The 214,387-nt window shown below is 48.5% G+C and overlaps 6 protein-coding genes across 14 annotated transcripts; 1 reads left to right on the top strand and 5 right to left on the bottom strand.

The window, feature by feature from the left end:
* Positions 1–555: 555 nt before the first annotated feature.
* MOB2 (MOB kinase activator 2) lies at positions 556–112,558 on the bottom strand. 8 transcript variants are annotated; one of them, XM_035539097.1, is made up of 6 exons: positions 69,045–69,084; positions 16,134–16,269; positions 11,157–11,317; positions 9,851–9,944; positions 3,538–3,662; positions 556–1,876 (listed from the first exon to the last, which is right to left on the bottom strand). In XM_035539097.1, the coding sequence occupies exons 1-6, from the start codon at positions 69,067–69,069 to the stop codon at positions 1,566–1,568; spliced, it is 852 nt and encodes a 283-aa protein (XP_035394990.1). In that variant the 5' UTR covers positions 69,070–69,084; the 3' UTR covers positions 556–1,565. The 8 variants fall into 8 exon arrangements, with proteins under 8 accessions (XP_035394990.1, XP_035394989.1, XP_035394991.1 ...); XM_035539096.1 differs by lacking the exon at positions 69,045–69,084 and adding an exon at positions 41,821–41,905; XM_035539098.1 differs by lacking the exon at positions 69,045–69,084 and adding an exon at positions 17,284–17,308.
* Positions 112,559–131,022: 18,464 nt separating this feature from the next.
* On the bottom strand, positions 131,023–166,530 carry DUSP8 (dual specificity phosphatase 8). The gene is made up of 7 exons (XM_035539919.1): positions 166,385–166,530; positions 154,357–154,760; positions 148,574–148,712; positions 134,953–135,119; positions 132,973–133,132; positions 132,650–132,773; positions 131,023–132,244 (listed from the first exon to the last, which is right to left on the bottom strand). The coding sequence occupies exons 2-7, from the start codon at positions 154,585–154,587 to the stop codon at positions 131,149–131,151; spliced, it is 1,917 nt and encodes a 638-aa protein (XP_035395812.1). The 5' UTR covers positions 154,588–154,760; positions 166,385–166,530; the 3' UTR covers positions 131,023–131,148.
* A 6,048-nt stretch (positions 166,531–172,578) lies between these two features.
* On the bottom strand, positions 172,579–178,673 carry IFITM10 (interferon induced transmembrane protein 10). The gene is made up of 3 exons (XM_035539791.2): positions 178,648–178,673; positions 177,366–177,783; positions 172,579–172,751 (listed from the first exon to the last, which is right to left on the bottom strand). The coding sequence occupies exons 1-3, from the start codon at positions 178,671–178,673 to the stop codon at positions 172,602–172,604; spliced, it is 594 nt and encodes a 197-aa protein (XP_035395684.1). The 3' UTR covers positions 172,579–172,601.
* A 3,445-nt stretch (positions 178,674–182,118) lies between these two features.
* On the bottom strand, positions 182,119–196,684 carry CTSD (cathepsin D). Its single transcript, XM_035540156.1, has 9 exons — positions 196,394–196,684; positions 195,729–195,885; positions 193,665–193,788; positions 192,119–192,237; positions 188,166–188,365; positions 187,172–187,294; positions 186,116–186,260; positions 185,292–185,390; positions 182,119–184,745 (listed from the first exon to the last, which is right to left on the bottom strand). Exons 1-9 carry the CDS (start codon positions 196,456–196,458, stop codon positions 184,584–184,586), a joined length of 1,194 nt encoding a protein of 397 aa, XP_035396049.1. The 5' UTR covers positions 196,459–196,684; the 3' UTR covers positions 182,119–184,583.
* A 4,732-nt stretch (positions 196,685–201,416) lies between these two features.
* Positions 201,417–208,422, bottom strand: LOC118244778 (cytosolic 5'-nucleotidase 1A-like). 2 transcript variants are annotated; one of them, XM_035539966.2, is made up of 7 exons: positions 208,259–208,422; positions 206,471–206,515; positions 205,727–205,894; positions 205,242–205,371; positions 204,929–205,051; positions 203,659–203,837; positions 201,417–203,126 (listed from the first exon to the last, which is right to left on the bottom strand). In XM_035539966.2, exons 2-7 carry the CDS (start codon positions 206,513–206,515, stop codon positions 202,824–202,826), a joined length of 948 nt encoding a protein of 315 aa, XP_035395859.1. In that variant the 5' UTR covers positions 208,259–208,422; the 3' UTR covers positions 201,417–202,823. The 2 variants fall into 2 exon arrangements, with proteins under 2 accessions (XP_035395859.1, XP_050566813.1); XM_050710856.1 differs by having other exon boundaries at positions 201,463–203,126; positions 206,471–206,581; positions 208,259–208,390.
* A 2,689-nt stretch (positions 208,423–211,111) lies between these two features.
* Positions 211,112–213,652, top strand: SYT8 (synaptotagmin 8). Its single transcript, XM_035539649.1, has 8 exons — positions 211,112–211,223; positions 211,587–211,744; positions 212,062–212,157; positions 212,363–212,530; positions 212,663–212,830; positions 212,970–213,087; positions 213,200–213,333; positions 213,419–213,652. Exons 1-8 carry the CDS (start codon positions 211,112–211,114, stop codon positions 213,650–213,652), a joined length of 1,188 nt encoding a protein of 395 aa, XP_035395542.1.
* Positions 213,653–214,387: the final 735 nt, after the last annotated feature.

Below are 214,387 nucleotides of genomic sequence, written 5' to 3'. Positions count from 1 at the left end.
GAGCTCATTCACGAAACCTTTCTAGGATTCATGCCATGTCAGTTATTAATAATGTATATACCTCAGGCTAATGATTTAAAAGCGGTAACAAACAATTCCCAAAGAGTGTTTGCTGCAGGTTGGGTAGAAGCACAATTGCAAGCAAAATTTGGCATTTTCCCAACTGGAAATCTGGAGTGCCAGAATTCAGTGGACATAGTAAGAAAAAGAGTAATATTGCTGTCCAGACACAATATTGATCCAGATACTGTGATACACTATTTGCTGCAAAGTATCCAGGAGCCCGCTAGATTTACAGTATTTAAGTATGCAAAGACAGGAAACTTGCTCTTTTCCATGTGTCCCTTTCCTTGGGTCTGCAGGTTTACCTGGGGAGGAGGTTCTTAGCAATACCAGAAAGGGCAAGAAATTGATTATAAATGCTAGATTACAGGGTGGAAGACTCAGAACTGTTCATAAAGCTGGCTGACAGCAAGGTTAACTGCATCAGTGGTGAAAGGGAAGCCTTGGGGTGAATTCCAGTGACTTTTGACGCTACAAACACAAAACCAAAACTTATGACTGATAGATTTGTTTTTATTATTATAGAACAGATGAACTAAAATAAGCCAACAATATAATTTTATGCCAACAGCCATCTTTCTAGCACAGGCGGTGACGGACTCAATATACCCTTCTCCTCCCTCCCCGGGCCTCCATTCAACAGGAAGCAAATGGTGGTGGCTCTTCACATGGTAAGTTTTAGACTCCAGTGATCTCACGCTTTTTATTGATAGAGATGTGCCTGGGAAAAGAGGAGGTGGGGGGGAGCAGAGAAGAGAGCATATATTTTGTAGGAGCGATAAGCAGAAAGGCTTGTGGATCCCTTGCATGTTCACACGTTGTGACCAGGTAGATGGGACAACTGGAGAATCATGCCCACTCTCAGCACGTAGCAAGCCCCTAGTTGCTACTCTAGTCAAGCCAGGAGTTGCTTCCCATTCCAAGCTAGCAAAGGGCAAGATGCACTCAATGGGGGAGTTTTTGGCAGGGGGTAAGGGGCAGTCTATGGAAAACCAAACAAAAAACCACCCCACCCCACCCCCCTCCCAAAAAAAACCAAACAAACAAATCTGCATTTTAAGCCACTTCAAAGTAAAAGTCACTTCTTATAATATAATAGATAATTTTAAAATGGCAGGACCACCATCCTAGAAAGACAAAGGGCTTGCACTCAAGACCAAAGAAAGAAAAACCAAAACAACCAAAACAAAACAAAAAAAGCCAAGAGTGGCCCCACTCTCAAGCTTGGCTCTTCTCTAAAAACAGCACTCATCATCCATCTGAATAGGTAAAAGGAGGAGTGGACAGAAAATAAAATAAAATTGGTGCAACTTCTCGCCAGGTGGCGCATTAAACCAAAGCTCCATACAGTCCCATATGACTACACGTCCTGTGGTGGCAGCATAATTTCTTTCAGCTTTCACTGCTGTATATGTCTGTATGTATATCTGAACATATACATACACATACACACATAATATATAATATTGTTTTTAATGTTAGTTTAGATCCTGTAGGAGGGCTCATCTCTCTTTCACGTGGTTCTGTGCTCCTGCGCTGTTGCTGCTCCCGTTGCCGCTCCCGTTACTGCTGCTCCCACTGCTGCTGCAGAGGACCTCTGTGAGGTCGTCCATGATGGTGGTCTCTTTAGGGTCCACCAGGTTGAACTCCCTGATGAATAGGATAAAGTGTGTGTAGAGCGTGTTTAAATGTCCGTGCAGCTCCAGTGCCAAAGTCTCCTTAAAGTGTGAGGAGTAAATATGGGCCAGCACATGGAACAGGTACTTGCAGATCTTCTTCACTAAGGACTCAAACGAGTTTGGGAATTCCTTGCCTGAAAGGAAGACAGAGAAACACCGTGACAGTTCCAGCTGGTCACCTTGAGCTCCACATCAGCATTTTGTCCTGGCCAGGCTGTGGGTAAGTGCAACCAGCCCACCTTAAAGGCAACTCATGGGCAATAAAGGCAGTAACTTCACAGGCAACTCACGGGCCCTGTATCATCTTCCCAACATGTTCTTTTTACAAGATGTAAGGGGAAGAGTCTAAGGTTTTAAGTGTTTTCATTTAAAGTTAAGCTTTTAAACCCCAAGGTTCAAAAATCAGGAAGAAAATGTAATCATTCTTTAAACCACGATTTTTTTGATACTGGCTGTAAAAATAATGAGAGGTTCTTCTGGGTTCTTATCTAGTTTGTCCAGGAGGAACAGATTTTCTGCTGAAAGTGCATAATAGTTATGAGACCATTTAACAGATCACGAAATGGAAACTAAAGTACTTGGCAGACTTCCCTCATTTCATTATTGAAATTCTATCAAATGGGCGAAGAAATGGAAGGAAATACTAGCTGCCTTCTCTCAGGTGCGATCCAAATGATTGCCTACCTGTGCAACTTGCTCTAGGGAACCTGCTTTGGCAGGGGGGTTGGACCCAATGATCTCTCAAGGTCCCTTCCAACCCCTACAATTCTGTGATTCTTGCTGGAGCATTACTCTGCCCTCATTGTAAAAGACAACTGTTGGACAACCACTGCTGGTGATGCTGAAAGTGAACTGAGGCAAGCAAAAAAGAAAAACCTGCCATCCTATGCGTGATGCACAACAGGAAGTATGTTACTGGTCTACAGTACACCCTGGACACAGTGACTTACATGAAAGGCCTTGTTGCCTTTTGAATTAGCATATTTAAAACAATAATAACAAAAATAACAACAAAAACTCAAACTACACCTGGCTTACTGGGCACTGCCTCCTTCCAGATGCTTATAGGTAAATGCTGTTGGCTGAACATGCATGATACTGTAACATCCTAGTTCCCCAGCTATCTGGTGAAGGGACTCAAGAAGCCAGCTGCTTTTAGTCCAGATTAAGCCCATCTACAATAACTTCTGCTCAACAAGTCTCTGTTTTTTTTCCCCTTAATCAAAGGCATTGCAAGTAGCTATCTTGTTAAGTTATAAATTGAGTTAAAATTACTTTTGTTTCTTTTCAGTCCTTAAAAATCATGTTCTTATTTAATTTCTGGAGGGGATAGGAGATTCTAAACAATCTGTTAGGCAAGGAAGACTAGCCACATTCCTGACAATGCAATTTATTTCCCCCTTAATACATCAGGGCTCTAAAGGATATAATAAAAAACCAAAAAGGCTAAATTTTACTAGCAATGCACCGTGTTAAATACCCACATACTGACAGTTTTTCTCCTCTCTGAATACAGGCTTTTTCCTAGACGATCTTGAAGCACTTCAAGAAAAAGATGTCCTGATGAAATGTAAGCCAAGGGGACAGGATGGGGAGTCTTTCACCCCAGTTCCTATGCCAACAGCACAGGTCTTTGTTACTGTACAAATGAACCAAAATTAAAATCTCCCTTCGAAAAAGAAGTGTGAAGTTATCTGGTATTAATATGTATGCTGAATGCATATATGCCAACTTCCACCTTACTTATGGCATCTGCAAAAAGCCCCAGGAAGCACCTGCCCAAAGGTAAGCCTACCGTATTTTGTTGGAAAGACGTCCTCGTCTGTCACTAGTTTCTGCACAGAACTCATGACGAAGTCAACATACTGAGGAGCAGTGCACTTGATCTTCTTTCCCCGCTCATCATACCAGTAGTACTGTCTGTGGAGAGAATCGACAGCGTCACCATGTTGTACCTCGGATCCTCAGCTCAACTCCTAAGAGGTTAGTGTCTAAATAATATAAAACAACAACTGCAACATTACTGAAGTAGATCATCACTTGCCGCTGCCAAGTAATACCAAGCACAGAAAGGCTGCTGAAGTCTCCCAGGAGGGGCAGTGATAGCTACCTATCCATGACAAACTGAGGGTTTACAGTCCATAAAACTGTACAGGAAGGCATTATATGACTATTGTAACGCTGCTGCCTTTTAAAAAGTGATAAAACTTCTAATGTTTAACATCATACATCATCAAACAAAAATTAGTCTTGTAGTGTAGTATTATTAAATAGACAGAAGGTGGCTCCAAAACACCAGCTTTTTCAAAGCTGGTGCTCTGAGGTACTTGCAGTGTTTTTGAACAGTACAAAGCCTGTTCCAAAATTCTATCTGGGGAATGTTTTCACGGTCCTTTTGGACATCCCTACCTATATGTGCCTCAAAAGCCTGCTCCTTTGTTTCCAAACACCCTAAACCAGTGGAATTTACATTTTACACTGCCACCAGGGAATAATCCTGTTGGATTTTAAAGGAACAGGAAAAGTTAGCATATTGTGAGGCTTTTCAAAAGCAACTATAATTATCATCTTGATCAGCTGCAGCCACTGAAATAAAACAGAAACATTCTCTAATAACTATTGCAGTCACCTGAGAGAGGAATCTGAAGGCTGTAAAAGAACTCAAACTTTTGTTCCTTCTTTTTTTGTTTCTTTAAATCATGGTTAATTAAAGGGTGCTTAATTTGAGGGTGGTGAGGCACTGCAACAGGCTGCCCAGAGAAGCTGTGGATGTCCTAAGCCATTCCGTGATTCTCTGAAAGCACGCTGCCTGTTACCAAGAGCAGCTATCCACTGTAAGAAATGGTTTTGCTGATTTCCTTATCTGAAAAACTTTTTTTTTGTCTATTTCACGTTAGAGTTATCTGAGTTCCAATTCCTGAACTCTTCCTTCAAACAGTGTAAGCTCCAGGTGCTGGCCATTATGAGACTGATAAGAAATCCATTGTATTAGACTTCTCAGTTGCTTGATAACATTTTTCTTTCTTCAGTGGGAAGTTTGTCCACTTTTGGACACTTATTTTTTTGGCAAGGAGATAAAGATTCAATGTTGTTTTTTTCTGTACCTAACAGGACTAGACTGTGTTAAACTAGAAGGACCTATAGGTGCCACTTGGGAAGTGGAGTTTTACATATACTGACCAGCAGAATAGTCCTGAAGCAACTGAAGAAAAATGGTATGTAGCAACTGAAAAGTTCTAATTGACAGCTTGTTTTCATTGCCTGGAAACATTCTTCAGGGACCTGAGGCAGGTGACGTGAAGACAGTAAGGAACAGTTCATGCCCCAAGCCATATGAAGACAAGAGGAAACAGTACAGAAGTCAGCTCAGACTTTAACGAGAGGAAAGACAATTGAAAAGTAGTTCTGCAGACACCTAAGGTTTAGAATTGGTCTTTCAGTGCATTTTCAGCATGTGGTGCTTGGTCACTCCATTGTTTACTGGAGATAGCAGGATGGCCTGCAAAAGGGCACAAAAAGATAAGTGAATGGAAACAGGAGGAGTTAAAAGGTCTTTGCAGAGCTATGCCAGGCATCAACATTAGTATTTAGGGCCTTAGGGGTGGGCTCTGCTCATTGCTGCTCACTTCCTTCATACAATCCACATGTAGGGAATTGCACAATGTAGTGTGCAAACCCAAGCCATGTTCCCTCCTTTGTCTAGCCCTGTGTTAAGCTGGAGGAAGGCAGTTCTAGGCAACTCTTGACTTATTTTGGGTCTTAAGACCAGAGCAGCAGCAGACTGGACTGTCTGCTCCTCAGCAGTTCCTACATGCTGCAGAAATCCTCACAGTTTGGAGTTGCCCTTAGGCACAAACCCAAATCTGGATAATTGGATTTTAGTTAAAAGAAACAGTTTGGCAACTGTGCAAGTTCACTTACACAAAAACGTAAGTGAATAAATCTGCTACAACATCCCACTGTACATCCCTTTTGCCTTTCCTTAACAGTTAAGCTGATTATGCAAAATGGGAATTCAGAAAAATCATTAAGAGTAAGGGGATAACTACAGGGATTGTCCTGTTTGATAAGAATCATTTGTCTTCCCTGTGTTTCAAGCTCTGTGAACAAAGTCTTCACGTGTCTTGAAGAAAGAAAGGAAGGAGCCCCTGGCGTGCCACAAACATCTCAGGCAGGGAGCAGCTCCCACCACGCTGGAGTTATCTCCAGGTTGGGGCCATCGAGGGGCTCAGCTGGGCACAGAAGTCTGAGTGCATTCCACCACTGGCTCTGTGACAGCACAGCCCCATATTAGGCAAGGGATGGGGAGCAAAAAGGACATGAAGACAGACACTTAAAGGCACTTTTCAAAAAGTGCTTACATGATACAGATTTTGATTCCATTCCATATGTAAAATTTTGGCAACTTAAACTTTCCCAGTATGGAGAGCACAAGGAGTTTGCAGCTCCATTCTAAGTCCCAGGGAACAATTACTAATGGGTTTAACATAGAAAAGCCTGTTATACAAATAAAGTAAAACAAATACGGAGTCAGTCACAGTGCCATGTCTTAATATGTGTACATATTTTATCCCTTTCCCTACAAAACATTCTGGTTTTGTGCTGGCGAGTTTAAGGAGGACCATACAGCTGTGATTGCACACAGAGAAGCCATGGCAGACCAGAGGCTACTTTAGTATATAGGAAAAGCTTCTGTAAGGAGGGAGAGGCAAATGCGCTAGAGGTACGATGTCTGGAAAGGAAGGTGAGACAGTCCTGCTATAAATACCAGAAGACAGGTTATGAAGAAGGAAGGATAGCAAATGGTATAAAGTGCAAGGGCTGTAATACAGTGCTTGGCAGCAACTTGGAATAGCTTTGATGGTTTGATGGGGCAAAACAACATTTAGATGGAATAAAAAAAGGAAAAAAGAGCCACTGTTTAGAAGCTCAGGGAACTGAAGAAAAAGACACTACAGAACATGCAAGTTTGAGTTGCAAAGAACTTCTGTAGTCAGGGTCACTAAGGATAACACAGACAGGAAATGGATTGCAAGATTAGGGAAAAAAATGAGTAATAAGGAATTTATTCCTTATTCCTTAAGGGGTTTTAATGGACCAAAATGAGACTTTTCACTCTTATCTGTAGGCTGCTTAGAAATTTGTATCATTTCTTAATTTCTGCCTGGAGAGTTTTGTAATCTCAACCCAGTGAACAGCACTCACACAGGCTCTTAGTTATCCACTCACTTCAGCACTTTTTAGAAATTTTGCCCCAATGTCAGCTATAGAGAACCAGTTTACAGGCCATGGTGGGGAACCTTAGCTTGCCTAATAATAATAATAATCTATAATGTATATAGTACCTGCTTTACAGCAAGCGATAAACATATTAATGAGCAAAATAAAGTGACTTCCCAAGTTACATTTGGGTGACCCTCACTAAATTTCAAAGATAACTGGCCATTCCCGTATTTTTCTTGCCATTATCCCACCTTGCCAGCAAATGCTTCCATCTGTCCTACAAGGAGACTAAGCTTTGGTCAGATGTCTCTTTATGACCCTAGGCAGAAATTCTCTTTCTCACTGTGTGCAGATGGCTGTGTTATCTCATATATCTGACAGAGAGCTGAAAGCTGCATCTGTCTGCAGTTTGTCACTTGGCTGGAACTTCTGAGATGTTAAAACCTTACCTCGAATGTTAAATTGCAACTTGTGTTTATTTTGCCAGTAAGTCCTCTAAACTTAGGATTGAGTATTTGCAGTGAGTTTGAATGCAAAGAAACTAGACAAGCAACCTGTTCTGCATTGTTAATTCAACATCCCAGCCATAAATACAAAAAGCCTTCCTTAGGTATGACCAGAAGGGTGTAATCCAAAACACGCCTCGGGGAACTGGGCAAGGAAAGCATATAGGAGGAACAAATGCAGAACTTCACACTGAGCTAAAGAAATCAACACTGCAAAAACCAGCAAACATCACCCTTATTCCAAAATACTGGCATGATGTGGCAACCTAACACAGGTAGCTGCTGCTGCTGAACGCGTACACACCACAGTCACAAAAGGTCAGACCAGGGCTGTCTTGTCAGGCTAATCAGCAACTGACTCTAATGCTTAGGTGATGTTCTTCATGTACTACAGACAGGTCAGAGGCAGGACAAATCATATCAACTGGTGTTTCTCCTACACAACAAGCACCCGTTTAACCTTACTTCATTAGGGCAAGATTTTAAAATTAAAAAGTCAGGGGGAACGTATAGCTTTGTAATAGTCACAGCTGGACATAAACAAGCATGCATCTTTGAGGCAGTTCTCCGTGTTTAGGCATCTCTCTTCCAAAAAAGAAGAATGAGGAAAGGCAGAACATAAAGATAAGGAATATCCAGAATTGTCATTGGAGATATTTGGAGAACACAATTATGAACAGGGTCTTCTAAACTGAACTGCACCGAGGCATAGAGCTAGATTAACCTGCACACTTCACAGCAGAATGAAATATGCAACATGAATCAGTCATCAGCCCCCCAAGTACAGGAAGATAACTGAAGTTGTTCTGATTTAGTTAAACACAAACCATTTCAAGCGTTTCACACAAGTGTAGCCATGTTTCCTGTTATTCCCAAGTAGTGCAATTTTCAGTTTTCCAAACAAAGGATAGGAACATTCAGCTATTGGTCCTCACCACTAAAAATACAGACTGCAGCTGGAGCCACCTACAGACACTTCCTTTCTTTATTCTGCAGAGAATTTATTCTTACAGAGAACTCTTGTTTGAGAGTCAATACAGCAGAATGGAGCAATGCTGACTAGCCTCTCACCACCATCTCCTTTTAGTCAACATTTCCCATCAGACAAGCCGATCAACAGTTAAGCTCAGTCCTTTGGACAGCCAGTGCTACATCAGGAATTAAAACATGAGAAAGCTTGGGAGCAAGAATCAACAAAACACTCATTTTACTGATCACCATTTCTCATTTAGAGACATACTGTCTACTTTTGATAAAATCTGAGTCCAGCAGAGATTTATTACTTTCTGTTCCAGCCTGCTTTCAAAGCCCCTAGCACAGCCTTTAATTCTCTACTGACAGTTATCTTTCCAACTTTTACATGCAAAAATATCCTCTGTACACTTTGCATTCTTCAGAGCATTCTCAAAGAAGGCCCCTGATATTAACTTCAAGTGTACAAGATAGCCTAGTACATTACGCAAGGATTCCTTTTAAGCACTAAGTAATTATCATTAGAGATACGATACAGAGCTCTGGTTCTGTTCCATACATTTCCTAGGATGCCTGTTTGATGTACTATAACATTAACAGCTCAGTCTTCTGCTTTAAAATCCATCTTAACTAAATTAATCCCAGGAAATGCAAGAGGAGGGAAGAATGGGACTATCAACACATGTGCTGGAGAAAAAAACACAACAGACTTATTCATACTCAAGTGGATCTCATTTTCCATCATGTTGGACTGTGCTAATCAAGAGCAGGAGTTTATGGTAACTTTTTCTTATATTCACCATGTACAGCAAAACTACAAAGCCTTCTTTCATAAGTGACAGTTAGTCAATGTTTAAAAAGCCCACTAAGCCCTACACAGGGAGAGCGCCAAACCAAAACGTTTTCTGTGCTCTTTGCAAAGCTGCCACTTGTGCCCTCTGTGCCCAGGGGCTCAGGCAGAAAGCCAGCGGCTCACGTCAGGCTCGAGGTTATCCATCAGCAGCTTGGTGCTCTGTCAGTACTCTGGATATCAAAAGCACCCGCTGAGGTTTTCACAATTCATTTATCCTTCCCTGCCTCCTCTGGAATCCCAGCAGTGGTACCAGTAAGGACAGTTTTGCCTTTTTTCTGCTTCTCCTCCCTCCAAGCTAAACACATGGCAATTTGCCTCTCTGATCTGACCTTATAAAACCAGCTCAGAACAGTCAAAGATCTGGTCCTCCTAGTCTTTCACAAAAACACATTGCCACCACACTTCACTACTGAGGGGAGGGAAAAGGATACACAGCTTCCACATCCTGATTGAATGAAGAGATGTGCTTGCCCAGTGCCAACTAACACCAATATTCTCCCCCAGGCCACACTCAAGACTTCACAGAAAGCCCGTAATAGTAAATACTGACTTACGTATTGCACACTGCCATGGTCTGACACGACTCTCCTGTACAGAATTCTGAGATTGTACTATATTGTAAGTTGATGTGATGAAAGAAAGTTGTTGCTGAAAAATAAACACAAAGGAAAAGAAATTCAGAAGTACTTTCAAACACTGCTTGTCCTCCAGACAATTATTTAAATAGATCAAGTGAAGTGACCTCAGTGTCTTGGAGCTTGCGTATATATTTAAACATGATTTAGTTAAACGAGTCTAATGATGAACTGCAAAACAAAGAGGTACAGAGAATGAAAGCTCTTGTTTTGATTTAAGATGAAAGCGCCATGATGCATCAGCTGTTATTACTCACTAAGCAGCAAGACTGGAAAGTGTCTCTGTGATCATCAGCCTTACCTTTACAGCAGAATACTCTACTCCAAGCTGAAGGCAAACGATTTGCTACATTATTTTGAAGTCAGACTTAAAATGCACAGTGGCTACAAAACAACATTAACAATCCTAATGACATATCTTAAAAAAAAAGCATGAAAACTAGTACAACTCTACTTTTTAAAAATCTCCTAAGATATTTAACATCTTGCTACTCCTCTGGGGCACCTCAGTTTTCTTAACGAGCCTCTGTAAACCTTCCTGGTGCAGTTTAAAGAACTTTCTTGCTACTACCACATACTGTTGAAAATACAAACAAGACTGGGTCGAGGCTGCAGGTTAGAACTGGCAGATGAAGCAGCAGCACATAAAAGTATCGTACATCAGAACTGAGATGCACAGATACAGCATTCAGTCACAGTACTCAGTCACTTCTTTGAGTTCCGGCCTGACTATGGTTTAAATTCACAGTAATTCCTCCAAAGCTTGGAAGGAACGGAGAACAGAAATCTAACCAAAAGACATCAAAACGTCTGGTTTTAAGCATAACTGCCTTGCATATAAGTCTTACTAAACAAGCATTTTTACAGTGTTTTTGGAAAGCCAATAGCTTGAGTCAGAAACCTGCTGAACCAGCAGGTTTAGCAGAGCAGTCGAAGGTGAAGCGATGGTCCTCAAAAGAGCATCAGAAGCCCTAATGCCCTCAGTGCCACTGTGGGTGAGTTGGAAGGAAGAAACGCATCAAGCCTCCCCTGCTGCTGAGCACAGCTGGTTTGTATGTTAAGACAGCTTAATTACTATGCAAGGTATAATGACATGCATTATGCAGTACGCATAAATAGTCATTGCGTGTTTTTCTAAGCACTGAAATCAGTAAAAAGAAACAGTGAATGAGTGCCTTCTTGGGTGTGGACAGCAACCTCAGAGCTATACAATCGCAATACTCACTGTTGCTGGCTAGCCACTCGTTGAGGTCTATTTCTCGTGGTAACATCACTAGCTCCTTAAATTCGAAGTCAGTAATTCTGGATTTTGTGTATTCTGGCTCTAAGTAAAGCTTCTTCTCTTCCGGTGCTGGCTTTTTACCGTTTGGCTTTCCCTTGGACTTCCTGCAAGAGATTAAAAAGAAAAGAAGGGTTACTTCTACTGCTGATGAACAGCTATAGAAACCTGAAAGAAGTTGGTTTATACAAACTCCTGTATTTATATTTTAAAAAATTATAATACATTTGTATTTATATTATATTTATTCCTGTTTATAGTGCTCCTCCTGACTTCCTTCCGATCAACTTAACCTTTTTTGTTGTTGTTTATTAAAGCAAAAGATTGTTTTTTAGAAAGTGCATTTGATTCAATCACTGTTTTCACGTTACTAGGAAAGTTTTGAATGGTTAAGAAACTTGAGACTGAGCCATTCCGTCTCCATTGTCCTTTTGTCAGTTTAGATTGCAAATCATTTGGGAGAGTGACAGTCTCTCTGTACACCTGCGAACAGTCGTGACAGCAGCATGGCACTGTGCCCAAAGGAGCTGCTCTGATGTGAGTATACCAACAACCTGCTGCATCACAGGTAGCTGTCACCTGCAGAACGGGAGCTTGAGGGACAGTAAAAGCAGACTGCTGCAAGAAGATAGCTCTAATTTGGAAAAATGCTCTTTCCACACGATGTGCTGGCACTGCTTATTCAGAGCCACAGCATTTCTCGGTGCTATGGCACTACATTCTCTGGTATTCCACACATCTTCTGGAAGCGTGCATTTATGACTTCAGCTAGAAGCACTGACAACTACAAAAACACCTCCTTTCTCAACTCCCATTATATCTGATCCTAGTTCAGTTTTTTTTTTTCCCTGAAAATCCTGCAAAATCCAATGCAAAAAGCTACTGGCAGAACTGCATCATGAAATAACCCTCTGCTTGTATTTATAAAAGCAGACAAAGGGCATTCCAGAATCCCATAAAGTGCATTTACCTCCACAGCATATTGTGACATTTCTTCTCCATTTTCTAAAGCGTTTGTTGTACCCAACCAATATTCCTGGGGTGGGGGCTCAGTACGGACATTTGAGGAAGGACAGTGGGTCAGCACTTTGGCTTTTTTAGGCTGTGTGGTCAAACAGCTGCAAATCCATGCATTTCTAGGTATAAATTCCAGCTAACCAGAAACAGAAGATGTATTTCATGGTGAGGGACACGTGCAGTAAGCAATACTCACTGTGCATTACCACATACACATAAGGAGATGTTGGTTTTTTTTAATGCCAGATTTTCTTGGTTAAAGAGCAGGTTTTTAAGCGTCTGTGAAATCAAGACAAGCCCAACTTTGCAGATGAGTGTGTTAAGTTTGCTGCTGAAACTCATCTGGATCCCATCCAAAGGAAACTGACCTCACATTATGGCTCTTAGCACACTTGAAAAAATCTTCCACCTGCGCCCCTAAGATAAGTGCTTGATTTTTGCTATGAGGTTGGGATGCACATTTTTCCTGGAATGGTGTTTTACGCATCAGTGCTTTCCCCAAAGAAGGTATAATTCTTTGTATTTCTCTCTTTATGGGCTCTTTACTGATATGTACATTAAACCTATCTTCAGAATGACTCATGGTCCACATCTTCAACACTGCAGTAGTAGGGAGAGACCTTGATTTGCCTTCTACAAGAGAGGAATGCCTGCCATAGCTTACTACAGCTCAGTTACCGGGACTGCCACTGGTTACTGCCTAGAACTTGGGTTGAGCCTTGTCATACTTCCCTCTAAGCAGTAACCTAAGACTGGAGGGACTTTATGACCAGGAAGGAAGGCCATCTGCGAGGAGAAATCAAAGAAAGCTTCATGATGGCAGCATGATACACACTTACACCCTCACAATGTATTCACAAGCCACAGATGCACAGGAACCATCGCAAAGAGTTCTCCAGCAGGGAAAAGACGGTCCTGCTGCATTTCCACACATGTAATGTCACCATTAGAGAGAGGGTGCCTGTGACATGAATATCCTTTTAAAGACTACATATACAGTAGGAGAATAAACTAAAACCAGTATTTACAAAGACCAGTTAGTTTACTGTGTAGCTGCTTCTCTTGCACATTTCCCTGCCACCTCCTTTTTCCACTGCAATGCCCTTCAATTCAAAGGAAGCCGGCAAGGTATGTCCCTTGGGTTGATTTAATGAAACAACCTGGACTAATTCTTACAGCTGGTGCCCAAAGGGATGTCTTAGATCCTGGTTCTTAGCTAAGTATTCTTGTCTTCAAACCCTTACGTTTGCAAGATTGCTTTTGAACCTCAGCATGTAAAAATGACCTGTAGATAAGAAAGAAACGACCATGAAAGAATTGCAGGAAGGCACTGAAGGTATTTAAAGGTATGATTCTGTGTCCTTCATTTATGCTTGGGCGTGAGGCTGCAGGTTTTCACAGAACTTGATAATACCCAAGGAAAACATAATGGCATGAAGGAACAGTCTCGCTGGATAGCCTGTAACCTGACTTTATAATAGATGAAGCAACATGTTTGTCCTCTTCCTTCTGCAGGAATACCATGCTAAGACTTGAAACCACCCTACCCTGACAGCAAACACCATAAATCCAGTTGATACTATGCACTTGGCCCTGAGCTAGTCAAAAATACTTGAGGCCACTAATTTGCTTAATTCCAAGCACAGGCTGCCTTACTCCTAGGCTGCTAAAGCCAGGCCTGGCACGTTCCCTGCCGTATCTTCGTTGGGCCTTTGACAGACAATACTAAGGTCAACCCAGAAGATACTCTTAGGCTGTTTTGTTTTTTTTTTTCAGCTGGGTGGTTTGCCATTTTGTTCGTTTATCTAGGGGGGAGGAACAGGATTCTGACACTGAAGGATAAGTTCATTTTTTAAGAAGCTAAAGAGAGTTATAGTTCAGTAACACTGAGGTGGAAAATACCTTCAACATAAGAGACTGGTTTGACAAACCGCGTTAACCACCCGGGGAGGAAAGCTATCGGTGCGAAGCAGTGCGGACAGAACAGAGTTTGTATCTTTGCTTTACTCCAGGATAAACCAAGGTCCCCAGGTCAGGGCTGCACCACATCAGCTTAGAGCAGCTTCTGAGAGGAGGGGTTAGGGGACGGGGGTCAAAGACGGAGGGATGGGGAGGTGACGGAGCCAGGCCTTGGAGGGAAAGCACGCAGGGCAGGCACGGGAGGCCGAGGCAGGCCTTCCAGCAAGAGCACGTGCATCGCCTTTACCTTGTCCTTCCCTTCAGCATCTTCTCTCCAAGAAACCCAACAAACATTCAACGCTAGATAGAGTTCACAAATGTGCTGATTATACGTGGTCCTTTTACAAAACCAACTCATTCCCACACATTAGTACATGCAGGCACTTCTCAACAGGCTGCAAGGCTTTCCACAACTGCCTCAGTCTGGAACTGGATCGCCTCAAACAATATCTTCCCAAGGCTCTGCCTGGGTTTAAGAAAGAGCCGGACTCGTGAATACCATCACTGAGCCTGCAATGAGGCCCCTAATCACAAGTGTCACCGATACCCAGGGGGTTTTACTCACACCACTGAAACCTGAATGTCCGAGTATCATCTGCAGCACAAACTTCTTTTTAACCTTTTGCAGCTGCTGAGGACTAACACAAGACCCCAGAAAATTGTTTCTACCAGCAGATCTTCATGACCTGCTTGGGATATTACATGGCTCAAATGTTTTAAGTACAAACAAAATAAATTCCAGTCTTAACATCGCCAGGTTTTAAATTGGACCACACATCTTCCCTCAGGCACGACTCAGGTTGTAAAATCAGACTTTGTAGTATTAATTTAATCATGCTCAGCCTGGGTTGCAAAACCGTAGGTTTAGGTTAGAAACTGTCAATAGTGGTCGATACTAAAGCATTTTCTTTATAGACTTACAAAGCTGGAGCATACAGCAGTACAGAGAAAACAGGTCAAGAAACACGATTCTGTATGATGAAGAGTCAACAAGTAACAGCTCTGTGTTCCAGATAAACCAAGGCTCAGACGTTCACAATTAACAGAAGTACCAGAAAGCATAAAGCTCAGAAGTCTGCTTCCTTGCTTCTGCTCTCCCCTCCCTCCAAACTCCTGTTGTTTCAAAGGCCTGTAAGAAAACACCACCTACGTGGAGCCAACTCCAAGTGTGCAAAGAGAACCATCCGTTATTCCCTTCGTGCTGCCGTGTTTACATGCAAGAGGCCTTCCTCAGTTTTTCATTTTGAAGCACACAAATATGAAAAATTGTGTTGCCGTTTCTGAGGTGTCCCAGAACTCCCTTGAAAGCGAAGACTACAGCAGCGAGCATAAAGCAGCATGTTCGAAAACAGCTCGTTCAGCCTGCTTTCAGGGAAAGGAAAAGCGTCAAGAGCTGTGGAGACCTACTGTTCTGTCCAGGAAACACCACAATCCATCACCTACAGATTATTTACTGGAAAACGTAACTAAATGTCATGCAAGACCACTAAAAGGGCAGTATCTTTCAAAACATTACTGAAGCCAACAGAAGTCCTGATTCCTGTTTATCTGTGTTTTTCTTAAAAAGAGAGAGAGATAATTCTGTTCAATGTATCTTAGCACTTATTTGTCAGATCAATGCAACTCCAAAGCAGCTGGAGGAAGAACTGCTATGCAGCACCATGGTGGAGGTCTGCCAAGGTTAGCCCAAAGCCTGCCTATCAGTGCTTGGCTACTAATTAAGGAAAGAGACATCTTTAGGGAAACTATGGAGACAGCACTGAGCAGCTTTCATTGACAGGTAAACCAGAGTACAAACTAATCCTTCAGATAAGTCCCAGGAGATAGGTTTGTGTGTGGTTGGTGTTAGGCACTCGGTTGAGTATGATGCCACAGGCCAAGTCACACCCAGGAAGAAGTTTCAGAGAGGGAGAAGGGATGGGAGATGGCACAAGAGAGGTTGCTCACGTGAAGCGTCTTAACAGCAGGTTACACGAACTGGCTCCAGCCAGAGAGAACGTTCCTTGCTGCTCCTGCTGCGTCCTGTACTCAGCCTCGTGTTCACCTGAGAAAACACAGCAGCTGGAAGCTTGCCTGGATCTCACTGGAGAAAGAGACGTGTAAGACAACACCACCGAGTAACAGGCCCGCTGGGCCACAACGATCTTTTTCCTGGACTAACTGCCTCGTTAAGATCAAGCACAAACGCCAATTTCCCAGGTTGCTCTGTTAGCCTGTCTCAGTTAATCAAGATTCTCCTCTAATCTCTCTCTCTCATTTCCTTCTTGATCAGATGCCCAGTAGTTTCTTGGTCTAAAAACCTTCTCTGGAGCATCTTCAAAGCACCATCCAGGTATTTAGTTTTAAAACCATAGGAGGAAAGTATTATTCCCCTTTCATACCAGAAACTGGCTGTAAGGTTCAAAGTTTATTCATTGTACAAACACTAAGGACGTGCTTCCATTTCAACTGATACTGTTTGTTTCAAAAGAAGCACACGGGAAGCTATCTGATTTAGCTGAAGATGTGTCAGGGACACAGCGTCCACAGCACGGACATGCTCCTTAACCTGATTTGGTTCACATCGCTTTGGAATTGTACCAGGCGTCCATGGTTTTGGTATGTGAGACGCATTTATTACAAGTTTGATCACAGATGGGACGCCCGTGGTTTATGAAATGCCAAACTTCACTAAACTGATCATGCATTTTAAGATCTTTACCAATTCAGGACTCCTTTTTCCCAGAGGGAACCAGCTGCCCAGCACTGCTCTAACCCTATCTTGCTGTGTCCAGCAAGCTGGGCAGTTTCTGACACCAGTTCGAAAACTGCAGCCTTCTCAGGGTCAAACCATGAGGATTCAGTCACCATCTCCTACACCTTTCACACCCAACTCTCTATACCCTGGGGTGAACGGCCATTTAGTTTTTCTTTTTAAAATACAAGTCACCAGTGTCTTTCTTCTTTTTAATGTGGCAAATCCAAGGTTATTTTGTTTGTTTGTTTCCAGAAACAAACACCATATGGGAGAGTGACTTTAAAAAGACTTTAAAGTCACTTTGAAGTGACTTTAAAAAAGTAATATATATATATATATATATATATATATATATCCTACCAAAAAACATAATGGCAAGGAACCAGAGCTGTAGGCAAAACTTTGTGCCCTGTGGATCCTGCACCAGTTTCAGGTCCCAGCCAGGTCCCAACGATGCTGGTTTCTCTTTGAAAATCAACAGAGCAAGACCAGCAGGCCTTAAGTGGTGAATTTCTCCCTGCTTGCAAACTTCAAAACTCACAAGGCACCTCAAGTCTGCGGGGATGAAAATTACCACAGATTATGAACCTTGCAACACAAAGATGCTTACTTTGTGGTTAATATTTTTTAATAACTGCTATTATTTATTACCCAAGGTTAACTGGTATAATTCCAGGAATCACCAGAAAATTTAGAAAAGAACATTTCTCAGGTGTGACGATCTAGCTGATGTATTCAGTGCTGGTGAGAGGAGGGTGAGAGCCTGAAGTTCATAGCAATGCCTACAGAAGCAGCACAAAAGGAAAAGTCTGTTTTAAGGAAGATCAAAAACAAGATGCCCACAGAATGTTACAAAATATAAAGAAAATATACCTAAGGCTTTAGTGGGCTATTTTCAAGTATCTAGCTTATGCTTTACAATTTATATGGCTCACAAGCAGGGAAATTTTAGGGTTGAATTGTTGCATTCCTGACCAAAACATTGTCATGGGAAACAGCCTTCTGAGAATGACAGTCTCCAACAGTGACACCGTATCACACCTCGCTCAGGTGTTCCTCCAGACTACCACATTACTGCATGTATCAAACTATCTCTGCCTTTGATTTTCATCCTGTAATTTTTTCCTTTCTTTCTGAAATACCATGTTTTAAAATATCCTCCACAGATGAAGTATTACAAAGTACTCTTGGCAAAACCTACTTTCTTGGTAATCTGAGGATGGGGGTTAGCTTCTTAAAACACAAGCCAACGCAGAATTAGTGAGGCAGCGAGCCAACATTTTAACGGTGTCTCTTAGGCCAATCCTTATGACCACTTTCACGTTTTTACATCTTGCAGTGAATAGGGGGTTGTAATTCAAAATTAAAAGCATGCTGGAGGTTTTCACTGCAGTTTCTCTCCCCTTCCCTTCTCGGGGTAAGGAATCACAGGCAGTGCGTGGAACAGGAGAGCAAACAAAATATCTGAAAGTAAAAACTCCGAATCCTCATGCTCTTTCCCTCTAACGCACTCCCCCTTTGCAGAAAGGAAAGAAACAAAGCTCTCAGCCATCCTGAAGGCTGCAGCTTTGCAAGGAAAAGCAGGCTAACTGCTCCCAGCTTTGCTTATCTTCTATTTTTTCCATAGCACTTTACCGGAAAGAAGTTATCAGTTAAATTCTGGTCAGAAACGCTCCGCGCAAGTATGGGACGCCAGAACCTATTCATGGCAGGAAGGAAACAGTTTTATGAGCTAAAATGTCATTCCCAGCAACAACCTCCCAGCACGAGCAGCGAAGCAGCAGGTCACACCAGCCACAAACTCTCAAATACTGTTTTCCTACCCCAGCCACCCCACCTCCCACAGCAGTCCGCAGTCTTTTGCCCTCTGAGAGGCGCAAGGACTGGTGGCTTAAAGGCCGCAGTCACCTTAAAGTCACCTTCTGGGAACTCAGTGCCTTTGTTTGTCTGTACAGCAGGCACGAAAGGCGGAATTAAAAGCCTTGTTTGAACTTCACTGAAGTTGAAAGTGAGGGACTTCCTTTAAAACCATACAGATTTAGTATCCCTGTGGAGAGTTTTCTGCAGTCACAGGTCCTGTTTTAACCAAGACCAGCGCTAAGCCTTCAGCTGAAAATGCCACGTGACAGCACACCCAGACCACGAATCCTGGACGTCCATGCACGCATTCAGGGCTGGGAAAGAAAAGACCGTTAGCAGGGGAAGGGAGACTGCAAGGTATTAGGACGCAAGCCCAAACCCACTGCATCCTGCAAGACAATTGCTCACGGATTGCTGTGGTCAGACTGTTTCTCCAGGGCCTGGGGATCGGAAGGAGACTGTGCACTTCCAGACCATCTCCGCTCTCGTTTCCTCTCGCTCCAGGTCTCCGACAGACCCCGGGACCCCAGCTCCGTTCCTCCCAGCTCCTGCCCTGGGTCAGTTCCAGGGCCAGGTTACGGCGCAGCTCTAAGGGGGCCGCGCCGAATAAAATGTCTTGAGCAGCATTCCTGGCCCTGCTCCTTCATTTTTGTTCTGTTTTTCAAAGTTACTAATAGTTTACTTAAGGGGAGGAGGAAAGAAGAATGTACCCTCCATGCCAGGGAAACTTCTTCTCCTGGATTCTCAGAGTGGCTCTTTGCCTTAAAAGGGAATCTTTGCTCGGCCTCCGGATGCTGCGCTGCGCAGCCGGTGCCAAGGCATGGCAGGCATGTTAAGGACGACAAGTGCCATAACCTTATTTCATAATGCTGCTTCTCAGCACAAAGCCCAAAACACTTCTGCGGGGCCAAACCGAGCTCCAGCTGGTGCTGCTGGCAAAGCGAGGGGAACACGGGGCACCTGCCCACGCTGTGCCTCCGGCTTCCCTTCCCTTTCCCGGGTCTCCCACCACCCAACACCTCTCTCTCCTCTGCCTGTCCAGCCCCTGTGAGCTTCGTGCCTGCCCCCCCCTGCGGTGGCAGCTACGTGTCATTTGCCTTCTGAAAGCCACCAACTCCCTGGGAGGTGCTGGTGGCCACAGGACCCCCCCTTTTCTTCAGAGCACAGCTCTGGGAAGAACGGCTATGGAGGCAAGGCCGGGCTTGCGAAGGGCTCAGCTAATGCTGCAAAAATGCGCAGCATGCATTCTTGTGGTAATGCACACTGCACTAGGGCTTCCTTTCTTCTCCCTGTGTACCTGCCAGAACTCCTCCCCGACCAGGAGAGGGTGCCTCTGACCTCCCCACTGTCTCCACCGGGGCCTTGGGGTGGGCACTGCTTGTGTTGGTCCTGGCACCCCCAGGCAGCAAGGGAGAGGGCAGAGCCCCAGCGAGACGTGGCAGAAGAGCAGAGTATTTACTCGTGACGTGAGTTAGAAGGAACCACTCACCAGCAGGAACGCAGAAAATTATCCTACCCAAGCAACCACCCTGTTCTTCCTCTTGAACTGTTGTTCTACCTCCGTGCCAAAAAGCCCCCACGTAGCCAAACCAGGAGGTTGCCAACGGGAAAACTCAGCAAGGTCCTTTTCCCAAGAGACTTAGCACGGGCCGGGTTCTTGGTAATCTGAGGATTAGGAAAGTAAAAGGACACATCTTTCCTAATGTTTATTCTCAAGAGCTCTACGTGGAGCGAGATCAGGGCTGTGGTAAGAGATGCAGTAGGTCACAGAGTCAGAGTGTTGCAACAATTAATTTACCCAGCGCTCAGAACAAGCTACAGAGCACAACACTGCGTCAGAGGTGCCAGAGGCCCGAGCGTATGACAGGCTCGGGGTGGTGTTTCTTCTCGTTGTGGTGGTGTTTTTAGCTCTCCAGCTGCGGGCGAGCTCTGAAGGCAAAGCAAAACCTGAGCGGGAGGGAGCAAAGGGCTGCTGGAGAAGGTGGCGCTCGGGGTGCTCTGCCCCATGCGATGCCTCCTGCCCTGAGCAGAGCCCAGCACGGGGCATGAAGGGACAAGAGAGGCTCTGCTGCCGTGACTCTCTCCAGCAGCATCTCCACCTGGCCCTTTCACAAGCTTTCCAGCTGAGAACAGGGGCCGGAGTGCTGGGCTCTGGGGTTTGTCTCGTTAACATGCAGCTCATTTTAGTTCCCAGGCGCACGCTCCAAAGCTGTCAGCCCCAAGATAAGGATGCTCCCGTATCCTCGCCTCCCTTAGAGGAAAACACCATTTGTGTTATAGCAACACAAACACTTCCTTGCCCTGCTCCGAGGGGCGTGCTAAATATACCCTGTACTGCAGCTGGACAGCAGGAACAGGACTCATCTCACCAAACAGATAGCTCCGTATGTAAATGTTTACATGTGAATTGGTTCTCTCAAACCCTTTTAAAGTCAGCGGAGATTAATAGCTTTTTCTGTATACTGGAAAACATCTCAGTCCAAGGCAGAGATCCATAGCATGGCTTGAAGTTCTTCAATTAAAACACACGGGGGAAGGAGGAGCGCCAAGCTCAGAGCAGAGAAGAGCTGAGATCCAGAGCCTACTGCTGTTCAGAGGCTGTATGCTGCAGAGGGGAAAGCTCTCACAGCAGGAGCTGTGAGAAGGAACCACAAGAACAAGTGATGTGCACCAAGATTTGAACACAAGCAAGTTTTAGGGTGGCTTTTACCCTTTTACACTATGGAGAAGGCAAATATAGGTCTACCAGCTTTGTTGTTGTGTTTTATTCAACATGATTTGGAATTCTGTAGGCTAGCACAACTGTTTGCGAGAACAAGGAAAAGTAAAACCAACCCAATTATCAACAACAACGAAAAAATCCGTACCTCTCAAGGTTTTACATTTTCTTTCAACTTGCAGGATGTAAGACGTACTGAAGTAAAACCGTGGAAACTTAATTAACATATCTATTACCTGTGTGCTTTCAGACATGTCTATTAACTTAGGCAGGTTTTTTTTGTTGTTACTTTCTCTCCTGCAATCTTCCACTGGAATACACTTAAATAAGAGCTATTTTGACTTCTGCATTATGGTTAAATTCAAGTTCTGGCAGCAGCCACTCCTCCCAGCCATTCCGAGGCAGCCCTGCTATCTTTCCAGGAGAGCACATGCAGTATACTTGGGTACACCTTTGCAGGGAGGGAGTTCACCACCAGCGCACAGGAGCCACTGAAGACGCTGCTTGTTATCTTCCAAGCCAAAGGCAGTTTGTAGAGCTGGCAGATTGCAAAGCTATCTTTTTATTTCCAAACTGAGCAAATTTGATTTGGAAACCTCACAGCCTCGTAAACGTGGGATTTCACAATGAAGCTTGCACAGAGTTGCTTTTCAGGGTAAAACCGTGCTTTAATAGCTAGGAATTATTTCACCATGGCAACCTGGCTTTAGCACGCAGACTTCTTGCTATACAGCCCAAGACACACAACTGCAGACAGCCTACTCTGCTCAGAGCACCAGGGTGCAGACAGGTTTGTCTTTGTATGGTTTTACTTTCCTCTCTGCCCTTTTCCCACAAAAATACTCACCTACCAGTACTAACTAGCTTTAGGTACCACCACAGTCTAAATAAAACCTACAAAGGAAGTATGTTAGAGGTGCGAGCCTAGCTCACCACCTACCCTGTCCTGCAAAGCACAGTAATGTCTAATGTACTTGTAATCTGAAATAATTCTGAACTCTTACAAGTACAAAAGTGTTTTACGATATGTTTTGTAACTACAGTGTGCAGTACAAAGGGCAGCAATACAGGCTGCGTGATGCAGTCCCCAAACAGTTAATGGGAATACTCGCCCCCAGTCAGTGCTCTCCACAGATAAATCCATTTCAACGTGGTGCAACATGTCAGCTGGCAGCTGAGCACAGTCCCAGAGGCGAGGAACACTGAAGGGCTGTCTTTTTACTTCCGGCAGGACAGGGCAAGTTGTGATTATTGAGGCATAAAACGTGACTTGCATTGGAAGGCTATGTTGACTACTTTGGTTGGGAAGAGTGAAAAACAAGTTCTTCCCTCTGTTTTGCTACTTCCTTACATATAGAGTTCCACCTTTGAAAACATCATCTCTATGTAATCACGCAGTAGGCAGGATTTCAGCAGCTGAATCCTTCAGATAAACAGCGTTTCACATCTAAAAAACTGTAAAAGGATTTACTAGGCCAGAAGAGCACTAGTGCACCACAGGTGAGAGCATACATAAAAACACAGCTGGCAACCTAACTATTATTTCAAATATCTTAGTCTTTGTGTAGGATCTTAGGTAAACAATACAAAGTCTATTGATATAGAGCAGGGAAAAAATTATAGGTTGTCTTCAGGATTCACAAGCAATTTTGCATGCCTGCACCCATGAACTTATTTGCAAAGCATTTGTACTGGCACACAGCTGAGAGTTCATTTACCTACAGAGTCATTAGTTATTGAACAGGTTTGGCACAGAAATACCAATGTGAAGAAGCCCCATGTGAAATTCAGATCCACTGTTTGTCAAGCTTGACAAACTCATCTCTTACGTTTGAAGTGAACTACAGCATTTTTATTAGAAAGAACATTTAATTGCTAGAAGTTACCACAGTCATGGTCACTCAATGGTAGCTTTGCAAAAAAAAAAAAAAAAAAACTATTATTGATTTTTTTCTTACTATTTTTGCTTTAGATGTAAATTAAAGTTAGTTCAGGGAAATCCCACCTCTCCTCGCATACCTCTGATGAGATTTTGCAATAAAAACAGTATCTTTCAGTCTTAATATGAATTGTCTTATTAAAAAAAAATAATCACAGAAGATACAAACTGTCTCCTCTCACAAGGTAGGGAGAGAGTTGAAGGTAAAAGGAATTAAAGCATTATCATAATTGGATAGCTTTCATTAACAAATAATATGTACAAAGCATTCACTAATCTAACCATTAGTTAATTTTTAAACTGCTTTGCAAAAAAAATGATGCAATGCTGTCTGTTCAGTTTTGTCATCAATACTATAGTCCTTTCAATAGTTCCTAGAAGATCAAAATTTTGCTTTATGTACAGCAGAGGAAGACTAATCTATTTAAAATATAAACTCTACAGAATTATGGGTCAAAGAAAATTATATTTGAATGAATGATTGAAAAAATAGTAGGGTGGATAATAGTTTAATTACTGGTACAGTTAGATCAACCACTGTTAATTAGCTTATGAGACAGTAGTGATTCCTGACTCTAATTTATTACTTTTCAGGATACTCCAAGGGAGACTGAAAAGCTTCAGAAGAAGCAGTTTTGTGTAGACACATACTGATCCATTAGCAACCAGAAAAAAAACACAAGAATATAGATGCATTCAAACTTGTAGCATTACCTTCACAAGCTTGCTTGCTTATTCTTTTAATTAAACACTGAAAGCACAGGCAAGGAATTGGTTAAGGAAGACTAGTAATTTTCCAAACCAAATATTAGAATTAGATGAACGGTTGTGTGCTGAATTAGTTTCGTTCCCTTGGCTGCACGTGCAAATGGCAAGCAATACCTTTAGCTGCTCACAGGGACTTACAATTAATCACTTCACACAAGCAGAGACTAGTATTTAAGCTTCTTGCTCAAACACAATGTGAAGTAATGCTTTACAGCAGCTTTTCTAACCCAGCATCACACCTCAAAACAAGGGGTGGTCATGACTAATCCTTTTCAAACAAGGCTGTGTGCTTGCCTGAGAAGCCCCGTTTCAGTTCCTGGCAGCAAGGGGCAGATCACAGTGGTTTCACAGGGATGTAGCCATGCCTACTGGTGCACAGCCATCTCACTGCGAAGAAATGAAAGATGATCTCCTACAAAGGAGGAAGTCTCTCTCAAGAGAGCAGCTAAATATCATTGCTGGATGATCCAGTCTCGACACTTAAATCCCTACTTCAAAAATCAATATGAATCCCTTTCAGAAAGCTTGTAACTCAAGTCAGTTAACAGATACAGTTAGCTCACCTGCTAAATAAGATGTGGAAAAAAACATTCATTTTGATGCATTTGAATGACGTAACAAGACAGGTTTTGCATGTTGAAAAACAACAGAAAAATAAGTATTTCAATTGAGACAATGCAATTTCCCCTCTGTCCCATAAAGATGGTCAAGACCCTATCTTTTCCCTAAGCAGGTCAGTTCTGAAGAAAATAAAAAAAGGCAAAGGCAGTCATGTTGTAACCGAGGACTTTGTATAATGAGGAGTCAGGAAGACCTAGTTCAGCACAAATTTCCTTTCTCCTGTCTTGCCAAATGCATCCTGCTGATTGTCAGCATATGTCCCTGTAAGCCTCTGCTGTTCTGAATCTGGGATACATGGCCACATTGGCCTGAACAGCAAATTTGGGTAAGTGGCTAATGTGAGAGGAGCAACGAAGGACACGTAACATCTTTTCTGGCATTGAGGTTACCATGAAGAAGCCCAAGGTACCTTTCTTCATTAATTCTATCAGCTTTGTATGGCATGATGGGATATTTTTTTTTTTCGGGTATTAAGCTGTTTTAAGAGCTATGTTCTGTCACTACCTGTCTTTCTGAGCACAGCCAGCTGCACTCACTGACAATTCTTTTTTTTTTTTTTTTTTTTTAAATTAAAAGGAATTAGAGACATCTACAATGTTCCTTTCACCCGGGGAGCATCTGCTATAACCAATCCCCGTCGTCTCCTACACTTTTGTTATTGAAACAAGTATAGAAGCACTAAACAGAAATGAACTTGGAAAATAAACATTTTCAGACAAGTTCAAACAGCCTAGCTTCAGTGTCAATAGGCTCCACTAACTTAAACTAGCTCTGGAGACACCTTAGAGGGTTATTTCAACACACAGAGGAATTTCAGCAGCCATCTCCCTCTGGCTATCTGTTCACCGGATGTAGAACACACAACCAAAATACAGCTCGATGTTGTAAAATACCTCTGAATGAACAAAGACTGGCTTCTTCATTAAGCTAGTACACTGTACATGGCTTACCAAGCTTCATAAACACACCGGGATTGTGACACTCCTGCAGTAAGCACCAGTGACAATGATTCCAAAGAAATGGAGGAGTGCCTGGCTCACAGGTCTAATGAGACACAGCCTCCTCCCAGGACACAGCTTCAAGTCCCAAACTCCAGAAGGAGATGAGGCTGTTACATGCCTTCTATAGAGGTACCTACGGCTTGTAGCGGGGCAGATTTTCAAGCACAACATCACGAATTTCACAGCAACTTTGCTACCTGTGCATGGCGCTGAGGGACAGGCCCTCTGAAGGGCCTGGTGAGGCCGCAGGGCCTACCTTCGTCAGGACCTGCTCTGTCACCATGACAGGACACTTGGGTCAAAGAACCATCTCCAAAAGCCCGTCTGTGCTTTCCTGTACACAGCAGAGCTGCCACAAGGCCCCTAGTGCCTAGCCACACTTTGCCAGAGCACGAGATGCTCTTTTGCCCTTTCTGAGCCGCTCAGCGCGAGCCCAGTGGCTGCCGCTGACAGGAAGCCATCTCCTGCTACAGAAATATTCGGTGAGGCACAGCAAGTCAGTTTCTGATGTCAGTTGCCCTGAACCATAAACATTTTGAACTATTTTGGTACAATGGAAAGTTGTGGGAGGGAGAAAGGACAAGAACAGGATAAAAATAGCTGATGTGGTTCTGAATAGTTTTGCCTGTGAGCCCCTTCCCTGCACGCTGCCTTCCCCTCCCTCTCTACTCCCTACCCTGCTCAGATTTGTGCATTAATCAGATTAGTAACACTAAACATGGCCCTCACTAATTACTTGTTAATAGTGTAGGCCAGACTAAACTGTTGGAAGACATTTCAACCTAAAAAGGATAAAACAGGATTTATTTTTTAAATATTTGCCTCAGCCCTGCTGATACACCTAAGTGTCACTGACAACCAGCCGCAGCTGTCCTGGGCCATGCAAGCCAATGGAAAAGAGGCAGCCACAGCAAACCCACTCTGTTTCTGTCCACATGTGTCCTGTTTCGTGAACATGCTTAACACTTAGTTTTTTTGTTTGTTTGTTTAATTTCAAAGTGCTGGATGTAACAACAGACAGCACCATCCAGGATACCAACACAACATGTCCACTTATCTGTGATAGAAGCAATCTTACCACACTACCACTGAAGACAAATTCTTGAAAAGTGACTGTAAAAATTCCACTTAATTAGTGCTGCCCACAATAGGCACATCTACACAGGAAGGGTGCCTTGATTCTGGTTTGGTTTCCCAATCAATCCCTGCACATTGCTCTAAGAAGGGAAGCTCTCTCGTGAGAAGGAGTTTAAGTTACCTATTCCCACACTCGTCCTGGACTATGTATACATGTAAAATACACTGTACTTCATCAGAAGTCACTAGACCATGACATCACAACTCTGCAGCCCTCATCATTGCTCTTCCATGACACCATATCACCGACTGTTAGTCAGCTATCCCACAGGGACTAGGTTCCACTGGAAGCTTAAAGGGATGAGCACTGACAATGAAGCTGCACGGTGAGTATTTTCTGAAAATCATTCGTGCAGGACCTGCAGTGCCACAGCACAAACGCTGAAGTTCTGAGCTGCACTTGAGCATCTGAACCAGGACTCAAGCTCAGACATGGGCAGTGAAAACCATGTCCACATGTCACAAGCACACAGGTCTGAGGAGTTGAGTGCACACAGCCAGGGACGAAAAAGGGAAGATTTCCCACATAGCTGAATTTTGAGTTTTCCTTCCACTTCTGCTGTTCGAAGCCAGTAAAAGCACACCACTGCAAGGAAGCTAACAATAATCAGCCACTTCACAAAAAGCTGGAACAATTAGTTTTTTAAAATAGAATAATATTCTTTTTTTTTTTCATTGTTCTTTTTCACTTTACCCCTTCCGCCTCTCTAGAACCACCAACTTGCAGAAAACAAAAACCAGAACAATTGCATCCATTTTGTCATGTTTTTTCTTCCTCCCCAACCATAGGGTGAATAATTACATATAATTCATTACAGGAGAGGGAAAAAATGAGATCAACATATTTCAAAAACATCTGAAGTGAAACGAAAGCCCTAATTAAGCACTGGGCTGAGGAACACACACAACTTCATCTCAGCTATGCTATTAATTTAAAAGGGGAGATGACACTTTTTCTAATGGTATTTTAATTTCTTTAAATCATTAGAAGCGTGTAGTCTCGGTCCCATCCCTTAAAAGTTAAATACAGTTTGCTAGCCCATGTGATGAAAGATACTAACATCTCCAGAGTTCTTCATAGTTGAATCACTAATAATTTAGAAGAGTATTAAACCTAACAGTAGCTTTCATAAAAAATTAATTAGAAAGGCTGAGAGCACATCTGTTGCTTTTGTTACATTTTTTGCCCTTTCTGGTTCAGTCGTCTTTCCCCACACTCTATTCAACACTTCCCAGGTGCTCAAGTCTGCTGCTGCTTCTCGTGAATCCCTTTGTTTCCCTCCTCGCTTCCTCCCAGTGCCAATTTCTCCTTTGGCAACTGTTACTCCCCGTGTGCGACACATGCATGATTTGGCGATCAGCAGCTAGGAGGGCCTGGACCTACACCACCAGCTAGTGAAAGCAACAGGGATGTCAAAAATTCAGAGAACTTACTTACAGGGACACACAACTCAATTACTGTGCAATGGGTTTGCCATGGAGGAAAGTCATCCTGGCTAAGCATCTCACTGGAACAAGTGAGCTTTATAAGTCACAACCATTAAACCCCTAAAGAGACAGAAATATAGGACAAGTTAGGGAAAAAGACAGGCACTCTATCCCTTGTCCACTGTGAAGTTCTAGAAGTGCTTGGTGGCCTGTGGAGGAGGGGCAAGGAGTGGTGAAGGTTCACGGTTTCACCCATGAAACAAGACTAAAATGCAGGCTATGCACAAGCAAGATGCCCTTTAATGTCATCCCCAAGCCACCCGAAGCCCTGATCAACAGAAGAAAAATCGCTTCATCCAAAGTTTAGCATTCATTCACTGTCTGCATAGACTACAAGAGACTCAGTGCTCCAAGAGGGCAGGCTTAGAAGCAGTACTTGATACACGTTATCCTTCACTTACTCTGGAGTAGACGGTCAGCCACTACATTAAGTGCAAGATTCATCTGACTTCACGGCTACAACATCCACACCAACAAGTGCACACTAGTCACACTCTACCAGGCTGGCAATGCAGCTCTGCATTCAGCCACGTCTTCAAGCTCCCTGCTTTTCTCTACCAGAAACAAAGTGCACAAAGCTCAGCTGTGGATGTCTGCCTTCAGAGAAATCCCTCCACAGCTTTCCTGAGCCAGGTCCCACTTGTTTTCTTTTACCATCTCTAGGCTCCCCCTTTCTTAAGCACCTGACTTCTGCAATAAGGAAGCTTTGATTAGACTCAGTATTTACCTGGGCTCCTAGCCAGTACCTGCACTCTTATGCTGTCTGAGCTCTTTGCAAAATATGATGAGTTTTTATTTTACAGAACAAAAACTAAAGAAAAGCAAAATTAAGCAATACACACGAGGTCAGATGAGGCAGCTGAAGTATATTCTAGAAGAGAAATAAGAGAACCAGTCTGGCATCTAAAGTAAGTTTTTGTGAGTTCACATTTCTAACTCTAGAGAACTCCCTAAATGGAGATAATCCAGAATGAAAAGACATGAAAGTAAACAAAACTCCAAAATACTAATCACTACCATCTAGTAACAGCTTCAGCAAAACAAAGGTTTGCTATTAATTCCCAAGGCCAAAATATGTCACGTACAACAGCAACTTTTTCCTGCTTTCACAAGTTTTATAGCATACGTAGAAAAGAAACCTTGGGGGAAAAAAGCAAATAAATTCTGCACAATTTCTGCATGTACTCCAGTTGGAGGAGACAGGAAGAGCTTTTGTTATACATTTGAAAAAATGCACACTGAACAAATCAAAGCGATGTTTCCCTGCTAAGCCGCAGGAAGTTACCTATACTTACAGATAGACGGCCATGGATGCTGAACAAAAGGTTTGGCACCACTTCCCTGCAGAGGCACCCATCTATTTACATCTGGGAGCGATGCCAGCAGAGCAGCTACCAAAACTTCAAAAGGTTCACGGCATGAATAGCAAGCTGCTGGCCAGGGGTTTTATGATATGGCCAGCTGCGTAACACTGTATTGAATGGTGCCACCCCCCCCAAAAAAAAATACAGAAAGGAGGGATGTTTAAACTCGTTAAAAAGCTGATAAAGAAACCTGAATTCCTTAAAGTGATGTTTTCTACAGGGAAAGAAGCGCGAGTTACGTCAGGAGCAGCTCCGAGCGGCTCTCGCCCAGCCGCCTTGAGATGAGGATGGTGCCCTCCTCCTCTCGGCCTCAATAACCGGCTCCCCTACTCTTTTGGGGCAAGGAGAGCTGCGAGCCCCAGGGAAGGGCTAGTGCTCCTGCTGACAAACATTTAGCAGCAGGGAACGGGGACGACCAAAATCAAGCCGGGGCAGGGACGAGGCTCCCTGGGGTCGCGGCGCTGCATTCCCCGGCCAGCCCTGAGCCACGGGGAAGCAGCAGGACGGGCTTCCGGCCCCCCGGGCCCCCAGCCCCGGCTCTCCCCAGCCCTCTCCTTACCGCAGCACCTTGCCCACCGCCTGCAGGACCATCTTGCAGCTCAGCCCGGCCTTAGGGCTCGGGGCTCGGACGGGCCGTTCGCCGGGGAGGCTACAGTGATCCCCGACCATGGTCCGGCGGCGGGGCACGGCACGGCACGGCACGGCTCGGCTCGGCTCGGCCTCTCCGCCGCTCTCCGCCCCGGGCCCGGCCCGGCCCGGCCCCCGCCCAGGAGCCGCCAATGGGCGGCCGGGGGCGGGCGGCACCGCGGCTCCTCCGCCCGGCCCGGCCCGGCCCAGCCCGGGGCTGAGGGGGCGGCGGTGGGGCGGAAGGGTCCGGCCGCCCGCCTGGCTCGGCTCCGCGCCGGCCGAAGGGGCTCGAGGGTGGGCGGGGAGCCCCGCTGTGGGGGGGATCAGCTGCGGATGGGGTCTAAGTGCAGCCAGCACGAGGCACCTGGCTGTGAAGGTCGGGGTGAGGGGCAGGTGCTTGGTGCCAGCCCGTGAGGAAGCGGGGTCCCCGAACTCGAGGTCTGTCACCACACAAACATTGCCTTCGCACCAGGAAGCTGCCTCACCTGCAGGCACAAAGACTCGAAGGGTGCCACGCGGCCAGCTCCTCGGCCATGCCACCCAGCACAGACTTTTCTAGAAGGCAGCTGTGCCCACTGCTGGCCAACGCGGCATTTAGAGCCAAATTGTGACAAAAACACAACCAGACGTGGGCGTGATGCCGCCTAGAACAAGAAGCCCTGAGGGTGCCACTCATTCTGACATGCCCAAGACCAACCTGGGATGTCTTGGCGAACACGCCATGGCTTTGCCACTCTGTGTACACCCACAACACCAGCTGCACGGGACAGCACTGTTCCCCAAGGGAACACGGCCAAGCTCTCCTGTCCGTGTGCTAAACTGGCACCTCCGTAAACAGAAGGCTGAGAGTCCTCTCTGTTAAACCCAGCACAAACACCACCACTACCACTGCCAGCACCTCCCTCACTCGCTGAGTGCAGACAGGAGCGTGGCTGCTCTGCACAAACCCAATAAACTACAGCCACATGATGCAACTTGGAGAAATATGTGCTACTCTGTCCCAAAGCACCCACGCAGGCAGCAGTATTTCTCATTGACGTGCTGCTGTCTGCAAGTCACATGGCCAGGCCTCCACACCTCCCTGTGAAGCAGGAGGTATTTTTATTCCCACCCTCCAAGTAACCCATTTAAGACGGGGTCCTAATGACTTCACTGATAGCACACAGGAAGCCCGCAGCTGAACGGAGAACAGAGCTCAGCTTTCCAACTCTGCAGTCCTGTGCCTTGTACAGAAGATTACCCAATCTCCAAAAAATCCAGTGCCCACTCAGGCTTCTCCCCCAGTAACACCGACTTGTCACGGCCCCACTGTTGGGCAGCAGTCCTGGCAAACCCAGGAAGGACACCTGCCAAGAGGGAAGTTGCCCTCTTTCTGTTTGTTCACCAGTGAGATCTGCACAGAGAGAATTTTGTTTGTTAAAAAACCACCCTAAAAACAACAAGCCTGGGACATAAAGCAGCTTAAGTTCTAATGAAATTCTGTCTATCCAAAGTAAATTCACGAAAAATCCAGGGGTCAAACCAAAATAAACACAGCTCTGCGGTGTACGGTTGTTAGGAAAGCTGGCCTCCCTGTGACTCTGAGGGCTGCACATCTCACCAAAAACGGAGCTTCAATGACCTCGCATGGGGGCCCAAGTTTAGGGACTGATGCTTTGCCATCGGGACCAATAGATTGGCTGAAAGTAAGTTTTTAAAGCTGTTAATCTTGTCACTTTGACCTAGATAAGTGACCCACTTCTCTGCTCTGTTAGCTCCTGCATCAAGCCAACACTTACTTTGCTCTGCTCACCAGTACAGCCCCGCTGCACCCATTCTATAGTCCTTCCTCCACCCCTCAGGATCCCTCCTTTCAAGCAGCAGCCCCTTTTGGGATCAACTGCATGCTGCTTCACCTGCATCACTAGATTTTATGCAAGTTGTGGGACAATTCAGTATCTCAAAGTCAACTTTAAGTGCTCCAAAACAATAAAACTGAAACAAGTTTATTATAGGAAGCACAACTTAAGCACGTATGCTTTATTTATAGGGCATCAACACACAGTAATTTAAAACACGTGCAGTGTGGATTCTCACATTTTAAAAGGATTTAGAGCATATGTGCAGACACAGACGGGTTTACTTGAAAGCTGCTGCAGCCAGAAAGAGGAGTACTCTATCTAAAAGCAATGCATTTATTTGAACACAACCACTGCTATAATCTCCATGCATGCATATTCTGAAGGGAGCATATCTGCATTTCCTCAAGGGTGTGTCTTAGAGCTACCCGATAGTCAGGCTATTTACAGCTATCACTAGCTTCTTTCTCACTTGCTTCCTCAACACCCCTGCACATAGCGACTGCTGGGTCCAACCTTAGAAACAAGTGGGTTTCAACAGCAGCAAAGTGCTTCTTACACATCCTTGCTGGGCTTGAAAGATCATGGGGCCACGTACTGAAGTCATCAAGGAAACCCTACTGCAAGTACCTGTGAGTGGACCTGCAGCTGCTTTAGCTACAGCAGAATAGCACCATCACCACCCACCCTGGGGAATCAATGGCACAACGCAATTTGGTAGGAAAAGCAGACCCCATTCCCCACCATTTACACAATACATACGCTTATTGCACACGCCTGGAAAGTATTCTACACCAATCCTAACACTATAAGGACAGGATAGAGAGAAAAAGCTTTGTGGTCAATGCCACTCAAACTTCTTGTTAAAGCTTAAACCAAGTCAAGGAATGGTATTTAGAAATTTTATGAATAATGCTTTGTATATATAACGATTTTATAAGCAGCTGTTGCACAATTATATATTTATTTGCCTCTTTTAGGCTTCCATAAAAATTAAGTGTAAAGCAGCCACCGCAGGGCCGCGTGCTAGCATCCAGAGATTTGGCAAAGAAAGCAAGTTGTATCAACCCAGACAAGCAAACAATGTCAGGGGCAAAAAAAATCGCAGCCATTATTTTGATTAAAGTACTCAGCATCTACATGTAAGAAACGAGGCCTTGTAACATCAGACTGTAAAGTTCTGTTTTAAATTAAACCGCAATTTATTGTGTATCCCTGCCTGACATACAACATTTCAGTTTTGCTAGCTAATTAGCCTTCTGTTCAACTTCAGTGCCCCTGCCACTACCTGGCCAAGCACCCTTTCCACTTACCTCACAGTGCATCCCCAGTCCTCTGGAACCACTCAATATTAGCCATGAAAACACGTTATCCTCTAGCTAAGCAATATTTAAACCACGATCACATCTGCTCTCCATTCTGCAATCCTCCCACAGCAGCAAAGATGGCACAAGCAGCTCTGCTCTGTATAGGCGGCAAAGTAACGGATTTTTGGACAGAAGACAGACTGAAATCAGTCCACTCAGTTTCAAAAAGTGGTTTGGAGGTGGTCATAGCAGAGGGGAAAATAAAAAGATTTCAAGGGTATGCCTTCAGCTCCACTCTTGAGATGATAGCCTGAGAAATTGCTCTTCCGGACCACACAGAGTGCTGTGATAAAAGCCTTATCAGCAATGACCACACAGGTGTCAGAAAGTTCGTGCATAAAAGAGTGAGCTTAAGAGAAGCACATTTATAAGCAACAAGATGCCTACATCTGGTGCTTTATTGAAAGTTCTGGTAACATGACAGGTCAGTGACCATCATCCTGCAAAAAAACACCTTCGGCCTCATCAGTGCTGTAGGTTTTTTCCAGCAACAGGTGGAGAAGAAAAATGGTACACGATATTCTCACCTTATCGATAACCTAAGAAACAAGCAGTCAGTCACAGCAAGAACACCAAATACCTCGAAGTATCAGTAAAGCTTCACCAGGAACTCCTACAAGTTTATACAATGGCATTTTGGAAAGGATGCACAAAATGAGAAGAATGGAGGGTTCGGATCAACAGAAGTATGACTCTATTAAAAAGAGAGAGAAGAAAAAGGAAAGTAAATACTGCTGTATGCACCAAATAGAGAAATCGTGATCTCAAAGGTATTGTATTTCTGGCATGTGTAGGCACATCTATTGTTCTGAAATCCCCTCAAATGTCAAGTTAACCCAGGTTCATCAAGAAGTGTGCAAAGATGAGATGTGAAGAACATGAAAGTGTTGAAGGAAGCAGCATTAATAGCAGCTCAGCAGGAGATATTAAACTCTGCCTGCACTGAACAAGTACCCAAGAGCTATGAAGCGAGGATGCTTGCACTCAGACTCCCCACTGAAGTGATGTGAAATAGAGGGCAGAGCGGATTTTTATCACCTGCAGTCCAGTCAGCCCTCCTGAGTTAGCCTGCCCCAAGTGACAGAGGCCACTCTGCAAAACCTGCAGTCAGGACACTAGTTTCCTGAGCAGCTCTTCCAGGCACGTCTGTAGCAAGGGGACTCCGAGTCAGTGAATTGTCATGGAGCTGGGGACACGCAGCAAGTTCAGGCCTTAGCATGGAGCATCGCTGAACACTTAGCACTGCTATAACAATAATTTGTTTTAAAAAGTGAATAACCCAAACCCTGGGCAAGTCCCAAGATTACTGCATTCTGCTTAAAGTTTCCCTGCTTTCAACAGAAAGTGTTCTTTGCTTTCTGTGCTGAGCTGAGGTACCCCACTGCACAGCACCCCATTTCAGGGACAGATGAGGCAGCCCCTACACCTTTGTTAAGCAGTTCATTCCAAAACAGCAAACACCGCAATGACAGGGCCTCACGAGGCAGAGCTTTCCTCTTACTAGTTTGCAAAGCAGTATGCTTGGCATGACTCAATAGAGGAACAATAAGCTGGAAAATACTTGCAAATTGGCAGCTCAAACCTTGCAAAGCTGTCTTCCAAAGAGATGAAATTTGCTAGGCAAAAGCCTAGCGATAGCTCCAGGTGACACTGAGGCTCAAGGAACAGGGCAAAGTCTGTATCTGAGGATGAAAACCTTTTCTTTCAGAGGGGGAGAAGGAGAGAAGAAAACACAAAAAAGTGGAGATATGCCACTGGAGCTGGGAAGCTAATGCATTTATCATTACGAGTGCCCAAAAAGATGCTTTTTGACACGCACAACTCACAGAGTCAGAGGCAAAAATCGTGTCAAACAGAGTACCTGCAGGTAGGCTTCATGGGGGGCTCACAGCACACTGTAAAGCGTGAGATGCTCAAGTTATGCCACAGTAGCCACTGTTGCTTCCTTATAATAGATAAGAAGTGAGAATTTCATCCTGGATTTTACTCTTCCTTCTATTTTCTTTCCCTGATTTTGAAGTTTGAATAGGCTGTACTCCAGGGAAGCATTAGCGCAATATGCATTTGATACAGCAAAGCTAAAATGAAAGACTCCTGTTCTTCTCCTTCCCTCCCCCAGATATGCTGGACCTCCAGCTTCATATAAAGAGGCAAAACTTCTAAAACTTGGCTAACAAATTCTCCCTGGGGATTGTTTAACATATTCAGACCTACTTGCTACACATACACAGAAGTCTCCCTGTAAGTGTTACAACACAACTACTGTTTTCACGGACTTACGTAAATATGGCATGGAAAACAAAACCCTAATTGCAAATTGGCACGAAACTCTAGACGAAGGAGTAAAAGTTGCAATCAGCACAGGAAAGGAGGCTATCTGCGTGAGCATGGTTATTGGTCAGGACTATCTGTGCTTGGGTGGGAAAGGCATAGAAGGAAAAAGGGGAGATGCTGGGAGTGAACTTGCAGAGTTTTCCCAGACAGACGGAGAGCCGCAAAGGAAATACAAGTTTCTCTCCATCTTGGTGCTAAGAATGGCCTCTTTTCAGCACAGCAAATGATTTTATCTGGTAATGTCACATTTAGATGACAGCATAGGGGGAAAAACAATTCAGGAAATAAGCGTGAAATTTATTCTAGGAGGTTTTTCTCCAGGCATGCATTATAAAATATGAAGCACACAGCCTACATTATGTAAGATTAAACACGGGAAACTATTCATTGTAATTCCTGGCACTTACAAAATAATCCCTTAGCTACTACTTCTAAAGAGCAGGGCCACAAAATCCAGAAGTCACCAAACTGACTTGGTTCACACCCACACCAGTGCACGTTTGCATTCCACATACGATTCAAGACACACAAACACTGCAATTGGATTTCCTAACACCCAGCACAGACCAGAGCCACGGGAGGCCGGCAACAGCTTCTGGCACACAAACCACACCATGAACCGCCCGACTTAAAACCTGAAATAGTTCAGATTTAGAAAACAAATGAAAGCTTTCCAGCAGCAGCCCAGCTGTGCAAGTGCTGCTGGCGTTGCTCAGCCCCGAGGAGAGGCTGCTTCCCAGCTTCGAAGCCAGACCTGTTGGGTTGGTGTGTGTGCACCCACGTGCCTCCTGGATGGACACAGGGCTGCCGTAATGAGTAGCTCAGCACAGACTCACCTCTGCTGAAGTGACAAGGCTGCATTTCAAACAATCTGGAGAGCAGAGGCAGGGACATTCTTCCCTTTGAGGATTCAAACCGAACGGATTGCTGATTAAGCTTTTTCAGACACCCAGAAAAGTTATCAGCTCTTTCTTGGCATGCAAAAAGAGAGATTTGTAAGTTCTCTGGAAAAAAAAAATGAAGCTTTACAGGGCAACTCTTGATGCTTCATTACAGTCAAGGTGCTGCACACAAGATGTGCTCACACAGTGCTCTGGGATCTTGGCTGTGCCCGCCAGGTCTGCCTGCCCGAGAGCTCCCCTGTACCTGCAAAGTCCACCTACAGAGGCGTGGCCACACCATGCTGCCTAGCCGAGATAACCTGCCCGTAATTTTTGTAAAGCTTGTTACAAAAATAGAGTCAGTTTTCATGCTTTTACTTTCTGATCAATTGGCTTAAGTGCATTCACTTACCCATTTGATCTGAACCTCACACGCGGCAGGTATAAAACCTCAAGCACTTTACGAAACCCCATGTGATCTGATGACCTTGCGATCAAGCCCCTCATAGAAATTCAGGACAGGTCTGGACAAGAAGCAGTGGGATAGCACACTAAGATTAGCTTTTTTTTTTTTTTTTCCCCCACCCAATGTTGAAGCACAGCACTACCACATGCTGGAAGCTCACTGGTTCAATGCAGAACTGGTGGATTAAAAATGGTACACATAGGATTGTCGCTTTTGTATCACATTTGTTGGTTTTGAACAACATTTCTCCAAAATCAAGTCAAGCTAGCCACTGAGCAAAATCATGCTGGTAGTAAAAGAAAGAACGTCCAAAAAAATAAAATATAAGGAAAGTAATCATTTCTCCACCCAAAAATAATAAAGCACTCAATTACTTGAATTACTGCAAACTATCAGAAGTATCCTTTTCTGGATCAGAATATTTGAAAGTAATCTAAAAAGAAAAAAAATCCTCCTGGAAACTTACAGAGGTCACAAAAAGGTCTACTTATGACAGATTGCCTTCTGAATTATGGCTGAATTATCACAGAGGACACATTATTAGGACACATTTTATTATGGTGGCATGTGCTTGCACTGCTGTAAACCTTGGTTAAGAGGTAAGCATGGATTATATCGAGAAAGAAACACCATAAAATAAAGGAAGCTCCTATGAACCCAAATTTCATCTGATCAAGGAAAAAGAAGAGAAATGATAGAACACGCATCAGATGACCCCCGAATTTCAAAATTATATTAAGCCAAGCATGGAGAGGAAAAAAAAAGTGGGCTTAAAAATAACACCATTAAGCACAGATGAATTCTTTAACAGCTGTGCTGTATATAAAGCTGTGCAGTCTTGCCCAAAAATCTTCAATTTGCCTACAATTTGTTCTATAGCTAGATTTACACCTTTTTCCCCTCACAATCCCTTACAGCTCTTGAATTGATGTTTATTTACTAGGAAGCAAAGGAAAGCAATGACTGACAGAAGAGCTTGGCTGTTCTGGTTAGACAAGATTGTCATTTGTCATGTTTTAGTAATGCAATAAGAAAATGAGCCGTGCCTGCTCTCAGGAGCAGAAGGTACATTTAAGGAGCAAGAAGGTACAAGAAGGAGCATTTAAGGTACAGGACCAAAGTTAAGGACAGTAAACTACTGCGTCTCCCAAGACTATTCTGTATGAACTTCACTAAATCTGTCTCCACCCCAGTTCCGCTGCCCCACCCCACAAAAAAAGAAATTACTATAAACTACTTGTTGGATGCCTCATTTTACATACGTTATCTAAACACTTGCTTTCAGGACTTTGTTCCTAAGTACAGAGACTAGGATAAATGAGTGATAATGTCAAATACAATGATTCCTACTTCACTACAGAGAAATACCATTACCACAAACGTGGCAAAGCCACTTTTTTTAAAATGTTCGATGAAAAATGCTTTATGACTAGGAAAAGGCCCTCAAATAGAAGCATTACTCTTACGATACACGGGCAGGCAAGCGACCAGAGAGAGAGAAACACTTTGCAGTAACAGAAGAGGGGAAGGAGAACTCCAGAGGAATTAGTGGATATTTGAGAAGCCCAAGGTGGGAGTGAAAGCATGAGTCTCTCTCTAAAGCACAGATAAATGAACACAGATAAAGTTTGACATGCAAGTGATACACATTACCTGAAGTATTTCAGTACTTTTGTAGGTCTCTTATTAGGGAGGTGAAAGCAAATAAATATATTCATCCTGCACCTTGAGCTACTTCTGCATTTTGAAGGTGCGTTATACGCACCTGACAAACGCTCCAGTACAGTATGTGAACCTTTCTCTTTTGACATTCTGTTCTAGAAAATATTGGAAACTAAGGAAAATACATTGTGTTCCACTATGCAAATAGCAACTTCCCTGTGTAATTATAGTACATCTTGCTGAGAATTGCATCATGACTAGGATGCAACTAAGAGGACAAACATTTAACCACTATTCTTAGTTTGGTACAAAATTTTTCCCACGTTACATAAACACGTACACACCCGCATATGGGCAGCACCATCAGTCTCCTCATTGTTTTTACTTTAGAAAAGGAACAGTTATCTTTCATTTCAATAGCTTTATTTTTGCTAGTGCTTTAAAACAGGTAGTAACTTTTCTGATTAGCTTCTTGCACGATTATTCTTCCCTTGTCTTTACCATCGTTGCCTTAACTTTCCAGAAGGTGAGACTATAAAACAGGAATAAAAAACAGGCATCAATTCCAAAATATCCTTAAAACTTCAGGAAAATAATTCACTTCTAAATGTGTATTCATAAGAGGGGACTGTCCAGGAATTTATCCTGTTTTCATAAAATGGATAGCTGCACACCTGACAAAGGAAGAAACAGGATGTATTTCCAGTTTACACAAGTTCCCCAGAAGCACCGGGAACAAAACGTAGCAGATTTTTGAAGATACCATCTAAACTTTGCAAGCTTTTCCAGACTTCAGCCAGAAGTATGAAACACGCAAAGTTCTTCTGAACACATGCAGCCCTCTATCATTTTCCTTGCACACACCTCTATCAAAGAGTCAGCCAGCTCAGGGTAACCACACCTGAGCAGCAGCACATTAAAAGACGACACAGAACAGCTACGAAGAAATTATGCCCTCATAAGCTAACCTTGGTATATGGATTTGCACTCCACATTCAAGCTTTTGGTAATACTTCAAAATCCAGTTTCTCATTTATTTGGCTGGAAAATGGTAGAATATAGATTCTGCTCACTATTGCTCTCCTACACATTCAGCGTTAGATCTAAAAAAGCATATGAATGCTGCTAAGGATCCAGTTCCAGTCTTCTCCATCCATCCAGGCTGTTAGATATGCATATAAAACTATCAGCTTCAAAAGAACTTACCTTTGTGTTCCAGTGGTATGTTAAACTGGAAATTAAAAATGGGGATCCTAACCTAATTGAAAAATCACAGTCAACACAGTGCAGCTTCTTCAAAGGGCCAGGGAGGAGTGAGGAGAAAGACAAGGCATTTTAACTCTGCGGGGTGGAACAAAACCTTCATTTGCTTCCCAATTCATGTTCTACGTTTATACAAAGAACACACGGACAACTAAATTCAAGTTTTGAAAAGAAGCCTCCTTTTACCATAAAAAAGTACAGTTGTGGCTTTTAATGAGAAAACATTCAGAACATGTTGTTGCTGCTCCTTTTGAAAGCAATAAAGTTACTTTACTCCACAAATTAAGCTTTGTTTTTTTTGCACATGTGAACGGTCATGTATGTTTGGGGCCTGACTGCGGCTACACTGCTACACTACCTGCACACCTCTGACCAGCAGTTCTTGCACAAAGTATCTTCCTGCTTGCCTTTCCCAGTGATCAAGTTTATAAAGAGCCTAATAAAAGGCCACCTAACTGAAGCAGTATCTGCATCCATCACAACTTGGGTGCATGGCAAAATATAGTGCAGAACCTGAAATACCACCACTGGGCAGTGAAGCTCTGCCATTTATCTGCTGAACTGTGATGGATGCCCATTGCCCCCTACTCCCAGACCTTCCAAACATGCTCAGTACTGCAGACCATGAAATCCTTCTGCTCTGCCCAACACAGGAGGGAAGGTATAGGGGAGGGAGACCCCTAAACAAAGATGGTTAACTTCCTACACTGAAAGAAAAGCGACAAGGAATGGTACTTTGCCGTTTGAGGATTCAGTAAGTTCTTCTGGAGCCAAACCTCCTCAGATAAAATTTTAACCTTTTAAAGAGACAGCTGAAGAAGGAATAAATTGGCATGGATGCAACACACAGACAATGCATAGCTCCTTTCATCTTTTGCTTCATCTTCTCTGATAATGGCTTGTAAAGTGGCTTTAAAAGAGAAGTTGAAATACACAATACTTATCACAACTTAAAATTTAATAGTGACCAGATCTGTGAGGTAGGTACAATCAGCACTGCACATCCATTCCTGGGGTTGACTTCAACTGTTGTAATCTTGTAGACAAACTAAGTAGTTATGTCCCCACTATGGTTTTTGTAGCTTATATATTCTAATTGTTTCACACTGAAAACGTGCTTTTTTGATCTGAGAAGATATTCTGCCTATACAAATAGAAATACGCTAGCAAAGAGCGGCTGCTACTGTAGACAGCACTTCCCATGAAATCTGTGCTTTGCACAAGGATTTTGAAAGTCACCCTTCACCCATGCCTCTGAGCTGTCCAAGTAAAACAAGCTATACTGGTTAAAAAATATATTTTGCCTGTAACTACGCTTGACTTTCTTCCAGTGCAGGTGTACGCTCAAAAGTCTTCTTCACAGCCCAGCCAACAGCCGCCAGCAGACATTTGGAGCACAGACAAGATGCAGGCAGGTAACGCCCAGCTTTTCCCCGGATGACTCACGCATTTCCTCCAGCAGCACACCAGGCACCTGACGGGCGCTTCCCCGAAAAGCCTGATTTACTGGGGTTGCGCAAGTCACACACGCTGCACGTGCAGGGAACAATGCAGCCACCTACCTCCTGTTTGGGAGCCCACAGAAGATAGCAGCCAAGACAGGGCGGCTGCCCCAGACAGGACATCTTCCATCCATAAGTCGTTTCCAGGGGCCCTCGGGGAAGCGGGGACGATTCAGAGTGGGCCATTGAATGAGCTCCCAGACACTCGGGTGCACCAAAGTCACCAGATCAGTACGCTTCAGGGCCAGGACAAGCCTCCAGTTCTTCTCTGCCTTCCATCTCCTTACCTCTGTAATGAACCTAAGGCTTCGTTAGCTGAAGCGCACCTTCCAGAAAGGCATCTGGGCTCAACTTCTACTCTGACAAGAAGGAAAAATCAGTTCTGTTTCATGATTTGTTTGAATAGCTGATCACATCCATTGTTAAAACACACACCCTTTGAATATTTGAAGCATCCTATCTTTAGCATCCTTTTGTTACCAATTACAAATAGATTATAGCTTTTTTTTTTTAACTTTATTAGCTAGATATCACATTCACCTCTTAACCTTCTTTTTTTTAAAAAAAAAATCTCCTTATGCCTCATTATTAGAGATCTTTTTTTCCAATCTTTAAATACTGCAGCTCCTTTCCGCCTTTCTAACTTAGAAGGGATCCAAGTGCCTACTCAAGGCAACGTAAGCATGACTGATCAAAAGATTTGGAGCTATTCTTTGAATCTTAATAGGGATGAACAAGCACACAGAACTTTATCTGGATCTTCATTCCCCAACAGATTAAAAGAACATTAGTCCATTTAATAATGCCGCAAGGTTAAAACGTTTAAGTTCCTAACGTTTACAAATTCAGAAAATACCTACATCCTAAGGCACCAGGAAAAATGCTAGTACTCATTATTTGAGCAAGGAAAGAAAAATCTATGAAGTCAATTTACTTTCATTCTCTAGACAAAAGAGCTATAAATGTAAGATAGTCCTTGTTTTATAAATATTTAATCAGCTTAGTAACAATTAAGACCATCTCACCCCACACGGGTTGTGCTACCTTTGATTAAAAAACTCAAGAAGAAAAAAAAATGTTTTTTCTTATAAATCCATTTTCTTCACTCTCTCATTCAGAGTCATGGAAGGGGAAAAAGCTGCAGCATGATCATTGGAAATCAGGTTGCAAGAAACAAAGGGAGAGCACATTGCAAAAATGTTCTGCCCTCTTCCAGGTAGAAATAGCTCTTTATCACTGCTTGGTTCCGCTGCAGTCCTTGAATACCCTCGAGCAAAGAGCAGTACTGATTCAAGGCAACCTATCTGACCCGAGGGACTCTGTAGAAGGGAGAGGGAAAGATGATCCAGCCAGAAACTTGAATGAGTGCATCTTATCTGCTAATACGGCCATTAGCGTGGAAAGCTGCTCAGTTCCACTTTCCTGCCTGCTGTCCCAACGCCTTCCTCATCCTCCCCTCGGGCTCAAAGAGGAGATGGGTTCTGCCACCCTTTACAAGGAACACACTTGAGCAGCAGCAAGAGAACCTCCAAAACAAGTTGTGCCCCCCGTTCCCTCGATACCATCCTTGTCACACTTGACCAAGGCTACTCTGAACCTGCAGAACTTGGGAGAAAAACGTATCCATCCCTGAGCTTGCTGAAAAGCATTACCCACACCACACTCCGCACACTTCAAGGCTTGCTGGGCTGCCTGGTGGGTGAGAAACAAAGGGCACAGCAGACTGCCATCGTGCGAGTCAGGACGTGCACAGGTTTCCAGCTTCCACACCTTGAGCCTCTACCTCGAGCAAAAGCTGCAGTTTCCCCCCCTTCGTTTATTGCTCATTTCCACTCCAGACAATCAACTGCCAACAGAACTTGAAAGCCCACGCTGTCTCACCATGCAACAAAGGAAACCAGACCATCCTCCCGTACAGCACACATCTGCTTTTGTACCACAACTCCTATTAGCAGACTGTTGATTAAGAAAAACATATTGGCAATGAGAAACAGATCAGCAGCTTGGCATTTGTTCTACTTGTGCAACCTTTCAGAAACAGCCCTGCATTGCAATGAAAGCAACAAACATCTGCTATGTGCAAATATAAATATTAGAGAATCCAAAAGATGCAATGTTGTTCAAAAATTGGCTGAATGGATACAGAGAAACCTTACCAGACCATAATTCAGACACCTAAATGGAACTTTTTAATTCCTAAAACCACAGTAACAGTGAACTAATATTTCAATAGGGCTTATGTAGTCAATCAAAGTATCACTGATCCCTCTCTTAAGAGTGTTCTTCAGTAGTCTACCAACACAAAATGCTCGTTGGGATCTCTGAAACCCAGCGAGGCATCTTTTGGTGCTAGAGCCAAACCGCTTCCCATTCCTTCCTTCCTGCTCAACCCAACTGGAAACTGCATTTTCACAGCGATGGCTTCCTGCTAGCCCAGGAACCAGCTCACCGTGCGGGTGACTGCAGTTGCTTGGTCTGTAGACAAACAGCAGAAACACACCTAGGGATAGGAAGTCAAGTCAGGGGAGGTTTGCCGCTGTGCTGTCAAACTGCATGCCTGTGCTAATAGCTCCACACACGTGCTTGCGAACAAAACAAAGAACAATTCCCAATGTGTACAACTACATCAGTTCCTACAAACGAGAGTGATAAGACTGTAAACAGAGAAAAATTACACGCAGCTCCTTGATCCATTGTTCCATGCTACAAGGATGTTGTGTTAAATATCACTGTAGGAGGAAGTCAAAGCTGCTCCGGAACACAGGAAAATACTTGCAGAAACAGGAGACTTGGACTTGAGAGGGGCAATCCAGTGGAGCTGCTCAGCACACTGTGTCAGAACAGCTGGAGAAGCACAGCAGATTCCCAGAAGACACTCATCTCCTCCCAGTCTTGCAGTTTTCTGACAAAAAGTGTCACCACCCTTGGAACAAGCCAGAAACTAAAGGATCGCTCCAAGTGGTCCAAGTGGTAACAATAAGAGAAAAAGAGTCAAGCACAAGCATTATGTCTGAACCTAATTCTGAACAGAGCATTACTCTCCTAAGGACAAGACGAAACATGCTTAAAGAAACAAATAGTTTATAAACGTTTTAAAAGCCTCCCTCAGATACAGATGGATCTATGTTGAAATTACACCGCTGTATTCCAATGTGCTTACTGGAAAACAGAAACTGCAATTATTTTTCAAGACGATGACAATATTTTACCTGCATTGTAATATAGCTTGAATCCATTTATGTTAGAGACATTACCATACTATAGAGCAGACTTATGATAAACTATGCGATGCACACAGGAGACACTTTTTACCTCCTATCAAGAAAGTCACGGTAACGAGGCTGGAAACTTATTAACCTATCTAGACTTTCAATGCATGTAAAATATCAAAAGTTCAAATTATTTATCCAGTCTGCTAATTCCTCTGCAACAGTAAGAAACTCTCCCTCAATCCTACTCCCTACAGAACCGCTACAGTCGGGCTGCAAGCTGATGGACAGAGCAGAAGCAGCAAATATGCACACAGATCCTTGTAGGAGCACCACAGTGGAAAGGGAACTGCGAAGTCCACAACTGCCCTCTAAAAAAGCCCCAAACCTCGCTTTTAGTCCTCGAGCAATATTTAGGGGAGCTGTTACTAATTCATAGACCTTTCTAATACCCAGTGACGTGCTACGCTATAAATTAATGTCTGAGCACCGCAATGCCTCTGTTACTCATGTTTGCTCAGTATCGACTACAGAATTCTCCCAAAGAGAGCAAATGTTAAGTATGATTTTTTCCTTACATGGAGAACATAAAGATGAGACGTGGCCAGTACTCTAAGTCAGAAGAAAACTCATTCTGTTCTTATCCTGTCCATTTTATTGCTGTTGATTAGCGCTGCACTTGGAAAGGGCCATGACTATTTTGTGAGTGGCTTAAGCATGCACTCCTCCCCGCCGCTATCTTCTCTGGGCCTTCCAAAAGTCAAACCTTCAAAGTTCAACAATCTGTGACAAAACCCAGCCTGTAAAACTGCAAAGAGCAGGGTTAAGATGACATCCCACAAAAAAAAAGAGGGAAGATTAAGAATGTCTTTTATGCTTTGGAGATTAGGTCGAAGTGCCATAATAAAAAGATGCTTCCAGCTCTTTATCACCTTTCGTACAGTCTCTATCCCACAAAACTCTCAGGGTGAGCCCCCACGAGCCAGACTGCCTGCCACCTTGCCAAGGGTTGAGCCGAGGACCTGGCCACAGTCTTCCGCTGTTTGCACGCTCGCTTTCAGGCTGCCACAGCAGCAGCCGATGAGGGCGTGGAGTCACTGCCTGTCTTTTGTTTTTCAGAACAAGGAGAAAACACATTTTTTCCCCTCCCTCGTCTGGGAAACAGGAAATAGATTCTTATAAAGGTTCTCCCACATACAGACAGGGCAGGAAAAAGGTGGAGTTTGGCAACATTGAGATTTGTTCTTCAAATGCAAACCAGTAATTATTCTAAGGTAAGTGACAGGATGGCTGGGCTTACCGGTGTTTACCCACTCCGGTGCTGCTGTTTTCAAATTTATTTATATTTCAAGCAGGCTTGCTTATAAATGTACAAAATCATTTATTTTTACCCAAGTTTTCAGGTGGTTAGACTCTTGCAGAGACTTTATGTACCTATACATACAGGCAACAAAGCAAAGAAATATGCCTGCCTAAATAACTGTACAAGTTAATTAGTTCACAAGCTCCTTATAAAGTGGCTAGACATTTTATCCCCATTTTATAAATGAGGCTGTACTGTTTCAAGTGCAGAATATCGCTCCCCAGAGCATGCAGAAAGTTCCACACCTCCACTTCAGCAGCCATAAATGAGCAGCAATATTGTCTTTAGCTCAAGGGGGAAAAGAAAAACGTTAGGACAGAAAAGTATGCGGATTTTCTAGGAATGTCAGTTACTTGATAGCTGTTAACTTCTGGTGGCTGGAAGGTCTGAGAGAGATCTTCCCACTGGTCAGATGTATTCCAGGGTCTTACATTAAAAACCAATAACAAGAGGGGAGTTGGCAGGATCAGACAGAAGACTCTCCGCTGAAAGACCCTGAGATGCTGGGTTGCCACTGTGTTTGCATGAGCTACCCAAAAAATTCCTGCAAGTACCAAGAACACAGCTCAGTTTGCCTTTGCTTCTACATGGGATGTCCTACCCCTACTTTTAAACACAGAAGTTTGTATGAGATCACTTTTCATAATATACTCTGAATTAGTTCTAGGTTTAGAACTTTTTAAAAGCTTTTAATCATGGGGGGAAGGCACAATCTGGATAAAAAAAAAGTTTTATATAATTACTATCTCAAACCAGATATCTTGCCAAATGAAGAAAAAAAATTTAAGTGTGCTCAGTATCCAGCTCTTTCAGTTTACCCTGCCTATATTGAGAACAGCTCCAATGTGCACAGGCTGCAATTAATCAGCAGTTCTCAAAGTGGTTTAAATCACGTTTTTCTTCCCTAGCATATGTCTCCAACATGAATTTACCTATGTCCAAATCACATATTCCTCCATCACAGCATACCTACCACAAGCTCCAGCTTACACCAGTGTGGTTCACGCATCCATCCCCTCCATCAGTTTGTCCCCCTTCCCTCACGCCCAAATCCCCAGCTCCCCACCTGTTCCAGGTAGCTCTAAACACAGAAAGACGACCCAACTCTCTCTCCAGCTTCTAGTCTCCGGCCAACAAGCTCTTCTGCCTTGCCCTTTGCCGTCGCTGCCTACCTTTTTTTCTCTATCTCCTGGTCTCTGCAGAGACAGCAGGAAGGAGCACGCCATGCGGTCGGTTCACCCAAGAAAGGGGACCGTCAGGAGCTCGGGGCAGACAGGCTCTGCCAGAAACAAACTACTCCCAGCACAGGCAGCCTCCTCTGGCATCATGGCACAGGGTCCTGCGTGGAACGGCTCTGCCTGCACCGCTCTTGGCTCCCAGCTCACCTCCAAAAGGCATCGGCATTGGTTTCAGAGTTCAAGGCATTCCCCAGAAGGCATTTCATACCCGAAGCTACTAAAAGATAGTTTTCAGATCATGAAGACTTCTCTAAAACAACAGCCAGCCGATACGTAAATCTGTCCAGTCCTTGCCATGACGGATGACAGGAGGGAAACAAACGAAGCTCTTCTGTTAAAGAGGTGCTACAGACCCAGAAAAATCACATTTTTTAAACAGCGCTTTTTAAAACCATACACTGCAACGCAAAGAGACAGGTCCCTTATGAAATGAGGGGTCAGTACAACCAGCACCAACAAAGGGCAACGCTCCTCTGGCAGCACAGTTAATGTAAAAGTGCAGTATGTGCTCAGGTACCTCCGGAGACCTCAGTAATTTTGGAGCCATGCGAGCTGAGGTATGGCTCACGTCTCCATCTGGCCTCCTCTGAAGCCATGGCTCCCCACTCCATCGCACCACGCACCGGGATGGCTGTTATCTACCTGCACACAAGGCTTCCTGTGTTCAAACTGCTTACAGCGCTAACCCAGAGGGGAGTTGATCTCAGAAAGCCATATTCCAACCACTGAGAAATCAATTTGCATTTGACAAAGATGGAATGAACCTGTAAAAAACACCTAACTTGTTCCAGCTGCTGAATAGCTACCTCATTTTTTGTTTGCTGAGGTCGAAATAGCCTTTAGAACCAAAAGAAGACTTTTTCATAAACTTAAGTACAGTAAGAATACTGAGCATACTACAGAGCACATCATTTAACCCCTATAAAAACATTTAAATGTGATCAATGTAGTTCCTCTTCAAAGCATTCTCTGAGCATCAACCACTACAAAAATCCCTCAAAACAGGCTCTACGAAATCAAATTGTAACAAAAAAATGTTTAGATTCCCCTCAGAAAACTACAGTACTACTGTGCCAAGAATATACTCGTAACTAGAACAGAGTAGGAAAGCGAAGACTTGTCTGCAAAAAGAACAGGTTTAGCTCTTTGGAGTACTGCAGTAGCTTTATGATGGCCATGAAACAAAGCTGCAAGCCAATAAACCTGACACACAGAAAGCCAGTGTGGAGCTGTCAGCCACCTAACATTCGGCATTAGTATCCCTCCTGCCAATGCAGATGCTTCATTATCTTTAGCATCCTTCAGCATCACTGCTCTTCTCTCCCACACATCGTAAAGAAGCCACATTTTCTTTTAGCAGAGTTAGCAGCAAAATGAAATGAGTGATGTTTCGTCTTACATACTTGGCAGGACGGAGCTTTATTAATGACTTTTATCTTCCATTCGCAAGTTCTGCTTTATTTTTCTTTTTTGACTTTAGAGTAGACCATACTCAAGAATCCCCTTCATACAGCTATGAGGGAAGAAACCTCAACTTACATCACCATTACTGTAGGTACAGGGTGACAGCTGGTAAAGGAAGAAAACAAGTTCCCATTGTATTGTAATGGAAAGCTTGAATTCACTGAAAAAGCAATTAAAATGGCTCTATTTAATACATTTGTCCATTACGATCTCACGTAACTATATTCCAGTTAAAAGCTCTAGTTCTCAGCATCTCGGAGGGAAGAAGCAGAAACAAACTGCCTGCTGCACTCAAGCTGCAGAACCTGCGATTCACAGCAACTGGTGTAAAAGTTTAGAGTTAATTTACAGCCTCTAATTATTATTAAGCGGCTATAAATGGGGACCTTAATAGTTCTGGTGTAGAAGAGATCAATTACATGGCTACTTTTAGTAGGCACTTCTTGCCCTGCGTGTATACTGCCTTCATTATAAGCCCTGACCACACTACACGCTCCATGAGGCTGTTTAGAGTAAGGGAGGGCAGAAAAACACAGAAGGTGCCAAAAACCAAAACAAACACAGAAGTCAAGTGTCAATTGCGTGTTTTGTTGTTTCTCGTCCTGGCCCAAGGTTGTAACAAGCCCTTTGTAGCACTCAGATCCTAATATGAGCATTTATCACCGTGTGAGATTCTGTGTAAGAGATGACAGCTTCGCTGAATTTGTGCCACAGCATTGTTTTATATCAAAAGGCGAGACGTTTCCAGTTAGTAAGCGCACACACCATAGGGGAAAAAAAAATCAGGAATACACACACGCCACAACACATCCTGGAGATGTTTCTGGTTCTTCAGAGGTGCTGCTGTTAGCTGCACAGAGATAACCTATGGCAATGAATATATACTCCTAAAGGCTGTTTGATTTAACTGCTTCGAACTGCAGGAAACTAACTGAAGAGGCCAGAGTTAAGGGTAAGCATTAAAATGAGCATCTTCGTATGTTATAGCCTGAGATTTTTTATTTCTTAATCACTTTTCCACATAAAAGCAACAAAGATTTTTCCAGCTATAATATCATCTGGCAAGTGTTTCAGCTTCGGAATTACATTACACTATCAGTCTACGCTGTATGCTCCACTGATCCGAGTAACTGGTTGATTGAGAGGCTACCTAAAAACTATTTTATAGTTAAATGTATGTTTTCCCCAGTCATCTGCAGCATTCGCCATGAAGAAGGCTCAGTTCCAAACCCATATTTGGGAATAGCTCTATTAATATAACAACAATGACTCACAGTGCAACTTCTAATGAAATCTCCTATTTAGAAGCATTGAGTTTATAATACTTTCCCCATATAAGGCCTAAAGTCGAAATCTTTACACATACGTCGTTAATGAAAATAAAAGTGCTTAAACTACTTTCGCCTGCTCAAACATGCAAGAAAAAAAATCCCAAAAGAAAACACATGTGAGATCATAAATCTTGCGCTGTAGGACAAACGCTACCGGAGCAGCCAGAGGACAGCTGCCACAAAACCAGTGCCCGCAGTCCTTACAAAAGCTCTCCCGTCGCTGAAGGTGGGGAATACTCCGTCATCTCAGTGTTACGGTTCGAGAAGAACCACTGCCAGCTTCAGAAAATGGAAGAGCAAACCTGGAGCTCCTCGACAAGGGAGCATGAAGAGCTGTGGCTGACCAAGAGAGCATGAGGTCCCCTCAAGTCACCGGTGCTGGCGTGACATCTCGGCTTACGCTTGTTTGACACCAGAAAGCATTTTAAAGAAGACTCTCCAAAAACGGATTGCCAACGCAACAAAAACCAAAGTGGATAATCCACATTTTTCGGCCTTAGGCTGACAAACATTTACTATGCTTTCCAAGGATAACAGCCTGCATTACTACCCTTACATTTTCCCTTTTTCAAGGGTAGGAACTGCGGTAATTTGGGAGGATTGTAAAACAGTTCAAACAGCTGCTTCTCCTCAGATAAGATATTTGGGTGTTCGTATTACTTCTGTCTGCCAGATGAACTATTTTAACAGGCTTTCACGAGCTGCTTGTCACATCCTTTAATACCGTTTTTCCTGCAGTTGCAATGACCCTTAAAAAAAAGCTCTCTGAAATAGACTGACTTCGCTCTTTCTTGTTTCTACATTTCTGGGCAAAAGAAATGCAAGACACTACTTTTTCTCCCTGGCTTGTTTTGCGTCAGTACAAGAGGGAAGCATACAAGAAAAATAAATTCCTTTTCAATTTCAGTGCTTGGCTCAAAATCAAGAGTCATTAGTTTAAATCAGTGGCTCGGAGCAGAGGAAACAGATCTTGAGGCCAACAATATTTTATCAGAGTTGGTTGAACATCCATTAATCTTTAAGAAATTCCTAAATATTTCTTCCCTGTCCAACCAGGATTTGTTTCAAGACATCGCTTACTTCTGCCTTTGATTATATAAAATCACCTTCAAGTACACACAGTCCTGAGATGAAGGTGTCAAAAAGCATCTCCACTGTTCTGTTCCAGTTCTGCTTTTTTTGGAGACCAGGACTGAGCGAGCATTTTCAGAAGGACCCAGGGCAGCACAGGGCAGGGAGATGTCAAGCTATTTGACTTCTCAGTTAGACCCTGGTATGACAAGCTGAACACAAACTTTCCAAAAGCTGAGCAAGTGCTCCTCAGCAGCGACAGCACTGAAGCTAGCTGCAAACACGTCATTTTCAAGTCTTCCTCCCTGCAGATTTCTGAACACGCAATCTAGCTATGTTCCCTTTGCACCGAAAGCATCCCAGGTAAACATGCCACACAGACAATATTCAGCAGCACAGAATCTGGTAATGGAAAGGAGGGAAGGTCAAATAATTTGATTAACATTTAAACATTTCACTTTTTGCTACACGTTTGTTTCAGTGAATAACCTCTTTTACATGGTGTTTGGTTTCCATTACCATCCGTTTGGGATGGCTGCTATGCATGAGTTGCAGAGATAATTGCTCACAGTCTTAACAGTCATCTTCAGGCTGTTTTCAAGTCTCTAAACCTTCAGTGATTTAGAAAATATTGCAGACCAAGTGCTCCTTGCCAAAATAACTGGGCCAATCAGCAGAGTGATGAGGCATCGCAGAGCAGTGCCCCCAGAAATCCCAATTCGGGTGCGATTGTACTTAGCAGACTGTTTCTCAGGGTATCCTGGGATATTTAAAGCAAGGTCAGCAAGTTGCCAGCTGCCCAAGGGAGCTCTCCACTTCTGTAATTGCAGAAAACTGCGAGCAGAGTGAAAGTACATTGGCATGGACACAGCTCTGTCCCCACCTGTGAAGGAAGGCACGGGCCCATACATAATGCTTTTGAAAGGCACACTAAACTTAGGTCACCCCACCAATGTTCAAGCTGCATACTTGCTTCGGGTGGGTTGAGGTCTTATCTTGTAAGATGCATGCTTGGATTTACACCCTTCCTTAAGTCACTAGGAGAGAAGATAGCGGAAGTAGATGGACAATAACCAGCACTTGCTATCTGACACCTTACCAGTGTGCAAAGACTTTGACTGCCACCAATTCCAAATGCTAAAGGAACAGAAGTTTAAAAAACACCAAAACACAGCATTTGCCAAGAGAAAACATACTGAAATAGTTACAGCACCAGTGCATTTTCCACTGCCAATAAACACAGCAACAAGCAAATAAAGGGATATCATCCAACTTAAGATGACCTTCAAAAGAAATTGTTTAAAAAGAGATATTGCAACGCGAAGAAATAGAACCAGCACACTGCAGGCTAGCTTGTAACAGCAAAGCTGACTTAACATTGCCAGAAAGAAGCTGGCAGGTAAGGTTCCTACTTCAGTCTCAGCAAGATGGTGTAGGTGGTCTCACCCACCAGAGGTGTCTCTCCACAAACACACATAACCATCACCTGCTTAAAAAAGCAAAAGCAAACATGTCCACGTCCAGTGACAGCAACACAAAGAAAACCTATAAATCACCGCCCCTAAGTGAAAGTCTGGACTTTGTATGAGTTTCCAATTCACACACATACAGCTCAAACACTAGCATCAACCAAGGTACAATGAAATAGGAGCAAGGTGAGGCAGGGGGAGCTTTTGGCTGGCATTGGGTTTGAAAACATTTTCAAATATCTTCACTTCCCTTGCGGTCTTCATCCCTCTTGTGAGTTCACAAAGTGCAATCAGTGCCTGACCGAATTATACCCAAAGAAAAGACTAATTATTGTGATGACTCTTGCTCATCCACAAGAAAAATTAAGAGTTGTGTTTTTCTGAAAACTGGACCGAGTGTCTGCAGTTTTGAGGTCTATGACGTCTTATGATGTCCTTATGACATCTAAGACAATACTATTAAACGGAAAAGCAAGCATCTTTATTGCAAACGATGCAAGGGTTTTCACTTAACCCCTCCATCCCAGAAACTGGGCTTCTCCAGTCACCCATCTGGTTGCCTCACCCAAGATACCAGCATCACATCTCCCAGCAACAAGAAGATTAAAACCCAAACCTGGTCACATTTGATAGAGAAGATTAAATGCACAGCTTCTATGATTTAACATTATTAAACACTTAGCACAACACCACCCTGTCTGATTTGCAGCATGCACGGGACGTTTCGTCCTACATTCTGCAGGTAAATCTGATTGCTTCAAGGTACTCCCGTTTGGCTGTACAAACCACCTGCTCTTCTCTTTCTTAACTAACAGAAGCTGGTGGTTCGCATGCTGTGTATTGCAAACAGCCGCCCCGCTGCATCTATGCCCCTGCCGTGCGCAGATACCTGGGGCAGCCGCCGCGTGTCGGCCCTGCAGCATTCCAAAGCACTGAGCTCCCCTCGCCTGGCGTGACCTGCGCAACAGGGTGCCGCTCCACCTGGCAAGAGGAACTCGCTGTCCCAAACAAAAAACCTAAAGATCAAAACAAGCCTTTCTGCTGACGTGCCAAAAGTCGAGGCTGAACAGGAAAACACATTTGAAGCTCTTTTTTTCCATTACCTTGCATTATTAAACTATCTGGGCAAGAGATAAACATAAAAGGAATTTCTTTAATTAGATAAATTCACTCCTCAGCATCTGCTGTTTAACAGAGCAAAGTACATCAGCATGTTAGAATCAGATAATATTGCAGTATCCCACAAACTCACGGTTGAAGCTTCTTTTTCATGCAAACATTTGGGTGCCACTGGTTTTCACTCACTGTAATACAACGCTTCCAGTTAAATGATTGTCATAAAATGTAATGCCAGGTATGCACTGGGCCACAAGTGAAATTCCTTAAAATGATTATGCAGCATCTTGCAAGTTAGAACAAGGCCCAACAGATGCACAGGGTGATCTTGCACAACTTATTTCCCGTAGGTTCTATACCATGCATGCATCCATTTTTAATAAACCTCAAATCAATTAAAGACTGTGCTTCCTGTGTGCAACTAAAACCTAAAAAATGCCTTAAACAAACACTATATACCCTAAATTTTGCATTTCAGCAACTTTAATTAAATAACTCTCTAAATTAAGATAATCTCTCAGAGGGTCAAAAACCTACGCCATAACAAAACACTAACAAATACCAGTATATTGTTAACCTTCATCTACTGCAAACTCAGCCCCACTGAGTGACAAGCTCAGCTTACAGCGTAAAACCAAAGACTGCAAGATAGTAACTTTCAATTATGTTTGACTTTGTATACAGATAGTGGAATTATTACAGTTATTAAAATGTTAAGGATAAGTCAAGAAAATGTTAGTATCCATCTACTTTGCTATTGAAAAACTAACAGGCTTCTATTTTCTTAAAAATCAAATTTAAGCATGTATCAGCAAAGGTCCTTTTTAAGTGGCCTTCTGAAAGCCAGTGCTGGCAAAAACAGCGCAGACTAGCTGAACACCACTACCAAATATTTCTGACCTGATCTGCTTGCACACCTACGTCTCTTGTGCAGAGGCTGCCAACCTGCCGTGCAAGGGGCGATGAGTTTCCAGCCAGCAGGCACTTCTGTGCTTGGCTCCGTGCTGTGCGCTGGAGTATACCTGGGCTCCTCAGGGATGAAGTACTAAGCCAGTTGCACCGTGAAGCATTTATCACAGTGCTTACTCATTACAGGTGGTTAAAAGCAGCAAAGTGAAACGCCACTCGAGTACTAACACCATTCTTCATTTGTCAGGTCACCAGCCAGACAGTTAACACAGCAGTGTGAAGTACAAGTCCCCTTTGGATCAGGTATGCTGTGCTGAGGAATAAAGCCTGCATCATCTGAACACATAACATGCTTCTGCATCAGTAGCTGCATCGGTAGCATCAAATGCAATTATAAAAAATATTTTCACCTAAAAATTCTGATTTCAATTATTACAAAAAAAGTTAAGATTCCTCAAACAAGAAATACCTAATTTGTTGTGTTCTTTACAAGAAAGTTATATTCTCTGTTATTGAAGGGATTTAACAGCAGAGAAAAAGCAGGATTTTTAAAACTACAAGACTCATAATGTTATCTCAGAGTGCTTCTGAGTACTTGAAGCTAGTTAAACTGATTTCTAGACAGACTAAATTTAAAGTCACCTGTGTTCACTATCAAGGGAGCATCACATTTAATGAGCGTAGCCCTTGTTTGTATCAAGAGCCTGGGCTGCTTGCTAGCAAGCACTTTAATTACCACGGGCATCTCTTCAGGAATCACACAGTTCCTAGTGCTTTGGCGCTTTTACCGAGCAGAAGCTTCTCCCACTCTTAGATCAGATCCCTCTCATGTCATCACCACACAGGCAGCCCTAGCCCCCCTCCCAACACACACTTTAATAGCAAATCTAACCAAAAGCTACAAAAAGCAAGCTAAACAAGCTGCACATTTCATACACTGCAATCCTCTGTCATTTCTGAAACGGAACACTTGGTTGCTACTTCACAGATCCCATCACTAGAAAGAAAAATAAAAGGCTTCCGTTTTCGTGCAGCTTTAATGAGGAAGATTCAAAAAGAGGATGCAGGCTTTTTCTTACCCATTCAGCGTGTATGAACCATTCCTCTTGAGCCTCATACTTGCAGATAAGAATCTTAGGAAAAAATCCAGACTGAGGAGGTTTGTCCTCTGCTGGAGCAGAATACAGGCACCTGTTTGGTGGCTGTGCCTTTTGCTAATCAGGGGATCTCTTTCCTGTTTCTCTGAGTCATCAGCAAGGAACAATGAGAAACTGCCACTGGAGCCAATTAGCAGGAAGCCCAGAGGAAACTGCCCGCAACCCATCGAGGGTCTGGAGGTGTAAAGCGGCCCCAGCCCACCTCCCACAGCATCTTCAAACCCACCAGGAAAAAGCTGCAGAGACACGGAGAAAGGTGTTTTGTTTTGTTTTGTTTTTTTAAATACAAAGTACATAACCACCCTGCTTTTGCAAGAATAAACCTCCGAAAAACTGTGTTTTATTGGTGAGCCGCTCTTCCAATTACTCTGAGAGCAGCTTCAGACAAAAATCCCTCCTTCTCAAGAGCCCTGCTGCGACTATCGCTGCAGTATTCATCACTACCTTCACAGCACAACGCAACTAAGCCAGCCCTAAATAACAAACATTCAGCCTTCTGCCCCCCCCGCCCCCCCAATACCAAGCTGGAAGCTACACACGTGGAAACGGACACACCACCTGTGGTTAAAGGCTCTTCCCGCCCCCCCCCCCGAAAGGTAAAACCAGCACATCTAAAGTCACACTCGAACACTGCAGAGAAAAATATCCTCTAGCAGCCCAGTGTAGTCCTGGGCAGGCTGCCCTGCATAAATCACCCGGTCACGCTGTCTCCGATCGGGCTGTTTTGCTCCCTTTTCTGTTCCACCTACCGATCCCGGATAGCTGGGAACAAAGCAGCTGCACAGCTCCACGCCTGGGCCAGAGGTACAGACCTACCCCACGGGGCACAAATTCATCCAGATCATTGTTGATCAGGTGCTGTGAGCAAATCAACACTCAAGTAATAAATTGCATGAAAAATGTTTTTAAAAACGAAAATTGAGATGATTCACTTGTGGCCTGGATAAAACGACTCTAGGATAGTGGGCAAACAACATGCTAGCCAAATGTAAAGACTGAATATTTACTACCTAAACAGGGGGAAGCAATGTGTAGGGGCACAAAAAACTCCAGCCTGAGTACAATGGGACTCAATTTTGCCCAAATGACTCAAGACACTATGTTTATCGAACTGTGAATTTTCATCCTGATCCTGTCTTTGTGCTGTCCTTTCAGAGCTGTCGTTTGAAAACACGAGTTTTAAAAAAAGGCAGCCTAAAAAGTAGAAGTGCTCCATTTCTTTCTAGATGCCAGATACCATACAGGCAGGTGTGTTGATCCGTACCAATATAGGGACTGATTAGATCACAAATGCTGATAGAAAACAAGGTTACAAGGGATTACGGGCTTGGAGAAGGAATCAACAATATCATACCTTGCTAACAAGACAATGAGACTGAGCTGTACAAGCATGCTAATTCCGCAAGATAGAAAGCAATTCTTCTCAGCATCTACCTGGCCTCATCTACAGCACCAGGTCCAACCCTTGGCACCCTAGTTGAAGACAGATGTAGAATTAGCTGGAGCCCCGGGGCACCAATATGGAATTTATCCTCCCCAAAGATGAGAAAACCAATGGAGGAAAACAATGTAACTCCTCCTCCCAGGAATGTAAAACAATAAGAGAAAGGAAACAAAATGTTCTTCCTGCTCTATCCATCATACAGGGACTTGAATTAAGCAAGAAACAAACCAGGTTAGTGTTTCAATTTTGTTTGTCTTTTAAGTACATGAATAGATCCAGAGTTTCCATTATTGCAGGCCCTTGAGATGATTTCGCTCCAGAGCTGGGGATTAACTAGGTGACCTCTACAGGTCTCACTCGGCCCTAGCTTTCTATGATTTGCTCCTATTACTGGACGGAAGAAAGAAAGAAAATTGTGCTGTGTAACCACATGAGGCAAACTAGCTCAAGTCAAAGCAGACTACAGCACGTTTCAGACTTTTTTCTTCCCCTCAAAAAAAAAATTATACTGTCCAGGACTGCCAAGACGTGCAATGCATTACCACCACAGCAGTAGCAGCACTCTGCTTTTACCATACATCATGGGAAAGCGTTCCACTTCACATCCTTCCCAACCAGCAGCTTTGCAGAGCTCCTACCCCTGTCTCAGCTGGAACCAAGACCTGATTCCTCACGTTGTGGTGGCCAGACCCTGCTGTCCCTCACCAGGGAGCAAAGATGCAGCGTGGCTGCAGAGGACCAAGAAGTTCGACACCTGCAGGCAGCTACCTACCTACCGGTGCTGGATGAAGTGGAGACATGTTCTGGGAAGCATATCAAAGAGAACTAGGATGATTTACTTCATTAATAATTTGGACAAGAAAAAATAGTTAAAGTTAAAAAGTCAAAATAATTATGTTAAAATCTTTTATAAATTCTAAAAGTCAACCCAAAACTGCAACTTCAGTTTTCTTTTTGGAAGCAAAGATTCCTGGGGAAGCCCTTCGGAGAGGGGCTTTCAAACCCAGGCTCAGAGTAGGGTCTTCGGGTTTTGATGGAAAAGATCATGCCCTGCTCTGAAGGTGCATCTGACATTACAATTAAAAGTTATATGCCACTGGTTTTTGGATGCATGCTAATTTGCATTGGAAGTGCTCTAGCAATACAGAACACAGTAGTTAACAGAAGGGGGTATCCGATGACTATTAAGTAATAGCAATTGAGTGCTACTTGTAACCTGGAAGATCACAACTTTTGTAGTTAAAAAGGGACCTTTCCCCAGTGTCATTGCTTTTTAAGCCCCTGTCTGGATGCACAATGCAAATGATTTACCCGCTGATTTTATGAGCATGTTGTTTTTACTGGCTACCCGATTTCTTAAAAATAAATTTCAGTGTTCTGTTGCTGCAAGCAGCTGCTGTTTTTTCCAAAGTCTGCTTCTGCCCAAACACATCAATGCTTTTTCCTTTTTCACTCCCCCATGCTCTTTCAAGGATTACAGCAGCACAAGGGTATGTGTTCTTTAACATCTCCATCTGAAAACTATTATAAGAAACCAGCAACTAAATATAAACCCTCCAATCAGAGCCTGAGCCAGCCACACTGATGCTGGGATCCCAAAATGCTATCATGGACAAAAGCACTTACCACAGAAACACAGCAAAAGTCTACTTGCCAACAGAACGGCTTCAGAAACAATGAATTCCTGCTTCAGAGAGGTCTTCTGGAGAAACGCAGTTGGTTAACAAAGATGAAAAAACTTATTTTTGGTCACCATAAAAAATCAGGACAATAAACTTGCTGAAGTTGGCCACTCTATGGTGAAGCAATACGCTACACACATTATCTCCTACGGTATTTTCAATTAGCTGCACCTTAAGTAATACTTTTCTCCCCTCTCTCTACACGTACATATTCCAGAAAACACACACAAGCTGAATCACCATTACTGCTGCAAAAACATATGGGAGGAGGGAAAGTATCTTTACATCTCCTCAAGGTCCCTTCTGACAAATAAAACATTCTTAACAGTCCACTTCTTTTTTATTCCTTTCCCCAAGCAGCATCTATCAACCTTATCATGGATTATTTGCTCCCAGGCTAAACATTCATCCCATTACTCTCTGCTTCTGTGGGGAATTTCAACAGGACCGTTTGGCCCAGTTGTTCTAGAAGTTAGCTCAAATACAGTTCTTTAGATAAGAGAAATTAGTATGGATGATTTACCGTGTTCAGCCGTCTCCCAGCCACTTGTTACTTTGCAAACAGCATTGAAAGACCTCTGTTTCAATTACTATGAAAAAATTCTCCATTTAATAAGGAAATGTACATGTCAAATAAAAAGCTGGGTACAGAAGAGAATAGCTAGCCCGCTACTACTTGGAAAGGATTACAGTACACTCAGAGCTTAACTATTCATCTGGGAGACGTTCTGCATATGAATGAAACATCTTTCTACATCTAAAAAAGAAACAGTAGCAACCTCAGTTATCCACATCTGATCAGGAAAGAGAGGAGACAGTGTGCCCATATGTACCCTGTTTTCCAGGGTCATGGCTTTTTCACGTGTGTTAGTTACTTGCACAGCATGGAGTGTTATTTTATACATGTATCCTTGACCCATCCCACCCAATGTTTTTGAGGAATTCTATTTAAATTTGGGCTCACTATTAAAGAGAATAACTTACCCCATCTGGAAAAGACCTACCAACCTAATATTTAGCCTTTATCTCCTGCTGTCCTGCATCATAATTTGCACCTAAGGGCTGGCCAAATCAATTCGTGAGAGAAACAGTAAAACGCTGAATTGTAAGAAGACGGAGGTTTGAGTCTACATTTCTGGTCTGACTGTACACTTGCAACACTTTGTATTAGTTCATATATCATACGGGGCACCAAACAACGGGTCAGTTAGGCTCATTTCACTTGTACTTCACTACTGAGCTAATTCAGGCTTAATTTAAACACTATTATTAGAGAAGCAAGCAAACATCAATTGCTGTTAGATAGGGAATGAAGAAGTAAGCAACCTTTACTAAGAGAAGGAGAACAGGGAAGTTGACTCTAAGACATAGCTGGAAACATTTTTCCCAAATTCTGCTAACTCATCCTGCACAGGCAGATAGTGCTGCCTCAGCTTCAGAGCTGAAGGTACTCCTTTGCCAAAGCTGTTAAGAAATGGGATTTCAGTGGGGGTTTTGGTTTAGTATTGAAGAATAAGCCCAGTGTGAGGCTATTACAATGGTCAATAAACAAATGAAAGCCACATCACGTTCCCTGCATGCAAACAGAAAGCCATAACAGAAGGAGTCTTCAATTTACTTCTAAGAAGAGATTTGTATTTTATTTTAGTGAATACAACAGCCAGTCCTGAATTAAGACAAAGATGACAGTGGCACTGAAAGGGTTATTGCAAGCCCTTCATAATATGCCAAACAGGACAGTGTTGGAGAAAGTTACAGAACTGAAATAACAGAAAAGCAATCCGCCTGGAAACGGAAAAGGGTGGGTGAGCAGTCTCTACCGGACAAGGGCAAAAGCCAGGGTTTATAAATTTAGAAAAAATACACGCCCACACAAAACCTCTCAAGTGAGAGGATTAAAAAAAAAGACATTTTACAAGGCTTTTATATAAATTTTGCCTAATCATTCTTAATGGACATCTGCCCATGGCTTAATACAGGAAAGAACAAGCTTTCAGCATGTGCCAAATTGTCTGAAACACAAACCTTTGGCACGCCGCCTGCTTTGATCCCCCTTTTGGGCAGTTTCCTGGAGGCAGGTTTGGAGCAAATGAACATGGACACAGCGCTCTTTGGAAGGGCTGTCCAGAAGAGTTAATGAAATGCAAGTTTGGTATCAGACTGCACGGTGCTTAATTGCATTGTTTTTAACCTTTTAAATGATACCTGGTTTTTAAAAACGGATGCAGCTTAATAGAATTTAATAATAAGTTTGTGTTAATGAGAGGTCCTTGCACCGGGTTATCATAAAATACTGTGGCCAAATGAATTTTTGAGTGAAAGTTGCCCTGCTTTGTGCAGATGGGCATGAAGACCAGCCACAGGGACAAGAGCCATTTATACAACTGTGGCAAATGGCTTGAGAGCATGAAGACCCCCATTCAGATCAGTCCACAGACCTCGTCCATCTCAAAGGAAGGCTCATGGAGCAAAATAAATAGCACAAGAAGATTGATGTTCTTGGCAAAAGCCGTGAGCAGGTAATTTAGAGCAGGCACTGCCCCTTCAGCCCAAGAACAGGAAACAACTGTGTGACTTACCAAACGCCCCACCCAAGAAGTCCCAGCCGGTATAAAAGCCTCTGCTGCAAAATTTAGCTAATGATACAATCCAGGAGAAGTCTGGAAGCACCACAGAGGGAGAACAGGAGAGAAATTTCTGAGAAAGAGGCTTTAGCTAAAATTAACTACACCAGATCAGACACGTACGAATCCCTGAAGCCTATAAAACAAGCAGAAAGAAAAATAGTAAGTTTTCTACTGCATTCCTCACTTCTTTCCTTTTCTTTTTCTCTTTAATTTAGCTAAGTGATCTCACACTAAGGTGCTAAACTCTGCAAACAATTTTTCTATTAAAAGAAGTTTAACACTGGATTGTTTTTGTTAATAATGAAACTACCCAGATTCCAATACAAACGGCTGCTATTTCACAAGTAACACTATTAGTACATAGATCCTTTAACACAGGAAAGGAAGTAAAATTCTTTAAATATTAGGAAAGGGCTGTAATTTTCGTCAAATATAGAACAATTATAAGTAAGAGTTATCAGGAACTACAATCAAATAACAGGGACAAAATTTATTAGAGACACCGCGTGCCATACATGGATTAGTGAGTACAACAGGTATGTACACAGTTATATGCTCAGGCACTGAAATGTTTATTTGAAACAAATCAAAATTATCAGGCCCTTTCTCTCTGAATCTCATTTTAAATTTGATTACGAACTTGCTTTGCACATCCTCCCCAGTGTCCTCAAAGAGTCATTCTTCTCTTTTATTACTGTCCTTGCTGCTTCGTGGACTAATAGGATCTAGAATGGCATTTGAGCTGCATCAAATACCAAAGACAATGGCCATACCTGTTCTAAATTGTGTGCTGGAGGTAGGTTCCTGCAGGGAAGGTGCTTCTACCAGCACCAGCAGAATGCTAATCACATTGTCACCACTGACATTTCAGACTTCGCTATTATTTAAGTGAATCCAACAGTCTAGCTCTGAGTTCGTGCTTACTCACAAACTTGCAGTAAACTCATTTAAACCTGAAAACACTGAAAGCATTACTTTAGAACTCACAGAGATTAGAATTTGTGTCTTTCTCAGGAAAAACAGGTTATCGAGCACAAACCTAAACAAATGAACGCCTCTGAAACCATGCGATATACTCAGCCTTGGCCAAACGTGAGCATGTGCTCCCCCAAAACAGGGAACCAAAGATAAACCACAAAAACTGTAAAGCCAAACACATAGCACAGGAGACAACTATGACCAGAAGCTTTAAGCTAATCCTTCAGTTACTGACTGGTATGGAAAGAAAAGAGAAGTGGAAAACCAAGCATTGCAGAATAAATTCTGATCATAAAAAACATCATCCTGCATTACCACTTATCAGACACGCTTTAGATGACATACTTTCAGAGAGTAGAGAATTAATCGACCACCTCAGAACAAATAAAAGCAGCTTTGTGTTCAGATTCTTCTGTACTTCTAAATTAATGCACGTACTGAAACGGCCTCTCTGAAATTACATGCACAGTGAAAAAATAACCCGCATGTCAATGGTGAAGTCAGCAACATAAATCACTTAAACACTGGCTTTTTAGGCAATACTAGCAAAGTCCTGGCCAAAATGGACTTCAGCTGCTATTATTCATACTTTCACAAGATCCTAAACGTTCAACAAAAAGAGTCCTTGTAGACATACGCATAACCTTAGAGATCCATCCGTCAGGGAAAGGAAAGACTACTTTACTCAAAACAGTCTGTACCTCATAGCTGAGGATATCTGAGCATTAACTAAGATCTACATAGCACGTTGGAAAAAAGTGTTCAATCCCTGTTACCTGGGTCCCCTCAGTGATTGTTACAGCCATAAGACCGGACAAAAACAGGAGGAAACAGCTAAAAAGTGGAGCAAATAAAAGGAAACAGTTTGGAAAGGGAATGAAAATCTCATTGCTGTTTCTGTCCTTCTACATTACCAAGGACAAGACATGCAGGGTACCATCTGTACTGTGCATTTTCATCGTATTAGCTAAGGCACAGCAGTGAATGTGAAATAAAACTAATAACACGAGGATACAATACTGGAGTTTCAGCTTCAGAGGCCTGGGAGCTTTAAATGCAATGCTCCCCAACATACAGGTCAAGACCATGAATTAAGAGTCTGCCTGCATCTAAATCAGGTCAAAGCTGCCTTATCTTCCACACGAGGTCAGATTCCAGGGGGACGACATTTTACAGAAGATTCAGTGAAAGACAGTCATCAGCTTTGGCATTGCAGATTCCCAACATATAAAACAGCAATAACTATGCTTTGGGAACCACTCTGACAGCCAGGAACTGAAAAGACACAAAGTTTTACTAGTTGAAGCGATTCATGGACAGCCAAGCACCAAATGAAAGAATAACATAATTCAGAAGACCTCAGCTCCCGATTCAAACCTCACTGCTTAGGCCTGGTGCCTTTCAAAACACCTCGTACATGGCAGAAGCCACACGTCAGTTATGAACAGCCGCCCTTCTGTCATCTGTGCACAGGCATGTACTTTCTTTAAAGATTTCATTGACCAAGGAACTCAGTTGGGGACACAAATTCATAGCCTTATCACTAGATTCTTGCTTTTTATTTTGAGACACGAGAATGGTAAAATATAAGAATTGTACTGTCACCACTAAATTCCATCGAAACTGCACAGCTGCTGCCTGGTCACATTTCTGGTTTTATAGACTTCCCCTGAGAAGTAACCCACCTATTTTATGCAGCAGGAAAACCTGTAACACAAAGCAATCCCTCAGTCTTTAGTAACATAGCATCACATCCCTACACACATCTTATGTCTCAGAATCTAGACCTTACGTGTCTTTGAAGATATGACAGCACACTACTTCAGTAGCCAGCAGTTGATCTGGGAGAAGAAAGCAAAGTAATCCTCTTTGGCAAATAAAATACCTTCTTCCTGGCAAAAGATAAAGCAACTCTAATGGGAAAAGCAGAAATTCTAAACTACCACCAGAATTTTTTATGCTTTTACTGCACCACTGCCCAGAAGGACAACAGCCGTCAGCAACTTAAGAGTGGCTGAGCTTCCTGCAAAGACCCAGGTTAGATGAGAGAACTAGTTTTTGGCAAAAACAAACAAAAACAAAACAAAACAAACAAAAAAAAGAGGAACTAAAACACAACTATAACACAGCTTCATTAATGACTGCGGGTGAAACACAGACCTGACTAGGCACATACTTTGACGATGAGGACCAGTACCTGGGTGAGCAGTTCCTGCCATGCACGTGCCCTTGTATAAGGATTTCAGCTTGCACACTGGAGATTTAACCTAGATTTTGGCTTTATAAAGCGCACTGTTAGGGTCACAGGAACAGAGCTATTAGTTTGCATTCATAGTTTAGCAGAAGAATGAATTCAAAAGCCAGTCATTAAACCTACTCTAAACAGAATTTCTTGATATGGTCAAAAAAGGGCAAAAGAAAGCCTGGCCAGCAAATTCAGAGAAGGTAAGAGGGAAAAAATTATCCTTATATGCTATTCTGGAATATCTACCACTTATCTAGTATTTTTTTTGCTATTATTTATTAGGCTTTTTTTTTTAGTTTATTGTTTTGTAATTAAAGTTATTAAATTACAGTAATAATCACAGTCTTGCCTATACTGCTGCGAACAGGATAAAAGCAAAAGCTACACTAATTAGCAAACGATTTTCAAAGGTCAATTATCTCATCATTAGCAAAGCCATTTACATCTCTGCAATGTGGAATATTCTCCAAGTTTAGAAAGTGAAAAGGGATAAAAATGGACTAAATTGCTTGAGGCCACATAGCACAGTGTCTTGCTGAATAAGAGTTTAGTTGGGCAGAAGCCTGAGCAGCTCCTAATGGAGCGTTTCCACACTGCCCTTGCCCAGCTGATACTTAACTTGTCAGATGTTTAAGGAGACAGAACAAGCTTCTCCACCAAGAAGTATCAGCATTTACATATACTTTGACTGCATCTCCTCTCTTTACCTTTAAAAGAAAAGTAAAAGACCAATTAACAGAATGTATATGGCTGGATCTTGGCATTCACATCATTTAAAAATAAGTAAAAGCATAATCACCAGCTATACCTGTCATGTCTGGAAGCAAAACCAAAAAAAATACACACAGAAGCTGTCCTAATTCTCTTCTAATTCAATTCACAAAATCTTAAACAGTATGTTTACTGTAGCAGTCAGAACAACTTTTAAGGGGTATCACCAGTGTAATAACTAAGACTTTTCCCTGCATTTTCAGCCACGTTATACATCCAAAAAGATGTACGTTAAACATATTTTGAGCATGCACCATCAAGCAGCTCAAGTTCCAAAATGTAACAGTTAGACCGCAGCCTTTAAGTCAGCCTTGCTGAACATACAGATTGTGAGCCAGTTTTTCCATGCTACATTATCATACCATTTTCTTCCCTCCAAAAGAGAGATTTGGTATGTTTCCTGTGAGTCACATTGAAAAGTAAATTCTGTGTTGCGAAACCCTAATGTCCACAAATCCTGGGAGCACACACAATTTAGTGATCTATGATGGACCCCTGCCACCTGAGCTGGCACTGCTACTACACTGTTTCAGTGTGAAATGCCAGCATCTTTGCCATGGCATTTGCTCTGCTAGCCTCGACAAGCAAGCTAGGCAAAGAGGACTGCTGGGTTCAGCTCCAGGTGATGAAAGGAGGAATGCTCTAAGTGGAAATCTGTCTGTCTCCAACAGAGCACGTACAGATCCTCACCTTTTTTTCCAGCTACTCCAAACGTCTTAAGAAAAATCCTGAAAAAGCTCAGCACAGCCCTTTACTTCTGATTCAATTCAGACCCCAAAGAGTCACCATAGCAGTGACCACTGCATTCCCAGCAAGGCTATTCACGTTTGTACTGAGAGCACCTATAAGCATCGTGCTTTAACCCCACACACTATTTACAAATCACCTTGCACACCAACAACCCCAAACCCCGTTTCTTATTTTAAAACTCCATCTAGATTGTCATTCAGAAGATCATTCCTGTTTCATTTCTTTTCCTTCTGACAACTAGTTCAATGGAAAAATTATACTCTGTTGATAAATACCACTGGACTCCCCACATCCTAGTACAGCATTGAATTATCTGCTTGTTTTAGAAACAAAAAACCTCAACACATTGCCATAATGTATGATAAAGCTCAGCTCTGAGCAGTGGAAGCTAGAGAGGGATATTATTGCACATTTGCTGTTGACCTTCACAAACATACTCATTTCAAATTTAAATGACAAAAAACTTCTGTGTTGAAAAACTGAGTATTTTCAGTTATTTGTGAATCATTACCAGAGCACTAGCCAGTTTTCATCCTATACCAGAGGTAAGGAGTTGGAGTTCTTACAAAGCTTTGTTACAGGGTGACAGCACTTCACCCTCCTCATACACCACCCTTATGCAGCACTATATACCAAAGAATTTGGATAATCATGTGCAAGTTGCCTTATCTCTACCTCTGAAGCTGCAAATGCCCAACGAACAATTATGCAAGCACCTACAAACAGCACAAAGCCAGGGCCAGAGTCCTTGCCCCATCCCTTCAATCTCTCTCTTTCAGCTTCCCCCGTCTCCTAAAGGGTGATATTTTATATTCACAGCTGCATTTAGTGAATGTCACTGCAACACTTGAACATTTGTTAATATGGGTCACCATTTCTGACTACATTATTGACCAAGATTACTTCAAGTTTACATATTGCAAGTTTTCCCCCACACACACATTTGACACAAGCTTACTTTAAAGGCCATCTTTTCCACTCCCAATGCACGTCGACCACAATCCCGCACAAAAGAATTGCTTCCCTTATCTGTAGCTACTGAGCAGCAACCCTGCTTATCGCAGAGTCCATGACAAAGATGGTTCATGCTAGGGGTGAGCACAAAGCAACCACGTGCCACAAGGAGAGCACATGCATGTATTTCTACATGAATATTTTAATACAAAATTCCATCCTTCACCTGCAGCTATTTTAAAATCCTACAATTCTGTGCCACAAGAAATTTGTGACAAATTTCACAAACTCCATGAAAAAACAACAGCAAATGTTCAAAGAGGAAAAGAGACTGGCTAAGTGTATTAGAAACAATCGTCATAGAAACAACTGTCACAATCTCTTTAAGCTTTGGTTTGTCCCTTTCCGTAGACAGTGCAAAGACATTCAATTTAAAAGGTCTTTTCCATATTTTTTTGTCATGACAGAAAAGTGAAAACAACTGCCATGAATTCAACAAGCTCCTTAAGACAGGATATTTTCCAAGCCTAGCTCAAAATTATACTAAACTACTTCCATGCTATTTCCTCATATGTGAAGAGAGATTTGCCTGGTCCTTGTTGTCACACTGCACTGTGCTCCAATTACACACACCACAAGCCAAGAGAGATTACAGAACTTCTGAAGTTACTGCTGCAGAAGTGACAGCAATCTAAAATGCTGGTAATTTACAGCAACAGCAGCCAAAAAAAATGGTCACAATACAAAAAATGAAGACTTTCAGCAAAGAATCAGTGATGACTCATTTAAACACCAACAAATTAGTGAAATTTCTCTTCTGGCAAGCTAATGCTCTAATAAAGGACTAATGAAATTCAGGAAAAAGCTTGGAAGAAAGAAAAACATGAGACACTCCCCTAAAAGTCATCTATAAATCCAGCTTACTGCTGTTCAATCCTAAGACCTTTAAGGATCCTCATTCCAAACTCGTGCCTTCTACTCTTGTATATCATGCCCTTATTACCACATTTAGTTACAATCAAACCATAAACGACCCTTGGTGATCTCACTGAGAAGGCTGCGACTACAATGTGCCTGATAAAATAATTGCTCTGGAAATGTTTTTTCTCACACCAAAACCACTTTCTGTTGCTGCTCAATTCAAGTAGGCCAGTGTTGCTGCCTCTTAATGCACACTCCAATTGCAAGATCGGGAATAAGAAATGTACCACCAACTTCACATGGGATATACACTAACTGAGAACACTTTTTTTTTTTTTTGTCAGAAGCATTAAGTGAAGGAAAAGAGCTCTGTTTTTTACAGTCTAACTTTCTCAAGAATCAATGCCTTGGCCTTCTAAGAGCCAGCTACCTCCATTCCTTATATGATAATAGCCCAGAAATCTTGTGTAGGATTGCTTATGGCAGGCACTGAGAAGCCTACTAGTAGGATACAAGCTGTTTCATGACCACATTCTTTGAAATAGCTTGAGAAATGAACTTACCTTATTTCAACTTAATACTTACAGGACAGCCCACAGAGCAAAAACATTCATCATTATTCAGCTGGTTATCCTTCAAAATGCACAACAGGTGATGCAAAAAAGAAGTTCAGTGTAAGGTTTCTCTGGACATATAAGAGGCTCTTATAGGAAGAAAAGATGGGTGATGTGATTAGCTGACATTTCTGCTCCAAGAGGAGTACAAAGACTGTACCATCTTCATAACCCACAAAGGAAGGCTCCTGTTCTCCAGTATTATGACACTTATTAAAGCACATCAAAGGAATAAAATACCCCTGCTCATTAGCTTTTCCAGGTGAGAGAAATTACCAAGAGCAGCATAGTCTGCTCAGAACATCACCTGCCTCAATGCCACCACACACAGCCTTGTGACAACTCAGGCATGGCAGCGCTGAGAGAAAACTTGTCTCAGAGCTGGTACCCGTCTATCTTAAAATGCCTGGTGTGCCAAGAGCTACCAATGTACGCACCCCTTCCTACATGGGAAAAGTCCAAATCACTCGGATGAACTTCTGCAGCAAACAACTGAAATGCCCTCGCACAGAGCGGTGAGCGGAGGGCAGGTTTAGGCCTCGGAGGAAGGCCTGCGCACAGAGGCTTTACTCACCCTTCTCCTCCTCGCCACCACTGTGACCCATGAAGCAGTCATGCTAAGCAGCTCCCCTCCTCCAACCCTATGTCTCAGACGCTTCCTGTCTCCACTAGCATTTATTTTCAGCCCTCAAGATTCCTTTCTATATGTTCCAGGAACCCTCTAGCCATCCTCTGTCCAGATGGCACACTTCAGATGAAGGGAACGGGGTCTTGGAGAGTCTTTTCTTGGCCTGCTTCTCAGCAGCCTGCTGGAACTTAGAGGCAGGCTGAGTCTTGCACAGACAAGGCTCTGTTGCGCTGCAGAAGCCCTTCAATCTCTCTCTCAAGTTCTCCTCAATGCCCTCTTTGTCCCCAAACAAATTTGCCTTAAACCTTTTAGCGGCCTCTGCTTTCCAGGGGCATGCTTTATACAATCTACTCCCTACAAAGCTGCAGAAAGCCAATAAAAGGGCAATGGAAGGGGGCCTTAAACAACACTATAATGGACAACCAGAGTCTCAGCTTTTACCACACAAAAAGCAGACGCTATTCTGACAAGCAGATGCAGAATACGAAGGTAGGTGACAGGTTTCTGTCTTCTTGATCCCTGTCATCTGCAGAAGGTGTTCTGAAATGGGATAGGAACGCAGCAGTTTGCAGTCAGATTCAGCAAGGCCTGAATCATCATTCCCCTGCCATGGACTGCCCTGGTCCTCGTTACCACTGACAGAGATGCCTCCAGTTACGGCCGACACTATACGTTCACATACAAGCTTCAGGGAATGACTTCTATATAAATCTTGTTTGAAAGTGTCCAAGTTCTCACCAAAAAACTCCTTTAGGTACAGCAAAAGCTCCACTGAACAATGGTTGCAAAAAAAAAAAAAAAAAAGTTTTAGTAAGATTTACTCAGGATTCTTTTAACTCTGTTCAAATCAAAGGCCCTGACATTATCTGACTTACTATAGATATAAATGAAACAATGCTTCCAAGATCTAAGAAGGTTTATACCCCAAATAAACAAACCTGGATGCTATAGAGGAGAATACATTTAAATAAACTATTCTAAAATCAAATGCAGTAAGCAAAGCCAGTTCCCTATTTAAAGACTAGAGTCATCAGAGGACTCTGATGTAGCTCTTGGCTAGAAAAATTAATTTAAGAAAAAAACTGCAAGGGAAAGAACACGCTGCAGAACAAAACCCACCTAAGGTTGGAGTAGGAAAGGAGACATCACAGAAACTGCTCCAGGATAGAAAATTTCCCAGTTTCAGATAGAACTTTAAAAACCCAGCATCTCAAAGAAATTGATGAAAACAGTGAAGCAATAGGAAAATTAGGCAAAACATGGCCTTGTCCTTTGAAAGTTAAAGAAAACAATACCAAAAACATCTGTTTTCCCCTGCAGAAAAAATCAATACTATCTAGAGGCAATATTATGTACCGCAATGCCACTATCACACTTGTTTTTCTTCAGACATTGACTACCTCTTAAAAATCAATGACAAGTCTAAGGAACAAGATTTTGGCTAAAAAACACTACCTCCTTCTATCTCTTATCATTTACATTTATCATAACACAGTGAGGATATCTTCAGACTCATTTTGACCAAAAATCATACAAGGAGTATGCTGAAGAAAATCTATCACTTGGGACAGCTTGTAAAACAGATGCTATTAATGCTATTAGAAACTCTGGCCATTTTTTTTAAAAAATCATGTATACCACTTTTTTATCTTCCTTAAAATTTGTACATTGTTAGAAAGCAATCTTTACCATTCAATCCTCTCTGACAAAGAGATATCAGAGAGACACATAAAAGACTCATAACTAATTTCAGATAGTTCAAACTCAAACACTTCTCAGATAACTCCTTCATTTAAGGGGTGTGATCTATTTGCTGATTAGGGTAATATACTAACTACATGATAGCACCCATAGCTCCTCCCAAAAACATTTGGGATTGTCTAATTGGGATTTATCTGCTCTTATGAAATGTCTACTGTGTGATTTACAGTCATTTACTGTCTAATAGCTGTAGCTGATAAACTGGTTTTAAGTTCCTGTTTTATCTCCTCCCTTTTTAAGTTTCTCAACTGATTATAAGAGGTGTAGCATCAGCAGAAATGATTTCTCAGTCTAACTATACATCCACAACCAATAGGTATCTCCTATTAGAACATTACCTAATATCAGGAACAGAAAATTCAATACAGAAGTTATGGTATTTGAAACTGAAATCAGTTACAGACCACTTACAAACTTCAGTTAATAGTAGCTATCTAATAAAAAATAGGCCGAGTGAGCCAGGTACTAAAATCACAGAAAATTAAGTCCATCAACTACAGAGTCCTACTGCATAAACGGAGTAAACCATCCCTTTGTGATTTGAGACACCATCCCCTTACCACAGGGGAGATGGGCTCTCTTAAGTCAACAGTTTGCTACCCAGACACTTAGGTGAAAGCTAGAGACTTCCCAGTGCTGTTCACAGAAAGAAAACTGACAAATCCAGCAAGTACGGCATGAGAAGTGTGGCATCCGATCCAAAGTCATGCCATCTGATAATGCCCATGCTGCTGAGCTTTCATAGAGACCTTTCACTTGTTGGCTCCCTAGCCAGGACGTGTTTGAAAAACTTGCTAAGATTATAAAAGAGATGAATGGTAAAAGAGAGATGATAATCGTTTTAAAACTTTTGCAGTTAGACATGCTTTGAAAAAAAAAGCTTAAAAAAAAAATAATACAGTTAAGTACATAAAGAAGGCCAAGCAAAATGACTGAGGGAAAGTGGGTGCAAAAAGACTTCAGTAATACCTGAAAAGATGCTTAATCATATATAGGATACATCAACAGAGAGAAAGAACAAATACGAATGAAAACGTATTACGATTAATGGAAGTGACAACTGTTTTACCTTTAAATTCTACATGGTGCTGCTTTTAAAGTAGGGAGGGAAGTGCACATGCTGGGTCAAGCAATTACAGCTAGGCTGTAATAGCCTTAGCAGTGAGTGAATAGACCAATAATTTTGCAGCAACTATTTTTGGCACGGTAGCAGCAGAGACAAGAGTTTGCTGCACTGGAATTTAAGCATTACTTCCACATACCTGTATTCAGCTCTGGTTTTAAGGCTAAGATCAGCCTAGCAATGGGTGTTCCCACTTCATACGTAAGGGCCACTCTCCTTGCATCACTTCAACAAATTATCTTTGCGTTCAACACGTACAGCTTTAACAGCAGCTGTTTCACTGACCAGGACAAGAACACACAAGAGCAGGAACAGAAGTGTGAAATTTACATAGTTGCTCAGTTTTACAAGCATCTAGGTCTACCAGTGACACGAGAAATAAGGCAACAATCATCCAGACGATGGGGCAGTAATGCTATAGACTGGAATATTTGAAAAAAGCAGATGCTGAAGGCACAGGTGGCTTTATTATGGCCAGCATCTATCTTCCCAATCACATCTTCCACTATTATTCTAAAAACTTACTGTGTCACCCTTCTCTCTTTGTAATTTGCAGAGGGATTTTCACACTGATTTGAAGCTAAATAAGTGACTATGCAGCAGTTCTTTCACCTTCTGTTCTGAATATGTGTCTTGCAAAGAAAAGGGACAATAAAGAAATCCAGCTAAATAGTCACCAACTGCCTATTCAAAACTGAAGGCTGGTTATGCTATGCTTAGCCCCTCCCTACACACACTCTGTGGAAACATGTTTTAGGGTTGCTATTTTGATATCTTCATACCAAAGTTTGTTTAAATTAAGCTTGGCTAAGAAGTGTTAAGAAAGTCTTTCCTCCAAGACAACTGTATTCTATTACCAACAGAGGAATGCCTCCAAACTGCCTGCTGAAAGCATTTTTGTCAATAGTGCACTGGCCTGGGTAATAGAAAAAATACATATTTATCCCTAGAAAACATACCTTCAGTATCCTTAGCTTCATTATCTCCAGTCACCACAAAGCTTCCTGCCAAAATCACCCAGCTTCTGTAAGTCTGTGTGAAAAATGAGTAATGCTTTATCCAACTCTGTAGACAGCCATTGCAATTTGGAATGGACTGCGATAGAACCACTCACTGTTACAAAACTTAAGAATCATGCAAAAGGTTGTATCTGGAATATTTTTTAGTTAATTGACATTACTATTGCTTTCAGGAAAGAACGGAATTTGCCATTAGTGCTAGAAATCAAGAGGGGTGGAGTACTCTGAGAGTACTGGACATCCACGTTGGCAGCAGCAGTGGGAGGGAAGGGCAAAAATTCTTGCCCGTACACAACCACACTTCCCATAAAACAAAAAAATCATAATTTCAAGCTCGCTCCACCACCCTACTTATATTACTTTTTTTTTTTTTTTTTTTTTTTTTTTTTAACACACGCTAGATTTCTATTCTGAGGTTGTGGTTCAGAAATCTAACCTAACATTATATTACAGGGCAGAGCTCTTCATAAAACTGTCCAAATTGCCTACCACATCTTCCATACCAACAGATACATCTCATCAGCTAGCAATGGACTGGCATTTAAACAAATTTGCATGACAAGGATGTTTCAAAGAAATAAGAGGTGGAACTAAAAGAAAAAAATTATAGTTCTAAACATAGCATCTGAAGGAAACTGAATTTTAAAGAAGAGTTCTTATCTTGGATCTGCAGCAGGTCCAGTAGCATTACAAACTGGTCCAGCCATCGGCCTCGATGAAGCCTAAATCAGTAGTAGTCAGTCTGTCTGGAGAGCCTCTCAACTCACTGTAATTAGGCATAAGAACCCCTGCTTTTCATTGCATTTGCCATATGCTATTTCCTGTGCTTAAAATTGGAGATGGAAGGGCCATCAAGTAGGGGGGTAGCAATTTTAGAAAAGGAGAAAGTGGATTTCTGACGTGCAGTTCCTGTTCCAAGTTCTTCAGGGTTCTACTTGTTAACCTAGGCAGCCTCTCTGAAACACCAAATGAAGTCATAACCAATTTCTTATCTCTTGCTCACTAGCTTGCCACCTGCAAAGGATAAAGAAACAACACAAATAATTTACTTTGAGAAAACGTTTTTCAACTTTCAACTGCAACTCCTCAGGTCAAGCATGAAGCAACAGCAGAGACCCTGCAGAAAACACTAATCAATTGGCTCAAACATATTGAGTAACAGAGGAATTTACTGAATAAAGTTGACAAGGAAAGAGTATTTGTAGAGTACTCTGTAAATTGCTTCAAGTTTTGTGTCATACAGAGAGTTATGGCAGAGGTACATTATTAGCCTTTTCTGATAATAACAAGTGTTAGCTTGAGACAGAAAAGCCAGGCAGGAGACACACAAGACTTGAGTTTCTCCCTCTCTGCTGCTACCCATCCAGTGCTTCTTCCTCGCCACCAGTAAGTTCTCTTCCAGCTTTTGCCTGCACAGAGTACCACCTCATGTTCACACATGCCTGCGCTAGTTAATGTACAAAATTGTCTTACCAACAGCAGCACAATGAGCAGATGATGAATTCCATTCCAGCAAAATTAACAGCGGGGGATTTCCAACAAGATGGCAGAGTAAAACACAGTTAGGATACTCAAAGAAATACGGGATGCACAAGATAGCTGATTACTGAAGTACAGCCTGAAATGTTGGTAGCACTTCTCCAGAATTCAGCAAGATGCAACTTCTAGCAAGTACAGTGGGAAACAAAAAAGGTTCTCCTCCAGAGAAAGTGTATGCACGCACGGCTCATTCTCAAAAAGACAGCTGTCCGAAAGAAATTGTTTTCTGCCTTTCTTTTATCTGTCAGAATAGCTGTTATCTAAAGTTTCCTCCTCTTCTTTTAGGGTAGGACTGTCCAAAAAAAAAAAAAAAAAAAAAAAAGAAAAACACTCCTCCCAATAAAAGAAGATTTAGCAAGTCTTTTGCTAGTGCTTTTCTCTATCTAGTTCTGCTACTTCTCAAATCAGCTTGGAAGAAAAGAGTAATTCCAAAAGAATAAATAAGTAATGGTAATGAAGCAATTTTTTCCAGTCCTTCCTATCCTCTTTTACAACATTAATTTCAGAGACTCATGTTACCAAGCCCAAAATATCTTTTGAGTCTGTTTTTGTTTTGTTTTGTTTTTCTAAAACCCACCCACTTTCTTGAAAAGAAATGAAACGGTCATTTTATACCTGCTCTAAAAGATTTCATAAACTCCATTCATCCTGCTGTTTATTAGTCAAAGAGAAAAATTCCCAGCTGCAGAGCTTTAAAGCTCCACCTTGTGGAAGATGCTTATAATAGATATACCAATGGGCTCCAGAGGAAAAACAGGACTTGCAATTAATAATATGTTTGACACTTACTTTGTCACCAGCCAAGCAGTACCATAGTCTCTTAAATATATTCTACTCCAGCACGAAAACAAGCAGTGGAGGATTACAAATAAAATAAAAAGCTCTCTGTGGACATAGAGCAGTCAGGCTGTATTTACCAGCAGACAGCACATGCAGCAGTCCAGAGCAGGTCTTACTTTCACCATATACGCTGGCTCTGGACTTACCTGCCTGTGAGCAGGAAAGCAGGCAGTCACAGACAGATCTGCTGCAGTTACCTGGCTGATGGGTCGATGACCAAAGAACAGAGCAACCCTGCTGTTAAGAACACACAAATGATTAACAGAGCTTAATCTGGTACTACATTGACCCTGGTTTTACATAGGTATTCCGAAAGCTATTCCCAAGCCTTCTCCAGCCACCTATTAGGAACAAACTTAAATTATAACATCCACATCCAGCTATTCCTAAAAGCTGGTGTTTCCCCATGACTGTGCATCTCCCCGACTTGGAAAGAAACTGAACCAGTACTGCCCTCTGCTGAAAAAGGACCCTGCACGTGAAAACTATAGCAACTTTCATACCATTCTAGTTTTGTTTCAGGTACATACCTTGTTTTTTCTTCTTCTCTGTAAGCCTTTACATTACTCAGCATTCTGTTTTATCATGTTTGTTTTTTTTTTTTTTTTTTTTTTTTAACACTGCTTCTTCCTCCCCATGAGGGCTATGAAGGCTACAAATAGGTTTACAAGCCTACATACTACAATACCATGTCAGCACGTATAGACTCTGGAGATCAAAGAGATGCTGTACTAAAGCACTGCACATGCAGTTCCTGTTTTCAAACAGTGTAAGAGCAAATAAAGAAAACCAAATTGAAGTGTAGAAAAATAACCCCAGAAAAACTAATTCAAACCTTTCCTTTATCTTCTGCAATACAACAGTCATGAGAGTGTCATGAGATTTTTGTGTAGTAAAACCAAGACACTTAAAGAACATACATCCATATTGATTTAATAGTTTGCGTTAATAAATATGTCATAATTAGTAATTGAATATTAGCAGTAACTACATTGTCCTGCCCAGTGACAGGACAAGAGGCAAGGGGCACAAACCAAAACACAGGATGTTCCAAGCTGAATATGAGAACACACTTCTTTACTGCGAGGGTGACAGAGTGCTGGAAATTTATGATTAATTTAAAAAAAAAGCAATTGGAGATTAAATATATCCTAGCACATAAAGTGAAGCAATTTACCTTCCCACACTATAGTTTTTAATATGAAACTACAAAGTCTTTATTCAAAACAAAACCAAAGCAAACCACACACACACAAAACACCCTACCTCAAACAGTTTACTGCAAAGTATAAAAGCTTGTCTTAGCTTTTATAGTTCACAGAGCAGGACCAAAATCATTGACAATATAAAAACTGTGTATGGATGGAGGTCAAAAGCCTCTTTGTGTCTTAACACTGACACAGTAAAGACTTTAAAAAATGGCATGCCAAAGTAAAAGTATCAGTCATCCCTAGAATGTGAAAATCCCTCGTTTAAACCACACTTTGATAATTCTTTGTCATGAAATCAAAGCTTCAGTCCAAAAATGACATCTAATCCATGAGTTTCAAAGTCACTGTTCTCTCTGACCCCCATATGAACCCAATAAAAAGGCTACTCAAACTACTGGTTTTTAAAGGATCAACTCCTTTTGCCCCCTGCTTTCCTCTGGCTATGCTCATATGCACACAAATTTTATTTTTTTTTTTTGCCTTAGTTTATTTGCAGTACAAATCACTTCACTCAGAACTAGACAGACCACGTCATCCGTGGAAAGGTATGTCTCACCACAATGAAATTGAAGGAACGTGTAAAAGCTGAAAAAGAAAGAAGCAACTTTTGTAGTATTTATTACAAGGGAAGGATGGAGGTATGTAAATGGCACTTTTAAAAACAGATGCAGCCAAATTGTTCCTGCAGCAGTAGAAGCACCAACATACCTAGCTAGTCCTAGCAAGTCCATATTGGTGAGATAAGAGTAGAGTAAGGAACGTTTTAACAATTTCTTCCTCAGAAATTAGAAGCGTCGTAGCTAGATTATGTATCTGAAAGGCCTGAGTGCTGCCACATGCTTTGTCCCTATAACGGTATCTTTCTGCTTGGCAGCCTCACCACGCTTTATCACTCTTACTTCAGCTGCCAGATGCTTAGTTTCTTCAGCTGGGAGATATTATGCCTGCTGAACCACTTAGTCTGCACACGTAAGGAAAGCATCCATCGTGTGAAAGGGCTAGCAGGAACCGATGCGTGATTTTTAAACTTACAGCTTCTCAATGTTCTATTAGATTTACTATCCTAAGGAATAAGAATTCATTAAATTCCCAAGATCCTTCCGAGGAACCCGCAGGAGAGAGATGTTTGTGAACAGAAGCATATTCTAAATCCACTTTTGAGCATGTCCTCTCCATCATGAAAAGTTAAAGAGCAAAACTTTATAAATAGAAGGTTGAACTCGGACTGCTGGGCTGCACAGAGCGCCACATGCAAACAGTATTATTACAAGAACAGACAGATAATTCACTCAAACTACAAGAATTGGCCAGAAAGCTGGGAACCACAGAAAACTCATGCTTGTTTTACCCTACAATAACAAAAAGAAACTTATATTTGTCTCCAGCTTTCATACAAATTACAACCTATAGCGACTGAGGGCACAGACTAAAATGCATCAGTTTGCCATAGTGATGCACTCTGACAGCAATACGTACCGTGACCTTTAATCCATGTAAGCTTCTCCTCTATGTTTAAAATGGAGTTAGGTTAGAAGTGTGGACTGCAATGACAGATTACATGGCTCACTGACTAGTTCTCCTATATATTTCCCTACATATTTTTTTTTCTATTTAATAACCAAAGATGCTTCACTATTCTATTGCCAGTATCCTGACTGTCCTTGCCTGAAACTTCACGCAAAGTGCAGTTATGCTTATTGTGCCTGCAGCCCTCAGCTATAAAAAAAAGGATGAAGATGTGAACCAAAGACCACTCTGGCAGAAGAGGTTAAGCAGTTAAAAAGAACAAACCCTTGTTTGCAATACTGTGACAACATCTGACCACTACAGTTTAAAATATCCAACTAGCATAAGGTTCCTCATAAAGAAAAAAAACTCTGCAGAAAATACTAAATAATTTCAGTCACTTTCTTGGAAAGTGGTATTGGTGCAATAAATAGAAATGACAATAAAAGTGATGAAAATTTTAAAATTTACTGGGGATATATGAATTTATCTTCCTAATTAGCACATTCACTCCACCTGACCATAGAGATACTGTTTTCTGAAGCCTAAAAAGACCAACATTTTCTGGAACATTGTCTTCCCCCAATGCTACCAAAGAATTATAACACTTGCAGTTGAGCTGGCAGACTAGTTTTGAATTTCCACACCTTCACAGCTAAAATAACTAAAACTCAAAACCCATCCAAAGAAGAACCAATAGCAAACTTAGTTGTCCCACCTGATATAGTCTGTGGGGAAGGGTCAACTCCTGAATGAGCCTCTTAAGAGAAAAATCTGTGTTTTGGTTCTCTGCATTAAACTGTTGAGAAAGACATCAACAGGGAAAAAATAAACATGTGGCCTGCAAAGCATATAGAGAAGTTAAAATGTCCAGCCTTTTTATGCACCTGGAAATTTAAGCACTGTTTTGAACACACATTTATATTAATTATCTCCTGCATTATCTGCAGGATTGCACATGGGAAAGCAGTTGGACTCCACAAATTCAGCTTCTCCTGCTGGTTTTCGGCTTATGTTTCTTCATATTGGATGAGCATTTCCAGTGCAACTGCCATCCTTGTCTTTAGTCTCCACTTTAATATTTTTTTATTACAATAATCTAAAACACTAGATCATTATCTCATCATAAAATCTTTCATGTCTAGCTAATTGGCAACGTCAGCACTACATCCTTAACAGAAAACGACCTAATCCAGCCAGTCTGCAGTGAAAGCAGAGGACCCCATCCCAGTTATCTTGGGTCATGCGATGTTAAAGCGCTGTTACTGCAGGTAAACACACAGCCCTTGGGTTTACGGGAAGACAGCAACCTGTACTGTTCTGCTTTGCCCGGTTTAATCTGGGATATCCACTGAACACAATTACAGGAAAATCTAGTCCATTTGCAGAAGGTACTATTTTCCCTGAAGAAAACACCTACAGCAACAAGCCATTTTCACCCACATTTTTTTCCTACCATGACTACAGAATATTTGATTCTGTGAATTATTTCATTTGAGTGACCATTATGAACATTCAACAACAACAACAAAAAAATCAATGTCAGACAGCGAGGCTAAGCTAATTATGTCTGGCATGCTTTGCTGTTTCTGCAAAGCTCTCACTGACCAGCACAGTGTACTTCTCATCCACATACATAAAAAGGCACTTTCCAAAACCTGCAAGCACTTCCCCTGTTCTGTACGTGCTACAAAAGCACACCCCCACAAAAGCACCGAGGTCAAAAGCAGAAGAGAAATGGTCTCCATTTCTCCTTGCACCTTAAATAAATGTCTCGCACTGGCCTCAAAATCACCATTCAGCCCTACAGTGAAGTTTGTCGAGGTCCTAGGCCTTTTATTAAAGGAGAGTCACACAGACAAACTTATAAGTGCACAAAGAAATTCATAACACTATGTTGAGTAAATAGAAAAATATCCATGAAAGCCACTGCAAAGATATTGTAAAACCAAATATTGAACAAACACAATTAACACTTTAACAGTTGTCTAATTTTTTTGGTAGTGACATTTACTAACATTTCATCAACTCAGTTTATAAACCCACAGTGTACAAGTCAAATGCAATCATTATTCAAGAAATCCGATCTAGCACAGCACTGCACAAGTGCAACCCAAAATGTAGAAATCAGATCCATGAAAGTAGCTTGGGTGTTTCAAGGATAGTAAGTAACTGAGATTCTCTCTAGCACACCACATCACATCCATCCTGAGCTTCTCCCCAAACCTGTGAATCCTTTCCCATTTAGTGTTTATCCCTTTCTCATTCAGAGACTTGTAAGGGGAATAGATCACCATCTTAAAGGTTCCCCATTAATCCCTTCTTTCTCCCACCTTACACAGACCTACTTGCATTCTTGTACTTGGTTTACACAGGAAGCTTTTCCCAAAAGGGTGAGTCATATTTTAAGGACACAGCCTACCATGAATACATTTGTGGGAAAGTAATGTACATCATGAAAAAAAAAAGATGACAGACAGCATACTCAGCCATTATAACTGCTCTTCTGACTTCCATTTTAACCACTTCCAAATTTAACCACGATGCATGCAGCATGACGAGGTATATTAGCTCACATCTCAAGACTTATCTCAGTCCAACAAAACTTTTATCGGTTGTGTAACTCAGCTGCAGTTTACAGAGCCCCTTCGCGCAACCACAAAAACTAATGCAGGAAGTCCTCCACTTCCTCTCCTTCTCATTACACTTCCAGAATTACACTAGCGATAGAAGCAGCAACATCCTGCGTGTAAACATGCATCTTCTTCATGTGCTTGGGGCTGCATAATACTCCTTTGGAAATATGCACTAAGGTTTATGTTTCTGATTTACAAAACCAAAGCTGACACCTACCCACAAGGAGACGAAAGCACAACACTTTCCATCTCTCGGTGCATGTCCAGGAACCACCACATTCACCCCCCCGGGGTTGTTAGGAGGAACACCATTTATAACTTGGTAAGCTTAAGTAGCTGTACAGCTCTGCATGGCTATTAATTTAGGGCAGCAGCTTAAAGACAGGGCAGCGGCAAAGCAAAAGGCAAGAGAAGAGTTTCCACTCCGTAAAGGTCTCAGATCTCACAGAAATCTCACTTTCTAATGAGATGCACCTCGTACATCAGGTGCTGCTCTCACATGACACGCAGAAATGTGGCTCTAAGTTTGAAAAGCAAAGTACAATTAACCTAGAAGTCAGGAAGAGATGGATTAATATTTCAGATCCTTCCTGTCAGTAGCAATATTTCACGTAAAGAAAGTTTCCGGCGTGAAATTATTTTCTTTCTGAAAAACTGTTTCTTTAGCTACTAGAATCTTTCAAAGAAATACCTTCTCGGGGACTGCAAAAAAGCTTTGCAAAGATTCAGCAGTCCACAGCAGAGGGAAATCACCCTTGGAAGCCCTCAGCTTTTTTAAATCATGTGTTATCTAACAGGCTAATGTGCATTGCAGATTTAGAAGTTGATAGAGAAGATGCATTTTTTTAAAAAATGAAAACCAACCTACTAATAATGAAAGTTTTCTGAAGATAACTAAATACAAGCAACATCAAACTAACTTTTAAAGAAGGTGTTTGCTGGTATACTCTTGTCAGAGAGCCATCACCCACACCATGGTGGAAAAATTATTAGTGAAAAATGTGCTCATTGTTACTGTGTTACCAGCAAAGCAGCAATAAGAAACACAAAACCTGAGTAACAACTTAGATGGAAATCTAAGCTGAAGCCACAGAACCTGGGAGCGTCACATTTCCTTCCCTCTGTCTCAGGCCTGGAGATACTCTAGGCAAAAACAAACAAAAAACAACAGCCAAGATGGTAAAGTATACTTCCTTGACAAACCTGCTACATCACTGCCTTTTCCGAGGCTGCCTTGAAAATGTGGTGCAAAGAGGAGATTTATCTACCCTGAAAAGCAGGGTCCTCAAAACACTGTTTAGAGCTTTCAACTGTAAATGCTGCCAGAACTCATTCAGCTTATTGTAATGCCAGATGTATCTTAAATTCCTGGTAGTGTTTCACAGATAACTTAGAAACAAAATACAACACTACCTCTATTGCCAACTCTTACTTACTTTTTTAGTGAATAAACAAGCCAAGCTGAATTGAAATCATTATGTTTCAAAACATCTTCCTCACTATCAGTTATTCCATGGGCTACAACAGAACAGTTATTTCTTATTACTCAGTTAATCAAAATAAGCATTTTTGACAGAGTGGCTTACAAGAAAGTCAATTTCATGATTACAGGGAAAAGATTCCATTTGTACAAGTCCAGTTTTCCAGAAACCCACTCAGAGACATTTGTATGTACATTTATCTACATATATGTAGATATGTATCTACATATGTATCTACATTTGTATGTAGAGCATACAAATTTCAGCTTGTTTCTTCTAATGGTTTGCTGACTTTTTTTTTTCTTAGGTGGAATCAAAGAGTGCTTGGATTCTTCATTACTATGTACAGTATTGCTTCTGCAAATTAAACTATCATCTTAGCAAAATGGTCTATTAGACTGAAGAGTACAAGATGTACACAGAATAGCCACCTTTAAAATATCCTTTTCATTCTGCTTGCAAGATTCTAGCAGGTGAGAAGTTCTATCTGTTGACTTCTGCTCCTTCTTTGGAAGTGCTGCCAGAAAGGTACATGCAGGTTAATACCCATCACTCAGGTGTTCTGCTAGCAGTCACTGGGAGATTTGAGTTCATTGTTCCTCTACTAAACCAGAAGAACAAAAGAACGCCTTTCTCCCTCTACAGGCAGTGTTTGCACAAAATAAACTTCAGGCTTTGTTTCCCCCCCCCGTTTAAATACAGACCGGAATTATCTCAACACATTGTGCTGATTAATATTTTTTTTTAACTGACGTCCATCTGTCAGAAATAGGCTCAAAGTATTTCTGCGAAGCCCAGATGCTAGAGAGAGAATGAATACATACGCTGGGTAGGTATGTGTTGACCATCCTCAATAAATAGGTGTTTAGTGGACAGCCATCGAACAAGCTTGCTGGAGATGCACGGGGCCAGTTTCAGCATACTTCAGATGGTGAGCCTTGGTTCTTCCTCCAGGACCATTTTGCCTGGAGTTTCTCTAGATCTACTGGTAACCGATGGGTGGAATGGATCAGTAAAAGAGCAGGTGGATAGCAAGCTAATTCAGAACAAATGAAAAGCAACCCAAATGTTGACATAAACAAAGTGCTGATAGGAAGTAATTTTTGTCTTCTGCATGTTCTCAAGCATATCTTACAGATGTAAACAAGTCGTGCCTACTGAACAAATATTTAAAGTGAAGCACTAAGGAACAACTTGCAAATAAATCTTTTCAGGAGCTCACTGAGTGAGAGCTTCACAGGCCAACAGAAAGACATCAACCACAAAGCCAATCTAAATTAGATTCGTCATCACCATTAAAAAACAGCATGCACTAAGTAGAAGAGAAGGCTAAATACAAAATGACCTCATACATGAAATACCAAAAGCCAGAAGTTACTATTCCTGAACCTGAGTCCAGTTCTAGCTTTGAAAGAAGGCAAATTAGTTTCACAGTCTTGTGGTGCACAGGTCTGTATGTCCATACAGGTCAGAGTAAGTTGCGTGCTCCTCGATATTAGTAGAATGAAGGTCACAACCCTGCCAGCATGAAAGGGAAGAGGGGAGGAAAAGCTGTCTTTCAGCGATATAGTAACCAAGATTTGAAGAAACCAGCACTCACAAAGTTCCTTCAAAATCAATAGGTAAGAGCAAAGTTCATATAGATAACTATACCCACACCGACCCTTTGAAAATAAACTGCAACCCATGTAGCCTGGTCTTGAACTGGGCAGGGAAGATGCACGGTACAAAATTCAACACGCAGAGGACAGAATTATGCTTGTTTCTTGAAGAAGGTGTAGTTTTCAACACAAGACCACTTATTTGCTGTAAGATTGCCATTTGGTAAAGGTCTTCTTGAGCCTGCAAATCACTTTCAGCCTGTTCTGCATTCATTCTACCACAGGCTGGGCTGACTTTTACATCACTTTCCCAACAGGAAAGGCGTGCTGCATTTATTGGTACCACGGTCCATGTTAATCTAAATGTCATCCTGGGAGGAAAAAAAAAGCTCTTTTGTCCCTCTCCTTATCTAGATTTATCATAGCCACTAGTGTTCCAGCCTTCTTACCAGCTTAATAAAACACAGACTAAATATTTCAAGGACATAGTCATATCCAAGTCTTGCATTAGTAATTTTACTGAAGATCTCTAAGGCTTACACGGGAGCTCATCTGGAGCTCAATCTGGCTACTGCTGTTAAAGATAACAAAAAACATTTTTATAAACACAAAAAGGAGGACTAAGGAGAATCTCCATCCTTTACTGGATGCGGGGGGAAACTTAGTGACGAGAGATGAGGAAAAGGCTGAGGTGCTTAATGGCTTCTTTGTCTCAGTCTTTAGCAGCAAGACCAGTTGTTCTCTGGACACCCAGTACCCTCAGCTAGTGGAAGGGGATGGGGAGCAGGATGTGGCCCTCACAACCCATGAGGAAATGGCTGGCAACCTGCTACAGTACTTAGATGTACACAAGTGGATGGGGCCAGATGGGATCCACCCGAGGGTACTGAGAACTGGCGGAGGAGCTGGCCAAGCCGCTTTCCACCATTTATCAGGAGTCCTGGCTATCAGGAGAGGTCCCAGTCGACTGGCAGCTAGCAAATGTGACGCCCATCTACAAGAAGGGCCAGAAGGTAGACCCAGGAAACTATAGGCCTGTTAGTTTGACCTCAGTGCCAGGGAAGCTCACGGAACAGATTATCTTGAGTGTCATAACGGAGCACTTGCAGGGCAACCAGGCGATCAGGCCCAGTCAACATGGGTTTATGAAAGGCAGGTCCTGCTTGACAAACCTGATCTCCTTCTATGACAAAGTGACATGCTTAGTGGATGAGGGAAAGGCTGTGATGTGGTCTACCTTGACTTCAGTAAGGCTTTTGACACTGTTTCCCACAGCACTCTCCTCAAGAAACTGGCTGCTCTTGGCTTGGACTGGCTTATGCTTCATCGGGTTAGAAACTGGCTGGGTAGCCAGGCACAAAGAGTCGTGGTGAATGGAGTTAAATCCCGTTGGAGGCCAGTCGCTAGTGGAGTCCCCCAGGGCTCAGTACTAGGGCCAGTTCTCTTTAATATCTTTATTGATGATCTGGATGAGGGAATCGAGTGCACCTTCAGTAAGTTTGCAGACAACACCATGTTACGTGCGTGTATCGATCTGCTCAGGAAGGCTCTGCAGGAGGATCTGGATAGGCTGGAGCGATGGGCTGAGGCCAACTGTATGAAGTTCAACAAGGCCAAGTGCCGGGTCCTGCACCTGGGGCGCAACAACCCCAAGCAGAGCTACAGGCTGGGAGATGAGTGGTTGGAAAGCTGCCTGGCAGAGAAGGACCTGGGAGTACTGGTTGATAGTCGGCTGAATATGAGCCAGCAGTGTGCTCAGGTGGCCAAGAAGGCCAACAGCATCCTGGCTTCTATAAGAAACAGGGTGGCCAGCAGGGCTAGGGAAGTGATTGTCCCCCTGTAGGCCACACCTCAAGTACTGGGGGAACTGTGGTTGTTCAGTCTGGAGAACGCTCAGGGGCAACCTTATTACTCTCTACAGGTACCTTAAAGAGGGCTGTAGGGAGGTGAGGGTTGGTCTGTTCTCCCACGTGCCTGGTGACAGGACGAGGGGGAATGGGTTAAAGTTGCGCCAGGGGAAGTTTAGGTTGGATATTAGAAAAAAATTCTTGGTTGTTAGGCGTTGGAAGGGGATGCCCAGGGAAGTGGTTCAGTCACCATCCCTGGAGGTCTTTAAAAGATATTTAGATGTAGAGCTTAGTGATATGGCTTAGTGGAGGACTTGTTACTGTTAGTATGTGTGGCGTGTTAGGATGTGTGGCATTTTTTGCTACCTACACAGTACCTGCTTTGTACCTGATTCAGGCTATTTAAGAACTTCCAAGAACAAAGTTTGTTGTTGCTGTTTTAATCATGCTGAACAAACTACTTAAATTCTATCCAATATTCTACAAAATACTTTGTTACCTTCTCTTATTCAGTATTTCATCCCCAGCAGACATACCACACATTGCTGGAGTCCTGCCTGCACGCATTTCCTACTCTACAAGTTATGCTTAGCTATTTAAGAAGAGGGCTGAAAGAAGAAACCAGCACTTCAGAAGTAAAAAAAAAAAAAAAAAAGCCAAACCTAAATCTTCCCTATTTTATGTTACTACTCATTTTACAGATTTTTATACCACAACCCTAATGAAAATACTCTTCTGGAATATCCTCCACTTAGCTAATTCACACAGAGGAGCGGCTTCAAGAACTCAGACCCTTCATTTGTCAGGAAAATGATTTGTTAAATTTTATAATAGAAGACTATTGAAAACTAAGACATATTTTGAAGCAAGCTATGCCCTCTCAAATACACGTGTGCACATGCTCTCCACTGGCCAGCCTGAAGCTGGGGGATGAAGCATCCTTCACCCAGCAGGTATTGGGCCTGGGAAGGAGGACTCTGGTTTGTATTGGGGGGCCTTGAAGGTGTATGGGCACAGATGTTCCTCGAAACCATGCAGGCAGACGAATTGATTCATCATCAAGAAGAACAGCTAAACTCAAGATATTAAAGCTCATCATTCAATAGATTCAGCACACCATGATTGCAAATCCTGGGAAGAAGTCTGGCAAACGAAGACGCAGTGACTCACGACACAACGTGCAGTGTGCTTTTAGGTTTCCTTCTTTCCTTCACTGAGCAGGATGCTGAGAACAGTGGAAAAAGCTACATGGTTTGCTAAACACGATTGCTGCCCTTTTCAAGTGATTAATCTTTTTCTTTTAACTGTAGTTAGCAGGAAGGTGATATTAGAATAAGGGGCTCCAGGCAATACATTTCTCTTATAATTATCCAGCATTAATTTCTTTCTGGTAATTGCATTTTGGAGACTTTTGAACACCACATTATGAAATATATACAGAAGAAAAATGTGAAAAATACAGCTTTTCATCAGGCAGCCAAGTACACATTTATCTGGCAATGCAAATAAGTTATCCTCCTGTCTGCATCTGAAAGCAGTGTTAAACTGATGAAAAGACATTTCATATTAAATTAGAAACCTAGCATAGTCATAGCCAACAACACCAGCACGAAACTTGTGCAATTAAAACACGTTTACGCAAAAGCAAAGCAAATGGATCTATGCAACAGTCACTCTTGTGAAGGTTTGTAAAAGGCCATCAAAACTAACTTTGTAACTTCAGGTTGTAGTAAGAATATTGGAAAAGCAACCAAATTCATGTCTTATATACTGCTGGTTTTGGAGAGTTTTTCTTCATTTTCATCTTCAGCATGACAGTAACGCAGCAGTAATTGCAAGGCACTCATCTGCAACCCAGAAACGTCCCAGTACAATGCCGAGATTGCCAACTGGTCCATGCTGTGATGCTCAAACGTGGATCAAGCTCAGGTAGAGACACTGAAGAGAGAGGTCCACCAGTTGCTGGCTTTTTTTTTTTTTTTTTTTTTAAAATCACGAGGGAATGCTTCCAGCTCATAGGTACATTCTTTCAAATCTGCAGTCCCCACAAACATCAGGCCACTGTGCAATCTTGCAAGCCAAAGAATACTGGAGGAGTTTAACCTTTCCCTCTGCATCCCTGCTTCACAAGGCTTTCTTTGGCTGTCTAGGTAGCATTAGCCTTAAGCTGCCATTGACCTCTAGCAAAACAAACTGATTTGTGCTTTGTTATTCTAACATACAGATTTGCATAGCATTCTTGACATATTTTACAAGAAACAGACTTGAACTTACTTTTCTAAACAGTGCTGTCTTCCCAGCTGTTAAGCTGTGGGGGGAAGCCCTGCCCCAGCTTTATATTTCCGCTAGTTGTGAGGAACAGTTTCTTACTGAGCATCAGGAAGCACGAAACTACCAGCCAGCATTTCACAGCACTGTATAATTAGGTGATGTCATTTTCCACCTTCTTCCTAAAATTATTTAATTCCACAAACACATGATGTACGCTTTCTGCAGATTCTGAAACAATACGTGACACTTATCACAGATTTTGCCTATTAAATATCTACAAAGCATCATTAGCATATCCCTCAATTAAGGTCAGGGTGTTCTACTTCCTTAATGGCATTGGATTTTGCCTGCTAAATAACTACAAAGCACCATTATTGTATCCTTTAATTAAGGTTACGGTGCTTTAGCTTCCTTCATGGTGACTGACCAAACAATACGTAGGCTACAGGAAGGGAGCCGCTCCTCTCATGCTACCTGCAGATGTGATTAATGATACAAAGCTGTTATTGAAGTCAGTGGTATTGAGAGCCATGTGCGAGACACACACGGATGAGAAGCTGCTCTTGCACAAATCAGCACCTTACTTCTGCAGTCCATCTTCACACACAAAACAGAAGTGAACGCAGCTGGCAGTACTCTTGCAGAAACTTGCAGTCACAAACTCTGAACTGGGATCTGAGTATTTTATAGCAGCAGTGAGTATTGGTATCACAGCTATAGATACAAATCCACCTGGAAGTACAATCAGCTGCCCCGAATGCTCCCAAGAAACAAAGCTGATATCTGCTACAAGGGAAGCATCATTTCATCATCCCTGAAAACAGAAGGTCAACACTCAGCTAAGAGTCTGAAGAGGTGACTGCAGAATGACACTCTTGTCTGTGCTCCCTTCCAATGGGGATACTGAGCCTTTCTTAGAAGATTCCCCAAAGAGGAAAGGTGTTAAGATAACTAAGGCTTGTCTGGCAGAAAAATTCACCTTCTCCTGAGCAAACAACAGGTCAGAGCCAATCCTCAGGAGACCCAACCCATTGTATAAAGTTTGGAAACACGGTGTGAATTTACGGTGCGCTACACTTTTAAGTCCGCTCAGCTTGCAATTAAATCACGAGTGGCCCAGCTGAGACGAGAGCTGGGCACTGGCTGCTCCACTGGGGTGGCTGGGTTCCAGGCCAGCTGCAAGGCATGGCCAGCAGGACATCCCTCCCATTCCTCCGCGGCACGGCCAGCAGTGCCAGCCACGCCGGTCAGCCTGCGAAGGGACCAGGAGGGAGCTGCTTTTGTTGTCTGTATTTTGTTTGTTTGCTTTACTTTGGCAGCAGGCAAAGGGCTCTCCCCTTGCCAAGTTCATTACCATTATAAAATGTTCCAAATTACAGCGGGCAGAGCGCTGTACGGTGAGGAGGAGGAAGAAGAAAGCAAAGTTTGCAATTAAGCTACAGGACTTCGTGAGCCTTCGTTTTAGGAAGTAGGTGAGACAGTTGAATAGAGCACATTGCTCCTAAGAGCTCAAATCCACACAGATCAGTTCAAAATATTTCTTCCAAGTTTTTCAATGACTTTTTTGTTAAATGAAAAAATCATCAAAATGCTACCGACCTCTTCATTAGTGATGATCTTCAAACCCATTTCGAGCAGCTTCTAAAACTCTACAGTTTGTTTACATCTGGGACTACTCAGTCACAGCTGATTATTAATTATCAGCATCTACAAATGATGGCTGTTTGTTACCACAAACATTAAAAGGCACGCCTGGATCTCTTTGTCCCCATCAACTCTTCTCTCTCTCGTCCCACAGCGCCCTTGTCCCCCAGCCACCGTGTACAGTCACACAAATTGTTGGCGTGGCATCTCGCAGCCTCCTGCAGACGATAATCTGACTGAGCAGCAACACTCCGCTAGTGGCAGAGCTGATTCAGAAGAATGCTATCCTCCTTTCCCTCAGCGGTATCACAGCCTAAGTCAACCTTTTTATGACTGTGCTCTAAAGGGGTGACAAGTCGTGCTTAATAACAGTTCCAAGCAAGTGCCCGTTGTGTTTAAAAGACGAGATTAAGAGCTCCAGTTGCAACACCTGCACAACTCTGGACACAAAGCTGACTGGCATGGCCACACAGTGTATTTGCAAACAGGTTCTTATTCATTTGCAACACACACGCTACATCTACCAAGCAATTCAAGCATTGCATGCTTTCCTCTGCAGAGATCACCTTTGCTGAATTGCCGCTTATGTCTAACTTACAGTCCTGAGGAATATCTATCATTCCCCCACCTCTCAGAGCAGCCTGTGCTTTATCAGCAGGGTCTAAACTGCAAGAGGCAGGAGACCTTCCTCGCCAGGGAAGAGGAATCTGTCCCTGTGCAGCAACTGGAAGTTCTCCAAGCACAGCACGAGACCATAGAGAACTTCAGCCTGAAGCACAGGAGCCTGCCTGTCCCTTCCAAGACAAAGATAATCAACCACGATGCGGTACTTGTTTGAAAGGCATTATTCTCAAGTCCCTCCTGCTCAACTGGAGACCAAAGTGTTTGCCTTAATGCATTAAGGAACTGATACAAGGCCTGAGCAGCTAGTGGTTCCGTAATAGACAACAGGAGATGAAGACCCACAAAACCTGTACCACTTTCTACAAAAACATAAGGTTCAAAGAGTCAAGAATTAAAGCCAAAAGCCTTTCACTGCTCTTTTGCCATGGAGAGGTTTCCCAGTTACCCTTTACTACAAAGGGAATTAGCGAGCTGAACGAAGGCCGACTGTCAAGCCTTAGCACCAGCTTAGGAAAAAGGACAAGTGGAGAGGCAGGAGTGGGAACAGCAGCAGAAGGGAGCACTCCCCCACCACTCCTGAAGTTAAACAACAGATGAAGAAGTTAGCCAAGCTGTTGGAGGCCCCCTGCCCACCTCATACCTGCCACGCAGCATCTGCCCACAAAAAACCCCAACGCCTGACGTGACCATTTCATGCTACCCTCTCGTGAAGCGTGCCACCATTTCTCAGCAGAAAAGCCATGATGCAAACGGACTGTCGTCTAAATCAGTTTACCCAAAATAAGCCATCCCTTCTATGGCACTCCCTCCATATCCCAAGGGATTTAAGAAGCATGCATGGCCATGATCTGACAAGAGGTAATCCAATAAAGCAGACAGCCTCCCTCTCGCAGCCACAAGGGCACAGCTGCTCTGACTCCTCATCTAGGCCTTCCACATCCAAACAGCTGTAACAGCTCAGCCAGATCTTTACAGCAGTTGGAAGTGTTAGGCACTCCTCTAATCAAGGCTGCAATTAGACCCACACACAGATAACCAAATCCCGAAGGCTTCTTATGACACAAAGATAGTAGAGCTCGTGTTTTTCGCACCCGTCCCTTTCCCCCTCCTATCTCTGTTGCAGCAGCTCTGCTGGCACTTGGTACACTTCCCAGGCAAAACTGTCACCAGCTAATCTCTAAAAGCCACCCGCTCTCTCCCCCCACCCGAGATGGATCCATCCAGGGCACAAAAGCAGCTGCTGCTGATAAACCTGCACGGCTGCATTTCGCAGGGACCTTAAAGCACTGGGGCCAGGCACTGCGTGGCTGCTCCTGTAACAAGGGTATCGACACACTGCCTCTCGCGCCCTGCAAGAGCGAGCATTACCAAAAACGGCAAGCAAAACCAGAAGTTTTAAAAGTGAAGAGAGTCACTGAGTCACAGGAGTGAATATACGCTGAATAGCAGCTAGGTAACTTCAGGTTGAACGCAGTGATAGTCATCCTCAGTGAGTCACACACGAACCAAAGTATAACTGACAAAGAAAGCGAATTGATAACTTTCTGGTATAATTGGTTTTAGTTAAGAACTGTGTCTCATTTTCTATCATTAAAGGGCATTTTTGGTTTGTAAGTTCTGTGCTGGATTTTCACATCACAAAACGCCTGGCTGGGAGCACGTGGTAATAGGTAGAAAGTGATGCCCATCCTAACTTCTCTTCAGTCCCCAGACCAGCATGGATTTGCCATCTGTGGCTCAGAGAGGGAGGACATTTAGCATTATTCTTCTATAATCACATATTTAATAAACCAAATTTTGTGCATAACAGCCGCATTCAGCAATGGGCTGTGCACATTGTTTATCAAAGTCAGTCCTTTACCAAAAGATAGCATCTGACTACCCACAAAGGGAACCCATTCCTGTCCACTCCCGGGATACACACATCCCAGTTCGGAAATGTTATGCCAGCAGAAAAATTAACAAGAGAGACATAACTTGGAGTTGAGCTCTTTGCTGGCTGTTACCACAGAGGGTGACGGAACACATAAGACACGATACAGAATGTGTCTGACTTGCATTCATTTTACTGTAGCAAAGCAACTTGAACATAAAAGAGAGCTAGTCTAATTTTAGCAGAAAATAAGCTGACATACAAACGACAGCTCCAACAATGATAATCAGGTTATAAAGGCCAGATCTCAGCTAAAAACTACATTTATGGAAAGTGTGCTATAGCATCTGTTAAAACATATTAACCTAATTAGCAGTTCCAGAAAAAAATTTCACACACGTACGTACAAATCACCACCACAAACCCACACGGGACCTGCAGCAATTAATGGGATACCTGGCAAGCCGACAGCCGGCTTTGCTTCAGGAATTACCCTGGCACTTTTACTCTACTTACCCAAGCAGGGTGGCCATATTAACAAAAAAGGAAAATTGTAACCCACCCAGCCATTAGGCAAGCCCTCTTTGTGCACCACCCCAGTCACTCGGTCCCCCCGACACCATCCCCTCCGCCAGGCAGAGGGATTTGTGCAGCACCGCCACGAACTGGATCAGGAACACATCCCAGTTAAACCCCAATGCTATTTTCTTCCCATTCGTTGTAACCTGCATCAATCCCGGGATCCTAATGAGAGCCCTCAAGCATGTGAGCTGCCCAAATAGAGGGGAGCAGGCAGCTGGGGCAGTGAGAAGAGCACATCTCTGGAAACCCATCTCCTCCCTCTCAACACCCCAGGAGCACTTGGGTGTTTTCACACTTCCAACTCCACACTGATAATTCCACATTTACCTCCTCCACCCTCAGTCATGAAGAATAGCAATGGATCTGTTATATTACTTTTTTTTTTTTTGCCCAGTTTCATGGATACTATGAGAGGAATAGCCATGTAGGAGACAGGTTTTTATTGACGTTGACTTGATGCCATAATTTTATAGCTTTCATAATTCAGCATGCTAATGTTTTGTTCAATATAAATCCAAATGATACAGAATGACGAGCTAAACCTAGCATTTAATTTTCCAAATAAGTACTTGAACATCCTGCATTTTGATACATATGCTAATACCTACTAATTAGAACCATAACAAAGGCTTTAAAGATGGGAATTAGGGAGAGGAACTTTCCAAAGCAGAGTTATTCATTATGTGACAAAACAAACATTAGCACCACTTCTCCTGTGTAATGATGGAAAATATTCTCAATAGGATCTTCTAATAGGAAAAAAAACTAAGGCAGTTAAGCAAAAAAATAGGCAACATTATAAATTCGCAATATAATTCAGTACATCCAACCTCAAGCCCTGTTGAAGGAAAAAATACTATCTAAATTTCAGCATATCTCAACCAGAACAGAGACCACAGCTTCCAGGCAATACAGAACAAATTTGAGGTAAAGTATTAAAAATGTGCAACACAAACACCATGGAAGGGCCAAATGATGAAATCCATACTTCACTGCAGTACCGCAGCTAGATTCAGCAAAAAATAACCTTGTTTTAGACCACTTTAGGGCCAGGAAAGCTTCTATGCTCGCATGCTTTTTCCACAGATGAAAGCATTTTTTACTTTTTATCAGCACTGGAACTACACTAGGCTAACAGGTTGTTTTACAGTAGTCTACTAAAGAAGATGAAGCAATACTGTTTTGCTGAAAAGGAAGATCCTAATCAGTAGCTTGTATTAGCAATTTACTACCAGAGACCACTGAGACTGGGCTAGATGTTAATTCTAGTCATCTTCCTAGTAAAACACCATCAATACAGCTTAAAAGCTCCTTTTGTACTACTTTATTTCCATTCTTTTGTAATACTTCACTTCCATTAATCATTCCGCTTTCGTATTGAACCCTTAATAAGCAAAATCATGAATATATTTTTAGCAAACAGATGTTGAAATACTTGAAACCTCTTTCAGCGTGTCAGCAAAGGGCTGCTATGCTATTACAATCACAAAGTACACCCCTGTTTTAGCAGGTGACCGGGCAGAGGCTGCTCAGAAATGCTCCCTCGGTGCTGGAAGCTGCCTTGCCTTCACATTAGGTGCACCAAGTAGCAAGGCCAACCCTTCTCAGCTCGGCCGGGCAGCTCACCTCGGCCGGCTGCACATTTCAAACACTAAAGCAAAGCAGGAGGAAGGGAGAAATTTAAATTTCTGTTCCAGACTGCTGCTTGCTCTCTGTGTTTGTGCAAATTGATCGGTGGTTAGAGTTTTTCATAATGACAGCTTGAATATTCAAACCACTTTCGGACTGCTTTTCGCTAAATATGCATCTGGGGGGTACGACAGGACACAGACCCACAACTGAGATATCTTAGATATAACACAAAACACTTCTAGAGAGCTACACATTCATAGCTGAGATGGAATTATCTTGCTGGTTGCTAACCTCTTGTGCCATTTCTGAAGATGCACAAGTCTACCCTCCAACTCCATCAGGTGCGCAAGAGCAAAGGAAACACCCCCACTTGCAAACAGGATGTGCACAGGAGGTTTTTTTGCAGGTACATTCCCAACTTCCATCTTCAAGGAAGATTTGGGAAAGGGGAGAGCAGGCACAAGCCTGGAGCTTTACATAACTGCCAAACCAAACAACCAGCAGTAAGAGGAAGAATGACAACAGTATGCTCCTGATGCTGTTGTCTAACCGGAAGGCAAAGCCAAGAAGCCCCGCAGGAAACAAGGGCTAGAAGCAGACTGCCTTATTTCCCACTGCTTCTCTGTTTAAAAACATCCCCAGTATGCATAAATCAAGATGTCATTGGCAGTGAAAACAGCAGCCCAGCTTAACTCCATAGCTACAAGGCTCTGCTAATCCCTCTCTAGCATTCTCACTAGGGTCCCTAGCTTTCTTTTGTTCTCCTCATAACAAGCTTTGACAAAGAAGCTATGACAATGACACACAAAATAAATTTGTATTCGCTTGTCAGACACAGGGTAAAAATATCTCCCTCACAGGTAGAGTAACGAGAACTGAAGGAACCAGAGGCTACTGTGGCATATGCACAATCATACCAACTTTAACACAAAAATTTAATTACTGCAGCACCTAAGACACTAAGAACACTCAGCTATAATTTAACGCAGATAGACATGAGATATCAACTTTTTGTTTTAAGATCAGCCTTTAGAAAGGCTCACAGCCCATAGAAACATCAGCTATACTTTTTAAATATTGCATTGTGTAGAGAGAAAAGTGTTGTCCTCAGTAAACTTACTGGAGGAAGAAACTGGAGCAATAGAAAGCTATAGTTCTCCCCCATGAAAGTCACATTCCCTTCCTTTGACATAGCTGTGCTAAAAATCCAGATAATCTTATTTTTCTTTTAACAGAATGTATCACACTGAAATCTGTCATGGAGGTTACAAACATGTTGCTGCCACAGCGCATCTGAGGAAGCAGGCACTATTTTCAACTTTATTTTTTTTTCCTTCCATTCCCACATGTAAACTATTTTCCAAATTATCCAAAGAATTTATCAGCAACTTCTTCATTGACTTGTTTTGGTAGAAGTTAAACTTGCTAGAAGAAAAAGGATGAAGGATAGCAGCACTTATAAAAGCCGTGCAGCTTCTCATAATACAGGCTCGGACGAGCTGCTACAGCCTCATTTGCTCCCGCGGCATATGATGAGGTCATTCTTTAGAAGAATCTAATTGCAAGATAAAGCGCTTAATCTTCTCCAAGAGATTTTGGAGAATACAATACCTAAACTAGTCAAGTTCTGCTGTATTATTAAGAAGAAGGGACCCCACCGGACAGAGCTGCAGTGTAAGATGAGTGTTGGCCACCGTCATACTTTGCAGTTACATTTTGAACAGAGTTAGCTAATCCGATGCAAATTCTCCTAAAACCTATGCCTACACTAATGTGTACACCATGGTTTTGCAACATTTTGATTTAAAACTAAAGAACGAAGCCCAGGAAGAGCAGTGGTTTTTCAAAAGCCTTGAGTGAAAATGGTTCCAAGGAACACAAAAAGGTCATTTCCAGCCACTAAACAAACCTGATTTATCCTCAGCATGGTACCAACAAATCAGATGTAATGTTCGGCTGATCAGCTGTTTGAACTGGCTTAGTTATCAATCACTCTTTGGAGTACCCAGCAGAATTGTATTTTCTTCATCTACTTAGATACTATTTATGTCTTCCAAACAAGACTTTTCTCCTGCATTAATGTCACATAAATAAAAGCTGGAATTACTAAACCAGCAAGTTACTAGCCATAAAGCTTTAAAAATACAAGGTATATTTAGATCACATGCTTACATTTCTCTTGCACATACGCAAAAAAAAAGTAAAACATACACCTAATAAGACAAAAAAAAAAAGCAATTATGATTCTTTTCTACCATGGATCCTCCCCTTCTGTGGGGGAGAAAATTCACTTTAGCGTTTAAAAGTGAATTTTAAGTGGCAATTATATTTAGGAAAAGCACCTTCAATCCACGACCTTTTTGTTCCATGTTTCCAGATGCTAAAGTAATTCCTACTGAAGGATTAAAATTAGAAACTCTGCTTAAACATTAATGTTATATTGAAATCTTAAATAAAAAATCCCAGAAAATTACCGTAGACTGAATTCAACCCTTCAAATTCTGACACAAGTTTATTAAAGCTTCAGCTCAGAATACCCAAGAGGAGCATACAAGCTTTAAGTATTTCAACTGTTCAGGAAGCACTACAGATTCAAGTGGGGAAGACGAAGGTCAATGTACCATCTGGCATCTCTGAAAACACAACCCCAATCCAAGCAGCCGTGCTTTTCAGAAAGAGCTATAATAAAAAAGCGTGCAGTTACAGATTAGAAAAAACACAGCAGATCAATAATGTAGCTCATATATATATGTATATCCAAGTGGTCTTGTTTCTGTGTTTACATTCTATTCTTGCCTATGTTAAAAACAGACTCTGTCTTAATTCTTGCTTCTTTCTCTGGCAGGAGGAAAAAAGCTGGTGTGTTTTCACCTCTAAAAAGCTAGTAATAAAGGGAGAGCACCACAGCGATTCAACGTTAGCATCCTGGGATGCTTCTCATTCTGTAGAATTTCATGTCTTTTCCCCCCAAGAACCAATTTTGTCTTTTTCCCCTCATAATGATATTGATAATGCAGTGATAATAAGTCAGTACAACAATTAACATATGTCTAATGACAGCCAAGGTCCCAAAGGTGACATTTCAACAATAGGGAACAGTAAATACCAGAAAGAGAGCGACTTCAGCATCCTTAGGAACCAGATGCTGCAAGCCAGGGCCTCTAAATAAACACAAGGATGAAACATGCTGAAGAGATGGCTGACTTCATGAAAAATAAATCGGACAACATTCACTTTAGCCCAAAGAGTATTCGCTTAAAAAAAAAGTGATCAATTTCTTCATCTTTCTGTAAGAGGTAACATGGAAGTACAAATGCAAAAAGCAGACTGAAAAAGGAGGAGCAAAAGCATTCCACTTGTACCTCCTGAAGTTTTTCAAACTTAAAATCAAATCACCAATTAACATATTTAGTATTTCTGTAGAAAGAACAGGTATTAGAAATGAGCGTTGGAGAACTTATTGTAAAAGGAAGTTTTATTTTTTGTTCCTTTGTAACGATCAGATTTTTATGAAGCATTTCAACTTCCTGTTGAAGCTGAAGGGAGGTATTTGCAAACAGAAGAACAGATAAATCTTTACCACGCTATTTTGTCAATACGTTCTGGTTATCCACCTCTGCATCGCAGCACCACACATAATGCAAAACAACATCCTCGCAAGCCCAGTATTCCATTTCTGACAACGGCCAACACTGGAGTGATTCAAAAGACTCTATAAATCTCTCAAAACAAAGCTAATTGCCCAACACCATATCCCAAGAGAAATTTCTTCCCAGCTCTTGACTGCTCAGCTTTGATGCATAGACTAAAAACCAGTATTGTCCTAGCTCGTACAGCTCCTGATACCCTTGCTAATGTCGTTAATCTTTACGGAGCTGTACTACTTACCTCAATCTCATAATTTAAATCCTGCAGTGTAACAAGGCGCTGTACACAAGAATTCCTCTTAGCATTAGTATTCCGACCTTCTATTGTTATGCAAGACATCAAAATTGCTCTTTACTGTAAAAGTATGCTGCCAAGTCAATTGCCTTGTAAAGTCACTTCTGCCTTGATTCTCCCCCCATTTTTGAACTTGCTTTTCCACATGATGAAGCAGAACAAGTATTTATTTGGAACCTAGTTAAACTAAAGTTCTTCTGGATTTGATTTTGTAACCAGAGCATATTGGAGAATTCATTCTTTCTTTAGAGGTCTGAGACAGTGCCTGCTGTGATACTCACACTGTCATTCTTCTCCTAGACTCCAAAATCTTGGTGCAGAGAAACAAATCCAAAGTGAGACTAAAAAGGAAAGTAACAGTTTCAAGTCTGTGGCTGGCTGTCACCTTAGAATAATATTTGTTTTAGCAACCCCCAGTTAATGAGTAGCCCGTGACTCTATGATAACCATTGTCTTCCTTGGAGATTAAGCTTCTTTTTGGACAGGTTTATCTTACAATATTTTTGCTTCGTGTCCTGTGCACTCCACCCACTTCACTAGTCTCCAGGGATTGTAGAGAAAAGAGCCAGGGGATAGTTCCTGTAAGCAGCCACATTATTATTTCAGTGGAAACACGGATACAGTTTGGATTACTTGTTCCCACAGTTGTTTGGTCCTGCCTTTTTTTTTTTTCCCGATATAAAAAGTGTATATACTCGGGCATACGCTAGCAAAAGAACAAGGGGAAAGTTAGCCTCTGACTCCGAGAAACTTTATCTTGACAACATCCTTTTGCGACAATGCAATATTTTGCATCTAACACCAAAGCAAAGACGCATTATCCTTCTTATTTTAGCTAATACAGAATCTACTTTGTTTGTTCAGCAATACCAAGCAGGCAAAGTTAACTATCCCCCCCATCTAGCTAGTAACATTGCATGCACCATTTTTTAAAAGTACGGGATTTAGAATAGTGGATAGCAGAATTAAGAGGATTAAGGAAAAAGAATTGCACCTTCACATTTCCCTCTGCTAGGAACACAAAGCTGCAGGTAGTTTGGTTTGCACACGCAGCCTGGCTCCTCCATTACAAGAGCCTCTGACCTCCTTCAAGCCTCATGTACTATTCCATAGCTCGTTTAACAGACACATAGCTTGATTTCTAGAGTACTTTATCAGATTTAGATTGGATGTTAGGAGGAAGTTCTTCACTCAGAGGGCAGTGAGGCTCTGGCACAGACTGCCCAGGGAAGCTGTGGGTGCCCCATCCCTGAATGTGCCCAAGGCCAGGCTCGATGGGGCTGGGAGCAGCCTGCGCTGGAGGGAGGTGTCCCTGCCCATGGCAGGGGGCTGGAATTAGATGGGCTGTAAGGTCCTTTCCAACCCAAATCATTCTACAGTCAACATAAGAATAAGAGCAAGCATGGAGCAGTTACTAAATTCTAACTTCCAAGGAAACAGCAGAGTACAATTCAGCACAAAATTGCACACTTCAGCTCAATCACGTTTACTTTTCCATCACACTATCAAATCAAGCCCTCGAGGAAAAAAAATAAAAGCTTTATTCCCCTCTCACATATCGTGCAGTCCACAAAGGGCACGTTGACTGACTTGGTGGTTGGGTGCCCTCAGGTTCAAATCTCACATCATTTACGAGACACCTGTGTTTCTCCATCTTTCTTAGCTCTTGAGACTGATCAGCAATATCTCTCAGCCTGACTTGTGATACCATCAAATTGCATATATTGATTTTTGGCACACCTAGGACTAGAACCTTTGTCTGTAAAGCGACAGGCTGAAACCATATCCACATGTTAAAATAAAAGCACACTAAGCCCATGATTAGACTAATGCATTATATACAAACCATGGGACAGGAACTACTGGCATTGGGATTAAAGGGAAGGCAATAAAGTTCACCGCCACGGGCAACTAAGGAGCCACACCAGACACCAATGCAGGCAGCACTCTGTGAAACTCAGGTAGCGTGCTGCAAGCATCAATTCTAAAATGGGCACCTGTGACAAATCTGGACACAGACATTTATCTAGAGGAACAACAAATTGCTCCTTTAGGTCAGCGATCCAGGCATGTGTGAATTCCCAGGATCCAAGTTTTGTGCTACAGCTGAATTACAGGTAATGATTCTGTGTACGATGCTACTGTACACAGCATTTTTGCAAAACTATCAAGGTCTTTGTGATAATAGAAACTCAATACTATTCCTTTATTATACCCATCTAAGAAGTGATGATGTGCATGCTAGCAAAGCCTTATACACACAAGCACTTTTCTTCCTGTATTTGCTTCCTCTTTACTCAGATTCTATGTGCTTGCTCTAAAAGCAAGTGCTGTCGTTCTTCACACCGTGAACCATTACTCTGGTGATATCCCTCATGCACTCTCAGGTTTGCTTCCTTTTTACTGTTTCTGGTTGTACAAATGCTCTTCTATACAGAAAGTTAAATTAAGTTAAAAGAATGAATTTGAACTGTAGCTGTTAAAACACATTAAAAGCTTCACGGAAGTTGTAATTCAGACGTTAAGCAACCTCCGTATTAGCTTAATTTGCGATACCCAAAGAAATATTCAACATCCTTTTATTTGACTTTTCTGACTTGGCTCAGAAACACTCAGGATAGCCACCACACCCTTAACAAGTAGAACCAACGTGTTGCATTGAGGCTGGTTTTGTTATAAAGATACTTCCTTCTCAGGACATTTCTGTCAACTGGAAAATAAGAGACCATTTTTTAGAACACAATGTATGAAAATAGGAATTTAACACATCTAAGTAAGAATGTTTCTTATTCTATTTACTTAAAAAAAAAAGACTACTCACATTTCTGCTGAAAAAGCAAACCAGCAAGTGATTTCATCCTGCAAGGCAGTGGTTTTACTGCCTGTGTTTCAAGAACTACAGAAAATAAGCCTCCCTTAACAAGATGATTAATTAATTTTAAGTATTCCTAACCAGCCAACCTAATAAGCTTTCACTCCACCTGAAACCAAGATGTACTTGACTTAAACAAGAGCCTTGATTCTCTTAACAATGAGGAGAAAAAGCAAGTCTGTGCACATGTGAATAATATCGTGCCCACCTGGAAGGTTATACCTCATACAGCAACAGCTGTGTGCATTTCAGTAGATGACTAAGCACATCCTGCCTGAAACACAAGCTGGAAAACACAAACATTTTAAAAACAACAAAAATACCCTTACAGAGCAATGCAAAAACCAGAAGGCCACCCTTCTAAAAAGTAAGCCAACCACACTGCCTATAAGCTTGAAGCCAAATACCTAGCAGAGCGTTACAGGCTCTAACAGAGCATCTCCCCTTTCAAAGAGGAGTTCCCATCGCAGTTCACACCACCCGCTCAAGCCTCAACAGGCTCAAGCGACTCGTGCCACACTCAGCAGGGTGGGGCAGGAGAGAAACCCACATTGCAGACACTCTGGGGCTATCAGAATGCAAACCCAAGGCAGCATTTTGAATAGCACCCATGAATCTAAGCAAAAGCCTGTCCTCTGCCAGACCTTGTAGTAAAAGCCCATCGTATACCTAAAGAGAAACATTAATAAATGTATCAGAAATAACTGAAATGTCAGGGCGGCCTTCAAAAATTGCTCAAAATCAACAACATCATGATAACCAAATGAGAAAGGAGCAGAATAAGAACTACTGCTATATGCCCATCCATAAGAGGAACACTGCAGGAAGAAACAATACTTCATGCCTGAAAAGCCAGCAGCATAGGGGCACCCAACAAACCCTCTGCCTTGCAAGATTAAGACTACAATTGGGCAAAATCCAGCAAGTGCAATTAGGCTTTCCTATCATTTTTGCTTCTTCTTTTCATCTTCTACCAGCCAAACTTCTTTCAAACCTTCAAGATCAGCTTGATGCTGGTTTAAGAAAACGTCACTGCCTTGACAAACAAAAAGGAGACACAGCGAGACCAGTAAGTGTGCCAGAGCTACAGGTTAGCACATGCACCCCAGCCAGAGATTACAAATAAACCAAGAAAGGGTGGCTCACAGAACAAAAACTAAGACATAGGAGGGATAAGGCATATCTGAGGATTCTAGATAACAAACCAGAACATGCAAATACTCCAATTTCTAATCTCCTTGCTATCCTAGAAGAGATTTACATGACCTTAGCAGTGGCAAGGGCAGAGCCCACCTGTGGCTTTCTGACTGTAGGCTGGTCAGCTCCTTAAAGATACCAGTCCTTGCTACATCAGCAGGCAAGACTTCCCCAGCCAACACAGAGCTTAGCATTAACCTGGTTTTGCTCGAGACAGTCTATTAACATAAAGAAACAATACAAGCATACCCCAATGCTGCTTCTTCCTTCCCCCAGGACATCTCCTGGTCTAACAGAAGTTCCTAACCCTCAATATGGGCTTGTTCCTCTTATAAGCCATGAGAAGCAGTTGCACACTAGTACTCTGTAAGCCCCAGCAATCATGAAGGCTACAGACCAGAGTCCCAGCAACACCTGCATATCATCAGAGACAAGATTGACTGGAAAGAGAGCTACTTATTTATCACACCTGACACAAACTTGAAACCGTGGAGTTAACCCTGCAACCTGAGCCCAAGTAGTCTCATCTGAAAAGCAGACAAAACATCTTGTTGCAAAAAAACAACTCTCTCCAGTTTTATATAGCCTGCTAAGATTCATTCTACCAAACAATGTCTTTCCTGAACAACTCTCTGCTGGTTTAGGAAGCACAATACAAAAGGAATTCTATACTGGAGGATTAAAATTGCGAAATTATGGAGTTCAAAAAAAAAAAAGCACACAAAACCTTAAAATCAATCTAAAGGCTGCCTCTACACAGCCTGCTTCACACACAATCTGTGCTCTATGTATAAATAACCAGGAAACTTCCCAGGTGAAAGTGCCAGCTATCTATACATTTCAGAACAGAGAAGAAAGAGCAGCGATCCACCAAAGCCAACAATTCTCAGCGCACACCTTTCTAACCTGCACAGTGAAAATATGCAGCAGAACTTCTAAAGAGCTTGAGTTCAGGTGCTTGGCTCCCTCTGCCTCTGCCCTATCCCCCAAAGCCGTGGGACAGTTGTTAAAAACACACTCTTCTGCATGCTTGCCTTTTAGCTTAATGGATGTACTCAGTGTTCAGAGGAAGAATTTGATCTATGACAGTCATCCCTGTCTTGATTCCAGTTGAAAGACTGACATTCTTCAGGTCCTTGACAAATTATAGGCATCAGAATTTATACATTTCATATTTTTCAGTGTGCCCAACGCTCACGTAGTCCCTCTTTTTCCACAGTCATGAACAGTTTTGTGAATTGGATGAAGAACTCACACCGTGACTGGTTTTTCTTGGTTGACAGAATAAAAAAAATGACTTCAGACAGAACTTCCATTTTTTTTCCTCCAAATGCTAAAATAATAGCACTGCTGTTCAGCCATTTACAGTTACACTCATCATTCTAACTCCAAAATTAAATTACTTTAAATTATCGCACGTAGCCTCAGGAGCAGGAAAGCTCCTAGAGTGCAACTTTCTGAAGCAGCCAGTGATGAAACAACAGCTCTTCCTTAAGTAGCCCCATTGATATAACAGCCTTCAGTAATGCTATCAACAACATGATTGCAAAAACAAATAAAATAATTCATTATAAAGTTTCCTACGTTGAAGGAGACAGGCGAAATTTCATTTTTATTGCAGAATAAGATCAGTGGAAAAACTGCTAAGGCAGGCATTTAGAAACTGAACCCGGTAAGCAGATTTCGCAGCCTTATCCCTGTTTTTAGAAGGCAGAACATGGGTTAAAAGCGATGCACGAGATTCCTTCAACAGCATTCCACGAGCAGAGACCCGCATTAAAGTTCTTTAATAGGTCAGCAGTGACTGCAGAATATGCAGATCTGACAAGACCGAGTTCAAACTTGTATACACAGCTATCTAAAAACTGCAGCCCCTTATTATTACTCTTTCAAGTATGCTTGCTCCGGGCCCACATCCAGTAGATGTAACAGATGGAAGCTACCAGTGAAATATGGCAAAGCTACATAGGCCTGCGTGTGAGAACCAGGCTTCCTGAAAATTGCCTTGAAGCAGACTGCTGGATTCAGCCCGACACCCAAACTTCCACTACCTTCACCCCGTGGGAGAGCCAGTGCTCTTCAAATTGGGGTTCTTCCACCTGAGGAGTAGATAATAAATGCTGAGTTATATATAACTATCCAGTTCACTGTCTTTATAATTTAGCCATAAAGTGAATGTGCCAAAGTAGGACTGCCACTCCGATAGAGCTCTGAGCTCCTTGCTTGCTCCAAGGCACCAGCATAGGCAGAGCATCTCATTTTCACATATTCTGCAGTTCCTCCATACAGTTCAAGCAGAAGGATACATCAGAAAATCACTACTTATTTAGAGTAATTACCACTAATAATCACATTACTTCATGATTACATTCAATTAATTTAAAGCCTTGCCGTCACCAGAAGAGTGTCCCTCTTCTTCCCAAAGGTTTGTGCTCCCACCAGCTCCCTAGTGCCATTAACATTACTCACGCAGCTACACAAACAGGCTACAGGAACTCATTTAGCTGAAAACTAATCTGGAGAGGAAAAACGGGAAGAGGAAAAAAAACAAAACAGATTAGTTTTCAGACTGATGAGCATCTTACCCTACCAGCCTTCATGAATAATGATGCCAGCATAAAATCAGAGAAGGTAACATGGAGATAAATATAAGGAAGAACTACTGCTACCCTTTGTGAACACTCAACTCTTTTTCCAAGGAAATCAATTGTTTATTTTACTTTAGGAACCTTGGGACTGATCTCTTCTTCTTCCCCCTAAATAAAACCCTTGCTGGAAAAAGGATGCTCTCAAAATCAAACCAGGATTTATGTGCGTTGTACTGACCAAAGGCAAGTAACTGCCTAACTGATGCAAGTTCTGTGGTTTGCTAAAATAACACAGGTTTCAAAATACAGGATTTCTTTGGCATTTTCTCCAACAAATGCAAGATTTCAATAATTAATTATGCTAGGACACTTCCACAAATAGGGCTCTGCAGCATAAAACAAATACCAAAAGATAACCACGGCAGAAAAGCAACACTCTTGGTAATACACCAAAGCCCTTTCAGAACCAGAGACCCATAAGGGTGCAACAGATGCGAGCAGTTTTAATGGCTCTTGGCCAGTACTGATGCCTCTTCTACAACTGAAGAATATGAGTCTCCAGGGATATCAAACAAACAGCACCTTTCCACTACTATACATACACTGTATGAATCTGACAGGTTAATATTTAACAGAGAAACTCTTTTACCTGTGGACTATGTTATGCTAGTTGTTTTGACAGGTAACTGCTGGTTTAGCAGACGTATGGCTCATGGCTGATAAGAGTACATGAAATAATATTGAAGTCTCATTGGCAAACAGTGAGCTGAGCATGAACTGCTCACAGACAGACCTAAGACTTATCTAGGGAAAACAACCTGGAATCCCACAGGTAACGAGGTTACACCTATAAATAGGAGTAAATAAGGAACATGTAAACATTTCCTGCCCAATGGGACTGGACACGTCTGTTTTACTGGTTCCGAGCTACTTTCAGCTCTTTCAAAGCAGGGAAAACAGCCCACAAAGCCAGGAATTTGCAGGGCATGCAAAGCAGGGGAAACACCTGTCGTGAGGTCAGTGGAACAGCAGAATAGCTTTACACAGTGCAGCTGGGATAGGTGGGAGTTTGCAGCAGAGTTTCTAGGAGAAAAGACTGCCTTATAAAGGCAGGAGACCTTCTTACTGGAGAGGACCGAAGGGGGAAGCATTCCTCATGGCTGCAGCAGCTGAAGAACTTCCAGCATTCTTCCTTTTTATAGCAACATTTGCTATAATTAGGAAGTTTCAAGCAGTACCTAGAATGAAAATGATCAGCTACCTTCATATATAAAGGTCCGTTAGGCACAGACAGCAGCACTCTTCTTGCTTCAACTGCATTACGTAGCAGCCAAGCTGGCGGCTAAGCAAACAGCCTAATTTCTCACTGCTCCCACTACAAGATTCATTCCTTACAATTAATATTTAGCCTAAATAAAAAATTTAGCCTAACAGCTGTAAATTAGCATATGGGATTTTTTTTTCTGTCTCAGAACTACAACACTAGTGTGTTTTTTCTCCTCTAGTCCTCAGCTGTTCCAGCTCAGTGCTAGGACTTCTCTGCATAACAGTATCACTCATATTTCACCAGCGTGTCTTGAACTGGACAGCGTCCTAAGGCCTTATGAGGAAGTTTCTTAAAGACACTGCCATAAAAGCAGTATGGGAGACAGCAAAACAGCAGTGTTCGTGTTGTTTTTCTTCTATCCTTCAAAATCATTGTTGGGATAATGCTGCAAAATCCTGTATCCAAAAAAAGAGTGGAAAATCTGCTAGTTTTATTTTAGGGACCTGACAATTACACCTAAATGAAATAAATGCAATGACACACAGGCCTTCTGTACAAGAAGAATCTGCCAGTATGCAGACCTAAACGAGTTCTCTTGTGTTGTTAAAAATCTTTAGCATAGCACATACTCTAAAAGATTCAATTTGCATAGCTACGGTACAGTCCCTACACAACACACTTCCCAGTTACCTGTCCCGGTGAGATGAAGACTATACTAGGCAGCATATCTGTGGCGTTTGCAATGGATTGATTGACGTGACAACATAAATTTGCAAGTGTGGAGGCCATTATTATATTGAATTAAACATTTTTCAGTAAACAGCTGCATCCATTCGCTGGACAGAGCACCTGAGCAGACTGAAGATGCTTGTGTCGTCTTCAGGCACAAATATTCCCACCACGAGTTTGCTTCTTTCTTCTTCCATCTGCATTTTTCTGATTTTCCTAGGCCGTTGCTTTTCTTACTGTGCTCAAAGCTGAAGATATGGGAGCAGTTTGGCCAGGATATGAGAAAAAGATAACCCTCAATCATTTTTAAGCCCTCCTTTCCAAGTCACCAGTACAACATATGGAGAAACAGATAACTGCAGTGAATGGTATGACGCTATGGGTAGCTGACAGCATGGGCAGCCAGGGCTACAGCTTAAAAACCAAAGACAGGACAAATCCCTGTTGCATACAGCCCCTTCCCTTTTACTCCACTCGCCATTAAGTAAGGGGGAAGGAGCTGTGGGTCTTTGTCAAGTCACCGTAAAGCACAGAAAGGCAGAGAGATAATGCACTGGAGTAAAGTTAGGGTGCTCCCACAATTTATTTTCTTAGTGTCTTAAATCCCCTTCCCCCAGAGCTGGACACCCTGCTGTCAAAAAGAAAAAAAGTTATTGTTAAAATAGTTGTTATACACTAGAAGTTCAACTATTTTTAGTAAGCTGCTAGGTGCTGCAGCTACCTCAGAAAGTCTTGAGTACCACAGCGAAACCAAGCCATGCGGATGAAGATGCTGGCATTTACTGGTACCAGAACCACCTGCAAACGCACTGGACACTGCAGCCCACAAGTACAGAAGATCTTACTCTGATCCCAGAATAACACAGTCCTCTGACGCAGATGAAATAGTGATATACCAACAACATAAAATAACCTTCACTAAAGAGTTCAGAGAGGCAACATTTCACTTCTGGAGGATGCACAGGTTTCCTTGTGCTCAGATGTGTTCAGGTAAGGATTGAGAAGGAATGCCATCAGCTTTTTGAAACAGAAGCTGGCTTGCAAAGTAAAAAATGCAAGATCATTCTCCCCTCCACATTTTCTTCACCAACAGTCCCTTTCCATAGGGCTAGTCTAAATGCTGAAGGCTTTTCCAGTAGCCTAAACTGGAAGAGAGCGTCTTCTGCAGTTTAAGATGCATCTATTAAAGTCTTTTGCCATCACAACTACACTGACCTCTTACAGTTTTCATGGTTGCAGTTATAGTACAGATGTAGCCCAAAATGTCTTGTGTTTAACAGGCAATTGTTAGTAAAATACTTTGCCTCTCTCCCCTGTTATAAAAGTTCAAAAAAAAAAAGACTACAGTACACAATCTTTCTTTGATTAGGAAAAGCATGTTATAGCATTAGACATAACAGTTGAAAATTAACTGAGGCCACATCAGGTTTACTAGTACCATTAATATACTTTTCCCTTGTAATTGTCAAATTTAAAACCAAATTATGAGATTTCAGTTTCATAACTGAAGGAACAATGCCTGTCTTTGTTGCTCCAGTGAACTTCAAGAGCAGATCAATGCTATTTGTAACACAAAGTTTGGAATCTCAAAGTGTAACATAGACCTGTCAGATGCTGGTGACCAAAACAACTAAGCAACAGTGATTTTCAGGCTAAATTGCATTAGAAAATATTTTCTATGTACAACAAAAGTAGAAAAATAAAAAGAGGCTTTTTTTTTTTTTTCAATTGAGAATGCACTGAAGAGACCATGGGCTTTCCTCAGCAGCAGTATTAAGGCCATGCTCAGGAGAAGGGTAAAAGACACCAAGCAACCACGGAGAAGATTTGGGGTTTATTTTGATGCTAAGCTGAGGACGTACTGTGACGTGCCAATGGCTCAGTTTGTTCAGCTTCCTTCCCTTCAACTTGACCGGATTTTGAAGCACTTGGCCGAGCAGAAGGCAGCACCCAGAGAAGTTTTGCTGTGTGACCATGTAAGCCTATAGCTGTTTGTTAATCCCCAATAAATTCACCATTGTTCATAAGCTCCAGCTTCCATTTTTGTGTATTAAGCACTCGGAGGCGATCAGAGACACTTGGGCTGCTGCCCTTAGCAGTATGAGTAGGACTTACCCTTCCCCCTCTCCAAGAGGGCACAAGCGAAGGGGAGGACCAGCAAGGACTAAAGCAGATCGCACTCTAAATCTTCTATAGGATAAATGTGACACGAGCTTGAAGGGTAGAGATCTAGAACAGAAGCAACTGTTACTGTTGCCTAATTTAACACACTTGCACTTGGAGGTTAGCATCTCAGTAATATGCAGCTAAAATACAGAGGGTGTTTCTCATACTGAATGCTAAGAAAGCCCAGCTGATAACGTGAGGCATTCAAGGAAGGTTCTTGTGAGCAAGCACACATGAAGCTGTAATCACAAAGCAGCACGTTACCAGAGCAGTACAAAACAATAAAGATCAAGGTACTTCGTTAGTGACAATACTCATCCAGGAGAGAGTGACAAGTCCAAGGAGCAGACCAATGCAATTTGCTCTCCAGAGGAACAGCAAGAAACGGCCACAGACTGAGAGGTTACTGGGAGCAACCTGTTTTCCTGCCATCCCTGCAGGTTTTTCTGCAGCCCTTCCCTTCCTACGCAAGGGCCGGGAACAGCTGAAGTTTTTGCTGAAGAAAGGCTGAGCGAGCAACATGACTCAAGCTTCAGCCGGGATAGAGTAATGCCCTCAGTTTTTCTCCACAAACAACAAAAGGATGTTTGCATTTAGACACACATGCTACCAGCAGCACTAATTTGGGCAGGGTAAGAAAAGGTCTGTCAGGCCTCCCTCCCCTCTCCCCTTCAAAATATCAAGGCTCTGCTTTCCTGCCATGTCCCTCCCTAAAAAATCCCCACAAATACATCCCAGATTTAAAGGAGAAAACCTCAAGCACTGCACTTGCTTTGGTCAGGCAAGAAACATACCAGGAAATAGCTGAGAACAAGCGCGTAATGTACAAGTGACTCAGGATCCATTCCCATTACAATGGGGAAAACAGGCGAGCCTTTTTCCACACGTGGATGGATCCACCCACTCCGGGTAAAAAAAAAAACAACACAGCATGAATGCCATTTTTTTCACAGCAGCTTCAAGAAGCCCACAGTATTTCTCATAAGGAAACATTTTATTGACAGTTTGGCTCAAGTCGGTTTTGATTCTTTTCTGCTTTACAATGTAATTGACACAAAGTAAGTAGACCGCGTAACTGAGACGGTTTGAGTCATCTAAATGTCTTGCACAAGTACTGCGTTCAACTCCTCTGTAATTGCAGCGGACCTTTGACACTTCAGCTTTTACTTTTACAAAGTAAATGAAACAGACCACCTGTGCCGTGTGGTAGTTATCAAAAATATCAACACAAGCTTGTCGTTTACACGAATATTTTCACTAAAACCATGTAAAAATAGCGTAGGCCAGAGGGCTGCGACACAAGAGCTGCGGTGTACGGCACGCCGAGCCTCTCACACATCTCAAACGCTGCATTTCTGCTGCTCTGCGGGCTGGAGGACAGCCCTGCCATCAACATCTACCCCGCTGACACCGAGCGCTCACCCCATTAAACTGGGGGAACGCACTTCCAGTAAAGCCTAGCTGGTATTGCTGCCTCAAGAGCCGGTCGCATCTCGTTTGAAGGTAATTAACGAGTGCCGTACTTTCACTGGTGATCAGCTGCAGGCAAGAGGCAACACACACCATCTTCTTAACACGCCAGGCCTAGCAACTGTGACAAAATAGATTTTTACCTCATATTGCAGGCACATCACATAACCTAGGTGATAAAGATCACTTTCGGGCACAGGACCAAACTACCGTAAAGAAAGAACGAAGGGCAGTGAGCACCGCCGAAATACTAGTTTTGCTGAAGCATAAACTTGCTGCTCACGCAATTTTGGAGCGAAATTATTCACAGTTCACCCAAGCACAGGTCACCAGCAACCAAGTTTATCCTCCCTTATACACCAATAGTGCATCAGGTCACTCTCATCAGCTGCACCACCCTCTCCCGTACTGAGGTTTTCAATCCTAAAACCCGCAGCAAAGTGCTTTCTACCTCCTGTCTCTAAGCAATTAGCACCATTAATCCCAGGCCATCCGAGCCCCCTGGCGTGGCTCTGATTTGGCTTTAATCTCTGCTGAGGTCTCTTCTTCCTCCCCACGGAAAGCCACTTAAACCTTGGCAAGCCTCTAGGTTGAAAACAACCTTACGCTGCGGCAATCGCTGAACCAGCAGCAAGCGGGGAGACCCGCGACGCCTGGCCTTCCTACTCCCCAAAAAAAGGGATGAAAAGTCACTTTTTCAGCCAGCAACCACTCGAGAGACGAGGCGAGGTCTCCTCCACACCTCTTCCTCCCCTCAAACTCCGCGGGGCTACCCCGGGGAAGCCGTCCTGCCTCTGCTCCGGCGGCGCCTTCTAACGCCTCCTCCCCGTGCCCCGGCAGGATGCAGCCCCGGTCGCCACCTCCAGCGCACACAGCCCGCCCGGCAGCCGCTCCGCTCCACGCCCCGCCGTGCCTCCTGGCAGCCTCCTGAGGGGCTTGTCCAGAGGGGGTGCACGGCGAGGGTGTCCCCAGAGGGGGAGCCCAAATGGGGGGGGTCGTCCCCAAAGGGGGAGCCCAAAAGGGGGGTGCCTCCAAAAGGGGCTCCCAAACGGGGTGCCCCCCCAAAAGCGGTCCCAAGTGGGGGGGGTGCCCCAAAAAGCGGGCTTCCCCGAAGGGGGTGCCCAAAAAGGGGCCGTCCCCAAAGGGAGTGCCTCTAAATGGGGGGTGCCCCTAAATGGCGGCGCCCCCCCCCCAAAAAAAAAAGAGGGGTGTACCCCAAAAAGGAGGGGGATCCCCCCGCGCCTCGCCCTCACCCCACTCACCCCATGAGCCAGTCCATGGCTGGGTCCCGCCGCCCCGGGAGGCTCCCCTGGGCCGCCGCCTCCCTCTCACCGCCGGCTCATGAGGTCCCCGCGGGGCCTGGCCGCGGCTCGGGGCCGCTCCCGGCCGCGCTCCGGCTCCGTCCCGCGTCGCCCGCGTCCCCTCCGCGCCGCCACTCGCGCACCGGGGCGGCCGGAAGTAAACACACGGCGCTGGCACCGCCCCGCAGCCGCCAACCCGGAAGCGCCCCCTCCTCCATTTTTTGCCTCCAGCCCGCCCCCCCCCCCCCGAGGGCACGCTGGGAAATGTAGTCCCGCTCCCCCCCCCCCCCCCCCCCCAAGCCATTTGCAAAATGGGAAGGATGTCCTCCTCTGGAAAGATCTGCTGGGAGTGTCCACAAGCTTTGGACACCTATTACCAAAAAACTGTGTTATGGACGGTTGATAGTTACATCCTAGGACTCTGTAAGCTCATTCTTGCTTGAGATCACCAGGTTTCTGAGGGAAGCACCATCTTTTGGAGGCTGCTTGAGGATCAACAATACTGTGACATTGTATTTTGGAGTGAACTCTCCAGTGAAATTTGCTGGGAATCCCTTTTTGCAGCACATACGTGTTTTATTTTGCCACTCTCCTGTAATAAAACTTCACACTGAGAATTATTTGGGTATCCAGTAATGTAATATAAAAGAAAACGGAAGACCAGAACTTAAAATTACGTGTTGTATGTGTTCAGGTTGAATATTTTTCTTTAACACCTACACTTTTTAATCCTTTATACTTTCAGCTACCCTTGCACATACAGAATGTACCAGAGAGCAGGAAAGAGGTCTCACACTAGCAAAGCCCACACACTTTATGGAGTTTTTGGGACAAAGATTTTTTACAATGTTTAAAACACCAGATCAAACCATCTGCAGAAAATAATTATCCTTTATGCAGACACTTGATCCAGTCATTATCTGCAAACATTAGAGAACAGATGTCCCTCATTTGAATTATGTTTTCTTGTTGCCCTTTGTTAGGAGCACTTTTGGCAGGGCATTTAAGGATGAGCTCTATCCAATTTTACTGTGGGGTGCATTGTACCCAGGGTAGGGTGTTCAGTCATATGACACACATTTTAAAGCAGAGATGACTTCTAATACAATGAGTTTGTCATGTCACATTAGCTGTTTTCCTCCTGATTGTATCAAGAAAAACATACAGCAACTGGCACTGGGAGAATTACTGGTGCAAAAGCAACTCAGGAAACTGACAGCTATTTTATTAATATTTTGTAACGTACTTTGCAGTGTCACAAGGCATTTATGTATATCTCTCTTAAAATGATTATTTTATAATTTCTTTTCAGTTGTCAGGTTGATACTGCAGACAATATAGCTACTGCTTTTTGCCTTCTCCCCTCAGCCATTGGAAACCTTAGAAATCCCTCTGGCAGAGCCACTATTTCACATTCTTCCCTGCTGAGACATCTCTCCATCAGCATCTCTGAAGAGCAGAGGATGTGTCAATCCAATAGCAGTCTCCAGTGGTTGTTCTGTAATTCTCCTTCTGTTTCTAAACCCTCAGAAAAATGCATTGCAGCCTTTATTTGTTTGACAATAGCAAGCCTAGCAGGCTGTAGGGCTCTTTTGTGCCAGACCCTATGCACGTCTTAGCAAAAGGTTGGTCCTTTTCAGGGCAACAGGCTTGCAAGAGTCTGCATGACTTGAATATAAGATGCTTTACAAGAGACAATGCTTGACATACAGATGTGGTAGGAAGGGAAGTTACAGGATAGCATGGATGTAGGGCTATCCCGGTCTACCAGAGAGCTCTTTTAGGTCCCATAACCCCTGAAGAGAGGTCCTGCAGTCCCCAAGCTGGCTCTGGGTGTCTGAGAGCTGCCTTGGAATAGCCACCCTGAACGTTTCCTTCCTTATTTTTCCCTCACGCAGTTCTCATGACCAAATTTGTACAAAACAGGACATCTGATAGTAGTGCAGACAAAGTCTGTCATATATAGCCGATATTCATATTGGCTTTCCAGTTGGCTTCTTTGCCCAGCCGGTAATAAAGCGGTGCTGCAAGGGACAAGTGGCTATGAGGAAGTAATCAAGGCACCAGGCTCTCTGCAACTGTCTTTACTGCCTCGGATTTTATTGACATTGCCTCCTGCAGCAGGAACAGCGCAAGGCACAGGTGGGCAAACATCGACTTAGGCTGCAGAGCACTAAGGAGTGGAAGTGAACTTTGCTCCCTTGCTGGCATATTGCATCAGAAACACCTGTCCCTCGTCCACATCCCACTATTTGGTGTGGGGCCAAGGGGCCTCAGAGCTGATACCTCGACAAGAGTAACAGAGCAAAGAAGCCAAATGGTTTCAGGAGTTTTGCACGGTCCCTTTTCTCTCCCTAAGTGTGCCTGTGGTTATGGTTAAGGAGCAGGAGAAAGCATTGATGTATCAGTTTTTCTCTTCTTGATTTGAGGCAACATCATTCCCAGGGAGCTCAGCTTATTCTGGGCAGCTGAGAAGCCTCGGCAAGCAGAGAAATGTGAATTGATTTGCCTGGCCAAAGGGTTTCTAGCGCACAGGGATGCTGTGCAGAAGAGAATCAGAGAAGGTGGTGGCTGCCCTGACACAGAGGGAGCAAAGCATCCTTCAGCAGGCTGGAAATCTGCTGCTCAGATCCAGACCTTCAGCTACAGAAGGAACTACACATCCAGTGAAAGATGTGACAGACCGATGGACTTGGGATCAAAATGGTGTGTTTGTGAAGTTCTGAATGCAGCACTGGCTCTTTAAGTCAAAAACATCCACATATTCCTTCCCTGGAACAAAACGTCTTTGTCCCTGTGCATGAAACATGTTATGGTTCAAATTCCTGCAGAGCCACTAGAAAAAGCAAAGTGCATGAGTCTGACAGCGTGGGCCTGCCTGCAATGTGATCGTTAATCATGCTGGATATTAATAACAGCATCTCTTCTTGGTTGGAACATTTGATTTTTTTCATAAATAAACACCGTGAGTGGTTATAAATATTGATTGCTGCCAATAATAGTAAGACATTTTAGATATTGTCTTGCGACTAGGCTATCAACCATGCTGAGGACCAGACTAATAAAAAAAAAAAAAAAAGGTATATTGAACACAACTAGCTAGGAAATACAGCTTGTGTTTAGATGCCTAAGAGAGGGCTGAAGCTCTGGGGAGGCGTGCTGAAAATCTGTGCTTGGGTGTCTGCATTTCCAGAGATGCTGACGAGAGTAAATCTCCAGATAAAAATGTTCTCAATCTCCCAGTCACAGGAGAAAAGAAATATTGGATGTTTCCTCTTTTACTGAATAACTTATGAGTGGATGTTAAAGCACGAGACCAGTGGTGACTGAGCTTTATTTCCCCCCACACACACTAATTGAGTATTATTGAGCAATACCTTCCTCATGCCTCAGTTTCCATATCTGGAAAATAAAAGAAATACTTCCCTCTACATCAAAAGTCTTGTGAGAAATGATGGTAAATGCTCTGAAACCTTCATTGCTTAGGAGTGCTCAAAATTAAGTAGGTATCACTGTTCTTCCTACTGAGGGATAATGGCCATTTGTGAGAAAACAAAATTATGCTGAAGTGAATGGTAGCTAAAAGTTTGAATTACAGCTATGAAGCTTGGTAAATCCCGATGCCCACCATGAGGCTGCTCTGGACCACGGTTTGGGGAGAGCTCTGTAAACCTGATGAGCACAGGTTTCCTCTTGGCCCTGTGCTGGTGCTACCACGGCGTTGTGGGCAAACCATGCCCAAAGCCACGCTCTCATTTAGCCAGCATTAACCAAATTGAATATTCACTCCGAAAGGAGCAGCAGGATTGGCACATCAGATCCCATACATCTCGCTGTAGGTGATGTTGCTTTTACTCACTGATAAGCTCTTCCCTAAGTGTATCCTAACCACCTGCCTGTCGCAGGGCAGAGAAAGGGGCAGGAGGAGGGGAACAGGGGATCCGTTTTCATACTGGGAGGAGAATATCCACTTGTGGGCTGCCTGCAAGGACAAGGTGGTGCACAGAAGTGGAAGGCAGGGATCACCCGTCCCCACTGGTTATGCAGGAAGATGGAGACGGTGCCAAAAATCGCATTACTTTACTAATGCTGCATCTCTCTCCCACATGGCAAAATTCCCCCTAGGCCTCTACCTCATAAAAACCAACCAACCAACCAACCAAAAAACCATGAACACAACAAAACAAACCCAGCAGGCAGCAGAGGAATGGGCTGAAGAATTTATTTGTCTGTTATTTGGATGCTTTTTAGCAAGCATCCTTAGCTATTATTTGCAGAGGCACAGGACAACTTTCTGGCTCCTTGAAGGAGCACGGTGCGAGGGCTGGTGCTGTGTCCCCCTCACACCCCCCATCTGCACCTGCTTCTTCTGCAGGGTAGGATTTATCCCTGCAGAAACCCCAGATTTGCAAGCTGTGGGGACAGCAAAGCTCCTGTGCCAGAACCTGGCCTTCGTTCCTGGCAGTCAGGATGGGGGCTCAGCATCCTGCCAGTGCCATCCAGCCCGGTGCAGGATTGGTGCCTGCGGTACAAACGAGGCCTCCCATGCTCGCATGGAAAGATTCCCAGCCCCCAGTGATTACAAAGGGTGCCTGGCAGAACAGGAGTCTGTTTGTCTGCCTTGCTCTGCACAAACAGTTGCTTCTGTAAATACGTCTCACATGAGCAATTAGCCCCGACAGTGACGAGGTCCCATCTCTGCCGAGCGGTTCGAGGAAGCTGCTCTTTTGCTGGCACTGAAGATGAGCTCAAACAGCCGACTGTCCCCAGCCTGCCACCCTCCTGGGGAGACCATAGGTCTGCAAAATGTCCCCTTTCTGCTCCAGAGCTCGGTGCCTCAGTGTGACATGTGTGATGTGATCGTTCTCAACGCAGCCCCCAGGTGATGATAAGGCAGCGCTGAGCATGGGGCTGCTCAGGGAAGGGGCACACATGGCTCTTCAGCTCCTGTGACACCCTGGGGGCAGGGAGAAGTTATTTTAAGGCCACAGGAAAGATTATGCTGTGAAATTGAAGCTGGCTCCCACCGTGCTTGGAAAGCACCCAGACCGGCTCAGCAGCCACGCGTATCACTGACTAAATGCAATTGTAATGATTTCTCCTTGCCCTCCTCCCCAGCCTTCCTCATCTTGCTGGCATTTTTCTCCTCTCTCATCTTGCGCAATTAAAACCCAAAGCCAACCCAGGAAAAGCAGTAATCAGTTATTATCTGTGCATATTTGCAATGCCAGGTAAAGACCTCAGCTGGACGGCAGTGCCAGGCTCTAGCCATTGCAAACCACAGCCTGCCTCAAAGAGAATTATTAATTCAAAACCCTGGGACATGCTGGCCCCATGTCTGGAGGGGAGATGTCAGACGTGATGAGAGCATTGCGAGCAGCGTGCCCTGATGCACAACCCTCCTCTCCTTGTACTGTATGCCGTGCTAAAAACAAAAAGGGAAGAAGCAGGGAGAGGTGGCTGGGAGCTCACCCGAAATGGGAGCTCTCTAGGACTGCCTGAGCACATCCTGCATCCCACATCGCTGAGAAAGGGAGCTTTTGCTAACGCAGCTGCTCTTTCATTTCTGCCCGGCTTGATCTCGGTTCCTCTTTTCTAAATCTTTCCAGTAGCAAACACACCTGTTTTGGGGAAAATGAGGCCGAAATGCTCCTAAACTACTATCACTTGCTCCTATACTGGTATTACTGGAGTCCAGCTGCAAAAATACACCCTGTCTTGCAAGACTGGTGCAAAATCCACTAAAAACAGTGACACGGGTGCTTGGTAACATCATTGGCAACAACAGAAAAACCACATTTGTTTTACTATGCTAGAAAAATCTCTTCGCTTGGTCTTTTTTGGAAGTGGGCGAGATGGAGCAAGAAGAGAGCACGGTCCCTGGTGCAAACCTGTGCTCCTCAGGGCTTGGCTTCCACAGAAGACTCAATGGCACCATCTGATGGCCATCAGAACAGCAGGAGCCCTTCCTGCTGCCACGGGAGGAAGATTTCTGCCAGGGTGGCTCTCAAGCAATAGCACGGTTTCTGGCTGGGGCAGATGGGGTGGTGGGCCTGACAGAGGGAAGTTCAGGCTTTGGGAGGGGTGAGGAGGGTTTGGTGTTTGGAAGGTGGCAGTGTGAGGCCCTCTTCATGCAGGTGGTTTTGTCCTGGGCCAAGACTGGCAGGGATTCATTTGGTAAGTCACATTTCATTGATTTTTCTATGTATAGGAAGTGTTGATTTCTCCAGCAAATGCAGTACATGAAGGTCGGGTTTATTTCATGTCTAGTTTGTAGCATCAGCAATGGAAGGTGACCTGTCCTCTTCCTCCTTTGACTCAGAGCTGTGAGGGCAATAAGTGCCAGGAGTCAGCTAAATTCTGGCCCCCGCACGCAATAATGTGCTAATGTGCATGAAATGCAGGCGGGTAGGATGACAGCAAGACCTCTTTGTCCAGGGCAAGTTCCTCAGATGTAATGGGATCCAGTGGTGCCATGAGAGAATTGCCACCTAGAGCAGATGCCACGGGTCATTGCCTTAGGGCTATCATTTGTACGTGTGAGATCGGCTGAAATAAGTCCTTGGAGTTTATCTTCACAGGGGTACAGAAATCCACCTGTTGGTCCTTCTAGAAGATCAAGCGTCTGCTCCTGCATCCCATCTGCAAACCAGAGCCATGGGAGCAATTTTTAAACGAAAAACTCTGGTTTTGAGCATGGAGATTTCCTCTGTCCACTCCGCAGGCTGTTGTCTACAAGTCCACCCCAAAAATGAGAGACTTCCCCATGCGAGCCCAAACCTGCCTCCAGGGAGAAACCACAGCTGTGATTCAAGGAGCAGTGTGAAGGTGACTGGTGCCAGGTACGAAGTTTTCTCCCTCGTGGACAGTCACCCCTTCCTGGGAGGTTTTCTCCCTTGTGGGCAGTTGCCCCTTCCCGTGATGCAAGCATCACAGCTCTCCTGCTCAGGGCACTGTGGGCTTCTTTGGCCGCCTGCTTCTTATTGTGGTTGTTGTCAAAGTCTGCTTCCTGGGTGGAGCTGATGAATGCAAGGGAGGGCTTGATCTCAGTCTGCTTCTGGCAGCTTGCAGAGCACTAATGTTTGCAAGGCTCATTAGTCATTTATGAAGCATACCCAGGCACCTGAAAGTCTTCCTGGGGATGCGGGGGGAGCGAGGTAGCCCATTTGGTAAGGGGCCGGGCTGCAAACTGTTTGTGTCATACCAAGGCAAGGAGCCCTGGCTCCTGGCTGCAGCTCTACCAGCCTCTTTTGACCGCCTTGCAGTTCCTCATGGTGTCACCTGGCTGCTTGTGCAAGGTGGACCTGAACAGATGGGAGAAGCAGCCTTTGGGGTGTGGAGTGGGGTTATTTACTCTGGCACAGTGCTGGCAGCATTCACAAAACTCCCGTGTGCAAGGCAAAAGTCCCCGCAAACAGGGCAAGGCTGGGCCCCTGTTTGTCCTCCAAGGGAGAGTACCCAGGTAGGATGAGAAGTACCAGCATCCCCTGCCCTGCTGCCTCCCCCTCACCTCAGAAGGGTTTCCCTTCAGAGGCAGTAGAATGCTGCTGAGTTGACCATTACCATAAGCGAGTGCTGCCTGGCAGATGAGCTGGCTTATCTGTGAGCGCCGCCAGGTGAGTTTGCACAGGGACGCTGCTGTCACCTGCTTCCCGGCTGGCACAAGACATGCCAGCACCTCTGCAAGCTTGGGAGAGGGAGGACAGAGAAGAGGCCTTGGGCACATTGCCTTCACAAAGTCCGTGCCGTGGATGTGCAGAGACCACACGGGGCTGGGTCCCGTGCAGGGCACCAGGGGTCCTCCACCCGTAACCCCCTGGGAAGGGAGAGATTGCACCTTCCTTTGAGTTTGTGAAATGCCCACTGTGGCTTTTCCCAGCACACGGACAGCCAAAGCACAGAGGCCAGGCTTAGCCCCCATCCTTCTCACTGCAGTCCTGGCCCCCAGCTCCAAGCTCACCCTGGAAGCACATTCCTGGAGGCCACGAAGGAGAGGCAGAGCAGGGAGAGGCAAAGAGCTTTCCTGAAACTGCAGCCCTGGGGGGGGCCATGCAAGAGGCAGGGATCGATACCGTGCTTCCGAGAGCCTCCAGACTCCTGGATCAGCGATAATAGAGGAGTGAGCTCATTGCTAAGAGCTTTGGTGGGTGCAAGAGCCAAGGGCAGGCAGTCTGGGCAGGAGGAAGACTTGATGCTGTCTCTGCATCTGTCAGCAGGTCTGCCTGGCGCAGCCCTGGGAGGTGGCGAGGCGGAGCGCAGGGCCAGAAGGATCCTTTTTCCTCACTTCTCAGCACATGGAGCAATTTTCTAGTGAGGAGGGGGATCAAGGCTTGGTCTTTGGCCAGGTGCTGTCAGACACGCAGCTGAGCAGCTGTCAGGGGTGGAGCAGGTGAAAGCACAGAGGTTACGTGAGCCAGATGACTCCTTGCAGTTCCCTGGGTTATCTTGCTGGCTGCCTCCCTTTCAATCCACTCTGATATAAAATCATAAAATCAGTTAGGTTGGAAAAGACCTTCGAGATCACCAAGTCCAACCATCAGCCTGACCTGATGAGTTCCAGGACTAAACCATGTCCCTTAGGGCCACATTCATGCCTCTTAAATAACTCTGTCTCTTAAATAGCTGTTAAAACACCCCATTAAATAACCAGAAGGAGGAGATTTCCCATGCCATAAGATGTTATTCTGCTACCTAAGAGATCTCAGTGCTGATTCCTGGCTGCCTGGCTTTGGAGGGGTGCAAGGCACTGGGGGAAGCAGCTTTTCCCTCCCCTCACAGCACCCAGGGCTGAACCCACTGTTCCCTGGGCTCACACCGCAGCAAGAGGCAGTGCTTTGACTTTGTGATGTACATGAAGCTGAAGCCAAGCCTTGAAGCCAGGTCTGTGGGTGCTGAAGGCTGCAGCATTATGGGTCACACCATAAATGATGGGCTGAGCCAGGGAGGACTGCTGAGCTCCTGGTGCTTGGATCTGGAAAGCAACGGGGACCCTCCACCCCATGGGGACCATGAAGGGGACAGGCTGGGACGCATGCACAGTGAGACACTGAGCAGCGCTCCTGGAGGATCTGAAATGAGGGTGAACTTCCTTTCCCATCACCTGGTGTTGCACAGACAAAATTTTGGTGGTTTAACGAACCCTGAGAGCTGTCAGGAGCTGCCACTAGAGGCTGCTCGCAGGCTGGTCCCTGCCAGGGCTGCGGGGCTCTGCAGGGTGAGAACACAGCTCCTGGCACGGCTGGGACCCCGCTCGGGGCCCAGCTTTGAGGCAGGTGCTGGGGAAAACTGTCCCGGAGGGCTCTGGGGTCCTGCTTCCCTCTGTCCCATGTCCCCAGCTGCTGGGCTTGGTGCTGCAGAGCTGAGGACACCGGGGCACAAGCCCCCAGCTCTCCCGTGCAGGGCTTTGTGGGGTGGCTAGCTCATTTTGGATGGATGGATGGATGGATGGATGGGTGGATGGGTGGATGGATGGATGGATGGAGAAGCTCTCCCCACATTAGCAGCGCAGGATCAGGCTCTTAGCATCTGTGTAGAGGGCAGGGCGGTGAGGAGAGGTACCCCATCCTAAATCCAGCCAGACTGCTTGCAGAGACCCACCCGGCCCAGGGATGCTGGGGACCACAAACTCCACCCAACAGGGCTGCATGGAGCCATAAGACTGTAGCTGGGGCAGATCTTAGCACTTCTCTCTCACCTGTGAATTAAAGCAGCCTCTTTCTTCACCACCCTGTGCCACCACCTCCCTGCCATCAGCCCATGGGGGCCACAAAGTCCTCACCCAGTCCGGTTCACCCCTTTTATTGCCTGGCCTTTGGTGCACCTTCCTCTGTTGCTGCCTGTTCCCGTGCGGGTGGGTCTGTTTGCATGAGATGGGTGTGCATGAGTGTGCATGCCGGTGCCTGTTTTCTCAGTGAGGTAATCCTCCAAAGCGAAGTGACCCGGGGAGATAATGTCAGCCTATTACGCATGCCGAGGAGCCAGTGCGTGCAGTAGGTCCTGCCCCGACAGTGGAATGGGGGAAGAGCGATGCAGTGAAGCAATAGGGTAGGGAGAGGGCTAGAGCCTGGAGGAGAGAAAAAAAAAAAAATGGAGACCATGGGGGTGAAACAGCGGCAGGAGAAGAAAATGATGGCCATCACGTCACGGCAGGCGCACGCCAGCCGGGCAGTATGCAGCTCTGTTCCCAGCACAGCTGGCTGTGACTCAGAGAGCGCCTCGAGGGAGCAAACCAGATGGGGAAGATGGTGTCTTTTTCGGTTCTGGTCACTGGAGCCACTTTTTGAAGTGGAGGAGGCCTGTTGTAATTCGCCAAGGTGTTCTGCAGACGCAACAGCATCCCCTGGACAGTGAGGCGGAGAGGAGGGAGGGTTGCAGTTAGCGGGGGCTGTGGCAGGATGGGAACATCCAAGGGTCTGGCTGGATTTGGGCACGGCCAGCTCCATGCCAGCATTCAGCACGGATGCCCCAAAATGTGATTTTTGGGAGGCATTTTCTCTTGCCCACACAGCTTCCCCCTGACAGGCCACTGAGCAGGAGCAACACCGTGGGGCCGTCAGCGTGGGAACATGATAAATGGGGGTTGCAGCGTTTGGGATCGGGGCAAACATATTTAGCGGTAAATCCATGGCAGGGTAATGACCTCTCTTTGCAGAAGACAGCTTGATTAAAAAGAAATAAATAAAGCATCTTTAAAGGAGAGGCGAGCGAGAGACACAAACCCCATCCTTGGGGCGATGCAGACGGATGAGTAATGGGGCCCTTTGAGTAAGTGCCTGCCTGGCCAGCTCTGAGTCACTGAGCAAACAGCACCAGCCTGGAGCCAGCAGCAGGGCTATTCTTAGCCACTCGCCTGTCAGGAGCTGCTGCTGAGGGAGAAGAGGCAGGTTAGGGGGTGTTAGTGGAAGGAGGAGGGGTGAAACCATTTGCTTTCCAGCTAAAAAGCACCCAGGGCCAGCCTGCTTGCTTGTTTACGGCAACCCAGCCCGGAGATGGCAAATGCGGGGATGAGGATGCTGCCACGCTCTGATGGAGTTTCTCAAGGGAAATAAAGCACCCGGGGCTCTGATAGCTCCTCGGTCACACACATTGCCCAGAGGGACCTGCAGGTTGGCAGGGCACAGCTGAAGGGGGAGAAGAATGCCTGGTGGGTGCCCATCGCGCCTCCCACCCCGCTGCAGGTCGGGTCCCGGGGCCGGTGGGCAGCACGACTGAGCGGTGTCCCCCCCCTGCTCCCCAGAGCATCCCCCTGCCACCCGCCCAGCTCCCTGGTCCCAGGCTGAGCCTCCCCAAAGCGACCTTCTCAGGGCACTCTGCCATCCCTGCCGCAGCCAGAGTTGCATCAGCGGTGGAGACGCGGTGGAGGGCGCAACCCGCTGCCAGGTGCCGCCGAGACCCAGGCTCGGCTGCACTTGGGCTCCTGCTAAATAAAGGCCATCCAGTCATACTGGCTCGAGCTGCTGGCTCAGCCCAGAAGCCTGGAAAACTAAATGACATCATCTGGGTACCGCTGACAGACGGTATTTCCACTCAGACACCGAGCGCAGGGCTCTCAGCCAAAGAGAAGAGCGTGGCTGGGGAGCAAAATGAAGGCGTTGAAAAACATCTCCAGTTTTGGGGTGCCCCCTGTTACTGCAGAGCCACTAGCGAAAGGGGCATCCCCTCCTTTCTCTCATGCCACCTGTGTCCATAAAATGGCCCCTCCAAATGGTAGGGACATCCCTCGTGCCGGGGTGCCTTCTGCTTGGTATGTGGTGGGAAGCAGCTTGCACCCCTCTCCCGGTCAGGCTGGTGTTCCCCAGGATGCTGGCCCAAGCTGCCTGTGTCTGCAGTCCACCTCAATGCTGTCCCCAAGCTTGTCTTGCCTCCTCTCCCCCTTTCTGCCCGCAAGTCACCCTCGTAGGGTGATGCCCATCACTTGGGTGCCTACCTCCACTCTTACCTGGGGATCCCCAACCAAACCCAAGCCCTCTGCACCCAGGAGGGACCCCGGCAGCGTCTCAGCTCTGCCAGGGTTAAAACCAGGCAGCGGTGCGTCATGAATGTTATCTGCATCTGCTGCCGCTGAGAGCAGGGTGTCTCACCACCTCGTGCCATGGCACTGTGGAGGAGAGGAAGGCAAGCAGCCATACGAAGCATCCCTCTGGCATCCCACAGGAGAGGACCTGCAAGGGGACCAGGACCCTTTGACAGGACGGGATTAGGGGCCGGGACTTCCCCCAGGCACACTGCCTTCTTGTGTGGCCTCTGGCAAATAGTCTGCCGTCTTTGCTCCAGGTTTCCTATTTGCAAAAACTGGGCTGAGTGTGATCCTCCTCTGATTTGCAGAGCAATCTGGGACTGGTAGAGCCGATCCTCATCTGCAGGGGTACATGGGAAAGGAAAAATCAAGCCCAACAACAATAATTACTTTTCTCCTTCCCATGGGTGTTGTAAGGATTAGCTCATGTTTAGCAAAACTTGCTCTAAGTGCTAAGCATTATTAATGTCTTGGATTGCTGCAGGAGCAAATGTGGCTTTCCAGGGAGTGACGTTTTTTTTCCCCTTTGCTGGCATGGGGCTGCAAGGGAATCATCGCAGCCCAAGGTAAGTGTCATTCTTCTGCTGCTGGGGCAGTGTCTGCAGCGCAAGAGCAGTCCTCACGTCTGAGGTCCTGAGTCCTCCCAGGAGATGAAAACGCCTTGTGGTTCAGCCCCAGCAAACACCCTGTTAACCCCAGCACTATGGGAAGGGCTAGGGGGTCCGCTGCACCCTCTGCTGCCACACTGGGGACATCCCAGCCGCAGGGACCTTTGTGGACAGCACTGGCTTTGGGTGACCCCTTCTGCCCATGCTGACTCAGCCATGCCCCCGCAGTGGGTGGCCGCAGCCCCGGGTGGGACGCAGCGAAGGTACAGGCAGCGCTGGCTGGCGAGCTTTCAAAGAGGCCACAAGCTAAATAAATAGACGGCAGCCCTATTTCAGTGGCTGCTATATTTAGTGCAAGGAACATTTATTTATAGGCTTGGCAGCCACTCCGAGTCAATAAAAGCCCGAGAGCTGGAAAAAGGACGTTCCTGGGTTTCTTGTTGCAGTAATGGTTTGTGCCGTGCAAACCGCAAGGAGGGGCAGGGGGAGGAAAGTGCTCAGCGGCTGCAGCGGGGTGAGGGGAGTGGGTTCGTAGGAGGCAAGGGGATCTAGCTGGGGTGCAGCCTCGGCATCTGCTGGGGGATGAGTATCCCCTCTGTGCTCAATAATAATAATCGTGTGGCTCAATGAGTGCTGCAGCTTTCTGGAGCCAGCGCTGTGGGGAGCCTGCTCACGGCTTTGCCTCCCTCCAACGTAAACTCCTGGCAGGGGATGCGAGGAAACGCTCTTGCGAGCCTCTGCTGAAACCGTGCCACCAGCATGGTGGGAGCCACGGACCATTATACACCCTCAGCCTGGTTGTTCGCCTGTCTGTGGGTCCACAAATGCCCCAATTAGTTTTTATCCCCCTGCTCGCTCAGCCGTGACGCTTATTTCTGCTTCGAATTAATCCAGCTCCAGCCATGGGGCCCTATAAATACGTGTGGGTCTGGCTGTGTGTCCAGCTCTCCACCGGGTCTGGTGGATGCAGCCAAAAATCTCTTGCCCTCCCCAAAACAAGACCCTCCAACCCCATCCCAAAAAGCCCCCCCACAAACCAAGGCCGACACCAGCTGTTAAAACACCTATTTGGGTATTTATTACAACACGCTGTTCCAAAATACAAAAAGAAAGGAAAAGAAAGAGAGGGTAGAAAAGCCCTGCTGCTAGCAGCTGCTGGAAATAAATAAAATGAAGAGGGGGCAGGGGCCGGGTGTCTCTCTGGGTCCGAGGGGGCAGAACGGAGCCACCTTTGGTCACACCAACAGTGACGGAGGGAACGTGGTGTGGCTGGTGGCCAGAGCATCTCTTCCCTGCTCAGGACCCCTGCAGTGGATGCAGACCCCGTCCCCATGCTGTGCTCTCTGGGGAAGGGCCCGATCCTGCAGGGATGCTGGCGGGAGCTAAGCCTGAGGGGCACCTTCCCGCTCCCTCCCCGTCCGCCCCGAGCGCGGGTGAGGTAGGAACGGTGATGCCGGAGTGGGACCCCAGGGGTTCCCCATGGGATCCGGAGAGTGGGGCGAGACCTGAGCTCTGGCATGGTCTTGGAGCAGCCCCAGGAATGAGTCCAGCACGGGGTGATGGGAAGGAGCCCAGCCCATGACGAGGCGAAGTCGCGACGGAGGCAGCAGACGGTGTCTGGGCTCCTGGGGAAGGGCAGCGTTAAGCCCCTGGGACTAGGCTGACCCTCCCGGGGTGCGTGGTGCAGGGCGTGTTTCACACCATGGTGCAGATGGGGTTCCTCTTCCTTTCCCCTCATGTCTCCTCCTGGCACAATATTCCCCTTCCAGTCACCCCAAAATCTCTGAGCTGTGTAAGGATGGGGACAAAAAAACAAGGACTGGGCTCTGCCTGCTTGTGGCACCCTGGTTTATCAGTCCCAGGTGGAGGGAGGCCACTTGAGACAGAAAAACCCAGGGCACCTTGCTGGGACAGAGCACCAGGGCTGAGCATGGCCTTGGAAACCCTCTGACCCACACCCCGCACCCCTCCGGGTGAAGCTGCAGCCTTGAGGTGCAGCCAGAGAAGAAGGCGAGAGGACCACGAGCTGGAGGGAGCTGCCTCGGTGAGCTGGATGCTTCTCGAAGCTAACACTTGAACCGTTTCACCGTGTAACTCCCCGTCCTTGGTGCCGGTGGGTTCCTGCCCCTTCCAGACAGGCAGCAGAGTGAGGGAGAGGAGCCGCGGGAGGGAAGGGAAAAGTTAAGAGAATGGGTCTGCCCTGGGTTTGGGTGTCTGTATACCCTTGGGACGCATCCTGCTCCAAACCCTCCAACAAGGGTCTGTCGGGGCAGCGTTTGCCTCCTCTGGCTCGGGAGCAGAGAGAAGGTGTGATGGGGCCTTGCGTTTATTCACAACAGAGAAACAAGGAGCAACATACAAAGAGTAAGAAGCAAAAAAGTACAGAATCATAACCGTAATAATCATAATAATAATCATAAATACTCAAATCTATCATTCATAGATTGCAATGACAACACTGATAGCTTATTATCATTAGTATTAAGAGTGGTAGGGGGAACAGGACAGTGGGAGGGGGTTCTGTGGGGCACAGTCTCCTAAGGGGCAGACGTAACGGGGATGAAGGTCCAAAGTAAAAAAGAGAAGGGCTGGGAAGGCAGCAGGGGCTGGGGACGCTGCTGCCGAGGCTAGGGACGAGCCTGCTCCAACCCAAGCCTCTGGCTCGGTGTTGCCGACCTGGTCTCTGCCCTCCCTCCATCTGTGCTCAGCCTTCAAGCTGCGGGTGGGAAGGGTCCTGCCATGGGGCTCAGCCCCAGGGGAAGGCTGGGGCTGGAGGGAAGGGCGCCATGTCCCTCCTAGCCTAAAGGAAAGCTGAGGGTTGGTCTGGAGGGACCTTTCCTCTCCTCTGCCCTCCTGCCACCGCAAGGGCATCTACCCTCATCGGATTGGGGTGGAGCGCCTGTAAAAAGGCTTGGCCACAAGATGATGGGGCGGGCGACCAGCCCACATGTCCATCCTCACGGTAACTCTCTGGTTCATGGACAAAGTGGTCCACCAGGCAGAGCCTGATTTAAAAAAACATTGAAGTTAATTGCAAGCCCCTTGGTGACCCTCATGGCTTTGGGTCAGCACTGGCACTAGACGATCAGGCAGAGGTGCCCCTTCAAGGGGTGTTTTCTGGATGCAGCCTTAAAATATTGCACATGAGAGGGCTTCTGGCGCACACACCCAGCATCAAGGGGAAGAATGAATATGAAATACGTCAAAGGAAGGCTGCAGAGGTGGGTGGTGAATGTCTCCTGGCAGCTATGATCTATCTATGAGTCTTAAAAGGTTTCTCTGTGCTCTGGTTTCAGAGGAGAGAGCAGCCCACAGTGCCCAAAGCCTCAAACGCAGCTGAGGAGCATCCAGGGGCACTGCAGGGTGGAGATGACAAAACGTAAACCACATATCTGCTTCTTTGCAGACTTTTAGTGTCTCATCTACAGCACTCTCCCCTTCCTCCTTGACTTAGTCCAGCTGCTTTTTTGCTCCTGTAGCACACCACGTCTGCTAACGGGATGAGTTGCTGCTGCCTCCTGTCATCCTCCCACCTGGCCGTGCCAACCTGTCCTCCTTTTCCTATTAAATCACTTGAGAAGTCCCTTACTCCTCCCTTCACCAGCCAAAGCTCCACCTAACGGATTCCTGCCAACAATTTGTCTGACCTGAGCTGGTACCGACCCTCAAGGACCACGGGATGGGCAGGAACTGGGCGATGTGGAGCAGCAAGCAACAGCCCCACTGTGCTTGGGAAGAGGTGCCACCACCCAGGGCAGCAGGAGGTGATGGGCCGAGAATGACTTCGTCTACCTTTTGTGGCCAGGAGGGAGAAATTTTTCAAGTTCCAATGAGAACACAGCACAAATGACGGGCAGAAAGGGTAGATTGTAAATGAGGTTGATGAGGTTGTCGTCAGGATGAGGTTGGCAGAGCAGGCAACAACTAGCAGGGTGTGAGGGGCTGAAAACTGAGCAGGCGAAGGCTGAAAAGCCCTGGCGCTACATTTCCAGCATCGTCATTCTCTCAAGCCATCATTAACTTGTGGCCACACGGCCAGGAGGAGGAACGCTCTTTCTACCTGCTCCAAGGTTCAGGTCAGCAAGACTGAGCTGGTTTGAGGCGTTTGCTGGAGGCAATGGTGGATGGTGGTGTGCTCTCAAGGGAGCTCGGGGGACCAGGCGGGAGCACACAGGGGCTCCCCAGCACAGCCCCATTGAAAAAACAGGAAAAATAAAGCCAAGCCGAGGACAGCAAGGAGCCTCCAGGGAGGCTCACCTCAGCTGTGGACATGCACACAGAGGCAGAGGAGGTCGGGGAGCAGACAGCTGGGGCGAGCTGCCCCTCTGCACATCATCGCAGCCCCGTGCGCCTCTGGGCTGTGTTCACTTTTAAACCTGAGATTGCTTGTTTTTGTCATGTGTAGCTTGATCTAGAGAGAGAAATGAACAACGAAAGGAGGAATGAGGGGAAGGGAGAAAAAAAACTGTGCGGATGCAGAAAAGAAAAATTGCTCAAAGGATGACACAGGACACGGACACGCACGAACGGAGACCCCTGAGGTATTAGCTTTGCAAACTAGTGCGAGACAAGGGAGAAAGCAAAGACAGCCACAGGGAGAGATGTGCTTTGCAGCAGAGGCAGCTCAGTGCCTACAGCTCCAGAAAGCAGCTTCTCAGCAAGCCTGAAGTCGGGCTTTGGAGGGGCAAGGGCTTGGCTCCCCACGGGTATGGGCAGCTGGGAAGGGGGGAAGCACCCGCAAACACATTCCCCAAGAAAAACTCAGACCAGGAGTTTCAGGGCTGGGGACAGCAGGCAAAACACCCCCACCATGAAATCCCAACCATCAGTGACCTCCCCTCCTGATGTTGCGGTGGCATCAGATGCCTTCCCCTTCCCTGTGCATCCCCAGGGATGCCCAGTGCCCTTCCCTCCATTTCGGGTGACTCCCTCCTCTTCCTCTCCTGCCAGGAAGGGCAGCCCAGGGGAGGGAAGGGGGTGGCAGCTGGGATGGGGACGATGGCCGGGATGGGGACGATGGTCAGGATGGGAACAATGTCTGGGATGGGAACGATGGCCGGGATGGGGATGGGGAGAAGCAAACAGGGACTAAGGAGAGGGGAAGAAGCGGCAGCAGCTTCCAGAAAGGGACATTTTCTGGCTCAGTTTGTGTTACAAGAAGATTTTACGGCTTGCTTGTTCACTTGTTCATTTCTAGAAAAAGTGCTCGGAAGAGTTTTCTGTCCCCTTTTCGCTGCACCCGGAGGGAATGGGGGAAAATCTTTGTCGTCGACATGAGCTATAGAAGGAGCCACAGGCCTCAGATATTGCTTAGAAACTCGTATTTCAGATTTAAATACCATACACAGTAAAAATAGAGCTGAAAGTACCGCCCCACATTGTCTGCAAATCATTGCCAGAATGAAACAGCTTCAATAAATTAAAAACAAAACAAAAAAATTGAAATATTATTTACGTCTCAATAAAAATCGCAGTAAAACCATTTACCTTTTTTTTTTCTTTGTGTGTGTGTGTGTGTTTTCTTTATATTATATATAATATATATTTATATATGTATAGGGCTGCTCTAGTGCAGCATCTTTAGGATACTCAGCCAGAGAAACACGGGGGCGCATGCTTAGTGCACCAGGGTGCAGGGAGGGGGTGGCTGGGGTGCCCCTTCCCCACCTCGACGGAGCGGTGCTGTGCCCCGTCCCCATGGGACCATGTCCCCCCCCCAAGTCAGGAGCAGGCTCTGCTCACCCTCCCGACCCCAAATTGTAATTCCTGCCCCTTCCCTCTTGAATTTTACACCCCAAATTTGAGCACGGGGCTCTGAGGGCTGCTCTCCTGTCACCGCTCCATGTGCAAAAGCCCAGGGTGATGTCCCCAAGGGCTGGGGCAGGGGAGAGGGACCAGGATGGGCATGGGGGGGACACTAAGCATTCACCATGATGTTTCCTGACTGTGGATTCATTCCTCTTTGCTTTCGTTTTGGCATGTGCGCTCCCGAAAATGCACACACGGGTATAAATACTCCCCACCCGCCCTCCCCACATCTCTCCCCATCTTAAATATCCCCCCCCCACCCCCCGTTGCTCTCCAAGCACCCGTGATGGGTGTCAGGACACCTCAATGATCTCCATGCTGCCCGAAAAGCTTGACTGTTTGCCTATTTTGCCCAGCTCTTCCCGGGACCTGCCCTCAGACATGGTCTCCTCGAACTCCATCTGGCAGCTCCTCCTCTTGAACTGCTTCTCGGCGCCGGCCTCCTCGTGCCAGCTGTGCCTCCCGTCCCGTGCCTCTGCCCGCTGCTTGTCCCTCAGTCTGATCTCGCAGCCCCCCGGCACCCCGTTGCACCCGAACGGGGGATACGGGCTGGTGCCAGTGAACAACGTCCCACCGTTGGTGCTACCGCCACCACCACTGCCGCCACCACCGGCTGAGTCCGTGCCAAAGTACCAGCCTCCCTCGGAGGACGGGGTGCTGGGGGACTCCAGGTGGACACCCCCCCAGGAGCCATTGGAGGATGGCGGTGGGCCGGGAAGGCTGAGCCTCGGTGGCTGCTGGAGGCTGTCCTCTGTCCCAGGGCTCTTGCGGGCCGTGCCGACGTTGAGGCTGAGCCCGTGGGCCGGTGAGCCCGCCGCGTGCCGGTGTTTGCGCCGCTGCCTCACCTTGGCCTCCAGCAGGAGGTCGGGCCCGCTGGGCCGGTCGGGGCTGTCGGGCACCGGGGAGAACTGGCCGTTTGGCCCCGAGGGGCTGTCCAGCTTGCAGAGCTTGGGGGCCTCCCCGGTGCTGGGAGGGCCCGGGGGGTCCTGCCGCAGGCCGGGGGAGTAGGCAGATTTGATGTCCAGGGAGAAGGAGCGTTTCAGGCGGTTGGTGTCCTGGATGCGCTCCGAGGAGAGGTGCAAGCCGTTGAGTCCCTGCTGCAGCGCTGTGGGCGACAAGATCTTGGGAGGCCCACCTTGCCTCTCGGGGTCGCTGGGTGGGGATGCGGAGGTTGTGCTTCTTGGTGCCTCCTCGACCTTCTCTGAGGTAGACGGTGCGGGGTGCCTGCCGCCCTCAGACACCTCGGCTGGGTCCTGCAGGGTCTCTCCGTCGCCCCGGTCGCCCTGGGCTTTCAGGGCCTTGAGGAGCTTCAGGCTCCTCTCGTACTCCAGGAGCTGGCCCAGGAAGTTAAAGTTGGGTGAGATCGATGGGCGGCGGTCCTTAACGAACCTGCCAAGAGGTGCAGACAACCCTGGTTGGTGTTTGGTCCTTCAGTGGGTCACCCCTACCCTCTTGGTCTCTTTGGGGCATCATCCAGGACCTTCTACCAGACCCCCCGAAGAAAGGAGTTTTGGGGAACCTTTACCCCTTGGGCCTCGGGATGATCTAGCGTAAAGCTGGCACCGCTCAGACTCTGGGGGTTTTACTCCTTCCCACCTCATTTTACTGCTCCCAACCTTCCTCCGTGCATGCACTATGTGAAGGGAAGGTTTGGTTTGGTTTCACCAGGACACAGCCAAGGCAAGACAAAACTTCAGAGAGCTCCCACCCTCTTCTTCTGGGCTGAGATGGCTTTCCTTTCCTGGGCTGAAGCACACCAGCACAACCCCTCCCCATCCTCCAGGGAACGCTCACCTGTAAGCATCGTCTGACGACATACCCATGGTCTTCATGATGTAGGCGATGGCAATGGTGGCTGACCGGGAGATCCCTGCCAAGCAGTGCACAATCACCTGGCAGCTTGACACCTTGGCCTTGTCTGGAGCAAGGTAGAGGAAACAGAGAGAAAATTGTTGATGAGGTGAGCAAAATGGCTCTAGCCTCTCTTCCCAGCTCTTAACCCCCCGTGTGTGAAAGGACAAGGGTTGCTGGGGATAAGAGTGTGGAAGAGGCCAGAAGAAAAGCCCAGGTTTTGAGGGCCAACTGAAGGGTCTGTAAGCATTATAATGAAAGCTCACCAATGAATTCAATGGATTTGTCCAGCCAGGGAAGCAGCTTCTCACAGTAGTTGTCATTGACAGGAATGCGCATGAAGTGACTATCACAGATGAAGTCTGGCTTGGGACAGGAGTTGCTGGCGTTGAGGACGTAGCTTATCCCGTTCTGCGTCATCAGGTCCTGGTGAGAAAGAGAGGATTGAACAATTGGCTGAGTTCAGCTGCCACAGAGTGCTGCAGATCTGTTCCTCCACACACTCCCACATGTTACCCATTGAATATTTTTTCCCCATGTCTCCTGCTGCTTCTTGGCCTACGTGAAGCAGCATCAGCCCGTTGTTGCTACCTGGCTGATGCTCAGCACAGACTGGCTAAGAAGGATGTGCCCATTTAGATGACACGTTTGAAACTCAGTAGATCTTTACTTTGGCCCATTGGCATGACCAAAGAGCCTTGGAAGAGGGTCCTGGAGGGGAAAGCCCAAGCACCCCAGTATGAGAGAAAGAACCAATGAAAACTCTCACTGAAAGCTCAGAAAGTACCAGTTCAGAGAGAGAGGAGGCACCTCACCAGCGGAGTGGGGCGAGTTATCGGTGGCACCCTATGTTAAAAAATGTTGACCCGTATAGAAACATATTGGGAGTTCTCACAGGTTTGCTAGATGTTCACAGTTCTTCACTAGCTCATGCTGAATTCAGCTCAGAAGAGGCTCACATAAACCACTGACTTCAGGCTCTAGCCACCAATAACTCAGAACACACGCTCTTCTCTGGTTCACAGGAGGAACCAACTTTTCCCTCTTTCTGACTCTGGAGTGAACCCGGACCCATTTTCTGTGATTTTTCTGCTTCAACCACTCAATGGCCACCATCACTTCCCTTGTTTCTGACTCAATAAAATGCCATGGCACAGGCGAGATGTTAGATAATGAGGATCAGACAAAAAATTGCAAGGAGGGGGTGACCCACGGACCACCCCTCAGGGAACTGACTTGCGGGGTGCTGCATCCACACCAAACTCAGTTCCTTCCCTCCTGGGGCAAAGCCAGCTTTGCCTGTATGTGTTGCTGACAGAAAATTCATAGCTGTCCTCCCCCTTCCCATCAGATCACTTATCATCTGTATAACCAAGGGCAGGTTGCACATAAAAATGGGGAACATCTGTGCCAGCTGCCTGGCCTGCACTACTTCAGGGAAGACCCAGAACTAAACAGGAGGAGGACAGAAATATGGGGATAAAGGAGTCCTTCCACACGTCAGGGGAGTGCATGGAGCTGCCACCTGGGACCTCTGCCTTGCGACATGCTGGAGAGGAGAAGCGTCACCCATGTCACCATCTGCACTTGACCCTGGTCTGCTGCCTATTGACGGAGCATCTTCTGGCCACCTCACTGCCATGCTGGCAGAAAACACGGCTCCAAAAGATGAACAGAACCCTCTGAGGAGTTGGGGAGGAAAGGAAACCATCAATTTTCTTGCCTGACGTTGGCACCTCAGGACATTTCGGCTGTGGCTCTCTGGTGGCCAGTCCCTGCCCGCCCCAGCTCGCGGTGGTGCTGTCCCCAGCAGGCTCTGAAGAGCCCAAACTCAGCTCGATGGAGCCAGCCCAGTTCCCAGGCTCACATTCTTGGCATTTTTCTCTTTCATTTCCTTTGCTCCCTGTATATGATTTCTCTCTCCCTCCTTTCTCTTTCTACCCCCCTCCGTTGCCCCGGTCCCTCTCCCTGCTCCTGCCTGGGGTGAGGACGCCTGCCTGGCTCCCTCCTGCCTGCAGTAGGTGCCCAGTGGCATTTTAACTATGATTTCTCCTTTCTTCTCACTGTTACTATTTTCCCTCTAAACAAAATTCCTTCCCTGCCATGCCATCACGGCGCTGCCCTTCCAGCACTGTTAAAAGGGCAGCGTCCCTCTGTTCTTCTCTCTCCCCGTGGCCAAACGTTGCCCACTTTTGGGTCCCCGAACAGAGCCGTCTCCAAGACGTGTCCCCTCAGTGGGGCTGTACCTTGTTCAGGACATCCTTCTGGGAGCCCAGGTAGAGATGCGGCAGGATGCGCGTGGGGCCGACATTGGCCACGGGCAGGCACGGCTGGGAGATGCTCATCGGCAGGATGGCAGCGGGCTTCCCCTCGCAGAGCCCCGGGAAGCAGGACGAGAAGGTGGCAAAGCCTCCTGCAAAGAAAACAGGGACATTGAGCTCACAGCAGCCAGGCTGGGACCATCAGGACCTGCACCCAGAGGGCTGGGGGTGAAATGGTGATAATCCCCGACAATGAGAGCAGAGCTTTGCAGAGCAAAAAGCCAACAACCATCATTACCCTGGGAACTCCACCACTTTGATAGGCACTCCATTCCAATGCTTGGCCAACCTCTCCATGAAAAATTTCTTCTTCATGCCCCATTAAAACCTCCCCTGGTGCAACTTGAGGCTGTCTTGTACCACCTTCTGCTCTTCATGACTTCATCCAGACAAATGACAAAGACAGAAAGTCCTTGAGGACAATGAGGATCACTTTTGGATAGCAAAACCCACCGAGACAGGATGACTTGGTGAGCTTGTGCTGAGCAAGCCCAAGCCTGGGACTTCTGAGCAGACCACCACATGGGGACCTGCAGGCCATTGCACTCGAGCTGGGAACATCACCCTCACGCAATCTGGCAGCGACACTGCTCACAGATTTCCTGCCTTTCTAATGGCCAAATGCTGGCCTGCTTTGTACAGCGGTGCTAATTAGAAAAGGAAGCCTGAAAAACCGGAGAGGGGGACGTGGCGTAGGTTTTGCCAGAAGGGGAGAAATTTAATTTTTCTTGAACAGATTTCCTTGTCGTTTTTCATGGTCTGACCTTACTGAACGTGACAGCAAGCCTCACCCAATGTACTGCAACAAGCAGTGGGTGGCAGCTTGGTGCAATGGAGAGCACCTGGGTTGTATCAGCCCAGGCAGCCTCCCCAGAGGTTTTTCCTGTCATGCAGGTGAGTAGATGCAGCTGGACAGAGGCCACAGAAGACTTTGGGGTTTGACTGCCTTCAGCTGTTATAGGGACCTGGACACCTCCGTGAGATCCTTCTGAAAGTCCCAGCCTCAGGATCCAGCACCACAGGAATCCCTGCCCATCTCTGCAGCTGAACAAGACCTTTTAACAAGCCTTCACTAATGACCTTTCCATTCAGTCTCTCCCCTTGGAGACAGGGGAGCCTTGGCACACTCAGTTTACCTTCTCCAGGCCCTTGCAGCATTTCTGTTGACCCTCTTGGAGCACCTCCCTGGCTGCTGCTGTGGCGCCCAGGCTCAGGCAGGGTCTGGCCCTGCAGACAACCCACCCGCCACATTTGGGAGGTGAAGGTGATGGGGAGGCCAGAGCAGTGCATGAAATCATGCTCATGCCATCCTCCATCACAATCTCTTTGCATCTTGCAAGCCACAGCCTCCTCCAGGGGAGCAGCTCCTGTGTCAGCCTCAGGAGAAGATGTCCTCCAACTGACCTCTTCCTCCCTCGCTTACATCTTCCTGGTGGCTAACACCAGCCGCAACATCCAAACCTGGCCCAGCCAGCCGGCAAAGAGTTAAAGCACCTTATCATCTTCTCCAGCACTTCCTTTTCCCTGGCTCCCTCCGAAATGACATCACCTCTCAACTGGGGCATTAAATCAGAGCAAAGGAAGGAGGCCCAGCGCAGGTGCAGTGCAGCTCCGGTTACCGCTCACCCCTGTGCCGCGTCCCCGTGGCCGAGGAGCGTAAATCACCACCCCGCACACATTTGGGTGACACCCTCCGCTCGAGCTGCCACATGTGGAGCTGCTGGGGCAGACTGCAGGATGGGGAAGTGGGGACAGGAGGGTTTGCATGGTGGGGAAGGGGTCTAATGGGATGCACATTTGACTTGTGCACAACAACGTGGAGGGTTTGGAAAAGAAATCCAACATGCTCATGGGGAGCGGGGTGCACGTACAGCCTGAGAACGGTGTCTCCTCTGTTCCCCAGCCTCTCGCCCTCGTTCATACCCATCAAGAGCCGCCTGGGGCTGCCTACGGCTTCAAATCCCTCTTCCAAAGCCAGGAGTGGGGTGACATCATAGCTGCAGCAGGCCAGGACATGCTGCCGCTTGCTGGCGTCACTGTCTCCCCCTTGCCTGCCTCTGCCCGGGGAAGCACCAGCAGGGGCACAGGGGGCTCACTGGCCCCAAGCAAACCTCCCTGGGCCGTGCCCCCGTCCCTCCTGTCCTCATTTCCCCCACACTCACCACCCTGCTGCTGGCAGCTGCTTGGGGGAAACCCTAGAGTCGGGCGCACGCCGCCAGTCCGACCTCGCCGCGGCTTCACCCCACCCGCGCCGGCTGCTCCAGCATGCCTCGCATTTTTAGAAAGCGAAGCAGCTCTCCCAAACAATCCCAAAGGCGGTGAGTGTTCCTGGCAGGGCTCCCACCGATACCTGGGCTTTCCCCTCCATACCCTGGGCCATGGCTTTGTTCGGAGAGAGCAGCAGCGCCCAGAGGTCTTCCTTTCTCTGGGCACATCGGGAATTAGGCTCAGGAAGGATTTCCAGAGGTGAAGTGGGTGCTTAAGGGTCTCCAGTACCTTCCTGATGCTCCCCTCCAGCCTGGCTTGCTGGTGAGGAGCTGCTTCCAGTGCAGCATGGACACACAGGCTGCTGGTGGCTCCTCAGGGCTTTCAAAACTATTCCCAGCAAAAAAAAGTGTTTTCTTGGCAAAACTCGGCATTTCTGTGTCTCCTACAGTCACATGTGTCAGGTGGAGGTGAGGGATGGGGACAATAGGACAAGTGGGAGATGTCTGGGTGCAGATGCTCCTGCTGGAGATGAAGGAAGGAGCCAAAAAACAGCATTAGGCAGGTGCTGGGGAAGGCTGGGGGATGAAAACAACCCCCCAAATTTTGGGGGCTCATTCAGCAAAGCCCCTGGAGAAATAACCCCTAGCAGCATCACCCCCAGCCTTGCTCTGCACAGCCCTGGGGATGAGGTGGTCCCTGGTGGCAAACAGAGGAGGGGGAAAAACCCATCTTCCCACTTCCATCCTCCTCTTCACCAGGCTCCCCCCAGAGCACGTCAGTGATGAAACCGGATTGGTTGGGGACCTGCCTGGGACATGGAAGGTGACCAGAAGGTGGGAGAGGCACTGGGGACCCCTCCGCTGCCTTGGCTGTCACCTTCTTGTGGTCTCTGGGGATATCCAGCTCATGTAATGGGCAACGCCACAGACATTGCCCCTCACCTGCAGGTGCCCAGCCCCATGGAGTGTCCCCAGCCCCGTGGAGTGTCCCCAGCCCCACAAGTCTCCTCAATACCTCTCAGAGAGCAAGCTTTGCATGTGCAGTGCCCCAGTGAGCCGCTGGGACATGTCCTTGCCACCAGCCTCCCGTGCACACGGCCAGCCTGAAGGCTCCCCATAAGGAAGGGGGAGAGGTGACACGTCACCACGCTGTGCCACCAGCCTTCATCAGCAAGGAGGAGGGAAGCAGGCACAGCCAGAGCCGCAAACCCCATTAAAGAGGTGCTTTATAGCCCACCCTCGTTGTTCCCTCAACGGGTGTTAAGAAGCTGCGTGGGGCTTCCCGGGCAGGTGCTGGAGCTTTCTCAGCAGCCTGGCACAGCCCCAAGAGCCTGCCAGATAAAAGCCCAGCAAGTCCAGGGATGCTGCCGTCCCCGTGCTGGAGCCCCCCCACCCCCGCCAGCTTGTCCCCCTTAAACCTCCTGAGAGGAGGCTGAGAGAGGCTGGCCTCTGCCCGGCTCTCATTAAAATGCCTGCGGTGGCTGGCAGCCGCTGCCAGGGCGGCACGTGGCGAGGGGCAGCGGGCACGCGAGCCAGCACGCGTCTCGGCTGCTCCAGCGGCGCCGGCTCCCCCCCGGCTGTGCCGGCTCGGCAGCCAGGCTGCTGAGCTGCTGAGCAGCCCCAGAGGTGGGCAGGGGGGTTCTGGAGAGGGTTTCCAAGAGCTGGGGGCATTAAGGATTTCTGGAGCGACATGGAGGTGGCTGTTCTCCTCCGTGGTTTTTGTTCAGCTGCCGTGACTGCTCCTGAAGGCGAGGACGTGCGCCTAAAGTGATGCATTAACATGCCTCGCTGGACCGAGGCATGGCAGGGGATGATGAGGACTGGGGGGGGAATGCAAAACCCCAGCCCTTGACTGTGTTGTGCCCGGCATCTTGGCGGCAGGTTAAATGGAAGGAAGGGTGGTGGCGGGGCCAGGCACTGCACACGTCATCCCCAGAGCTGCTGGGAAAATCCCTCTCTGCAAAACGCCGGCTCCCTGCCTCTCGTGCTGGGTGGGAGCCTGCTCACGCCGGCAGCATGATGCAATGCTGCTTACTGTCACCCTTACTCACCGCACTCCAGGAAGCTCCTGGGTTTTCTCAGAGCTTCCCAATGCTTAGGAAATACTGAGTTTTCCCTCTGCCGTCCTCTTGCTGTTTCCCCCACTGGCGATGCCCAGTGCGGTCCCACCGGGTGAAATCCCGGTGTTCTGCAGCCTGGTCAACTCGCCCTCTCCTGGCTGATGCTCTCCTGGCTGCAGCAAGGGATAAACTGCCTCCCTGTTACACCCTCCATCAGTGCAAAGCAGGCTTTCTGCACTAATCACTGCTAAGCCAAATTCTGCAACATCCCCCTATGTCTACCCCAGCCAGCCATGAGCATGGGCCCTCTCCTGTTTTTTCTGCTTCCACCCATCTCCATGCAATGGAGGGAGACACCCCCTGCTCATCCATCTCCCTGCTCACACTGCATGCCCCTGCTTCCTCCTCTCCATCCTGCTCAGCCTTTGTGCCTGGGCTCTGCTTTCACCCTCCCTTCATTTAGCACCGAATTTCATCACCCCCATTGCCAGCTCCTTCTTTCTTTTTCCTTTTTTTTTTTTTCTTTTTTTTTCCCCAAGCGGTTGGGATGAGAGAGCCGATGAATCAGCCCTGTTCCTGATTCACGTGAATTCCCCATTTCCCGAAGCGTCACCCCCAGCAGCTTTGGGGTGACCTCACAGACCGGTCCCAGACCCCCACCCTGCCCGCTCCCACTGCCTGTTCCTCTCCCTGCTCCCAAACGAGTGGAGAACTTCCTTAAAAAAAAAAAGGAAAAATGGCAGAAAGGCAGAAAGGAAGCCCTCCACCCACACAAACACAGACACGCTCCCAGAGCTGCTGGGCTTGATTTTCCTCCGGTGACTGTGTCTGCTTTGGACCAGCCTTACTCGTTCTAAGTAAAGGAAAACATGTCATTTCCAGGAGTGACTTATTACTAATGACACCATCACTGGGTTATGTGGTTCGTGCCACAAAAACCTGTCAAGCACTTTTAGCAGGCTCCCATTTTAAGTGGTGATGGAGGGGAAGTTTCTTGATTCAACCATTCGGTAATCTAGGTCATCCCAGGCTCAGCGTATTTTTAAGCCACTCCAGTTAATATCTCCTTCCTCCGCTTGCCCTTCACCCTGGCACTGAAAAACGTTGCCGAGCCTGCCTCTGAAAGCAATCCCTCTGCAGCTGGGCATGCAGCAAACGCGCTAGTGAAGCGAAATGGCTCCGTCGGGCAGCTGCAGTGCTGCAGCGCCGTTTTATTCAATTGCTCCTTGCACACCTCTCTGCCCTCGCCCATCCTCGTCCCCGCGCGATCCCCTCGCACCAGTGCCCTCCTCCGGGGATGAGGATGCAGCACCCTTGGTGAGCCCTGCTGAGGAGGTGCCGCGGGACAGAGTCTGCTCCGGTGCCCGCAGAGCAGCACCGCGCAGCGCCTGGACGTGGCGCCCACATCCTGCTCGCCTCCAGCTGCCTCCCAAATGGCTCCTGCCCATCGCCCGTGGCTGGAAGTGCATGCTCTCGCCCCCTCCGAACGCCCGCCGATCGCCTCCATGTCCCTGCTCGCTGGCCGCCTGCTCTCTTTGTATGGCCAGCCATCGCGCTCCGCTCCCCATCAGCCGCTCTCCGTCCCCCGGGTGAAGCAGGGACAGGCTGTGTGTCCCCCCTCTTCCCCCTCCATCCCCATCGGAAGGAAAGGAGCCGGCCGGCTGACAAACCTCGCATGTCCCTGCTCTCCTTCATCCTCCGCACCCTTATTTTCAGCTTCATCTGCCCCTCGTGCATGTCTGTCCAGAACTGGTCCTCGGCCGGGGCGAGCATTACGTCCACAGGCATCCAGGCAGCTGGGCTGCGGCTCGCGGGGGCACCTCTCGCCCTAGCAAAACAACAGCTGGCGGGCAAAAAAAACCCTGAAGCCACCTCGCCAAAAAAGCAGCCCCCGCAGCAAAGCACTGAAAGCCTCCCCCCTGCGCCAGCTTTCGGGAAAAAAAAAAAAAAAACACAAAAAAACTAAAAAGATGGGAGTGGGGCTGGGGCGGGGACGGCTTTGCCCCTTCCCCTGCCTGCTCTGCGCTGGCTCCCTGCGTGTGCGGCTCCCGCTCCAGCCTGAATGAGCTCAGCACATGAGCAGCAGCCCTGCTGATCCATCCACCACGGCGGCTCATAGCTAACGGGTCAGGCATGCAACCGCATTCCTTACTCAGCACACAGACACGCAGGATAACTCAGGGGCTGCGCGCCTGACATATGCTTCGCTCCCTGCTTAAAGGCGCAACAGCTCTTTTCCCTCCTGCCCTGGCCGATGGAAAGACTGATGGAGAGCGGAAGGATGCGGCCATGTTTCCCCCCCCCTCCGCCCCCTGCTGCTGCAGGAGGACCTGTGCGTCCGGCTGGATTTGGTCCCGTCGGGTTAATTTGGGGACAGGGGGTTGGAGGGAGGAAGCGCTGGGGCTAGTGACAAAAGGGACATGTCACCAGGGTGGCCGTGCTGCCCCTCGGCATCCCTGCGGGACCCCGCAGGTGATGGGCACCCCATGGCTGTGCCCCTTCCCCATGCTGCGGGCACAACATGGTCCCACAGGGGCAGTCAGCTCTGAACCCCAACACAAGGAACGAAAATGCTCCCACCTCCGTACCAAGGGGGAAACTGAGGCAGAAAGGTTAAAACTACTTCTCCGGTGTATACCAGGAGATGGAGCAGTACACAGCCTGGGACCTGACCGTCAGCTCATCCTTATCCTCAGACCTTGGTGGTGTCTCCACCAAGCATGGCACCCTCGGTGGACACCAGTCCTGGAGTGGTCTCAAACAGCTGGAGACCCTCGAGCCTCAACAACTGGAGGTGAAAGGTTCTTGCAATGGGTTGCTCATGGCTCCATCCCACCCAGATCTATCTGCCTGGTCCTGGAGGAGCAAGAGCATGGGTTGGAGGAGATGCATCCTCCCGTCCAAAAGTACGAGAGGAGGCATTTATGAATGGCCTTCCTCAGTCGCACTGGGGTCTGTCCCCGCATGGCGACTTCAGAAGCAGGTGAGGGCTGGTGAGTGCTCTGCTCTGCACGTGTACAGGGGGAAAATTACTTACACCCACTTTTCCCACCTGTGGGACTCCTTAATACGTCTCCAGGCTGCTCCTTGCAAGTTTATGGGTCTGATCCCAGGCCTCCAGAAAATCATTCAGGATTATAGTAAGCAGAGGAGGCGGGGGGGCACGCATTGTGCCTTTGAAAATCTGCAGCTTTACGGGCTGAAAAAGCCCAGGCTGAGCCATATGTGAGTGACTTCAGTGTTTTTCCTTTGAATGACATCACATGAGATGAGGTCATCGGCATTAACTAAGAGCTCTCCCCTCCCCCCAACCCGCCTTCCCACCCTGCGCGGAGCCAGCCTCCTAACGAGCCAGCCTCCTAACAAGCCTTGTTGTTGTAACAAATACGGTTTGATGATTATCAGATGTGGGGCAGAGGTTGGGGAAAATTCGAAGCATGCTCCAGCAGGACTGGGAGAGAGGGGAGCCACGTTCCCCCCAAAGCAACACTGGGTGATCGGCTCCTGCCACAGCTCCCCTGGGTGTGCAGGGTGCCACCACTCTCGGTGGTGGCCCCGTGTATGCCACCCCCGTCCTCGCAGTGGAGGATGCAGAGGGCAATGTGAGATGCTGGTGGGCAGCGTGGATGGCCGCCGGTGCTGGAGATGCCTTTGTTACTGCTGGGCCACAGCAGTGGAGGCCTTTCTGTCACAATCACCATCACCATCTCCATAGCGAACTCCATCACCATCTCCATCGCCATCTCCATTGCCAACTCCATCGCCATCTCCAAAGTCAACTCCATTGCCATCTCCATCACCATTTCCATCATCATCTCCATCGACAACTCCATTGCCAACCCCACCACTATTTCCATCACCATCTCCACCACCATCTCCATTGCCATCTCCATCACCATCTCCACCACCTTCTCCATCGCCATCTCCATCGCCATCTCCATTACCATCTCCACTGGCACCTCCATGCCGGTGGGCAGTTTGGCTCTGACCCATTGCTTTTGGAGCTCTTCTGGGGTGGAAACCATCAGCAGACCACGCAGGGGAGGTGATGCAGGAAGCAGGTGGTGAAATCGGGAGTGTCGTCCTCAACCTGACCCCCCAGCAGCCCACAGGCATGTATCTGCCTTCCCTTGCTCCCCTCTGGTTGCCGGTGGGGACTGACTCACTCAGGCTTGCAGAAGCCCAAGGCACAAGTTATTTTGGTACAGGCAGATACCTTCAGGTTGTGTTTGGACCCAGTTTTCTGCACAGAGCTGCTGGGAGCCCCAGCCAGGGAGCTGAGCATGGCACTTCCAGGAGGAGGTGGTCAACCACGTGGAGATGCCACCTGCAGCCACCTTTCCCCAGGCAGAGCCCTCCTCCCTGTTCCCTCTTGCCTATGGTCTTCTGGGCAGTGGCCAGCGTTTCCTCTCCCCACCCAGCACCAGGACTTTGCCAGAATCGCGATCGCTGGCCTTCACACGTGGTAGGCCAGGGCCTCAGGAAAAGGGGAGGCAGGTTTCTCCAAAGGAAGGAAATCATAACTGGGCATGGGTTCCTGCCCATCGCGATCTCCTCCTGGGGAAGTTTCCTTCCTCCCTCCCTCCTGCTTTCCAGAAATGGGAAATTAAATTACACGATGACTTTTGAAGCCTTGGCAACCGGCAGGCTGCTCTTCCACGGCCCCCATCTCCTCCCTCTGCCCCATTCCTCTGTGCCGTTTCGCTCGCCTTTTCTGGGTCCGATTGTTAAAAACGTGGCCGGGGAGGGGGAAGGGAAGCTCCACGGGGTAATTATAGAATCGGGAAAACAAGTTGTCTGATGACAGCGTTGCTAAACAGGGAGGTTTAGAGCATAGGTCTGGAATACAATCAGCTCACACATACATGACCTGGCTTAACCCCTCCCAGGGATGCAGCCGCTGGTTCCTCTGGGGCTGAAACCCTCACAGACATCTCCTGGCCATGGTGGAGGGGTGGGAAGAGGCCACCTCGCTCCTCTGCAGGGATGCAGGGCCACATCTGGGCTGGGTGGCGAGGGCTGGACACCGGTACCCACCGGGATGGGGCTGGAGGGATCGAGAGCACGGTGTGGCAGCATCCCAAAGGCAGCCAGCACTGCAGCATCCCTGTCCTGCCCCGGCCACCGCGGTCCCCCACGGATCACACTCTACGTGCATCCCTCTAAGTATCTGGGCATTTACAGACAGCCTCCTACTTCACCTCCACGAGCATCCTCAGGCCTGTGTACCCCGCAGAGGCTCTGCTGGAGCCCAAGGACCAAATCCATCAGCTAGCACGGAATAAAGCACTTTCCACAGCAGGGAGCTGCTCCTGCCACATTTTGTCATCTGAACTAAACTCAAAAGTATGGGTGTTTGGGGTACTTTTTTTCTTTGGGTTTTAGACTATGTTTTTCGAGCTCCTTTTAGGACTGTCCCTATGCAGAAAAAAAAAAAAAAAAGAATAAAGAAGTGTGTTTTTTTTTCTTTTTAATCATCTTCCCCCACGTCTTTGTTCCTAGAGTAATTCTAGCCAGCGCTGAGCCCAGTCAGCACTGAGCAGCTCAGCTCTTGCAATGGAAATTCCCTTTTCTTTTTCACTACTTGTTTCATCTGCTCTGAAGTCACCTGGCTTTGGAAGATTCCCTTGAAATTCCCCGATTCTCAAATCTCCTAAATAACTGCTCCAGGCTTGCAAATGAGATCAGCCCCCTCCAGATCAAGCCCACTGAATGGTTACAACTCTGTGGCCACTGTTGCCCTTCAGTCTTGATGATGATGTTGTTGTTGTTGATGATGATGACGATGATGATGATGATGGGAGTGAGCCTTTTCTCCTCTCTGCTCCCCAGCTCCCTGGGGAGGGCAGGGCTTACCCCATAGGAAGAGGAGGGACCTCACTAAAAAGCAGATGGAGTTTCCAGTATAACTCATCCCATCGTGCTCCCAACTCCACTGTCTCTCTGACACCAAAATTTCCAATTTCCAACTGCTTCTCCCAGTTGAGCCATCTCCCCAACCTTGGGCAAAAATCGGACACCCACAAGCTTTTAGCTCCACTGGAGAGGTTCCTCAAGAGACCTCCTCCAGCAGGGAAGACCAACGGGTTGAAACCAAACACCACCACTGTTCCTGGCCATGGCACTGCTGGGCTGGAGAAGACCTGGGCCAGGGCCAGCATGGCCAAGGAGCCTGGCGGGAGGAGGATGGAGAGCGGAGGGCTGGGAGGGATTTCTCACTGATGATATTGTTACATTCTTTCCGAATCCTGGGAGTAAACAGCCGCTCCAAATTTAGAAAGAACAGGGCTGGAAAATTTAAACATTCCTTGAAGAATTGGTACAAACGGCGAGGGGGGCGGGGGGCTGAAGATGATCTCACACGCGCTCCCGAGCCAGATGAAAAGCTCATGACTGGAGCTCAGAAAGCAAGCAAGGGGCCTGTTTCAGGTCGGTGTGCGACACTGCATGGATAAAGCACGGATAAACCTGGACCGAAGAGAGCCCGCGCAATGCGGTGGGACCGGTACTGCCCCCACCCTCCAGGTGAGCTGCCGAGGGCTCCCCACCGGTTTCCTCCTTGCTCCGTACTGGGACCAGTGGCTGCATGTGGCTAAGCAGCACAGCGAAGAGCACCACCATCCCCAGAGCCCTGCTTGGTCCCAGCATCATCCTGAGGAGCATCCCTCACCCACCGCTTCACTCGGCTGTGGAGGAGGTCAGGGAGATTTGGCTCTGCTTGCTGCCATTCAGCAAGGAGCTGGGGATGCTCAGCACCCGGCAGCTCAGCACCGTGCCGCGGCTCTGGCCGGGCTCCAGCACAAGAGCTGGCATCTCTGGAGCCATCAGTGGCCGATGGAGCCAGACTGCTGCCGCTTCATAAACAGATAATGGCTGTTAATAAAAACAAAGTGGGAGCTCGCAAAGGGAAAAAAAAAAAAAAAGCAAAGCAAAAAAAAAAAGGAAAAAAAAAAAGCAAGGGTTTGTGCTGAAATAAACAAAGGTTAAAGAACAGTCAGGCTCCTGAAGGAATAGCAAAGCTGGGCTGGAGGGAGGGAGGGGGCATTACGTAATGCAGGAAAAATGTTGGCTCCATTCAGTTTTCCACCACTTCATGTGATGTCAGGAAAACCATATAAATCAACAGGCTTTCTGCTCCCACGGATGGAGGGCAGCAAGCAGCACTATTTATACTTACACGATTAAAAAAAAAATGTAAGGGGGGGGAGAGATGATGATGATTTGCAAGACTGGGAATAATTGACTCAGATTCCTCCTTCCGAGCCCCTGCTGGAATTGCTGCTCAGGGGTTGTTAACCCTTGAGGAGCCCCTGCCCTCGCTCCTGCCACCCCCAGCAACCCGGGCTCTGGCCTCCAGCCTCCACCAACTGTTCTGAGGCGGGTTCATCTGAAAAACGGCGCAGAAACGAGCAAGGGCCAAGCATGAAGTTTGGGGACACTGAGGCATGAAAAACTAAAAACAATGCGCCTAAAGCAAGCTGGTTGGGACTCCTAGGTCCTGACCCTGCTGGGGATGATGTGAGATAGGGACCTGAATGGCTCTGTTTTGAGGGCAATTGGGGTGGGCACACTGGTCTGGGGATGCTCAGCAGTCAGTTCCCAGCACCTTTTAGCAGTGGGAACCCCATCTGTGGGGGTAATGAAGGCTTGTAGGTAGCAGATCTAATATTTGTATGCGGAAAAGGAGTGAAGCCAAACTTAAGGTTGATTTTCAGCAACAAAATTTGCGCTAATGGTCTAAAACCACAGCATGAAGTGAGGGACAGAGATCAGCTCGTTAGCCCATAAATACATAGTCTGCTTGCATTGGACCCAGAGCAATGAAGAGGTCTCTGGATTCCTCCATGTGCACGTACATCACACCTGATGCCATGGAGGGGATGGGAAGGGTGGCACTGGGAGCAACCTGGGCAGGATGAGGTGCCTGGGCCAGGATGGGTCGGGTTGAGATCAGACCTGATGCCCTGGTGGGGTGCTGGGGTCCTCAGCAAACCCTCCCAGGCTGGCGCACCGTGCTCGTGAGGCAGGGAGGGTCCTGGCAAGGGATTGGGATCCAGCCCCGTGTACACATCCTCTCCTCAGACCTCCCAAGCGCCACAAACTCGGGTCAAAAATAACCCGGCTGCTGCCCACATTACAGGAAGGAGGAAACTGCGTGTGTCAGAAAGCGCACCCAGCCTCCCTCTGGATGCTTTCAGCAGTGTTTTTGAGTCATGATTTCCATATAAAACTCAGCAGCCATGACCCAGTGTGCTACATTTCAGTTCCCCTTTTTTTTTTTTCTCTCCACGCATTAGCAGCCTGTGTTCCCCATTAGCAGGCTCCGGGCCACGCGGCTCACGACGCTGCGGCACAAGGAGCAGGGGATGCTTTGCCAAAACCTCAGCAATTACCAGCTGGGAACGCGGCTCTTTGAGGGCTTCTGCAGGGGAAAGGCAGGGTGGAAGGGAAGGGCTGAGAAACCTGTTAACAGGTTTTAATTGGGGGGTTTAAAACATCACCTAGCACCTTGTGCAGGCAGATGTGCTCCTGCTTGGGGGTCTTTGGTGCAGCGGCTGGGGAGGATGGAGATGGTAGCCAAAAAATGAGAGTGCTTGTTTGCTTGCATGGGCTGGGCATTGGTGGCAGTGACGGTGACACCATCCTAACAACACACGAGAGTGTGGGTTTTTTTCAGGTCCACTGCAATGGCTGCTTTCTGACCCGTCCCGGTGACCCAATCTGCCTTCACCTTTTCGGCATCATGCACCAAGCTGTGCCCTTGGTTATGCCATGAAGACCTTGGGCAAGCTCACAGCATCTTCCCCAAGCAGTGGCCTCAGCAGAGCTCCATGCTAATTCTCTTTATCATGACTTCAAGTAGTCCTTGCTTGCTTTTGAAACCCTCACCCTGTCAGACCTGGGTGCTTTATTCCCATTATTTCTCTGCTCTCCCCATCACAGCTCCAGTTCAAAGCTGGGAGGTGGACAGCTGGCCAGGCAGCCATCCCAGCTGCCGGGAATTAAAAGCAGCTTTCACTTTCCCTTCAAGGTGATGTGCTCGTCACACGTGCTGCATGGCCACAACACTATAAATCCAGAATAATTGCACAAGCATCAAGTGAAATGGTAACCCAGAGCCCCAGACAGATGTAGGAAGTGGTCTGGATGCACCACAGGGCCCATCACCCTACAACGTTTCCGGTGCCAGCAGCAGCACCATCACCACCACAGTCATCATCACCATCACCACCACCATCATCGTCACCACTGCCTGCCCTCGAGCAGCTCCGCTCCTACCTGTGAGGATGGAGACGCTGTGGAAACAGCTGTCCAGCTTGCCCAGGAGGATGGAGAGGAAGCTGTCGGCGGCCAAGCCGGTCACGTCCCGCGTGCTCTGGTCGTAGACCACCACGTCCTGGTGCTCCTCTGCCTCCACCTGCAGGGAATGGCAAAAAAAACGGGCGCTGGAGAAACTGAGGACTCGCTTCTGCCCATGGAGCATTTACATCGACCACAGCCAGAGGACAGCCCCACTGGTTGGGGTACTACATGGCCGAGACTGTCCCGCAGGTACAAATGGGTATTTCAGCACCAACGCCAGTTGCAGCAGCCATGCCAACAGCGAGCAAATCTGAGTGCCTTACCTAAAATCCTGCTCCCCCACAGTGCCCACCATCGGTTTGCCATTATTTATCCAGAAGTCACCCATGCCCCCACCCTGTGCAGCCATCCCATCAGCCGTGCTCATCCACCATCCTGTCCGATGGGCAGGTCCATGCAGGAGAAGAAAAGACCCCCCCTGGGGAGGCGCGGCTCAGCACACCCGCTGAGCAGCCTGACGGATGGCAAACACGTCCATCACACTGTGGGAGGAGTGGGCAGTGGCTGGAAAGCCAGGGGGATCCAGCAGCTGGATAATGCCCAGCCCTGTGGGCACGGGGAGTCCTTCTGGTGCAAAGCCCTGCCACGTGCTGTGCTCCCATTAAAATGTGAGGGTTGGAGCTGCTGCCTCCCATCGTGGTGATCAGTGCAACCTTTCCCATGCATACCTGATCAGCAGGGACTGAAACCTCGTTAGGAGACTCCTCAAGCTAAGCACCACTCACAGACACTCTCCTCCTTTTGCTCCATCACTTGCATGCCCTATCTCACCACCCTTGGGTTACTACAGATATTAAAGCAACCACAAACGCAACGCTTGGAATCAATCCCCCCATCCCTTGAGAAGGTTTCTGCAGCACCCAGAGGTGTGCAGATGTCTTCCCAAGGCAGATCCAGCCCAAGGCACAGTGAAGCAGCAGCTGGGCTGCTTTGACACCCTGCTGCAGGTGCTTCCCTGCCCTGAAACGTGAGCCACATCCCAATAAAACTGCAGCGCGCACAGATTTAGCTGAGCTCATTGCGGCCGCTCACCGCAGGGCTGAGGACAGCTTCGTGCCCTCGAAAGTCACCGCTGCCTTCACAGGGCACTGGGAAGTGAGTTTGGCCATGCAGGTCAGTGGGATGAACGGAGGGAAGAAAAGGAAGTGGCAGGAGGAGAGGGAGGAGGAAAGGATGGGGGAATTTTAAAATAAGGCATTGAAAATTGCCTAAGGTGCCCTGGGTAAAATCAGCGGCCGTTTCTCTAAGCGTCATCAATATTCTTTACATTATTAATAATAAGCCATGCTGTTTTTATAAGGGTAGCTCAGCGTGGGTGAAACTCCTCACAAGAAGCAGAGGTGACCCGGGGAAGCCACCTGGGGGTGAACCAGCCAAGAACATACCTTTAGGAACATCTCATCCCAAGGAAACCTCTGCTCCTGCCATCCAGAGCAGCACAGCATCCTGAAAACCCAGCCTGAAGCATCTCCCCAAAAGCAAGGCAAGGAGGGGACTGAGCAGGGACTCACACCCCCGGCAGAGGGGCAAGCAGGGGAGATAACAGTTCTGGCCAAGCAGAATTATCCCACAATAGGATTTAGTGTTCCCTCTGCACGGGGAGGCTTTGTTTTGGCCATTACTGCACGGTTGCTGAGCAACGGCAGATATGTGTGACACGGTTTACATCTTATTAAAGTTATAAGGTTTCACTCGATGTAAATGCCAAACAAGCACTGGCCTTGCGTGGCCCGACTGTAGAAAATAAATATCCTGCTCGGTGGGGCATGGGCTGCGGAAATGGGCTGAGAGGAGAGATAGGCTTGAAGAAAAATACACTTTGCATGGGAAGGGTTCATTTTTCTAGTGGCACATCACACGTGGCAGTGCTGGCATTCCCAGTCCCATGGGTCAGATGGAGCAGGGACAACAGGGATTTCATCCAACCCTAGAATCACCTTGGTTGGAAAAGACCTTCAAGATCATTCAGTCCAACCATCATCATAAGTCCAACTATCATCAAGTCCAACCACTCATCATCAAGTCCAACCCATGTGAAGTCCAACCATCATCATAAAGTCCAACCAACATCATCAAGTCCAACCATCGCCAAGTCCAATCATCAAGTCCCATCCCCAAACATTTCCCTCCTCTGCTGCCCGAGCCCCACCTGTGAACACCTCCATGAGCCACTGCACAAGAAAGGAAGGATGCTGAAGGGTTGCTGGTGGGATGCAGCGTTTGGAAAGGATGACACACAGCTTGCCACGAGGCACAGCTGGCCTTGATGGTGCTACTTTGGACTTGATGATCTTGAAAGTCTTTTCCAACCTAGAGGATTCTGCTTCAGGTGCTATGGTCCCACCAAGACACCCATGTCTCTGCCCCCAAGCCTTGCAGGAACATCCTTGGGGAGCCCATGGGACATTGCTGGGGAGCCCATCACCTCCCCTGGAGGTATCTCCCCATGGACATTTTGTCCTGGGCACCGGGTGGTTTGATACACCCCGGTGTTGGCTCTGCCTGCTCCGCGCTCCCCGGCTGCTAAGCAGGGATGATGCCACTTGTGTGAAGTGCTCTGAGCCCTCCAGGTGATCTGGGATAAGATAAGAGTGAAGTACTCTTATTTTCTCAATTACCCCGGACATCGCAGCCACATTTTGTTTCAAAACATGGTGAATCACCCCACTGAAATAACACCGCTTCCATAAACATCAAGAGCAGCCGGGCACGTGGCTCAGAACTAAGCCCCGGCTTTCCCTTGAGCAAGGCAGCTGCTTCCAGGGCCAGGCTCCTCCAGTAAATAAATAAATGTCCCCACAGCCCCGGTAGAACGTTGTCATGCCTCTAGCTGCTGCTGTAGCCATTCCCAGAGACAGCTGCATTTCAGGAAATGAGAACAGGTCAAGATGTGGGAAGACTTTCCAAAGAGATCTTAAAAAAGTGAGCTTCTCAGCATTTCCCTCCAGAAATCAAAATAAACCCCCAAGCAGGAATTTCCCACAACCTCTTCCCCTGAAACGGCACCAAGGAGCTGAATTATTCCAGCTGATAGCGGGAGAAAGGTTTAAAAACAAAAACAGAGCAGGTAGCACAGCACATTTTTGTGCTGAGGGCAACTATTGCTGTAATAATTGGAATTCCTGGGAATAAAATAAAAGCAATCTGTTGGAAAATGGATTACTGCTGCAGTTTCCTAGCCCTGACCATGGGCAGCGATGGAGTTCAGCATCTCTGCCCAGTGGGGATGCAGTGCACAAGAGGGCTCGGGGAGAGGTGGTTTTATCTGTGCCCACATTTCCAGGGCAGATGAAAGGCAGATTGCGACGAAAGAAGAAAGGGTGATATATTTTTCCCCATTTCTTCTTTCCTAGCAAAAGGTCCTTGCCCAAGACTTGCTGTTATCCTGCAGCATTGCCCCAAAGCAGTGCACCTAGGAGGGTTGCCAGTGGTGCCCTCCCTTCACATCGGGACCAAAAACTGCCCTGCTTTACCCTCTGCCCAGCCAGGCGAAGGGCAAAACACGACCAGTGCCTGGTGGGGGCCGGGATGCGCAGGTCTGGGGTTTTCTGGGCTATGCAAGCGAGGTGGGAGTGCGTCGAGGTGGGCTGCCAGCAGTGCCCCTTCCTTCTGGGCAGTACCGCGGTGCTCCTGGCCGCCTTTGTCTCGGCAGCCCCGGCTGGGAGCAGGAAGCGGGAGGAGGGCGGGAGGCCCGTCAGGAGGAATAATGGGGCTGGACAATTGCGCCACTGATGTCACCCTTCCTGCCATCTGCTCCTAGCGCCAGCCATGCCCCTGTCCCTCCCTGTCCCTACCACTTTGCTGATCACCCTTTGGCAGGTGCACCGGCGAGCCCTGGAAATAAAGGCTCCCCCTCTCCACGTTGCCCAAAGCAGCACGTTTTTCCCCAGATCCTGACCCGCCCTCTTGCCCCAGGGGATGTGCCCATGTCTCCGTCCTCCCGCTGCCACCGCTCAGCCTCCTGCCACCCACCACATGGGGACAGCGGCACAAAAGGCTTGAACACCCCAAACCACAGCCAGCACCCTGCTTTGTGCCAGCTGAGGATAAGGCCGTGACCCCCCCCTCCTTTTCCCCCCAGCTTCCCGGGGGGCAATTGGCTTAACCTCATAAGAACACCCTGAAGCTTAATTAATTCCTGGGCTGAGTGTCCCCAAAACACCTACGCGGTTTGCGTCGCATCCCTGCTTGGTACCTGGAGCACTGCTTAATGATGCAGGACAAGGAGGAGGTGGCTGCTCCCTGCACGGGGACACCAGCAGCCCCCGGGTGACCATGAAGGTTGGGGACAACCTTTAGCAGGGCAGAGCAGGGGCGGGAGCCACCTGTGCTGGCGCAGGAGCATCCTTTGGGAGCCGCTGCCGCCCGCTGCGGCATCTCTGCGGCTGCGAGCTGCAGAGCTGCAGGCGGACCTGCATCAGCTGATGTTAACTCTTGGCGCTCCCCATCCTCCTCTTCCTCCCCCCACCTCAAAGTCGCATCGCTTGTGCTGCTGCTGCTGCTGCTGCTCCACGTGACGGCGGCCACTGCAGAGGTGACCCTGGCCGGGAGGAGGGCGGCCGTGCTGCGCCGGCTCCCGGCTCGCCAAAACTGATTATTCTTTGCTTTATTCACTCAGGGGATTGACGAAGGGCTCAAGCCACTGGGGAATCGTTCCCCACAATCCCCTCCGAAGCGCCCAGCCCGCAGCATGGCTGGAGCAGCTTGGAGCAAGGCTGGGCCCCCCCTCCCCAGCTCCTTGATCCTGGCAGGGTGATGTCACTGGCAGCCAATGCGGGCCGCGGTGGCTTCGCGGGGTGGCGGGGGGGGGGACATGCCGCAGATGGCTCCAGCTGGGCCCAGCATTTGATTAATCGCCTGAATTACCCTCGTTTTGCCGTAAAATTACGGGGATGGGAGGGGTGCCGGGGAATGGTAAAAGCAGGAGCTCATCGGCAAAGGAGCGGGCTGCTGCAGGGGTGCAGCACCCCAAAATGCGGGGCAGGGGGAGGCAGGGGGTCCCCTTGCCAAAACCGTGCTGCGGAGGGGATGTGACACTTTGGGGATGCTTGGCGGATGGGGTGACGGGTCCCTGGGGAGCCAGGAGAGGAGAGGGGCCAGGCTACCCTCCCCCTGGTCACTGACAGAGGGCAGGACCCTGCCTGAGCCTCCGCAGGGGCACCCAGCACTATTTCGGCCAGCCAGCCATGGCTCGGAGCCACCTCTATTATTTAACCAGGAGAGATAGAGAGAGGAGCCTGGGAGAGATAATATGCCATGACACCGGATAAGAGCTCCTGGCGTCACAAGGGAGGAGGATTACATGTCCCTGAATGGAGTTAGAGATGACAGAGGGGAGGGGAAGAGTTTTTAGCAAGGGATTAAGCTTACAGCTCCAGGAAGGCTTTGGGGGGCTGTCTGCCAGTGCAGGGCAAGCCCTGAGGCTGACATACCTGTTCGACTGGCCTGGGGAGGGGGGTCCTGCATCACTGGGGTGGGGGCAATGATCAGATCCCTGAGGACAGCCCTGTGGGCTCGTGCTCCAGCTCCCAGAGGGGTGGATGGGGTGCCAGAGGGAAGCCAGCAGGTAACGGGGTGCAGGGAGGGAGGAGTGGGTCGCATGAGCCAGGCATGGCCGGATGGAAATGCATCCCCCCACCCTGCATCTTTCTACTGGGGGAGAGGTTTCCACAAGGACAGGCGAGGGCCAGACCCCGTACCTTCATCTTGGAGGCGGGCTGGATGAGCTCCGTGATGGAGACCTTGTCCTGCTGGAGCCGCCTCTTGACCAGCTTGGAGCAGCAGATGTTGACAGAGCTGAGGACGTGCCAGGAGTTGTACTCCACGAAGGAGCGGCTGTCGATGACCAGGGTGCCCTCTGCCCCGTTCCTCAGGAGGCTGGCCAGCTTCTTCGGATCCATCACTTTGCGTGGCAGCCTGTCCCCGGCCATACCGGGCCCGTCCCCTCTGCGGTGAGCGGGGGCAAGGGGCGCGAGGGCAGGGCAGGGGCCGGCACCCGTCTCCCCGAGGGGAAGCAGCGGTGGGGCGAGGTGCGAGCAGGGCAGCTCCTGTCCCGGGCTCTTCACACTGCTAATGCCCAGGGTGCCGACTCATTGTGCTGAACCTGGAGGGAGAGGGAAGGGGGAAAACGGCTGTCAGGTGGCAGGAAAACCAGGTGCTCACCTGGGGCTGAGTCCTCGAGGAGGACCTCAGGAGGGCACAAGGATGCAGACACACTTCCCAGGCATGTCCTCGCATCTGTGGCTCAAGAGCTTCCCAGGCCAAAGGTTTTCTCTTTGTGTTTAATAGCCCTCAGTGGAGCTTTCCTCCAAGAATTTGTCTAATAGCTTCTGGAAGCCATGTCAGATTTAACAGGCAGGGAGCAGCCTTTTCCCTGTTTTTCCCCAAGCCTGCTGGCTCAGGGCTCCTCCAGGGGACCCTGGTTTCTTCTGCTGGGAGAAGCCACCCATGCCTGCCCCGTGTTTGCCCTCCCCGTGCACCTCACAACTCAGAAGCCCCTTGGGTCACAGCACCCGCAGAGCCGCTCCTCACACAGGCACCTCTTGGCAGTCCTTAGGTTTTAATGGCACGCATCATTGCAGGACAGTTTTAATGGCATTAGGTTTTAATGCTGTGGCGGCCATTCAGAAAATAAGCAGGGCTATTACCAGGCTCCTCTTGTTCCTGCCAGACGGTGTTTTAGAGCAAACCCACAAGCTGTTGCATGGGAGCTTTAATGCATCTGAATTAGGAGGACTATGACTACCGTGCCTGAAAAGGCCAGCGTAAAGACCTTCATTGGCTTCTGCAGGACTGGGATTTGGTCTATGGACTGGAGGAGGCTTATGAGGCACCCTGATCAGGGTAAGCCAGCAGTTCTTGGAAGCTCCCACACCGTTAGCCCTCGTGGTGCAGGCCCCAAAGGAGGCCACGGAGATGCCTGGGGAGGGCACGGTACTGCAGCAACAAGGCTACACGGTGCCTGGTGCTGTCCCTCTTGCACAGGGAAAGGTGCTGCATGCCTCAGCCTCATGAGGACTTTTACACCAAGGAAACAAAAGGTCCTTACACCAAGCCCAACACTCATTTCTACTGCACCATATCTCTGGGTGAAATGACAGGGACCTCTGCTCCCCATCACCGGACCTGGAGGACTCAGCCAGCTCGCAGGGAAAGGACATGGGGCTGCAGAATATGAGGATGGGGGCTTCAGCATCCACAGGTCTCTGGCCCACAACCCTGGCATTAGTAGCCCCACCACGTCCCTGGGCAGCTCCCCAAAGCAGGGGGTAGATGTCCCTGCATCACACGCATGCTGTTAGCACATCTATTCAACTTAAGGGGAAAAAAAAATCCCCTAAATGCTGCGACAGCGCTGGCCCCTCCTGGCACAAAGTCCTTCACAGCCCCGTTGCATGGCGGCGCCGCTGCCCCCGGCCCCACGGCAGGCGGCTCGCGGTCCCCCCTCGCCTCTCCCCTCCCTGCAGCACTCCTCCAGGGGGGGCTTAAAATTGAAACAGTTCTAATTAGGGGGTGATAGGGGGAGCGAGGCTGGCTCCTGCTGGGATATGACACACCTCATTACGTCGCTGCCGCCTTGCCAGAAGACCCCCTGCTGTACCTTGGCTATAGAGCCAGGGCACTCAGAAAGGATGCAAATTAGCCAGCTTTTCCCCTCCGTCTTTCTTTCACACCCCACTCCCCAAATCGTTTTCTGCTTCCCATCCCCATCAGGACAGCAGGCTGCGAATTCTTCTCAGCTCTTCCAATTACATCCAAGAAATAAAAGGGAGCAGAGGGAGGTGACAGACAAAAAGATGGGGATCATGCCGAGGCAGAGGGATAAGAATGCGAGGCTGAAGTGGGAGGAAGGAGTGATCTGATGCATCGAACACGTCGCACAGTATCTGCGAGATAATAGGATATCTGCTCCCCAGATAATGAGTGAGGGTGAACCTTGTGGGGGTCAGACACAATCAGAGGGGCTTGGGAAAGCCAGAAGATCCCTGATCTCCCAACAGGTCTGGGAGAAGCTTGTTTGGAAGAGGCTTTCCACGCACCGAGTTCTGACAGGAGATCAGGGGGGTGAAGTCAGGGAAGGCACAAGAGGTTCCCCACCTCCGCTGACAGCCACCCAAACAACTGGACAGATGTCCATTTGCTCCAGCACGGCCAGTTAGAGCTGGTGGCAGAGACAGGCGACACAAGCAAGCCTGCTCTGACACCCAGCTCCAGCAGGGAGATGCAGAGCAAGGCAGGCCCATGCTGCCCCCCCCACTTCCTGGAGCCTTTCCCAGTGAGGGAGATGTCCGACAGAGTGTGGCCATAGGCAGCTGTAACCTTGGTGGTAGACCCAAGATTGAGAAGGAACCGGGTCCTTCCAAGTTTGCACGTCACCCTTTTGTACGCCAACCCAAATGCAAATGCCAAGGGATTGGGAAGGAGGAGGCACGGACAGGGAGCATCACAAAGTAAGAGGTCTCCTGCCACCCCACCGCAGTGACCGGGGACTTGTCTCCAGCACAGGGGAAAAGGTTAACCTGGGACCTAAATTGGGGTTTCAGAAGCATAGCTGTGTCCCTCGCTTATCAGTTTATTAAAGCCATCTTAATCTTCTTGAGTGTTCCCGAAGAACATTACCATAATCCTTTAATCCCACCTCTCCCTGGAGTGCCTGTAATGAGGGAGATGGGCGCAAGGCTTAGCTGAATGGGGACAGCAAGGCAGGAGGGGCCACGCTGGATGGAAAGATGGGCAGAGAGCCTAACACACAGCCTGGGCAACCACCGGCACTCTGTCCCTGCTGTTACCTCCACGGACACATGTGCTTTGTGAAGGGTGCCACCAGGAGCCTGGCACAGATGGGTGCTGTGAGCCAGGCTAAGGGCAAACGCCCTCTCCATCCTCTTCTGGTCAGCCAGAAGGAAGAAAACCCCAAACACACCCTGACCTGAGTCTGTTCCCGTGGCAGGACGGACCACGGGAGCTCGGCCCTGCGCCGGTCCAGCAGTCACCAGGGGGAGGCCACTTCCTCAATTACTTCTCTTGCATAAGGCCCCAGCAGAGGTACGTGGTTATGGGATGGGCACGGATCTGGTTTCTCTTGTACCAGAGATGTTAACAGGAAGGCCAGTACATTTCTGAAGCAACCATAAACCTCACCAACCGGTGCATCTACTCATCTCACCAAGCTCATAGCTGTGTCCTGGAGATCTCTACCCTCCACCCGTGGTCCAGTTCAGGAGCTGCTCCTAGCTTCCTACTCCTCCACGCTTTCCTCTTCTCCTAGCCCTTTCCCACTTCTTTTCACTGCTGTTTCCCATTTCCATTCAAAATAAATAGGGTCAGAAGTGACCAAGGTGAAGAGGAAAGGGAAAAACACCTCCAGGAGAACAGCCACAGTGCAGACAACAATTCAGCGGTGCTTCCCAGCCTGCAGGGACATGCAGCAAAGGACCTCAGATGCACTGCTGCTCATCTCCCAAGGTATTTTGGAGACTCAGACCTGCTTCTAGCAAAGAAGAACTTGCAAAATGAAGAAGCTGAAGAGCAGAAGTAGGGTAGGGCTGACTGCTGGTGGAGGATGCAGAGGTGCTGCGATCTGCCCCACGAGCCAGGCTGCACAGAGGTGAAGACATGGGAAGGGTCAAATCTGGCAACGGGGGTGGTGGAAGAAGCACCCACGTGCCTGAGCACAGAGCTAAGGGATCAATGATGCCCTGGGGGCAGGCAGCTGCGAGCCCACCAACCTCCCAAGGAGCTGTGAGTGCCCCATGCCTGGAGGCGCCCAAGGCCAGGCTGGATGGGGCTGGGTGCAGCCTGGGCTGGTGGGAGGTGTCTCTGCCCGTGGCAGGGGGTTGGGACTGGGTGGGCTGTAAGGTCCCTTCCAACCCAAACCCTTCTCAATCCCATTTCCAGTGTGAAACGTGGCACCTCTGCCAAGCTCTCCACCCTTTCTCCATCCCCATCCCCATTTCTTCCAAGTCCTTTGGCACTTAGCAAGCTCCCCTCGGCAGACTCGTGCCGTTTGAGGGATTCCTAAATCACGGGCCTACGGCTAATTATTATTATTTCGCAGCAGCAATCAGGGACGCGGGGCTCATTAACAAGTTAGCACCTCTGGTTTCCCTGGAAACCCGCAGCTGCCAGGCAACGGCTGCGGCTCCGGCCCGAGGCAATGCCACCGCGGTGCCTTCGGCTCTGTCCCAGCCCCAGAGGGATGCTCGCTCCGTGTGCCTCCAGCTCAGCGGGACGGGGCACGACCAACCTTTAGGAAACCCCGGGGTGCCTCCCCTTGCTCCATCCCATCTGCTTCTAAGCTCGGCCCATCCACTGACCCCCTTCTGCTTCGCACAGCGCATCCTGAACGGCGCAGCCGCCTCTCCCTCCTAGCGAGGGGTGCGGGATTTCTCCCACGGAGGGGGATTTGGAGCACGAATGATCCCCTGGGGTGGCAGCGGGACGAAGCTGTGAGGTGCCTGCAGTAGCCGCATTGGAAGTGATGTAACAACTGCCAATCCCTTAGCAGCTGATCAAGATCCCTTTAAAAAGCAGCACAAAAGATTTCTCTGCTGGAGATGGGAAAATGGAGTGTTTTTTTCCTCCTCCTCCTCCAAACGAGGTTAAAAAACACCACTAACCACATTCACTAAGCCAGACACAAAGTCTGCTTGCCCACCTCTCCCCAGAGAAGCTAAAGGGTGGGGAGGAAGGACATTTCATGACCCCCAAGGAGCACGAAGACGAGACAGCAGCACTGGGTTGTCCGTCCGTGGCTGCTGCCCTCTTCTCACCCTCCGAGACCCACAGTGGCTTTCCCAGGACAGACCAGCACCACACAGCCCCATCGACGCTCATCTCGCTTCCCCATTCTCCACTCCTTACACACCACGGGCGCCTTCTCCCCAGGACAAGAGGCCCTCCCCGGAGGAGAGCCCCTGCACAACCCCTCCGTGCAGAGCAGCTTTGGGAAGGGGCAGCCTCCACACGGAGGATGCTGGAAGGAAGGAGTTCCTCCATCGGAGGACGTGGCTGAAGGTTGCACCAGCCACCTTGGGTGGGCTTGGGTTCTGCTCCCAGAACAATTTCTGGAGATCTTAGTGCCGCTGGGTCAGGAAAAGCCAATGGGGAAGCACAGCAGGCTAAACTGCCCGAGTCTAGGTGACAAAGCCACCATCTCCTCCTCTTAGACTCGTACTTTTAAGATGATTTTTATGTTTTTCCCCCATAGCATTAGCACAAGCTTCCATTTTAAAGCCTACAACAGCCAGGACTGAAGGTTATCCCTGACCAGCCAGCCATTTGCCCATGCTGAGGACGGAGTGCCCAGGCAAGCTGCTTTCTAATACCAAAGCTATCCCATTTCCACCCTCCCTGCCAAGCTGAGAGGCAGCCAGGCTCATGCCTCCGAGCCGAAAGCACCTTCCCCTTTGAGCAGCCTGGCACACATCATGGCAGGCTGGAAGGCGGAGGACACGAGGTGTAGGATGAGGGGAACCCAGTCCCACTGATGCTTTAAGGGCCCTCGATCCCCACCGCCTGATATCCCCACCTTCACTGCATCTCCGCTGGATAGGGCCAGCAGAGACTGCTCCGTGGGCTTATCTTGGGATCTCCAGTAGTTTGTTTGCCTTTTTGCAATAAGAATGGACAGAGGCAGCCCAGAAAGGTATGCAGCTGGATGCTTCAGGAGGGCTGGTCTGGCTGCCTTGTCCCAGGACAGCAGACACCATAAATACCTGCTGGGTGCAGGTTGGGTTTCCTGGAGAAAGGCTTCCCACTATTTCCCACGACCCCTACATGCTGAGGGGAAGAAAGACAGGGTCGGGCTGTGGTTCTTCAAGGCAGCAGGTCAAAACATCAGCAGCTACACCACTCTGTGCCCACTGAAACTCTGGCTTTTCTTAGGAGGCCCAAAATTCAACCAAAATGCTGATTTTCCATGGGGTGACACATCCACTAGGGCGGTAACACGTGCTTCGCAAGGCTTTCCTGACCTGGCCCAAGGCTTGCTAAATTTCCTACACGCACACAATAGCTGAATTGTTTGGTATGAATTAGCACTTGTCAGCTGGGGCTCTACCTCTTGTCAAGACACAATGAGAAAGCACAAACTTGGGGTTGCAAAGGATTACCTTTATCAAGAAAAGACACCCAGGACAGGCAATGACCAAGCTAGCATCCCTACCCCACTCCCTCCTCCTGCCCTGGGGGCTGTGGTTTGTCACCAGCTGGTTTCGTTTGTTTAATCTGAGGTGACACGGGGGTCAGACAAAGGGTTTGGCAGCTCTCCCTCCATCCTCACCACACCAGACAAGCACGAGACTAGTGACCACGCTGCCCTGCAGCCCCTACAGCTCCTGGTGTGAGAAGTCCCGCAGGCCAGCCTGTTGGCTGGGCATCACGGTGTTGTGTACCACGGGATTTTCTCAGTTTCAAAATGAATAAATAAATAAAGTGGTGCATCAGGACATAAACCCAAAGCTTCCCCATCCTCCTGCCAGCTTCCACACTAGAAGACCCAAGTGATCACTGGTGGGGCCCCCACGACTGTAAGTGTGTGTGAGCACACCCAGCCTTGCCCCCGTAGGGCTGACCCCAGCGAGGTGCCACCAGATCAGCCCTCCTCACCTTCCCACCTGCCCGGCACGACTCCAGCGGAGCTCGCACTTATCTCTGTATCAGTTACTGCTGAATGAACCCTGCTCAGGTGCCAGACAAAGAGGCAGCCAAGCTCAAAGCAGGAGGGATTGCGAGGATGACACAGAATTACAGGCATCAGCATTCATCAAGCAAGCGGAGAATGCACCGATCTATTTTTAACGGTACAATGCAAATGCTCGACAAAAGGATGTGTCTAGGGAGATTCTGCCTGGTCAGAGATTTGCATTCTTTTTTTTCCCCCCTCATTTTTTTTTCTTTTTTTCCATCAGCCAACTCCACTCGGCGTGCTGGAGGCGCTTTGTCCCTCTAGCACCCCGCAGAATAATTCGGAGTGCCACCTGGGACATCCCTACAGGGTCCGCTGAGCATTAGATGGGGTGTTAGATGGGGATGGCCATTCACTGCTCAGCTTTCCTGCCCCACGTACATGCAGTGAATGTATTTTCCATGGGCCAGCTCGCCTGTCAGCAGTGCTGGCACCCTCTCGGCACCAGCTCTCCGCTCATCAGCCGCCTGTGCCAAGCGAGGCTGGGGATGCTCCCCCCTGCTCCCCATGCAGGGCTCGCAGCCAAGCAGCAGGAGATGGCATGAATAACTCCACTTGAGATACAGCTCAAGCAGGACCAGGCTGCCATCACAAGCTCAGAGTTTGGGGTTGTTGGTGGCAAGGTGAAAACAGTTGAGGATGCTGCATTTCAAAAGAAGGAGAGCGAGGGACCCTCGGTGTTTGGAGCAAAGATGGCCTGTATTTACCCAGCAGAGGCTGGATTTCAAGGGGAGGTGTGTAATTGAAGCAGATACAGGTTTAATGCGTGGGGATGGCTTGACTTGCTTGAAGAAAAAAGCCTACAAGCACCTAATAAGCAGGCTGAAATTCCCACCAGGGCTTCTGCTGCATCAGCTGAATTACCGCTTGCTCGCTTTAGACAGCAGTGCTCCTCAAAGAACTAAATCCCCTGCCATAAAAACAAAACAAAACAAAACAAAAAAAACCACACAACAACAGGCAGATGAAAAGCTGTGGATGTGGGCACACTGCACACCTATGTGCCAGCTGAGTAAGGCCAGGAGGCAGGGACAGAGCAGAAGGACGTAACGCGGCTTTAGCAGCGCGGGACGACGGGCTATAGGGGCTGCATGCCAGGGCCATGCTGTCACTGCAATCTCCATACGGGATCAAAGCAGTGGTCTGCCACGTTTCAGGTCCCCTTGCCATCGCTGCCTAACCACAGGCATTTTACAACAGCCTGGGAGCAGCAGGAAGGAAGGCAGCTATGGAACAGTCATAGCATCATTTAGGTTGGAAAAGGCCTCAGGAGCAAACCCAGTCCAACCTCTGTCCCTCAAAGCAGGCCTGACTTCAACACCAGAATGGGTCGTCTTGTCCTTCTGGTCACCAAATGACACGTTCCCAGTCATCAGCAGGCTCAGAAAGGAGGCTCCCCATAACTCACCCTACAGAAATGCCACCCGGGGAACCTCCTCTGCAAATTGCGAGGGCACCCTGAAGTGCTCCAGAGAAATTCCTGAACGACACGAGGTCTCTGCCCTGAGAAACCTGAAGGCTTGGTTTAAAAGGAAAGTTACAACGAATGCAGGCAAGTCGTGCACATGCACACCAAGGTGGGCGAACGGGGATCACGAGGGCTTTCCATGCACAGCAAGCAGCATGGAATAAAGACATGAGAGGAATGGGACGAAAAAAGAGAGTCGAGGAAGGGTTTCTTGCCCCATATACATTGCTGGTATGCTCTTAATTAAATGAAGTCAGTGCAAAGCACATCGCTTATTTCATACAGCAGAGCCCCTGCACCACTGCTTGCACTACCAGACTCTGCATGCAGGGAACCAGTTTCCCGTGAGCACCTCCAGGTTCTCCCCCAGTCCCTGGGCTCTCACTGCACCTATCTGCTAAAATGCCAGTCCTACAAACAAGCACCACTTGGCACTGCTGGAAACCAGAGGTCCTGAGCAGCAGCAAAACCCCCGGGAGCATTCCTTGCAGCACCCACAGGCTCCCTCCATGCAGGGGATTCTCCTCTCCCTGCTCTGCCTGGCTCTGCGGGCAGCCTCGGCCTCCATTTCCCATTGGCACGGTGGGTTTTACAGCCCCCCCCGTTCCCTCGGCTGTGCTGTAAGCCTGCTCGCCACGCATGCGCAGGGCTCCCTGAGCAAGCTTGAGAAAAATCTTGAGCAGAGAGCTTGTTTAGCTCCTTATCTGATGAACAATCCCAGGCCACTCGCCTGCCTTCCCCAAGCATGTCAGGTGCCTCCTTCCCACTCGGCATCAGGTGGGACAGGTGTATCTTCAGAGACGAAATTTTAAGGCTTGAAAAACAGGTTTTAAAACCCAGAGGGCAGCAGGATGCCGAGGAGCGCCCGCCAGCTTTCCCCGCTGGGTGAGGACGGCGCTGAAGGTCTGGCTGCAGGAGCTCCCTCTGCATAGCAGCAAGGAGAGGAGCAGGGTGAGAAGAGGAACGGGAGCAGGTCCCTGCAGCCAGCTCTCCCAAATGCTGCCATTCATCCCATGGCGGAGGGGAAAAGGACCCACACCTCCTAGGCTGGTCTTCCAGCTGCCCCGCCAGGCAGAGGTGCCAGCATTTGCAAGCTGCTTTTCTTTTATCACCCCAGCAGATTGAGTTTGCTGCAGCTGTTTGAGGATGACGGCGGTGTCCTACAAGCCAGGGCCATAAATCAAGGCTGCCAAGCACTGGAGCACCTCCTTTTCCTGCTCCCATCCCAGATACTGTGAACGTGCTCTGCACCTGCGCACAGCCAGGGCTTTGGGATCCGAGCCTGAACAGAGCTGCGCCACAGAGAAACTAACCTCTGATCCCTACCAGCAGCCTCACTTACGGGCAATGGAACAAAGCAGAAGAGGAAGGCACCTTTAGCACACCCCGTGTTTGTTACGTGGATTAACACAGCTGGTGCAGGGGGAAGGGGTGGGATGGATGGAGTAGGACCTTGCTCAATCCATCCCCGTGCTGAGAGAAGTCATTTGGAGAAATCCTGCTGAGCCGCAGCCCCCTTTGGGGAGGTTTTTTGGGCAGGAGGTCACAGGGGAAACCCTGGTTTTCTGTGGGCCACACGCTATGAAAAGCCTTACCCGGCCCTCTCAGGCGTTTGGGCAATCATAATTGCGTTGTGCTGAATTTTAGAGGGCAAACTCTCCAAATGCGGGCACCTCAGTGGCTTTCTTGGCAAGGTGCCTGGCACCCAGCAAAAACATGCAGGGCATACAAACCCTGTGCTATATTTGCCATAATCTCCATGCAGTGAGTCTCCCGCTGTGAACGCTTCTGAGGAGCTCGGCCACCTTGCTCAGGTCTCCCAATCCTAGCTGAAGCTGGATTCCAAAAAGCAGTGCTGGATCTAGGGCTTCCTCGCCTGTTCCCTTACCTTGCGTCAAGGCAGGGACAGCCGCAAACCAGGGTGGGCTGAAGCTCTGCGTGAAAATCCCTTTGGTGTGCACCGCTGCCATCTCGGCAGCAGCGCTCGCAGACCACCCGCAGCCAGGTTTGTGCTGTTCGAACCAATTCCGAGCGATGCAAGCAGCACAATTCAAGAGCGATTCCGAGGCTCTGCCATTGCAGAGAGGCATCCCAGCATCCAGCTGCTGCTTGGCAGCCCCAAATGTCCCCTCCGGTCCTGGCCGCTCAGGCAGCCCTCCCCAAACACACCCTGCCAGCATGGCTGTGCCCGTCACAGCCGGGGAGAAGACGTCCGCATAGCCCTCGTGGCTATTCTAGCCAGAAATCCCCCATCCATCCAGCTATAGGTAGGTGGGTTTTCTTGCTGCAGCAGCTCATTTTGCTTTGGGAGCCATTGCAAGGAAAAACAAAGCAAGCCAAAGCCAACAAAACCTCTTCTGCAGCGCGGAGCATCCTCCCGGCACAGCCGCCCTCCACCAGCTGACAGAGGCCGAACCCGTACGCGCCAGCCCCCGAGCATCCAGCCCCCAAGCATCCAGCCCTTTGGAAAACAAAGCTCCCTGCGGCCCCGCTTCTGCCATGCCCTGAGCCTTTCACCCTCGCAGAGGACCAGACAATACGAGCCAGCCTCAGACACCGCTCCACGGGCAGCCTGCTTTCAAGGTTAACATGGCCCCTGGGCTGCCAGGCACGAGCCTCAGCATCGCCTGCTGCTCCCTAGGCTTCTCGACCATTCCCTGGGGGGTCCCTGTCTTTGCACCCCAAGTTAGAGGGGGTCACTTGTCCCTGCTAGCTGCTTGGGACAGGGACGGGCTCTTTGACACATGCTCATGCGGAGCTGCGCTGCCCACCAGGGAGCTGCTGACACCGCCGCAGTGCAAACGACAAACACATCCGTGCCCTGAAAATCCAAATATCCTTAACAAAACAGCACCGCACCGCGTCCTTCCCTCCACCAAAACCGCAAATTACTGACCTGTGCACAGAGCTCCCCCAATGTGAGCTGAAGCACTGACATCAGCTTTTGCTGTTGCTCAGGAATTTAATTCTGGGGGAGGAGAAAGGGGTGGGGGGCAGAGCAGGAAGGAGAAGGAACTTATTTATCAATAAGGGAAATAATCACGGATCTTGTAAAAACGACCAGCGCTGCACACAGAAACCAACGTTTATCACTATGTGATAACTTGGGGGGAAGGTCAACTGCTCCCCGCACATCAGGGGAGGTCAAGGGGATGATTTCCAAGGGGCAGCTCAACTCGTCAGTCGCTCAGAGCCGCAGCAGCGAAGCGGTGCCGAACCCACGCCGGCCGCGTTTCAAAGCCAAGGACACGGAGTGCCCCTCCGAGCTCCTTCATCCTCCCCAAACCCAAACGTTCCCCCCAGCACCAAGCAGAAACACCTTCCCACCCCATCCCCTCCCACCCCATGCCACCCTACACCTCCCCACCCACCCCATACCCTTGGGGACACCCACCTCCCCACCTCCCCACCCTCTCCCCCTACAATGCTGCCCCCCAACCCCCCCCAAACTCCCCATTTCGATGCTTTCCGACCTCATTCTTTTTTTTCCTTGCGCCCCGTTTTTCCCCTCCGGGCACCCAGAGGGGATGGAGAGCCCCCCCCCGGCCGCCCCCCCCCGGCCCGCACTGACCCTGGCGGGGCCAGCCGCGCCGCTCCGCGGGTTTTCCGCTGGCGCGGCCGCTGGCGGTGCCGCGGGGCCCGCATCCCGCACCGGGGCGCGCACCGGGTGCGCACAGCTCCGCGCTGCTCCGCGCCGCTCCGCGCCGCCGGGAATGCGCCGGCGATGAGGTCATGCCTCGGGAGGGAGGGAGGAGGGGGGGGGGGAGAAGGAAAAAAAAAAAAAGGAAAAAAAAAAAAGAAAAAAAAAAGCGTTGACGTCACCCGCAGCCAATCAGCGCGGGAGGAGCTGGGCAGGGTGACGGCAGCCCCGCGGGCGCGGAGAGGGGCGGAGAGGATGCTAAGGGGGGTGCGCAGAGGTGGGGTGCCCCCACCCCCCAAAGCGGAGGGCAGGTGGAGGTGCTTTGAGGGAGGCCGGCCTTCCCGCTGCCGAAATCTGGGTGTTAACATCCACCCTGGAGGCTTTTTCGGGGTCCGGCCTCCGGTCCCCGCTGCCAGCCTCACCCAGCACTCCGCTGGTGGCCACCAAAGGCGGACTCGATGGAGACCAACACAACATGAGGCCGATGGAGGCACGAGGATGGAGGCCGATATGGTGTGAAGGCTTGGCCTCAGCCTGGCCTCCGTCATCCCACACCTCAGCAGGACGTGGAGGCCACGCGGCCCATGTGCAGGTGGAGGATGGAGCTGGGGGTTTGTCCTTGGACGTGGCCCGGCAGCTCCAGCTTAGCGAGGGATTAGGGTTTAGAAGCTTTGCTGGCGCTTAGGAAATCAAGGGAACCTTCCTCCCCGCTGCTGATATGGATGCTGGGTGTTTTGGAATTAATTCTCTTCTCTCCAAACACACGGTGTCGTTTTTTTTTTGTAGAGCACCAAGGGTATAGAGCCCCGGCTGCTGGGACACACCGTGATGCTAAAAATCTCGCTGTCTTCTCTTCTGCTGGCACAAAAATCAGTCCAAAGCATGTTGGTGGGGAAAATTCTGCAAAACCAGGGTTACTCCACCATGTGCCTCTAATCTGTGTGGGTTTAGGTCCTGGTAGCATAACTGGTGGGAAGGTGCTGTGCTAGCACAGGGCCTTGCTTCTCTACCTGCTCTGGAGCACTCGTGGGTTAAAAAAAAATAAGAAAGACCCCTTTTCAGGGGCAAAAGAAGGAAAAAGAAGGGACAGGTTGAGCTGCTAACTCCTGCTGAGATCTGACCCGCAGAGCAAGCAGCAAACAGGAGGAGAAGGGGAGATGCTCCTCCGGCCAGGGGATGTGGGGGACGTGGCTCTCATGGGATGCTCAGGCCCACGGCTGGGCAGCTCTCCCACACCCACTGCTGCTGTGCCTGGCTGGGGGTAGAAAGCAAAACAAGTGATTCACGGGCACTAAACCACTGCCAGGATTGCAGGGGCCAGGAGCAGGTGGCGAGGGAGGCTTGCAAAACTTCACCTGACTCTCAAAGCCTCAAGCGAACCCGATTTAGATCCCGACCCCATCCGACCTGAAAGTCGTGGTTCTGGCTAAGCCGAGAAGGGCTCCCCCCTCTCTGCGATACTATCAGCGTGGCATTCAGCTGAGGACAGGGCTCGTGGGTGCTCATCCACGCTCACCAGACCCTCAGCATCCCTATGTTACACAGGGGAAATGAAGCAGGGAGAGCTGGGATGGTGCTGTGATGGTCACACACGGGCAGAACAAAGCAGCGTCGTGCTCCCGGCTCCCATGTACCAGATGTGAAGCCATTGTCATCACCAGGGGCTGGGTCCCCCCTCCCCGGCATGCTCAGAATGAGCAAAAACACTGCGGCCAGTTGCTCGTTGCTCACGGGGAGTGCTTTATTTCAGATAAAAAGCACTTCAAAAAGAATTCGCCCTCTTCGCCTCACTCTGCTTTTTCCTCTTCCCCAGATTTCAGGCGCATCTGAAGATTGATTGCATCCCAGCTACGTGGTTTGAATGCAAGTTGCGCTAGCACACGTAATAGTTTTTGCTAAAACGTTTTCCAAGACCCGTAATTGCCATCGCAGGCCAAGTGCGAAACTAAAAACCGAGAGAAAGAAACTGCTGCCAAACCGACGAGTCCATCAAAAAGGAGAGACTTGTTCACCAACCTGCAATTGCTTTAAATGCACAAATATGTGTATTTTTTACTCTCGGCTGGTGCTCTGTGCCGGGCTATCGGCGCAGCCTGCGTGGAGGAGCGCTGCCTGGGGGAGCCCCGCTCGCTGCCTGCCTCCTGCAAAGCCCCAAATGGTGTCACCGCGCTCTGCAGAGTGCGTGAGCAGGAGAAAGCCCCGAGCAGCATCACGAGGCAGCCTCGTTTCTCACAGGGAGGGCTGCACAGCGTATCTATATTTCTTGGTTTCCCCGAGAAGAAAAATATCTGCATGCGCCCGGCGTGGCTCAGCACTTCCAGCTGCAGCGCGTGCATGTAGCAGAAGCAGCGAGCGCGCAGCGGGTTAACTGCAGCAGTGCGAGGCTGGGGGTCTGCACGCCGTGCCGCTCCTCTTCGTGCTGCAGCAGCGCTCCTTCTGCAGCCCTGGCTCTGTGCTGCCAGGCGTTCCTGCCAAAGGGAGAAGGGGAAAGCAGCACAAAGTCGTGCGTTGAGTAAATTCCCTTGGCACGGAGCACAGGTCAAAGGCAGGGGATGGGAGGAGCGGGACCTTTGTACCGGGCACGGAGTGAGCACACTGCAGGATGCAAAGCCGGTGGTGGCAGCTAACTCTCCTAGAGGCTTTGCAGTGACAACCCTTAGCACAGCTGGCCCTTCTCCCTGTGGGCTGAAATGCTGTGGTCATGCACATGGCTTTGCCCTGGAAAGCGAGGCTGAGTGAGGAATTCACTTTTTGGTGTGCCAGAAGCTGCCTGGGGTCATGCTCACACCTCTGAGGGCAGCAGGAGGGAGAGGACGGGGCCAGGGGAAGGAGAGAGGTGCTAAACGGTTTGGTTTCTGTACAGCCAGGCCTTAAAAAAGGATCCTTGCCCCATGCTTCTTGGGGGCAAGGCATGGTCTTCCCTCTTTCTTCTCCCACTGCTCCTTGCTGCATATGAACCAGCCCGGCTCGGCGCAGGGGTGAGGGCTCTGTCAGCTCCAGACCCTTTTTCCCTGCCCCTCTGCAGGTTTTTGTTCAGCTGCTCACCAGTTGCTAGGATTTTGTTGTTGTTGTTTCCTATGTCGCTTAAATCGTTTTCACTGATGAGAGCATCTGCTGCCATCTGTGCCTCCCCCTCCTTCCCCGCACCGGTCCGGGCGGCGAGCTGGGCGCTGCAGGATCTGTGCAGCCCTATCCTGCCCCAAATACCGGCACGGAGAGGGGGGCAGAGGCAGCTCCATCAGCACCCCACTTCTCCCCCTGCATCTGCAGGTCTGCAGCTGCAGTGGTGCTGCGGTGCCAGCTCCCATGCCAGACCAGGACCCAGTGGCACTTGGCAAGGCTGCAGCTCCGTGAAGCCCGATGAGACAGCTTTGAAAATACAGTGGTGAAGGGACTTTGGGAAGGCCCCCCTTTGTACTGTAATTTGGGTTTCGATGCAAAATCGGGGGCTGGCAGCTCTTCCCCCGTGGGAACGCAGAGCTGCTGGGCTGGGCTGGGAGGTTGCTACCCGAATTAGCCGCCAGCGCTGCGCTGCAGCTTGCCCTATTTATCACAGCCAGCCAGTGTAGACGTAGGAGAGCCACGGGGTCACGTTTGCTGCTGGGAGGAAATCCAAACCAGTTTAACCCAGCTGGGATTTGCCTGCAAACTGGCTCGGCAGCCTTCGCATGAAGGTGGCATCACCCAGCCCGGGGCTTGCGTAAGCGCAGTGGTGTTTGCTCACACGCCAGGGCACCCACACCCCTCTGCTCTGCACGGCCTTGCAAGGCGATTTCGAGAGGTTCCTGGTGCCCAAAGCCACCTTCTTGTCCTCCTCGGATTGCTGGTGGTGCTGGGCAGCAGGGACCACGGCGGAGCGGTGTGCGGGGGCCCTCTGCCTGCATCCCGCAGCACGGCTGCAGGCAGGCAGGAGCTGCAGCTCCTCGAGCTGCTGGTGGGGCTGTCGGCCTGCAGAGACCACAAAGAGCAGATGTTGGTCCGGGAAGGACCTCGTGATGTGTAAAAATTCAGCTCCGTGTCTCCATCAGCCCCTGCTGATGCTCCGAGGTCCCCCCCGAAGCCGTTTCTTCTCCAGGCTCAGCCTCTCCTCCCATCACCAGCCTTGGCAGCCTTTCCTGAGCCCCCACCAAAAGCCTGTCATGTATGGGGGCCCCAAACCAGGAGCAATATTTTAGACACCACCTAACGATACTGACTAGTGGCAAATAATCCCCCCCCCGCCTTTCCAGTTTCCCCCCTCTGGAGCTAAAGAAAAATAAAAAAAAAAAGAAATCCTCATCAACCTGCCAAGCTAAATTTCCTGGAGGAATACAATTAAATCTTCATGTGGCAATGCGACCATCACTTCTTTCCAATATCAAATGGCTTCCCAAGCATCTGACGGTTCCTCTCTTCCACCCCCTCCGCTTGGTTTTCGCTCCTGCTGCTGAATGCAACAGAGGCTGCGGCTTCGCAGCCAAAAAAAGGTGCGAGCTGGAGAGCGCCCAGTGAAGTTGTGAGTGGCAGAAGTGAAAAGGCAGAGAAGCAGCCCTTGAAATCCTCCCTTCTGTTATGTTGGGTGGCAGCCTTGGCAAACCCTGAAATTCCAGAATTTTCCTGTACAATTGGGAAAAAAGAAAAAAAAAAGCGATGAGAGTACCTGTCGTATTTGGCTGCTGCTTTTCTTTCCTTTGTTCCCTCAAAGATAAAATAAAATAAAATCATGAAATAAAATAAAATAAAATAAAATATATAATATTTTATTATAAAATATATAAATAAATAAAATAAAATAGAGATGTGCCCAATCAATTTGCAGGGTTGCTGTGCACCTCAGCCCCTCCACAGCACACTTCAGCCTTGGCATGGAGATGCCTCGTACAAGGTGGGTGTTGCCAGCAACAAATAATAAACGTGAGGGTTGCTGATAATAGTCCACCCTGTCTGTCCCTGACAGTTTGTGCATGCAGAAATGCTGCGGAGTCAGTGCAGTGTTCCCCCTGGTTCATTAAAGAGGCTGTCCGTCGGGGGAAGGTGCTGGCAGCCCATTTGTCACGCCGGTTAAAGGCAGGAGAGGCTGCCTTTGGGTTGCTCCTGATTTTTGCCAGCTCTGATTTTACCTTTTTTTTTTTCTTTTTTTTTTTTTTGCGTGTTCTGAGCAGGGCGAGAAGTTGGGGCTGGCTCCCTGGAAGACCACCCGCAGGGTGGCCACGGGGCGTGCGGACTCACAGAGGGCGATGCGCTTCCCGGATTTTTGGTAGTTCAGGAGGTGCCTCCCACTTCAGTCCTGTGGTGACATCTAAATCTGCCCCACACATTTTGGGTTTTAGGCCAATTCTTGCCATTCATTTGAGGCATTTTTCTCTTTCTCTTCATGCACAGAGTGGGAGAGGGGAGGACAACCTGAGGAGTCAGCGCAGCAGACCAGACATCAGAGGTATCTTTATTGACCGTCTTACAGAAATACAGCAGCACTTGGTTTAGGGGGGATGTGTGTGACTTCCCCAGAAGGCACCTTCCTTCTCAGCACTGCTGGGCAATCCCAAGGAGAAATCTGCCCTTTAACACACCGGGGTTCATCTGGAGGCTTTGGGGCTCTCCGGGGACAGTAAGTTATTTCAACCGGCAGGTGAAATTCAACAGAAATGCATCAGAAAAGGAAAATAAAAGGTGTGTGGAAAGGTGGTGGGCAGCCTGAGCACGCCTGACGTGCTCTGAGCCTTGCCATACCACTGGCCTCAGGGTCTCAGGCACATTGCCTTCCTCCCACCACCTCGCACCCCAACCGTGCCCCCAGCCCCGGCTGCACCCCACAGACCCCCAGGGCCATACTTGCAGCTGCGAGTCACACTCAGCTCTCAGCTCCGCATGCCCTCGTCACACAGCATTATTTGCCATAAAATAAGCTTTTCTTGGTCTGCCTTCCTCCCTGCACTGCTGTACAAGTGAAACCCTTTCCTACAGCAGCCCAAATACTGTCTACAGCCAGGAAGAGTAGGCTCAGCTGGGCTGATAAACTCATTTAACTTTTATTTATGTGTTTACTTTTTTTTTTTTTTTAAATCAAGGTGGAGTTGTTTTATTTTTTTGTGTCCTTGCTACAGGAAACAACTGCAGACACTTCTGGCATAGAGGCATCCTGGCGGCGGCCGCTGCTGCTGGCCTGGCGCTAGTAGTCGGTGAGGGGGTACCGCAGGAAGATGAAGATGAGGATGATGCAGAAGGTGGCGAGGGCTGAGCTGGTGATGTTAAAAAGCCGGGCAGTCTTGGCATCTTCCACTGCCCCGTTTAAGTCATTGAGGAGCTTCTTATCCCGGACCTGAGACAGAAAAAAAAGAGAAGTAATTGGGAGATGTATTGTGCTACTATGTAATACATGAATTAAAGTACTAAAAAATAATAGTGCATCCCCAGGGAGAGCTGGGTTCTGCTGCATCCTCCTCATCGTGCCATGCCATCCTAGCAGCTCTGGGACTTGCATCATCTGGGCCATAAGGCTGGTGTCTTGGGGTGTTTGGGTGCCTCCTGCTGCACCAAGGCACCCAGCGTGCAAAGCCGGTGCAGGATCCGACCACAGCTCGAGGGCTGGGCTGGCAGCCCTGGGGTACCTTCTGCAGCTCTCCTGCAGCTGGGGGCATCTCCACTGTTGACTTCCAGCCCTAAAGCACAGGTGCTGTCTTGTCATCCTGCATGCTGGGACACCCGTGGGTTCATCTTGGGGTGGGTCTCCAGCAGGGTCAGGAGTTTGCGTGTGTCCACACCTCCTCCGGGCTGCCAGGCAGCAGCAGTGGCACCAGCAGGCAGCAGGTGGCACTGCCAGGCAGGGGATAGTGTCACCAGGCAGGGGACGGGGTCACCAGGCAGGGGATGGCACCACCAGGCAGGGGATGGAGATGCCCAGCAGCAGACCCCAGACCAGGGGGTGCTGTCCATCCCTTCCTAGCAGGGCTCTGTGCCCCTCTCCAAACCCGCAGCCGGCCCTCGGCAGCTGGAGCCCAGAGGCCGTGGGGTGGAAGGACCAGGGCCTTTTGCCCCTTTTTGCCTTTCCCGCAGCAGGGTGGGAGCATCCTCAGGATTGTGCAGGGCTGTGCCTCGCTGCGTGCTCAGAGGCCCCAGGGCCGTGCTGCTCTCACACCCCGCACTTGCTGTGGAGCAGGAGCGAGCTGAACGCTAGATGTCGGTGGCAGGCTGTGAAATCCCGCAGCCAGCCCCAGAGTCCTCCTAGAAACGCTGAAAGCCTTTTATCGACCGGGAGCTTTCTGAAAACATCCTGCGATGCATTCAGACCACATCTCAGCCACTTTTTTTTTTTTTCTCCCTCCTTCCCGCAGTGCTGTCCTGAAAGCCTGGTGCCGCTTGCCCAGCATGGGGACGGGCAGCAGAGCCCCTCAGTCCCGCTGGGCCGTGCTGGTTCGAGGGACCGAGTCCTCAAGACGGTGCTTCCAGTGATGGAGATGGCCCAAGGGACAGCAGCAAGCCCGTGGCAGCCCCTTTTTGGCAGCTGTGTGTCCGGGATGACTCGCCTTGGGAACATTTCTGGGGATTTCGCATCCTCCTGGAAGCCTGGGGAGATGCTGGGAGATGTGGAGCTCTGCCTCGGGGCAGCATGCCCTTCGTGGTGCAGGGCAGCCTTGGGGAACCTTGCTCTGCATCCCGCCGGGGAACCCAAAGACAAACCCCGTGAAGTGGTGCGGCTGGTGCCTGCTGCTGGCCCCCTTGCTGTGGGACCAGCTCCTCCTACCAGCTCCAGACGAGTGCCAGAGCCCCTGCAGCACACGAGCATAAAGAAGAGGTGTTTCTTGCTCCAAATTGCTCGTGGTCAAAGCCTGGAAGCTGTCTCCTTCCTTCCCAAGGTGGTGACAGGTCCCCAGGGTCACAACCCCCCCCTCTCTGAGCCCAGATGTGGTGTTTCCTTAGTCACAGTTACTTTTCTCATCGTCATTTTGACCTTACCACCTTGCCAAAAATTATTAGGGGATTTTGGCCCACATAATAATAATAATAATTTTGGAGAAGGCTTGGGATGGTTATCCTGCACCTGCTGACCGCGGGGCTCCCCCAGAGCACTGCACTGTGGCTTTCTGGAGACACCGCCAAGGTAGAGCTTAGCTCTGACCCAGCTTGGCAATTTCTACTTCCCTCCTCCATGTCACCAGCACAAGGTGGCAGTGGCCTTTCCTCCACCCCTGCTCACCTACCACCTCCCTGCTGCTCACCTTCTCTTCCTCCACCTCCAGCAGGCTGGTCCCCAAGGGCTCTTTCTCTCCACTTTCCCACCTGCATCCCCTGCCCTTCATCCCCTTGGAGTTTTGCCGTCACCTTCCTCTCCAAGCGCTCTCCTCGGCTCCCACTGCCCCGCTCCTCACCTCAGCTCCTTCAACCCCACTCCATGCCTGCACCCACCCACCTCTCTTCCACCGCACGCGATGTGCAAGCCCCCTTTTCCATCCCTGCTGCTTCCCACTCCCTTTCCACCTCCTTTCCCTGCTCCCAGGCTCAGCCCCTCTCATTTTTAGGAGCTGAGAGCTTGGCGGGTGGGTGCAGAGTGCTGCGTCAGCTTCCCAAAGGAGACAAATGGTTTGTTGATAACGAGTCTAAAGAGGCCATATTTAAGGCAGCCCGGTGCTTAGTATTCAGCCAGCAGCTGGTTGGATGGATGCTTTGGGAAGAGGCTGGTTTGCCTGTAAACCCCTTCACAAGCAGGGCTCTGCTTCTCTCTGCATCGGGAGCTTCTTGCTCCGGAGGGCATCCTCGGGTTTATTTGCTCTGTGGATTGCCTGGGACCTCTCCAGCCCACGTTTCACCCTTGTGCCATCCATCACCTGGCTCTTGCCATCAGTTTCTCCCCCCTCAAAAACCTTTGCTCCTCCTGAAGAGCAGACTGAGAGCCCGCCTGGGAGGCACTCCCTGCTCATCAGGGTTAATAAACACCAGGGATTTCTGCCGGTCCGCTTCCACTCAGGAAGGTCAGCGGGCAGCAAGAGGGGACAGCAAACAGCAGCACCCAAGGCAGGGTGCTGAGGGGCAGGCAAGGAGAGCTCAGGTGGCTGTGCCGGGCCACCCTGCGTCTCCTGGTGGCAGGAAAGCTCCAAGAGCAGCCTCACGGGCTGAAGGAGCCACGAGAGCTTCTCGCTGCCTTGATCTCCTCACAGCCCAAGCGAAGCTCCCTGATCTGCTTCCAGAGAGTGCTGAAACGGGTGGGAAGGTGGCTGCGTGCTGAGGTGCCGGCTGGAACACCTCCGGGGCCTGGGGCACAGAGGAGCCCCTGATTTATTAGCAGCATCAGCCTGGCAAGAGCAGGTGACGTTCATGGCAGCGTGCTGTTTGTGATAACAAAAGCAGTCCTTTCTGAGGTCTCTAGATGTGTGAGTTATTTAAAGGAAATGGAAAAGCCCTCACCGGGGAGCCGTGCGGTGCCACCAGAGTACAGACTGCAGCTCGACCAGGAAACCTGGGCTTTGCCAGCCAAGGGCTCTGCCTTCAGAGGTCCCAGGGAGGGCTCGGGGAGGGGAAGCCCTACCAGCACACTGCTCGGGCCCTACGAAGCACAGAAATCCCCCAGGAGCTGGGGTGCAGCTCGCTGCTGCCCCACTGCCCTCGCACCTGGCTGCAGAGGTACCTGCAAAGCCTGGCTGGCTGCAGAAGAGATGAAAACAGGCTTCAGGACAAGTGGCCCTAACATCCCACCTGGTGGGGACAGCGTTATGGGAAGGTCCCTGATGCCTTCCCCAGCACCCCAGGGGCTCCCCAGCCCAAACCTTTTGCTGCCACCTCCGTGTCCCTGTTTCATCCCAGCCCCACAGCAGCCTGAGAGGCACCAAGCTCTCGCCAGCCCTCCTGCCATGTGCCAGCTCTGACCTGTGTCCCCAAGGGACATTTGCCTGGTGTTTTCCCCTCTGGCAAGGAGTCCCAGCTGCTGGAGAGCTCCCAGAGCAGAGCAGAACAGCTTCTACATGCTCAGCTCGGCTCCGTGCCATGTCCGTGCAGGGACCACCACGTCCACCCCGCAGTTACCGCTTCCCAAAAGAGCCTGCCACAGCCATCTTCTATTTTTCTCTCCCCGTTTCAGGGCAAACTTGCCCACTTCTGTTCCCTTTCACCAGTTATTTTTTTTCACACCAGATTTTATGCCCTCTAGACTTTTTGCATACTGATGCTCTGTCCCGGCGCGATGCTCCAGCCCCAGGTTACTTCTGGGCTCACTTTGGGGTGAATTGATCTGATTCTGTGGCGAGGCCACCCTGCACGCTGGCCTTCCACTAAGTGCTGCTGCCAGCAGGCACTAGCTAGCCGCTGTCCCCGAGCTGACACGAGCGGGGCCGCCCCTCAGCCCCCCGGGCTCTCTGTGTGCACATTCGGGTGGTTTGGGGCAGGGCAGGGCAGGGAAGAGCAGCCCCAGGCCCTTTCCCATAGCCACCAGGTGCTCTGGTGCCCCAATCCCACATCCCAGCCGGGCTGCTCCCCCTGCAGCTTTCCTCTTTTGGGGTTTTGTAACAAGAGAAAGGGCAGGAAGCAACGAGGCAGGGTTACTCTGTGCTTTGCCAACCTGTCCCCCTCCCGCTTGCCGGCAGCTGGGTGATGCTGGCCGGCGGCTTCCCCTTGCTCCTGCCCCACGACACAATGCTGCCGGACCGGGGCCCATCCTGCTGAGCTCTCTGACCCCCCCCAAGAGGGGACCGAGCACCAGAGCACATCCAGCACGAGCTGAGCCCCCCTGCAGGGAGCCCCCTGCTGCTTTAGGTGCCCCTGGGGACACCGGGGCCAGCCCAAACACCCCTTCCCCACCCAAACCAACACCCCCAGCTCCAACACATGTCCCCATCCCAGCACCCAGAGGGAGCATCCCCTCCCGTTGGTGGCAGGGATGTGAGGGACATCCCAAAGCGCTCCCCCCCCGTCCCCGTCCCCCCTCCCCGGGGCGCTCGGCACTCACTTTGAGCGAATAGGCCAGGGCGATGAAGCCGAGGCAGCAGAAGTTGAGGTACACAAAGTTGAAGATGGACCAGAGATAGTAGTCGTTGACCTCGGTGGTGTCCGGGTAGATCTCGATGACGGTGGTGGGGTTGGTCATGGTCTTCTTCTCCACTGAGTGCTTGCACGGGACCGCCGGCCGCAGGCTGTCCCCTTTGCAGCCCTTGCTCTCCATCAGCTGCGCGGCGGACGAAGGGGACAGGACGGGGGATGCCTGCCGGAGAGCCGGGGGCTTGGCGATGCAGGCGAAGCAGCCCTGGGGGGGACCCTGGGGGGGCCGGGGGGGCCAGGCCGCCCCCTCAAAGGGGCACGGGGGGCCCAGGGGGGGGTCCTGCGTCCTCTCCGTGGTGGCGGCCACCGCGGCGTCACCGCGCTCTGCCCTGGCGGAGGGAAAAAGGGGGGTGAGGGGAAGGGGAGACGGGGTGACGGGGTGTGGGGGGCAGAGAGGAGGGGGGGACGGAAAGGGGGGATGTGGGGGGGAGGCGGGAGGCAGAGAGAGGGAGCGGGTGGTGGAGGAGAGAGCGGGCAGAGGAGCGAGGGAGCGGGCAGAGGAGAGGATGGGGAGGGCAGGAGGAAGGGGAGGGGAGAGCAGGGGACCACAGAGCCGTGGCTGCATCTCGGAAAGGGAGAAATCGGTGGGGGGAGAGGGGGAAATTACGGGGCAGCACAGAAAGAAAGGAACAAATCGAGGCGCGGGGAAGCGCTCGGGAAGAGTGGGGGGGCGGCGGTGCTGCAGGGAGAGTTGCCAGACAGCCGCGCAGCCCCCCGCTCCTGCCCGCAGCCCTCCAGCTGTCTGGCTGTCTGTCCGTCTGTCCGTCCAGGCCTTCTGCTCCCCGTCCCATGCCGGGATGGGAGCGGGTTGCTGGAGGCCGCCGTGGGGCTTTGCCGGGCTGTGCGGCGGAGCTGGCTCGGTGCGGCACAGCAGCCGCGTCCTCCCTGCTCCCCCTCGCTCTCTCCTGCTTTGGTTTTATTATTATTATTACTATTAATTATTATTATTATTTGCTGAGCCCTCATCTCTGTGGGATTCCTGACGGGGTTGCGTTTCCCAATCCCTTTCACCTGCCAGCAGTTCTCCCCCCCCTCCCTTTTGGAGAATATCGTGGCTGGAGACGAGGAGGAAGAGGAGGAGGAAGAAGGGGAAGAGGGGACGAGGACAGAGAATGGGGAAGGGGGGGGTGGGAAGAGGTTACCCGCCCCTCTAAGCCCCCTTGTAGCCGTGCAATTAGGAGAGAGCAGTCCACCTCTCGCCACCCGTCTGTCCGTCCATCCGTCTCCTCGGAAGGCATGGGGAGGAGAGGCAGGGATACTCACGGGGAGGGATGCGGGGAGCCGCAGCATATCCGGCTCAGCACTGCCTCTTCCTCGCTGCTGGAGTCAGGGGAGGAGGGGACGGCAGCACCGGGGGGTTCCCCAGCAAGGGGGGGGCACGCAGGGGTGGGGGGGTCAACGGGCAGCACCCCCAAATGCGCTCCATGTGGTAGAGCGACGAGGACATGGCGTGGCAGAAGCGAGGTGGGGCAAGAAGTGCCATCCATGCCCTTGGGTGGATGGAGAAGGGATAAATCCTGCAGGCACTGAGCACCTTATGGTGTTGGCTGCGGGATGCAGGGCGTGTGGCTGCGTTAGGGGAGGGCGGTGGGGATGCCACGAAGGCCGGAGTCACCCAGGAGGACCTGGCCATGCCCGGGCTTGGCACGGGATCAGCAAAAGGGTTTCTGCCTCCAGTTGTCAACCGTCCCAGGAGCCAAAACCTGGGGTGCTGAGGCTGCTTCCCCTGGGGATGTGGTGTCGGAGAGCAGCGGGTGCGGCGCAGGGACGGCATGCAGGACATCGGGAGGACGTGGCGGTGGCACAGGGACACAACATGCCACCCCACAGCCCAGCCCTGTGCAGGTGGCTTTGCGGTGGCAGCTAGGGTGCCAGGGAAGGGCGGCAGAGAAATCCCGGAGAAATCCTACAAATGGATTTTTTTTTTTTTTTTGCAGGACTTTGCAAGGCTTGTAAAGAAGCCGGGTAAAATAAAAGTCTACACGAGCATTACCTGCAGGCGAAGGGAAATCCTCTGTAAGTGCTTTAAGCCTACCCTCAAAGTGCTGAGCTAAGAAATAGTGACTGATTCACTTGGCTTTTTGCAACCCGCAGCTGTGCAAAGCATCCTTCCTCCAGGAGGAACAGTGAAACCCCTGGTAGGCAGATTGCTGACTGTCCGAGGAGCTGCTGCCCCATGCAAGCAAGCAGAAGGTCCTAAACACCACGCTGCTCTGTGTGTGTGTCAGAGGAGAAACCAGCTGGAAAGCCAACATCCTGAGAAGCAGTCCGGGCTGTGAACTTGGGGATAAACCCTTTAAATGAGCGGGATTGCACTGAATTTCGGATTGTACCATTAATTCCCCTCCTAATGGTAATGAATTGCAAGGTCCTGGGTATTGGCTAACCATTCAGGGCCCCAGAGTGAAAAGTCAATCTTCAGCATGGTGAAAAATGATCATCAGGGAGCCATGTGGTCCCCCAGAAAATTAGCATCTTTAACAGTCACTAATGAACTCGAAAATAAGGTAAATGATGAACGGAAAACATCAGCGGATGGCATTTATTTGGTGTAGTCAAGCCTGGAGAAGGCTGTGGGGACATCAGCGAGGTCAAAGCCAGGTGGCTAAGGGGCAGGACCTCAGCGTGGGTGACTCCCAGCATTGATCAGAAGGAGGGAACAAAGCTTCCTTTCGCTCCGTGATCCCCCGAACCTCAAATTCCATTCATGGCTTTCCCCTGAAGTGTGCAGCGCCACTGGCAGGACTGCTGGCCCGGATGGGGCACAGCCCCACCTGTGTGTCCGGTCCTCCTCCCTCATCGGCTCCTCCACCTGCAAACAACAGGTTTGCATCAGCTGAAGATGAGCCTGTTGTTTATTTGTCTTGCCAGCGTTGTGTACTGCTCCTCTTCTTAGTGTCAGGCAGGGACGGAGGGCGAGGACAGGAGGAGACGTCAAAGAGGGGACCTGGAGGAGGTGGGAGGAGGTGGCAGGGTGGTGCTGGGGAATGTGGCATGTCCTGATGTGAATGGGATGCTTTAAAAAAATGATGTGAAGAATAAATATATATATATAATTCTGCATTATTTGAACACTGCTCCTATTTTCTGTGGGTCTTTAAAGTTCACGTGTACAAGCCCTCCACCTTAAGGGCTCTGCAACAGAAAGATACTTCCTGTCCCCAAAATAATTCTCCTGTAATCGAGCCCCTCAGGGCTCATTCCTACCCTCCCTAGGAAATTCCTCAGTGGGTTGCTGAGCCTCATCAGCAGCAAGGTGGTCTGCAGCCTGGGAGGGTGAATCCCATCTCCCTGCTCTCCTTTGATTTCTCTCTCCTGTCCTCTGGTTTCAGTCTGTGCTGCATTCCTTTTCCCCTCCTAAAGGAACCTAAAAATAAACAGATCAAAAAAAAAGAGCATAAAAAGGAAAAGTCACCAGCCCCAAACAACGTGCTTAGTCATTTGCAGTTATTAAAATAGTTTCTAAAAGCAACAAATTGATGTGCCAGCCAGAGGAGCACATTACCTCCACCAACAAGGGGCCCGATCCTTCCTTTCCTCATGGCCTGCGGTGAGGGCAGGTCCCGTGGGAGCAGGCTATCAAGTTGTCAGAGATGAGTTTCTGCAGGGATGTTGCAGTAACCGAGGGTGGCTGATGAAAACCCAAGCATTGGCTGGGCAAGATAACACAGGGCTGAGGCCGGGCTGCCTGTGGGGTTGTGTGCCCTGCTGGAAAAGCACAGGAGGACAGTCCTGGCTGTGGCTTCTCCAGCTCTTGACCAAGATCGAGCCTGTGATTGTTCCTGCTGAGGTGCAACATTCAACACTCACGGTGTGATTAAAGGCATAGGCACAATCCCCATCCTTCTATTTCTATCAGTGACATCTCCACCCCTTGGGCTACTGAGGAACAGCAGACAGCACGATTGGTTTTTGGGACCCAGCTAGCCCCTTTGGGGTTAGATCCATCCCTTTAACATAGGACAATGACTGATTGGGGTATTAAGGCATCCTGGGGGAATAGAGGCTTGGGACTGCCAGTAAGGAAATCAGTTAAGCTCTCCGCATGCTTAGATCTGCGCTCAGAAAATAGGATGGTACTTGGCTGCATCTGCCTTGCTTATGTAGATGATGTCTTTTTTCAGAGTAGGGATTAGCTCTTATCTTGCACCTGGCATACGGGGCCTTCGTTCTGCATTAGAGACTCCAGATCCCAGCGCTAGGACTCAAAAATCACTCAGTCAGACAAGAGGAAGGGATTTTTGCTGTGTTTTGAAAAAAAAAACACAAAACAACCCTGTTTGCCATCCCAGACTCAGTGTGAACTCCACATCCTAGTGTGTTTCAGGCTGGAATCAGAAACTGGGTTCCTGCTTTGCCCCCTTTAGGGCCACACGTTGTCCCAAGCCCAGCAGGAGCTTGTCCTAGCTGGCCCGGACGACCAGGGAACCAGCCAGTGGAGTTGTCACATCATCCTACGGATGCTGGGCTGCTTTCATTACTTTGAAACAGAGAACTCCAACAGCCTCCTAGCACGTTCCCTGGTCAAAGGGAAGGAAAGGACATGTAGAAGTCCACCCAGGAGAGGCACCAGACATACTGACCCAACAGAATGGGGGAGGCAGGCCCCTGACATCAAGAAAGGATTCAGCCCCTCAAACTGCTCAAGGAAAGACCAGACTCAGTTAAGGGGGAAAAATACTGTATTTCCTTTTCAATTTCCTAGGATGAGACAGTAATTCTGACAGCAAATTAGATTAAAAAAAAGTCACACAGTTAGAGTTTGGTTTTAAAATGCAGATAAAAGAACAAGGGGAGGAGACCCAGCTCAGTGAAGGTTAATGATTTGTACAGCAAACGCAGTCGCAGTCACATCAAATAAACTGCTCCTCCAGCCTACCCTATGATATGCCACCCCGGGCATGGTTTTGGGCCATGCTCCTCCCTCAGGCGGTCACTGTGGCTGAGGACAGACACCAGCCCAGAGCCAGGTTCCCCTGGAGGCTACCCCATGGGCAGCACAAGGCATTGCACAGCCCCCAGGACTGCTGGCTGATGGCACGTTCTGCACTTCCCACTAGGATCTGATGCGGAACACATCCCAAACCCACCGCCCACACCACATCAGCTCTGATTAACAGGTACCCGGATGCCATCTCACTGTGCTAGATAAATCCTGCAGCTTGGGGTTTATTCAGCAGGACCTCGAGGTGCTCAGTGCACTTGATGTGAAGAGTGTGCTCTCTGTAGAGGTGCCAGAATAGCTGTTGGTTTTACAGCATCTATTTTTTTTTTTCCAGTAGCATGCTGTTCTCAGTCTGCAACAGATGTCCTCAGGCATCCAGATCCAGGTTACAGGTCTAAGAGCAGGCAAAAGCAAGCTTTGGAAGCAGCAGTCACACCCAGGGTTACATTGGACAACGGATGCATTAGGAGTGTGCTCAGGTCTGTCCCTACTGCCCATGCCAGACCCCTCCACAGCATGAGCTCTGGTTATAAAGCCAAACCAACCAGCTGCAGCAGGTGGGGACAAGAGACATCTACAGGCTAGGTGCCCCTAGGAAATCCCTAGCTGGGATTTCACCAGCTGTTCTGTCCAGTCTGGGGTCACCTCTTGTGGTGATCTGGTTCTCTTGCAACCCTCAGCTTTCTCTCACCTCCCTAACCTCAGGACCTGATCCAAAGCACTGGGAAACCAACGTGACTACATTCTCTCCCTCAGCATGGACTGGGAGCCTTGTGAAACTCTGTTCTGCTCTGTGACTTAGGACACCTGACCATCTTCACAGCTACTTGTCTCCTTGCTCACCCAATGCATGCCTACTGATGCCAGCCCTGTGAAGCAAGCCGCTCTGTGCATGCAGATCTTGGATCTCCAGGAGGAAGGCATGAATGTGAGCACAACTTCAGCTCCCACCTCTCCAAAGCAGGAACGCACCTCACTTGGTCTGCAGCACAGAAGGTAAATGAACAGAGCTCTTACTATTAATTACATGGGAATGACATACCAGGTATGGGGGTGTTAAACCCTGGGTTTTGGAACTGGGCAGTGGAAGGAGCAAATGCAAGCCCACAGCCTCCATGGCACCCTCCTGCCTGGAAGCCTCGCTGCCTCTGCCAACTGTCTCTCAAGTCCGTGGCAGTTCAAAACACTGAGGATAATGTTTCCAAGTCTCATGTGATTTAAGCTTGTAGATCACTTAGCTGCTTTGGGAAACATTACCTTCAGCTCGCTGGCTCCAGATGAAGTTAAGGAGGAAAAACTGGAAGAAATTCACCAGACCCAAGAGAACTTGGGTCAAGTGGCTTTACTCAGCCTCCAGAAGAAAGCTGGGCTTTCAGGGACATGAAATCAAGTGACTTTTATTAAATACTATTGTGACCCCCCCCCTTGTATTCTTACTCCCTGAAGAGTCCCATTGGCTGGAGCCCCCCTACAAATCCCTGCCCTGTTAGGTCTAATAGGCTCGAGCCAGGCATGCTCGCATCACATCCCCAGCTCTCGCTAGTGTCATCACAACACAAAAGACACACTAACAGAGCCCTTGGACTCCAAAACTCAACTCCTGTGCATGCTACGTGATCCCCCACTGCTCCAGCCCAGGACATGCTCTCTCAGGACCAAGCCAGCACCAACTCATTGAGAAGAGGTCTAGCAACTGCTTCCTCACCCATCAGAGGGGTGAGGGACTCCTTCCCCTTCCACTCCCCCACTTCAGTGACAAACCAGAAGTACAACCTAACATGTGGGATAGCTGTCTCCATCCTTCTCCCCCAGTGAAGAAGCCCCACAGCTCCTCTGCAGGAGCAGGGCCAGCCAGCTGCCTCCCCAGGAGCAAGACCAGTGCTGGGAGACATTGATTCTTAGAGCTGAACAATTTTTCTCAATCTTAAATACCGGGAGATGCAACAGTAAGGAGAGGGGCTACTCCAGCTGGCATTATCAACTCAAGATGTCCCAGCACCACTTACTCAGAGGGGGAAAAGTAGCTAGCAGGGCACTAACAATGACTATTTTCCTGATAACTTTAAATCTAGTTCAATTTTTTCTCTTCCACTGACTGGGTTTCTAATCCTGGTAAGCTTTCTCTACAGCTCCTGTGTGTGCAAGTGTGTGTATGGCGGAGGCAGTGGGGGGGGGGTCAGGCGCTTAGACACATTTGGCGAAGCCAACAGAGTCATTATCACGGTCAAAGACAGTGTAGTAGGGACCAATGAAGACATCCCCCAGGATCCAGAGCGGGCCACCAGGGGGTGGGACGTCCAGGCCTGAAAACCCACTCAGGCAGATGGTCTCTCCTTGTACAGAAACCTAGGGAGAAAAATGAAAGCTTCAGCCAAAGATCCCCACCTCTCCCCAACCTCAGGAGCTTGGCAATAACACCTGCCAACCCCAGCTGCTTTTCAGCTGCACAGCCCAGGATCTGTAGCTTGTGAAAGCTGTGAGATCTAAGAGAGACTGCTGAAATTCTGCGCTAGAAGTCAATCCCATATCATGGGATGGCTGACATGCCAGACCAGTAGCCCCTGTGAGAAGGCTGGCCTAATGCTACCAGAACTCAACAGAAGAGGGCAGAGGGTTTGTAGAAAGCTCCATAACTGCCTGCCCTTCTTTCCTCCCCGCAACAGAGAGAGCATCGTGCAGGGGATCTTGTTCCTGCAGGACCTTACATAGGTTTCCTGGACCCAGCAGCCACTGCCACAACCACAATCTTTCATGCTTTCCCCTCCCTGCCACCAAGTGCCTGTTCTGGCTTTGCTTTTGGGTTTTAGATTTCTTGGTTTAGCTCCAAGCAAAGAAGGCAAAAGTTAGGCCCTGGAGAGAAGAACAGGCTGGCAGAATTTTCCCTGGACGCACCTTGAAGACGTACTGCTCTCCGGTGAGCTGGTAGGGCTTCCCTCCTAGCGTGAGTGTGACAACAGGCAGAGATGACACCTTCTCACAGGGGATCACATACTGAAATAGAAACAAAGGCTTCAGATGGCAGCTCCCAAGTCCTCAGGAAACAGGACGATCTTCCCCAGGCAGAACCACATCTTTCCCATCCTCCCCAAATACTCATCACAGGGTGCAGAAAAAGCTTGAGCCAGGGCAAGCACACTGCTCCCACTCCAGGCTCCAAACAGGGGACAGAGGGTTTTAAGGACAGTTCGGGGCTGTGGGGATGGAGCCATAGGATGCCAGGTTCAGCTCCCAGCTCTGCCGAGTCCCTAGGATCCTTCCTAGGGGCTCCCTGTCCCTCCAGGATTTCAGGGAGGAGAGACGACCTTGGGAGATTAAGTACAACAGTTAAAAACTTGGCAGGGAAGGGCTGTCATTTGCATTAAATGCATTTGTATTAAAGTGCCTCCGAACTCTCATTAACATGAATCCTTGAATCCTTGGCCTCAGCCACAACTTGCACCCCTCTCCTCCACCTTCCAGAGGGATGGCAGAGGTGACCCAAAGCCTCCCAAGGTTCACAAGACCCAGGCCCTGCTATTTGTCTTATTTCCTTCCCAAAGGACAGAGGAGTCCCTGCTATGCAGGGAGCTTTTCCAGGAGCACAGGCTGGGATCAGAGAACAGGGGAAGCAGGAGACCAGTGTCTCTAGAAGCATCTGGGTGCAACACACCCAAAGCAGGGAGTTTACAGATGCCACAACAGCCACAGACTCGTGCTGTGCCCCTCCCCAGCCTCACCTGGCCCTTGATGAGTGGTTTCGCACCAATTGCTGTCTGCAGCTCCTTCACTTCCTTGGTGGGGCCGGTGATGAGCGAGGTGCCCGTGTCCACGATGGCCTCGCAGCCCCCCTTACACAGAGTCAGCCCATTGGCAACATCCACCCTAGGGAGAGATGCCCAGAGAGGAGACAACCCTTAGAGATGTCCCAGCAAAAGCGGCAGCAAAAGAAGAGCTGAAAAGGCAAAAACTGAGCCTGGGCAGAAGGGACACATGTGGAAGGCTGCACCAGATACTTATGGAAGGTCCAGGGGAAGGATGAGTGCTCAGAATTTTGATGCAGCACGTTTGCTTCTCTACCCTACACAGCCCCTCCATGCCTCCAATTAAACACAGGCCTTGCTGCATGACTGTTTCTGCAGACACCCTGGACTGCTATCTGCATGCTGGTGCAAGCACCACAGCTGATGGGCACACGGACAAGCTAAGGGTGATGCATTAGGGGCTCTCAAATCCTGGTGCTTCTCATAAGTTTGTGCTACTGCTAAAAGAAAAGGGTTAACCAGGTGCTGAGACAGCTTGGGGGGTTGTGGGCAAGGGAAGGATTCACATACATTAAAAAGGCAGGAGAGAAGCTGCTTGGCTTCCTTGCCTGCATCACATTTCACAGCAGTGCAGACAGATAAAGCCCTCCAGCCTTGATCTCTGCAGGCATTGCCAAGGCAGCATGGCTTGGGGAAGATGAGAACTAAGACCCTGCGCCAGGAAGGGCAGCAGTCCTTGGGAAAGAGGCACGCACTGATCACAGGCTGCTTCTCAGCTCCCATCACGTGGGAGAGCTCAGAATAGACAGCGGGGCTCGCCGGCCGGCAGCCCGCTCCCCTTCCCCCTGCCTCCAACAATGCATGCTGATTGCTGCGCCGTGCCCTTCAGGCAAGGGCTGCCTTCCTGGGGCCTCATCCTGCTCCTCCGCAGCTGCTGGCGAGCAGCTCAGCAACATTTAACACATGGAAGGCCTTCAGCCCTGCACCAGGCATGAGGAACGCAGTGCTGTCTGCACACACAACAGGACTTACGCATCCATGTGGACCTGCCAGTAGGCTTTGCGTGTGACGTTCACCCAGCTGAAGTCGCCGCTGTAGTATTTGGGGTCAGTGCCCCCAAGCAGCAGCTCACCGCCTGGCTGAGCTGTGGGGTCTCTGAAAGAAAAACCAAAAAATCACCAACAGAGGCAAGGTGATGAAAACCCCTCCAGGTGTCCCTGAAATACACACCAGGACATTTGGGGGTTTATAGCACCGTGTTCATAGTGTTGGAGAGAGACAACTGGTATTGAACTATATTATATCAGTGTAAGGACAGGTACTCTGAGATAGGCTGAGGTGAGGAAGGGGAAACTGGAATATTTTCCAAAGCACACTGCATAGGTTAACTGTGCCCAACTCTGTTGCAGCCGGCGGCCTCAGAGCCTGATCCTCAAGGTTGCTGTCAGATAAAAGATTGCTGCTGAGCAGATGGGAAGAAATATGGTGATGGGGGAGGGATGGCGCTGGAGCTGCCAAAAGCAGCCCTCTGTCCTCCCCTCTCCAGATCTGCTACTTTTTTGGCTCAGAGTGCCCTGGGGTGGGCAGCACTAGGGGGAAGGCACTACATAGCTTTCCCAGGGCAGGAAGAAGAATCAGCCCCATCAACAGTGTTTGTATAAGGCAAGGCCATGTTGCCCATGTTGCTTGTGGATTTTGGCTGCAGGCTAGGGCTGCATTCAACCCTCTAACTCGTGCTGCTTTAGCTGCACGCAATCTTGTGATCACAACCCTCTTTGTTTTTATTTCCTCTGGAAAGATCCTCCCTCTCTTCATCAGAAGCAGCAATCAGGTAGCAGATCTACCCAGCTTTTTGATCAGTAGAATGGCTGCTTTTCTGCTCCTTTTCCTTACTTCACACTGACACAGAAAAGGGTTTGGCCCTCCTGCTCCAGCAAGGAGAACTGACTGACACCTCCCCAGCAGTGCTGGCACAGGTGGGGCTTGTCCTGGCAATGGGATGCGGTGCAACCAAACCCAACAGTACCTGTTCAGGTAGAAGGAGAAGATGTTTTTCTCAATCAGCTTCTGCTGCATGACATTATCGAAAAAAGGAGTGACCTTGTCCACAGAGATCCTGGGGAATGCCATGCCCAGGATGCCATCGAACTTGGCAGCAATGAAGGTGATGCCCGGCTGCTTCACGGCCTCCCCAAAGATCTGGTTCTTGATTTTCAAGTTCCCGAGCTGCATGGAGGTGGGGACAGAAGAAAAAGAAACATGAAGAAAACTGATCCACAGGACCAGGGTGGAAATGGGATCTTGCTGAACACAAGCTCAACACACCACCATGCTTTTGCCCTTGCATTTGATGCCCTTGCATCAAAATCAGACATCCTGGTGCCACTCTGCTTGGTGGGGAGAGTCCGCTCTGGTCACCCAGTGGCACCTTGAGTCCCTGCAAAGTCCAGCGTGTCCCCACAGGCAGAACTCTGCTCACTGTCCACCTCAGTCAGCCCTTCCAGCCTCCTGCTGGGTCCTGGCATTGGCCATGCCATTTTGCAGCTCTTCCTCATTGCACAGATGGCACTGTATCACCTCACGTTCCCCTACAGCCCTTCCCTTATTGTCTACTGCATCCTTTCCCCCTAATTTGAGCAGCTCGTGCTGCATCATTCCTCAACCTGGGCTTTTTCTAACTCATCTGTGTCCCACCTCCTTGGGTGCCACATCCATACCTAGTTGGGACCACAAATTCTCCTCACCTCTGCCAGACTCACAACCATCCCAGTATAATAAATATTCTAAGGGTATTACTTTATTTCCAGAAGGATGACCAACTTGCAGACACCTCCCATGGCAAGGAAAGGCCCAGCCCACAAAGTGAGGTTGGCACAAAAGCAGTAATCAGAGCAAGGTGAATGCAAAGGTTGTGTCTGTCACCAGCCATGAGAAGGACTGATGTTCTCCACTGGAAAGCTGAAACACTTCTCCCCCCTCACTGGGGGCAGATCCCCAGGAAGAAGGAAATTGCAGAAAGCTGTCCTGTTGGCAAAGCCACCCAGCTTCTGGCTCACCACAGGCAATTTTAGTGTCTGTGCTAGGATTCCAGCAATTGGCCCTGTAGTAAACAAGGCTGGACTGGAAAGCTTGGTCTCTCCCACCTGATGGCAGATAACGATCCCTGTAAATGACAAACATCCCCTCAGGGTTTGACAGCCTGTGACCAGACAGGCAGCACTGGCTTTAATGGTATCTGCAGCTTCGAAAGGGCAATTCAGCCTTGCAATAGCTAAAGCCACACAGCAGGATGTGGTCCAGAACAGCTCACAGTAATACATCCGCTCACAAGTCCTAGAGATCTCAAAAGCTGTTTCAAAAGGTTCTGCCTCTTGAAGCTGAAATGCAGAGAGACTACTCTCTACCTAGGGCAGCCACCCAAAGCTGGTCCTGCAGCAGCTCAGAAAGCTCAATAAGGCTTCCACTGAAGGAAAATAGACTGATAAGACTGGGCTTGTTTGAAGTCCTCCTCAAGAATGCAGAGAAATTGAAGAGGCAAATAACAGCCTGGCAGTGGGGTCTCAGCAGGCTTGTTTAAACTCTGCCCATGCTCAGTCCTGAGCAGGACTGAAATCCAAGTGCACAATAAGTGGAGCGCTGGTGCCAGATGACAGATCTGCTGTCTCCATCGCTCAGCTGGCTCTCAGCCAGACACAGAGTGGCCACAAGTTTTTATCAGTTGAAGCATGAGGTGAGCAGTGAAGGCAGATGAAGGTGAAGGCACCCAGAGGCACTAAGAGAGGGCACTAAGAGAGGTGGAGAGGGCTCCTCCTGCACCCATGGGTGTTACCTCTGCTGTCCTTGAAGGACACCCTAAGGTTGGGCTTCAATCACAGCCAAGACTCCCCATCCGCAGAGGTCTGACTGGACCTGCTCTTTGTGGGGGGGCAAGCAGAGCAGTGCCATGGAGCATCACTCCTCCACAGAGCTGGAGCTCAGCACCATCTTTGAACAAAAGTCAGGGCTGAGTGGCAGAGGGACTCAGGGCCACCCACCAAGCAGTGCCTTTCAGTAGGGTGGCAGTGCTACCACATGCTTCTGCAGCTCTTTCCACCCATCTGGACAGCAACCCCAAAGGTTGTTTCAAAGTGTCTGCACTTCGGAACTACACCAGACTGTGAACTTGCCTATGGAAAGGAAAGCAAGGAGCCAGCACTGGAAACATCTTGGCATCCAAGCTGAAGGTCCCTGAACCCGCCTTGCTCTCCTGCACCAGAAGAGTGATGCTGCCCATGACCCATGCAAGAGATTTCTTTTGCTCCTGCCCAGACAGAAACCAAATGCTACCAGCCACGCTGTTTGCCGACAGCCATCCCCACTCCCCCTAACAAGCTCAGGCACAAAATCCTTCCTCTGTGCTGCTGGGAAGCAGAGCCAATTAGCAGGCAGGCATTAGGGTGATAATTACAGAAAAAAGCTGCAATTTTCCTTCTGACTCACTTCAGCCCCTGCATTAAGCCGGAAAGCGCCTAAACCAGCCCACACTTTCACAGGACAATAAAGCCTGCTGTTCGCCTCGCTGCCCCACTCCATGACCACAGGAGCAACTTCCAGACCTTGTCCCAGAGCACCCAGCCACTCTGCCACCAACCCTGCTGGCAACAGCCAGCAGCACAGGGCCCAGGGCAACATCTCCGCCTGTGTTTTATAAGGCTGGCATAAGAAACCATTACTGCTACTTGCAAGATGTCTTTGTGCAGCAAGAGGCATGGAAAAGCTTGGGCAGGAGGCCATTGTCTTGTTTTTTCCTCAGTCAAACAAAGAATGCAGGAAACTAATTGCACAAAGTGAAACTGAAAGGGTTTCAAGCTGGGAGGGCTTGAAGGGCAGGAGGTAGAGAGCAGGCGTGAAAAGCTGCTGGTGGTCCCCATGGCTCTCCCCCACAGGCCCCACTGATTTTCAAGATTCAGTGAGCCCATGAAAAATCCTCTCCCCCAGAGATGGACCTGCCCCAAAGGTGGTAACTTTTGAGCTGGTGACAACTTCATATGCAACACACGAGCCACATCCGGTGTTTCAAGGCTAGCTTCAAGTTTTCCTGCCCTAAGGACAAGCTATAGAGTGCTTGCTCCTTGCTTGCCCCCAGCTCCAGGCTCTTCTTTAGCTTGGATGCTTTTCCTCCGATCCTTATGAAATCGGTAAGCCTACACTTTCCAGCTGAAACTAACAAAACCATGAATACCTAGATTTCTGTGCCTACTCATAATGCTTGGTCTCCCCACCCTAAACAAACATGCTTTTATTATCCCAGCAAGGAGAGCCAAGTAACCTTGGAGCACATGCCATGCACTTTCAGCAGCTGACGCACTTGAGTTCACTTGTCCCTGGGAATACCCAGAGTCCCTCGGGCAGGGCACCCACTCTTCACAGGGCAGAAAGTTCAGCCTTTGCTCGCTGAAAAGGAAACTGAGACAAGAAACTACTAGCAAACCAGCCACCACCAGCCAGGCCAGCAAAGAGAACGCCCAAGACATCTGAACATATGAGCACCACTCCATGTGGAATGAGGATGGGGCTGGCTCCATGGTGGCAGAGCCCATTTCTGCTTGGCGTGGCCATCAGCTGCCCACAGGGATGTCTGCTGCCATGACAGCAGCCAGCAGCAAGGTGGGCATCCCCAGCAACCCACAGGGTTGACATGCACTGAGGCTGGGAACTTTCCAGGGTCAGGAAGAAGAGGACAGCCAGAGCACATCTGCAGTAACACTGTATGTATGGCTCAGGCTCAGTTCTGCTTTTTCTGACCCTCCGGTTAATCCCTTCCCTGCCTGCCTTTGCTGTAGTCACCTCCTCACTTCAAAGCACTTAGAAACACAGGGCTGAAGCATACTTGATAGGAGTGGGGCACTCCAGAAGTGAGACCCATTGAAATCAAACTGCTTTGAGTGCTTTTACCGAAAGCTGGCTGGGGCAGCTGGGAGAAATGCAGCCATTACTCACCGTGACCGTGTCCTGGCTCAGGTATCCCGAGAGGCTCCCTGTCCCATAGTGGATGGCAAACTCTGTGCCGTTCTCCACATAGGTGCTGGATTTGGAGGCATCGTACTTGTGGTGTAGCACTGCAGCCCAGGAGTGGGAAAGATGGACATATGGCATTAATTCTCCTTTACACATCAAACGAGCGTCAGTCACAAGTGAAAGCCAACCCCCAAAGTAGCACTGGAAACACCTGCACTGCTGTTTGCCTTCTCCACACCAGCCACAAAACCTCTGCTCCTCAGCACCCAGCCCCACAACCCGCCTGGGGCACCAAGACAAGCAGAGGCTTAGCAATAAGAAAGCAGGTTTGTCTGCAACGAGAAGGTCTGGGAATCAGGTGGGGAGATCCAATTTGGCACTTCAATAGGATTTGGCCACAGCACATTAAGAGCTTGGAGTATATGTGGCTACTGCATCAGGGCACATTAGGCAGCAGAGAGGCAGATGTCCCCATGGCTGCCCACAACACCATGGAGAGCTGGGGAGCTTCAAACAGTCTGCTCCACACACAAACATCTTCTGTTTATGTATTTGTATTTTTTTTTTGCTAAGGCTAGCTAGAATTTTTCTACAGTCATTGCTTTTCTGCACATAACAAAATATTTTCTCAGAGAACTGGGGCTTCCCCCTGCCCAGGCTGCCTGTCCCTGTGAAGGGGGTGGAAACTGTAACATATCGCTGCTTTGGGGCCTGGCAAGGCATGATAGAGCTGTACGAGGAGGGCACAGGTCCAGGTTTCCTCCCTGCCCTTGACAGCCACCAGAGGTCACTTCTCCTGCTCACATTTGTTGGCTCCACAGGGTCCTCCACTCTGCTTAAGCTGCACAGCTGGGGCTTTTAAGGGGCACTTTGCCGTAGCCACATTTGACACCTGCATCTGTGGAGGTTTATCACATAGTAACACCACAGAAGAGGAAAAAAGAGAAAGCATGTGATTCCTTAGACATTCTCATCCCAGAAAACAGCATTTACCTGGTTCTCATTAATTATAAAAATCCATGAACATGTAGGCACATGCTCCATGCAGCAATAAAACAGAAACTAGGACACTTTCTATCAGATCTGGCAAGAAGCTGATTTTTTTTCCCCCAGCATTGCGCAATGGGACAACAGTCTATAATTTGGGGAGAAACCCTGCAACCTGTGGAAGTGCTCATTGGTTCCTGGCTGCAGGACTGCGGCTGCTCAGGAAGGCTGGAGCTTGTGCGTGGGTGATGATGAGAGGAGAAGAGAAGCTTTTGGAGACAGGGCGTGAACCAGAGAGACAAGGAGGGCTTGGCACCATCTCAAACCTCTCCTCCCAGTACAGATCCTCCCTCCAGGTGGATCAGCAGGGTCTACCATCTGCACAAACTACTCTGCATTAGCCAAACTGTCCCCTCAACAGGCAGGCATGATAACAATGCAAGCCAGGGGCTTTCAGCTAATCATTGGGGTGTGGGATCTGCATTTTGGTCCTGATGTTGATGCCTACATCGTGCATGCAAGGATAAGCCATCCCACTTACAGCAGGCGATGTCCAGCAGGTGACAGTGCACAGACGGCACCCACAGGTTGGAGGAGCCAGTATCAAAGACCACAGTGAACTTCTGCGGAGGGGTCCCGATACCAATCTCGCCATAATACTGGGCCTGCAAAAAAGAGAAAGGGGCCTGTGAGCAGAGGTGCCCACTGATAACAGGGCGTGCCCTGCAGAGCTGCTCTGAGCTACGGAGATAACCGCTGCGGTGGCAAGGGACAGGCACCAGGAGCCCCGGACAGTACCCACACACAAGGGTGGTGGGTGTCCTGGTGGTTTGGAGGCTTCCAGGGAACACAAAAGCATGTAATAGCAAGGGGAAAAATCACAAATGTCTTTCCCAGAGCTTTTTGGAACAAAAATGGGGATTGCTTCTTACATAAACATTGTCCTCCTCTCACCCGTGGCAGTGACATGCTCCATAAGGGAGGCTCCCTCAGATGTTCAAATGTAATTACAGCAGGTGGGAAAAGGATAATCAGGGAGAAGCAGGACAGGCATTTGTAGGGAGCACTTTTAGGGCATGAAGACACAGCAGAAATAGGAAGGTGGACAGGCAGAAACATGGTTCACAGCATGGAAGAACAAGACAGGAGGAGGCCAGGGCAAAGCACCTGCATTGTTGAAAAGCCAGAACAGCACAAGCTTGCTGGGAAGCTGCTGTGCTGGCAAGTCTGGGGGAAGAACTGCAAGTCACAAGCAGCTGGGCCTGCCACAGCCACAGGGGTTTTCAGTGCTGGCTGGTGAGCCCCTGGGGTGTGTGGGAACTGAGTTTTTGTCTGGGTGTACTCAGTTAAAAGGGAAAAATCCCAAGACAGGATTATCAGAGCTGCCTGCTCTGAGCTCACCTCCTGAACAGTTAGCCCTTTGGGGTTGCTCCCTGAGTAATTAATAACCCATTGCCATTAACCGCAACAGGGAGCCAGCGCTTGCTTCCACTACCTCTGGAGTCACCCCACCTAAAAATAACCCGCTACAAGTTTCCACTCCACCACCACCAGCTACCATCAAGGTCAAACCCCTTCCAAGTGACGGGATGTTTAAACTCACAGGCTGCTGCCAAACAAAAATGGCCAAACCACTGCATGGCAAGGCTGCAGTGGCCCCATAAATCCCATATACAGACCTGTTGGGGAACATATGGGGTGGGCAAGGTGTAGCTGTGCCTTTTCTCTAGCTAGGAGGGCTCCTCAGGCTTTGCTGGATGTGCAGGGTCCCAGCAGCCCCTTATCTCATGCCACAGGCTCACTTTGTTGCCAGCAACATTTCAGGATGCCCCACTTCAGCATGGGAGCTTTCCCATCCCTCCTACACTCAAGACAGCATTTTTGCTGGGCATGCTCTGGGGCAGCACCTGAATTTTTGGCAAGGTTTCCCAGCAGCCCTCACCTGGAGCATCTCCGGCGCGCCAGAGTGCAAGGCAAACATCCCAGCTCCGACAGCACAGGGCTCGGCAGCCCCATGCCGTGGTGCAACAGGCTTTCGACATCACTGGTTAAACACTCACAGCCCTTCCCCAGCAAGGTGCCCGGTGGGGACAGGGCCAGCCACATGACAAGCACAAGGAGCAGGGCCAGCACCTTCCCTTTCCCCAGGCAAGGGCTGTGCATGGGACACCTGCCCAGGCAGCAGCACCTGCGCCATGGGGAAAATCTCATCTTTATTACCTGGGTATTATGGCATGGATGATTTTCCATGTAGAAGAGGATGGGGGGGGGACAAATTTTACACCTCCACGTGACAAAGCACAGCGGGGCATTACCAAAACCAGCCAGAAGAGGTTAAGAACACCAGCAAGCACACAGGCCCCTACTTACAACCATTATACACAGCAATTAGGGAGAAAGGAAGAGAAAATAGGTCACAGGAGCTGCAAACACAGCAGCTCCGTGGCACCAAGCTTATTATTTTTAACTTCTTAATGATGTTAAGCAACTGCAAAAGGCTTGGAGTAGCCCTACAAGTCAAAGCAAGAGGATAAAGCTCTGTGCACAAAGTTTCTCTCCCTCCTTCAGCTTTCAGCAAGGCCGGGTGCCCTGCTGGGGTACTCACATCCATGTAGTTCTTCAGGATCTCTGGTGTGGGCTCAGCCAGGTCAGCAAAGCCCAGCTTGAACTTGAGGAACTGGGTGACAGCGTTCATATCAGGGATCTCACTGCCCACCTCAGTCAGGACACGGCGCATGGAGGGGAATTTGGTCAGGGGGATCCTGCAGGATGAGACAGCTGGTTAACAGGGGCTTCTATAGGGGGGTGATTATGGGATTTACACACTCACAATGCCTCCCTCCCTATAACCCCCTTGGGAACACCACCCAAGCGCAGGGTGCACGCACAACACAGGGACCCCCAAGCCCCTACAGCCCTCTCCTCCCTCACCCACCCAAAAACCAGAGGGGAGGTGGGGAGCCCTAAAATCCCCCTTACAACCAGATACACGTGGGGGGGGGGAAATCCCAAATGGGGGCACCCCCCAGGGGGCAGAAACCCCAAACAGCAGCAGTCACAGCTCTACTACTTGGATCCCCCAGCACAAGCCCAGGCAGGACCCCGACTCCCATCCCGCAACAGCACGAACCAGGGCCCCCACCCCATTACAACACGAACCAGCACCCCCCGCCCCACGCGTGCCCCCCCCTCACGGGAGCACTCCGCAGCCCTCCGCCCCCTCGCAGCCCCCTCGCAGCCCCCTTCCCGCAGCCCCCCGCGGCCCCTCACCGTATGAGGGCAGCGCAGGGCCCCAGCAGGGCGGCGAGGAGCAGCAGCAGGACGCGGGGCCCCATGGCGGCCGCAGCACGGACCCGTCCCCTCACAGAGCCGCGGCACCCGCCCCACCCCGCCCGCGCCCCCCTCCTTTGTAGCCGCGGCCCTGGGCCCGGTCAGCTGACGGGGAGGGGCTGCGCACGTGTCACGTGACCGGGGGGGGCACAGCCCCGGCCCCCTCCTCGCTGTTTGCTCCCCCCCCGTGACTCAGCCCGCACGGAAAAGGGGAATAAACACCGGGAGGCTGTCACGAGCGGCCTGATCTTGGTTTTAGTGCTTTTTTTTTTTCCCTTTTTTTCTTTTTTACCCCCATTTTTCTATTTTTTTCCCCCAGTTTTTATTTTCCTTCCGTGTTTTTGCTGTTGACCCCCCCACCCCGTCCCCCAGCATACAGAGCACCCCCTGACACCTTGTACTGGGTGGGCCCATCCCTCCAGGCTGATTTAAATTTTTTTTTTTTAATATTTTAATTTTACCTTATGTTCTGATTTATTTTCATTTATTTTTTTATTTTCATTTATTAGTTTTTATTTTGTTTTTATTTTATTTTGCTTTTATTTTCTTTTATTTTTATTTTGCTTTGTTTTACTTCATTTTGTCATGTTTAGCTTTACTTCATTCCGTTTCGTTTTACTTCATTTTACTTTTTTTTTTTTACTTCATCTTATGTTGTTTTACTTAATTTCATTTTACTTTGTTTTAGTTCAGACGGGGGTTCATGGGGTCCTTTCACGCCTTGGATCACCCACCCAGAAAGAAACCCCCCAAATTTGCGTGTTCCTCCCCAAAACGCCACCTCCCCCCTGGGCTTTGTGCCAGGTGCCCCATCCCCAGCTTGCCCCCATCGCTCCGTGCCCCTTTTGGGAAGCGATTTTGGGAAGTGCCCCCCTGGGACCCCTCCTGCTCTCCCTCCCCACCACCGCCGTCCCCAGTTTGGGTCTGTGCCACAAGTGCCACCAAAGGCTTCTCATCCAGGAGCACCCACCGCAGCCCCGCACCCAGCCGGCTTAACTTTTTGGGGCACTAAATCACACTATTGCCTGCCCCCCCCCCAAAACAAATAAACAAAAAAAAAATCAACCCAAAACTCCATAAGCTCCTTTTGGAGAAAACAAAAGGGGCCAGGACGGCGTCTCAGGGCCAAAAATAAAACAAAGCTGCTCCCAGCAAATCCTCCCGCAAGCCCGGCCATGAGGTCCCGTTAGTCCTGCCTGGGCGCTGGCCAGGGCCCGCTTCCCTCTTGCCCCGCGGGCACGTGGCCGGGGCGAGCGGCTGACCATGAGTCAGCAGAGCCAGCACCCGTGACTCAGCAAACCCTGCTCAGATAGGATTTGGGGACCTGGGGCTGAGGGTTCCGGTGGCCCCGGTCCCTGTTGCGTGGGTCCTGAGGCAGCAGGAGGTGTCGCGCCTGCCCCCCACGGCCTGCTGCCTGTCATGAGGTGGGTGGGTGAAGGGCCTGATCCTGATCGCTCACGACACAGGGGTGGCACTGGGCTGCAGCCCCTTGGGGCGCTCCCAGCGTCTTGTGACGAGTGGGAGAGGCACAAACCCTCCTCTGGAGCTGGAGGGGAAAGGCGCTGGCGCCCCGCATGCTCCTCTGCATGCATTTCCCATCCAACCGGCCCGGCCCTGCATCGCGTGGCCGTGGACTGGGTGTACAACGATGCTGGGGCTGCACCAAAGTTTTATTGGGGTGTCCCCGTGGTGTTTAATCCAGCTCCAGGCCTCGGCATCCATGGGTTCAGAGTTGCCATGGCTGCACCCACATGCACCTGTCCCCGGTGTCACTTTGGTGCCACTCAGCATCTCTACGAGGGATGCAAATGCGAAAGGTTTTGCTCCCCCCGCGACGTTTCCCTTCTCGATGCCGTCCGAAAGCGAGCGGTGTGCAGGCACCGCCGCGGGATGTGGGTGGCAGGTGACGCGCCCCTGGCAGCGGGCCACCATTTTGCAACCTCTTGCGATTCCCCAGTCAAATGACTCAGCCCCGGCGCGGGATGGAGGAGCGCCTGCTCCTGCGCACCGGGGTCCCCTCCACAGGTGACGCTGGCAAGACCGGGTGGGTCCTGTGCTTTGGGCAGGCGTGGGGTGAAACGGTTAAAAACACCGTGACTCCACATCAGCGGGTGCCAATGTTAATGGATGCAGCTAATTAGCAGCGCCTGATTCACCAGCCCCAAGCACAGAGAGGAGCCATGATAACTTTTTCCTGGCGCGGTGCCAGGACCTTGCCCGTCCCCAGCGCCATCTCCTAAACCTGTGGGAAACTCACAAAAATTCACTTTTTGACACAAAGGCGAGGGAGAAGGGTTGAGGAAGAGCCACCCATGATGGAGCTGGCTGATGGGTATCGGTCCTGTGCCATCGGTGCCAACTGACTGGGGCTGCTTTGGATGCAGGGCACACACATTAACACCCTTCTGCTGCCAGCAGGGGCTGTGGTGACCCAGGGGAGACACTAAGTATGGCTGCCACTGAGCTAGCCTGGGTGGCAGTTGTTCCTTTGGTGTCTTGCTGCAAACCCTAGTCCTGGTGGTAGGTGAGGATAGTTCACTAGTGGCCACAGCTGGGAGACTTGAGCTTTTGCATGCCTTCCCTGAGTTATTTCCCCTGAAAAAAATGGTTTTATGCAGCAAAATGCTTAGGGAAATGCCTGTCTTCGAGCCCATGAGCGACCCTGGTGTCTTCACCCACGCTGGGCTGCAGCCAAGCCTCGCATCTCCTGTCCCCATTTCCTCCGTGTCCGTGGCCCTGCCCAAAGCCCCTCCACCCCCGTGGGGGCTCGAGCATCCTTCCCCACCCCTGTCCCACCACCCCCGCAGCCACCAACTCCGGGGCCACGCCTGGCACCCACCATGGGGACGCATCCTCTCCTCGGGGCAGGGAGCTCGCTGTATTTGCCTCGCCCCGATTTTTTTTATTTATTTATTTTGGCAGGAGCTGCGTGTGTGTACGGGTGACAAGAAGCCCGGCGGGCAGCTGACGGGATGGGTGGCAGTGGCAATGATGGAGTCGATTCATTGCCTCCCACGCCAGGAAGCGATGGGCACCCCATGCACCCGCATTACATACCTTGAGCAATGCCCCTGCGGGCACCCGGTGAGAAAAGCTGCCGTGGGACAGAGCCGGGCAGGGGTGCAATCAGCATGGGCACCCCCTGACCCCAGACAGGAAGCCCCAACCCAAATGAGACGTGCCTCCAAGCAGGCATAACGAGGGTTATCCCTCTGATTTTTCTCACCAGCATTATTTTTAATGATTTCCTTTAATTTCTAACCCAGTCAGTCCCCAAAAAGCCCATAGGTTATGCAATTAGAGCACCTCCATGTGACAAAACACTAAATCCCTTTGGTTTGGGGGGGAGGGTTGGCTTGGAAGGGTGAGGGTCACTTGGGGGGGATACGGGTGGAAATAAAAGAAAAAGTGGAAGACACTGTTGATAGCTTTCTCCTTTTCTGGGGGTTTGTGTGGCTGATTGGAGCTACATCAGCATGGAGGGAGCTGAGTCGTTGGCTTAGAGTTAGGGTCCCAGGGGTGTCCCAAGCAGCATTGGGTCAATGACTGAGGGGACAGTAACATGAAGCAGCTCTGGCTGGGGCTATGTGGGGTGCCAAAGCACTTGCTGGAAAGCAACAGCCAAAATTAAGTGCAGGAACCTCCTTCTGCACCCCTCTGCACCACTTGCACCCTTGCAAATGCCTTGGAAAGTCAAGACCCAAGGAATGTCCCAAGCAATGATGATGGCGTTATTGTCCCAACCTTTAATGAATTTATTGCAGGTGTCTGTAAGATGGAAGCAAGAAGTTTCCCCACATGACAGGTGGCTAAGCTGCAGCAGTGCTTGCTGGAGGCTGTTTCTGACGCTCCACCTTCGGAGCAGGGCAGGGAAAGCCACAGGGTGACAAGGCTGAAGCAGCAGCACTTGGTTCTGCGTGAAGCAATCCCCCGAACCCCGTGCTTCCTTCCTTTTTTCCCCATTTTGGGCACATGTTGCCTTGTCACCCCCCTCCTGCCGTGCTGACAGTGCTGGAGGAAGGCACGCGGCCTGTTCCCCTTGCCTCAGCACCTCGCGGCCTGCCACCGCTCACGTGCTCCTGTCCCCAGCCGTCTTGACTCAGCTAATCCCCCTCACCCAAGGCATTGACCGAGCCAGCCTTAAATTTAGCTTCATCTCGGGGTGAGGGATTGCCTCATGGCCATTGGCAAAGGTCAGAGCAGCTCAGGATGGTCGGGATATCTGCAACCACCTGCAGGTCCCCACCGTGAGGTGCCACCAGGCCGGATGCAGGCACTTGGCTGCCAAGCCCAAAAATATCTGACCTCCATACAAGTGGGACGAACATCTGCCCCCGCTTGTTTGGAGCATCCCATAATTAATGTTTGCTCAGTGATTGAGGCTGACAGGTACTTAGCCTTATTAGCAAATCATTAGGAGCTGATGTTGTTGATGTCACTACTTTTAGACATCTCATTTCAGCATCTGGACTTGGCAGAAAGGTTTTTTTTTGGAGGTGGTTCCCTCTGGAAGATCCCCTTGCCGGGATGAGACCTGCCCCAAAACCGGGACAGTAGGGACATAGACGAGAACATGGCACCCACCCCATGTCCCACAATGGGGACCGCTGCCTTGCCCATGGTCCCATGCTCTGGGTGGAGAAAATCCCCTGGGTAGGTGCGTGTGGGAGCTAGCATGGAGGTACATGGGGTGGGGGGAAAACTGCTTTAAATTAAAGATTTTGGCATTTTCTGAGGTTTGTGTGTGGATTTTGATGGCCTTTGCTCTGCAAGGAGCTAATCCAAAACCCACTGAAGGTTTCCTGTGCTCGCAGCAGCATCAAGCCCAGCCTGACGTGCTCCATGTGCACACGTCTGGGTAAGGCCTGGATAAAAAACCTCCATGTCTGCAAAGCAGCTCCAAGATATTGCACCCCTCTTCCCAAGCACACTCAACCAGGGGCACCAGCAAATCACACCAAGTGTCATTTACTTATTTATTGGGGGAAAAAGCATTGGTGAGAGTGATGAAACCTTAAAAAAAAATCTGATTATTTCTCTCTGTTCTGCCATAAAATTTGCATTTTATTCTTTTTTTTCTTCTTCTTTTTTTTTTTTAATTAAAAAAAAATGGAAAATTAATGCAGCAAAGGGAACTTGTAGTTTCAGGATGGGCTGGGGACCAGGGTGGTTTTCATGGCTGCTTTTACGTGTTAGATTTGGGGGAATGGTCCTGTTCCCCCACAGCATGGGTGGCAGCAGGGCAGCACAGTGGCCTCTAGTGGCAATCACTGATATCCAGCCCTGGGGAGAGAAACCTCCAAGTGAAGTTTTGGGGCTGTTTTCTGCCTGGTAAAATTAGGAGCAGAGTCAAAAGGGCCAGAGGAGAGGCATCCCTGCATAGGGGTGGCTTTGTACTGGGTAGGCACGGTGGTCCTGAGCAAGCCCAGGACCACATCTGCCCTGAGCAGCTTCACCTGGGGCCCCCACCCACGCCCTCCACTCTCAGCCCTATTTAAGCTCAGGCTTTGGCACCCAGGGCTGTTTGGATGTTTGGGTGATGGTCTGCAGCCCTAAGCCCTATCCCCCTGCATAGCTTGTGCCGCAGGTGGCCGCCTCTAGTGCCCTCACCTGGAGGAACCCCAGAGCTACATCGGTCTCCTGGATGGACCTATCTTGCAGCTTTGTTCTCGTCCCTGGTGCATCTCCTGCTGCTCCAGGAGCTGTCCCCTACAGGTCTGGGCCTCCTAAGGGCACTCTCTGTGAGCAATGCCTAAAAAAGGGTATTTGTGCTCTAATACATATGGGGCTACAGTTTGGGCTTTCTTTCCTCAACCTACTCATTGGTTTCTAAAAGCTTATAGGTGCTTTACAGCTTTGGGGTCTATCCTTGTGCTGAATTTGTTGGTCAGAGCTGCATGAGGGGCTTGGTGATGCATCATTCTTCTTAGGAAGCTGCACTGAGCATGTCCACCAAGGCAGGGTCTTGGGGACTTGCTTTGAGCAGAGCTCCTGAGATTAAATCTTGGAGGCTAAGTACCACTGAACTTTGCTTTTTTAGTGCTTACTTTCATGCTTCCTTCCCCGCATGTGTGGGGCAGTAGCTTTGTTTATCCTTGTAGAAGAAGGAAGCCCCCAGGCCCTACAAGACAGGTAGGTGGCAATCCCTGGAGTCACAGCAGAGGTGTCTGTCTTTCCTGGAGCAGCTGCATCTCTGGCCTAAAGGACCTCGTCTCAGAAGCATTCAGTCTTGCTTGGTGGTATGTGCTCTCAGGCAATGCTCTCACCCCGTTTCCCTGAGGTTTGCTTGCTGCAGGTTAATAAATCTTTCCTATTCTAACAAGCTGGCCTTCAGCTGGACCAGTCCTGAGAGCTGCTGGTCCTTAGTCCATCAGCAGCATGAGGGGACCCAGGCAGAGGGTACCCCCACATCTTGAGCCCCCTGGATGTTATGAAGACCATCATCAAAGAAAATATGGGGCTGGATCTGGGCGAGGATGGGGCCTTTGGGAGCCCCATCCATGAAGAAGGCCTCGTCAATGGCCAGACCCCATTCCCGGAGTGTCTTGATGGCTCGGATGCCCATGTCCCGGCCGCTGCGGGCAGTCACCAGGTAGGTGCGGATGGGGCACTCCTCACGGTTGAACTTCTTGTGTATCTTCCCCAGGTGCATGGCAAAGGCTTTCATGGGACCCTGGAAGCACAGCAAGACACTTGAGAGTGGGTAGGAAGGAAGGAAGCATCTGTTCAATCCACTTTTTCCCCTTTCAATGTCTTTTAGGCCTCTGCAGTGCACAGAAATGCCTGTTGGGTGTAGGTTTGGGCAGTGCTGGGACTGGTGCTATGTACTGGCCACACACATGCCCTGGGGTGCTCAGCAGGAAGGTGAGTGAGCCTTTTGGTGCTCATGCTAATTCTGAGGTAACCAAGAAGGTGCAGCACCCCTGGGTGAGGGGATCGGCACAGCAAGCTGTCCCAGCCTACAAAAGGCCACAGGAACACTCTGGGTAACCGTAGCCCCAAATTTTGGGAGCAGATGCTTGCTTACAGAAGACAGCATGCCAGGTCCATCTCTGGAGGGACTCCAGATCAGCCCCCACTGGGACAGAGCAGCGCTGAATGCAAAGGGAACCCATAAAAACTTGTGCTTTTTTGGCCACCCACAGCAAAGCCCTAGCAGGGGCAATGCTGATGGTGGGCGTGGGGCCTGTGGCCGCCTCGCTCACCTCTCCCATGGGCACGGCCTCCATCGCCCGCTCGTACTGCATCGCTCCCTCCAGGCCCTGCTCCCGGAAGACCTGGTCGGTCTCATCGGAGAAGAGCACGGCGTCCCCATCAAAGGCCACGCGCAGCGGGGTGCTGGGGGCCTGCACCTCCTGCTGGAAGACGAGCGCTGCCGAGACCCCTGTGGGATGGAACAAGATGGGTTTGGTGGGGGAATGAGGGAACCACCATGTCCTGGGGGCACCTTGTGCATGGGCAGCTCCCCTCCATGCCTCCACGGCCCCATCCAACGCTACAAATATCTTCAGAAAAAAAAAGTCTCCAGAAAAGGCACTGTCTGTGGTTGGGCTCTCCAAGCAAGGAGGGTTTCCATGGAGGTCATCCCGGCCTTTCCAAGGCCGGATTGTTTGGGGAGCGCAAGGCAATGCTGCTGATCAGGGACTGGATGGACACTGAGGGCTGCTAGGAGAACTGCTGGGTTGTTGTTAATGCATGGGCAGCACTCTTCCTGGTGCCCGGTCCCTCTGCCAAGCCTGGTGTTAATGCCCAGACTTAGCACTCTGTGCTGTGAGTAATAGGGCCTGGCACCTCTGCTTGATTGGGGTAATTGGCTTAATTACAGGTCTTTTCCTACAAGCTGCTCCCTGCCTGCTCTCATCCATGGGTTGGGGCCCCCAGATGAGACACTTGTTAGAGCAGTAATGATCTTCAGGGAGACTTCAGGATTGGGCTTTGTAGCTGAGGGAAGTCTGGGCTGTGGCTGGCTTGCTCCTGACCTGAAGGACCTTGGCCAGCTGATGTGCTCATACCCAAGCAAATTAATAAGGAGGAGATTAACCCCATTAGAACTGTCAGGGGCTGCATGCACTCAAATCCAGGTCAACCATGTGCTTACATTTATCATTAAGAACTCTGCATGTACCAAGAAAGCAAGTATCCACAGCATCCTCACAAAGCCCTGGAAGTTGATGATGCTCCCTCACTGATCCAGGGAGAAGCATTGTGGGTTAGAAAGGTTTAAATGTTCTGCAGGAAAGGACCTGTGCATAGCAGAGCTGCAGCCAGATTTACACATAAAGCATTCCGTTGTGAAGCAGTCTGTAAACCCCTGCTCTTTGAGGGCTACTGGTGGGGACAGAAGAAGCATTCAGGACTACGGTGGTGGCCAGGGTGCCATTCATCCCCTCTCACCCATGACAGAATGAGCTCTGGCACTGCTGCTTGGGAAAAGCGTGGTGTGCTTGGGGAGGTGGGATGGAGGGGGAGACGCACCTCTCCGGAGGGCATTGCAGACGTCTGTCCTGTCAGCTGAGAGGAAGAGCTTGACCCCATGGGACTTCAGGTACTGCGTGGAGTCCTCATCACTGACGAAGCAGAACTTGGAAATCTCCAGGCCTTTGGGTCAGGGAATGTAAGCAAAGTCTGTTACAGGGCTAATTTCTCTTTATGAACCCCTTTCACCTCCCCAGGTTTTTGTGTGCTTTTCCCTGGCCCTGTCTCTGCTCCTGATGCACCACCACTGCCTTATCTGCTCCTCAGCCCCCGTGGGGAGAAGATACCCACCCTCAGGGGTGTGCCCCCTTACCGTAGTGCTTAGCACTGTTAATGATGCGCACACCGCTCTCTGGGCTGTTGTTGGAGAGCAGCAGGATGTCAAAGAGGTCCTCCTCTGCTGGGTTGCTCTCCAGGATCTTCTTGTTCACATACTGCACTGCCTGGGAGGAACAGACAAGACCCTTCTGCAAGGGGCATGACTGTGAGGGTTATTCTGCAATCCTGTGGTTAGTGGCTGGGGGGAGGATGTGAGCAGTGTGGACATTGCACTGCAGCTGCCACCTATGGCAGGACAAGCATGGGGTGGAGAGCAGCCATCCTGTGCAAAGCACAGCTGGGAGGGCAGGGAGCAGGGCACCAGCAAGGAGGTGGAGATGTGGGACTGGTGAGGAGCAGGTCTCAGGAGTGTTGTACCTGCACCCTGGGGTAGGGTTTGAGACCTACAGCCAGGAAGGCTGAGCCTTCAGCCTGGCCTGTGAGTGCTGACATATGCCCCCAGCCCGGCGTGGGGCTCACCTGGATGAAGGCAAAGGCTGTGCCTGGTGGCAGGGGCCTGTCCTGGTTGGCCTGCTGATGCCTCACATACTCCTCCTTGCCCTTCTCCAGGTAGAGTTGGTGCTCCTCCTCCAGGTTGAAGATGGCTCTGGTGGTCACCGCAATGACCAGTGCCTTGTTGGGGTCTTTCTGCAGGGGAAGGAGGAAAAGAAGGGTTGGAGGAACACAACGGAGGAGCTTGGGGTGGTGGGGTAAGCGTGGGGTAGTGGGGCTGGACATTGGAGGCATCACCCATGCGTCATGCTTCTTGGCTCTGCTGATGCCAGAGAGCCTTTGAAGGAGAGGTATCAAACTTCATCATCTTCAGGTCACCGAGGATGGAAGCAGGCAATTGTGAAACCCCAACCTGTTTGGTAAGCACAATATGCTCTGAGGACAGCCCACACGGGAGGGGATTGCTTCATCATTTGTGCATCTGTGGGCACAGCACAGCTGTAGTCAACTGCTTGGGCTGAGCTGGGCATGTCCTGGTGTCTTTATTCTTACTTTATCTCTCTTCTGGAGAGACTGATGAAGTAGAAACTGCTGCTTTCTCCTTGGCCACTCCAAAATTAAGTGTGAGCAAATGCATCAATCCTGTCCATGCAACTGAAGCACCAACAATTTGGGCCACCACAGTTTCAGGCTGTGGTGTCATCTCCTACAGTGACATTTCAAAATGTACTTGAGGCTGAGGATCTGCATTTTGTAACAAGCAACTCTTACCTGTTTCACACTGGGGTTTATAACCGTGCTTTCAGGCTCTGCCATCTTCCAGTTTCAGCATCAAACAAGAGAAAATGTACAATTAAATCGATGCATTATAATACAACCAGTCTAAAGGGGGAAGAATAGAGAAGAAAAATGGCAAAGAGGGTTGAGTATCCTGCCCAAACAAAATGAGCCTGCTTCTGCTGACAACAGCTTTGCTGTGAGAAAACCTGGCCTGAGAGCTCTAATTAAATACAATGAAAGAGTGGCTTTTCAAGCAGTGATCACCTTTTCCCCCCTCCCAAAGAATATTTTTCCTTTGGGAATTTCTGAAGGAGTTTGTGGAGCTCTTTTCTCAGCAAACTTTTTTTTGCAGCAAACTAAATCTTTATGTACCCTAAATGAGGCTTGGGGATTGAGTGAATCTAAAAAGCCTGTAAAAGATCTTACAGGTAGGCTTCTAGCTTGCATTCTTACTGCAATTCTTGCTACCTTTTGTCCGAATGGAGAATTTCTATCCCCGGATAAGCAAACTCACTGCATGAGGAGCTCCTTTGTGGGTGTAAAAGGCCCAAGTAAGTCAAGATGCGTGGTGAATGCTTGGGTGCAGGATGCCATAAGCCACAGGCATATGTGCAGGCAGACCAAAGTCCTGGGGAGTTGCATGGTCTGCCTGTGCCTAGTAGCCAAGGAAGAAATTCCACTTTTGCGTGCCCAGGTCCTGTGGTTTCCATAACCACCTTGCTGTACACTTCATCTCTCTGTACTAGTTAGTGCTATAAGTGGACATCGGGATTCAGCCTGTGGGATGGGGCTGGCTCCTGTTCCCACAGGGGTTATTTCCACCCCACAGCTCCTAAAAATATGCTGTGGGGTTTCTCTGGAGAGCAGAGGAGGCGAGGACGGCTCTGCCTGGAAGTGCTGGGAATGGCAAGGGAATTAAAACCTTGTTTCCCCCTTTAATGTGCTGCCTGATTAATGGGGTGAGAGGCTGTGCTAGCATACACCAGAAAGAGCATACAGGGTGAAGAGTCAGGGTCTGCACGGGGAAAATCTCACTGACAAATGTCTTATTGCCAGGGACTTCACCCTCCTTGCTGTCCTGCCATGCCTGCTGCTGGAGGACTTCAGATACTCATCTAGTGGTCCCTTTGGATGTATGGATGAAAGGACTTCATATATAATCTAAATAGGGGCATACTCTTGCACATGTGCTCCCCCATTCCTCCCTGGGGTGAAAAGCCCCGTCAGCAGGGCTGCTCCCCTAGGAGATGCTGAGTATCTCTATGCTTCTTCCACTTGCACCCTGTGTGGGGAAGGGTCTCATCCTGCCAAGCCCTCATGGTGACAGCTGCCAGCCTGTCTGACCAGGGAGAATTCCCCTGAAGGGATTTCACCCAGGCAGGAGCGCTTAAAATATGTAATGTTTTGGGGCCTCTTTTCTTAAAGCGAAAGTGAAAGAGGTGACAGGAGTTGAGATCCACATCGCAGAGGGAGAGCAACCTCTTTAATTTCTGCTCTGTCCCTTGAAACCTGGCAAACCAAGCCTGATTCTCCCCCTCTCTCTTCCTGTAGTAATTGAAGCGTTGTTTACATACAGCCCTTACGCAGATATGTATGTAACACATACACCTACATGTGCACACAGCTCCTGCAAGCACCACACATGCACGCAATTCCACACACACAAATAGTTAAGGCAGATGCTTGCTGGACCCCACAGCTTAGCAAAGAGTGTGCACCGCATACCTCCAGCTGGGAAAGAGTGTTGAGGCTTTGCTAGAGACAAAAGCCCAAACTCACCTCTAGCGCCGCCTCCCTTCCCCGGTGTGGTGTCCAAACCTCTGCCCAGCTTCGCCCAAGATGCTGCTGTTGATATCTCCCTGGAGCTGGCAGGAAGCAGGCAGGAGCTGTGCTGGGGCTCAGCCCTGCTGCCGGCGTGCTGGGATTTGTAGGCAGCCCTGCGGGCTGGCTTCGTGCCCAGCCTGGGCGGCATTTCCCGAATCAGCCCCGGATGGCCTCCCGGGGAGCTTTTTTTCTCAACTTCTACTTACAAGCACTGTAATTCAGTTTATTTTTGTAGGTGGGTTATTTGAAATGTGCCTCTGGACCTCTCATTTCCTAGCCCTCGCTTGCATAGCTGTCATGCTTTTGACCAAAAATACAGGAGTACCTCTTCAAGAGTGTGCACAGGACAGCCTCTTCACATTTGTAAGTTTACTGCACCAATTTTAGGTCCTTTTTCCTTTCTTTTCTGAAAGCTGGGGTTATTGCCATGCATTACCAGATCTCCTCCCACATCACAGGCTGCAAGCAGGGTCCTGCTGCCATGCAGCTGTTTCTCTGAGATGCTTGACTTCAGCAGACAGCCAGCTGAAAGTGCTGGCGATGAGCTCAGCATTCAGCATGCGTGTGTGAACCCCTTTTCCCTGAGTAATTTTATTGGATGTGTTCCCTTTCCCCCCCTCAGTTTCCCCCATATGTTTCTCCTGTACATCCTCCAGGTCTGCCAATTCAGGAAAAAAGGTATTTTGGCATCTGTGTGTCCCCTCTCCAAAATCTTGCTGCAGCATCACTCCTGCAGCATCTCTTGCTCCTGGAGACGATGTTTCTCCATGCAGCAGGATGGCAGGGTGCTTGTGAGCAGGGTTGTGTTGTGGGGGCTAAGGACATCCCTGGCACCTCTCTAGGGTGTGGCAATGCCTTGGTGGCTTCAGGAAAATCCAGAGGGACGGGTGACCCAGCATGGTTTCTGGGGCCTCTCCTTACTTCTTGGGTGTGCTGCTGCTTTTGGGCATCGGGCGCTCATGATGTTGCTCCCCACTTCCAACAGCAGCCCTAAATGTCTGCAGGGACAAGGCAGTTTTTAGGCTGAATTGACAGCTGGGGAAGAAACGAGGATCAGTTTGAGGGGTGGATGCTGCTGAAATCACCCCTGACCCATCCCCTTGCACTAAGTGCACAGAGCCTCGTGCTGTGCCCCGTCCTGGCACTGCTGCCAGGCTGGCCTGGAGGTTTGGATTTTTCCCCAGCAGTGATGCTGGTCAGCTCGCTGCAGCCAGGAGCGCAGGTTGTGCTTCCTGCTCGGGCAGGGAGTTCCCCGCTGGCTTTTTGCCTGCGTGAGCACCGCTTGGGTCAGCGGCAAGGTGGGGCTGGCAAAGCAGACTTTCCAGTTTCGGCTGTGCTGTGCATGGGGAAGTCACCGTCCCTGCTGTGCCCCCAGCCCCGTGCCCGTCGGGGACCTGTCTTGTCCCACAGCATGTCCCTGCCACGTGCCGTGGCTGGACCAGGAGCTCAAGCAGAGGGGAAGGGAGACTGAGGCTGGGAAGGAGACGCTGCGGTAAGTTTGGTTTTGGGACCCTGGTCAGCATGGGATGGGGGAGAAGGGCAGGGCTCCCCAAGTCCTTTTGCAGAAGCAGGGATGCTTGGTGCTCCCAGGGGGTGGCTGGGTTGTCCCGATTGTCCCCAAAACGGCGGCTTAGGTCACCTCACAGGGCTGGGCTGAGCTTTTTCCTTTTAACTGGGACTGAAACCAGACAGCATGGGGCTCTGGTGGGAAAAACGTGATGAAACATCTCAACCCATGCGGGGTGGGCATCTGCTTGCCCAAGCTGCCACTACCCAAAGCTGGAGCCTCCTGAATAACGAAGGTACATCACCAGGCTGCTGCTACTTTCTGCATGTGGGGACAGGAGAAAAAGACCACTAAAACTTGATGGGGAGGCTGTGAGCTGAGTGTGAGTTTCCAATGACACCGATGTCCCAGATGGCCCTGGGCAAGTCATTTAACCTGCATCCTGCTGCCCCAGCAGGGATAAAGAGCTCTTCTTCGAGCCCTATTGTCTTAAAAAATAATAAAATAAAATTAAAGAGCATCCCTGTGCAAGGAGCCCTGCAGTGCTGGTGTGGCCAAGGTAAACACATGCATACTTGCCGGCCCTCGTCACCGTGCTGGGAGGAACACGCCCCGGGCCACAGTTCCTTAAAGGCTGGCCTCCAGGAGGCTGTGGAGAGTGTTTTCTGGTCCCTTTGGAGGCTTCTAGCATGAGATGTGCTCTTCTGCTGGCTCCTTCAACCCCAAGTCATAGCAGCCCTGCTGCTGCTCATCATCCAAAGCAGGGAGAGAAGAAAGCTTAGGTTACAATGAAACGTTCATGCGAGGAGAGCCCATCAATTAAAATAATAATAATAAAAAAACAACACCAGTTCTGGTTTAAACGTGAAGCCTGCCCTTAATGCACGTCAGCGTTGCCATGTGCACCAGCCAGGCTGACGCAGTTTCCGAGCTGGCACGGTGGCACTGCTGGCAACCATCATGTGGCCACCAGCTGCAAGCGATGGAGCAAACCCCAAGCCCTGCGAGAGGGGAGGGAAGGGCTGCATTGAAGTAAAGGAATTGGCCACGGAGGGGAGATGGGGATTAAATGAAAAACCAGCTCGAGCAGAGACCGTCCTGCCTGTGGAAACCGCTCTGCTCCATTTCACACCTCATTTCCAAAGCAGCCGAGCCCTAAATGCTTACTCTGGTCTTTATCTTAGGATTTTAATTGTGTTTACTCATTAAATCTCTGCGCCACCAGCAGCACATGTGCTTCTGGAAAGGAAATCCCCACCCTGTTCATTTTGTTTGCCTCCCCAGGTCACCTGCACTTCTCCATGGCCAAGGCATCAAGGATCAGTGGGGCCACAGCCTCCCCACTCCCCGGTAGCCCCGTGGCCACCACGGCTCCGCCGGGCTTCCTCAGTGGCTTCGTTGGCCGCATCCCATGTGAGTACAGCTGGGGCTGCTCTTGCCCTGCTCCTTCGGAAGTGTTATCCTAGGGGCCCTGCCTCTGTCCCAGGTTTCATCCCTTCTTCTCCCCCATTCCAAATCCTTTTTTCCAAAGGGGTGTGAAGCCAACCATGGCCAGGCATGCTGCAGAGCAGCCCCACACCTCCCCAAGAGAGATCATTGTTACCCGTGTCAGGCATGGTCTCTACCTGCAGCTTCCTAGCGCTGGGCCTTTTCAGGATTTTAGGGTCAAGCCCCCCAAATGCAACTTTGTAATGCTGTAACACCAGGAGGGGAATATAAATGCACTCTGCATGTTTTTGTTTGGTTTTAACTCTTCTGTCCACCTCGTTGCACCAGTACCCAGATGGGCGCTCATTGCCGTGGCTCTGGTGGTGGCTGTTCTCCTCCTCCTCTTCCTCATCTGCATCATCAGGTGCTGCTGTGCCAAGAAGAAGCCTAAGAAGAAGGAGAAAGTCACCCTGCCTGCCCTCAGCAGCTCCACCACAGCCAGCCTTGTGCGTCCTGCTTTCCCCTCTTCCCCACCACCCTCCTAGCAGGGAGGTTTGCCCTGCGCTGCCCGTCTCTCCCCCTGGTCCCCAGAGCAGTGGGACTGGTTGTAGATGGGATTTCCTGGGGGGATGGCTCTTTTAAACCTCATCTTTGGAGCATCTTGGTCTGCACAGTGCATTGTGCCTGGACAGACAGCGGGGACGTAAGCACTCAGCCTGGTCCCCATGGGCTGGGAACAGAGCTGGGGGTCCCATCCATGCATGGGGACACACCTGAGCATTTGGGACCCCCACCCTGAGGGTTGTGCTGCTCTCTGCTGCAGGTCCAGCCCGAGATGGAGGACCTGGAGCTGGGCCCGGAGCAGATGGGGCGAGGAAAGCTGCAGTACTCGCTGGAGTACAACTTCCACGCGCAGGAGGTGGGGCTGCTGTGAGGCTGGGCTCTTGCATGGTACCTCCGTGGCCCATCAGGACCCAGACATCCATCCCTGCTGTACCTCCTGTCCCTACCCTGCTGGCTTTCATGCTGACATGGCATGGTGACATCTTCCCTGTGCGCTTGCTTGCTTTTCACCTGTCCCCATCCTCCTCCACGCGGTGACCTCATGCGTCGTTCCTTTCAAGCTGAAGGTCGGCGTGAAGCAAGCAGCTGATCTGAAGGCCATGGACAACAGGGGCACGTCTGACCCTTATGTTATCGTCTACCTGACGTCTGATATGAGGAAGAAGTATGAGACCAAGGTTTACCGCAAGACCCTGAGCCCTGTCTTCAATGAGAGCTTCACTTTCCAGGTAGGATGCCCTGGCTGATGATGGTTCCTTCATCCCATCGGGAGCAGTGCATGGGTGCTGCTCTCCAGGCAGGGAGATACCTTTGCTGTCATTGTGTCTGTCACCCCATCCTGCGCGGGTCCTCCCCTGCAGCTGCCCCAGGCGGAGGTGTCCGAGTCCACGCTGGTGATGAAGATCCACGACTTCAACCGCTTTGCCAAGCACGACACCATTGGTGAGGTCCGCCTGCCACTGGCCAGTGTCAACCTGCAGCACGTCATCGAGCAGTGGAGCGACCTGGCAGTGGCCAGCAAAGTCAAGGTTGGTGGGAAAAGCCCCTGGGAGGGACACGTTGTTGTTCCTCTTGCCAGCCTCTAAGGAGGTAAAGCTTTGGGTCTCGTCTGCCTCGAGGGCACCTCCTGTGCCCGCTACCCCCACTCATTGCCCACGTCTCCATCAGCAAGAGCAGCTGGGAGATATCTGCTTCTCGCTGCGCTATGTCCCCAGCACCGGCAAGCTGACAGTGCTCATACTGGAAGCCAAGAAGCTGAAACGGATGGACTCCCACGGGCTGGCAGGTTGGCAGGAGCTGCTCATGCTCACGGCTCCCTACCTGGTGCTAATGATAGCACCGAGAGCTCTCAGGGCTTTGCAGATCTTGGTGTGGAACTGTGTCCTCTCTCTCCTCAGATCCCTTTGTCAAGGTGCATCTCATCCTGAACAGGAAGAAATGGAAGAAGAAGACAACAAGTGTGAAGAAAAACACCTTGAGCCCTTACTTCAACGAGGTGTTTGTCTTTGAGGTGCCTTTCAACCAGATTCAGGTGGGTTTCCCTGCAGCGCCCATCTCTGAGCAGGTCCCTGGGCAGATGCGGGTCCAACTGATGCTCTTTCTTCTGTCCCCACCAGAATGTGGATGTTGTCATCTCCATCTGGGACTACGACAGAGTGACCAAGAACGAGCCCATCGGCAAACTCTTCCTGGGCTGCCGGGCCACGGGCAACCAGCTGCGGCACTGGTCCGACATGCTGGCCAACCCGCGCCGGCCCCTGGCCCAGTGGCACAGCCTGCAGCCCGCCGACGTGGTGGACAAAGCCCTGGGGCTGAAGTCCCACCTCAAGCTGCCCCTGGCCACCAGATAGAGGGGCTGAGAGCCCCAAATGGGTTGAGGGCTCTTCTTGGCCAAGAGGGGAGCTGGCTGCTGGTGCACCTCGTGCCCTGGGCAATGCCAAAGCAGAGCAGATCTGCACCGGGGGGATGCTGGAGGGGATGGTGTGGACGCAGATCTGGCTAATCCCAGCCCCTCGCAGGTAGGGGGACAAATACAGAAAGACTCATGGAAAAACACTGAGTCCCTGGGTATTTTTGAAGTTTTTAACTTAATTTTTGAGGGTTTTTAACTGAGACCAAGATCTTGAAGCACCCTAAGAGGCTTGGGGGGAGAGGAAGAGGATGGGCTGGTGAGGAAAGCATTGGAGACACGGGACTAACTCTTTACTGATTCTGTGATAAGCACACTTTGTGTCCTGGCAAGAAGCTAAAAGAAACAGCAAAATCAGCCCCTAGTTGTCCATACAGCTTCACTCTTAGCCTCTTCCTGGCCTCATTTTGGCCCGTGCTGGGTTGTGCACCCTGAGATGTGTCCCAGGGGGTGGGACTCACCAGCAACCATCCCTATGGACCCTGCAGATGAAGCTGCTGTGCTGGCTCCATCTACCCCATGTAGTCCTACAGAGCCAAGTCCACGGGGTTTTAACCCAAACCTGGAGGTGCTGCTGGGGTGGGGTGGTGCTGAGCGTGCACCTTGTCCTCTTGCTTTCATGCTTTGAGCACCCTACACTGATGAAGGCTGGGCTGCAGCCCTCATCTCAGTTCAG

Source organism: Cygnus atratus, chromosome 5, assembly GCF_013377495.2.
Source record: "Cygnus atratus isolate AKBS03 ecotype Queensland, Australia chromosome 5, CAtr_DNAZoo_HiC_assembly, whole genome shotgun sequence".
In the NCBI taxonomy this organism is placed as follows: domain Eukaryota; kingdom Metazoa; phylum Chordata; class Aves; order Anseriformes; family Anatidae; genus Cygnus; species Cygnus atratus.
The sequence above is the reverse complement of the archived record's forward strand: the minus strand, read 5'-3'. Positions and strand labels throughout refer to the sequence as shown.

Coding starts and splice junctions, on each gene's coding strand:
- MOB2 (XM_035539096.1), bottom strand. CDS start 41,890: ATGGAAGATGTCCTGTCTGGGGCAGCCGCCCTGTCTTGGCTGCTATCT. Junction 16,270..41,820: donor TGTGGGCTCCCAAACAGGAG/GTAGGTGGCTGC, acceptor CTCTTTCTCCAG/TGAGATCCAGGCAAGCTTCC. Junction 11,318..16,133: donor CTGCTGTTAAGACGCTTCAC/GTGAGCAACCTC, acceptor AATCTCTTGCAG/GAAGTCCAAGGGAAAGCCAA.
- DUSP8 (XM_035539919.1), bottom strand. CDS start 154,587: ATGGCCGGGGACAGGCTGCCACGCAAAGTGATGGATCCGAAGAAGCTG. Junction 148,713..154,356: donor AGCCCGCCTCCAAGATGAAG/GTACGGGGTCTG, acceptor CATTCCCTGCAG/GTGGAGGCAGAGGAGCACCA. Junction 132,245..132,649: donor TCGTCAGACGATGCTTACAG/GTGAGCGTTCCC, acceptor ACCTCTTGGCAG/GTTCGTTAAGGACCGCCGCC.
- IFITM10 (XM_035539791.2), bottom strand. CDS start 178,673: ATGGACGGACAGACGGGTGGCGAGAG. Junction 177,784..178,647: donor GGACAGACGGGTGGCGAGAG/GTGGACTGCTCT, acceptor TCCCTCCGCCAG/GGCAGAGCGCGGTGACGCCG. Junction 172,752..177,365: donor CCCTGGCCTATTCGCTCAAA/GTGAGTGCCGAG, acceptor TTTCTGTCTCAG/GTCCGGGATAAGAAGCTCCT.
- CTSD (XM_035540156.1), bottom strand. CDS start 196,458: ATGGGGCCCCGCGTCCTGCTGCTGCTCCTCGCCGCCCTGCTGGGGCCC. Junction 186,261..187,171: donor TGGCAGGTCCACATGGATGC/GTAAGTCCTGTT, acceptor ATCTCTCCCTAG/GGTGGATGTTGCCAATGGGC. Junction 185,391..186,115: donor AACCACTCATCAAGGGCCAG/GTGAGGCTGGGG, acceptor TTTCTATTTCAG/TATGTGATCCCCTGTGAGAA.
- LOC118244778 (XM_035539966.2), bottom strand. CDS start 206,515: ATGGCAGAGCCTGAAAGCACGGTTATAAACCCCAGTGTGAAACAG. Junction 205,372..205,726: donor CAGCCTTTGCCTTCATCCAG/GTGAGCCCCACG, acceptor TGTTCCTCCCAG/GCAGTGCAGTATGTGAACAA. Junction 203,127..203,658: donor AGGCCGTGCCCATGGGAGAG/GTGAGCGAGGCG, acceptor CTGTGCTTCCAG/GGTCCCATGAAAGCCTTTGC.
- SYT8 (XM_035539649.1), top strand. CDS start 211,112: ATGGCCAAGGCATCAAGGATCAGTGGGGCCACAGCCTCCCCACTCCCC. Junction 212,831..212,969: donor CAGTGGCCAGCAAAGTCAAG/GTTGGTGGGAAA, acceptor CGTCTCCATCAG/CAAGAGCAGCTGGGAGATAT. Junction 213,334..213,418: donor TGCCTTTCAACCAGATTCAG/GTGGGTTTCCCT, acceptor TGTCCCCACCAG/AATGTGGATGTTGTCATCTC.